We start from the raw sequence: 258,587 nt of genomic DNA, 5'->3' as shown, positions 1-258,587 counted from the left end.
GAAAGCGCGGATTCTCCTCCGTGCTTTCTAAGGGGAAATTAGGACAACTGACACGGCGCAACCCGAAGTCCAGCGGACATTGGAGATGATATGTGGAAACAACATTAATATTTCTTCAACATTTCGTGCAAAGAATATAGACATGACAAGGGGAGGAACTGGAGCCAAATTGCTACCGCAGTTGATAAACCTGTTAAGTTTTCAGCTGTTCATAGTTATCGTGACATAAATAGGTTATAATGATTTTCATTCAGTCAGGACTTTACGCTGACTCCAGCCACATGCATCACAGGTAGATTCTAGTAAAGCATTGATTAATGCCTGGTTTTAAAATTAGTTAACTGGACTTGTAGCCATTATTTTGTGCCCATGTGGCTGGACACCACACGGCACGACGAACCCAATCGAACCGTTATACCTAGGATTTCTGTCAGGTTTTGAAAATGGGCCGACAGTCCTCCAACAACTCGTGTAGTGTGTGCTGGACATTACACTAAGGAAGAGCACCGGAGTTGAGCCTTTTTTCATTCAGTGTCATCAACAGAAAGAAAAAAAGACAGAAAGAGACGATAAAGCCGACAATTAAAATGAGGTCGATAGGTTTAATTTATCGTGCGATTAATTGATTTATCGTTTATCGCAACAGGCCTAGTTGTAGCTATCCACTCTATTATTATACCATTTTCATTACCAGATCCATTAGAAATGGAGCTGTTTAATTTGGTTTCACACAGATGGTGATTACACATTAAGAGATTCTTGTCAGTAAACACTTAAGCCGGTTTAGAAGGATGTACTTAACCAGCCCCAAATTTGGGTCGTGAACTGCAGGACATCAGCCCCTTTTAGAAGCTGAGTGATTTACACAATTCATTAAAGCCAATGAATCTTCAGCCAAAGTCATATTAAATGGTTACTTACTCTCAAATGGCCCCTTGGGAGAAGGATTGTTGGCTCGCGAATAGATTAAAGTTTACATTGAAAAGAAAAATTGAATTCAGAGGTAATCAATAGCACAATGGGGCAGTGAGAGGAGCCTGCTGCCTGAAATGAAATTACCATATTTTTAATCTTAATTTTCCACTCTGTGTATCTGACAGTGTGGATGTGCAATCCAAACAGATAATGAGAGAGTGGGATATTGACAGTGGGGTCCTCTGGAGTGCTTGTTTCAGTGATTAAATGCTGTGATCTGTGATTACTTTGTGTCGGGTGTCAGGCTGGCGGCCAGGGCCGGGGGGAGAACGCGAGGGCGCGCAGCAGCTGGAGCACCGCGGCTCTCCGAGGTACTAATGCACCTGACGCAGCACTGACAGCATCTCAAAACCCATTGGGGACTTCAGCAAAAAAAGCTCTCGAAATACCCCTGGCACAATCTAGCATCAAAGTAGGCATATATCCTGTCTGCTTTCCCTCAGCGAAAGGACGGCAACGACAAAGTTTTGCACAATAAGTATTATTTAGCAGATAACTTCCTACGTCCACCAATAATAGCCCCGTTTTAACATGCATTTGAATACATGTTGCAAATAGCAAGGCTGTCAACATAGTGCTGATAAAGCCTTAATAAATAAAACGCGCGAGAAACCTGGCTGTGCACACAATGAGGTTTAATCCCAAAGAAATAAAGCAGAAAATAAAGAGTCAGCACTACGTGAAGGCAGTGAATGAAAATGATGGATTCAAGCAATAGCATCCTCACTTTTAAGAGAGAAGTGATCTGTTGGCGCTGATTTGGGAGTGATACCTGATGCATTCTGTTAAAGGAGTAGGCATTGTCCGTTAAATAAGGAATAATGTAACAAATACCTATAATAAACTGAAGATGGTGTAAATTGCCAATAGGCAGGTAGTCTTGAGGGCCGCATCGAGTTCCGGAGACAATGTTTGTCAGAAACTTTCTGTGGTGCCAGCATTTTTCCTTTCTTTTGTGACGGATACTTGCTGTTTGACAAATGGAAACAAATTGCACGACGAAGACGTGTGAATGGCAGGGAGCCGGGGAGTGTCAAACCCGGCGCTGAAAGACGACGAAGCGAGAGCCTCAGGTTTTTGTTGGCGACTCAGACCTGACTGATCCTGGCATAAAGTGCTCGTTGAAGAGAAGGAGAAAAGGAAAACGGGATTTCGACAGGCTGCAGTGAAATTAGGAGAATTGACTGTGGCGGCTTTGTTCCTGGCTGGTGACATGGTGTGTGTGTGTGTGTGTGTGTGTGTGTGTGTGTGTGTGTGTGTGTGTGTGTGTGTGTGCGCGCGTGTGTGTGTGTCTGTGTAGGTGGTGGTGGGGGGGACTGGAGCGACTCCCCTGAGACTGACTACAAACTGAATATCTGACAAGTTCCCAACGCCCGACGTGACTCTGTGTGGAACTAAGGAAAACAAACAACAAATAGCACATTTTAAGATATATGCCCTGACGCAGGTTGTAGTGTGTTAGAAAATGGCTTTTATCTTTTTAAAAATAGGCTCTCAATTCAGAATGTGTTGGTTGCTATATTTTCTATATCGTCGCAACAACCTAGTTAGACCAAGTTTTTTCCTGACAGACTTTGGAAAAGTAGGGACGACAAGAACAACTTTGTGCTGATTCCCAACTTTGTATTTGACTTCAAGCCAGCGATGTCTCCACAGAAGCATAAACAAATGCACACGTGAGGTCTAACTATGCACACTGCATCACGGTGCCTCAGCAGTTTAGCGGCCAACCCGGCTAGGCTTTATGGACTCTGAGTAACAGTGCTACAAACAATAATTACAGGTCACACGTGTAGAGGTGATTATATTTTATAAATCATCCAGGCTGTGGTCAGTTTGAACCTGCAGACTGTGTGTAGCATTTTACATACCACTCAATTATTAAGGGCTCCTACCACCAACAAAATCTGGCAGCTAATTAATTGATCTAATTTTCATCACAGCAAAAGCACATGATGAAATGTTTGCATATATGTGGATTTTAAAATGTGAGAACCAATATAACAAGACAGAAGAACATTAAACATGTTTATATATTTTATATACATATATAAAAACTGTTGTATATTCTATATTTATATTCTAATAAACATCTGGCATAAAGACATAAACATCTGACAACTGTGATTTGACGTATGGAGTGCAGACCATTCCACTCGAGATAATCCAGTACGAAACAACTGAAACTGCAGAGATAGAAGATAAAGGGGGGAAAAATGACAAAATCTAAGCAGATGCTTCTTCTGCCATGTTTCTTTTGAAACTGTTACTCTGATGAGCCCAGCCAATAACTGAAGCCAAACACAAATATCAACATAACAGTGACAACAGTGGCCAGCCTCAATGCTAAAAAATGATGTGAACTAAAATTATTGTTGACGCTCAACAAATTATGCCTAAGATTTTAACATTTAGTCATAAACGAGTAGTAGTCTTACAGTAAAAAAAAAAAATTGTATGATAATAAGCATGCCAAATATTGTCAGTATGCTAAATATCATAAGTACGCAAAACGTCTAACCTGACTTGACTGTGTGAGGCAGCCAGACTCACCATACTGACACACAAGAAAACTGTGATCAATAAGTAATAAAAACAGACCCCCCCAAACCCCCCCCCACTTGTGCAATTTTACCTGTGCCCAGTGCTTTGAACTACACTGGCTAATGTGGTGCTTTGAGAGGCCACCAAATAGAAAATATCTTTGCATGCTTCAGCCTTTAAATCCCGGACATGCTCTGCCAACTTCCAAAAGTGCCATTTGATTCTTCAGCTGCGAAAGAAAGAAGCAAAGTGGCCGGGGAGACAATGGCAGCGAGCTTATCTCATCAGTAAATAAGGCTTATTGCTAAACGCTACAAAAGACTATACTCATTGGTGATGTCATTTCTTTGTTGGAGATTGATGAAGCTTGTGGCAGGGAGTATAATGTGAATGCGTGTGTGTGTGTGTGTGTGCGTGTGTGTGTGTGTGTGTGAAGAGGATTCCTGTGCAGCAAACTTTAGAGTTTCCAACTTTGCCCCTGCAGAGTTTCATTTAATTTAAAATGTATGACATATATTTTAGCAACTTCTTCACTAAAATTGCACTCTTTGGTGGCAAACTAACCCAAAATGTACTTCAAAGTTCCATCTGGCCAGGGGGGCTTTTATCCTCAGCCATGAGAGCGGTTGATGTTCTGTGCATGTAAACGTGCAGCTCTGGGTAAAGGTGGGGACAGCTTGTGTCTCCCCCCCCCCCTCTCCATTATTGTCTGGTTGCATTTACGTGGGTCCAAGGGCCCACTGTGTCTTTTCGGGTTACTTTCTCATCATTTCTCCTAATGTAGAGACCCACAGGGTTGGTGGCAAGCACACAATGCGGCTGTTGTATGGTTACTGTCAGCTCTCTCAAATAAGGCTTCCTGTTCATTAGACTTCTTTTCACCTCTCCACAATGCGCCGGCTTTGCAGCAATGGCGAGTCGACGCCCATCTCTTCAATGCCGTGTGAATAGTTCTAAATAGTGTTTATGCAAGGCATTGTTGTCTATTGTGTGGCCAGTCTTAATGCACAGTGATTTGCCTGCTTTTGCAGCCTGGGATACATTATCTTGCTTATGTGGCCTTAGATGCATGCCTGGCCTTTTTAACCAGTAAACAGTCTAAAAGTTAACTCCCTATGGACAATGCTGGAGATGCCTGATAAAGTGGGGCAGAGCATTATAACAAGCCAGTTTATGTCCCTGTGTAATTGCTCAAATGACCTTTTCCTCTGCTTTGTACATATCATCAGGAGTTGTCTCTTTATGCATTTTTAGCACACATTTTCAGGGATCTTTTGAAAAAATAAACATTGCTTTTTTTTCCCTCCCTCAAAGAATGGCTAAAACTGCAATTAGGAAAGTTTTGAAGTTACTTTGAACCTTAAAGCTGATTTGATTCCTCTTCTTCAATGAACACATAGCAATCCCGCTGTTTGCTTTCAAAGATTAGGCTGACGTTATCTGTTGCACATCTGGTAAGGATCATCTGTTCGGTTGGGGGATTGTATTTAAACCCTGTGTCTTTATTCTCTAAACCATCAGTGTGGAAAAATGAAATAGTAATGCGGACAGACAGCCGGGTGGATAATCTGACACATATCGTGGTGCAAGAATAAAAACTTTTGCATCTTGAAGATAACGTCAAATTCACGCTGAACGTGATGGAAATTTTGTGTCACGTCACTTTTAATAACACAGAATCTAACTACTACACGGTACATGTTGGAGGCATAACTTTTTCTAATTCAGATGAATTACAGAAAGTCGAGAATGTTTGTTTTGCGCAGAATGTTTCACTGATTGTATTTTATTGAGATTTTATGTGACAGACCAGCACAAAGTAGTGAAGAACTATGAAGAGAAAGGAAAATGGTTGATAGTTTTGTTTTGTGTTACAAACAAAAAGTTTGGCCTGTACTTGAATTCAACCTGCCTGACATAATATTCATAGAACCTCCTTTTGGAAAGCAATTGAAACTGCCTTGTTGCTTAAATGTGCAATACAAATAAACTTGACATGATAAATATGGTAAAGCTGCAGTTTATTTAAGGTAAACCTCTCATTGTCTCTTTGGCTGTATGTTCACAGTTGTTATCCTGAAAGAAGACTAACTTCTGCCAGTGTTTCAAGTTTGTTTAAGCCTTTCTTCCTGGACTGTGCCATTTTTAGCTTCACCCATTTTGCTGCCACCATCATATTTTACTGTGGAGATTGTGCCTCCAGGGTGACGTGCATTTATGATTCTCCAACCCAAATTTTGAATCTCTGCAGGGACTTCCAGCTGCAATGGGCATGTTGTCTGATTTTCAGATCATTGAGGTTTTTGCTGACAATGTTAGTTCAGATGAAAGATCATGTTTTGAAAGATTTGCCTTTATTTTCGGGCTCCCCCCAACCCCCTCCTGAAATTGATCCATCTTTTAAATAAATCTCAACAGCTTTGAGGAAGTACTTTCTCACAGCATGTTGCTGCCACCACCATGTTTCACAGTTGGGATAGAGTATTAGGATGATGTGCTGTTGAAGTTTTTTGTCACACAAAGAAAAACAAAAATGTTGCTCTCACAGAGAACATTTGAAGAGTTCTCTCACAAACACTCATTTAAGCTTCTCTATAACTTTATCCCTGCAATTTCTGCCGAGCAAAGTTGTGTTCACACCAATTACACACACCAGTGGGATTCCATTGTTTCTCTTTACTTTCTAATTAGGATAAATCTAGGAATTTGGTAGCACAATATTTTATTTAGAGGTATCGGTTTAGATGTTTTGAAATAGTTCAAAAGGCATGTATTGATCCTTCTTCAGCTAAACACAATTATGCAGTGTTTTCTGTTATTTTGTCCCATAAAGATCCAGAAAAATAGGCTAAAATTGGTCAATGTGACAAAATGTAAAAAAAAAAAAAAAGAAAAAAGTGTCTTCGGGGAACTGCAAGCATCAACTTGTCCTTTTTCTTAAAAGAAAAAAAAAAAAAAAAAACCTGGTGGCAGCTAAATAATTTTTCCAGTAGCCAAAATAGGCATGAAAATTGAGAGAGTAGAAATATCCAGCACAGTATATCCTTCATCTGTTTGTACCTTTGTCCCAGAGAGAGTGTATACATCACCTCGAGAGAGTAACCGATAGGCCCGGACATTCACCTCCCGAACAGACGCACAAAAGCAGAAGATATCTGCGGCACAGATTACATTATACCCATTTCAAAAGCATTCACGGCTGAAGTATGCAGAACAGAAAGAAAAGATGCTTTTAATGCCGAGCCAGTGATTACAAGTGACAGACGAAACTGATATTTAGCCCATTATCGCTCCGAAATTTTGTCTGTTTGACCCCCTTGAGCAATTCTGCTTCCAAGAGAGAATTTAAAGCCAGCTCCGGACCTGGAGGAGAGGAATGTTATGATTGCTCTAGGTGACACCGATACGCCGCCGTCGCACGGCCGAGTCCAGACGGAGGGAGAAGTGTGGCGAGAACGCTCTGGCAGCAGGCATTTTATTAACCTGTCAAAGAGGGACTAGGTGCAGCTTTGTTTCTGATTCCCGCGTCGCCTCGTGCTCCCGCTGCCACTTCTTCTGCATTTGTCCTCCATTAGCCCACCAGGTGTGTTTCACATTTTATTTAATGAACTGTAGTCATGAGGTAATTCATTCTCACTAACTGCTCCAAGCACTTTCTGCACTTAAGTAGTGATGTTGACTTGCTTTGCTCCTGGGCTGATATTTTCATTACAGGCCTCCTTATCAAATAATGAAATAAAGAATCAGGTATTTTTTTCAAGCCCGGCGCTATTACCGTCCACAAATCAAAAGGTTCCTTGTGCAATGTCTTCCTCCCTCGCTAGTTAATTAGGCAGCCAGGTTGTGCTACATACAGATGCAGCTTTCATGAGAATATTCCGAGACAATAAACCCATCTCTTTTGTTGTCCTTCTGCAAGCCCTCTTAATTAATATCAGCATATACAAACCCAAGTTAATTGAAATTTGAACAGCCCATCTTCACACTTTACAATAACACAATCGCTAATGTTTTGTTGCCATTTTTGAATCGCTGGTAACGGCTCGTATCTTATCTCTATTTAGTGTCTCATCGATTGCTCTCAAGGATGCAGCCAAACATAAAAGAAAGAAATGTCTTAACCATGAGTAAACACTGGTGGCAATGTATGCAACCCTAGCATTGATTCAGACGGAAACATTAATATTCACACTCCCCCTGATGATCATAGCAAGGCGCACATGATTTGTTCCCATTGATTAACTGACATTACTCCAGCTTCTCCCATCATGGTTATTAATATCGTTTGCATTGATATTATTTCTGCATTAACAACAATTTCACCCAGGTGAGGCAGATTGCAGAGCCGATACAAAAAAAAGAAAAAAGTAGCAGCCGCTTTGTGGCGTATGGCTTTAATCAGAACTCCTTGTGATGTGAAATCTTTACACCGTTCATCAATCTGCGAGTAAGCTTTTCGCACTATATGCTAGTTTGAATTGCACAGTTTTAAAGAGGCTGTGCCCCCACCTGTTTGTCAGATTTCCGATGTGTTTTGCAAATTACAAATCCTTCTAGGAATGCGAATTAGGTTGTGAAACCCGAGTGTTCCCCTCATTCATGTTGAGCTCGTATTTCACACTTTTTTTTATTTTTATTTCTTGTTTGTTGTTGTTTTACATGAATTCTTTGCGGCAGATAATGAAATCGGGCCAACAATTGCTAACTAGTGTAGGGTTGTAGCACCCAGAACGCACAACAAAGCGGAATCTGGCACGCTACTATTTCAGAAGGATTTTATTTTTTTTTGTTCCCTCTATCCTTTTGTCAAATTTGGCCCGTGAAGTGAAATTGCTGAATATAATAAATAAATAGATAAACAGTGGGTTGTCTTTATAGCCTTTATGCAGGAATGGTTTCTGAGCCAAGAACATTTCTGAACTTAACAGTATTTATGTTCCGGCTGTGTTGGTCACAGTCTGTCACACGTTATTTGCATCTGCATGTCCGATTAAACAAATATGACATACTCCCAAGATCAGGCTTCTAGCACTCCAACCACCCACCATGGCAATTAACTGTCTACTAAGCTAATAAGCGTAGCACACATGCCTGATGCAAGCCAGTAGAATATCAAGACACTTTTGCTTGATGTATCCGTGTTTATCCTGAACTGCCACCGTGAACGCACGCTCCACATGATTGACCTGCAGCTATGGATGGAGCTGCTGTAGTCTCAACAGCATCGGTACGTGGGTTCACCGTGTGTTGGAGGGCAGCTGCCGTGTGAAAATCAAATCAGGAGCTTTGGTGCTGTGCAAAAGTGTTCAGACCCCTTATACTGTTTTTTAATTATTTTTTCTCTTTTACACTTGATGTGGCAGTATCAGGATATTATGTGGTAGACCAACTCAAAGCAGTGCTTCACTATTGAAGAGAAAGTTAAAGGATGCATGGAATCATTTTTGTTTCTTTTACTTAGAAAATTCTGAAAAGTGTGGAGTACATTTATAGTCTGTAGGACTACCTACTGCAGTTTTGCAACTGCATTTGTAAGTCTTTTCATATTCTCAATTGGGTTTAGAGCTTGACTTTTACTGAGCCATGTTAAGACATGGGTATTCTTTTATCTAAGCCATTCTATTATTTAGGGTCACTGTACTGCTTTAAGGTGAACCTTCAGTTTGAACCCACAGTTTTTTTTTCCAGCCTCTAGCACGTCTTCTTCCAGAAGTGCTCTGTATTTAGTGTCATCCATCTTCCCTTCACCTCTGCTGCCCTGTTCCTGCTGGGGGCGGGGGGAAACATCCCTACAGCATAACACTGCCACCACCATGTTTCAAAACGCTGACAGCATGTTCATGTTCAGAGTGCCAGAGATGCATAATATTCTCTATTTAGGCCATTTTGGTTTCGTCTGACAGGAGCAATGCTTTCCATGTTTGTTTTGTCACGTATGTGACTTGTAAACTGCAAGTGGGATTTAATGAAGCTTTGTTCAACAAAATATTTTATCTTGCCATACATGTTGCAGGGCCTCTAATGTTACTATGGGGATTTTGACTGGTTATTAATGCTCCCCTTGTCCAGCTTGTCAAAGTAATTGACAAATTGATATACTCTTTCCCTTACTGAATGGATTGAACAGCGTCCCCAGTCTTGTTCAAAGCTTTTTAAATAGTTTAATAATTAAACCCGTTTTTAATTTTCTCCACAATTTTGTCTTGTGGGTGTTTTATGGTGCATTCCTCCGACTCCTTCACAGAACAGTCAGCCTATAGAGGTCATTGTTTCATTGTTTGCATTGCATTTTTGTATAAGTGTATTTGTGTAAATGGGGCTGCATATATGTTTGCGCACTAAACATTTCAGATTTTCATTTTTCAAAATTGTTCAAAAATGACTTATCAGTTTTCCTTCCGCTTCACAATTATGCTCTATTTTGAGTTGGTTTATTACATAAGCACTTCATGAACTCTCTTGACGTCTTCCTCACAAAGTGTGGGAGAGCTCTTGATATTCAGTTGGATTTTTCTTTTTCAGCATCTTGATGACTACTGGATAATTCGCTGAAAATATCTGCTTTTCTGCCTTTGGCTGCAAAAATAATACTGTCCTTCACACTGCGCAGACTTATCGTCACTGCACCGGTAAGTTTTTCTCAGTGGAAAAATACTGACAAAACTTTGTGAACAAAGACAAGGTATCCAGGCTTCATGCCGCTGCCAAAAGCCAGAAGCACACATTCAAACCCAAATTATGTGTTGATTCCAGCATCTTCACCACAGTCATATAGACATATTCATCTGACACAGCTTCTCTGTTGCAGTAAATAAAAAAAAATAAAAAAATAAAAAATAACAATTAAATGCTAAACTAGAGAAAAAACAACACTGACCATCAGGGCATAGCCAATATGGAGGTTAATCCATTCTTGTGTCTATACTACTGAATGCTTATGGAAGCATATTCGCTTAGGGCAGCCATGCAAATTATTACTTACTGCCCTGTAAGCTGATAACACAAATTAGATACCCATTAAAGTTGAACAATGTATATAGAATGAGGAGAGATTGCAAGTGATACCTGAAGGGATGCTTAAGTCATATGGCACTAAAATATGCCTCATGGTTGCAAACTTCAAAAGTGGGGAGATGTTTATCCTTGGGATTGGAAGATGCATAATAGTAATCTCATATGCACAGAGGCAGCTGCCAGGTGGAGGATAGCACACTGCATGTTTATGAATAGAAATCATTACAGAGACTGGGGAGCATACCGGCATGGACCAGTGACACAGAACTTTTCTATTTTTTAACATCTGCACGTTGCAGTGCTTGGAAGTTTATGTGCACGTGTGTTTAGTACAGTACAACATGGGCTTGCCTGTGTGTCATGTTCTGATTGTTTATTTATTTTTAAACATTCACTAAATGGCCTTTCTTTAAATCTTGATCAGAATAAACAATAATCTCCAGAAACGTAAAATAATCTCACCAACTCTGGGGTGTCCGTACTATCTCCGCTCGTGGTGGGGAAACTACAAACAGAATTACAGTAACGTTCTGGAGTTGGATAGCGATAAGCAGTAACTGAGTGTTGGTTAGCTACTTTAGCAGATAGCCACATAATTAACCACATAATATGTTTCTTTTTATTTAGCCTATATGGATCTATAAAGAACAGAACTGCAAAAAATGACAATATTCAGCTCAACAGCCACTTTTACTTTTCTGGTGAAGTACATGTAGCAGAACGGTAAAAAAAAAAAAAAAAAACAACAACAAAACAAATAAAAAACATAACACAAAAAATGAATGTTAGACATGATTATAAATTTAGAATCACGATACATTATCTTAGTAACATCAACAACAGGATGTCTTGCATGTCTGTTTCTAGTAAAACACAACTTATATCACAGTATGCATTTCTTTTATAAATTGTAATTTTAATTCTAGTAGCTGAGCTCAAGACCTTGCACATACATTCCAATTCAGTAAATTGGACGATCCATTCTGATGAGACTCTTATCAGATTAAAAGTAGCTTTTGAAAATAACCAACCTTAAAGATGGGTATTGTGTAAAATTGACTCTTTTGAGCTAAAGATCATGTTATAATCTTATTAGCTCATCAAAAACACACCTCAAGTGTTGCTTTGATTCTTTCGTGCATGTTTGAGGAAATCTCAAATCTCCCATGGCAACCATTCCTGGGTGCCTAAACGCTTGCTCTCACAAAGCGCCACCTAGTTCGACAAAGTTCCTCCTTTGAGCTGCAGCCTCCATCCAAACATCCGCCTCACAGAGCAGCCTTCCCTAATCCCCCTCCTCTCCTTCAGATTAGCAGTAGCAGCAGTTGGCAAACACTTGGTGGAACTGTGAGTCTGATGAACCTGTAGCTGTGTGTTGCAGAATTGCTACAAAGAAAACTTAACTGATATGTTTTGGTTTAATCCATTTGATATGAAATAGAAGACGAAAAACACAAAGTGTGTAAGAAATAATCTTAGAAAGTCCAATCCTTATTGGACTTTCTAAAACTGACCTGGACCCTTCATCCAATTGTTTCTTGCAAATTATTCACCAATTTGAATTGACAGAAACATTTTTAAATATGAAAACTGCTATTTCTGTGAGGATGAAGGTTAAAATTATAATCAGTAAAATATTAACATGTTTTCACTGGAAGACTCAGTGATGTTTTCAACGTGCTCCTCCTAATTGGTATGTGTATGTGCATTACACATTTGCACAGAATCCAAAGCTATGCACCAATTATAGTAAACAAAAATAGATGAGCATGTTCAATGCCAGTGATGAACATCAATTACCGTATTTTCTGCACTATAAGGCGCACCTAAAAACCTTCAATTTCCTCAAAAGCCGATAATGCGCCTTATAATCCGGTGCGCCTTAGATATGAACCAATATTGAGCCACAACAGGTCTAGCAACGGACCTTACCACAGGGGCCGCGTTTCATTGGCTAATGCCCATTTTACGCCACAGCGCAGCTACCATCAAAACCATGAATGCCGACTTACCCAGCCTTGCAAGAACAATAGGCATCAGTGATCTTGTCCACAGCTATATTTATGCTGAGGGTGTGAGGATCTGCTGTTTTCCTCAGCTGTCGGTAGCTTTTAGTTGTGACGCGCACAATGTTGGAGGCATCCCGTGGCTCAAACACCTAGATGTCGTCCAAAAAAGATGACATGAACTTGTTGGTTCCCTTGTCCATTGTCGTGGCTGATATTTTGTGAAAATCCGGCAGAAATGCTACGCTAATTAACTCAGATCGAAATGAAAGACGTCATGTTTACACAGACATGCAGTAGACTGCTTACGTAGTTGGTCCACTACGGTAAGCAGCCGCCAACTTCTTTTTCCCCGTAGAAGAAGAAGTGCGCGGTGCATGCTGGGATAGTTGTCAGAACGCTGGTTTGTTAATACATTTAAAGCCGGGGGGGGGCAGGGGAAGTGAGACAGAGACTGCAGCGGCAGCGTGTCGGTTGGTCTGTTACCCAGAAAGCAGTTGGGCACAATATCGCAACACCAACACCGTGAGTGAAACAACGACTGGGCCAGCCTACTATATAAAGTACTCGGGGACCATTTTTATTTTTTTCTATAAATGTGGATGTGTAATAATAGAGTATGAACCGTCTATTTTATGCGCCTTATATGAAAATAGGCCATTCATCGAAGGTGCGCCTTATAATGCTGAAAATATGGTACATTTTTTTTAATTCAAATATCTACACATTGCAAACTTGATGATGTTCTAACTAATGTAATGAAAATGTTCAGATTAATAAGAAATTATGTCAGCAGTCAATAAAATTACAGTTTAATTAGTGGATTATTAAAATCAGTGTCAAAACATATGAATTTGAGTTAAAACCGCAGGGCGTTTTAAAAGTTCAAAAGGCATTCGACTGCCAAACAGAAAAAGGATAACTTCTTGAGTTGACTGATGCACATTGTTGGGACAATTTTTTTTCCATATGCAACACTTTTTGATCTGGTTTTAAGGTATCAAAGTTGTTGGGTTTTAAAGGTGTGAAAACATATTTCAGGCCAGTTCAGGAAGCCTGGGTAATTCTGCCCTCCACTTGCCTATAGTTGCCTGTTGAGCCCCTTTCCCTTTCTGCCCCTCTAGCAGACTGATAGTTAGGGATCCATCTTAAAGCCTCCCCCTTTTGTCTGACAGACCATGGAGTCAGCAGTTATTCTTAAACTGGTGACTTTCAATGCTCGGTGCTGAAAGAGATGAAGCTGAAACACAAAGGCAAATTAAGGGTACAAAAACACTCGCTATTGTCCCTTTGTTGAGGGTCACAAATCGTCGAGTAAAAGCAACACAGCATGGTTGAAATGCATTCGCCTCCACCCCCAAAAGCCCCCCTCCCCGCTTTCCTTCACTTTTCCTCTCTTTATATTCATTAGATTCATTATAGGCCACAAAGGAGCGCCAACAAAACAGCTTGTGATTTTGGTTGAATTCATCCCCCCTCTGAGGCCTGCAGGGAAATTAAACTAGGTGACTATCACTAGAGGGTGTGCAGGCTTGACACATCTGAAGCTTTCAGTGATGCTAATAGCCAAGCGTATCCAAAATACACAGAAGCTGACCTCAAACAGATTGTGGGGGTTTAAAATCATTAGTTTGCAAATGAAGCAAAAGTACACTGAATCTGTGGCGGAATCAGCCCACTCTGAACCCATTGATTAGTGTTTGTCAACTCCCCTTTCTCCCTTATTCTTCCATCCCTCCGCCCCCACGCCCACCACTTGCAAACCATAAATTAATAAAGGAGACATAGCGACACTTTGGATGGAAAGGCACTCTCATCTCCAGCACCTGTTAAATAAATGCACTTAAGACGGGAATCAAATTGCAGGCAGGTTTAAATTGGTGTAAAATCTTCATTTAGACTCTGTCCCCGGGGCTCGCTTAATACTCAAGATTTATATAGCATTAGTTCTGCCTCGCAAATGTGGTGCACCATTCCACCTCAGTGAAATATGAAGAGGCTTGATAAAAAAGCCACAACAGATTCTCTCATTAAAAAAAAAAAAAAAAAATCTAAACCCTTTAAAGAATCATTAATTTAACTTGTGGCATGCAGCTCTGACATGTACACAGTTTTTTTTTTTTGTGCCGGTACCCTCAGGCGCTGTTATGTTGCGGATTCTGCGCCACCGCGGCTTCGTTGGGACGGGTCTCTTTCGGAAGGAACGCGCCGATAAATTACACTAAATTGCATTTCAGATTTTTGTTTTTAAATAAAATATACTTGGGGGTCGAGGGGGGGGGGGAGAAAAGGGGAATTATATATATATGTATAAAAAACATCTGAAAGATTTTTGCACCTGTTTTCTTTGTCGTGATCATAATGCAGACATCCACTTGAATCTGGGCAGCAGGGGTGAAACTGCTTCAAAGAAGGCAGCCCATTTACAATATGGCGCCCCCCTGTTGAGAGTGTCGGTTTCAATCTCCAATCGCTTTTTGTTCTCCGTCCTTTTCAATTTGTTTACATTTGGCCCCTACTGGAGAGGAACACTCTATTGATTAATTGTCCCTGCTTCCTGAGGCTGCCGTTTAGAGTCCACCCTCCCTCCCGCTTTCTGTACCCTTACAGTTTTACTGCTGTCTTCTGTTATTGAGATGTAGCCCAGGTTAAGACCTTAAATTGAATACTAAAAGAACCTCACCAAAAAAGTGAAAACATGTAACAATACACAGCAGTTTAATTGCAATACATGTTGTTGTATATAGTATGTTTAATTACACTAATAACTAGTTTTTAGCTTCTATCTAAAAAAAAAGCTTTTAAAACACACGCCCACACCCACCTACAGGCGTTTTCTTCTCCCAGCTTGTTTTGCATTCATGTTTTGTGACATCTTCTTTTTCAGAGGGACGCTTTTTTTTTTTTTATGAAAAGCACCTGTCTGAAATTCTTCAGAACAATTTATCCGATTTGAAAGGAATCATTCCAGATGAAAGTTGAAATGCTATTGTAAAAATGGCCTTTCAGTCGCCTGCCTTTCGCTTGAAGATAAACAATTTCCCATGAATATATGGCTGGGGCCCCCGCTATCTATCACTGAAATCAGAATGTGTCCCATACTGAGCCTATTGTAGTCTATTAAAGGGAATCCTTCCCTGTGGCAACCATTTTGCAGGTTTCAAGCAGATAAATGCCTTCCAAGAGGGATAAGAATGCATTTCTACAAAACTGCATTAAAGAGTAATGTTTGTCAACTACTCCGATAAAAACTTCACAGTCACAATTCTCTCTTTTTTTTTTTTTTTCAGAGGCGGCAAAATGCATTGGGGGGGAATGTGTAAAAACTGATTGGTGTGGGGAGGCTGCCTACAGGTTAGCGGGCCTCATTTCCAATCTCTGACAGCAATATGTGTCGCTGTGTTGCTCCATCCCGATTGCTCATGTCGAACACAAACCATGGTCACTCTATATATGGAAATCTCTGTCTTCGGGGTGGAAAAAAATTAAAAAGGTGAGATTGGCACTTTAACCCCAGTGCCCTCCCTGAAAATATGTTTTAGTCCGATACATTATACTACTGCGAATTATTTATCAAGAAGATACAAGCTTGATATTTTCAGAAAAAATAATGAGATGTTGAGGTGGCAGCTGGAACGTTCTGGTCCAGCGAGCAGGATCTATGAAACGGGGGAAATGAAGTAAATATGGCAGGCTGGTACACGCACATGCGGTGAATGTGAAAGAGTGGAGTGCGGCGTGCAGGTGGCAATTGCCAAAAACCATATACTTTTTTTTTTAACAATAAAAATTTCCTCCCTGATTCATCCCTTTCACCTTTTTTCTCCGGCATATGATGTTTAGGTGACCTCAAAGCTTAATTTACTTTTTGGCTTCCTATCTTACCACAGGCAATCCCAGACCATTGATATAAAGGTCCCATCGTAGTGATCATTAACCGATGATTTTGTCACAGCAGTTGTACTTAGTTTATGTAAAGTCTTTTCAAAGCCTTTGTCACCCATATTGCAATTAACCACATAGCATAGGGTACCTTGCTTCTTTTAAACATAAACCCCTTCCACACAGGAAAGTGTTTTTTTTGTTTTTTTGTTTTTGTTTTCCGAAAACATGTAAGTTTTTAACTGTTTGTGTCCTGCAGCCACGTGAAACCTGCGTTTTAGGGGACACTAAATGTTGTTTTTGTTTTAAAAATGTGTTCCAGAGGGAAACTTTCACTCATGCGTTTCCGTGTGAATCGTGAACAATACTGCAAACTTGACCTATAACTCAAAGTGCTTCACACTCATCTTATATAGCAACGATGGTGGGTTACATGTTTGTATTGTAGTTTATTAGTTTCATAATGTAACATGACATTGAGGAGAAGCTCGACTTTGTTGTCGCTCTACAGAGAAGACTCCAGACGCAGGCAGTCGGTCTCCATTCACGTTTCCTTCTTGTGTTTGCCGCTGACCGCATGTGGCGGCTTTATGTCCGCGTGCCATACTCCATGTTCAGCACTACTTACAAGTGTGGGGGAGTAAAGTTAGCATTTTCTGATATTCCTGTGTGGATGTGTTTTTGAAACAAACAACCCATTAACTGAATAAAATCAGAGACATTATTGAGTATTTATTTATTTATTTTTTCTTTTTGAAACATGCATGTGTGTAAATATTTATATATAAAGAACGTTTCTCACCTGTGGTTATCGGGCAGCTCTTGAGTGTCCACCATCATTTGGAAACCAAGCAAATGAGCTGATCTGAAATAATCCAACTGTTGAAGCGAAGTCATCCAGTTGCTATTGCGGTTCATACAAAGTGAATGTAGAGAGAGAAAAAAAAAACACAGAAAAAAGAAAACATCTATTGACGCTCTCTGAATGCTGTACAGTTGAAGTGTGCTTCTTCTCAGGCAACCGTCGGAACAAACAGAGAGACGAGCAGAGCATTAATTTGCCTCAGACCCCGGCAGTCATCACTTTCAATTTGCCGTTTTCTTTCTTTTATTTTGAAGAATAAGACAGTCAAGGCAACACTTGATGTTTTCTCAGTACATCAGCCATGTTTATCTTCCAATCCTATTCATAAGGACTAAGTGGTATTTAAAGCTGAAGTATGGTTTATGTGAACTTTTGTACTCCGTTTTATGTATTTTACATAAGATGCTAAACTTTAACTAATTATTAAATGCACAAAAAAATGGAGAAATTGAGTTTTGTGCTTTGTTCATTCTAAACAATGCAAATATGTTGCTCAGATGAAGTAAAATAAACGCTTTTTCTTTTTCTCTGAAGCCTTCCCCCTCCCTGGCCCAAACTCCTGTCTTTGTTTTGAATTATTTCATCTACTCAGAACATCCCGTTGCCTTTCAGAGCCTCTTTTGTTCTTGTGAAGGGGGTCTTTTATTTGGGAGAAATCTCCCATCTCAGACCAGCGCTTTGCCTTGATGCAGATCTTCATTAATCTCCAGGGCCGCTGCAAGGTCCACGGCAGCCCCGCCGATTTGATGGGAATTGAATTTGATGCCATATTGTGGCTCGTACGGGAGGCAAACAATGGCCTGTGTTCCTTCCTGTGTCTGTGCACAATCGGAGAGACCCAATTAAATAATTTGGTACAATAGAGGGAACAAAGGGATACCCAGGCATAAAGTGAGGGCTTCGGCATTTGCATGCTACCCATTTCTGTATCATGTTAATTAATTTTCTTTGAAACCTGCAAGGGGAGGCACAATAGGAGGAACGATGCAGCTCATTTTAAAGGATGTCTGAGGATGTTTTATGTTCATGTGACAAGCAAAAATCAACATTTTCAAGGAAAGGAAAATCATGAGTTTCTCAAGCGTGCATTCACTACTAAAAAAAAAATATAGTTTTATTAATACAGAATTTTATGTTACAATTTTGTGATCTTGAAGTTGATTTTTTTTTAATAGGTCTTGCAGAATAATTTTGCATCTACAACGGCCGTCATGATGACCTTCTCTCAATTAACCATCTGTGAATGGTGTGATATGTAACCGCTTTTGTCTATGGCAACACACGACATTCAATGGAGGGTAAATGAATTATCCACAACTGGTCTGTGATAAGCGGTGATGGGACCCGTATGGAGCTGTCAGTGGACTGCTGGTGGGCTCTCTAAGTCCAGGCAGTGTAATTGAAAGAAATGAGCCATGGAGTTGACACATTAGAAGTCTCCCCAGAGATGAACCACACACACACACACACACGCACGCACGCACACACACAGAGACACACATGCTCAATTCCTTTTTTTTTAAAAAATATATCATCCACATAGAGACTATCTCACTGAAAGTCTAACCCAGACAATGTCAGCAGCCTGATCGGTACTGAACTGAGCCCTGCTGTAGGTGAGACAGGGTGTAAGATTGGTTAGGTCTCCGTCTGGGTTAAGGGGATAATGAGAAACTGCCCCGCAGTGAGTTAATCAGCTCATCACTCTCCCAGCACTGCCATTTATTTGCTGTTTATTCCCCAGCACAGGGCCCCAGGGGGAGGCCTGTCTGTGAGGCAGCACCTGCAGCTCCCCCTCCCCTCCCTGACGCTTGATTTAGTACTGGAAATGCTGCTTGTGGACCAGATTACACTGGACAGTGATCAAACCTTATTTGCACTCTGATTAGACAAACTGCTGCCTGCACTGACCAGGCCGAAGCAATTTTCCTTAAGCGGTTTTCTATTGCTGCCTCATGTAGAAATGATTAACAGCCTGAATGAATGAGGTGGCCATTCACACAGCACATTATAGGCTCAGAACTTTGTTTCTGATGGAGCAGGGGGCAGACGTCCCGGAAGAGAATAAAACAATGTGAAAGGAGTAGCAAACCTGACAGAAATGGATATGATTTTTCTCTTTTTGGTTGCATTTAGTTAAAAATGATGCATCAAAAAATAATTCTGCTCTTCTCCATAATCAATTGTAAAATCTTTATTTGCATTACAGTGAATCAACCCTTCTTATTATTGCGGAACAGCTTTTTCACATTTTTCCACAGGTTTTTTAACAATTTGCCTTTGTTAGTTATTGATTGGGTGATTTCTTAAGGCAATTGTCTTTACTAGACTTTATGTAGGGGTGTCAGAGTAAGATAGGGTTAACACAAATATACAAATATCAACAATTGTGCAAGTGTTTGGAAAAAGACTTTACATGCCACGTATATTTTTTTTTAAACTCACAGTTAAAAAGTTAAACACTTTATGCCCCTATTAAAAGCACTAAGGTTTGTTTGTAACATGATGAAAAGTGGAAAAATTCAAAGCGAGTGGATGCATATGCATGTGGATACAATGGCAACATATAACCCCAAATAACAAACCAGACCTGTATTATTTTTGGATCCTTCTTAACCTTTTTATATGTTTTCCTCCATCTTCACTGTCTTATGTGTACCCATTCGCACATGTGGGCTGGCACATGCTCCTAAGAGCACACAACATATCTTGTAACCTTCAAACATATTCTATCGAGAGAAGGTCCCCCGTTGCTTTCAGAGTGGGAGCCACTCCACCTTGGTTATTGTGCAGACGATTTTTGTGCTTTAATGCTGCACAAAGCCCGCTCTTTCCACCAAATGATCAGACCGTCTTAAATGTTTACACAATGCACCTGAACCTGAATGGGTACCTACAGTATGCACTGTAGTGCAGTGGCAAAGTCTTGTTTTCTTTTTTTTTTTTTTTTTTGTTCCCCATTCTCTGCTTTGTGGAGAAAAGCAAAAATATTAATGATGTAGTTTTCTGATTTGGTCCTTTTTGCCCTTAGAATACTTCTCCATCATCTTTCTGGTATTTACAACATTACCATAACCCTGATGCAAGACCCATTTAGAATTTTGCTTGAGTGGCTGGCAGGCATACTGAGGCAAAAGGGAGGATTATTGTAAGGAAAATGTACTGTATAAACAGCTGAAAAGAATAGATGGCAATGCTCATAATGGAATCTGAAAGCTTTCATTTTTCTTTTATTGTCTCTCCTTCCTTCTCCAAACAACCTTCCCTTTTTTCCAGCTATCAGAGCAAAGTTCTCAGAGAGAAAATGAAGTGCATTCATGCATCCTGAAAGAGGCTTTTAAGGTTGAGTACAGCTCAAACAAAGAGGAAGGTGAGCTACGGCTGGCCCGACTATGACTCAATGTTTATAACCTTGCTGTGCAGAATTTAAGAATGCTGATGAATTGAATGGAGCTGGCTATGAAGCACATCCACTTCACAATGCGGGGACTTATTGGTATTCATTAGTGCTTTTTGTCCAGGTTGCTAAAGTGACACGAGGTGTTAGGCTTTGTGAAATGTTTCTGGATGATTAAACTCTTACATTCAAAGCTGCTGATGAATTTCAGTCAGGAAACTGAAACTGGTAGTTTTTTTTTTTCTTTTTCTGAAAAAAAAAAAGAAATCATTCTTTCCAATAAGTATATTGATTTACTTAGCTGAAATGACATGTATCTTGAAGATCAATGTATGGTTATGATGAGATGTAAAGAGTATTTTATTCTCGACTGTCTGACTCTCTCCTTTTTGATTGTGTTAACTGGTGATCAAGGCTAACCGAGTATTAGCTTCTCTCTATATTCATCCATCCAGATAGCCATCCAATCAACTAACCATACTCTTAATTCACAAACCTATTAGTACATGCATCTTGAGGTTAAATGTGTGGTTATGATAAGATATCAAGAGCATTTTTCTCAGCTGTCACACCCCCCTCTCTCTATCTATCTTGGCCCCCTGCTCTTCATTTTGCTAACTGGTGCTCAAAGCTGACCAAGCATCAGCTTGCCAGTTCTGACAAATGGGCTTCGTTGAATTGATTGCAGGCTGGAGGAAAAAAAAAAAAAAAAAAAAAAGAGAGATAATCCCAGATAATGTGGACACAGTTTTCATTTCTTGTCACCCAATTAAACTGCAATTATCCCACTTGCAGGAGGAGAGAAAAGTGGAAAGAATGGCTAAAGAATGGGAGAGCGGGGGCTCCCTGGGACACTCTCTACCAGACACATTAGTCCAGATTTGCTCCGTCCCGATAAAAAGAAACCCATTTCTCGCACTTGGCAGTGCGCAGTGAGTGGCGGACCAGCTGCAACCTGGGGTTTTTAGAAAAGAATGCCTGTGCAATGTTTGCGCCGTAGCTCAAAGTGGACGGGAAGAAAAAAGATCAAAATGTATACAGGTTATTGCCCCATTAGGGCATTGTGCCGTTTGTGTGGCACTCCATGCATCTTTAGCCGAGGACACAAAGATTTTATCCCCCAATAGTCCATATAGATTTTCTCATATTGTTGTTATGTTAATGTTGCGAGACACATTGTCAGAGGGGAACAAAACTGTGTGTTTTGTGAAACTTTGCCCTTCAGTGACCAGTGTAAGAACCCTGGAGTGTCCTACACAGGGGTCTGAAAACCTTCAAACAATCTTTTGGCATCTCCAAAGGGACTCCGTCTGAAAGCGTGCACGCACCTACTGTTCCTTATAAGAGCTGGGAAAAAAGCGACGCTTCCTCTGTGAATTGTTCGCCTCCAGATGAATCGAGGCTAAGTGAAACTCTCCCATGGCACAAAATCTAAGAAGTAAATTAATGTCCTCTGTAATTACTGTTTCCCCTCTTAGTAATTATCACACAGGACAGTTTATGGATTACCATATTGATTTTACTTGACCCTCTCGGCGAGGCTTAATCTAAACAGAGGGGATACTTTTGGCTTGTGCTGCTAAATGCAAACAGCCCTCGGGGGCTGCTTGGTGGAGATTTGCTCTTTAGGCGTGTCACATCATCCTCCAGCAAGCATCCCCATGGGATGACAATCTGACTCTTGCAGGGTCCTGCCCTTTGGTTTAGCTGTCTATTCAGAATGTTGCTCTGCACGGATATTTCCTTTAACACAACATGAAATAAGGAAAAAAGAAAAACGTGTGAGTGAAAAAGTAAGAAGAGCAATCGTAAGAGTAATTCATTAATCTTCACGCAGATGATTAGCTCCTTTGAAGTCTTTGATTTTTGAAAAGCCATGTTCCTTGCTTTGCCGCTACCCCCCTCCTCTCACAGGCTGTTTAGATAAACACTAGAAATAAACAGATTATTTAAAAATCATTAGCCAAACATCTTAACACATTAACCCAGGCTGCCTTTTTTTTTTTTTTTTTTTTCTGGGGGGTTGGGGGGGGGCGGTATGCTGATAAGTGTTATCACCCTACAGAGGAATCTAATGATGTTGTCGTGTTTACTGTGTGTACCGTGGAAGGAGTATGTCACTGATCATGGAGAGGAGAGAATACTGTGTCAAAATGTGATCAATAATTCCTATAAGTGCTCCTCTGCATGAATAACGGCCTGATTGGGCGGCCAAGACGAGAGGCTGGAGCATGAATGCAGGCTCTCCTCTGCTGTGTCCATCAAAAAATGAGATCACCTGAGACAGCCCGTGGCAGACCCCCCCCCCCTTCTCTTCACCCAAACACAAGGTGCTGACAGGACAGTTGCCCTCCCATTGATCATACCGCCATTCAAGCCGGTGCTTCGGAGAAACATGCGCACACACAATCATACATGTCGAGATGCAGAAAAACATGGTAAGCATGCAAATGTCAAACACTTTTTTCCCCCCCACTCCCTGTACATGTCTGCATGAACGTCTGTTCTTGAAATGAACACGTGCTCCGTCCCCAATGTTTTAAACGGCAACCAGAAAATGATGGAAGTTGATTACAGTTTTTTTTGAATAAATATGGAAAAATACGAAACTCTAAAAGTTATAATTGTCTGCCTGTCTTTTCTTTACTGGCTGTTACAGACATATGTGCCCACAAAGCCATGTTACATTTAGGTTTTATGTTGTTAAAAGATGCACAAAATTTCTAATCTGAAAAAAAAAAAAAACTGTGAAGGCACCCTGTGTAAGACAACACTCGCTCACCTAGAGAGACGTGACATTCAGCCACAAGAATGAACCCTGTGCAGAAGCTTTGTCATTTCACTCCTGTGAGAGGTGGTAGTTTTTTTTTCCCTCTCTCTCTCTCTCTCTCTCTCTATCTATCTATCTCTCTCTATCTCTCTCTTCTCACTCTCAATGTCATGGTTATTATCCTGGTCACTTAATCTCCTCAAATAAGATTGATTTCTCCTTTCAAGCCACGTTAGAGTGCCCCCTGTCAGAATGCGCTCAGGCCATGGGAACCATAGAGGATCCAATGCGTCCTCACAATCTTCCCATTTGATGGAGGTCACAGTGGCTCGAGCTGCTTCTTTTGACTTAGTGATGAGTGGACGCTCAAAGGGCCGCTTTCATTGTCACAAAGTGACAGAGGAAAGTGCATCTATGAGCCTGCACCACACTAACCCATGCTTCCGCTTTGAATCGCCAGGTAATTATAAACTTTTATTAGAAGTGTCGATATCAACGATTGGATTACTTTCCCCGTTAAATGCCGTCGGGTGATTAGCGAGCCCAATTCATGAAGGTGAAAATAATGCGCAAAAGACATTTCACAAAATGTAAGTTTAATTCTAAGTACGTGTTAAATTCAGAGACATTTACACCAAACTTAAATAAATGTTTACTAATAAAAGCCCCTCGTCAAGGACGCAGTTTTTTTGCTTCATACTTGATGTAATCATTATTTTCTCTGGTGTAATTATATAATTTTATTTTTATAAGTCACAGAATTCGAGGTCTAAAGCACAACAGACAGTGTTTTATGCAACATGGTAGAGTTGGGTAACTCAAAAGTTTGTTTTTTTTTCTCTTCTATGGCGGGCTTGGGAGCGCTTGTATTCATCCTTTCACTTTCACAGACTCATGTACCTGAAAAAAATAATAAACTGAATAAATGTTGACCCTTGTTCCCAACTTTTCAGTGTTGTTTCTATTGATTTCTTCAGTCGAGATGAAAAATGTTTTTGACGAATTCTTCATTTCTCATTCAAAACAGGAGGGAAATTTAAATAAGGGTCAAAGGTGGTTAATAACCTGGAAACCATTTAATGTAAGTGCTGTGCAATGTTAAAGATGAACAAGTCACCTTTTGGAGTTTTTCTTTTCTCATTCCTCTGAAGGACGCCACCGCCGTTATGAAAGACCAAAAAAAAAAAGAAAAAAAAAGCATGTGTTGCTGCATTGCCACAGGTTCAAGGAGATTGGATCACTTTTTGTTTGCGGGAGCAGCATCAATTCAGCTTTCACATAAAGAGCGAGAGACTGGGAGAAGACTGAGAGAGAGCAGTCTTTGTGAGGTTGAAGGAAAGGATGAAAAAAAAAATTGCCTTGCTGCATCAGTTTTCTCTGATCCCAGCTGAAACTATAAATGTATCTTAGAGATGAGCTATCTGTGCCACGAGCAGGCCCCTTTTCTTTCCCCTCTGTCTCTGTGATGAGTTAGCAGGACCTGCAGTGATAAAGCTGATAGAAAGGGGCCTGCTATCAGGTGGCAGTCTGGGTAATTACAACTCTCCATTTGGGGCTTTGGAGTGATGCGGCGGGGATAAGGGAGGAAATAATGAGGAAGAGAAAGCCCGGCGATAATGTATCTCCTAAATTGTTCAAAATAGTCCATCATGGGACGAGTCATCTCATTGCCTGCAGGTAAACGGAAACATACAGCTGGGGAAATACGTGTTGAACACGTCAATGTTGTTTCTCTCAGCGTATGGATCTAATGCACAGAGATGTTGGTAACATCCCAAGTCAACCACACGAAAAAGAAAAGTCTGTTAATGAAGTTCAGTTTAATAAAGTAGAATGAATAAGAGAATAAGTACTTAAGGGGTGATGAAAGGAAGCTGTGAAAAAGCACAGAAAGCCATGAAGAGATCTGAAAATAAAAGGTTCTTATGACTGAAGGTTAATGGAGAAATGTACTCTAGCGTTTTCGATAAACATCTGAAGACGAGTAAAGACAAACGATCCCAAACACAGCCAAGGAAACTGTCAGTTTGTTTTAGGAAAAAATAAAGCTGCAAAAATGGCCGCTTTACTCAGCTTGAATACAGTTCCAAATCTGTGGAAAGAAACTGACGATCAGCGCGCTGGAAAAACCTTCAACATCTGACGACAGTTTGTGAGGAAGAATGGGTCAGTAGCACACCTGACAAATGCTTGCGACTCGTCTCTGCGTACTAGAGATGTCTTGAAGGATTGTTACTGACATCTGGTATGAATCCTGTGTGAATAGCCCCATTAGAAATATATTTACTGAGATAACTGACATGTTCAATACTTATTCTCCGTGCTGCATGCCCCCTGGGGGGGAGGTGGCAGTGATCACAGTTCAAAAATCTGACTTCTCAAAGGCTAGGAAAGGCCGCTACTGTTATTTTTTTTTCTTTAATGATACAGGAAGCCATTTGATTGCCGCCGCTATTTTGTGTGCCCCTCGGGGTGCGGAGATATTCTGCACTGTGAGATTACGTATAATACTTTGACAAGCGACGGTTTAAAGATGAAGGTCTTATCAGCCCCGGCGGACTCGTCGTGCTTCTGTGTTGCCATTCTCCCTGGGTAATGTGCTTTCAAAGTTTGTTGTATCTGTCAGTTCGGGTCCTCGAAGACTCAGCTGACAATCACTCCTCTTCTCTCACCATCATTCACAAACACACACACACACACACACACACACACACACACACACACACACACACACACACACACACACACACCTACACAGCCCTCAGGCCCAGTTGCCTGTATGAGTCCACAATGTTGGATACACACCACTCTGTGTTGTATTTGTGCACTGCTGTGTGTTTCATTGTGAATTGCAGCTCTCCTCACCAAGGGATCATGACCACTATCAATAGTATTTCCCCCTAATGTGATTAAGTTAATACTGCGCTCTATGAGGGGATTATATCTCAATTCCTCTTGATATCCGTAATATTTAGGTTGTGGTTGAGTAAATATTTTGGTTCTTCACCAAAATAATTCCCACTGAGACAAAGACACACAATTCTGCCCTAAGGAGCAATAAAGACTGTATAATTAGAATGATTAAAGAGCTGCACAACTCATTTGGCACTTGCTGAATGTATTTTCAGAACACAAACCTTCAAAATAGGTCACATATTTAGACTACGAAAAAAAAACTTTATTCACATTAATTATACTTTTTTTATTTGAGACATTCAGTGTGACTCATTTGAAGTGATGCTGAAGTCGCCATTGTCTCTGCAAGCAATCCCATCATAATGTTCCCTTTGCTCTTAAGCACATTTTCTGTGTATTGTCGCAGCCGTAAAGGCACCTCATTAGACAAAATGCCATCTAATTCAAACGCATTCATCTTTAAACTGTAATCAATTGGACCGTTTTACAACCTTAAACTGTTTGTCATTAGCACTTTATCAAAGGAGAGATAAGACTCTGAGGGTAATGGTGCATGATGGTGACAGAGGAGCTTCTCGGCATGTTTCACGTCGTGCAGTTAAAGATACTATCCAGCTTTTTTTTTTTTTTTTTTTTTCTTTTCGTAACAAATGTACTCTATAAATAAAATCACACTTGGGCAATGAAGAATGGATTCACAGAGTAGGATTTTACAAACTTGAACGGTGGTAAAAAGCTGTTAATTCTGCTTTGTTGGCATTTGTGTCAGTGACATCACAAGAGGCACGAGAACAAAGCGGGTCAGGTGGCATTAAGCATTAGGTCCACCTGTTGATGTGTGGCGACTGTCAGCAGACTGACTAACAAGAGAAAGTTTGGAAATATTTGTAGGTATTTTTTCTTATTTTTTTAAAAAAGACATTTAAAACTACAATTGGCTAGCTAAGACTAATACAAGATTGGTAAATGTATTGTATTCTGTAAAGACCACAAGGCAAGATTTGGCAGAATTTAGTAGATGCTTAATCTACACTTTTGCCTATGGATGCATTGCAGTCAAAACACATTTAAATAAATTATATATGAACCCCCATTGTAATATTATTAGTTTTTTAGGAGACGTGCGAATAGCTGTTGCTTTTCTATTTTAAATCAAACAATTGTGTTATTATTATGCATTTGGTAAATACAGTATGGTTTATGTTTAAATGTCTTAAAACCAAACTACTTTAGATAACCTGAAAACCTCTCCATATGACTGCTGCGTTATTTCTCACTTATTCCATCTGGTTGATTGGTTGCAATGATAACAATGGTAAAGTCTGTACACAGCCAATCTGGCAGTGTTAAATCCACACTGTGTCGAGTCTATTTGGTCCTTCTCAGAATTGATTTGTGTTAATTTAACTCTTTTAGAAATATTTCAACAAGAGACTGAGTATTTTTTTAAAACTATTATAATTGTTAAAATTACTCAATTTTAACAGACAGTTTTCTGCGTAGCTGTTTCTGCTGTTGTGCAAGACAAAATTGGACGCAATGATCAGATCACATTTATTTTTTATAACATTTTGGCCAGAAATGATCATGGAAGATCTTTGATAATGAATTCTAATGGAACCTTAGCTCTTCTCACAAAACACCTTTTGGCACATTTTGCTGCAGCCTTTCACAATACAAGGAAACACCTGTGAAGGAAAGGGAATTTGATTAAAAAGATACAATTTAAAAAGACAAAGATGATCACACTTCGATGTAGGACAAATAACTGATTATGGGATGTCAGCAGATGGATGTATGAACCGAGGGTTGATTTTAAACTGGTAGAATTTATTATTATTTATCAACAATTTACAAAGAGTAAAATAAATGGAAATTTTTTTCAGCAGATCAACTCTGCTGAAATGGAGTTTGCTTGATTTTACAGAAAAACCTTAATAGCAATTTTATTGCTTCACTGGGGATTGTATTTAAACTGCTTAGATCTGTTTTTTTTATTATTATTATTATTATAACACATAATTACACTTTCCACAATAATATTCCCACTTATCCGTCTAAATGAATTTCCAGATTTGTTCTTATCTTAAATCTGATAATCGGCCATTAGAGCAGGACTGGTCTTCACAAGCATGCAGATCATCAAACAGCTCAAAAGAGGGAGGCTGACCACTTTTTTTTTTTTTTATCCGCAGTTTCCCTCTCGGCTCGGCCTGCACCGGAGCAGCCGCAGCTGTGGAGGATAAGGGGAAGATGGAGGCAGAGCTGTGATCAGGCAAGCAGAAAGAAAAGCCCACATCAGGTACACAATCAGGACCCCTCCCTCTTCCTCTTCTTACAAAACCTCCCTGATAATGAGCAAACTTTCATGTGGCAGCAAGTACTCCCCCTACTTTGTGGGGGTTTGAAGTGCCAAACACCAGATATTGTTGTTTACCCTCTCTTCTTTCTTTCATAGTCAAAGAAAAGCCATCTGATAGCAAGAGGTCAACTCGTGTTCCCTTGAAATCAATTTATTCCCAGACCCGATTCCTCTCCCTCCTCCCGCTGTGGGAGAATAAGAGCTTGTGAAGGATGAGGAGGTAAGTAAACATCCCACAATATTCTGTAGTGCATTTGCTGCTCAGACTTGGATTATCCAGGGACTCCTCATCAACTTTCTTTATAATTTACTGTGCCTTCTCCAGCACCTTGGAGTGTTGAGTTGAATAAAGTGCTGGGTGCTATCATGGAGACTCTCGCACCTCCAGGGGGACTCCTTTAACAAAGTGATGGCTTTAGCGCTTTAGTGTGAACTGTGTGCGATCTGTCCGAGGAAGGGGGGGGTGAAAAAGTCCCCATGGGCTTGTTGTGGCTGCTGTCTGCTTTCTATTTGCATGATATTCTTCCCCTTTTTCAGCCTTATCACTGCTTCGCTGTGAGGAAGGCAGTGCAGGCTGCCGTCTCTGAGGTTGGACCCAAGCTTTATCAGCAGGTAATTCTGCCACTCTTACTAACTCATGTTGAATTATTTAAGTGCTATTTCTAGGAGCCGTGTGTGCAAAAAGAACGGGGGCCAGAATTGAGTGTTTATTTTCCATTTTAATCAGATTGCAATTAATCCAGAAAATGTCATAAAATAAAAAGAATGTTCTCACCTTCTGATGATTTGTAAATGCATCTCTGTAAAAAAAACAACAAAAAAAAACATAGTTTCTCTTATTTTGATATGTAAAAGGTATGTCTATGACTTAAATAAAAATGTTGTAATATTTTGTAACAAAAATTCCTAAAAAACAAAAAAACAAAAAAGGGATTTTGGGCATTTATTTGCAGGAAGTGAAAAATTGTCAAAATAACTAAAAAAAAAAGATCAGATCAAATAAAAATGTAGGTAAAACATCTTATTTTAAATATCACACCATAATTTTTTTCTCACTTAAGCATTCAGAAATAATTTTTGTTAGGAATAGCCCTAATTTTTAATCATAGTTGTTGAGCATATAGCCACATTTCTTCGGCACATGCTGTTGGGTTTAAGTGATAACCTCATCAGTACCTTATTAAGCAGAAAAAGAGTGCCGGTGTCCAAACTCAGCAGATAATGCTATATGTGGAGATGCAGAATTGTAGATAAAGCAAATTGATTTGATAATGTCAACTGAGTCAATATTCCAGGTAAAGCCTTTTAGTAGATCAAATCTACCACTAACATTGGAAGGCAACCATACCCACCATCATGTTGCTTGCCTAATTTGCCACGACAGGCCACAGTAAATAAATAAATATGAATATATTGATGATAAGAAAATACACTGGCTGTCACATTAGGACATGATGAACTGGGCCAAAACTTCTACACGGTTGAAATAAGAGACTTATTTATGATTATTATAATAATAATAATAATAATAATAATAATAATAATAATAATAATAATAATAATAATAATAATAATAAAAGGCATTCCAGTAGTCTTAAATATGAAATAAAACTGACGTAAACTGGAAACGCGAAGTGAGGGGGGACTTATCAAAAATAAAAGGAAAAATGAAAACAGAAAGAAGGCCCTCCTGAAGGCACACACTTCTGCTCCGATAACAACTTTCACCACTGCAAGGAGGCTGCGCATGCAATTGTGTTTGCACGCTTGTGTGATGAGAGGCTACATGCTCCTGCCGAGGGAGTGGGCCGCTTCTCTGCAGGAATGTTATCGGGGGGCTGAATGACAAGGCCGACAAAACAGGGTGGGGGGGCGGAGAGGCGCGGCGTTGAGAGATGCTCGGGTCGGTTTTGAGGGAAACAGGTCTATCTTTCATCTGGCCCCTTTTTGTTAATTTGGCGCGGATCATCCTCACCTTGTCAGGTTTCCTCTTGAGACAAAGGTGCGCCGCAATAAATCCCTCTTTAATCCTTGTTAAGAGATTTTTTTTTTTTACTGTCAACTTAATTTAAAAAATAAATAATAATAATAATAATAATAATAATAATAATAATAATAATAATAATAATAATAATGTACAAGCTGATTAGAGCAGAGCGTTAAAAAGGACAACTGGAGTGAATTGAATTTTATATCCTAATTTAAGCGCTCAACCTGCAGCTTAATTTGTCATTTATAATATTGCTCAATGCCGCTTCTTTACTTTTTTTTTTTTTTTTGAACATATAATTATGTACAACAGGAGAAAGTGCCAGAACAAGCCACTTAAAACCTACAGTTTACGCAACAGGTCCCGCTGATAGCTGTAATTGCTTAGTTGAATATTGGACAACCTAATTTCCAGTTGTCGACTCGCTGCCCTTGGGAAGGTCCTTTGAAGTGAACGTGGAAGTGGGAGGGAGGGGGGAATTTCAAGAAACTAATTAATTTTAACCGAGCACGATTAGAAACACTTCAGACCTGCCCGATATTTTTGCTTATTTATTAAGCGAAAAATAAAATAAAAGTGACAATATAAAAAAAAAGAAAAAAAAAGAAAGAGCCATTCTTTACCTTTCTTCTTAGAGGAGAGCGCCACCCACGAGGAAGAGAAGACACCTTTAGGATGAAAAGTGCGCAAAGTGGACAGATTTTTCTTGGAAATAGATTTTAGTGAATGAGGTGATGCTCATGTTTTGTTTTTAATAAAGGAAAAGATATTATGTAAATTAATGCGCTTAAATGTGCAGCTGTTAGAAAAAAAAATCTTAGAATAAAGCCATAGTTGCCTATGGATAATCGCCGTCTAAGAAAATAACTTCCACATTCAGGTATACAAAGGATAAATATCTCAAAGATGAGATATGTTCAAAAAGTCACAGTGGAAATTAAGAGAGAGAAGGGGGGAAAAAAAAAATCAAGGGTCTAGTTCTAGTGCGCATGCGTGAGCGCCACTTTCACTACCTGCCACACACAATCCGGTATTTCACATGGGGCAAGCGGGAGCTGTCATCCACTTGTGTATAACGCTGCTGCTGCGCGTTTAGGCTGACAGTCTCGGGCGACAAGGGAGAACAAGACAACCTTTCCTTATTTATTTTTTTTATTATCGTCATTTTTCACTTAAGGTGCATCAACTCTGGATGGCACTATGACGCTGGAAAGATTTGAGCATTCATAAGGACGCAGAAACTTGACAATTTCACCGGATAATCCACGGGTGGGATGAAGAACTAAAGTCTAGTGTGAGTAATCTTACCAATTTGAAAGAATGACATTGTTATGAAGCTGATTGTCTTGTTTGTGTGTGTATGTGTGTGTGTGTTTTCTTTTTTTCTGCCTGCTTGATGAGTTATTAAACTTTGCTTTATATTTTCTTTTAGAGAGAGTTTGAGGCAGCATGTCTAAACCAATGGATCACGTAAAACGCCCAATGAACGCTTTCATGGTCTGGTCCAGAGCCCAGCGCAGGAAAATGGCTCAGGAGAACCCGAAGATGCACAACTCCGAGATCAGCAAGCGGCTGGGAGCGGAGTGGAAACTTCTCACGGAGTCCGAGAAGAGGCCGTTCATCGACGAAGCCAAGCGGCTCAGGGCGATGCACATGAAGGAGCATCCAGACTATAAGTACAGACCGAGACGGAAGCCCAAGACTTTGATGAAAAAAGATAAGTTTTCCTTCCCGGTGCCCTATAATCTTGGGGAGCACGACGCGCTCAAAGTTAGCGGACTTTCCGCAGGAGCGCTCTCCGACTCCGTCATCGGGAACCCGGACAAGGCTGCGGCGGCCGCGGCGGCCGCGGCTGCGAGGGTCTTCTTCAACCCGTCCATGTCAGCGAACCCGTACTCGTTTTTTGACCTGGGATCCAAGATGACCGAGCTTTCCCCGCCTTCCTTTCCTTACGCCTCTCCTTTGGGTTACCCGCCGGGAGGGGCGGCGGCGTTTACCGGGACTGGCGGCGTGGGCGGCGGGACACACACTCACACTCACTCGCACCCGTCACCGGGTAACCCGGGGTACATGATCCCGTGTAACTGTACGGCCTGGCCCTCGGCGGGACTCCAGCCGCCCTTAGCCTACATCTTGCTGCCCGGGATGGGGAAACCTCAGCTTGAACCTTACCCTGCATATGCTGCGGCGTTATGATAGGCCCGCTACAGAGATGACTGGGACTGATCTGTTCATGCAAGATTTTTTATTATGCATGCAAAAACTTGTACATGTGATGAAGTGCTCGTCCTCTCAAATATCACATGTGTATGTACATTGATTAATGCCTTTATCTAAGGTAATGCTTATTTAGAGAACTCTCTAATCTATTATTGCTCAGCCAGGAAGACGACTGAACAAGGAGCACAGATTTGAGCTGTTGAGCATCTTTTTCACCTGCAGGACTGACCTGTTGGAATCATGGCCAATGACCCCCCAACCCCCATCCTTTCTCCTGCTTCTCTCATCAGGACCACAACTGTTTACTTTCAGATGGGGTGGGGGGGCTTATTATTCAAGGATCAATGAGGAGGACTGCCACAACACTGTAAATGTAAATGTGTACAGATCCAAAATGACCTTTAGTTTATTTGCCGTTATAGGCTTTAGTGTTTGAGATATTTCACTAGAAACACGGTGTATATATTTTGATTTTTTTTAAAACCGTTTTATAGATGTCTGTAATATTTATTGTTTTAGTGGAATTTATGGTGAGCCAGACAATTAAAAAAAAAGGACAAGACATTTGCACATGAATCTTACAAGATGTAATTTATTTTGAAGCTTTCTTTTTCTTTAAATAGTAAAAAAACAAACGTAAAAAAAAAAAAAAGTTTGGAAGCAGTTGGAAGTTTATTATAATTTTCACCATTCCCACTTCTTGTGTCATGTGCAGCAAGGGAAAAAAAAGACCCCTTTTAACTAACTCATATGGAATTTGTATGTTTTGTGTTTTCCTTTAACATCCCGTTATGTACATCAAACTATTGTTGAGCAAAAGGACTACAATAAAACCTATTCGGATTAAAAGGAAGGGAATCACTGACTGTATAGTTCTTGATGAGATGAACAAGATTGGTATCTTTTCTTTTTTTCTTTTTTTTTTCTACCTCCTCTTGCTCCTGCCTCCTCAGTCCAGTCCAGGTGAAGTGTAAGGTATCCTCCAAAGGCCGCTTTTGTCCACGCTTTGAATGGCATTACAGGGTGGGGGGCGTATGAGGGGGAAATCTAAATCAGCCCATTGTTATCAAGAGCCAAAACCTTATTTATCACAATTTTAATCGGAAGATAAAACTGTGCCCTGCTCTAAGCTTTCTTTTCCCATGCAGGCACAAAAAAAAAAAGCAGTGGAAAGTGGTGGGAAACAAACTCCTCATTGAGGATCTGCAAATAACCTGAGTGTGAGAAGAAAAACAAAATAGGTTTAATTTAAATAAATGGGTGCACCCAAGAGAGTGTGAGTGAGAAAGTGTGTGTGAAGCAGGTGCGGACTGTCCGAATCTCTCAGCAACATGTAAAGCACGAAAATGAAGCGAGCCGCCTCTTCTAGATTACACCGGGAGATTAATTCATAAGGATCAGAGCGATTATGCAAAACTAATTTGGACAGTCCAGGGATAATTATCTCCGACACGGTTAATTAAACCTTTTCAGTGCTTTGCTCTCCATTGTGACACCTCGATCCCTTCTCTCCACGGAACTTCCTCCTCCTTGGCCCCCAGAATGACGCGCTGCGCAGGCTTTCAATTCATTTCAAGGCCGGAAAAACAAGAAAACTGTCTGTTTGTGTATTTGCATTTATTTATTGTTATTTTTATATCTTGTATACTTTCAACCTTAAGCAGAAATTGTTTTTCTAAAAAAAAAAAAATCCCTCTGCAAAATAATCTGTTGAAACAACCAGTAAAGTTGCTGTGATATTTGCATTATTTTTATTTGGAAAGCTTTAACTGACAAGTGATGCCAAAATAAATCTTTTATATTCAAACCAATTTTTACAAATGTACCTACTTAGGTAAATTTGTCAAATACCAGACTATTTTACAATATCTGGGTATTTCCTCCTATTTAATAGTAAATAATCAAAGTTAAAATTTTATTCTGATTAAGGCATAAAATGATAGTGATATACAAAAAAAAACTGTCTTAAAATATGGCATGTAAAATTTTATTCCCTAACAACCACAGCTAAGCTTCATTAGCATCAAATACATCTGGGTTAAGAAACTGATTTTGTTAGTAAGTTTAACTTTAGCATTAGCTCTATAAACAAAATAATTAAAACTGGATCCAAACTTTTTACATTTGTTCTGAAAAATGGACATTACCCTCACTCAAGAAGTTTGGCTTGATAGCAAGTTCTTTTTTCAGGTTAGCACTGTCGCTAGGCTAGATGGCTGAATAAGAGCCCCTTGAACCGGAGCCAACGAGTTGGCATGCAAATCTGCCTTAAAAACACAGCTAATATGTGCTGTTGGTTTGCAAGAACTGACTCAAAGTTCAGTTTGTTAGCAAGATTGACGTTAGCATTAGCACCTTGACAAAACTCGTAAAGTTAGACCCTACGTTTTTGCTCTTGTAATTTATGTTTTCCCTCTATCAAAACTGATTGTTCCTTATTTTGTCTAAATTGATAAATTGCCATTAAACACATCATGAATAGATATATTAGTCTTACCAGACACAACAAATGAGAAAAAAACTGACCGAATAAACTTTTTCAGTTAAGTTATAATTAAAATGTAGGATTTTCTTACCAAAATAAAATAATGTTGCTTGAAAGTGTGGGAGCCACTGTCGAAATGAAGAAGTGCAAATTAGTCCTTACTTAAAGTCAAACATTTTAATGGCTAAAATTTAATATCCTTCAAAATTCCGTTTTATAGTATAAATGAAGCTGAATTACAACTTCCGCGCATTTCTTTCACCTTCTTCTCTTTTTATTTTATTTTTCTTAAGGAAAAGGGGGGAAGAAAGCTGAAAGAAGTTCCTTTTTTCCTCCGGCTCTGGGAGCGTTTAGATGGTCGAGGAGGTTTTGTCTGGGAACAAAACATGGGTTGGGAGGTTTTTGTGAGAGTGTTGTTTGTTGAAGTGGAGCTCAGCAAAAGCGGCTGCTTTCCCTCATTGTGATGAAAGCAATCAGTGGTATTTGGAAAACTGTTAGCATTGTCCACTTCTTCTGTGTCCATTGTAGAGGATTTCTTTTCACAAGGTTTTTTTTTCTTTTTCACCCGATCCAGCTGGCCGGAGTGAATAGCGGTGCAATGTGTACACGCTTTGTCCCTCCGAGCCCTTCAAGTAGCCCACGTTGAATGGAGTGAGTTGACACTGCATGACAGTGAAACAACATAATAAAAAATACATGAGCGCATGAATGGAGGCAGGCGCATAAATAAATAAAATGGGTGGCCAAAACTGGATAAACTGAATGACAAAACGGTGAAAGGGGGACAAAAAGATATTTAACACGCTAGATTAGCATTAGAATGCAATCTACAAGCCAGAACAATTGATGAATGGGTTTACCGGCCAAGAAAGAAATGGACTAAATGCCTTTTGAATAGATAGGCTATGTTTTTTCTTTTCTTTTTCTTTTTTTCGGGGGGGTGGAGGGTAAGAGAGGTTAGATGGGAACCGAATGGGAAAAGTGGAGATACAGCAATGGAAAAGTTTGAGAAAACTTTAAAAATAATATTAAAAAAAAGATTTGGAGGTATATTTTTAAGAGACCAAATGAAATGCATGATAACAATCACCCTTACCTCCTTAGACTAAGGGATATTTTGGGATTTAACACTTTGAATTTTGTTTTCCAACATTTTTATTCAGATTGTTCTTCATCAATGCAAAAGGGAAGCATATTTTAATGTGGCTGAACAGAAGATGACAGAAGTAGCTGTGTTGTCAAAGACATCTGAATAAATCCAAGCACTCATAATTATTCAGGTTAAATAAAGATTTAACACAAGATTTTCTGGTGGCATTGGATACATTTATTTTCTAGACATTAGGATTGTGTTTAATGATAAAAATATATATATATTTACTTACTATAATTAAAATCATACATAAGAAAGTCTTTCAGTTTTTATTTATTTATGGTATTTTAAAAAAAAGAAAACACACACACACACACACACACACACCCACACTCACTTATTTCAAATTTAAAAAGAGAAGGCGAAAATAAAAAAAAAAATCATTTAATTGTAAATGCTTGCATTTCCCGTGTAGGCTGCTGTATATGCTATTAAAAGGTTGGAAATGTTTGCAATCCTGTGATAAAAAAATGGAGAATGGTTGTCATACTTTTATTATATTGCAGGTTTTTCTAACCTTTATCTTAGTATGAGCATTCAGAAGAAGTTTTGCATCCCTTCCGACTGGATCGTCAAAGTGTTAAACATGCATCATATTTCAGATTCCACTAGAAAAAAAATGAACCATTTTCTGGTTCAAACATTTTTAAAATATTTACTGTATACATTATGCTTTACTTTATACACCAACAGTCACTTTGGAGGTTTTTGCATCCAATTTAAAGCAACGGCTGCCTCATGTTTTCATAAGCTGCCTGCCTGATGCCCTGATATGATTATATCTCAGTGTTAAACCCTTTATGTGCCTGTAAGACATTTGTAGCAGTGAGATTAGGCAAATTAACATACATATGTATCACCAGTTCAACCATGTTGACCTCAGAGGGCTGCACAATAGTTTGCTCATCCCTAATTCGCCTGAGGGCCAACCCTGGAAGCTGGTGGATTATCACCTGGTTTCAATGGCCTGAGATAGATCATTTCAGTATTTTTTTTTTCAGACATGAATAATACATCAATATCATCTTGTTTGAGGATGTTTTCTCAGTTTGTTTGCAGAAGTCTGCTCCTTGCTCACCTGGCTGTCATTGCATGTGTGTGTAAGAGTGTGTTAAACGCTGGGAGACATATACAGCCAGCCCCTGCCTCTCTGCAAGGAACCTCAAAGAGTCTGATCACTGACTCCTCCATCTCATTTTAGGCAAATCAAAGTGTGAAAAGTCTCTCCTGAAGCAATATCTCCATCATCAGGTTGGGTCAAGAATGTTTATGAAGGCTGTGTGTCATATTACCTGTAATCTCCAGAGTATGAACCGCTGTATTTCTTACTTTCTCTATGCTCCCAGGAGGGGGAAAAATGCCAAAATTATCTTGCATTGCACCTTTTCCGCAACACCTCAACATAGCAAATCAAAGCCTCAAAACCGTACATGTCGCTGTGCCCAAGGTCACCGGGAGAAATGAGAAATCTCTGTGTACTGTACAGTCCACCCCCATAAACATGCCACACAGCCCTCTGAAGTCTGACTTCGCTTTAAAGAGAGTCCAAGTTTGTTTAATAGTACATAATGCAATAAGTCGATGCACCCTCACCGGAGTTCAGAGGGAACGCTCGAATTAGGTTGGGGGGCAAGAAGGTGGATGGAGAGGAGGGGCTGCTGAGGTGAATCCTGCAGGTGAGACGGGTGTACCTCTGCAGTGTCGAACAGAACGCCGGGCTTTACACTTTTGAAGTAAATTGCAATAGCAACAATATTCCACTATTACTTTTATTTGCATCTGAGCGGTACCTTTATATCAGTAAGACATTCTTGAACCCTGACTAAACCTGAGAAAATCTTATTGCAGTACTTCACTGAAGTGTTTGGAAAGTTTTTATCCAACTATAATGGCATGAGCGTGTGTTTTGCATTTCACAAAACAACTTTTATTAATTTCAAAAATAGGAATTATATCTTCAAGTTGGAATTTATTGCGCATTTTTCTGCGTGTACTCTATGCATGGTCAAAATTATATATACAAGCTTAAATATGTACAGTACATTAACCCCTGAGGTTTAATTAAATGTCCAATCCAAAAAGATTTGCAGACAAACTAGACTCTTTTTATTGCCAACAACAATAATCTGATCTCTCTTCTTGCTAAAAACGATGGAGCTTATATAGGTTTATAGTGTATATACACACACACACACACACACACACACGCACACACACACACCCCCCCACACACACACATATATATATATATATATATATATATATAATAAATGAACATTGCTGCATATAAGAAGAAACCATTTCAGGGTGTAATAAAGCAGAAATGATGTGAAGGTGTGTTGTATCAGTGTTTAATAACAAACTTGTTTTCTGACTCAAAAGCTCCCACTGCTGTCTAAAATACCTCACTGCACTTTTGGGGCTGTGTTTGGTTTGAAAGGAGTGAAAGTTATTCAAAAATAATCTTTAAAAAAAACTAAAAAAAAAACTAATTAAAACAAAATAATTAAATTGAGAATAATTTACCTGTTTTAGTGGGACACGAGTCACCTTTTCTTTTTTTTCTTTTTTTTTGACAAGATTGGACTTTTTCAAAAACATCTTATAGATGCTAAATAGTCACTCAAATCATGAAGTTAATAACCCAAAAGACGAGGCGTGAGATTATTCTCTGTATCCATCAATAAGTAGGAATAATGTCAGTGAGCAGCCTTAACAAGTGTTCCTTAAACTGACATGACATTTTTTGTTCCATTTCCAAATGACCGCTGGCTGAGATTGCTGGCTCTCGTATTAATTCTCAGGTTTTCAAGAGAAAAAAAAAAAAAATACATCTGTGGTACGTAGAAATAATGACGTTGAAGAGCCGATGCCCCCAAGGAAGAGTGGCAAAGAATTATATCTTTCTTTAACACAGGACACAGGCAAAAAAAAGATAAGTACCTGTCACTTGGCATACTCTCAGCTACATGTGCCTATCAATGAAGGAGATTATTTTCCCCAGTTATTACAACAAAGATCTGCGGGGCTCGAAGATTGCACCTTTAATGAGAAGGAATGATTTCCTCCTGCACACTCACAGCCACACTTGGGTGAGTGAGCTGTAAAGCCATCGCCCCCCCTCCCTTTCTCCTCTCCCCACCACGAGCCACCCACCCCCTTCACTCTCGCTCTCTCTCAATTCTACTCGAACTTATTAAAATGAAATATTGCCAACATTAATGCACAGGGATTATTTATTACATTTTAACAGGATTATGGTGTGCAAAGCTTGATTTAGGATCCCCACACTTTATTGTGACATTGTGGCGCAGCAGTCAAATTCCACAGACTTGTTGTAATTAACAGCGACAAAATAGATCATTTCCGAATGATATGTGGCACCAGAACTAATCTTTGCATACAGAAATTGTTGGATGCTGAATAATACATTTACTAGATATAAACTGGCTTTCCTCGTCATTCTGCTTTTAACTTGTCTTCATTTTCCTTCTAAATTGTTTTGTCCCATTGCCCAAGTGTCAAAATATGATCATTTTTGCAGTAGTTTAATTTAGTAAGAGTTAGTATATGATGTGTTTATTGCACTCTTCATAATAACTGACACAATTTCAATGAAATCAGGTTTTACTAGCACTTCTGCTGCTTATACTTTGCACATCTTCCTTTTGCTGTTAGTCTTAAAACATTTCATAAGGGATAATGAGGGATCCTTGGACTTTGGTCTCAATCTAAGCTGGTCCTGGTTTGTAAAAGAAAAACATGCAAAGAATATTTGTTTGTTTTTATAGATAAATCTGAAGCTTCACTTGTAAAACAACTTCCTTTAGGTTTTGAATCACAGATGAATGAAAGCAGTCCAGTTCTGCAGCTCAGTCTCAGATCAGAAACCAGGACTGTCAACACGTCCACATGAAGACACCTGTTGATGTTTGAAAAGATGCCTTGAAAGTTCAAATTCTACTGTTTTAGGGGAGTTTCAGAAAGAACTTGATGCGGGTATTCCTTGTATGGCTCAACCACTCCATCCAAATTGGCCTTTTCTGATTTGACGAAAGCCCAGTGTTTCAGCTAAAGTTCCCACAGAGTTCAGTAAATAAGCAGCTGTTGTGTCTAGGCTGTTTTCTCACAACTAATTTCTGACCTCGGAACAGTGACTAGAAATCACGGATTGCTAAACTGTTTCTAGACATCGAGTGTACGTCACAAAAGTGCACAAAAAAACTCCGATTTTCCTACACTTTCTAGCGTGACATTGTCCTGCCACAATAACAGAAACATTTATTTTAAGGCTTTTCACATATCTTTCCTTGATGTGCCAGTAAGTGTGGAGGAATCTGTATGAATATTGATCTATCCTTGTCAGGTTCCCCCCTGTTCCCTTGCAGCTTTGCAGACATGCTGGAACAACCATGCAGATGCCTGCCTAATGAAAACATAAAGAATGCAAGTGTATGCACCTTGATGACAGCATAGTGGTAATTTTGTGTGGGCACCTTATCACATTGAGCAGAAAACATGCCTTTAATCTCAAAACATGCCCGGCTTGTGAAACGTGCCATTAGTTATACTGATGAAGGAGCATGACTTCATCCTCTAATTGGGGAAGTGATGCGAAGGAGGTCCTCAGAACAAATCTATTATAAATGGTTCTGCTACACATCACACACAGGGTTACCTCATATGTCCTGCACGCTTTAGCCACACCATCACTCTGTGTGTCGGGGGCGAACTGTGTTGTGGACATTTTTCATCTTCTTTGTTACCACAAAAAAAAAAAAAGGGGGGGGGGGGTTCCTCTGAGGGTAATGGCTTTTGAATGTGACGTTTATAGTTGCTTTGTTTGCTTGTGTGCCGGAAGAAAAGACATCCATGAAAGGATGTGAAAGAGAAAAAAGCAATCAAATGTCTGGCCTTCACTCTCGCCGTGCTGCTATAAGAAAGACGACACAAGGCTGGGAGCTGCTGAAGTACCTGCAGACAGAGAAACATCCCTGTTCCTGTCCTCCTTTTCTTTTCAGCTGCAAAATCCCCCTCCCTTTCTCCATCAACAACAACAACACAAAAAAAAAACTGGAGTTTTATTCATCAGCCTCAATTTAAAGTAATAAATAAATAACTGCTTGACACATATGACACGTCCGCTGAAGAGTGAGAACTTTCAGTGTGCTCATTCAAGTGCACTGAGGTTGTATTGCAAAAAATAAAATAAAATGGGTCAAGTAGAACAGTGCTCTTTGACAGTCCTTTTCAGATTGAAATCAAACCTTGCTGTTGCACCATGTCCCCCCACCCCCTCCTCACCCCCTCTCCTCCACATATATATACACTCATACAGCAGACACAAATGAACTTGAGTGTCTTTAAAGCCAACCTCTGCTCTTTGATATTGGCAGAGACAGGTGTAAAAATATACAGAGCTAACGCGCGGCGATAATAATAAGAGATTTATGTATGTAGGGCGCAAAAGAAATGCCGAGCTGATGCCTGCTGCTGTCAGGTTGGTTTTCCTGTTGCGTCATTCACCGTGCCAGCCATGCAGCGGAGCCAAACGTTGCAGAGAGGCTCCACTTCTGGTACCACGTGCCGCGTGATCTTCTTGTCAGGCAAACAGATGTCTGAGCGCTGTGGATTGTTGGATGTCTGTGAACGAGAAAAATGAGTAAACAAGTTGAAATATTGCCCCTCCTTAATTTGATGCACAATGCATCCTGACAGCCAATTCAGCTAAATAATCCAGTGTCATGTGTCAGGTCCTTTCTGTTCAGATAGATAAGTTAGTTTTGGCTGCATGTAGTTGACAACCCCATATTCCGACTCGGGACAATGAATCGCATGTTTATGCTGTTCCTGTGTGTTCATACCTCATTAACATTTTCACATTTTGTCACACTGAAACAACCGACATTGTATTTTGATCAAATTTTATGAGATCGATCAACGTTAATTGTGAAGCAGAAAGAAAAAGATGAATACATTAAAAGTATGGTGTACATTTATATTCAGTCCTCTCTAATTTTGAGAAGTCACGTAATCAGTCAGTAGAGTCGACTTTTCGGTAATCTAATCCCAACATTTAACGGATTTGTAAGGGTATAAAAGGTTTGCTAGAGAACATTGGTGAGCAAACGAAGTCTTAAAGACCAAGGAACACAGCAGACAAGTTAGGAGGATGCTTAAAAACAATGTCACAAGCTTTGAATCCTCTCACAGAGCTCAAATTTACTCATGATCTGAAGGTGGAAGGGATGCTACTACAGACCTGCTAGGACATGGGCGTCCACCTAAAATTAAAAGAAGCTTTACAGAGCTTCTTTTAATTTTACAAAGAAAAAATTACACTCCTCACAGTAACTCTGGAGGAGCTGCAAAGATCCACAGCTTGCACAGGAAAATCTGCATGGAAGACAACTATTTGTTGCACACTCTACAAATCTGGCCTTTAGGGCTTAGCGAGAAGAAGAAACCCATAAAATGTCCTACTTACAGATTGGTGTACATTAATGACTTCACCACTAATGTAGAAAGAAAATGTCACTGAAGAATCAAAGCTCTGTGTCTGGGCTGCAGTCTGGTGGGGAGAGGTTAGCGGGAGTTGGCTCAGTTCCAGATAGATGAGGCATTTTTGAGTGGTTCTTATTTGACAGATTTGGAAGGTGTCCTGGGAAAGATGCAGTCAGGTTGGATTGGGTTGGGTTGGGTTGGGTTGAGTTAGGTGAGTTGTGGTTGTAGTCCAGGTTGTGGAGGAATGTTTTTAATTCAGGTACTTACTATTGGACTTTTATTTTTGTAGGAGAAGCAGCTTGTCATCAAATGATTGATCCGGTTCAAGCATTAGGTCAGACCCAGACAGGTATCACTGAAACCCATAGGGAGATGAAATGTGAATTGGTATTAATGTATCATCAGATATAAAAAGAGGATATTTCAAAAGCTTACAAGAGGAGTGCTTGATGAATTTGATTAACCACTGATGTGCCAGAGAACAGCCCAGCCCACAAAAGCCATTAACCTCTAAAAACTAGAGAAAAAAGAGGAAACAGAGAGACACAGCCAGCGAAGACGATGTGGTCAGATGAGACCAAACTATAACATCACCTATGGAAAATGGTTTGTGTGGTGGAAAACGAATGCTGCGTGACAATAAAAACCATTCCCATGGTGAAACATGGTGGTGGCAGCCTCAGGCTGTTTGGGTGATTTTCTTCAGTAGAGACAGGAAGGATGGTCAGAGCTGATGGGAGAATGGATGAAGAAAAATACAGGCTAGTCCTAAAATAAACTTGAGACTTTGGTGGAGGTCTCTGGCTCAAGAATGAACTTAAAAACACAGCCAATACAATAATAAAAGGTATAAATAAAATCATATTTCTGTATGAAAATGGCCCAGCAAAAGTCCAGATTTTGATCCAACTGAGAATCTGAGGTGAAACGTGAATACCGAGTTTTCTTGCATCCAGTTCTGACTTAATTTGAGTTCATCTACAAAGAGGAATGTTCAAAAATATCAGGAATATCCCCCAAAAGATCTGCAGCTGTAATTACAGCAAAATATGCCCGTTTTTCAGATTTTCGATGAAAACCACAGCTACTCACTACCGTATGTAAATCTACCAAATAAAAGCTTCAGAGGATTACAGAATGTTATGTGACAAGGTTCAAAGAGTGTAAAAACCTTTTCAGGGCACCTTATTCTGACCCTATCTAACCTTTTTTTTTTTTTTTTCCTGTACAATCAATGCAGTCCTGGATGATAAAAGACCCCGGAGTGAATGGAGTGTGTGTAATGTTGCAGCCGGCAGCGATTACAGAGGTAACACGAAGACTTGGAAGCATTAGTAAAACAGGGTTTATTGTGTGTGCTAAATTGCTGGACGGCTCCAGGGCTGACATTTAAAACATAACATCACTAAACAAAAAACACATTAGAGGAGAAAAGCTGAGCGGGGCGCTTTGAGCTAAACCTGAAATTCAAGTTTTTGGCGAAGGCGACTGACCCAAATTTCCTGCCCCTTCTTCTCCTTAACATGCTTCTGCGAGCTCGGGCCCCGGGGGTGACGTATCCCTTACACTGGGATTGCCAGTGCATTTACATAGCATGGTTAATGAGAGATCAACACCAGGAAAGCGCTTCAAATATAAAGCTTTCTCGTGAAAAAATATAAAAAAAATAAAAAATATATAATGAGTGGAGCGATTGATCCATACTCAAACAAGCCGGTTTGCTGAGTTAATACCAAAGGCAGATTATAGCCGGTGCCAAAAGTGCCCTGGCGTGCGACGCCTTTTGCTTAGAGCATCCCCAAAGTTGTCATCACATTAGCACATGGTCAAGGACTACATCCTACCACTCTCATAATCTGCTTTGCTGCACAATTAGCCTCCTATAATAAGGCAGCTGTCTGTCAGGCAGCGGGGAGTTTCACCCAGGATGGATGGATCGCTTACTGCCGCTGAAATATAGCCTCTGAGGTTATTCCCCTTTTTCAAGTCAGCACCGGGTCTCTCTGTAGGTGTGAATATGGTGACAACATGGAGGGTTGTTCCTTTTTTTTTTATTGTGCCAAACATCTATTGCACTTTGATGAAGCCAGACAAAAAGCGGGATAAGGAGACTGTGAGGAGGGGACGGGAGGCGGTTGGCGGGAAAGCACCCGTGGCCAGGGCGGATGTGGTTCTCACCTCAGACAATCAGATGTTGCAGAGTGGTGAAACAGCAACTTTTCTGAATAAAATAATAGATAATTTCATTGCAACAATGGCGTAGAAACTATGGGCAAGAGAACAAAATAGCAGGAATGGGGATGGGGTGGGGAAGGGGTTTGAAAAGAATGAGAAGAATTCAGTGCTGCTTCTTGCGAGGAAAAAGAAGAAGGAAGAAGAAGAAGAAAAAAACATTGATGACACCCGGTTCCATTCTTCCGCTCTCCCCTTTCTCTGCTCCTCGCCTCGCAGCACGGCGGGCTAAGCTGGGAGCTGTAATGTCATTAAATTGCAAATGCTTTTTTTTTTTTTTTTTTTTTTTCATTTCCGACACACACTGTTTACTTATCTGGCAAAAACATATGTTGGAAGGAATCCGTTAAATTCTGCCCATTGCCTTGGGTGAAAGTGCAATAGAAACGGGCCCACTGAGCTCCTTCTGTCGTCTCCTTTTAGCACTTTGCCTTATCTACAAGGCTGCTTAGCAGCAAACTGGCGAGTTCAATGAAAAATGAAGATACAGCGCGAGATTAGGGGGGAAGAACAGTGACGGGGGAGAAAAGCTCGGAGAGAGGGTCATCCCATTGCAAATGATTTCACTCCTCTCCATCTGCATAAATGACTATTTTTAAGGCATCTCCAAGCGTCTGTATATTTTTCTCACTCTGCCACACATTTAATTTCACGCCCCGTGTTCTGAATATGCTTAAATGCATATCTCTGATGCACCTTTAAGCCAGAGGAAAGAGGATGGGGGGGAGGGTGGGAAAGGGAGTGGGGAGGGCACGAAAGCAAAATTAAAGATAAAATGGTGTGATTTGCACTACAAGTCTATTACTTTATGGCATTTACATATAGTTTACCTCTGCAATTCCAAGATTTTCTTCTACCAAACTCCTATCGGTACTTGGGCTTGTATAAATATGTATAAATCTTTGTTGGGGGAAAAAATAGAATTCCTTGCGCTGCACTGGAAAGTTTGAAGGGTGCACTTTCTTGCTTCAACTTCTCCTGCGCCCACAAGACTGTCAGCATATCTTTTTTGAGGGTATTCTTTGCTTGCCTGCCTCATAAAAAGGCACAGACTCCAAGCACTTTAGTTGGACAAGTGGGTAAAAAGGATCTCGGGGGTCAAGAGTTGGCCTAACCTTCAGAGGAAAGTGCCTTGGCGAAGCGATGAGTAGCAGAAGAACAACTAGCACTCCTTGTACAGCATGGAAACTGTCATACGGGGTAAATGTGCGAATCTGATAAAGTGCCGTTACCTGTGTGCAGCTGCTGTGTTGTTCAGCTGTGGCAAAGAAAGTTGGAGCTGTGAATGAAAAAGCCCGCCCCTGACAACAGAGAGAAGACGAAGGCTGTGGATTGGCCTGGGAATGAAAAGGAAGCAGAGAGAGAGAGAGAGAGAGAAACAGAGGGAGAGAGAGAGAGAGAGGCTATTCAGAGCACGATTCCTTTCCCTCATTGTCTGCCTGCTCGGATTTGAATATGCGCACCCAAAGAAGACAAGAAAAATGCTTTAGCCTCTCGCTTTGTTGGCCTTCTCTCTCCTCTTTTCTATTTGCAATTAAATGCATTTCAAATGGAACAACTGTACAGAAAGCATTTCTGATAAGAAAGAATTCCATTGCCTTTAACCTTCTTTGTATTGGCTTTGCAATTTCCAAGCACTCTCATTATGAGAGCTGCACAATCAAAACATATCTCTGAATAGAAAATGCCAGACAACAAGCACTGTAAGTAGTGCCTCATAGAAAATTAAATTGCATTTAAAGAAATATTTTTTTCTTTTCCTGTGTTCCTTCATGCTTAAGCAAGCCTTAGTGTCTCTGTTTTGTTGCCTTGACAGGGACCCTTGTGTCCTGAGCAGGATCACACAAACCGGTCCCAAGCATGGGGATGAGATCAGTCAATTAGAATTAATGTCATCTGGTCATTTACGGCTAAAACACCCTCCATGTGTCATTGTTGTTTGCTTTGTGTGCAAAACATCAGCTGCAACCCCCCCCCCCCCCCCGCCCAAAAAAAGAAAAACCCCAATCTTATTCTCCAGACAGGGAATTTTATTTATTTTTTTTAAGGATTTGAATGCTGTAAATAACTCCAAACCCTCTCTTACGAGGTTTACCCCTGCAGCACTTTGTAACTTATCAGGGCTGCCTTGTGCCTCCTCTAATGCTTGCATTATGCTCAAATGTAAATCGGTAAGCTGCCAGAGCGGTGGGCGGGAATCACTGAAGAAAGAATCACTGAAGGGGTCTAGCCAGAGTTCTGATTGGGGCACAGAAAAATAAACAGAATAATTTTTTTGTGTGTTTCTGAAGCCTTCCCGAACAAAAAATGTATCACAATGCTCTGTTGAAGTCACACATAATTAAAGAGAAGCAAAGATTTTTCTCCAAATAAGTAAAATGTGACACTTTCGCCTGTAGCATATTGTATCTGGCAAAGTTTTGTAAGTTGAGAACATTAATTTTGTTTAAATGCCAACACTGTTATTAAAAGAAAATCTCTAATATATTCTAAGTGAATGATGCCCAGGGGTCTGTTTTGTATTTTTTAATTTCCATCTCTAATAGTACAAGAGACTGATTAGTAATTAGGACAGAACCAGTTTAACGCATGTAATGAGCATTATAGGTTTCCCGTATGCTCTGATGAAAACGGATAGCATCTCCGCCAATTTGAACGCATGTTGACCTTTAATGGCGATTATTTTACAACACTCTCCTTCATGCTGCTTGTCCCCCAATTGGCTTTACACTGTAATCAGAATATCACAGGGATCTCCCAAATAATTGACCTCAAGCGTATTTTGCAGCACAACTATTAATCTTATTTTACAGTGAATAATTCAGAAGTGGGTTTATACGTGCACAAAACTAGTGCAGAGGGATACGTGGCCCCCAGATATTAATTTTGAGATGGATAGAAGTCTTAAAGAGGATTAAAACTCTATACAGGCGGCTCATTTCACATGGCTGCATGGCACCTAGCCTACTGTATATATGCTGTCAGTCACTCCCTGGCATGGTCGAGATTTGAAATGGTGACAGTTAAAGTACAAAGATGTTCAATCCTAGACTATTTCATGGCGTATTTGGTGGAGGAAATGCAAACTGTTAAAGCCAGTCATTCCAGAGCAGCAAAGGCAGACAAACACAGCAACACTGCCCCCCTCCTATTGTGAAGAGGCACTGCAGGCGCCCATCTTTTAGTCATGTACATGCATATTTTTTGCTCATTATGAAGAAGAAATACATACATATGAGTAATGCCTCTTTAACTACACCTTAATGTAATCCTAAATTGTTTCATAACTAAGCCACAAGGAGATAAATCATGCACGTGCTAACGGTTTATGTATTTATTATGTTAAATGCCACAAAGCTGTAATAGCTACACAATTGTCGTAGGGTTCTTAAAATATATGTACTTAAAACATGCGAACAAAGGCGCCCTGGTTAGATGAGACCAAAAACAAAAACTTACAGCCTCCATGCAAAATGTTATGTGTGGCCGAAAACTAAAACAAACAGGAAATCAACCTAAACACATAATCCCCATAGTGAAACATGGCGATGGCAGCAGCATAAGATGGGGATGCTTTTCTTTACCCTGGAAAGAGAAGGTGGTCAGAGTTGATGGGACAATAGAGCTAAAGACAAGGAAGAAGACCTTGTAGATTGTAAAAGACTCAAGACTGAGGCAGAGATTTGCCTTCCAGCAGGACAACAACTCTAAACATTTAGCCAGATCTACAGTGGAATAATTTAGATCAAATAAAATGGATGTTTTACACCAGCACAGTCAAAATTCAGTAAATCCAGTAAACCAAACATCTGTGACAAGGGTTGAAAATTGATGTTAGCAGATGCTTCCCATCCGGGAGCGTTGAGCTTATGCTAATAAATAAAAGGTGAGCAGAATTTCAGTATGTACAAGTCTTACTGAAACGTGATGAAACTGGACGGTCAATTAAACACTTGAATTCAAATGACTCCTTTATTTTGAGACAAATCCTAACAAATTTAATCTCAAATTGTCTGGTCAAATTCAGATAAATAAATACAGTACAGTTTGAGCACTACAATAAAAGTAAAAGTTGCATATTAAAGGAAACAGTTCTGATGGCTGTTTTATGAGACATTTTGTTTTTAGATAATCTTGTGAATTGTGAAAATTTAAGATTTATTTTAAGTTTTAATAATAAGCATATATATTTTTTTCCTTTTTCTTGCTTATCTGGTCTGTTCCAAAATAGCTTAGTACATGATTAAAGACCTCAATAGAAGACATGACTAAACACCAACAAGATTTGCATTCTGTTCTCTGTTGCATTTGCTCTGGGCTGATTTGAAAGACTAATATGAATATGTATTAGAAATCTCCAAAAGCCCAGTAGAGCTGGTTGAATAGCTCCTCAAGTTCCATATCGTTAATGAAACAACCAGCCAAAACATTGAAATTAGCACCTTTAATTTGGGCACAGAGTGCTGTTCTCTGGAAATGTAACTGAAGTGCCCTCAATTAAAAATGTGAAAGGCCTGTAATATCAAGCCAAGACATGTTGCTGCTATGAAACGTGTTCAGAGTGGTTGAAGTGTTAAGTGCAACACTCACCTGTTGTCAAAGAAGGTGGAAACATATTTCTCTGTCTGCATGATTCTGCCCCCCGCCCTCCCCCTCCATCTGCAGTTTTCTTTGAAAGACTCAATAGACTCAAGAATGAATAGATTCAATGCTCAATAAGTACTCATTTAGAGCTTGGTGGAATATTATCAGTCACCCAATGTTGAACTGGAGGAAGCTGAATAACTAAAACTCTGTGTGAAAAGACGAGCTACAATAGACCAAACAGGGTTTACTCTATTATTTAATATGCAAAGACATTCTCCGTGTTCTTTCTCTGCTTTACAGTTTTCAAAGGGAGAAATGCTGCTTTGCTCTGCTGAATGTTCAAGATCTTTTTTATTAAATGTGTTTGTAAAGCTCTTAGCAGCAATGCATTTAGCTCTCACAGCCACGTCCTGTGTGCCATTATGTGCATTTATTATTTCCTGATGGCTCTCTGGCACCATCCTGTGTTTCAGTGGGAATAACAGATTCCACTAGAAAGCTGCCAGTGCTGAAGGAGCTGTTTTCAGTAAACTGCTGAAATGACTGAAACTTCTGTGCGGCACTGATAATGTTGCTGAGGGAACGCAACACAGCTGGCATGCTTGTGTTGATTCTGAGGTGTCACAGTTCAGACTGATTTGGCATTATTGGAACATAGTTTCAGTTTTCCTCTTTGTGATTTTTTTAAACATGCAAAACACCCATAATAACCAACAAAATATCCAATTCTTTAAAAAGAAATTTTCACATACTTATGTCAAATCTTACCTTTTACTTCTAGATAAGAAAGTGACTACTTGAGCCTGAGTCTCTGTCCTTCATTGGTGTCCATGTAGTTCAAGTTTAAGCTCAGTTGTCGAAACAAGATAAATGCAGAACTTCTGGTCTTTGTCTACTTTCTCTATAGAAACTTCTGTGGTTTTCTTGGACACCTCCCAGGGAAGTTAAACTGCTTTAAGTCCCATGATAGCTTTTTGGAGAGTCATCTAAACATCTTGTGATCTGCTCTTGAGGTGAAGATGTTTGAATGGGCAGTGCCTTTATCTTGAACACTGTTGTGTCAGGTTTTTTTTTCCACGCAGACTGCTTGTTGTATCTTAAATTACAAATTGCATTATACCTGAGAGCAGCAGGCTAACAAACCGCATGCTCTTCATCTTTTACCAGCAGAAACACGACTTAGGTTTGAAACCTCCATCTTGGAGAATCATAAAACACCAGAAACTGTCAGTGAAACTATTATATAGTCGAAAATCAAATTATTTAAATACGTATTTAAATATCTTCATATCTCAACTAGAACTTCTTTTTTTCTTCTTTTTTTTTTGCTCTATGGTTCTTAAATCCGAAGTTATTCACTTTTCCTACAATGCCTCTTAAACACAGAGGACCATGTGGAACATTTTGTCTGGCTGACTAATCAGTCATACAAGCAGTTCCTGTTGGTGCCATGTCTAAATTAAAATCTACACCAGTTTTATCAATAAAACGTTTCAACAAATGTGACATTGATGCTGTGATCCTTAAACGACACACGAATATGGAAAAGTTTGCAATTAGGAAGTAAAAATAAATAAATAAATAAAAGTACAAGTAAATGAATGAAAAAAATAAATTGAATAAAAAGGTTTATGAAATTATTCCCAATCCAAAATATAAATACATAATAAAAAACATAAATTAATAAAAACAAGATATATTGCTTTGCTAATACTCAAAAGACTGCTCACATCAATCCCATGACTGACTTCTTCTGGGAATAACGTCCAGGAATTGGAGGATGAAAAGCTTTCGAGAAAAATTTGAATCACCCACATTTGTGCCTTAAGTGAAGTAGGACTCAGATATTATCAGTAAATAACAGAGACTCCACATGGCTCTGTCGTATCTGTTCATTTCCAAGACAAAGAACAGAAATAAAAACATTTCTGCTTGTATAACGTGGTTTGTACAATGATAGCTCTTTCTTTATTCATTTTATACGCAAAGCTTATTTTATATAATTGTTGTATTTCTCCTACTACTCATATATACATTTCCAAAAAGGTATAGGTAAAAAATGGTTTACTTTTTACTTTGTTCAGCAGACATATGTTTGCTATTGTAGAAATATAGACTTCCACCATATTTTCCCTTCAAGGGGAATACCAGGTTTTGTGTAATACAGTAAAAGCATCTCATTGTTTCCTTTTATCTACCACATTCTCCTCTGACTAGATGCATCCGGAAAGTATTCACAGAGTTTCATTTATTCCACATTCTGCTGTGTTTCAGCTTCATTTCAAATTGTACTAAATTAATATCTTCCCTCAAAATTCCACACACAAATACCTCATTATGAAAATGTGGAAATGTCTTCTGAGTGTTTTGCAAATATACATATATAAAAAAAAAAAACTCACATTTGTGTAAGCGAATGTTTTCTGGATCCACTGTAACCTGATTAAACAGTGTAAATAAAATAAAGAATTATGCACCTATATAGGATTTTAGTTAGCAAATAAGAAAATGGATGTAATAAAATTCAACAGGCATATAAAGCCAAATGTTACAAGACAAAAACATCATGAAGATTGAAGGCTATACGACGTTTAAAGCTGAAGACTTTTAAAACATCATCGAATAATCTGAAGATTAATCAGCACAGCTGTAAACCCGCCCAGACATGATCATGCACCTAAACCAAGAGACCTTCCAAATAGAATGACTTAGATGCAGTGCATTGGCCCAGTCAAAGTCCAAATCTAAACTAAATGCAAAATCTGTGGCAAAATAAAAAAAAAAACTGATGTTCACAGATGTTGTCATCCCATCTTAATAAGCTGAAGATCAAGCAGTAAAAGTGTCAAATATTCAAGAGTGGTTCTACAAAGTATTGACTCAGACGGTGGTTGAATAAAAATTGCTTGTCACACAGAGTTTTATCTTTAAATAACATTGAACACCACTGATCATTTTACATCCTTTTTCCAAATCTTTAACAAATGTTTATGCCACAGAATCCCCTCAAAATACATATATGTGACAAAATCTCCCAGATATTTTAAAGGGTTTTTAGCTATTTTGCGATAATCTACAGAAAATGAAAACATTTGTCTTTATATGGAATTTCCTGAATAGCCTCTTGTTAAAGCTTATCTTTCTGACCCTAATGGTATTGGTGGGAAACTGGGCATCTGGCATGCTATCATATAGGTGGTCATGTGCCTCCACCCATTGGACTGACTCCAGGCTCACAGCCCACACTTCACCCTTCTGTTTTTGTTTTTTGCATTGGCTTGAGTTTGATTTAGTGATGAAGTTCAAGCTTTATAAAGCCCACTTTTGTTGAATTTTTTTTTGTGCTGTATAGACAAAAAAACAACAAAAAAAACCAAAACAAAATCAAATAAAGTCTGGAAAACAACGAGGAAACTATTAGGTTAAGTTTTGAAAAGGTGAAACGCAAATAACTAAGAACTTGGATTCATGAGCTCCAAAAATATAACACATTTCTGGATGAAATGTTTCTTTTCAGAACTCCCAAAATCCTAAGAGATGGGATTGATCTGAACGCTGATTTTGTTTTGAAGTTATTCTTGGCAGCTGTGAATGACTCAACCACAGAAAACAACCAAACATCATAGTGTATTCTGCTGTTACATAGTAGTTTTTACGGCATAATAGCCCCTTCAGACAATTACTTGGTATCCTTCCAGATCTTGCTGGAACTCACAGCCGGGCTGTCAGGTGATCATCACAAGACCAATGTCTTAATCCTCCCCAGCTCTACAAAAGCGAGAATGCACATTAGAGTCTTTCTTAATCTGCATGCAACCAGCTGCAGCACAACATGACTTGGTTTTAAGTGCCATTTCCACAGATGTTAACTTTATCACTCCATCTAATTTGAAGATTCACAGCAGCAGACCGTGGCTGAGGGAGATTCCACACTCCTTGGGGGGGCGATCAAATCGACTGCCTTACAGCGACCGCTTGATCTGCAAACTGATTTTTTTCACCACTCGCTGGAAGAAACAAATAGGTGGAAAATGAGGATCGTGCTGGTTCTCGGCACTGTGTCTTTGCTGCTCTGCGTTAAACCCGCTGAAGCTCAGTTTCCTCGAGCTTGCTGCACAGTGGAGGGGATCCGGTCCAAGCAGTGCTGCCCTGCTCTGGGCTCCGATCCTGCCAACGTCTGCGGCTCTCTGTCAGGGAGAGGGAGCTGCAGGGCCTTGCAAGTGGACTCCAAACCCTGGGGGGGACCATACAGACTCAGAAACGTTGATGACAGAGAGAGGTGGCCCACCAAGTTCTTCAATCAGACTTGCAGATGCAGCGGTGAGTGAAAAAAAATTTGTGTAAGCCATCATAAGCCCTACCTTAAGTATCAAGTGTTTCACAGTTGGCTTTCTGTGTTGCAGGTAACTTTGCCGGCTATAATTGTGGTCAGTGTAAGTTCGGTTGGACTGGTCCAAACTGTGACCAGAGAAAAACTCCTGTGGTGAGGAAGAACATCCACTCCCTTACCAGCGAGGAAATTCAGGAGTTCCTGGATGTTCTGGATGTGGCTAAGAACACCATCCATCCAGACTACATGATTGCCACACAGCACTGGCTGGGTTTGCTGGGACCAAACGGGACGGAGCCACAGTTTGCCAACATTTCCATTTATGACTTCTTCGTCTGGCAGCATTACTACTCAGTCAGAGACACTCTTTTAGGTAAATCAATATTTATGTGTTGTCTTTATCAGTGTATGTTTTATTGCAAAGAGTAACCAAATTACACTTTATTGTAATGAGAACGAGACATATTTGTATATTTACATATTATGCACCACCTATTGCGTATTACTATTGAGGTATTGAGGAGCACAAAACTACTTCTGCTAAAATTATTTCTTTTTATATTTAAGTAGAAAATGAAAAGTTAGGACAGATTGTACCATACCGACATTGCATAAAAGAGAGATGTAAATACATTTTAAAAAACTGCTGCTCATACAATAACAATCACCATTATCAGTAATTTTCACTATTTTCTCCATCAGGAAACTATTTTTAGTGCATGAAAATACACAAGCCTTTAACAGAGTTATGAAGATTAACTCGTAAGGTATACTTAATTTCAGGGGTATGCACTTATAAAAAACCAAGATGCAACTTTAGCAACTTTAGGAAAGCCCTGTGTTTAAATTTAACATCCAAAATGATCCTTTATGACTGTTCCAAAATATTTTGATGATTAATCAACAATGTCTGTCTGTATCATATCATAATTGTATGTGAACTTGTTTGATTTGAAAAAGTTTTGACCGGATTGGATTCTGTTGAGCCTTTTTTGGCCCAATTGTCCTGTGTAAGCTTGAGATCATGTTAGTTGTTAAATAATACTTTTCCTGCAGGTCCTGGTCGCCCCTTCAGAGCCATAGACTTCTCACACAAAGGTCCAGCATTCATTACCTGGCACAGGTACCACCTTCTGAGCTTGGAAAGAGAGCTTCAGGTAATGTTATCCATTTGCCAGTCAAGCATAAGTGTAACTTAGATTTTGTGTAAACAGAAATAAATAAATATTTTATTATTGATTTTTTATTTTTATTTTTTTCTGCAGAGACTGACGGGCAATGAGAACTTTGCAATTCCTTACTGGAACTTTGCCACAGGACAGAGTGAGTGTGATGTGTGTACAGACTCGCTGCTTGGAGGCAGGAACCCAGACAACCCTTTCCTCATCAGCAACCAGTCCAGATTCTCCAAATGGGGGGTGGTGTGCAACAGGTCAGCACAATGAACGACAGAATAATACTATGCCTCGGAAAAGCTTTTGATATTTTGTCATGTTGCAGTTATCAACTTCAATGCCTTTTATTTGAAATGTCACGATCCAATGGGTGGAGACAAATACTGGAAGACTCGGTGACTTTTTGCGTTGAGTTGCGGCGTTAACGTGATAGTCGCAGCCAACAGATGCATCGTGGTTTCCAGATTTCAGACATCAACTAGACAGAGATATTTACCCTTCTGGAAACTTGTGTTAGTGCTTTGTGTGAAAACACACACATAGGCAAATATGTTTGGCCATTTTTATTTGCAAAAGGGCTCAAAATCAGTCTGGTTGGATGGAAAGGATCAGTAAGCACCAGTTGCCACATTTTCTCAATTGGAATTCAATTTTATTGGTCTATTTTAACACATAAATTTGCTCTGTTATAAAACACTCAGAGTTAGATTTGGAATCGTTGTTTGATTGTAAACTGAACTTCAGCCCTTGTCTTAAGTATTTGCAACTTCTAACATGATTTCTTACAGGTATTTAGCTCTACCACCTTCTTGCTATCTTTGGACAGTTTCTTTGATTTGAAAATAAGCATCTCCAAGACAAACACCGGCATCACAAAGTGTCACTGTTATGGTTCCGCTTTCGTTTTGCATGAAGGTTAAAAAGATCAGTTTTACTCTCATCCAACATTTATGTTGGCTCTTCACAACAATTTCAAATAAAATACATCAAAGTTTGATGATTTCACGTGACAAAATGCAAAAACAAAAATCAGTGTGCATAAATATTTTTCCAAGGCACTGGTAGCTCTTGCAGCTAGGTTGAATGTGCATCCAGTTCTTTCTTTAAAAGAGACATTTTTTTCTCCTTCTAGTTTGGATGATTATAACCGTCTGGTGACTCTTTGCAATGGCACGAATGAGGGTTTTATTCAGAGAGGAATGGTGAGGAGAACCAACATGTCTCTACCCACCATGAGTGATGTCAGAAGCTGTTTAGGAATCAGAGAGTTTGACAGTCCTCCATATTTCACCAACTCCTCCTTCAGCTTCAGGTAAAACTCAACAGTTTGTGTTATGAATGTGTTTTTTGGCTATTAGGCCTATAAAAAAATTGAAGGGTTTGGTAGTCATAGGTCATTGATTAGTTTGTTTAAAATGAACAGAAATGCACTTGAAGGGTACGAAAAGCCAGATGGCGAACTGGATGATACGGTCGACAACCTTCACAACCTCGTTCACGCTATGCTCAATGGAACCAGCTCTTTGTCCCACTCTGCAGCCAATGATCCCATCTTCCTGGTAGGAATTCAGCCGCGCATAATACAATTTGAGTATACAGTTAGATTTAAACCAAATAACTACGCTTTTCTCGTCATTTCAAATTTAAAGGTGCTCCATTCTTTTACCGATGCCATTTTTGATGAATGGATGCGCAGGTTTGTTCCATCCAACGCCACCTACCCGGATGAGATGGCTCCTATTGGTCACAACAGGGACTACAATATGGTTCCTTTTTTCCCTCCGATCACTAATGAAGAGCTCTACGTCGCATCGGATCGGCTGGGATACTCCTATGCCATTTCCCTCGATGGTGAGTGAATACTGAGCTAATGATTAAAAATAAATAAATTATGATTACATAACTTTTTTAATGTGTACAGAACTCAAAAGTGCAACAGTTCAAGCAATATGACTGCTTAAAATTGTGCACATGTGATTGTTGAAATAAAACTGAAAATATACACATAAAGAAACTAAGGAATAATTATTGAAATATTTTAGTACTTCAGTTAATTATGCAAGACCAGTTTATAAATGCTTAAATAATTAAAATAAATAGAATGATTCATTATGAATGTTAAATAGACTGAATAATTATTTCTTTATTATTTCTGTTTTCTGTTAGTAAGTGGTGCTTGCAACGTTATAATGTTATGCAAACTATAATAGTTTACAGTTAGATGTCGTCTTTATTGCAGCATGAGTCGTCATATCCTAACCCCACTGATCATACAAACCTTTGGATTTTCAGAGTATCTCTCCTTTCTTTCCACAGATGCAGATGAGGGAGCCGTGTTTGTGCTGGGTTCCACGTTGGGAGGCGTCTTTGTCGGCCTGCTGGTGCTTCTCCTTATCTTTGTGCTCTACCTGCGTCAGCGGAGAAACAGAGGCTTTGAACCACTGATAAGAGCCGATTTCACAAACAGGAAGTACACAGAGGAGGCCTAGCCGTCACCTGTTGTTCCAAAATGCACCTCAGTGCTCAAACTTACCTCAGAGCAATGGAGCTGTCAGTCTGTGATGTTAGAAAATTACTGATCCTAAGACTGAATAAAAAAGAAAAACCTCCTTTTAGATATTAAGACTAACCGCAGAAGAGTTCTCTGGTTCATGCACAGTGCTTTGCAAAGGTATTCATCTTAAAATTGTGTCATTTTACTACCAAATTTTTGAAAAGCTGTTCGCTTTTTGATTGAATTAAAACCCCCCAAATTAAAACTTGTTGGTTAAACCCATCAGTGTTTCACTGTCCTACATCCTACAGTATCATATGTCCGTCTGTCAACAGTGGCTTTCTTCTTGCTATTTTTCCATAAAGGCAAAATTTGTGAAGTGGACAACTAATGGTTGTTAAATCGAAAGATACTCCTAATTGTTTTGTTGATGAGTTCCCACAGGCCTATTAGCAACTTCTCAGGAAATGTTCTCCTTACCCAGATTAGTCAGATGGCCATGCCTTGGTAAGCTTGTAGTGCCAATCCATTAATTTTTAGATGATTAATTTAAAAGTTAATCAGATATGCTAAAAGCTTGGGATATTATTTATTTACCTGCTTTACATATCACATAGCTCTGACCTTTCTATTGTCTTCCTGATGCAGTTTGTTTAGAAACCCTCAGTCCACCAGAGACATGTGCCAAGTTGACTACACTGGATTTTATTTAGGGGCACCAGACTAAAACAGTTTCGATGCAAATGCATGCCACTGTTAAGATTTTCATTTGTAAAAATAAAACAATAAATCTGTCGTCTTCATTCCAGTCCACATCTCTGCTTTATTTTTGTTGTGGGTCTGTTTTATAAAATCTCAACAAATTCAGCGAAGCTTGTGATTTCAATGAAACAAGTAAAAAGGTTTCTGCAGTTTTGAAGGTCACTGTGTAGTGGCAAAATCTCAATCCTAGTTGTTTTTATACCTTTCACAAAGTTATAACAAGGAGAAATCTGTTTAAAAAATGTTTAGAATTTATTCTTAATAGTAATAAAACAGAAATGCAATCATCTTAACGGTATGGTTGAAATACATTAAGGCATCTTTGCTCAACAAACTCTTAACCTCCAAGGTAAAAGTAAAAAATAAATGTGACTTGTAAAGAATTGATGTAATTCAGCACTGGGTTAGCTGTTTTTAACCTTTTATTGCAAAAATATTAAAAGTTCAATGATTAAAAAAACAAAAAAAAGGGCATCTTGTGAGATGAATAGTCAGAACAAAGAATCACTTTAAAGAAACACATTGCGTATTTTTTCCTATATTGTAATTCTTGCACTGTGGTTGTAAATGAGCACTTCAAACAATATTGGAAAGCTCAACACATTTTTTTACTTGATACATTGTGAAGGGCATGACACAGGCTAATTCTGTGGATGTGTACGCTCAGTTGGCCTGCTGGTTATGAACCTGACGGCCTCTCAGGGAACAGGGAGCGCACATCCAGACCGGTTTTGTCCGCACCCCTCAGCGGTGCCAAGGTCTCTCACATTCTCTGTAAGTACGCTCTACTGAGGAGCTTCACTGAAGCATTCAGCCTTGTCCAGTCCCCACAGATTCTCATTTCACAGGTGACTGTGGTCGGCTTCAAGCCTGTCTGTGCTGCAGACATAACCATTCAAGCTTTCCAGATAAATGCAGGGAGTCATTCTTAGCATTCCCTGTCACCACTGTGTGATGTTTGCTCCTTGCCTCTCTTAATAACTCCCAGACATCCAACAAGTGTGGCAATATGTGCTTGTGTATTCTTTTCAATTCTGTCATTTGAAGTTGACATTTTTAAATACTGCCTGGGATTATTAGGGCAGTTACTCAATATGCAAAGAAGTAGCATGTTTTTGCGTTTATTTTTTTCTAAATGTAGTTCCAGTAGGTACGAAAACATCTGATGATAGTTGGTAAATACGTGTAATATATTCTGAGGATGCAGCACTAAAACATGATACAGTCAGTTAATTTAAATTCATGTAAAGTTTTACAGCAGCACAAGAATATAGGTTTGCTCTTGCAGACCAACCCAGTAATTTTTATTTGCATACAATTTCATTATAATTCAAACAGAATATGTTAGTGGGAAACCTAATTTGAGATGCCCAATAGAAATCTCCTAATTTGATTGTCTTTAGAGCCACAGGTGTGAAAGGTGTTTCTGTTTCTGGTTAGAGATTAGTTACCTGAAGTAGATAACTCTCTTAGTGTTTTTGTTAAAAGCATTATATTTGACCTCCTAACAAGTATATACTGTATGTGCCATCATCTATTACCTTTATCAAATCATTTATGAAAAAGTTCAATATCAGGTAATGTTTAATGGGTTTAATTTTGTACTTAATAGCTGTGTTAAATAGATAATGTTTTGCTACTGTAAAGACTGTATCGGTTCATAGTCCATTGGAATGACCTTTCTATGTGAAACACTTTATGAAGTGTCTCTTGACAGAGTAGTTATCCACTGATAAAAAGTAAAACCGGATCATATTTTTGTTTCAGTGTTATCTGCACTTGACTTTGGTGTTTACATAAGTCGCATTAACTTTTTCAAACAACTGACTTGAACAAAGCTGTTTCTCAGATCAGAAGCATGAACTGTTCCCTTGTGATATCCTGATAGATATCACAGGCATCTATCAGGAAACCATTTCAGGACACATTTTTTCTGTTTCATTCAGAAAGAGTTATTATAAGGAAAAAAAAAACTTGGCGATTGACGTATGTGTATCTGTGCACCGGCTTGCTTTACTCTTATGACACATTTATCTGTCTTTATGCTCAGACTTTATTGATAATGTACAAACATACATACCTAATATTATAAGCTGAAGGTCTAAACTATTTAAAAGGAGATTGTGTTGAGTTGTTTCTTTACTCCAGTTCTATCAGTATTGTGTCAGAAAATTCATGTTAAGGTTTTCTATGTACTGAAGCAGCACTTAAATGCGTTCTGTCACATCTACCAGCTGTAAGGATAGCCAGTATAACAGTGAGAATAATTCACGAGTGAAGGTACTGAAGCAGAATCAAAATTATCCACTCATGTTGATCTCTTACAATTCAAGCAGGGAATTCTGTGCATAAAAGGAGCTTTATTGGTAGCTCGGTCAAACTAAAATACATTTCATGCGAGCAGAGAGAATCACCTGGCGAATGCTAGGCTGCAAAATAATCAACGTGCTAATTAATGTTGGAAATTGTAAATTGAAACTTGATGTGGTGTGACTGTACACAAAAAGCATTAAAATGGTTAATTCTGAATATGAACTAATTCTGTTTTAACCTGTGTGAACTGAAAGTGCAGCTAACTCTGGTGAAAAGTGAACTTGCACAACAATGGTTTGAATGGAAAAAACACCAAAAACCAATTCTGTTTCAAAGTTTAAGTACAGAAATATCACTGCTATGGACCACAGACTCCAGCAGTCTTCATAATAATTAGCTACAGACCAAGGAGAATAATCATCTCCTGCATATCTTAGATGATTTAAAAGCTTTTGAATTTCTCATCTTTCATCAATGTTAAGATGCTAAGAGAGTTATCTATTAAAGGTACATTACTGATGGGCCATTTCCTCTCAACAGAACCCAGCTTAAAAAAAAAAATCCACAAAAGCCCCTTATGGTTGTAGTAGAAGATTAATAATTAGCCACTGTAGCCACTTCCTACCTGTTCAATTATTGATGACATTAAATTATGACAGTATGTATCCCTTTAAACTTGAAGTAAATATTTTAAACTATACTGAGTGATCACATCTTAAACAAAATGTTAACAGAGCTGTTTAACCATAGAGCTACATAACAGTAAATTAGTAGCATCTTCTCTGCAGATAAACGAGAGAAGAAAAAAAAATATCTTAGAAATGATTTGAGGTTTTCCACTGCTGAAGCTGGCAAGATATGAGCATATTTTGCAGATTATGGAGTTGGTGCAAGGCAAAGTAAATAACATGTTAATCCTAATCTTTCAAGTCAGCTGTAGCGCAAGGCCACTGCTGAACAGATTTTGTGAGTATTTATAAGTTTGTGGAGATTCTGTTTAAAACAATAGATGCATCTACAGTCCAAAACGATTGAAATAAAGAGATAAAGAAGCACAACTCTGAATTTGCATTCACAGAAAAGGAAATTTAAAAGAATTGTTTTTCCTTCACAAATCAGTAAATGGCTTAATGTTCTATGTAATTAAATTCTAACCAAAGCGGTTCCTGAATCCTCTTGCACTTAGATGATCATCACCTCTTTAAAATATATTATCAAACATTTATTAAGCTTATTGTACCTTTTTAAGGTGCATAATTTAACCACATCTCTTTTTACATTTTCTTCAGACAAAAAAATTCAATAAAAAAAAAAAAACAAAAACCAAAAAAACCTCAAAGTGCATACTATATTTATTTTTTCCAATTGGAAACCTATGTTTATATTTGCCATATGCGAAATAAATGTAAAGATTTTTTTGTTTTTCAAAATAAAATCTCTGAAGAAGAGTTTGTTGGATCCTCATCAGTTTTAGAAACTGAAATGATTTCATGAAATATAAAGTCTAGGGATGGCACCGCATGATCTTTGGAAAAGTGGAAAATCGTGATGTGGATGACTACTCTCTTTCTCAGAGCAGAATCCTGCAGCATCAACGCTGGTAGGCTGAACGCTCTTTGCTTGACTGTGGCTCCAATGTGCTTGAATACAAAAACTGCCAGAGAGGAGAAAAAAGGGGGACAAAAACCCTGCAGTCCATATCTCGCTTGTTGCTCCATCATTATCTCCATTGTCGGTGCAAAGTTAGAGCTAGCAGAGCCAGCATGGTGGGCAGTGCTATGGATGGTGCATGGTGCGGGGCAGAGTCCTCCATAGGCCCGCTCCGGTCGGCTCTCACCACTGGGGTTTCGGTGGCAGCGCTGTACATGTCTGTGGTGCAGCCCTCTGTGCAGCCGCTTCCGCTGCCTGAGCCACTGCCTTCATCACCTGAATTACAAGAGCAGAGCAAAAAAAAGGAAAAAAAAAAAAAAGTAAGAGTTCATCATTGGTAATTCAAGGTTGACCTTTGAATTTCTGAGGATAGGTCATATTCCTTATAGATGGAATATTGTACCCTCTTACAAGTTTGCTAAAACAGATTCTGTACAGAATCTCCTTTACTTAAAGTTTGCTTTAACATTTTCAGGGCAGTAAGCAGTAGATTTTGTGTTTTTAGTAAAGAATCATAGTATCCTAGCCAGCTACATAGGGGCACTCAAGCTTTGTGTTTTCACATTTAGTTTCTTTACCGTCATACCAAGATGATCAAATGACCATTAAGTCCATTAAGACCAAATACATAGCAACCAAACAGCAAAATAACTTTTTTAAACTCTTATGCAGAAGCACTCCTTTTACATTTTGCACATTTCTTCCCAGAGGATTGCAATACATGACAGATAAGCATCAGTAATAATACACATACTTAAAATGTAGAGAAGGACTTCATGATTAAAAAAAAATATATACTTGCAATGTCTTTGTCTGTCTTACTCATGTAAGAAGTGTTTTTCCATGTTCAAACAAACAATAAAGATTAAAAAAAAAAAAACTATGACAGCTGCCTAAAGCAAAGCAGAAAAAGCATTCTGATTCATTCGCCTGCATTACAAAAATGGCTAACAGCTTACTTGAGTCCTGAAAGCTGATGTCATTGCCATTGTATGCGTTTCTCAGCTTGTTGGTCATCACCCTCAGAGCCATGATCTGCTGACGGATGAAGGTGTCGGGTCGTGTGATGTCAACACCCACCTCGGGGTTATTCATCTGGTTGGTTAGGCCGTCCTTTTGGACTTCAGGAAAGTATCTTTATTAAAAACACAAAACAAAACAAAGTCAATTAGCCGGGAGGACTTTTTAGAAAGGCACTCTCTATGCACAGATATAATTCAGAAATAATTATCGTCACAGGCTTTAGGAAAATAAGCAGCACCAAACAAGTGCTTGGAGGGTAGACTAATTCCACCCATAATTGAAATACGTCTAATTTTCATAAAGCGATTGGAAATAGGCTCTTTAGGTTTACAGCAACATTTGAGAAATGGGAATTTGACCCCATAATGTCAGTTAATACACTGACACACTTGTGAGGTATTTCTCCGGGGAAAAGTATGTCAGCTGCCTGCTCTCCTGGTGGATAAATAGGCTGCGGGTCGCCATGTGACAGAATTCCACAAATCATGTGACACAACAACCTTTGTTTTCCCATAAGCGCTGATCACTGAAGCCAACATATACCCCTGAAATGTCACTGAATTTGAAAAGGTAACGTTTTTGTTTGTTTGTTGACTCAAGGATGACAAAAAAAAATAAAGAATGACGTCCTACATTAGGAGCCGTGTAAACGTTTACATGTTGCTTGAATCTTTTCACATTTTGTCATTTTAAATACAGTGTTATGCATTTGTATTTCCTTTTACGTGATACACCAACACAAAATCAGTGTTATAATTATTAGGTGAAACAAAAGAGAGAAAATCACATTGAAAATTTGTGTGGGATGCATTCATGTCGAGTTTTATTTAATATGACACCAGTAGCAAAACTGTAGTGCAAGCAAATGAATTTTCAATCAGCTGAAAACTGCAGATGTACCAAGAAATTGGTAGGTCAGGCACTCCAAAAATCTGACCTTTATGAAAGAGCATTAAGACGAATGTTGTTGTTGGGAAAAAAAAAAAAAAGTCAATAAGAAGCACTATTTACAACAAATATGCAGGGGATGTTGCTAACATTGGAAGAGGACACTCTGCTCAAATCAGGCCGAAACCGAACTTTTGCTCTTTAATGCAAAAAAAGCTAACATTGCACATTACTCTGAATTTGCTATATGCACAATGAAAAAAAGTGCTGGGGATTTTTTTTTTTATCATCAAGGACAAGAAAGGTGGTCAGAGTTGATAGGAAGATGCTGAGTAAAATAGCTCAATCTGTCCTTGAGCTATTTTACAAACAAGAAAAAGCAAGACGTGCACAGCTGGTTCTCTAAATGAGTTGCAGGTGCAATTGGAGGAAAATGTGTACCTTAGCAGCGCTTAACACAAACAAGGGTCACATATGTAAAAGATTCTCCAAACATTTATCATTTTCTTTGAACTTCATAGCTATTGCTGGTCTGACAATCAATGAGATTGACTAACATGATAAAACACATTGAAGTTTGTAGTTTATAATGGCTAAATATGTAAACAACACCCAGTAAAGACTTTTGCAACTCAAAAAATGAAAGTCTGTGGGCAGTCGAAGTTTTTTTTTTTTCCACATAAAGAAATCAGATTAAGAGCTAACACCAAGCTGGCACAGCCAAACAAAGAACAAAGAGAAATTGATTCTCTCAAAAAAAACAACAGTACAATTCATACAACTCATTACATACTGAAGGAAAACCATAACAACAAAAATGACACATCCTTTTTTTTATATATATATTAAACGGCTCTAAATGAAAATATGCCCAGCTCCTCCACAGTGCACTGAAATGAAAAAAAAAAAAAAAAAAAAAAAAAAAAAAGCTTGCCTCTTAATTCTAGGATCAGACTGCTTAACGTCAGGCACGCTGAAAAAGACTTTGGACTTCTAAGTAACCTTTTGTGTTAGCCTGCATTAAGCTGCGGGGCTGGAGTCCCCTTACCTTCCCTTGGTGTGTCCATTCCAGCAATCGTCATCACTGGCGTTTCCGGCAGTCACTCTGTCCTCCACACACATTGCCTCGGGCAGACTCGACCAGAACTTCTTGGACAATTTCAGTTTCTCTTTTATGTCGACAACCTAAACAAAGACAGGGGCTGTTAGGCAAGACATAAAAGGACAACTGTGTTTCAGTGAAGCTTTTAAAACACGTGAAAAAGCTTTGGTTTTATGTATTTAAAATCTCTTTTTTTTAATTCTTAAACATTGTTTATTAATGTTAATACACAGACATCAGATATATTCAAAGTAGTGTCTGACATGAGATCAAGATACCAAAAAAAAAAAACTAAACAAAATGAATATTTGTTCTTAAAGTTGAAATAGAAACGGTAAATGGGCTGAATGTACTTTTCTAGTTCCATGCAGCACTCGAAGCACTCACTGCCACACACACACTCATACACTCATTGCAAAGATTTGTGGGTAACCTGAGATTAAGTGGTTTGCCCAGGGAAACATTGACATTTGACACGAGGAAGCTGGAGCTGGACCTTCGGATTACAAGGCAAGTAAAGAAAAAACATCACGGTCTTTTCAAACAGATTGTAGCAGGACTGGGTTACTTAGTTACAAAAAATATATTGGTAAAATAATAAAAAAAAAAAATAATAATATATAATTTTGAATTTGAATAATTTTGGTCTTAACCAAACGTAATCATATTTACTGTACAACTCAGACATGTAATAGCTATATCGTTAACTGTCCGTGCATAAGTTCATCAGTTCATACCTAAATATATGTGCATTTTCATTGAAGCTGTATATCAGTGGTATGCGTGATGAGTTTTATTATACAGTAGGTGTAGATATGAACAGTTTAAAAGTGTATATAACGAATTAGATGGGGTAAAAATTCACTTCTTCCAAATCATTTTCAAGCAGGAAAAAGCTGGGTTTTAGAGATATTCTTATTACTTCTATAATCTACGACCTCACTTTATGGTGTTAGACATCATTTCTTTGTCACAAAATGTAATTTTATACTTGTTTTATTTTCATTTAAATTTGTCACTTGCTCATTTGAAATAACGATTTTATTCATCCATTCGCCTTCAATATTTGACGTGAAAAGCCTTTCCAAACTCTTTCCAGGCGTAAATGTCTGGGATTCAACTCCAAGACATGAAGCCTCTTAGACTGCTTGAGTTGAACTTTTTTGCTTCTGTTAACTGTTAAATATTTGCATAATAAAAAAAGTAAGACCATGCAGGCTTGCAGCAATAATTTCAGCTCGAATGTCAGACCTAAATGGTCCCTTTGCATCCCAGCCATGTGACACAGTCAGATATCGTTCCCTGACTTAAGCTTGTTGAACTCAAATCTTTCATCAAACACACAGAATTTGACATATTTCACTGCAGCTGAAGGAAAGCGTGATAGCAGCAGGTTGGCCCCATTATCTTTTTCCGTCTGACTTGCTGTTGGCTTACGTGAAATTGTGGTGAACCTGAGCAGAACATGAAAGGTGCTGCACTGACTGTGTGACGCCGCTGTAGGCCCCAACTCCGCTTTTGATGTGTTAATCCTGTCACACTGATGCCAAAGCACTTCAGCGGCTCTGATACTGCCCAGAGGGGTCAGGGCTGCACTCAATACAAGAGTTTTGACTGGCAATGTTTGACTAAACCTCGCACATTAAGTTTAGTTTCACAAATAAGAGAGATTCACAGCTTCACTCTGGCATCTGTCGAGGTGGGTGAAAAGTGTGAATTTAATTGGGAGTGACTCCCATTTTAGCAATGCAAATATTTGATTAGCACATCTGTTAGGCGCAGTTGCAGAAAATAAACAGTTTACTTCTTACAATTATTTACGCACAGAGGGGGAGATGAGTTTCGTGTGAAGTACTGACGTAAAAAAAAAAAAAAAAGATGTGTTTAATTGTGGATTTATTATGCAAAATGAATAAACTGTATTCTTTCAACCAGCTGGAATAATCTAACTGTTTTAGAGGCGGCATTTCAAGGGAATCCAATATGATTAATATAAACATTTAGGATTAAGTTAGAGTATTGAAAATGGTAGATGATTGAAAAAAAATAAGAGGAGTGAAATAAATATGACACTGGGAAAGGTCTGCCTTTTCTGTCATTGCTGAATGAATCCATAGCGTCAATGCAATGAGTATGCATACTGATGCAATACACTCAAATAAACACTAGATGGCGGTGTGCTGCTAGTAAACGAGGAGCTGACGGCAACAAGAATGAAGCCTGGAAATTAAACTAATAAAAATGTCAAAGCGACAATCTCTTTTGCTAACGACATCTGACTCCAGTTAAACCGGGATCGAGTGCATGAAACTGTCGCATGTGGAGGGAAATAAAACGGCATAAACACATCTAACACATCATTAGAATAACAACAGAACAATTTGTCTTAGCATATGAGGGAGAAGCTTATTACAATCAGCTATTACAGCACTGACAGCTCTGACATCCTCATTAAAATCACAACAAGGAGCACAGAAGACAACACTTCCACCTCCTCCCCTCAGACCAGGATATTATTCTGTATTTGTTTTCACTGATATGCTTACAAATGATTTTCATGAGGGGTGATAGCGGCTCCGGCGCTAAAATGGCTCTGCTCTATATTAAGGATTTACAAGACGGCTGAAAGGAGGGTTCTCTCGGTGTGTGATTCCTGAATATCAAATTATAAGCAGATTACAAAAAATAAATGAATAAATCAAAAAACATTAAGAGCGTAGATTTTTTTTTCTTCTATTTTTCCACCTATGCAGAAAATGCCACATATATGAAGGATTAGTATTCAATGGTGAGTTTTCAATCTCCAGTTTTGATAAATTAAATTGCAAAGCACTTTGGTTCTAAGTTCATATATTCTTTATTTTAGAGTGATGGAAACATTTCATTAAAAACATGAATTTAACTTCACTGATAGTTTTTGGAATATTTCTGATGACTTTCAGACTTTTTGGTCTGACTACTAAGACTTACAAGAAATAAACATAGTTCTCCCATTTTCATCACTAGTAACATTTACTATTATTTGCTTTTAGGCAGTATGCTTGTTCTTGCTCTAGATTTGTAAAAAGTAACTGGCTTCAAAGTCGAAACACCTTTTGATTTACTGTTGCAGGTTGTAGTTTTGGAGACTCTCCGTTGACAGTGTAAATGCCCACGTTTTGGTCTGACAGACCATGAACATCTGAGGTTCTGCACCTCGGCCTCAAGCACACTTACTTTCTGTAGGAGAGCAAACACCGAAAACACAACACCACGTTTACTTCAAACAAATACAAAACATTAAAAGAATCAGAGTTTTTGGGGTGGCCTAGACAAAGTCTTGATTTGAATCCGATTGAGATACTGTGGAACAATCTTACATGAGGCCATTCAAGGTGGAAAACCATCGGCTGAGATAAAACAATTCTTAATAGAATAATTGACCAAATGTACTTTTAATATACAAGACTCCAGTTAAACCAAGGGCCTGAACAGAGTTACTGCCACCAAGCTCGGCACAGACAGTTATTATGATTAGGCGCCAGTTATGTTTTTTTTTTTTTTACATTGGGCCAGGTTGGTTTGGAAAGTTCCTTTTCTTCATAAGAGAATCACAATTTCAAAACTTTGTCTAATATTTGAATTTGTCTGATGATTTGAAACGTGTGCCTGTGGCATTTAAAGCAAAAATAGAAGAAATGCGACACACAGGCTCAGCATCGTTTCAATGTACTGTTTTTTGACAGTACAATGATATATTCCTGTTTTCTATTTCCTGATCTGACAGTTGCGTTTGCCAAGTGTGTTTTGTCTGATTTAGTTCCCTCTGCTTTCTGTAGCACCTTTTGCTCATTATGAACCTCTGGATTGCATAATCTACTCCCTACTTAGAACCTTTCTTGATTTTATAACATTTATATTATTATTATCCATTTTCACATAGCAATTGAATTATAAATCTACAATAATTAGCAGATGGACTTTAAATTTATGGTGTTATGCAAAATAAAAAATAAATAAAAATACCACAGACATAAAAAAACACATTTACTTTTATTAGCTGCTTATGTTTCTTGTGTTTTCCTCTGACTAACTTTAGACTCTTTCTTACTAAATAAAATAAAAAAATATATTAATTATGCAACAGATAAGATGATCAGCAGGAACACTCACCCATTTAGGTCAATCTTTATACCCCTTTGACAATACAGTGCAAATAACAGCTACTCAGAAATGATAGTTGAAAAATAAATTAACTTTATCGCATAAAATAAAAAAATATTTCCAGCGAATTTGCCAAATAAATCACACATGGGATGCAACAGGGATGTGACTATTAAGACAAAACTCCAAAATACAAGCAGAAGTATCCTTAAAGGAGATTATTCTAACTGCTTAAAAACGAAACTCATCACTTTGCATCCTCTGTGATAGCATGAGGATAAAAACAGCTGCTCTAACATAGCGTCGTCCGTTATTTCCTTTCTTCCGCAGGGTCTGTTTTTTCTCAGAAGCCCCATTTTCTTGCCTCCTGTCGTGAACCATAAATAATTTCATTGTGTTTTCCTCTTTCTGTCTACCTTCTAGCTTCGACTCTGCATGGCTTCCTTCCTGTTCCTCGCTCTCTTTCCCTTCCTCTCCCTCTTTCTTACTTTAGTCCAAAGCAAAAGTGAAGGTTTCATGGCTAGCTGACCCGTGATCCCGGAGCAGAACTCCAATTCAGGGGTGATTTGAGAATAAAACCTTGGATTTTCCTCTCTTCTGATCTGCAGTGTGGGCTCAGTCTGCTCTGCACTTCTTGGTGAGGTTTTTTTTTTTTCTTTTTTCTCACCCATCATATTTCTGTGACCTCCTCCTATTCACTACACCTTGACTGAGTCACAGTATCTCACATATTTGTTGACACTGCACAACAACCCTTTAGAATAAATAAAATGAAGTTTTTTTTATTAACTGAGTCAAATACTATTCTTTTTCATCTTGCATAAACACAGAACAAGGTAGCACCTGCAATGATCTGCATTGCAATAAAGCTAAAATATTAGTTCTCCAAACACCACCACACTTTTAAGATTGCTTATAAGGCCAACAGAATCCACTTTAAAAAACTGTTTATGTATAAATGCGCGGGAGTGTTTACTTGCAGTAAAAGTAATTAACTACCCTAAAAGAATACACACGCGGAAAATGTTTACAGAGAGTAATTATATCTAAAAACAACAGCATGAGTCACAGATATAATTGAGTCAGGAGGTTTAAAGGCTTTCTGTTTACAGGAACTTTAAATATTTTGAGAAATACTCTTAATTGAATTTTGTGTATTTAGAAGATATAGGTGATTGACAGATGACGTATTTTGGTGTCCAGAGACTGTGTCCATCTTTTATACAACCCAATGCAAACAACTCAGGTCTTATAGGTTTGTTAGAGAAAATTAGTGACCAAACAGCTTAATGAAAACCAACATGATGACAATATTAGGCTTTGTGGATGTTTTTTTTTTTTTTACAAAAGGGATGAAAAAGCTGCACAGAGCTGATGGGAAAGATGGATGCAGAGATACAGGGCAGCTGCTGGATGGCGTGAGAGACTTGAGGTTGGAAGAAGCCTAAGCATATAATCAAAGCATATTCATGTGTTTGAATTCAAGGCAACACCTTAAACCAATTAAGAATTTGCATCAATGCTTCAAAATTGCTGTTAACAGACATTTTCCATCCAATCCAACTGATATCGAGATTTTTTGCAAAGAAAAATGGGCAGAAATGTTACAGTCCAGATTTGCAAAGCTGGCAAAGGACCTGCACGTCTCATGTTTTTTGCAGCCACTAACACTTTTATTCCAGGACTGGCCTCTGTTTAACTCTTCCCATGAACTCTGACCAGATTCCCTGTTGAACTGATTATTCTAATATTGCCAACTCTGTGTTTCCTGCGTGTTCCTTGGTCTTAATGATGGCACTTGTTCGTTAATGGTCATACAGGTGGACTTTTAACTAAATATGGTAAAACTGGATTTTATTTAATGGCATCAGCTTAAAGTGAGCTGAATACAAACCCTGAAAACAATACATTCTTCTCCTTCCACTATGCAATTACTGTTTGTGGTATTTTGGATTGGTCAACAACGTAAAAGGGGTTTAAACATGAGTATTGGACTTTTATTTTTGAACATTGAACTCACCCAGCATACCCATGATTAGTGATAGAAGCTTGTTCTGTCAGCTGGCAAATGTCCCACAGGCCCCCTCTACAATATTTCAAATGTTGTAAGAACAACTCTCTCTTGTAAAGCTGTCAGTCCTTGCCTGTGCACATGTCTGTGGGTTGTCAGCATATCCCCCTGGCTTCTAGTCTGAGCTAATTTAGTGCAAGTTCAATCTAATCACAGACTCGACAGCAGGTCTTACCACTCAAACCACAATTGCCAGACAAGTCCTCGATCAACCTATTTTCCCTGGCAACTGCTCCTCCTGTCTGTGTTAAAATAGTTTTTTTTCTTTTGATATGAAAGCAGCATTCTTCCTGCATGTGAATTACTGAGGTCAGCGAGTTGGTTCGGCTCATACTGAGACCTTGGCCATACCACATGCCTGTCCAAGACCAGTGACCACGCTGAGGACAAAACCAAAGACTGTCTCACCAGGAGGATGGCCACAGTAAGAATAACTCTGCCTCTTCATCACATTTTTTGATTGTTGTGTGTGGAAAAAACCCCAAAACAAAACAAACAAAAAAAAACATAAAAAGTCTGATGCTGACAACCTGCACTGTCAACTACCAGGGGAAAACTTTGTCTGATGCGTCATAAAGTCTTCCACAATGATTCAGGTCAAACCATTAACAGCGAAGCCTCTCAACCAAGACCTGCCATCTGGCTCCAAAGCTCTTTTAGCATATTAAAGAAAGGGCCTCAGTAGAAATAACATTTACAGGCCTATAGCGCACCATGGCGCAAATGATGTGTGCGGTAATGTTTTGAAAAGCTGTTGCCACCACTTTGGCACGTCCCCTTTGTCCTTGTCTGGAAACATTCACCTCAAATGTGACTGGCAGTGCTGCTTAGAGGAGGTAACTATCAGAGTGCATAAAGATGTGGGGTGTTCTTGTTCGATCAATATCCATCAACAGAATGCTAAAGCACCTACGTTTCCCCTTCGTGACTTTGCAACAGGTGGAACTAGAAAGACGTCTCCTTGCTGTTTAGTGTGCATGATGACAACAATACACCAGAGGAAACCACAGAGAAACTAAGCTATTGCTTCACATGCTGTTGGGGATGCTTGCAATGTGTTGAAGATATGTCCATATTTAGAAGCATTCTCTCGGCTGTCATGCTTCATCCAACTCCCTTCTTATTTCTCCTGATTGCGATCGATCATAGTGTGCCGGACTCTGGTGCAGACAAGTAAAAAACCTTGAAATAAATTCATAAAATATTATTGCAGGAGCATTAATATCTCACACTCAAACATGAGGCACAATTTATTGCCACTCTTACAGTCAACATCTTGTGAAATCCAATCATTGTCATGGCTCATCAACCTGCTGAAAGACCCAATGACAGCCCATTTTTAGATTTTAAGCCAAGTCCACCATACTTTTAATTTAAATCTTGTGGTATTTGCGTGATTTCATACACAGTATTAAGACTCCTAGGTGCTTAGGAAAAGAAACGAATCCACAGCATCACATGACTTCCACCACACTAAATGAGGATAAGCTTATTTTCCAGATATTCATTTCTTCACCCCTGTTTTTAGTCAGAAACCTACTTTTTATATTACTTTTAGTTTATAGTTACACTATAAACATCTAACCATTCAACTCTGTTATGCATTCCTTTGCCATCAAAGAACTTAATGCGTTGAGATCACTGGCCTTGTGTGCTTTCCAAGTCATGCAGGCAGAATTGCTTAAACAAAGAGGCAGAAGAGGTATGGGATTTTCCCCTAAGGAAACCCCAAACACAGAACACAACTCTGTGTCCTCATGCAGAAGGTGCTGTAAATACTTCAAATGCTTCCCATTCCTCTGATGAATATATTCTTCTGATCAGACGGACACTGTAGATTGACGCAACGTTTCCTCTGTGCAACAGCGGACTCATGCTGCTTCAGATGCAGTTTTTTTCCCTCGATATGGACGATGTCACAAGCGTTCCCCAGTCCCATATTGCCTCTTAAAGTTCAAAGTGGTCATGAGTTGAATTGACTTCAATCCAACTCGAGAGGTGGACATTTTATGTTGGAACCTTCAATTAATCGTAAGGCATAGATCACAGAACTATGCAGCTGAGGCCAACCTCACAATTACACAGTTCCAGTTAAAGTTCCAGCATTCCAGCACAGTTCTGCAAATTCCACGCACTTACGTTTGTGAAGGTAGGCAAGAAGATGGCAAATCTCCCATATAACTACGGCACTATGGTGGTGCAGATTTGGTGACCCCATGATGTCACCACTGTTCTCTAACAGAGAGTTTTAGAGATGTATGTCCTTTACATTGTGGGTGGTGTAGAGACTACCAAGGTAACAATATAAAGCCATCTGTCCATAAATAAAGTAGATGTCAGCTTGTGCACAAGTCACATTAATAGAAAACTATTACTAAAAATAAATACAAGCATATTAAATATTAACAGACTACTAAAGCATTCCTTCTATGAGATAAAGTCCTGGTCAAGCCTAGTGGCCAGAGACTAAAGCAAAGCAATAAATAAATTAAAATACATCAATTTTAATGGAGTTATTTTTCCTGAGTTTTTTTAACGTTTCTCAAATAAATAAATGCACTGAAATTAAAAGCTTGATTCTTTTAAATGTTTCAGTGGGTGATAAAACAAAAATAGCAGATATTATGAGGTTTTACACATCTTCCCCATAGGTGCCAGTAAACGTGGCCAACGCTGTGCAACCTTTTTTTGAAAACCAGCCAGAGCACAACGTGACAACTTGGTTTTGATACACAAACATCTCAACAAATCATCAATCCAGGCTGTGTCTCTTTCTGATGCGTCTCCCGGTGAAAACGCTGTCAGGCTTAAATGATATGGCTCCCTGCGAACAGATACACAACATAACGATAGTTCAGTTGTCATGAAACTGGCTTTTTTTCCATCTCCCATCTTTTCCCATTTCCAGCCTGGGTTTCACACAAAAGAATAAATGCGTCGCAATCCATCCTAATGATATATCCGACAAACACAGTGGAACTAACACTGTTGAGGCATCGCTTATCAGCATTGCATGAACAGATTGCAAAAACTCCTCCTGTAAATAAATGCTGCACGGGGCGTTTGCACGACTGCGCCGCTACGTTTAGCTACATTTGGTGGAGTGCTCTCCATGATGGGGCTGTCAAATTTAATTTCAATCCATATCATAGTCAGAAACAACCGAACTGAATTTAAGCACTCAAATTTGCCCAAAACCCCTGAGGCATAACTTTGCTTTAAACGTTTTCATTGCTTGTTTTAGGAAAAAAACAATTCATCGTGCCTGTAATTCAATGTGACGGCAAATCTCTTTGTACACAGAAAAGAAACATAAAAATTACTGATTCTGAAAATAGCTGCCATTGTAGGATGCATCAATATAAAAATATATCGTGCCTCTTTGGATTCAATTAATCTAATATTATGACTTCAACAAGAAAACAACTATTTTGGAATTTGAGGACATAGAAAGAATTCTTTACTGTTTGAAAAGATTTAAAATGGTTGTATTTATCTTTAGTATTACCTCTCTAAATATTTCACGTGCACGATCCGACATCTGCTTTATTTATGGACAAATGGTTTTATATTGTTACTTGGGTAACAAGTGTCTACTCTCGGCGAACAGAGCTGCAGGTTATACTCAGTGGCCCATTTAAATATTACAACCTCAAACCATTTGCTCAGTCCCATGATAGCTGCACAGTTTCGGCAATATGCTTCATCATAGAGCGCAAAAAGTATCAGGCAACGATCCCTCGGTGAGAAGAAAGTGACAGAATATTGATGAGACAGTGGCGAGTTTGTGCGTGAGGCTCGCCCAAGGCTACAACAGGAGAAGTTTGAAAAAGATAGATGATTAAAGGAAAGCTGCACTCTGTGGAGAACAGACTGAGCCATCATTGGCAAACCCGCCTTCCCCCCATGCTGCCCATTTTTCCCTGGAGAGGCGGGAAGCCTTGAGCATAATGGGGCCAGTGTACCTCATTAATATATTGACACATGTGAAATGTAGCGGAGCATGGACGACACCAGCATTACTCCGTGGGAAAGATTGGGCGTCACAGCCCGCGCTTCTCCAGATAACAGCTGCCTTGGTATTTGATTTTCAGCTGAAACGAGACGAGATGGTTTCACGTGACAAAATGACGGCCTAGTAATAAAATTAAAAATACATAAATAAATGAGGAAGAAGCAATCAGTGCAATCGACCCACAGCGTATGCATTTACTGAAGCATAATCACAGATGTACTAGTAGGACATGAACTTAATGAAGCATTGGTTGTATATTTTTTTCCATGTCATCAAGCTGTGTATTTGGGTTAGATTAACATCCAGTTGTAGCTGTAATTCATTTCGAATGTACAGCTTAAGAGAATGTTTTTTACTACGCCACGGCAAAGTGAGTTTAACATTAAAGTTAAACAATAGAGGACGAGGGTGCAGATGGAGCAGAAGACTGAGCTTCTTCTACTAAATTATGAAGCTCAATCATGTTTAGTGAGGAAGTAGAATGAAGGAGAATGCACACCCGCGGAGCCTTGCAGTGTGTCTTGACAATTAATGCACATCAATTGGTGCCTTTAACACTCGTTACAGAGGTTGCGTTGAAGTGTGCCGAGAAAGGACAAGTTACTGGACAAAGGCCTTTGATAGGTTTAACTGATTAAAAAAGGGATCCTTGGGCGCTGTGCTTTGGAGTGTCAGCAGCCAGTGTGGGTTCATGCATAGAAATGAATAGGGCCATACTCCTTTGATACATGTCTGATCCTTCCAATGTGTGTTGCCCTTGAGACTCAGAGGGAGAGGGGACTGTCCCCTTGTCAGCGCTGTGGAGAAAGGCAAATATAATAATTGTAAAACACTGGACTGGTTTGTTTTTACAAAATGGAACCACTGCAGGAAAGATGAGATTTTCATCAGTACGCGGTAGGGATGGGCACCGAATTCTGTCGGTACTACTGAGTACCTGCTCACGTAAAATCAAACGGTAGCATGTTTTGGTACCTTAATGCGTCGTTGTGACAGTATGCTCCAATTAAAATGACATTAATGACAGTAAAAAGGAGAAAAACATTTTATTCTTCTAACAAAGTCTTAGTTGACTATTGTTTATTCTGCCTTCAGCTGTGTATGCATTTCTTAGCTAGTTGCCATTCTTTAAGCAGAAGCTTTTAGCAATAATATGCATAACTCGCTAGTAAAACCAGTATATTAGCTAATATAACCATCACAGTGTTACTTTATTTGCATATCTGCTAACTTAATGCGACTCTTTATAGTATTTTCTTCATGTAGTCAGGTTAGGTTAAAGCGAAAATAAATACAAAAAACGCACAAGCCAAAATAAACAAATGGTCCAAATGATTTTAGTGTTACAAAAGAATAGAAATCCATACTATACACATCAATGTGAGTATGACATAATCTGCTAAGCTGGGAAGGCAATGATCTATTATTTATACCATCTGTTCACAACACTGAGATGATTACATACAAACAATAAGTACAATTTAAGTGCCTAAACATAAACTTGCTTCGACTGACCGACGACTAAAACTTGTTTTAAATCTACAGTACAAAAAAATGTGTCCATTCTCTTAAGGCTGTCACTGTTGCATTGCTCTGAGAGCTGTTGCTCTCAGGAAACCATTAGAACAGAAACTTGTATACACATACATAGAATATGGTGTATACACTGCTTATAATGCATAATAAAACAGTTATGTTGTATTATTTAGTCAGAGTGATGATGTGTCTCTAGTTTAGCTGCAGCAGAATGCGATGCGGTGTTGCTGTGAGCTGGGGCAACACTCTGCATCTGCATTACTTCTGGATTTTCAACAACAATTACGGTGGTGTTTTACTAAAAAAAGTGTTGACCTGGCTAAAAAAAAGCACATCTTCAAATATTACTCATGATACTTTAAAAAAAATCTGCTGAACAATAGCAAAGATACAGATTTTACATTTTACTATAAAGAGTACAAATACACAACATCCATAGTTACTCTAAGACCATTAAATTAAATTAATTATATAACAGCTTAAAACTTGAAATTACATTTCACAGCTACTGTATGACATGGTGCATTTTTTAGGATAAACCTTTTGAGTCTTCAAATGAAATAAAAATGGCTATAACTGCTTTAGGATCTTACCATAAAATATGATTTAGCTGCAAAAAACTTTGCTTCGTGGGAATGAACAAGTTGCTTCAGTCTATTAACTTAAAACAAACGGCAACCATCATAAGTCTGGAGGGAACAGTAACTAAATCTACTTGGTTTTTTTGAAAAGGTATTGTGACATTACTGATAATTTATCTGCATTCAAGAACCAAAGAAATAAAACACTCTCCAAAGATTGACAGCTTTAAAAAAATAATGCAAAAGAATCACCTTCCCATGCATCACAAATACGCAATGACCTAATAACATTAATGCTGTGTTAAACTGTCGGCACTAAAAGATTCTGAACTGACAGCATCATTATGTGCTTTCTAAATAATTGAGTCTATAGCTATCTGACTATTTTGTGGGCACTAACAGTGCTTTTAGCTTTCTCTGATTGATCAACTGATCATTAAATACAAAAAAATGAAACATTTCACAACAGAGAATCTGGGTGCATCAAAAGTGACACACGCAAGACGTAATGCTAAAATGGGATTAATTTTCTCAAACTTAGATGCACTTAACACATTTTATAAGACACCAACATGCATGTAAGATAAGGAACTGAATTGCAGCAGCTCTACAGAAAGATACAGTGGCCAGTATAAAATGTATATATCTTTTTTTCTTTCCGCTACCCAAACAGGACAGAATAGCAGATGCATTTTGAATACAGATGAGGAAAAAAATGTTTGCTCTGGAGGTATCAAAGTGATGGTATAGGAAACTACTTGTGGGGTAAATAAGTTGTTTGTGCTGCTTTTCTGCTATGATTCATCTTTATTTTTGGCATCACTCTAGCCACCAATTTAGTGTCTAATTCAGATAAACTTATTGGTGTACGTACACCAACAACTATATTTCTTGGCCTTTTGCGCCAATGTATAAAATGACTGGTGTTTTTGAGCTGGCACATGATGCACATGTCACTTATTCCTATTTTGTACCCTTAAAAGATGGAATATTTACAATAATCCTTTTGGAATCACAGGCCCTTTACGTTCAACATCTGAAAAACTTTGAAAAAGAGACATCATATTTTTGCCACATATAATCCTTTAATACTGTAAAAAAGTTATACTGCTCTGCTAGCTTGGTCAGGATGACCAACAAGTTATTACCATCCTATGTGCCACCCAGAGGAAGATGGGTTTATCTAATACATATTTTTGCCACCTTACTCCTTTTGAAACACAATTCATCACAGGTTCCTTCTGTCGGCAGGAGATATTGACTGAGTGTCTTTTTCCTTATATTATTTCATCCATATTTGGTGCATCTTTATATTCTGCTCTGGTTTATATTTAACTTTGTGAATTCAGTCTTGAATATGTTGATACGTTTTTGCTGTAAATTCAGCTTTGCTTGCTCGTCTTCCCCTTGGTAGACTTTTACATCTAAACTTTAAAGCTTTATTCTCCTAAATTCAGGCCAGATTTTTTCTTCTTCTAACAGTTAAATTGTGAAATATGTAAACTGAGGTATGCTTGGGGTATATGATATATTCAAAATGTGGAGAAACTGCCACGGAAAATAAATACGTCAAGTCATTTTTCTTTTATTTCACTTTATTTTCCCCTCTGTTAAACACTAAGGCCCTGCCTATTCAGCTGTCACTGCTTTCTGACAAATCCAGCATGTGTGATGCATTTCTGCCATTACACAACCAAGCTCATAAAGCTTCTGAGTACAGTATGATTGAAAACCCCATCATCCTGATTGAGCTGTGTCGCTGTGGGATTTGTCTCTCTGTATGTTTGTCACGCGTTATTTAATTGTAAGAAGTGACGGGGTGCGCAGTGAAAAAGGGCTCGACTTCCAAGTCATTTACATAAACAGCTCCTTTCTCCTACTCAGATGGTTTAACTTTTCACTCATGCAATCAGTAAAGAACACTCACAGCCACTATTGTCCCAGCGTTTTGTTTGTGCGAGTGCTCGTCTCTGAAACTTACATGTGTCGGCGGATGAGGTGATATTTGATTACAAGTCACATAAAGTGCTCAATGACTGTACACACACACATATATACATATATATATATATATATATATATATATATATATATATATATATATATATATATATACACTTTGTAGAGAGCACCTCTAAAGAGTTGTGTTGTGCTACACATCCACAATGATGACATAGGGTGTTAGCTTGCGTTCATTGTTGTATTTTCATGGTATGTATGGTCAATTTAAAGCAAAAACTGAAGAAATAATTAAACTGATTGAAATATATTTTATTGAAAATAAATAATTTTATCTATTTGCAGAAAAAAAAAATGTCCAAACAACAAAAAACATTGAACAAAAATGCTGATATTGAGCAATAATGTTGCTATTAACATCAACATAGAAAGGAGAGATATAACAAGCAAGGCTAACGCCCCCGTGTTTCATTTCAGTGGTTTTGAAAGATATGCAGGCTTATTTAAGTACAGCTCCAGGATTGCCTTCCTACACATCCAACACGTTAGCATACACAATCTGATCCTAAACCTGTCTCATGGGGCGACTCAGGCGAGGAATGATTCTTTCAAGCATTAATGCAAAAGGGCGAAAGTAAACAAGATATGTATAGCCTGGAACAGGGAACCCGGAGCAATCTCCAAGAACACATTCGGGTGCAGCTCTGTCTTTGCTGCACCTGTGAAACAATACAAGATGCTGGACGGGTCCAACAAAATCCTACAACTTGAATCCAATGACTCCAGAGAGAGATGTTAACGTTTTTTTGAGCTATGGGTTGGGTGGCAGGCCAGGGTGGTTAATTTTCCAGGGTCACAAGCTGGAAAAAGCAACATAACATCTTCTAGAAGCTCTCCATTTCTTTTGTACCGTAAATAAGTGTCCAACAATTACGTCATCTAAACATGTCGCATTTTCTTTTCTTAATAATTTTCTAGCTGTGCGGTGCCACATAAAGACTGATCTAGAGTTCAGCAGGTGCTACTCCTGAAAGAGAGCGAGAAGAAAACAATAATACAAAAAAAAAAAAAACTAAATCATTGAGAAGTCATGGGAAATCTGAGGAACCTTTCCCCAAAGCGCTTAACCTTAACCCACAGCAACTCCACCCAGGATTCCTGGTTTACTGTTTGACAACAAGCAGACTTAACACTAAGCTGAAAATGTGCAGTCAGAGCCGCGGTTAGACCATACAAGTAAATAATGCTTTTGCATGTGGCATGTTTTGAAGAAATATTGTCAATACTTCTAAATGAGAACACGTCACTCAGCAGCGCACATTAACTGGACCGTTGTGTTTGGGTTTATGTTCGCTGGGAAACGGAAAATATTTTCATGTGGTGCAACGCCACAGATTTTTGTTTTAGAGACCTCTTGTCCTTAAATAGAAGTTTGATTTATCCCACCACCAGTAAACTCGTCTGTTTTACTGAGAAAGTGTTGCCTTAGAATAACGTCTGCAAAAGAAACTTTTTCATGTCTTTATCTGCCCAAAGTAAATATATAGCAACACTAAAACACAAGTGGTGTGTCTACAGCAGGTACAGTATATAATTTGAAAAGAAAACATTACCACCCTAAAAATGTTATCAATAATTCAGTCTCCTAAGCTCATGCTTGCAGCACTTTTGCCCTGTAAATCCATTGTTTTTGTGTTAATTTCACCAGCAAATCATGTAAAAATACATAAGCAAATTTTTAGGCTCAGTCAAAGGTTGACGCTCGAGTGCCAGCATCAACCCGGGCAACTGTTCAGTTCACGGTCGAACGGTGCTCTGAAGAACTGTGCCACATGTGCACAACCAGACTATTTATTTTTATGCGGTCTCAGAAAAAGTATCAGTTATGGCTACAATCTGTGGAATCTACGTAATTACATGCCTTGCTGGGCAAAAGTCTGCAGATACAACAACTGAGAAAATGGAGCTGTGGATAGGCCCACTTTACTTCTATTACATGTATCCCAAACAAGAATGTTTCAGTGGCTTGACATGTTCCTGAATGGCAGAAGTTTAATTCCAGGGTCAGGACTTTCGAGAGGAGTGGATGTGGTTTTGTCTTTCTGTTTTCGTCCAGGATGACTGACTACAAACCACTCTCTGATTGCTCTTCACTTGAACCTAGAAAAGAAAAAAAAATGCCAACAGGAACACTCAATTCCTCTCGATGTCATAATATTATTGCTAGAGGTCTATTGCTCAGTTGCTTCAACAATTCATTTATCCTATCGTAAAAACAAACAGCGAATTGGAGATTATATTTAGCAGCAGAAAGCAAAAAACACATTTTAACCTAGCTAAAAACTTTGCTTTTTGCAACTTTCTCTCCTTTATTCACACTCTCTAGGCTGTCCTAATCATAGTCATAGAAGACTTCAACACATTCTTCAGCTAAAAAGCACAGAAGGAACTTGAACAGATCACTAGTCTGTCACAAAGCCCGCAAACAATCCCACTGTCACACTTAGCAGCTATTTATTGACCCGCGAGTTTTCAAGGTAAGAAACTGTGCTGCCAAGACAGACGGAAAAATAAAACGCGATCATGGAGGAACCTGACAACAAAGTGTAAAATTCCTGGCTAGTGGGCATCAATTCTCAGCATTTATCCAACGCTGTCCAGCAGATTAATTATTATTTTCTGACTAACTGGACTTCCACCAAGAAAAAGCCACAGCAAGGGAAGACGAAAAGTGATTTAATGTTGCAGTGAGGAGGACAGAATTAGGTTATTTTCCGCAAAGTCTTACTGAACAACATGCGTTTTATTTTTATTTACATTAAATATTTAACACTCATTGCAAATACTGTGCCTTCCCAAAGTAGAAATATCACGTCTCACATTATAATCACAAACTTCAATGTAATATTATTATTGTTTTTAAGGATTTTTTTTTTTTACTTCAGATGTCTTTAGTTCACAGTAGACAGACAAGAAAGTGGTCTGTGAGACAGGGGTCAACTGGACCAGGATTCGAACCCGTGACGGCTGCGTCGAGGGTCACACGCTCTACAGCCTCCTCAGTGCCCAACTTCAATGCAGTTTGTCCCATGTATTCCTCTTCTATTTTATATCTAAAAAAGACTTGCACATAGCTTGTGTTTATTATAATTTCAAACTTTGGGCCAAATTGTATGGTAAAAGCTAAACTGGAGATTTAGATTTATCTAATAACTGATCACATTTTTGCACTTTATTTGATCAACAACAATCAGAGGTAATGCATGTCCACCTTAAAAACGAATGTATGACGTTCCCAACTGGCTTTTTACTCTTGGGAATGTTAACCGTTTCATGCCACAGCGGATGCTACGAGCTACTAATGTTCAATAATTATATTAAATTCGTTTCTGTTCCACTTTTCAAACCGCTCACGGTAATAGTTGCAGCAACTTTAAAAATGTACCAAGGAGTGGATTGCGTGACTGGGTGCCAGACAGCCCGAGTGTTGATTGTTTGCTTTCGAAACTGTTTGCAGTTTGCAAAAGGGTGAGACAAACAGTGGAAAGTAGATGGGAGTCAACATTTAGATGTGTCCAGGAAGAAGTGAGATCAAATTTGTTTACAGTTATAGATTTTCCATTTGATGTGTGAAGACAGAGGAAAACAAAAACCTGTATGCATACCGAGTAACCACAGTGTTTCAGTTCTGGTTTTTTTTATGTTGAGCACAACTTTCTGAACCACTCTGAAGTGATATGTGAGGATAAACCACTGTGAAAAAGCATTTGCCCCTTACAGACTTGATCAAGATTTTTTTATTCTTTTCCGCACATCAACATTTTTTGGATCACCACATACTGTGCATGTTAATTTCCAGCAAAGATAAAGTGAGTAAAAATACAACATGCAGCATTCAAATGATGATTTTATGTTTCACAATTTCATCTATGTGAAACAATAATTGTGCTAAAACTAATAAGGCCGTAAGGTTATGAAATGACTATTCTTGACTGTCTGGCAGGGGGCAAAATTTATGGTTCAATCAATGAGGGCAAATTGTCCTGGTTCTGCAGCAGCAAGTCAACCCAGAAGAATCACACTACTACTGTTACATTTGACTGCCAGTGAGATGGTCTTTCGCCAACATGTTTTGTAATTTTCTTGCCAAATGCAACACGAAACACACTTTTCAAAAGGTTTCACCATCTTCTCATCACTCAACATATTATTTTCCCAAAATCCAACGAGCCAACGGTTTTGGAAACGTGAGACCGGTGTGCGATCAGAGTAGGAGGCTCATGGACTTCACCTATTTGTTTGTTTGTTCGCCTTTTTGTTTTTCTCTTTTCTTGAACTTCTTAACACAATGAGCATGACGTGTTGGGTTTTTTTTAGATCTTTTATGCTACTGTATGTTGTCAGACCTTAACAAGAAAGTGATTATTTTTTGAATACTAGAATAACTCACCTCAACATGCAAACTGCTCAAACCATAGGATCATTCAAATGGCTTTTTTTTTTTTTTAAACATTTTTTCACCAAAGAGAGTGAAGTTTCTGAATTTAAATACAAAGTCCTCCGGATATATTATGCATTTTTATTCAAGGAAACTGTTTTGAACGTGCTGCAAAAACAGAGCCCAGTGCAGCTGATGAGCCAAGAGTCATGGATGAATGGTTTAAATTAACAAATATTGTTCTCAACAGAGTCTCTCTTTTGTCAGCGCTTAGTGTGTTTCTTTCATTTCTTTCCTGTTGCATCACACATGCATGTAAAAACAGTTTCACACAAGGGAGACAAAAGGAACACCTTTTACGAAACTACAGTAATTCAACAGCATAAAACTTGTTACAAAAGTCAAATTAAAGGCTCCACTCCTTATCTTCAATGTGCCTCTAAGCCTGACAGCGTGCCGAGCCTTTATCCCCTCTTTGGACTTTAAAATCTCCATTTCTCCCCAAGCTTCGAGGGTGTGTGCTCTGACAGAATGTCAGGCAATTAAACAGTCATGGCTCATTGAGCCGGAGGTGGGTCTACTCCTCCAGGCTCCTCTATAAGCAACGGCAGAAATGAGTACCGCCACTTCCTGCCTTTCCTCGCGCGTTCTTTGACTCACCAACTTCGCAGTAAATCCAGACAAGAAGTTCTTATCAAAGGACACTTTAAGCCATCGTCAAGTTCCACAAGGTTGAGCGGTGCCACCGTCGCGGGTAATTATCCTGTACCAGAATGTAAACGAGGACAGAAAGTGGGACAACAAAGAGGAGCTCTTGTGGGAAGACCTCAGATCTGCAGGGAGTGCTGCAGCATAAACACATAAATGCTGTCACGCTAATGAAGGCACGACAGAGCTGTTAGAGAAAGACTGACAACTTTTTTTTTTTTTCCCTTTTACACCTTTTTCTGCTGTACGCTGTGAAGGCAAGATAAATAAACACCAGGCAGTGGTGTCAGTTAGGATGTGTATTGAGAGGAAAAGCTGCCGCCAAAACCAAAGTTGCTGTGTTCTGGCATTTCTCAGGTGTAACAGGCCTGCAAACGGAGTCGGCTACAGTCTGTGTTTGAACTTTTCCCTCATTATTGGGTGGAAATAAAGAAATGAGCTCAAACCAAAGCTTCCTGTGGGAAAAGCGTGTGTCCTGTAGCACAGTGAGAAATGAGCGCCTACATTATAATTAGGCAAGGAAAAACATACCCATGCCATAATGTTTTCACACAGATGTTTCAACATTACTGGGATTTGCAGCTACTGACTGTAGCTACTAGCCGTAATTACCCCAAAGCTCTATTTTAAGTCACTGACATGTCTTCAGAAACTGGGGGAAAAAACATAGTCTTTTGTTGAAATCTCAAGGTCATAATAAAAACAAAGCATATCCCTTTAAATCCTAAGGTTTTTTGTTCTTTTTGTCTTTGTATAATAAACAATAGTACGATGCCATCTATCGTGTGTACTTTTGTGTAATTGAGGCTGGACCAACATTGTTTTAGAGTCTAGTAATCATTACCTCGTTATAGTTAAAACCAAAGAATTAATAGACACTGTGTTTATTTTTTTGCCATCACTGCAGAATGAAAAAAAAAATAAATAATTGTGAAGTCAAACATTGGTCAAACTTGTGGGTTTACCCTGTGGAGTTGTCACCACTCCATTACAGGACCAGTATGCTTTTCAGTGTAATTTAATAGATTAGCTTGCCATGTTTTTATTTGATCTCAAAATGTTTAACTAATAAAACCAGCATAGGTTATTGTTATTTAATATAACAATATGTCAGCATTTCTAGTATCTGCCAGCTAAATTTTGCCAAAATGCAGCTGATTTTACTAAATGCTGTCCAATATTATTGCAATCTTTAACACGATGTAAAATATTCCCTTGATGTAAACATCCACTTTTTAATTCTTTATCATGTGTAAATAATCCTAAATTTATTAAGAACATAAATAGATCACTGTGAAAACCTTAAAGCAAAAGCAGAAATTACGTGGATTATATGAGCTTTTAGAATTATATGTCCAGATGTGGCCTAGATACAGTGCAATGTTTCTTCTTACTGTAGGAATGCAAGCGAGGAACCACAGAAAAGGCAGTAGGCAACTCACAAAAAAAATGTAAAGGAAATTTCTGCGTCAGTGGCAAGATACCTGTGACAAAAAAACCATCAACTGTTTTTGAATAAATAATGGCACAAACTAAATTAATAAAATGTATGCATTTTCATCCTGGCAAGAAGAAAGGACAGTTTTGGTTTAGTGGGACAGATATCGTTATCAGAGAACTGCTATCTAATAAGGCTCACAAAATGTCCGTATCATGATCCAAAATAAAAACGAATGCTTAAAAAATGGTCACAATCGGTGACAAAAAAAATGTCACATGCAACAATAAGCACCTTGGGTCGAAACATGAGGGAGTTATGATGATTGCAAATTGTTTTTGTGTTTGCTGGGGATCACTTGGTTGAAATTCATAGTCTCCCTTCGTTTTGACAGGGTAGATTATTTTTCACTGTAGATAGATGCAAGAAGAAATTTATAGTGGGCATTTTATTTATCACAATATGTCGTAACATGTTTTCTGCCCATTCAGGCTGCAAGAGAGAGAGAGAGCAAGACTTTGAAAAGAAAACAAAAAGGCTGGAGCAGAGCGAAGTTGCTCTGTTGAGCATTCAACCTTTATAAGATGATGGATTCAGAATCGGCTGTAGCCTTTAGAAAGTCTCAGAGTTAGGGTAAGGATCTGCATTCTCTATGGAGAATATCAATTGTATTCTGTATTTTAAAATAACTTCAAAACAATAGTAAAATAAAACTTATAATGCAGGCAGCAGGACTTATCTGCTGCTGCTCCGCATATAAACAACGAGTCGATATATAACAGCGACGTGAAGGTTTTAATCTTACGACAAATAAAGTTGCAGTTTTAAAACAAACCTAAGGTAAGGGCATGAAGCCAAACTCAGCTAAATGGAAAGTCATTTTCCTTTTCCATTTGCACGTGGTAAATACACCATTGGGAAATACTCTTTGTAGCATCACGTGGTCAGGACAGGGTGGATCAGGTTGGTTGGTTAATGGAATTTGTTGCTCTTGTAAACTTATTTAATGAAATTGCAATAGATGAATTTAAAACCTGATTTAATGTAATCTATGTAAATTACATTTAGCACTTAAGTTGCAGTGGGTAATATCCTGATTTGTTTCTCCAGGAGTCGACTTGGCTTGAGGGATGACAGGAGATTAAATTGGACTTCAGAAATGACCGCAGGCCAGATGTGTCAAACAAGGTCTGTTTGTTTTGAAAGCTTAGATTAAGTGTCTTTTTATCAATATAGCTCATATAAAACATCTCGTATGCAGGCATATGTGAGTCCAGTGAGATGAAAATATGACTGTGACAACAGATCATATTTATTATTGGCTGGATATACTGAAAATAGAGTTTGAAACGCTCAGAATTTGCTAAATAGAAAAAGCTATTTTCCCTTTCAGCCTTAAATCACAAAACAACGCCACAAAACAACAGACCAAGCAAAAAAAAAAAAAGAAAAAAAGAGTAAGTACAACAAATATTCAATCTTACACTGAATTGCATCGTCCTCCAAACCATCCTCTGGTTTGCAGCAAAAAGGCAGAAACACAGAAAATCCTTTTTAATTTAATTAGGTGTGGATGGAAGAATCAATTGATGAGCACAAACAGCTTTAAACAAAAAGGCTTCTTCTGCACAAGGGAGATCAAAAATGCTCTGGTAGTCAATCAAAATGAACAACAACATATAATTAACACTGCATCAAAGTATTTAATGTGTGCCAGTGTTACTTCAAAAATCCATAATTATTGTTAAAACAACAACTTTCCCAGATATGCAACCAATAAAAAACTTATCAAGAACATGGCACATTTTGTTTTGAGGATGCAATATAAAAAACATACCAATAATTTTGGTATTAAAAGCAGGTCCAAGGATTAAAATCGGGTCATTTATTTTTTCAAATACAGTGTCTTTTTTTTATTTTTTTTATTGCGTCATTAAAACCACACAGTTTAATGAATTATATTGGGATTTCTTTTTATGAAAGATCACCACAAAACAGAGCATAATTGTGAAGTAGGGGGAAAAAAAGATACACAATTTTCAACATTTCTTATAAAGAAGTCATGGATTTGTATTTAGCCCCTTTTAATCTGATACCACTAAATAAAATCGCTACATAAAACCCATAACTTAAATGGCCTAAACCCTAATTCCAACCGTATTTTTCAAACCTCCTTCCAACTTTAGCGATAAATTTAAAACTTCAATAGAGTCCAGGAAGCAATCGGTTCTCCACAGTCAACAGCCCAGACCCTCTGCACGAGGACCAGGGTCTGGTTTTTACCAGTTGCCTGTTCTGTGGAGGGTTTTAAAGTGAAGTTATAAATCCACTTGTTCACTCAGTCCTATATCTTTACATCCCATTTCATTGTTGTATTTGTTTTCTTATCTTGTTTTTATATCTGTTTTTAACTGGAGTTGTTTTTATCACTTTGTTAATGTTTAGTGATTTGTTTGAAAGTGCTTAAAATATTATGTTAGAAAATGACAAATGTCGAAAGGGGGTTTGAAAACTTTAAGGCTCTGTGAATATCTACAGACACCCAACAGTCCCTCCATATTGATTTCTGAAAGGAGTTGACAAAGTATGGCTCGAAATAAGCCTCAAGATGGGAGCTTTGTCAGAGCTAAATTGGACTCCAACCCTCGTGTTAACCTTTAACATGACTCAACATTTTAGATTTCAAGGTTACTTGAGATGGATTCTCCTGTAATAACATCAAGATGAACAAACACGGAGACAATCTGACTGGAAATAGAGGTTTGCTCTAGAGCAAGAAATATTTTGGTCAGCCTCGCAAAATCTATCCGTCACTGTTTATCCTTTTCTCTTCTGTTTGCAAAGTACACAATCGCAAGAAGGGCACCGATCACATCCCACCCTTCGCCGCCCTCTCGGGGTAAAGCTGTTGGTTCGTTAACAAACAAAAATCGATAGATGGGGCTGAACAGAGGACAAGTGAAAAGAATTAATTTCCGGCTCCAGGGGTTTACGACGGCAAATCACCTGCTTTAATCAACAGCGTCGAGGCAGAAAGACGAATGATGTTTACGATGTTCTGGTCGAAAACGGCAGTGTTTCACCCCATGTCCTTACCAGTCTGTCCAGGCTTGTGCCAGCTGCAGTGGTGGGCGGCTCCTCCGGGTTGTAGGGCCTGAAGCGGGCGTTGAACACATCCGAAGTACCACGAGCAGACCTCGAGATTTCTGCAAGTTTCGGCTGGCCACAGCCTTGGAAAACCTGCAATTACAAACACACGGGCACACAGCTGGCAGCAGTCTGGATGGCTGTGGATGCTGAAAATAGGAGAAAACATGCAGCGTCTTTTTTTTTTTAAAGTCTCCTGAATCATTCAGTCCGCACCACCAGAGTGACGGTGCTATGTGTCAAAGCTGAGGTAACCGCACTGATAAGTCAGGGAGTTAAGAGCTGTGGTCAATGCTATTTAAGCTGGAAGGGCTTAGTTTTTACAGGCTTTGGGGAAAACACCACAGATCTAGTTAAACCGTCAACAAAACTGCATCTGTTGAATGAGGCAGCCAACAGAGCGTTGAGCTCTGAATGGGAACTGGCATCTAAATCGGTGTAGGCAGAAAAAATATTCCTCACAACCACCTACATTTTTTCCCTTCCTAACTGCAGTTTTGTGGGCAAGGAGAAATGCAGTAAAACACAGGAAACACATTAAATACTGTTAGCTAAACTATGATTATCTGACCAATGCGAAACATATAATTCAGAACCTAAATTGGCATAATTAGAATGTGTTGTACACACCTTAGACACAGTCCAGCGTGACGAGCAAACTGCTTTTTTTTTTTTTTTTTTTTTGAGAAAATATGAGCGGACCTCATCAGAATGTATACGGTGCAGCTTCCATTCTTCTGTGGAGTATATCTGACTTACCCTGAAAGAAACCTGGGCACTGTTATCTTGCATATTCATGATGGCCTCTGAAATCTTGACATCAATCGGATCCATGACAGATTCAATGTTGAAAGGCCCTTCGAGCCTCTGCGCCACCAGCAGCATGGCATCTGTCACAGTGGGAGCAAAAAAAAAAAAACAGGTTAGAGGGATGAGACAAAGGGTGTGGACTGACACACATCTGATTAGTAATGGATGTGATAAAAGGATAGATGTAATGGCACAGAGACAGTGTCTTGCAGGATCCCACAAATTTTAAGGTATTTCTATTGGAATTTTATGAAAAATAGAGGGTTTATGTAAAATGGAACCAGGTTATCAAATTATTTTGAAATAAAAATCCACCTTTTACTTTTTAGAGGCATCTCTACCAGTTTTGCACATACAGAGACTGAAATTGTTTAGCATTTTTCAAAGCAAGGCAGTAGAAGCTCAGCCAGATTAGATTTCGATTTTGTATTTGGGAACACAAGTCTTGCCACCACTGACTTGGACAGGGTCATTTTAGCATATGAACAGCGTTCAGTCTAAACCATCTCACTGCAGCTCTGCCTGAAAGTTTAGGTTTGTTTCAAAGTGAGGATGGTGCATTCAGGGTGGTGCGCAGCAGCAGTAGCATACCAGCACTCGTAGCGCTCTGCATGTAAACCAAACAGTTTAATTTTGGTCTTGCCTGAACAGGGCGCCTTCTTCCGAATGCATGGTGCGTCCCCAACTTGTGGTTAAAACTTTAAACCAAATTCCTTACGACTTTGAGTCAACAAAAGTATTCATATAATGGCTCTCCTAGCCAGATTTGCTAGTAGCTTTGGTAATATTTGACCTGCAGAGCATCACAACTGAGCTTTGGATCTCTCTAGATCGTTCAGAATTCCTTATTTATGCTCTCCTTGCCGAGCCTTTTAGTGTAGGTGGACCACAGTAGATGCTCTATTAAATGTTTCAAGCTGGAGAAATTGTTTTTATTTAATCCAATTCTGCTTCAAACTTTCCAGAACCTCGCCCCTGATGTTTCTGCTACAATCCCTTTGTCTTCATGATGCTGCTTGCCATCCAGTTTTCTCCAATAACTCTCTGAGGCTTTCACAGAAAAACTGGATTTGTCCTGGATGGATAGTTTCTTATTGGCAAATTAAAGGACTTCCACAGGCAACTGGTTGAACTGAACCTCAGGGGAAAGGGGCAGAACTCAAATGCACAGCACATATGTCAGCTATTTATTTATTTTATTCTACATCATAGTTGTGAATTTCTCTGAGTTTGTCTATCACACGATGTCCTGTAACTTTGAAGATTTTTGGTCTTATCATGTGTAATATGGAAAATAAAATAAATGCAAATGAATACTTCTACAATTTAGCACAAGAGTATTAAGCAGTCCACTATCCTGAGGGGGAAAAAAACAACTATTCTAGAAAACGATGAGGAAAACGGTTTCATGTGGGTCCCCAAAGACAATGCTATCAGGGTGCGTCTCAGTTATGTAAATTGCCTTTCTCTTTATTTGTACAACCCTTGCATAATTAGTTGGATTTATTTTATGTGAATTTGTCCTGCCCCGATCTGAAAAGTGCTTTTCAAGCAGACCAAAGGTTACGGGATTGGTTAATAGGCTTTCTTTTTATTGTCTTCCCAAGCCTCTGGTGGGTTCTCAAGCTACAGATATGTTGAGCTCCACTACCTTACGCTGAAAAGAAAAAAAAAAAAAAAAAGGAAAAAGTCTGCTTCTGCTCTTTTGTAGGAATTCTTTAAATACTTCAGTACTTTGCCAGCCCAGTTCGTGGTATACAGAACTATTCATGCATGGGTAAAACAAGCTATTGATCAAGATAAACACCACATATTCGGTTCAAGTTACTAAAACATGACCATTTGTCAGCCAAATGAATGGGTTTCATGTTTCCACTCTTCTTTGAATAAAGCTGGAAACATTTCTAACAGGTCTGCTGTCAAAATGTTGCTCTATTCAGATCCTTCAATCCCCCCCCCCCATCAACTGTGACTGTGTTCCTGCTAAAGTAAAAGCTTCCCGGCAACATAGCGGTGCCAACAACAAGTTTCACAGCAAAGATTATGTTCAGGGTGATATGCAGTGTGAGTTTTCAACCAAACATAATATTTTACGTGCAAGCCAAAAAAAAGTTGTTTTGATCTCATTTTGTGGAAAACAGAACTTATTTTGGCTTTCTACCAGCAATGGTCTTCCGTTTACCATCCTCCCAATATAACAGTCATCTGGTTGAAGGATCTAAAATGTAAGGATTTGTTTGTTTGAACAGGTTTGAAGTTAGTATGTTCTTATAGCTGGGGGCAATTTCAAATAAACCAGTATGACAAACAGCCAAAAATGTTACTTCTCCTGTTCCCCCCCTCACTCATTACAATCATGACTGCTTTTTGATGGAAATTGAATTTTTATGTAGATCCACTTGATCGAGTAAACAAACAGCAGAAAGTGCTGATGAGTTGTTGATTTAATAAAGAAAACAAAAAACAAAAAACTGAAAGCCCAGCACATCTGCTGCAGGAAGGATAGAGGTTTATTAAATTGTCTGGACAAAAGCCGGAAGGGCTTGTAAAACACACGGCTCTTCTCATTACCTCGCATTTCTTTCATGCATCATAAACGACGGCTTTAAAAAGCATGTTGCATTCATAATCCTGAAAAAATATGAACAGAATGGATTTCAAATTAGCTTGATTTTGCACAAGGTTAGCTGAGCGAGTTGCAATAAACAGAATTAAAGAGCTTATATATATATATATATATATATATATATATATATATATATATATATATATATATACCTCGTAGGTAGTCTCTTGCCACAGCACAACAAGACCCAAATACTCCAAGGATTAACGTGAAATGTTCTCTATAGTGGCAGATCTGAGTTTGAAAGTCATGACTAGGGAACAAGACATCACCAAACCACCAACTCCCCACTGAGCAATTTCCAGATCTGGAAGCAGAGACATGTTTCTCTGTCCACAGACCTCCCAGGACAGGACCTCACCAGCAGGCTGTCATAATGACTAAAAATTACCTTGTAACTAAACAAGGTCATCCTGTCATTTGGACACTACGGAAACAATGACTTCTAACATGATGCCTCTGACTTCCTTGGCTGTTTATTTATTCTGCACACAAACCAAAAAAGGAGGCTAGTTCACTTAAAAAGTTTGCAACTTTAGTTACCCCACCCTTGTACACAAACAGATAGGATCTTAAAGCACTTTAATTAGAAAAAGAAAGCAAGATAAGATAGCAAGATCGTACAGAAAACAAAACAAGCGAGCAAACAAACAGAAAGAAATAGAAGGAGCTGTTCAAATTTTCTTTTTTTTTTCCCCAGGAACAGTAAATGTCAGATGAAAAAGGGTTGAAAGAAAAAAAAAAAAAACATTTGGCTCCGGCTCCATTTCTTTTCTAATTATGCTGAATTCAGAGCCTTTGAAAAAGCTCTTCTGTTTGTTTACACTGTGATTTGCAAACAGCCTGTGATACTTGCAAGGATCTTAATATGCCAATTACGTCAGTACTAATTGTGCGGCTTGCACTGCACCACAATTGTAAAGAAGCAATTTACCTGTACCCTGTTACCCTGTACGAGGATGCACCAATATTTTTGAAAAAAATTAATTGATTCCAAACTAAAGAAAAGATAAACGTATCATACATTCTCTAGTTAAGGTAAGGATGTTATGAAACTACAGTTAGAAAGCAGGGAGGAGCTGACAGCTCTGCTGAGCAAATATCAGGTTACACCCCCATGGGCAAATGTACAAAGCTGTTTCTGGATGCCAAATGTGTGCCAACCAAGCAAAAACTCAAGTGGCATCAGACTCCATTTAAACGAGGTACTATGCAATTAGTGGAAGGTCCACCCATATTTATGCAAAGTATAGATTGGTAAAAGTTGAGAGCTGTTCTCGTTTCACAGTTTCCACAAAAAATAAAAAACAAAAAAAAAAAAAACCTGCTGGAATCTGCAGGTAACTTTCTAGCTTGAGAAGGAAAAGAGAAAAAGCAACCTCCTGCGCTGCTGTCTTTACATACTGTGCAAGATGGATGAGACGCGCTGTGGAATCTCTGCCTCGCTTGCTGTGGCGAGGGTGAGACGAAGGACCAAGGGGAGGCGAGGTAGAGTGGGAGGAAGAGGCAGGAAGTGAGTGTACAGCCAGCATCCCATGATATAAATCTAGACCCCTTTTTTTTCCCCTTTATCAAGTTAAATTTTCGGAACGTAATTCTGCACAAGTGTTTTGGTTTCTAATACAATTGTCAGCTTGTAGAGTGTAAAACAATCTGATAGTTTTTAACTTTGATCAATGCTTTTTATCTTGGAATTAATCGATTAAAGATGCGTCTTTCCACTGTCAACGATCTGCAGTGGCACATTAAATCCAACTTATTGATTTTTGAGACATCATTCTGACATGATTCCTCCACCCTGCCTGGCAATCAAAAGAATTTCAAAAGGGAAAATATTTTTCACCATGCTGCATCACATGATAACCTAGTCAGTTTGTAGAAGAGGACAACTGGAAATCTTCTTGTGATGTGATGGTGTTTTAAATGAAGGCTGTCAGAATCTCTTATGACCCTCATGACCAAATAGCTGAGATGTTTCATTTGCTAAGATGATAGTTTTAACTCTTAAATGTACTGCAGTGTCAGAGCTCCGCGTTATAATTAAATTAACTTAAATTCATTATTGACGCCTAGTTTTTAATTTTAGCTGATCATAACACACAAGCAAGAAAAGAAATGTGTATTTTACAATCAAAGATGGTGAAAAAAAAAAGAGGAAAGCTTTCCAAACTCTGGTGGCTTATCAGTAACTCAAAAGACAGATGAAACTACTCGGCTGAAGGAAAGCAGATACTTGGTCTGTCAGAAAGAAAAGACAAGGCGAAGAGAAAAGCAGGGGAATAAGAATAAGAGATGATTGGCTTGGCTGGTTCCCATGGGAGAGGTACTCCTGCATTGCATTCGAAAACTACCTACTTGTAGAATTAATGACTCATTTATGTGGAGTACATGAAGTCCAGCCCGCTGTGGCACCGATGACACACTGAGACAAATTTTGCAGGGCGTCGGTTTTGCAGGGCTTAGATAGGCCACTGGCCAGACAGAGGAAATCTGATTATCAACATGACACAGCCATTTGCAACTAGACACATTTTGTCCCATTTTGGACTGAAGGTTTTTTTTTTTTTTTTTTTTAACAAATCGGACTTACTGGATAGAAATATGGAGACTGAAAGTGACAAGACGTAAAATTACAGCAGGAAAAAAATGGTTAGTTTTAAACCTTAATGTTTAAGTTCATGATATGAAACAACCTTATTTGTTCTGTCTTGCTGGAAAAGGACTGCGGGAAAAAAAAAAAATGGAAAAGGTAATATTACTCTGGGCTCTACCTCTTTACCGAGATTGATGTCCACTTAAATTCAGTCTATGTCAGCCAGCGGTAACCTCCAGTAGACAAGGACAAATAAGGAAAGTAAAGAGGCCCATTTATGGCTCTTTGGCTGCAAAGAGTTTAGCAGAATGAAAAATGGCCTCCAACGTAATTCTGATTCTGCAAAGCATTGCTCATCTGTACGTCACCTGACTAACTAATAGTGCTGTGAGACAAACAAATAAGGGAGGGAAGGAAAAATAATAGTGTTCACAAGGTCACGATAAACAAACAACATTGATGTGGTCACAGAAAGAAAAAAGAAACGAATATTACCACCAGATGCTAATACTAATAAAACAGTTAGTATTAGTGCTACTGCTACTATAACACCTGCAACTAATACAACGAATAACATCACTACCATTCCTACTGTTACTCTGATTACTAATCCAAATAGTACTGCTACTGTGAATGACTTCGCTACAATTAGTATTACTATTGAAATTACTTATTGCTCCTGCAATAACTAATTTGCAATGACTACTTTGACTACTTCTACTGCTGTGAACACCAATGCTACTACCAATATTGGTACCATCAATGCTACTATTACTGTGACATGTACTGCTACAACATCTAGGAACACACATACCGAAACTTAAACTGTAACTAGGGTTAGAAGTATCACCTGTATTACTACTACAACAACTACAATTACAGTGAGTGTGAACATTACTACCACTATGAAAACAAGTCCTACAACCGCTCCCCCCAAAAAACCCCTACCACCACTAACCCATCTGGTTAGCTTTAAATTATCTGTTGTCTGCCTACTAATCTGTAGTATAAACTTTCTTTAGTTGAAACTAAAACATAAAGGTTTCCAGATCCTGATTTGTCAGATCCCTGCTGTAGTTTTTTTACTTCCTTCCTAAAAACTGAACTACGTAGAAAAGTTGCCTGCCGATCTGCATATCAGCGGATTAATGTGTGCGCGTTTGGGAGAGTAAATTGTATTGTACTGTAAAGCGCTTTGGGTGGTAAGTATGACTGGAAAGTCCATTTACCATTTAAATGCTCTTTTACTGAGAATTCCTATAAACACCCACGTTTTGAGAGTGAATAATGGAAATCCACAGAAAGGTTTTGGGTTAATAATATGAATAAATTACCTCTGCAAAGACATTTAGGCTAAAACTGGGTTAATTATAGTCAGGATATCAAAGCCTTGTAAGAAGTTGAAGACACGTTTCAGATGTATAACAGACACTGTTAGCTGATATTGGAGAAACTAATTAAGCAGTGCCAGGCTCTCATAAACTCTGTGCTACAACCATCCACACAAAAAAGAGCAGCAGTATGAAAGTTGTTAAAATAGATCAAATAAAATTTTATTTGTATAGCACATTTCAGCAACAAGGCCTTTCAAAGTGCTTTACACCATAAAAACACAAAAATCAACAACTGAAACACATCATTTTCCCCAGGCCTGTTAGTACACATGAAAATGTTGGTTAGCGTTTCATTAATTATGCTACAAAAGCAACTCAAAGCAGGTGGGTTGCTAGTCTAGATTTAAAAGAACTCAAGTGTTTCCACTGTTTTATAATTTTCCAGAAGTTTGTTCCAGATTTGTGGTTCATAGGAGGATAATAATTTTAGGCAGACCTGTGAAGACACTGTTGCAGTAATCAATGCAACTAAAGATAAACGCATGGATACGTTTCTCTGGATCTTGGTGAGAAATTAGTCCTCTAATCTTGGAAATGTTCTTCAGGTGGTGGAAGGCCGGCTTTGTAATTGTCTTTATGTGGCTCTGAATAGCTGTGGTTTGAAATTATGATTCAACATAAAATATCACCAATACTTAATCAAATTTTTACCTGGGCTTGTGGCTGACAGGCATTTTGATGGACAAGTATAAATGAAGCCGACAAAGAGCTTTTGTTCAGAACGAAATATTACTGTGGTGCTAAAAAGGTAACAATCATTTAGAGAAAACAAAAGTGATGTAACGTTTCATGGTGCAGTCATCCAAGAAATATCAACAGTTATGGCCACAACCTAAGAGAGTGTTTGTTAACAACTTATTTTTACAAAGTTTTGAGTGTCAGGATTTACTGTGAATTGACCACCATAAATCGCCATGAAGAGTATTCAGAAGAAACTTTTTACGCGAGTATTAAAAGTTAATTTAAGCCCAAACACCTAATTTGCACTGTATTTTAGCCATGGCTAGCTTAGGGCACAGTGTTAAAGACAAGGTAGGTAGCTGATGTTATTTGAACTGAATTTGAAGAATAGGGTGGATGAAATTAACAGTAAAGCATTAAATAGCTTCTTAGGCTACTATAAAATCATATTCAATTTAAATATTTACTTATAATCATGGAAAAATGGTTCAATTTCAGTAGAGAAAGCATAAGCATTCCCAAGAAAGCTTTGAAGAAGATTCCGATAACATACAGGGCTGTCACTGGAGCAGAGCTAGCTCAGGAATGGAAGGAGGAAGGTGTGAATGATTCAGTTTGCACGGTGAGGCAGAGAACTTTGAAAACTGTTTTTGGTCAGGTCTCGCCTGAAAAACAGATCTTTAATCTCAATGAGCTATTCCTGGGTAAATAAAAGCTGCAAAGAAACGTCCATACTGGCATGGGGTGAACAGGGATAGGAAAGAAGTCACATCTGTGAAAAGCAAAATAAATAAATAAAAAACACATCAAGCAAAGACTCTGCACAAAATATGAGGACTGGACCAGAGAGCACGGGGATAAAGTCTTTTTTTTTCTTTTTTTTAAAATTCCAGATAATAAACAAATCAATATCAGCATGATGCCAGACCAAGATCTGGTAATGAAGCAGAATAAGTAAAATCTTAAAAAAAATAAAAAAAATCACCATTTCATTTCTGCAGCTTTGCAAATTTTGATTACAGCATGGTTACACAATAAGCTGAAAAAAATATTGACGACCAATTGTTGTTGCTTTGTTGTTCCCTTAAATCTTTGAACGGGAGAAACCCAGCTCACTAGACAGCAAGTGTGACTCACAATGTAAAGTGGAAAATTAAAGTAGCATCAGAAATAGAGCTTCAGCGCTAAACGTATGAGGCAGCATGGTGCACTAATGAGCTGTTCAGGATCAGATCATGTCAGTAATTGCGTACAAGATTTCATAGAGATTCAGACACTGACTGCTGACAGGGAAAGGGCTTTACATGTTTTTTTTTCCCCTGCAAAATTGTTGAAAATGTTGAATTACTACAGCAAAGCCCAATAATTAATAATTAATCACTACCAAAAATGTTTTAACATTTTTCTTTGCATCACATATAGTAAATAAATGACTCCATATGTTAGAAGATGAATGTAATCAACAAAAAAATAAATTAATTAAATTTTACACTTCTCCTCAAAATAAACATCTACTCTGTCTTTGATATGCTTCTTTCATTACAGGTATGTTGTTCATTTACTAAAACCAGCTTGATATTCAGCACTTAAAGCAGATGCCATCTTGCTTGCGTTTGCTGAATTTTAAGCTGTCTTTAGATGCAAGACTCTGGAATAACCTTGCACTCTGTATTAGCAAGTAGTATTAGATGTTCTCCACAAAAATAAAGCATGCGAGAATGATCTTATATTTAATGGATGGTCGAGTTATGTAATCAAAGCCACGAGAAGAAAACCATATATTTCACAGTTAGGTGAATTCAGAAACATCTCTTAATATGTGGTTATTTCACTAGCTGAAAAGTCAGTGAAGAAGTCAAAGGAGCACATTCCTTTGTTGTTCATTTAGAGTCACTTTACTTAGACTAAATAGTACATAAATAAAAAGCGTATCTTGTGAAATAATTCATCCTGCCACTTCTTAGAAGTATGTGTAGATTTTGAGTTGCCTTGTTTTGTTTTGTGTGTATTGGGGTAAAGGGTGTTAAATTCACCTTGTTCTATTTCTTTATGTAGAGATCGGCAACAGTTGTATAATTTATTATTAGCAAAAAAAAATAAAAAATACATAAATAGAGTGGAAAAAAATTGTAATTTATTATAATGAGAAAACTTAAAAGCAGCAGCACATTTAGGATTGTTATTTTACTTATTTATTGAGCTGTTGGTTCCATGAAAGTATCAACAAAAGTCAACATAATTGAAAATATGTTTTTATAAAAGTTACACACTGCAGCTTTAACGGTAGCATTTGTATTTGTGGGCCTCTACAATCTATTGGCAAAAAATATATTTTATCAATGCACATTGATCATATGTAAACAGTGGCATGATTTTTCTAAGTATAATCAGCGGTAAATAGCTGATGAAGGGAATTACATAAAAACATGCAGATTTTAGTATTTGTTCTGATGTTCTACAAAGATGTTAAGTAAAAAAAAAAAAAAACAATTAAACTGTACAAACTCTAGAGTTATAGTTCGGTTCTGTTAGGTTCAGGCTTAAAGTAATTCTTAAATATTACAAACAAGTTTCTTCAGTTGAGAAATAATGTTTAACAGTGAGGCTTCTCTATAACAAAAAACATGCACACAGGAGTTAATAAATGTTTTTTTTTTTTTAAATAGTTACCCAACAACTAATCCGAACAAAGAAATATGTAGGAATAGGGTCATCTGTAAAATTTAAATATTATTAGAAATGCGGCATGTAAATTGGCTAAATTGTACAGTTTTACATTCTTGTCAGAAATCACTTTCAAACAGAAATATTTATTTGAGTCCCAAGACAGCTAGAACCCATCGAGACAGAATGTTAAGATGCACTTAACCAGCATCAATCTATCGGAGTGGGACAGGTTTACATCCTTATGGTGAAGAGGATGGGATTTAGAGAAATTACATTTTTTTCATGTAAACACTCCAGCATCCTTGTAAGCAGAAGCTGTTTGTGCCGTCTGAGTTTCGGCCATTGACTGACCAGTTAAGTGATCCTTTGTTGCCAATGCTTTATTCATGAGGATTAGTTTCCACAAAGGGAAGGTTTTGCTGCCTTGAAATTAAATAAACAGGTTGCAGCAGGATCCAGTTACCAAGTGAAACAAATCAGCTAATTAAGAAGAAATGAGCAGATAGAATCGATGCAGATTGCTTCCAGTGGTGACATGCCTCTCCGGGGGGAATAATAAAAGCCTGTAAACACCAGCGCAACAAGACAGGAAAAAAAATAAAAAATAAAAAAATATATATATATATGTATATACAAGCATATTAAAGACTGGCAGAGTCGACCAGTTCACTTCAGACTTTTAAAGGACTGCGAACATGCCAGAGGAAAAATAAATAAATAAATTTAAAAAAAATCATCACAGGAATCAGAAGCTCGTCAGCAGAAAAAAAAAGACAAATAAAAGTCAGAACTGTAGAAGACAATATTTTTCAACAGTCCTTGTGATTGATATGCAAACCACCTGGAAGGCAGGAGGCCATAAAGGAGAAAGGAGGGTGGCAAATAACAGAAACAATGGCAAAAACATCCTGACATTTTCAAGAAAAACAACACAGATGTTGAACTGATAAAAGAGAAACAGGAATACATGATCTAAGCGATGAGTATAAAAGATATCCATGGACTGGATACCCAGAGGACTTAGCTGTACATAAACATGGGAATTCTGATCACATTTAGATATGACACACAGATGGACAGCTGTACATAATAATAAGTAGTTAATCTAACAAGAATCTAATCCCATTTTAATTGCATCAAATTCAATATGGCCTACTTTTTGCAATGCATGTTCATTCTGTGTAACAGGGTACTGTAAAGGGGTACTCTATATAAATTTCAAATACACTTAAAGTTAGCACTACGGCTTGAAACTCTGTTTCAATATTTTATGCACTAAGCAAGTTTTAGGGTAAGTCAGCAAGGATTATGTCCTCCTGTGGGAAAAAAATGGATTAGTTACTGGCTACTCAGCAGAGTGCATTTAATTAGTAGTTCAGGCTGGATTTGTTCAAAACAATATAAAGTAACAAGGTGAAAATCGCAGTATGGCTTTAAAAATGTGTTTAGGTTTTTCCTATGTCATGTATGCTAAAAAGTTTGTTTCTGATAGATAATGAGACAGGTGTATCTCAAAAGTTCAATAAAACAATGTAAAATGACTACTAATTAAATACAATCATCTGTTTTTGTAAGCATAACAAATTATTTTTACCTTTCCCAAAAATTGGTGGAAAAACCCTGAGTGGCACTTCTTACAGTTGCTGACCAGATTTGTGCATGTTTGTACTAATCTTTTGATGACTGTTTTCACCAATTAACTTCATTTGAGTCTGGAAGGCCTCATTTCCATCACCCTAATGAAATGAATCGTTTCCTCCACAAATTCTCTATCATAATGAAGTTTGGATTCCCACAAGGGCCAGTCCAAAATCTTAAAAGTGACTTCTAGTCTGAAGAAACACGACGGCAAAAGATTACTTTCAATGTTTACCTGGGGCATGAATAATTCTGGGATTAACTTTAGGATTTTGAGTTGGGAAACTTTCTTGCATCTGATATTGAAGTGAAGCCACTGGTCCAGTCTTCATAGTCCTGGGATGTCACATGTCACATTTTACTTGATGGTACTTAACAACCCAAATAGTTATTGCTCATTTTGATAATAACTTGTACAAACAGTTAAGCCCAAAGTTATTCACGCACCTGGCAGCTTTGCATTTAATTTCACCACCATGTTTCTTCTGTAAGGAAGTGATTTTAACAAATTGGAGTGTCTGCCAGAATCTGACAGACAATCTTTGGAAGGAGCTTAAGATTTACGATGGCATCTCATCAACATTTCCTATCTAAAAAAGGTCAGAGTTGATAGATCTGAACTCTATTGAACCCATGAATCCCGCTGTCAACAATCTGCAGTGAGTAGACTGTAGATTGTTGATTATTAGAGTATTATTAGTGTTCTCACTACTGAGCGGAACAGTCAGTAGCTCTGCAGCTGAAACAAGGGACTGCATAAAAGAAAGGATCATGTTGATGGTTATTATGTGATTACAAACTTATAAAAACGACCTGGTTTATTTGTGTTTATTCAAGAATATAACCAAAACTAACATAAAAAGCATTTTGGATTTAAAAAAAAACTGAATTCAGGTTGTACTTATTAAGGCATCATGACTGGACTGTAACCCAAATAACCTCCTTGTTATACCCAAGCTGAATTAAGGTAAAATCAGTACATATGTTTGTCGTAAGTGTAGTTTTTGAATAGTATTTTTTAGAGAATTTACAATAACATTTTTGGGGTTAAACTGCCCTTTAAAAGGTAATTCTAGCAAAAAAAAAAAAGTACAGTAAAAATATGATAAATATTTTATATATAAATATATATGTAAAATAAAACCAGACATGAAAATTTGGTCTAAGAATGTTGCCTGTCCTTTATATAAAAGGGTCTTAGCAAGAAACAGAGCCAAACATAAAACTTAAACACATAGAAATGAAAAGGCAGAGCAGTGCACTTTTGTTTCCCCATAATCCAGAAGTAGAATATATTTTCAGGCATTTCTGATTTTTTATTTTTTATTTTTTTCACATTTCTGAGGAAAACTCTTGCTTTTATACCGCATATGTCTTAGTTTGCCTCTGGCTATGCCAGCCTCTTTCAGCACAATACTCTTATTAGAGATGAGGTGAGTTAAAGCTTTGCTTTAATGTGGATTGGCATGTTTTTTTTTTTTTGTTCAGTTTCTCTCATACTTTTGAATTTTTCTAACAAGCGGGTGTTATCTCTCCTGCAACATTAGGGGGGGGATGCTCCTCTAAGAGAATGGATGAATTTTAATTTTCCAAACATCTCTGCTTCTCTGGTCAGTGGAGTCGATACATGATGTTAACCTTAACATATGCAAAGAAAATAAAAACTAATATAGCGCACTGTACCTTGTATGACTATTCCTTTGGGTATTTCAGGCGTCATAAAACTGACTTTATGCCGCAGGATTTGTATCAGCATGCAGCTCGGCCAAAAGGCATTTCTATATACCTTTGAAAAACAGGTAAGAGTTTTCCTAACAATTTAACACTTAGAGCCAAGTCAAAGCTTTTTTTGTGCTCAGATCTCAAGTTAATTGAAAATCATTCAGCCTGTAATGAGCATGAAATGCCAGAGTCGAGACATATAGAACTGGCATTTCCTCTGCACCAGGGAACAATGATCCAATTGACAAGAGCGCTGATAAAGACAAAAAGAACAGTGCTCGGGATTAATGGCAGTCATGCAAAAGTTTCCAAATTAATTCTTTATTGCTTCTCACTGGAATAAATGTAAAACATTTCTGAAAACATCTGCTTTTGAACAAAACACTTGCAGCTATTGAAGGCTGCAACACAACCCGATGTTTGAGTTTGAATACTTAAAACTAATTCCTATATGAATCCGTTGATTCATTGGACGTGTGAATCAATTTCAGTGTGCATAATGTTTATGTGCATGAGCTTCAATGCACTAGAGGAAAAGCAAACAATGCAAGCTGGCATTAATGACACAGTTCCTTTCCAGACACTTCATTGAGTGAACCTGCAGTACTGGGTTGGACCTTTTTTATACTTTAGAAATATCTCAGTTATTCACTGAATAGATTTAACAAGGTGCCAGAAACATTCCTCTAGAGACGATGGTCTATATCAACATGATAGCATCAGATAGTCTTTTGGCACCTGTTCACAATTTTATTTTGTTTATGTTTTTAACCAGATGAGTTAGACATCCCATTCCACCAAGCTACAAAAAAGTGCTCTGCCAGGTTGAGATCTGGTGGCTGTGGAGGTCACTGTAAGTAAATTCACTGTCATGCTCAGGATACCAGTTTGAGATCATTTAAGCCTTGTGACATAGTGCAGCAGCCTGCTGAAAGTACCAATCCAAAGATTTATGCAATGTGGTAACACGAGACAGGCATGGTCATCGACAATACTTAGGTTGGCATGCTCAGCTGGTACTAAAAGGCCCAAAGTGTCCCAGAGAAGTACACACCACTAGCCTCTGGTTCTAGCACCAGGGTGTAGTGTTTATACAAGTCAGGATACATGATTTCATGATTTTTATGTCAAAATTAGACCATAACATCTTGATGCTATTAACACCCATATGACCAGGTCAACGTTTTCCCTGTCTATTTTTACCCAGTTTTAGCGAGTTTGTGAGGAGAAATGCACTGAAACTGGTTGCCATGGTAACAATTTCCCTGTGGTATGTTAGCAAAGGAAGCTAGTGGAAACGCTTGAGCTTTTTCTAATTATTACTTAACACTAAGCATTGAGCAAGATGAGTGGATAACACTGTAGGCCAAGTACTGTGCAACACATGTTGGAGCTAATACCAGCACCTCCTGCTGGCTCATCTGCAGAGACTCAGAGGTAATTGGCTCAGGAAGGGGGGAGTGGGAAAGAACAACTTTCCAATCACCTTTCAGTGAAAAGTCAGAGAGGGCAAAAACTGTAGCCAAGGCACTCACATTTTTCAGATGCCTTATTTATGTTGTGGAGTATGTAAGAGGTCTTTTTTTTTTTTAAACATAATGAAACCTCCTATGCACCAATCAGAATTAGAATTTATCTAAATCTCTTTTGTTGCTTGAACGTCCCATATGAGATTTTTTTTTTTTTTTCTACTGATTCATGTTGCTGGCTGTGGCAAGAACATGAATCAGCCTACTGAACTGCGTGCCTCTTGGGACCCCTGGATTTGTTTTTAAAGTAGGATCAATGAGTTGCTGCCAGATGTGTACCGTCTCCCATGTTGTGATATTACCTGATTTTCCTCTGCAAACAACATGACAGCAACAAACCTTCCAGAGCCATCAAAGAGGCGTGTAAGATGCTGAAAAAAATGTGCAAAACTTCTAAGGTCGCTGAATTATTCTATGAAAATGAAGTTGACTATGCTCTACTGTCAACATGAATATATTTAGGTGATTTTATGACTCCGTCACCTTAATTTCCTTACCATTTTTCTAACAGTGTCCCTTCAAACTGCAATGTAGGTGCAGAGTCCCCTCACTGTAGTTTGTAGTAGTAGCTCTGCCTACCATTTCAAAAATGACATGGCAGATAAAACATCTGATTATGCCCTACTAGGTCAGGGAAAGGTTTAAGTGTTTATTTTATGAAGGCTGAAGTAGTTTCATGTGAGGTGCTGAAGATGCTCACCAAGGAACTACTGATAATAAACACACTAACATTTATTTTTTAAAGCTCCTTAATCCATTCTAAGGTCAGACAAGGTTTTCCTTTTTAACATTTAGCCTCATGTTTGACTAAATACCCCCGTGTCTGTGTGTGTTACTGCACAGAAATTGTGAATTAACCACACCTTCAATATTGTGGCCTGCTGTCTGTATGCAGCCCACACACTGATTAAGGGGAAGTCATTTGTCAGTTGCATACATACTTGATGCAGGTCAATACTTTTATTGTTGCAAGATTGTCACCGATACAAAATCTTTTTAAAAAGATGCAAAGTAAAAGTCATCATTTTATTTGCTGACCTTTTCTGATTTTTCTGGGTTTTCATTGGACTTTCATAAAGAATAAATAAAATCCAGCGTCAAAACATTTTGGTTGAGCTATTAGCTCTGCTATGAGCTAATAAAGCTGTGAGTTGCACTTGATGCTACTGTTCAAATACCACACCGAAATATAAGGAAGCAAATTGAAATCTAATAATTTATCATTTCTGCTTCGGACTTCAGCTGTATGCTGCCACTGTGCAGCCGCTCACAATGCAAAATATAGAAAGGAAAAGTAAAGGTGTATATATATATATATATATATATATATATATATATATATATATATATATATATATATATATATATATAAAATAAAAACTCCTTGGTCTTTTTGTAATTCAACCTTGGAGGAGAAGTCTAAATTCTTTCATAATTTGGCAATTTCTGCACAGATAAAACCTGATTAAAATTCTATTAAAACCTCCGTTTTTTCTAAACACAAAGAGAAAAATACAGCCTAACCTGAAATGACAGAACTCAAGGAGAATCAGCTCAGAGTCTTTGCTGTGCTCCCACCTTTCAGAGTTAGTTCTGACTCACTGGTCCATACCGTCCCAAGGTATTAGACAGTATGGACCAGTGCTGACCTGAAACTTGTATCAAGACAGGCAGAAAAAAACTGAATCACACTCGGGGGACAACAACAAACAACTGCTCAGAGGTGTGTGAGCCCATCTATCAGGTAGCTGACTGTACGATTGCTCTCTGTTGCTAATGTTGCAATGAATCAGGCTGATGTGTTAATTTGCTAATGCACACTTAATGAGCTAAACATGACACTGACATACGGGGGGCTCCGTTACTGTGCTTTTCTCCCACAGTAACCAAGTATCACTTCAGTAGCGAGATGCAACCTGAGGATTCCTACCACTTAGCATGCAATGCACAGAACTGTTCCAATATTTATGCTCCAATATTATTCCATCAAGCAGAAGCATGAAATGATTGGTGCCTAATTTATTCTGTAACATGAAAATGACCCCAAACAAGCAGCCAGGAGTGAACTATTTCCAGTCACAAGGAGAACAATGAATTCTGCAACAGATGGTAGGTCCCGACAGAGCTCTGATCTCGGCATCAATGAGTCAGTGAGGGATTACATGAGCTGAGGGAAGCCAGCGAGACTCACTAAATCCATGGAAAACTGAAAAAGTTCTCAGAGCAGCACGGAAGAACCGAAATTCAGCAGAAGCATACCAAAGGGAAACAACTAATTACTAAAGAAAAAAAAAATCATACCAGTTATTCATAGAAATATTCAATAATTTAGCAACTGGCATATGTACGGTAAAGAGGTAAACATCTATTGTGTGTTAAAATGTTGGTAGTTTAGTCGGATTTTGATTAAAATCCCTTTTTCACCTGTAAATGGTGCTTTAAATAAGTATTAGTTGGAGGGAGAGAGACATTGATATAATTTACAGTAATCAGATCTCTTAAACCATTTTTGGAGCCCAAATATCTGGTAAAGTTAGCAAGAAATTCCAGATTCTTAAATCACTATTTTTTTTTCTATTAACAGGCAGAAAATATAACTATTATTAAATCTAAAGATGAAAATATCTAAGCAGTCTTAGCAATCAAATGTAAGAAAATGAAAAAAAAAAAGTGCTTTGTGACTTTTTCTCCCCTGATAAATCATCGGAAAGTTGCATAAAATTACTGTCATAAATGCTAAAAGAATTGTATTTTTCAGGTGGAAATTGAATCGGCCACGGATTCTCAAGCTTGCCACTTCCCAATCACATATTTCTTTGTAGAGCTCAACAGGCCAAGGACGTTTGACAGAATCATTTGATGTCCTATCAAATCTTCTTGAAATATATAAATATTACATGTATATTTGTATTCTCTGCGCCCAAACTGACAAGTTTCTTCTGAACTTCTCTCCAGTTTACTTGACATTCCCCTGCAGTGCAGTTCTTTCCTATAATCAGTCACCATTTAGCACAGCAGGAGAGCAGAATCCCATGAATAAAATCTTTTCATGCAGAAAAGAGTTGAGAGAAGAATGACAGAAAAAAAAAAAACAGCACCTTTTTGACATCTCGCTCGAAGGCCAGGCGTGAATTTATGGGTGTGATGTTAAAGTAAAAAACCAGCACAACCCAACACCAGCTGCGATATTTGGAAGATAAACAACACAAAACAAATATGTTGTTTTAGAATTGCAGGTATCAACTATAGCAACATCTAGTTGAGGAAACTGGTAACAAGCGACAAATTTGGTAACTGATATATACTGTCAGCAATGTGTCATTTTTTGGCTAATAACAGCTTGAGATAACTGGTTGTAGTTTGCAAAAACTCTCTGACCCGTGTCCAACCCCAGCCCATTCTTCTTGTGCAAATCTCTCAGGCTTCTTCAGATTTGACGTCTTTCAGGCATAGAAGCTAATCTTCAGTATACTCCAGATTTTTAATGGGACTCAAGTCAGACCTCTGAGCCAGTCAGTCGGTAATGTTCATTACGGTGTTGCTGCTAACCGCTTTAGGTTTCTTTCGATATCTTCATACGATTTTTCATGATTCCTTCAATCTTCTCAAAATCCTCAGTTCCAGCCGTACTGATGTCAGCTAGCACCAACACCATATCCTAAGGGTTGTGAGTACAGTGATAATACCATATAGATAAGACTTAAAAGAGAGAAACCTCTAGCCATTTTTAAGCTACTTTTGAGAGCTAGAAAAACAATATTGTAAATTAAAGGGTCCGTTACTTCATGAACTCCAGACAGGTTATCCAAATAGATCCTCTTCAATAAATTTTGCAATTAGAGCTTTCTATGGACATATGGTTACATTTAGGTGAGGGGAAATTAAGATTTAGCTGTTTTCTAACTTATGAAAATCAACAAACATTGAATGTCATGTTCTCTTCACAATTTTTAAGAGTAGCCAAGATAGAGGACCGCTCTGGCAAGTTATACCAGTGGGAAGCAAGAAAAAATCTTTTACAAAAGAAAGATATTGATGAACAAAATACTTCAGTAAAATGTTTATTCATTTTAAATGGTTCAAGAGATTGCAGCAACAGTGATTTGCTAATTACCGTCTAATGCCTTGGGACAGTATAATTATTTTTCCATCCATCGTCTTCTTCTAATTGGATATCTTTCACTGGGGTCCAGTTAGGAATCCTAATTAGGCCTCACCTAAGCAATACTCTTCAATTCATTGTGGGAGATACAAGTGTCCCAAATAACCAACGATATTTCACAAAAAAGTTTTCTGAGAAATATTCTTGAAGTTAGGAATTTTTCCCCCTTCTGACTGAATGTGTTCAAATTCTAAGCTTTTTTTCTTTTATTTTTTTTTATTGTCAGATAATTCCACTGAGATACAATAATCTATTTCAAGACACTTTCCAGTTGTTGCAGTAAACGTATTAAAACAATATTATGTTTCTTCGCTTCAGTGCTACTGAAATAAATAGTGGTTGCTTTCTTTCTCATTGAATTTATGTCATTTTGATTAAACATTAGTCCTCAAAGCACATGAAAAAAAAAACCCATTTGGAATTAACCAAAGCCAGCATTGAGCACAGAAGCAACAGTAGTAGCTGTCAAAGTGAAAATTGAATCCAGGAAGTGTCTCATCCTTGAAAGCTCCTGTTATACATCACCTGCTCTGTGCTTCATCTCTGCGTCAACTGCATCCATTTATTAAATACAACCACAGTACAGAGCGGCGCTCCCACAGGGCCGCATATTAACACATGTAACTGGCTCAAATGGAAAGAACAGAACAGCAGGTACAAATGTTAATGACCGGGACAACGTTTGACCTACCGATGTACTGGTTCCACTCTGGATCCAGATCAGCTTGATTTGCCAGGCAGCCCTTCATCACGTTAAGGCAGTAATTCTTGCAGGGTTTTACTCCCGGCAAACCACGACAAAAGGGACAGTACAGCATTTTTGTCAGCCCTCGTATACAAGCTGGAGTGCTGTTTACCTGCAAGGACACAGAGTACAGGCAGAAGCTGTCATTAAAGTCTGCATGTGCTCTGGGAGACAGATTATAACCGTAAAGAGCAAATTTTCTCAGATTTTAGTGCCAAAAACAATCTGACAAATAAATCCCAATTTGTCCTTCAGTTGTTCCCAATAGCGGATGTGTAATTTTGAAGTGCCATTTTTTTTAACCTTTGCGGATAATGGCGTAGGAAGAGGAGCAAGATTAGATTGTAAATAGGAAGCAACTTTTTTTTTTAATGAAAATATGTAAAAATGCAAATGTGGCCGCTCATTGACCACAGCCTCCTGTGTCGGATTAATTAAAAGTGATAGTTTTGGGGGGAAAGGGCTGTCGTCGTGGGAAATTTAATTGAAGCCAAACTTAAAGGAATTGAGTGAGATGGGGAACACAACTCACCCATCTCAGTTGGTGACGTCCTCACTACCTATATTTTGTCACAATAACTTATTCATTGATACCTGAGTTCAGTGTTACATATATTTTCGGTTTGCTCTCAGCTGCCTTGTGCTCTTGTTCTTTCTTTTACACTACTTTAAAAACAAAAGTCTTCATGAACTTCTCAATTTCAGATGAGGAAATTAATGTAAGTACTTGGAGCTATTAATCTGAATATAGCTGAAAAAACCTGGTTCCAAAGACCTTTTAATCACAATATGTGGCTTTTAAATATACCAGTTTACCACAATTCATATAGATGTTATTTTTGTATTATTAGATTACAGAACATTTAAATACCTGTGCACCCAGTTCTGATATTTGTTGTATCATAAATCAAAGAGGGCAAATATCAACCATAATGAAGGCTGATATATTTTGGGGGAAAAAAGCTGTTTATTGTTACTTTATCTAAACATACCTTTGTAATCATGTTTGAAATCCCACTGTTCTTCTTTTGCAATCCTTTCAGCTCGTTTCTTATTTAGTGGATTTTGCTTATTGAAACAACACCTGAAACTACCTCCCATCCCATCATATCTCGTTTTAGCAATAGCTGGTGATAAAATACAGGCAGAGTGGGAAGGTGCTAGGTCCTTCTGTAAAATAAAAGCAGCAAATCCATAAAAAAAGTTTCCTCATTAAATGCTCTTAAATTTGCAGCGAGAGAGCTGCATGGACGTTAGACTTAATAAAACACAGTGGCCTTACAACTCCAGAGATGACAGTTTCTGTGAGTTTGCTTTTGAACAAACTTATGGAAATGCATGTCTTCAGACAAAACCATTAACATGGACAAAGTTCCCACATTTCACACTTTCTAAATAATTGCACCTCTACTCCTATGCAACTTGTATATGTTTTTTTCCTCACCTCTCTGTAGCAACTTTTTTTTTTCCTCAGAAAATAAGGTACTTTTGCTTAAAATGTATCAAATGCTTTCTCTGGCTGACTGATAACCATAGCAACAATATCTGGATTTATTAATATTTTTATGTCTTCTGAGAGGCCTAGAAGAAAGCAAACACTTATAACACACTGAATGAGTGGTGCTTCCAATTAGCTGATTCTAATCAAGCTACTTAATTAGGTTGTTTTCTAGAAAGAGAAAACCTCTCTCAGCTTCAAAACAAAATGTTTAAGAATTTTCTAGATTGTTAACATTTTTGACTGTTTTAGTGTTAAATATAGAAATAAGCCAATTTGATTGATCTGCCGATTTTGGGCAGCTTTAGAGAGAACATTGTTAAATGGTTATGTCTAATTGTGTTCGCTGCAAACATGATCACAAACATCTACAAGGAAAATATTCAGGGAATTCAAGTTAAGCTTTATTAGAGCACTAAGCTGCGTGTAAAATTACTGTTTTGCAAACTGTATATCAATATAAAAATCTCTGAAAGGGCAAATATATCAGCTGAAGTTATACAACAGTTTTAATTAGAAAGCCTTATGTTTTAATGTTAAGATGCAGAGGGCCAGATGCTTGCAGTGCTGTTGAGATGGCGTGCAGTGGGCTTGCAGCTATTTTCTTTACTCTATGAAGCGACAACCAGCTTTTTATTCTGCATTTCTCAGTGTGAAAACTTGCTTCTCAATATTAGAGGCTGCTGTGCTCCTACTTTTCCGTTGCTCCTTTAAAAATTCAAAAAGTGGAGCTATGAGCCTTTTATGTTCTTCGAGGAAGAGACGCATAAACAAGTAATGACGTTAATTTGGCTTTTGTTGTCTTCTACAGAAATGCACTAGTTTCAATTTGTTTTGGTCAAATTCCTGTTATGCATGAATACTTTGACAATGATAAAGAGGCTTTTTCCAAGGATAATGCTTTTTATGTTAAGGCTGTATGACTCTGCCTTCCTGATAAGCGTGGGAAGATGAAACATGAAAACATTTGCTACAAAAGAATGTATAATCATTAATAGGTTAAATGGCCCTGCTCCAAGAAAGCTTGTGAGGAGCTAACAAATCATCCGTAGAAGCTGAAATTAAACGTTGATCTACCCCCTTTTAAATCCAGTTATAATAAATGAGAAGATTAAACAACTAAATAAATATAAAATGAAATATTTTTTTCAAAGTTGGACACAGCTGTTATTTTTTTAATGGACCTTGCAGAAAAAAAAAAAAAACTAAAGGTCTTATAATGTGGTGAGGTTTATGCTTTGAGCTATGCAAGAATTAATAAGGAGAAGTGGTGTTATGGCCCTTAGAAATAAAGATAGACTCTAGTTTAATCTGTATAGATTCTTTTATCCATGATTCATAGAGAGGCAGCCCTATGTGTCTCCATGCAGAGAGACAGAAACAATTTCAAAATGCAATGCAGCTCTTTGCATTTTGAAACTGCAGACCATTGTTGAAAACAGATAACTATTGTTTTATTTAGTATAAAAATACAATTACTATATTTATGTTTAGTTTAAAATGTCCCATCCAGAAAGTGGAAATATGTTTAAAATATTAAGCAAAATTGGCAAAAACCAGTTTTGGCAGACCAGAACTTGACAAAGTTTGGAGCTCAAACATTTTACCCTCAACTTAGATTATTTATTTCTAATCATGAACTGAAACAGTTAATGCAGGCCGACCTAAATAATAATCAAATAAGACTTTCTTTTTTTTTTTTAAGGATCAAGGTTATTTGATTTTTACTCCAGATATGCTGTTGGTTCTCATAATTGCCTCTAGAATTCAATATTGTTGGTTTTTTATTCATAAATAAATTCTTCATAAATTCAATCAGATTTTAAAAGTGTAGGATTAAATTATGTGCAAAATATAAAGTAGCACCTGTAAAATCGATATCTCCAGTGGTCTAAAAACCACAAGAAAAAAAAAAGAAAAAATGTTCTAATTAAAAAAGGATTTTATTTATTATCATATATAGGATTTCACATGATAAACCACTCAAATTCAAAGTATCATTCAGCCGTAAAGTGGATAGAAACAAAGCAAAAATCAGTGTGGAGTGCATTTGTATTCTGCCTTCTGTACTCCGATTCTACTGTGCAACTTACTTCCCACATAGAGTCCATCTGTGATTAGTTTAATCTGAGTGTAAATTCTTTTGACGCCTCAGAGGTTTTCTAGGGAACGTCAGAGAACAGATTCACAAACAGCTTCACCCTGGAGAAGTCAATGGTGAAACCGTTTCCCCTCCAAAAGTAGAAAGAATAAATGCATCCCTACCAAAACTATCACCGTAGCTGATGGGTACCTTTCTTGCACGGCCTATCAAATAAGACAATATGGTGGTAAAATATGGTGGAGGCATCATCATGAAGTGGGCATGCTTTTCTGCAGTGGGGACAGGACAAAGGTCAGGATTGATGGTAAGATAAATACAAGGGAATGCTGAAAGAAAACCTTTTTGAGGCTGAAAAAGACTTGAAAGTGAGACAGAGGTTCAAGTTCAACTTCCAGCAGAGCAACGACCCAAAACATAGAGCCAGAGCAACGAGAGAATGGTTTAGATCTAAGCATTTTCATGTTTGCAAATGTCCTAGTTAGAATCCAGACCTAAGTAAAACGGAGAATCTGTGACAAGCCTTGAAAGTTTAAGTTCACAAACTCAAATAGTCAAAGATACACTTCACAAGACATGGACTTGATGGCCCTACCAAATATTGGCATATTGGGATATAAAAGCAAACACAAGTCTCACTTTTCAGATTTTTGAAAATAAAGAATAAGTTAGAACCATACTTTCAGGTGCTCTAAAACACAAAATCTACAAACATACGGTATAACTTGTGGCTGTGACGAGACCAAACGGGAAAAATGTAAAGGGGAATGCATATTTTCCAAAGCACTTTGTGGAAGCTGTAGCTGCAGTTATATTTTTCTCACTTCTGCAGCAGAAAAGAAATACAAGTTCGACATCACCCTCTCTAATTCGGTGAACTGTAAATCTCTGCAGCAATAACCTGGCTGTCCCGTCTTGGTGGTACCGTGAAACGGTCGCCTCCAGCAGGGTGTCTCTTTTCATTATGCTTTCCCTCAATCTGTCATGATGAGTTTATACGTCATGAATCAAAGGGGCTGCAGTCCCAGACACCTGACCTGCATCCCAGGGTCCCGCTGAAATGTCAAGAGGTGAAGTCGGGACATGCTGGCTCGGTAGGAGCGTGGGGTGTAACCCAGTAAACACGTGCTAACAACACATCCTCTGCGACTGCTCCTAAATGAGCCTCGCAACTGTTACTGTAGAGGGGAGGTGAAGCTGAAGTGAAGGAAATATCTTTTAGGTTCACCGAGTTCACTGTGGTGAGGACAGGCTGAAATGAATCGTGGATTATGTGGAGAAGAGCAGGGTATCTGCTTCCTCTTCGTCCGTACGTCTCCGATAATTGAGGGTTACAACATTTCCACTGGCCTCTGCTTCAACTGTACAAAGGCTCGGTTAATATTTATTATATGGCTGATAATTGAATTGAAATGATTGTTGGGGGCGGGGGGGTCAAGTGGGGTAAACAGAACGGCTTGCAGCGTATTGAATCATCGTTTCTTTCAAACCTTAAGTTGCCTTTCAGAAACAGCTTTGTTGTTGCTGAATGTGACTTCATCTAAGGCTTAGCCTCTTGCTTTTTCTTTTATCTAACTTTTGTAGGTAATCAGAGCTGCTCCAATCCCAAGGCTGTGGCACCAACACTATGTTGCATCAAACTGGAAACGACTCCAACACCATGATTAATGGCTTTTGTATGCCGTGTGAACAAATATTAGGCGAGAGAGCAATAAACCTTGATAGCAGAAATGCTTTTCTCTCCACTTTTATTGTCGGGAGAACTCTCCCGAGAAATCCACACACCCTTCAAACCTGTTTTCCAGACAGGGACAGAACAGGCTGCTGTGAGTCTCCCATTTCCTGGAGATGATTACATTAAGAGCGCACATTAGTCAGAAAGAGTGCAGGAATTCATCGAGAAGAAAGTTTTTAAGCATGTATTCGTTTAGGATAGGATTTTAATTTCATTTGGGGTCAGATGGTAAATATTTTCCACCCGACTGAGAAACCTAAATCAAATTCAGTCTCTTTAAGGCGACAGGACAAAGCATATTTGCATTCATTTACAATCAAGTAAAAATTTATCTCAATTAAACTGGTAAAGAACTTTACCTTTGACACTCTCTGGGCCACTTCCCGACCTACAGAGAGTCCCTGGACGAATGTGCGTGCAGCGATGAATGCACGGGTAACCTGAGCCTTGAGCTTCTTGGGAACATCTCCAAATGGCTTGAGCTCGTCCGTGTACTTACTGATACACTCCAGATAGTCCTCAGTGATGACGTACTGGGAGTTCAGCAGCGTGAACATGCGCTCCAGCAGCCGGGACCAAAAGTCATTAAGCATTTCCTCCAGATTAACATTCCCTCCCGTGTAGTAGCGCTTGAGCTCGGCAAACAGGTTCTCAAAGACCTCCGCGTTCTGCATATAAGGCTTGCCGTAGGTCCTCACAAACATCTCATTCAGGGACCGCTCCGTGTTCTCCAGAAGCTCCAGGAAGAATTCTGGGATAGGAAAAAAAAAAAAAGAAAAGATGGTCATATTCACACATGGAAAAATATGCAAATACAGATTCATTAAAATGACAATAAAGTGTACAAAAATTTAATCCAGATATGCAGATTAATAAAAAATGCACAGCACCCATCACAATTACTACCATCCATTTATGTGCATAGCTATTTCTCATTGTGTATAATTTCAAACTAAGACTCAACTTTGACACTCAAATGTGAACAAGGCAGCAAACACATGTGCAGCTTTACAACCATATTTTTTATTTCTTTTTTACTCTGAATCAAACCTAAAAGCAGAAGTGGATCCTCCTGCATAACCAGCAAGGATGCAGCAGCGGCTTCTGAATGGTAAGTCAACAACGAAACACTTGACTTTTACAGCAGCCTTTGTACAGACCCTTCACTTGGGTTGCTATGTGAAAGGTTGCGCTTTGCCGAGGTTGCTAAGTAACGGGGCAATGCCTTGGCGATTGCGACTTCACAGTCGGGAGGTTTATGAAACCGTTTTTTTTCCAGACACCAAATAACGTCAACTTACTGCCAGAAAAAAGTGAGATTTTTATTTGTTTATAGAACCAGTAGAACCGGAAAAAAAAAAATAAAATGTGCAAAAAGTGTATTTTGTGTAATAGATTCCATTTAAGTACGGTAGAGATTTTTTGTTTCTCTAGCAAATGGGCTTTGGAGCTTTAGCTATCGTGCTTTACATCAGTGACTAGCTAAAACGCCAAGAAGTTTTGAATTAAAATGTGGTGAATCTTTTTTGTAATGAATAATGGGCTGCCATTGTAATTAAACAGGATAACAATAGAAAACCTGTGGCCAAATCAACTCAGGTGATGGTTCATTTGACACATCAACCTTCTTCCACGGCCATCTCCACTCTCAGCTAAAACATATAAAAAGCTATGAGGGGAGCTGAAGAAAACAGTATGAGAGAGGATCCAGGACAAATCTGTCTTTCTGAATAATAACTACCAAGTCATGATTTTTCTGGGACCTAAATGTTTTTCCCTTCCATTTAGCAAAATGTTGCAAATTTAATTTTAGTAGCTATGTATAATGTTATTTTGTAGATTTGATTGGCATTCTTTTTAAAACTATTTAAAAAAAATAAGCTTTCCATTCATTTCGACTGATTAAACGTACAAAATCCACAGGGGATCAAATTATTTTGTCTATGCAATTTTTTTTTTTCAAAAGTTCCTATATGTTCCCCTAAAGTTTCAGCTTCATTTGCCGAGTTCCTCTTCCTGCTGCTTTTATTTGAAGATTCATATTTTCCTCCTGCCTATGATCCTTCCCTCTCGCTCCAAATATGAAAAGAGCTTCCACAAATAGATACAGCTGTTCTCCATATTCATACAGCAAAACAATACAATGCACCACCATGACAAAATCTCTGTTTTTATAGCATCTTATGGGGAGCAGCATGATGTTTTATAACACTGACACACTCTGCCTGGCTGTCCATGTCCCTCTGTGCCTGGCTTTGTTCCCCATTCTTTGCCCACCTGACAGCATCATAAAACATTTTATAAGAACACCCTTTATTTCATAAAAAAAGACTTTAGGCACAGTGAAAAAAGAAAAACTAACTCTTTCTTCTCTAACCATTGCCAAATTAATCCAAATTTGTGATAACTGTTTCTTTTATGTATTATTTCAATACTTATAGCAAGTGTGTCAGAACATGTCCATCTCAGCACCAAGTGCATATGTATGAAGCAACATGTTTTTGTAATAAAAAATTCTCAGTTTTCAAAATGTTTTGGAAAAAGCTGCAAATAGTGTAGAAAACAAGTAAAGTTTTAGCTGGTGGAAATATGCTTGCCTAGTTTTGAAGTCCAACACATGCTTAAATATGCATTGATATTGGTCATTTTACATTTCATAAATAAAAGGTTTCTTGACTCTCAAACTGCTTTCCAGTTCTTGTTTATTGTCTTACGGTTAACCATGATGAAGTCACAAGGAGAAAATAAAAAATCAGACATGAATCTCCACCACCACCACATCCTCAAGTTCACACTGGGGGACTTGAATGCCTCCCCAAGCCAGATGACATTTATAGACCCTGATGATGAGTCTAAGTGGTTTAAAACATGGCTGTCCATGGTGTGGCCAACATCCAATTGGCAGCCAGCAGCAGGATTTTGTGTGGCCCTCTGACCATAAAATGCCAGATCAGGTGATTGATGCAACTGGACTCTTTCATTTTTTGTCAAGATTTTTTTTTTTTTTTTTTTACAGAAAAATTAAAATTGCTAGGTACAAGAAAATGTTTTTTTTTTTTTTTTTTTTTTTTTAAGCCAGTCTTGTGTTTTAAATTTAACTTTACAGTAAGGATGCAAACACCCATTGACATTTACTCAAAATCAGACGATAGAATAACATACATCCTGTACCTTTAGCACTATAAACGGCCAACAGCCACTTACAGTACGCTCACACTGCTCAATAAATCATCATCATCACCTTTTCGTTTTCAAAGTTCTGCCACAGAAATAGTTCAGAAACATTGGAGACTTCCTTCATGCTTATGTAAGTGTTGTCATCCATCCAGAAAAGTCTTGCCAACAGTATAAATTTTGCAAAATTGGATGGTGTGGAAGAGAGAAACGATTGTAAAAAAACAAAAAAAAAAAACATGTTGATAACTACAAATGAACCTTATTCTGTTGCAGTTTTAATTTTTAAAAAAAATTTACGTTGCAACTTCAGACTCCTCCTTTCTTTGGCCTTGGCAAAAGAGACACCACACTAAAGTTAGTTGGGTTTTATTTTAAGTATTGCCTGGTAGATATTTAAGGCAAAGAAAATGTTGCAGTTACATCCATCAGCCAGCGGCGGGCTCATACACATGCAACTCTTTTGCAATCTGGATGCAGAGCGATGAACATCTGCTCTGACTGCAGATGGGAAGGAGCGCAGCGTGCCACATGCAGGCGCTTTGGGACAGGGTCCACTGCTGCTCCTTAAGAAGATTAAGAACAATATGTGCTTTCACTTCGGTCTCCAAGTGCCCCAAAACACCAAGAAAATGGCTAGATTTCCCGCTAGTTCCTTTTATTGAGAGAGTTGCTGGCGGTATCGGATTACTGGCTACGTGAAAAAGTTAAAAAAGAAAAACTTTATAGGCAACACTGATCCAACAGAGAATTTAAATAGAAAATTATGTCAAGACGTAGGACATCCAAGACATACTTCCTTTCTTAATTCAAAATACGATTCTTAGACATAGATGAGGAGTGTGAAGCTTAAATCACTCACATTTATGTCGATGTCCTGGGAAAATAATACTATTTTTTTAAGTTTGCTCTCTGCTATGCTGCAGCTAGCAGAGCCTGTTGTGAATGTTCAGGCTAGTTAGCATGACAGCGAATAAATGATTTTCCTGTAACGGTAAGCTGTTTCTCAATCTTTAGCATATTGAGCAGCGAGTACATGAGGTTGAATGACAGCGCCAACACTCTCTTCCTCGCTCTGATTGGTTGTTTTTGTTCGGGAATTGTGCATTTCTTCAGATGTCAATAGCAGCTCAGGGAGGAGATGCATCTTTTCACAGAATTGAACAAATATGTAAAAAAAAAAAAACAAAAAAAAAAACAACATTTTCTATAAAAGTTGCATACTGCAGGTTTAATGTGACACTTAGTCAAACACACATTAATTTAATTAATCACTGAGGTATGACATTTATAGTTCTGGAAAAAAACAGAATTGCTTCATAGCTGCATTAGGTCATCCTGAAATGTGTCCAGTAAAGTGCATTGAGTGAGTGCACTGAAGGCATGTCAGGCTTGGCTTGGGAGGTGAAGTAGGACAGGGCTGCAGAGTGATGTGACCATGTGGGGGTTGAGTTTGGACTGCAGCAGTGTTTAGGTGGGTGGTGAAAATCAGTGGTTTTATTACCTTCACCATTTTGAATTTGATCACCAAATGTTTAGGCTAAAAATCTCAATAATGATTTGAACTCCTCCAATATAAAGTAACCACCCGTCAAACATATTAGTGTTGTCAGATGCCCTCTGTTCATCACCAACTTTCTTGTATTACATAGTATCGCCAGCAAGTTTTTTCTACTTGCTGCTGCTTGTCGTGGACTAATAAGAAGCAGAATTTTAGTGAACAGTTTGATTCCTGTGTAGGCGACAAAACAGGACTATTTATGTCACGGTCAACATGGCCATGTTGGCTCAAAATGTCTCATGAATGAGACAAAGTCTACCAGACAGCTCATGCCATCAGTTATGATGTTGCTTTATTCTTGCTCTTCAATGCACTCCAAAAAAAAAAAAAAAAAAAACGGATCAAACTTTCCTCACCAATTTTGGCAATCTATTCAAGCTAAAAGCATCACACTATATGCAAAATCTCCCGTTTGCTGCTCACTACCTGTTAGATTCTTTCCAGTCCCTTCACCAGCCCAGCATCCACCCATGGGCTCTATAATTAGAGAGTTTCTAATTCCCTGGCATGGAGTGAGACATGTTCAGTGGGAGGAGATACTCACCACTTCAGGAAAGCAGCATGTAACACGGAACAATGAGCTCTGAGCCAAGACGACAAACCTGAACTTATTCTAGACAACAAACCCAAACTCATTTGAATTGACAGCAATCTCTATTTTATATTGTAATTTCTTGGGTTTGACCTGTCTAAACTCTTTCAGATTATAAACTAAAGGTGAATGCAGATGAAAAAAAAAAAAAAAAACAGTGGAAAAAGACCTTTCGATCAGCATCATTAGGTTGTGGCAGGGAATGACTACATTTTCTTGCAGGCCTCACCTGATTGACTTCTAAATAAGTAAAAGAAAACTCATCTGGAACACAACTCACAAAACACTTTTTGTTATATTCAACTGTTTGCGCCGCCCCTTGATGGAATGGAAATTTGGGTAGAGAGCCACATCGCCCATGAGCAAAAAGGCCATTGATTTCATCAGCCAATAGAAAGACTGTGATAATCTATTCATCCCCTGGTAGGGGGAAAAGTCCAACACACATATTTAACATAGACTGTTACATGTTAACATAGCTCTGTCCTCATCTCACATAATGTTGCAGTATCTGGCTGTTGTAAGTGATATCACACCTGGCCCCTGGTCCCAGTGTGATATCACAAATCACGATGGGGCCCTGTGAACACCAGTAAGAGAGCCTCGTTTTTGTGGCCATATCATGGAAAGATCCTTTGAGCATCTGAACTATGTAACTGCCAGGATTTCATTGGAGTCAGCCTCTTGAGTAGACTAATAAATTTTCTGCGACTACCACTTTTTTTTCTTGAAGTGAGAAGGTAGGTCACATTTCAACCCCACATGAGAAATTCACATTGCAGCCAATTATCATAATGGTCCAGTCAAAAGTGTAATGGATTTAAAGTGGTCATTATCTCCGAGCAATGCAGGTGAAGAAAAAAGACATAACTCTCAAATTATATCACAAATCACAGTGGACTAGTTTTATCAAGAGAACTGGAAGAGAAAGTGTGAAAAAAACAGTCTCCCGTTCCTGGATGTATGACACCTAATATAAAATGCTAACATGAATGAGAATGTATTTATAGTAATTATATAGAAACTTAGATTCCAGCGGCTCCTATATTTGCTTAGCAGGAAACTGATTCATCACACACAATTAGTCTGAAATGAAGTTGATACGTTGTCACAAATAATTATTGTCCATTTCCATGTCGTATCGGGTTTAGTACGTTTTAAAATGACTGCAGTAGTTCCCCTGGGGAGCTGATAAAATTAGCTTACCTTTTGCTATGCTTTTGTATCTTTCATCGCAGGCTCCTTTTGTTTTACATCCAATATAAAAAAGAACAGCACTAGAATGAACTCAAGTAATATTAAATATGCAGAGTTTCAAACATTATTTGTGCCTTATTGATGAGTTTTACTTAATAGGATCAGTCAGCAGAGCTGGGGGATATGTTAAATGAATAATGGCAGCTTCTGAGAAAAGTTCACTTAAAAATAAATAATTAAATTTAAAATAAATTCAGTGCAGTCGTTATTAAATTTAGAAGGAAAAAAAAAATCACTAAAATATGAACAGTTTATTCTCAATGTGCACAAGACATTTATGTAAGCTGTCCATGTTTTGGAGTGATTAGAATGAATAATTATGGCTCATTATGAACAGTCTGACTGAATCTTAAAGCATGAGAAAACAATACATCATCACTGAATTAATTAGCATTCTGCTTGGAAATGTAGCAAAAGGCAAAAAAAAAAAAAGATTGTGTAAGGCTTTCATAAATCTTAACACATCAGTAATAAAGATGTTTGACCAAATTAAGATGCAAAAAGACAACAGTGAAATATTGGGCAACAGCATATTTAATAATCTTGGCATGCCGGAAGCTCATAATATTCCACTGACAAATCTCAGTTTGGCACTGACTTCTTGCTGTGTACACAAGGCTGTGCAGAGGTTTTACAGAGCTTTCCTGCTCTCGGTTTCTATGCTTCTATTGATGGATGATCTGTGTGATGGCAAAGATATCAGTAGTCTATTTCAACAGTCTTGAAAAAGTACTCCTTTTTTTTGAACTTCTGAGCTACATAATAAAAGTAGAGAGATTTTTATGAATTTGTGGAGAAAAAGTATTTTTGGAAACCGTAGTCATAAAGTTAGCCAGATAGAAGAAGGGGAGAAAAAAAACAAGAAGAGTGATCAGGTTCATTTTTCCATTTTTTTTTTCATTTTAAAATGGCTCTGATCTTTCTTTATCCAGTCTTATGAATTCAGTTAAGTTATAACAGCTAATTTCAAGGCCTACTACATCAGATAAATAAACCAAGTAACATACAGGACCTTGCAAAGATGTTATTAACCCTTTAACCTTTTTACATTTTGTCATTTAACAACAAGCTGCTCTGCATTTTACTTGACTTTTATGTGACAGAAAGGCACATATCAGCACAGGTAACTGAAATGGGCAGTATAAAAACTAAAAAAGCATAGTGTGGTTTTGTCTTCAGTCTCACAAACAGGACGTTTAGAATGTATTATTTTTCTTTTACCTTCACAGTTGTGCACTACTTTGTGTTGATCGATCTCATAAAATCCCAAAAAACTGTATTGACGTCCATGGCTGACATGATGTGAAAAAGTTCAAAGGGTATTATGCTTTTGCAAGGCAAACTGAAACCAATCAGATGTTTCCAACGGCAGCATCGACAAAACCTCCGTCTATAAAACCAGGCCTGAATAAGCAACAAGAAATTATACGCTGCAGAGTAAACAGCTGTTATTACCAGCAGAACGCCCTGTGTTCTCAGCAGGAATCCAACCAGTCGGAGATCGAGTCCATCACTCTGTAGGTGACAGTTAAAAGCGCAAAGAATAACACACGCAACTTGGTTTTCAGCCCTTTTGAGGTTTCATTCCCGTACATGAAACAAGCTATTGTGCCGCAATAAATTCCACATGTCAATCATAAACTGGGTCATCGATTGGCCAGTCCAAAAAGAGCTGCTCTGAGTGGAAGAGATAGTCCTTTTATTTCTCCATTTCCTTCTGTTCATATCTAAGGCAAACCTACCGCCCAGTTACACAGTGGCTCTTAAAAGCACAGACTTTAAATGCACTAATGTGGAAGGACATGTCTGTAAAATGGCTTTCCTTTAGAAATGTTAAAAATCCTGAAATAATATGTGGAAAAATCACAGTTACTTCTTAAACTACAGATATATCGTGTGCATTTATATAAGTTCGACCTTTGGCACTATACTGCAGGTTTTTCTCTCACACGTTTCTTGTCTGAAAAAAAAAACCCTTTCAAAATGTTAAAATGTTTAGCCATTTGTTAAGTAAAACAGTATCCTCAGAGTCACTTCATAACAGTTGCATTAGAGCAATTGTACCTCCAAGTAAAATGGTGAAAGGGGAGACTTGCACAATAATTTTATCACCTCAATTTACACTGCTTGTGTCTCCACTTCACTCCACCACAGAACAGACTCCAAAGAAAATATATATCCATTAAAAGGATGGACAATAAATCAATATCAATGTATGTCACAATAGACACATGATCAATATCAATAGATAATACATCTGATCGAATATTCAATATATAGAATATCAACTGATCTCCGATCCAAAACTGCATAACTTTCAGGGATCTCCCTGAAATCTCTCCTAGGCAGAGGAAAGGCTTTAACTGCTCTACCTCTCACTGTGAGCAAAGCAAGGTGAGCAGCATCAACTAACTCACTCTTTGGTTACCTAGCAACGACGTGTTGAGTAACTTACACCATTTCAGATTTCGCCACCATGCATAATAAATGCATAAAACCAAACAACGGTATTGAGAGAAAACTCTGGATGAAACAAGAAAGGTTTTAGCAATGTACCAGATATTTAAAACTCAACAAAAAACTACATTTGCTCAAAACACAACATATATGAATTTATTTATTTGCATATTCATATATGTTGTGCTCGGAGCACCTAAGGGAATTGTAGAAGAGCAATGTAAGGGGTAACGCTACAAAGAAAAAAAAAAGAAGAAAACATATTCTGATGAAACGCTTGTTTGGAGAGACTGGAGTGCTAAGGTTTGAGTGCTAATGCTGGTCAGAACGACCAGACATTGCTCCTGAAAACTGACAGAAATTCAGCACTTCGTCTTGTAGATTATGGCAAAAGTGATCATTTCCCCAACAGGGCAAACATTAATGCAACATTAATGGGTCGAGTGTCTGTTTTTAGGTCTCTAGGTTCCAGCAGCCACATTTCTTCTGACCTCTTTGAAGTCCCCAGTTTATAAACTCAAACTAAAACTAGAGATTTTGCTATCACCATTTTTGTCATGGATTTTCATTTTGTTATGAACTGATGCCTTAGTGTGGTGTTCCATACATAATGTCATCGCTCAGCAGCAACGTCTAGTTCTCAGCTGCCTTGAGCAAGTTTTTTTTTTTCTTTATTTTCTCCACATTTCTTGATATTAGGTTGGAAAATGTATACAGTTATTATGAACTATAAGCTGAACATATCTGAAAAGAAGGGTTTTTAAAACTCTTAGATTTTCTCCTTATGTAATTATGGATTGTATGGGGTCATAGAGTGGACACTGGTAGTTCAAACAATCACACAGGTACACTGAGCTTCCAATATGTTTCTAAGTGTGGACGACCGTAAAATACCAAATGCATGCTCTCTTTATAATAAATGGCTGTCGAACAAGAAATATGTGTGGGCTGCTTAACAACTGCCAACAGGAAATGAACATACACAAGGAGTGTACATTAACTATGCGTAGGTGGAACACCAGAGTCCGGTGCTAAATGGATTAGAAAGGGCATCTAACTAACCCAGTACTGAGGTCATGTTTAGAACTTTGGAGCAGTATTAAGAAAAACACAAGAAAATATCATGGTAGAGCAAAAGAGAAACCAACATTATACTGAAAAATCTATTACTGTAAAGACACATTTCAAACTGATTTGAACAGTACCAACAGTGAGATTAAATATTAATCAAGGAAACAACGTCTCACACATCCTAAGCAGCTTGTCAGCATAGATAGACAGTGTCTGGCATAAACTCTGCATAGGACATCTTTGACTATTGTGACTAAAATATGGAGAGTGGCAGAAAATCCCAAGGGAACGAGAGATAGCCTGGAGTCATGCATATAAGTGCTGCTGCTGGAAACACCCCCACCCAATCCCCACCCCTTTCACCCATCGTTTCTACTGCAGGGAAATGGTTGGTTTTCGCCACTCTTATTTCAGTGAATAATTTAAGTATCATGTATTTATGCTTTCAGGAATCACATATTGTTACCTTTCTAAAATAATGGGTTTGGGTCATTTTTTGCCAGTCAATTTTGGCAAAAAATGACTTGGGTCATTATTTTAGGAAGGTGATGATATGAGTTTACGAAGTGTAGCAAACAGGTAAAACATGTAATGTGTAGATCAGTAATTTGTATGAAGTTTTAGGAGTCTAGACTATTTATTTTATGTTTTTGATTTTTTTCTGTACTTGTGAAACAGTTTCATTCTAAAATATATTTTAATATGGTATTATATAATGTAAGACCTGTAAAACAAATTTTCCCAAAACTGTTAACATATTAGGTTGTAATCTGAGGTTTCAGATTTTCCTACTTCTCTTTATATATCATCCCGCTGCTGTGGAGACTGTTGCAGCAAATCCCAATGAATTATAAACAGCCCCAGATAATTACTCTTTATTTCAGAGGTTGACTGCAGTGTGACAATTATAGAAGTCTTTGTTAGTTATTCCTTAATAAAACTATCAAACATGCTGTGTTTTTGATGTGATTTGAGTGTATTTATTAATTGGGGAAAATACTCAATATTAAAATAACTGTAATTTAACTAAACTGTCGGTGCTACAACCATTTTCATTCCTGCAGTTCACGCTTTGCACCAAAAAGACAACGTTGCTCCTTCTTTTTCTTCTATAGCATTTCAAAGTTCAAGGACACAGGGATCTCTGCACATGATCTCTACAACATTCAGAAATCGGGGCTCTCTATTTTGCCCTTTTCTCTTCTAAATCTATGGGGTTTATCTTTGGAAAATGAGATAGCCTGGAAAGAAGCTTGATCTGGAGTCTAAACCTCTTCTGTACTAATTTGGTCATATGTCTCGGTGTTTATCCTGACAACTGATTGGCACCAAGATTGATTTTTTTTCCTGCAGTTCTTAACTTTGAGCTTGTGATTAAAAAAAAAAATACATCTGTTGATTATCCTCAATGATGCTACATGATGCCAAGATAAATATGGGTCATCATCCAGCCTCGTTTGTCGCAATTCTAGGTGTATTCATTTTTTTTTTAATATTGCTCTGACTGTAGGTATGTGCACGTTTAGGGGTGATGAAATTGAATTGCAACCATTTCTTGATGAACAAAGATTAATAAGCAGATTTGTCCTACTTAAATATGTTCTCTTGTATCTTCCTTTTTAAAGAGTGGCTGAGTAGAATGAGCTATATTTATGCCAAATGCAAAACAGGATCTTATATTATTTGGATTAAACTTTAAAAAATAAGTTATAACCTCCATACTTTGTTAATAACATTTATCACTATGCAATTTCTTCCTCCCACAAAATAAATGGTCTCAAATCAAAGGCTGGATTAACTTTTGACAGCTGAAGTGAAGAATAAATATATTTTTTACCCTTTTTACATAGATTTAAAAGGTGTACCATCTGCTGAGGGTGTTTGATAGGAATCTTGCGCAGTAATAATTACCAAGATTTTATGATCATACATTTTATTACCCTCATGTGATAATACTGATAACGTTCTAAAATTATAAAAGATGAGATTTAAAGGGCTCTTTAGCTTTAATATTTCAAAGGTTTTTATTAAAATTAAAAGGATATGTGTGTCAGTCGTTTTGAAAAATAATAAGAAATCTTTCTGCTGACAGGTGACAAGTTCCTCTGACAAGTTTCACATGTCAGAGGAAGTTTCACTTATGTAAATGCATGATAAGCTGCCGCTATCAACACAGTCTAATGATTGCAGAACAAAATTATATTTCTAAAAAATAATTATTGTGAGAAATAAAAAAACTGTGCTAAAATGTTGAGAGATGAAGAGCTTTAATTTAAAACTCAGTATGTTCCAATTTAAAAGAAACTAATTAAACAGATGGTGATTTGAAGAGTGAAATAATATTTGAGACAAAAATCAGACACTGCACCAAACTCCAAGCAGCCTCAATAACGTAGTTTGTCTCTGTGTTACTATGCACGTTGTCAATTCGTTGCACAAGAAACTGTGTTTGTTTAATCCAAACAGAAGCATATTAATGAGATTTCCACCACTCCTCTCCTCCAAACGGAAGAAAAAAAAAAAAAAAAAACTTCAGACAACTCTTTACAATTAAGTCTAGCAGTATAAATCCTTTGATTTTTGCTTCCTGCAGCCGACAGCAATATGGTGACAGAGTATTTAAATCATTTTCAAAAGAAAAGAAATTTAATAAATAAATAAATATGAGGAAAAACATTAGGGAATGAAAGACCTACCGTCAAATCTTTTATGTCTGGAGACAAATGTGCTTCTCAACGTGTGACTGGTTTCATCAAGCAGATTTTCAAAGTCCAGCTTGCTTTGCTGACCAAATCGGTCCTCCATTTCTTGGGTACAACAGGTGTGTTCATAGGTGCAAACACGCAGATCTTCTCCTGCAAAAGGAAAACAAAGCAGAAGTATTTTTATATTACTGCTGAATTGATAAAAAAACAAATAAATAAAGATAACACTTGACTAAATTGAAATAAAAACACATACTGTCTAAAGTTCCCAGATTACTTTAAAGTAGTTGGGATTAAAAAGGAGGATGTCCTTTGCTGATAACTGGGGTGTTCAGTATTTAATTTAATTTGTTTTTAAAGTAAATTTAATATGAAGCAAATAATTCAGTCCTTTTATAATGAGCAAAGTAGTGGCTCTGGTCCACAAGACCTTTATTTATGGCCCTTCAGATGCCTTTACAGCATCAGTGAATTTCATTAAATCTGCTTTAATTCAATGTACATAATTAATAAGACACGCTCAGTAATTATGGTCTGACTGTTGCCTATGCAAATTACAATATCTTTAAGGCTTTTCTTTTTTTTTTTGACTAAGGGAAAAGGTCTGTGCTTGAAACAGTACAGCAAATAAGAAATTTTATAAATATTTTTCAAATCACAACATGGTCTGTGATGTTCATTCAAACTTGAATTTTAATGTGATCTAGAGATTCATTTTTTTTCATAAACTTTAAGTACAACAAACAAAATTGCTAATTTCTCTAATGAGTATAGGTTTTCGCAAACTTTTTACTTTCTTTTAGCAAGTATTGAGACAGTAATTGGAAGGAGAAATTAAATGTATTTTTAGTCAGAGACAGTGAATGAAGTCTGACTTTTATTCTTGTGAAATAAACTGATTTGTGCAATGAAATAAGAGAATAAGAGAATTAAATGAAATGAAATGCTGGTGTTTATTATTAACTTTTGCCTCTGGTGAAACAGATGAAATATTATTTTAAAATATCCTCCCATAGCACATAATTGATGTAACCGTGGAAGTACTCGTGGAAAACTTTATGACCCTTATAATTTCATTTTCATCAGCGGCCGATAAAAGAGGAGACACAAATAATCCAAACTCCGCCCGACAAAATTCATCCTAAAACTGTAGCCGGCTTCACTTTTGATGATTTTAGAAATGGCGTGTGCTGCCTCGGACTCGGTGACCTCGGCGTGCAGCTAAACAAGATCAGCTGATGGATGCACTCTTTTCGGCTCCATCTCATGATCATCGTGACAGAAATACTTCTAATTTTCATCATATCACAAATCATGTGATGGCACACCGTGGAGCAATCCTTTCGCTGCTGAAATCTAACTCAGTGTTGCAACACAAGTTGGGCCTAAAGTTAAGGCAGACCTACGTGCTTGAGGGGACACTATTTTTAGCAATCAGTATTACACAAAGCAGAATTTATATTCAATATTCATGAAGCCAAAACAAAATAACAGAATTTTTTTTTTTTGAAACCTCATTTACAAACCGTAATATGGCAATGTGAGGGGGATGTTTGTGTTAATAAATGTGTGACACTGCAATGAGGAAAGGCGTGAGACTCGATGGCGAAAGGGATTTGCATAAAATTAAAGCCTGGCAGTTCAGCTGACTACTGTATGCTCTGTAAAATAATACTGAATCTTCACGGAAAACTTAAAAGTAAAGTGCTGGTCAGTTATTATGGTTGTGTGTGACTGCCTTTATGATATATAACCTTTATGATAAGTATACAAAACTTGCTGCCTTCTTTTAGGACGGCTTTTGGCTGAATAATGAGCAGAAAATACATTTTCAATACAGCAAACACTAAATTATAAGTCCAAGAGCATATAACGTATTTAAGACAGAAAGCCTGAAATATTGAAAATATGAAACATAAATAAATCACAATTTGCCTTTTTGTAGAAGTTTTACAGTATACTTTTTCTGAAAAAAAGAGGCTTTTGAATCAGGTTCACAAAGAAAGGCAGAACTGCCATAAAGGGATGATGACGTTCCATCTGTGCCAATCCTTGAGCCATGTGACTCTGCATCACTGTAGACATATACTGGATTGTTACCTTTAAAAAAATAAGTACTTTTTTACGAGTTGTTGCTTATTGTCAACAGAAAGAGTAAAGAGTGAGCCCTTTTGGTACAAAAATTATATTTTATGCAGAAAAACTGAGACATCTTTGTGGAACAGAGGTAAGGAAGATGGATTCCCACGAAAAAACGTGTCTGCTCAGATAAATTTTTGCCCCGAGATTATGAAACAGTGTTTCTAAGTGTTTCAAAGTGTTTCAAAGTGTAACAGACGGAGATATATCTTAGCTCATGCTTTGACTAATACAAATATCCCAGCAAAAAAAAAAAAAAAAGTCAGATCAAAGTGGGGAATAATGGTACGTGAACATTATGTTTGACAGGAAAGAAAATGCCTTCTAATATAGAACTTTTTACCTTTGATGACTTCTTTGTTTGCTTGTGTTCACAGCTTGCATAAAACCAATACCTTTTCTCTCAAAACAATTGCTAAGAAGGTTTAGCCACATTAATTATTTACAGTTCTTCTCAATGTGTTTGACCCAAAAGAACCAGCTGAAGTCTGGTTGAAAATTAGTGTGTTGACTTTGCTTCTCTTCAAAACTACTGTGTAGTGCACGAGTCTTCAAACCCAGTCGTCAAGATTTAATGGCCTGAAGGATTTAGATGCATCCCTGCTCCAACACAGTTGAAGCAAAAGAATGACACGATACTAGATCTTTAAGAGGTAATTCAATCATTTGATGCAGTTGTGTTGGAGCAGGGATGCATCTAAAACCTACAGCAGATTCATCATACTTGAGGTGATATATTCCAAGCCGTTGTTTCTTGTAATTTTGATTTTGATTATGGCTTACAGATAATGAAAACCCACAATTCAGTGTCTCAGAAAATTAGAATACTGTGGAAAAGGTCATTGATGGAAACTTGTGGTGTCACATCCTAATCAGCTAATTAACGCCAAACACCTGCAAAGGTTTCCTGACCCTTTAAACAGTCTCTCTCTCTGGGTCAGTAGGATACAGAATCGCAGGGAAGACTGCTGACTTGACAGACGTCCAGAAGACAACCATTGACATCCTTCACAAGCAGCGAGCCACAAAAGGTCATTGCTAAGAAATTGGTTGTTCACCGCGCTCTGTATCCAAGGATATAAACAGAAAAAGTGAGTAGGAAAAAATGTGCCAGCAACAGGCAGAACAACAGATTTGAGAGAATTGTTCCCTCAAAATCCATTCAAGAATTTGGTAGATTGAGTGAGCGAAGGCTGGAGTCTGTGGATCAAGAGCCATCGCACACAGAGGAATACTAGACATCCATCCATTTTCTTTACACCCTTGTCCCTTAGTGGGATCGGAAGGGTTGCTGGTGCCCATCTCCAGCTAACGTTCCAGGCGAGAGGCGGGGTACACCCTGGACAGGTCGCCAGTCTGTTGCAGGGCAACACAGAGACAAACAGGACAAACAACCATAATGCATACACACACACACACACTCACACCTAGGGGCAATTTGGAGAGGCCAATTAACCTGACAGTGTGGAAGGAAACCGGACTACCCGGAGAAAACCCACGCATGCACAGACAGAACACGCAAACTCCATGCAGAAAGACTGGGGCCGGGAATCGAACCCAGAACCTTCTTGCTGTAAGGCAACAGCTCTACCAACTGCGCCACTATGCACTAGAAGAATACTAGACATGTACTGCAAATGTCACATTCCTCAGGTGTCTGGTTTACTGAAATTCATAGCCATTGCATCCATCTACCAGAACTTTCTAGAGCACTTCATGTTTCCCTTTGTTAACAAGCTGCATTCAGATGCTGATTTTCTTTCTCTGCAGATGCAATTGTTTTATACACATCTCCCTGAATCTGTACCAATCGATTATCATCAGTTATGTGAGACAAAAAAAAAAAAAAAATGAACACACCGTATAATCTAGTGAACAGGCCCACAGGATGTAATTGCTTTTAAAGATCATCTTTAGACTCATAATACAAAATAAACTTTCTGAAATTTTACTATCATTTCTGGTAAAACCTCCTAAAGTTAAAAAAGGAATTAAATATTTCACGAGGAGGGACATACCTCCAGATTTCACCCTAACATAGCTGCAGGGCCCAAAGATACAAGGCGTCAGATACTCAGAGATAAGCTCAATGCAAAGTAACATATAACACTAAAAACACTTAATATGACTGATAAGGTAAAAGCATCAAGATCAGACAGTGACTGTCACTGGATGAGACAGATGTAGGGTTTGGTGGAGGTTCATTGGTGGCTCGTGTGAGGTTGAAGAAGGAAATTAGTACAGACAGCTGTTCTTAAGGATGACCCAGTTAGAATAGCTGGGTGATTTCAGCTAAAAAAAAAAAAAAGGGACATAAAATCATCTCAAATACCTGCTCCTGCAGATAAAGAAGAGTGTAGCTTTCAATAACCTTTAGGCAATTTCTTTTTATGTTATGCAGCTCTGCTTATGTTCCCTTTTTCAAATGTTATTTTTTTTAGGTTCAATAAGATTTAAATTGACTCAGAGCATTGTGCTTGTTCTTTCTGAAAGTTAATCCTGGAAAATGTAGTTTGCATTAGATGGCTGTTGCACAGGCAACGTATGATGTAAATGTTGACTTATTGGTACTGTTTAACAAAGCAAATTAAATTTCCTCATAAGTGTAACCTATTTAGTTTTTGCAGAAGATATTTCATAAAGTTGGAGCAAACAGAGAGAGCAATATTGGGCTATTTGTTTCTACACCATTTCTCTGCATCATGCAGAGCCAGGCTCTCTCTTATGCTTTCTTCTAACCTTATAGAGTATCTCAATGCTCCTCCTCCATCTGTTGCTATACACAACCGCTGATGAGATTTATTCTACACAACAAGCACTTGACAAGTTTATCCCAATAAAAATACTTTAAATTGTATTAATAAGGACTAAAATGAAGTAAAGGATTTTGTTGCCGAAAGGATCAAGGACAGATCTCACCAGTGCACCCTTTCTGTTGAATATGGTCTCTTCAAGGGAATGTGAGGAAGAGTTAAAAAACAGAAGAAAAAAAAAAAAAGTCTACACTGACAACAACTCTGTGTGCTCCAGCAGTCTCAACAGAGCAAAACATTACTTAAAAATAAGCCTGTCGTACCTCAACATATGGGAAGAAGCTTTCAAGGGACTTCAGCACTCAGCAAAGTGCCCTGACCTTCCAGACAAGGTTAAAACAGCACTGTGGCCTCGAAGATAATCCATCTACTGAAGCACAGAACACATATTGGTAACGGGCTGTGTGGTTCACAGAGCTAACTGAATACAAATATTCGCATCGATGTCATCTACAGCAGGGGTCCCCAAACTTTTTCCTGCGAGGGCCACATAACTGTTTCCTTTTCTGGTCGGGGGCCGGTCTTAGTTTTTCGAGAAAGAAACCTTAGAAAACTTTTGTTGACGGGGGGGGGGGGGGGGGGGGAACTGTGTGTGGGTGTGGGTGTGGGGGGCTGGATTACTGCTGACGACATATTCGCGTTTGTAGATAGATTTTTACCCAGAGTGCAAATGGAAAAAAACCGTGAGCGAAACGGTGACTGGTACTGACTAGTATATATTTCATTGAGGGAAACTAAGTTCCATATCTGCTCAAGAGCCCCCCTGGTGGTTGAAGAAAAATCCACATATATATATGAAAAAAAACACTGAATGCTCTCTGGTATTGTTCAGGGTGCCGGACCAAATGAGGAGGCGGGCCGGATCCGGTATTGTTCAGGGGGCCGGACCAAATGAGGAGGTGGGCCGTAGTTTGGGGACCCCTGATCTACAGTTTTAAAGGCAATTTCCTTTGCCCAAGTAGAACCAATACGCTATTTTTTTTTCTCCAAGTTATTACTTTTAGCCTTCCAAACCAGCTTAACTCATTCAGTTAATAGGCTTCAATACTAAAAAAAAAGCCCAAAGCAGCTTTTACAAAGGTTACAATGAGCAGTGCACTCAGCTCAACACTTGTTCATATCAGCTTGTTTTACAATGAGAGAATTGATCTGCTTTGAGTTGAGTTAAAAGCAGCAGCAAGTTGAGAATGAGACCTGCACAGTTTGTATCAAATTTGAAATAAACTTAAACTTAAGAGTAACTGTGTGTGTCCACATTGATACATAAAAGAGGTGATCCGTTGAGTCAAGTCTATTTGTGTAGCGCGTTTCAGAAACAAGGCAGCTCAATGTGCTTTACATCTTAAAACATCACGCAGTCGCCAGCTGTGAAACAAACAATAAACATTGCATTTTGTCAAATGCCACCATCAAATATGTTGATCAATGTTCCAATTACTGCTGATCAAAGGCAAATCTGAAGAGGTGGGTTTTAGCCGTGATTTAATGGAACCGCTGTTTCATCTGTTTGCAGTTTTTCATCCCACCCTGAGTAAATATATTGTGGTTTGTCTACAGCTTTCACTATGAGTTGGTTTTAATATCTTAAAAGTAATCGTTCGACTCTTCTCGTCACGCAAACTGTGACAGCCTTTCAGGGGCGTTGACCGCAAGTTGTCAAATTGCATTACATATTTCAGAATCCATGGCAATAATAATCTTACCAAGTCTAAAGTGGACATGGGGGAAATCACGGGATATGTGGATCCCCCCCAAAAAAAGCATGAACAGTCTTAGCCAAAAGCCTGCCGTCACTCTCTTTCCTGCTGATTTTGTCCTCCTACTTGTATTCAGTGAAATCAATATTAGAGCTTTCCTCTTTAATTTGACAGATGGGTTCCTCAATAGTGTCTGCAACTGGAGAAACTAGCCGAAATGGAGGAGCCAGAGATGTTGTAGTCGATCTCCAGTCAATAATTCTGTAATTTTCATAATTCCCCATTGAGATCTAAAAACTGACTTAATAACCTTGAATACAAGTTTATTTCAGTAACACATTTCACCAGGTTAAACACATACAGATTGGTTAACCTCATCAGAACGCATATTTGAATTTATTTTAGTCCTTTATAAGGAGGAACACAATCCTGCACACTACTAGAGAAACTACCTTAATATTTTTGTTATGAAAGTAGATTTTATTAGTTACCCAGTGATGAAGTTATGGCATGGCATAGCTTTAAACCTTTGTGTTTCTTTAATTTATGTCTTTTCATTCAAAGAGGGGGAAAAAAAAGAAACATGACAATCCAAGGAGGCTGGAAGGGGTTTTCAAACACCATTATCAAAACAAAATGTTTTCCCAGATAAATTGTCTACATTTCTTAGCAAAACCAAGAATAGTAGCTGAAGGGAGTTCCAACTAATGGTCTCATCTCAAAGCTGGCCTTTGGCAAGTCATTCAATATCAAAAGGACAGTAAGGCTGAAACAATAGGCCCAACATTCATTGTCTATTTGTCCATGACTAACAGAGCAGAGCAATGCTTCCCTTTGCTCTGATCAATGTGTTTAACATTCATACTGAGGAGCAGATCCTACTTCTATTAACATATTAATACCAAAGCAGCAGCAGATTTAATGCATACTAATGTTTCACCCCTTTTCCTACAATGGAGCAAAGCTATACAAATGTATTTATTATTTTAATTTTAATGAAACACGGGTATTCATGCTCTCAGGCATTCATTAAAACCAATGCAAAATGTCATAAAACTCTGGGATCACGTCCTGTCACTTTTACATCTTAAACAGTTCAACTGACGTCAGCCAGCTTATTACCAATGCAAAGGGAACCCTAAAAGAAGATTTAAAAGAGTTGGCTTTCTTTCAGTGCTCTAAATTGGATCTGGTTGTCATGTTAAGTGGTAAAGGTTAAAACGACACTACATAAATGAATTTAGCTGGGTAGAATTACTTGCTATTCACCAGATATGCATAAATACATATCAAGAAAAAGGGAGTAGCTCCCCATGCATGAATCAGCATACACATTTCTATTTATATTTACTAATTTACATAAGTTACAAAAGAAAAATATAATTGCTTTGATTTACCATAGACTAGTGCTGTTACTTTACGAGAAAGATGTAGATCATTCACAAGTTTTTTGGCAATGTACAAAGCTGAAATGGGCTTTTGTTTGTAAATGATTGAAGGAAATCCTAGGATATGAGCTACCCAAAAAGAGGTGCAGTTTTATATTTGGGTTATTTATTAGAAAGCAACATTCCAAGTAAAGACCAATCTTTGGTTAAAATTTTCTTGGCAGTGACCAAGAAAGCCATCACGTGGAAAAGGGGTCAGGTGGGCCCCCCCAACCTTTTTTTTTTTTTTCAAAATGTATTTATACTTTAACTTGAGGGTTAGGGTAAAGGCAGTATAATAGTGATATAGTTAACCATTAACATACAAACAAAATTGGGCTAGAACACACCCAGTTATACAGACATGTCTACACATATGCGAAATACATGAAATGGATCAAGTCAAAATTACCATGATGTGGTAGCAGACAGAAACTGGTGCATCAAAAAATGTGCATAATACCTAAATATGTAAATGTATCTTCCTCAATCCACAAACACACACACTACTATCAGGTGACAGGAGATACTTCTGTCACTATATCAAGTTGGTCAAATTCGACTAAAAAAAAAGAAGATGGAAGAAAAAGAAATATCGATAAGAATAATAATCACCAGCAAGTATGTAACACCTTGTCAGTCTGGAATATTAGGGAAATTGATCTTTCTGGAGGTTCTTACCAAGGGGCTCCACAATCCCAAAAACTGATTAAAGTAAAATATTTTGTTTTCCCCGAGTTTAATAGGTGGGTTCCCGCTTTAAACAATTGGACAGACATAGTGGAGGAAATTCACAACATGGAGAAATCCCTTAGTACTGGAGTCTTAGAGCTTGCCTTACTGCTTGGAGGTGGCCGTGGTAGGATCTAAAGAAGAATATTTTCTATTTATAAAGTCAAATTAAAGTGGTGTAATTAGACTACAAAATCTGGTTCATTTTTAACTTTTTGAGGCTTTCCTCATCATATCAGAACCTGGAGTTATCTAAATATTGTTGAAACATGTACGTTTTTTTGTGTGTCTTAGATCTATTCTCTGTTTGGAGCTGGAGCAAGAACTACTGTGACCTGATGAAAAACAGGAGCAAACTCCTGTTTGCTGAACTTTTGCATGTATTTAGTGCAATCTGCTTTGTGAATTCATTGGAGAAAATAAATTAAATAGTATGCAGAGTGGTTCTTTAAGAAGGACTTTGAACTGCACTGGGAATTCTCCATAATAAGGATTAGGTGGACGGTCATTTTAACGTAGTGCCTCTTAGTATTCACCTGTATGTGGTAAGACAAAGTCCCTCGTCATAGAAACCTTTTATAACATGTGCTTTGCTATTCTTATCTTCCTGATGTATCTACAGTGAAAAGGTAGGACATTCAGAAATCCTCCTGAATATGATTTGATCGCAGATGTTTCAACTGCATTTTTTTTTAACATTTAAAGGAAGCAGTACCAATATTTGTTTTTGTTGATTAAAGAATCAAAATGTTAATTCTTCATAACATCTCTCAAGGTGCTAACCCAAGCTACCTCATAAGCGTCATCAGGCACACGTTCTCCACACCTGAGTTTGTTTTTGAAGTTCTTTGCTGTGTAAAATTAAAGAGATATTTATGTGGACCTCATGACATTGTGACAGGAGTGTGCTGTGTAAATAATCTTGTGACTCAAGTTGATTCAAAGTGTCCTGTGCATAAACTAGCAAAGGTAGGCCACCTCTCTGAAGTATTCCTCAGAGTGCGTGGCCGGAGAGACTCGCAGCATATGGTCTCTGCCATCTGCTGTGTCCCTTGGTCCTCCCTGACAAGCCTTTTATGGAGTCACAGTTGAAGCCACTCTCAGCCCTTCTGAGATCAATGTTGGGGGTATGAGTCCAGCTTTCCTCTTCTTTCCAAGATCAATTTGCAAGGATATAAAGCTTTGGATTTAGTTGTTTTTGTTTTACTTCTATGTTCTGAATTCAATATGTGGCTCAGTATTTCTTTCAAATATTTCCAGTCAGGAGGTGATATCTCTCACCCATTACATTTTTACAGGAAGCCTCTGGTTGCTAAGTGAATAGCTGCAAGCAACCTTTCTGCTGCTGATGAGCCAGACTTGTGCAGTGCCACAACTCTCTTCCTCATATCTTGGCTGGTTTCTTTTGCTCTTCCCATCGTGTCAAACAAGAGAGAAATGTGTTCCGGGTTTCAGGTATGACATTCACAGGTGTGACTCTAATTAACTCAAATGTGACACTTGACCTACAGAAGTTTCTGGAAGGAAACTCAAAAAGTTTGACCCAAGTTATATATTTTAAAAGACGGTTATCCCTGATACTTAACCAAATGTATGTAAACTTTTCAATTTGATGAATGATACAAAAAAAAATAGAAAAAAATATTAAAAAGAAAAAAAAAATCTTCTCACCAAATTCTCTTGTTTTTAACAAATAGAAATTATTTTGGTAATTCTAACTAAATTAAAACAAGAAAACTTGGTCCGATATACCTTCAAACAGTGAGGAAAAAAATGTCTTCATGTCTTTTTATTCACTGTATGTAAATATCTGATTTCACAGACATCTTTTCAGCTCTACTAACAAACTTTCTATGGGACTGAGAGCAGGGCTTTATAATGACCTTTCCAAGAAGCCACCCTGAATCAGAGACATCACAGGTGTCTTACCTGGGCTAAGGAGAAAAGGTGAAGGGAAGATGAGAGACACCAGACCCAACAAGAAAATGACCTGGAGGCATCTATCAAAGCAATCTGCGCTTCCAATACACCTATAAATGCCACTGGCTGCTGCCTCTATGCCACGGCACATTGATGCAGTAATTCATGCAAGAAGAGGCCCAACTAAGTATTGGGTGCATAGAAATGTACATACTTTTCAGAAGCCTGACATTTGTGCTTAAAACATCCATTTTTGATTGGTTTAATATGGTGTATTAATTTTCTGAGACACTGAATTTAGATTTTTTTTTCTTACTTTTAACTGGGAAGTCAAAGTCAAGTCAAAGGGAAGTAAAACAGTGCTTGAAGCCAAAACAGTTTTCAAATGCAGGTATAAGCCAAACACACTTAATCAGACTGGATGACAGTTTTGAGTCTTTAAGCTTCTTTCAACTACATCATTCAGTGGTGGAGGAAACATGGGCACTCCTTCATTCTAAAAGAACCACATGTAGGGGCGCTGAGCGGCTCAATGCGCACCATGTGCAGAGGCTATCGTCCTCGACGTGATTGCCCTCGTTTCAATTCCCCGTTTCATGATTTTCGCCTCATGTCTTACACGTTTCTCTCCACCCCATTTCCTGTCAATTTACTGTTCAATAAAGTGCCAAAAATATCTAAAAAAACAAGAAACACATTTGCAATTTTGCAAGAGTAAACTTAAGAACAGGAAATATGAGGGAACTGGGCTGAAATAAGATGCAAATTGAATAGACAGGTCAAGGAAACATTAAAACTGCAAACTGACAAGAAGTAAAAAAAAATAAATAAAAAAAATCACAGAATAACTAAACCTAAAATACATCTTTTATTATTGCTGCAATATTTTCCTTTTAGGTCACACAATTGCCTGATGATATTTTTTTTCTCATAAATATGCAATTAAAAAATTTAAAATTAATTCAACAGTCATTCGACTATAGTTACTGAAAGCTCCGAATCAAACACACTGAATACACAAACAAACACGGGAAAATATGCTGTTACAAGCAAATTAATACCCACCTGCTATGGCTCAAGGGGTTAGGATCAATAGACTATCTGTGAGGGAGTGTTCAAAGGCATGGAGAGAATATTTAATGAATTTAGCTTAAAAGCATGTTGGTGAATTCTGCACAAATAAATGAAGATGCAACATCTTTTCTGGCATTATGATCATGTCATGTGGAAATAATATAGGGCTCATTAGATCTGAGCCTAGACAGACTAAAACTCGCTTGTTTCCCCGTGGTATTAAAACCAAATGAAATTTAGAGCTAAAGGTCCCAGTTATTTACAACGAAAGCAGAAACAAGCACATTTCAAAGTAGGCACACAGAACGTATTGTAATTCTGAGGCTATTAGCTGAATGCTGATGTAAACTAATTCCACATTCAGTTAAACATCCAAGTCATTCACAGCAGTAATTTGAATGCAGAGTGTATACACTGTGTCAGTGTCATCGCCTTTTCTCTGGGGTTTGCTGGTACAATCCCATTAACTGATGGATAATCAACACGACAAGAACGCCACATTTAAAATGAAATAACACAAAAGAATGACTTTCAATGGCGTGCCAGTCCCAGACATTAAATAGCATCCAAAGCATTTTCTTTTCTCATGGAAATTTGATCAATTGCTATAAGGTACGAATTGTTGCATTGACGCAAATGTAATGAAGCATTCATTCAGCAGAAAGCAAGAATCAAAACTAAAAAGTCAAATTAACACAAATTGTGCAAATATGAAGTGTGTTCCTAGCTAATCTCTAGTGATTGAGACATAGATGCTTCTCCAAGGTAACTTTTTGCTAAAAGAAAAAAATAAAATAATCTGTTTTTCATCTGAGCTATGTTATTTCCTTAGAGGTGAAAAAACACCAACATGAATTCAAGTCTAAATCAAGTCACCGGGTAGCGGAGCTCTGTGAGGCAGAAGCTCTGATGGGAACTGCAGCTCCAAGGAGGAGCTTTGTGGAAATAAGCGTCTAAACGCTTGTTTTGGTAGAGCGAGAATTTAGGTGCCCTTGAATGGCTGCCATGGAGACTCAAGCATTTCTCAAACATGGATGAAATAATTAAAGCAACACTCCAGGTATGTTGCTGATTAGGGAAAAACATTATGACATAAAGTTCAAAAAAGTTGATTTTACATAATACACCCTTTAAAAGGGTTAATAGTGTTTGAATTCCAGGGACTTGAGGGTAGAAATGCACCATAACTGCTTACTGAGACCTGACTGGTGACAGCACCACACCAAAAGCGACCAGGGTGCGTTGATCACAACACTCCTTAGCATGGATGCTGTTAGTAGGGGATGAAGAATCAAAGGTAGCTTCTTCCAGTATCTGGGAGAAGTTTAAAAATGAAGTCAGAGGAAGTACAAAGACATAAGAAGTTATTTAATAGTAAACTACATCCACTCTAAGTTCAGACTTGTCTACCTTTGATTTAGAATGAGGCAGAATGAGAGAAAAAGTCTTTCAGCAGGGAACAAAGTTGTTCCATGTTATCCTTTTGACCGACACCATCTGTCATAAAACATGCAGCAATATGTTGCTAGTTGTTGGCAGCCTTCTGAAAATCACAAGACAATATGTTGATTTTGTAATGCTAACTATTTTAGTCCTTAATACATGATTAAAAATGACAATGTTTCTGTTTAAGATAGCAAAACTGCTTTTTGCAGCAACGGTTCTCGCACACAGTTCTGGGGCATTGCCTCTCCTCTTAGCATTAATAATTAATGATTTCTTTACAGCAGGAAAGCTAGACTAAGTATTCTCAGTGTTGTTCTTCTATCTACTTATTTTAGTTCTCAGAAATTGCATTTGTCACAACGACAGGTTAAGATGGACTGGTATGAAGACTGATGAGTGACACAATTGTGCATTTACCTATTGATACAATGCATGAAAGATTTTTTGTTCATTCAAGTATTTAACATCTATGTAATACAGTATTTTCACATTTATAAGTCCAAAGATAAACTGTGCAACAATATATATATATATATACAGTATTTTCACATTTATAAGTCCAAAGATAAACTGTGCAACAATATATATATATACAGTATTTTTTTTTTTTTTTTTTTTTTGCTTTATTATTGTGCTAACACAAACAATAGATGTAGGCTGCAGCGCTTAAGTCTATGCCTCTAGTCTTAACAGTATCTATTCCCCACATTGACTAATGTCTCCAGAGGGTTTTCCTTCCCGAATAGCCAAGTTCCTCCTTCAAATTAGCACTTGGCTCAATCAAAATTAAATGCATGTATTCTTATCACATTTTGAGGCATGTCAGAATTCATAATGAAAATCCTGTTCATGTTTTATATAAGTGGGAGGAGAACATTTCAATGGGTAGATGTCCTTGGGTGAATGAGGACATATTCAAGAGGAAAGAGAGTCTCACCGATATGAAAACGTCTACAATAAAAGAAGCAAAGTACAATGGTGTGACAGTATTTTTTTTTTATTCTCCAGAGATTCTGCATAAAGAGAAAAAAAAAAGAGACAAGAATAAAGATTTTTGGAATAGCTATATGCTCCTAGCAAATGTACCATTATTTTCATCTATGAACATATATCACAATAATCCACCTCAACATGCCATTGCTACAAGGATAAAAATGCAGTAAAAACAGCACAAACACAGTGCTGACTGAACAATAGGGTGTTTTTATGCAGAGGTATTTTAAAAGTGTCAGTTCCAGCATAGAAAAAAAAATGCATGAAAATATTGAGAGCACAGAGAACATATTAAAGAAGATTTGAAGACACTGTTTTTCTAGTAAGTAAACTGGTGCATATAAAAGTATTCATAACTTTTGGACATCTTTTTTTTTTTATTTTGTCAAGTTTCGATCATAAAGTTCAATGTGTTTTATCCGAGTTTTACGTGGTAGAGTACTGACACAAAGTAGCACACAACTGTGAAGCGGAAGAAAAAAATGATGCATGGTTTTGCTTTTTTTTTAAAGAAAAACACGTCACGTGCTCGTGAATTTGTGTTCAGCCACTGCAATTACAGCCTTCAGAAAGTCTCCACCAACTTTGCACATCTAGAGAATCTTTTTTTAGCCCATTCTTGATTGCAAAATAGCTGAAAAGGCTTAGCTAACACAGAAATAAGACTTAATCTAATCAATTGCCTTGCAGCTCTATCTATGCGTTTATGGTGATTTTGGAAATGGAAGGTGAATCTTTGCACAACTCGTACCATTTTTGTAGCCTCTTAACAGGTGCCTGAGATGTGGACCTGTGAAGCTCTTCAATAGTTAATTAAATCTCTCAGCTGCTTCTGTTGTTGATGCTCCTCTTACCTGGCCTGTCAGTTTAGGTGAAGACCTGCGTTTGATAGGCTTGCAGCTGAGCCACACTCTCTCCAAAGCTTGGGATATTGTTTTAAAAACATTAAACTGACTTAAACTTCTGCACCATTTTATCGCTGGTGTGCTCCCTGGTCTCTGTGACATTTATTTATGTATTTATTTTTTTCACTTCTGGAGCCTTTGCATAACAGCTAGCCTTGTACTGAGGTTAAAATTAAAACAGGTAGGCTGATTAGGTCACCTCAGAAAGCAGCTGGTCAAACAAGATTATATAAGTGGTGTGATAGGGGTGTTGTATAGATGCACAACATACTTTTCAGATTTGAAATAGAAAAATGTAATATACTTCATAATTATATACCACTATGTTGTTGGTTATCATCAAGACATGTCAAAACACATTTAAGCGAAAATGAAAAACAAAAAAGAAAACTTTGTTTCATGTTTATGTTTTTAAACATGAACCTTCTAGAGGTGTCTCTAAAGTTCATTTAAGAAATAAAGAGTCTGCATATAGAAGAATCAATTTAAGTATTTTTAGTTTTTAATTATCTCCTTAGATATTACACAACAAGTTTTTCAATTAAAAGTAAACCTGTTTTCTTGTAAGTTAATGAGAATTCACATCATATGTTTGTCATCCACACGGTACTAAAAGGTCAAAATTTGACTTTGAGCGGGTGCTTTGGGAAAATGGAAACATGAATTTTATCAAACTCTGGCATTTTAAAAATGCTTATTAAAATAGGAACCCAAAAGGCCTAAATCAGGGACTGTGGCAGGTAAAAGAAATATGCTACACCCTCAATTTACTATCGACAGGAACATAAATATACAAGCACCACATATAGTGCATTTGACATTGAGAGTAATAGTGATAAAATATTTGCATGCTTTATTTGCCCTTGTGAAAGGTGTCCCGATATAATTACCATTATGATTAATGTACAGAATTCCCCACCGCCATGTGCGCCGCATTTTGGAGTGACAAGCACAACAAAATTAGCATATCTAGCTCTATGTCTGGCCTTTGATGAGTTGTATGCAATGAAAAGCCAAGCGGATGCTTGTGAAGTCCAATGTGGATATTTGATCTATGTGGGGAGCACGCCGAGAAGAACCCCCAGTGCCCCCGCCCCACAGGGATGAGAGGTGAGAAGGGGAGCCACTCTGCATGTCGTTTTGCTAAGTGGAACATTGCAAATTGCTGTATTACATGTAGCAGCTGCTGATAGTTTAAAAGACCTACATTCATAATTACCTTCAACTCATGATTAATGGATATGTTTATAGGAATAAGCTATTAAATCTTAAGGCACTGCAAATGTTCCTGGGCTGCAGCACTAAGATGCAAAAAAAAAAAAAAATGCTAAAAGAGAAAAAGTATCCAAAAACATCTTCGAAATCAATATGAAGGAAAACATCCAATCCACTCAGGTTTCGCCTCACGTCTCCTCAGATGTTCTCAACAAGACAGAACTGGCAGCAAGTAGCTAAAGATAGACACAATGAGGCATTGGAGGGGGTTTTGTTTTATGATGACTAGGTTTGGACCCGGCTAGATGAGACGTTGGCACCCAAATGCCAAATATTGACTCTAAAGTCAATACAGAACCAGACAGTGATCAGGGGGATTGTTTTCGGAAAGTGCTGATCAGTGAATGGGTTGAAAAGAAGAAAACCACTGGGAACTCTGTAAAGAGTTTTTTTTTTGGAATAAATAAACAATGAGAATCAAAGTGTTCACACATCATGGGAGAGGCAGATGCCAAAAAATGTCTGAACAATTACTCATGTTGGAGAAGCTTACATTAAGTACCTTGGCACCTTTGACAACAAAGAATATAAATGACATCGGTTTTGTTAGAGTATATGATTTTAGCGATAGATTTGAACAATTCTTTTTCCATGTGCAATCATTACACAACATATCTGTTCAGAATATTTTTGAGAATATTGTGCATCTTTTGTAATCTACACCCTGTCAAGATAACATAACAATAAATATATCTCATTAATATGTGAATAGATGTCCTGAAGCAAGGTTGCAGAGAAGCTGTATGCTTTTTGTGGCCATTAGCAAAGGCCTTGTAGAATCGGGACTGTGTTTTTGATCATTCTTCCTACTAAGATTAACAGAATTCATTTAAGACGGTTAGTTTCCTAGCATTTACGGCAGGGCTAAGGTCAGATCTTTGTGGAGGTCAATCAGAAATCTCAATGCCAGCCTTCCAAAGCAAGATCTGAAGTGTGCCTTGGATAGTCGTTCTGCGGGGATACCCAGATTGATTGTGGTTCAACCATCTGACCCAAACTTGTCACCCTCAGATAAAAAGAAATTGGTCCGGATGCTCAGCACGTCAAGTCTGCCAAAAGCAGAAAACTGCTCAAACTCCAGAGTGACTGTTCATAGTGAAGCAAGTTTACAATCTGCCTGGACTGAGAGGGAGCTGTCCAGAAAATAGTCATTGTTCCAACTGGCATCTGGAAAAAGGTCTAAGACAAAGAATAAATTATTTGCGCAAAAATGAGAGCTATGTGTGGAGGAGCCACGGTGAGGCGTGAGTGGAATGATAAAAATGTAGGACTACCTTCAAATTGTTCACCCTACCTGACCCAAAATAAATAGTTGGATCTTTGAAACTTGGACTCAACCCTGCATGGCAACAGGGCATTGCTTCAAACAAGCATCAGAACTGTTTTGGAGCACAGGCAGGCTAAGGCAGACTAATACAGACCTTGTGGAACGGACTCAATCGCTGCTGTTTTGAAAATGTGCTAGCTGTTCTCCATAGCCTTGTCCATGACATAAAATGCTCCAGTTTCAATGGAGTTATACCAACTCCACCTAATATCCAATCAGAAGCTTGTTGATGGCTTCTAAAATTATGTAGCTTCCCTGCAACTAAGCCTGCATGTATATTTTTGACTGTTTGGATTAGAGAAAATCTACAGGATAAAATTGTGTATGAAATTCTTATTTTTTAGACAATGGAGCCCTTGTGTGTTGTACAATCATTTCCCTATGCAAAATAATTATTAAATTAAAAACAAATGAAACAAAAAACAAAACAAAAAAACAGAATAAATATAACATTTATGACAGCAATGAGCGTATGTGTATTTCTCACCCAAACAGTCTTACGCATCGTTATTTTCAACTGTATTTTATTTGTAACTTCACTGTCTGACTTTCTTAGCATGGCACCCTTGCATAAATTGAATAAGGTTGAAAGAGATAACAGACTGTAAGCGAGCTTCTATTTTTGTAAGCATGAAGCGTGCAGCCCCGTGTTGAGTGGGCAACAGTGTTTAAAAGCAGGATTACTAACTGATGCAAATGTGTTAATACCTGCTCTTTTTGGAAGAAATAAAAAAAAAAAGAAATCCCTTTCTTAGTAACTGCAGGTTCAAATTTAATTGGGCAGTTGCTGACAGGACCCAGTAGCTCAAAATACCAGCGAGGATTTAGCTTAAATGAGTCTGACAAACATTAATTTTTTATGGCTGTGCATGCAGTAATATTTCCAAACCAATTTATAAAAAAAGGACAACAACTGTGCGACAGCGATGTGAACAAACCACACAAACCAACCTCTGTGGAAGCTTCAGCAACACTGCGTGCTTTTACTTTCATTTGTATGTTGTAGAAATACAGTAGATACTAAATGAAAGTTTTTTTCTGCCCATCTTTGTAAGATTAATAAAGTACGTAGCTCGATATGTTGTCACACTCAACCTTATAACAGGAAATAAGGTGCAATGCCGACACTTAAACACCCTTCTACACACACTCTGTTGGTGATATAAATTTTTAAGAAGGGGGGTTAGCAGGAAAATAGAGTTAGACTTAAGCTCTGCTGGAGGCAAAAAGCAAAATAAGATAAATGTTTGAGTCACAAATAGGATTGGAGTCAAGGAATATTTTACAGACAGTACTTTGTTATTAAAAACAGCAGCCCTGAAAACATACAGCCTCCCTTTGTTAAAGAAACATTAAAATTGATCTTTGCACTGGGATGTGCAGAGAAGAAGACATAATGAAAGTAAATTCAGGTCAGGAAAAATAAAATTACTGTAGACTGACATAATTAACTTTGTTGACGTGACTAAAGCAATCGTCTAACTGGCCTTTCCTTACAGTCAGCTCTGGGGACTTGGGGAAGAAACTTCCCTTCTAATCCTCCCCACAGTCAGAGATGGGAAGATGAATTTGGGGTTTTCCAGTTCCATTTTTTTTCCCCAAAGGTTTTAATAATTACTGACTACAAGCACAGGTAAATGTTGACAAGTAGGTATTTTCCTAAAGCCACTTCCTAAGTTAAAATCAAACCAGCCATGTCTCATTTAAATGCAATGGTCATCTGTCTTTGAAAATTCATGTTCACAGATTCAGAATACAGAAGAATTGCACACTTTTCTTTTTTAAACACTTTTACGTGTCCTGGTTGAAAATGCTAATTTCACACAACATAGTGAAATCACTTCCGCTTCATTTTACTGTTGGCCTGTCATATGAAATCCAAATAAAATATATTAAAGTTTGTACTTGTAACATAACGTGAAAAAGTACCACGGTTTTCCAATGTACTGTACATTCCTTTAATAGTAAGAATTGATTGGCTCCTAATTTTGCTGTTGTTAAATGATTATGTTTGAAATTATGCTACTGAGATGAAAGCTACTTTTTTTTTTTTTAAGATTTTCTTTTACCCACTTTTACCAGGAGTTCCAATAAATTTGCAGGGTGCTGTGTGTATAAATTGTAGGGCACAGTGTTTCTCGCAGCTTTCAGACAGAACAGCCGCTGAAAGAGCCCATCATGAGGCCACTTTGGCATTCATAAGCATGATTGATGACACAAGGATGGAGACAGCGCTTGAGAAATCCCCTCTGCCACGGGAAAATTGATGACTGTTTGGACTTTTTTTGTCCCCCTGACGGTACCCCCCATGCTGAGACAGATTCACATTACATTTTATAGCTGAACAGAGGCACAAACATTGTTGCAGCCATATACAAACACACACACACACAAAAAAAAACAACAACCACGAGCCATATCGTCTGCACTTTCATCGCAAATATTTTGATGCTTGTTGAGGGAAATGGAGAAACATAAACACGCCACAGATCTATTGAAATTCGTGATCCCTTCAAGGAGCCTCCGGATCTATTTCCACACACGTGTGACTGACAGAAAGGTCACAATAATTTCACGACATATCACCGCTGCAGTGAGGCATGCCGGAGAGGCAAACTTGACATGGTCACTGTGAGTATTTACTGTTATGGCCCTTTTCATTGACCGGGGCAAACCTGCACAAATCAGAGTCCTCAGCGAAGGTCGTTTGCCTTCTGTATGCAGAAGATCACATAAAATATCAGCACAGTTATTTCTGTCCCACTTCTCTGTACTTACTGGCAGTAAACAGAGATGGACGTCAAATGTTAGTGCTGAATAGAAGCTCCGCTGAATCCAGCAGACTGCTGTGTGACTCACTTTCCATATCTAGTCTCAGACATTGGGTAGTCCTCTCAGAGGAAACTGAGACAGCAGGGACAAGACCAAGCACAGATCAGATCCTTAACGAGTGCTGTGGAAACGCAGACTGATGAAGAGCACGGTAGTTAATTTGTCACACCCGAATTAAAAAGTTTAAAGTTAGACGCGACTTACTGACAAGAGTGCGGTTTGGGTTTCTGGATGAGCGAACACCAAGGTCTTTTATTGCAATCCACAAGTTTATCGGGATGTAGCTGCTGACAGCTTTCAGCCGTGGTCAGCAGGCAAAGGAGCGGCCTCGGGGTTGTCAAATTACCTTCTCAGCTTTTAAACTTTGGCTCATAACACAGTCTACATGCCGACATGTCAACTGACCTGGTTCCTCTAATCAAACACAACGGCTCATGGATACGAAGACTTTCATTTTTAGCTCTAAAAACATGTTTTGAATACCAGTTTAATCTATGTGGAGTTGGCATGGACTGCTATGAGATTGTTATGATATAGTCAGATTGAATGAAACATGACCTAGTTATTCTAAAACAGAAAAGCAGACTTACGACACTGCTAAAATAATGTATGAGAATTTGTTACTTTATTTTTTATTGTCATTTTGACGGTCTTAAGAAATATAAATATAATACATTATAATATAATTGAAAAGTATTTTTGCAGAGATTTTATTCAAAGACATATACATAGATTCATTACTCATATACAATCATTCAATAAGTTAGAATACATTTGCTAATAAGGGTCATTTGTCAGAAAAAAAGTAGATTTTGAAAATAGAAAACCTTGTTTTATGACGTTCCTATCATAATGTTTTTTCTTTATTGGTCAGATGAAATATTTTACTTCTAAATGTTGACCTTTCATCAGCTGTAAGAATTAACAGAAATAAAGCCTTGAAAACACAAGTCTCTGTGTGTAATTAACACAGTAACTAATATAAGGCGCTTCACTTGGTGATTTGAGTTTCAAAATTAAATTAACACTTTAATAATACTGTAATTTATTGAGGATGACTGGATGTCAACTGTTTGTTTCTGCTAAATTAGATAATTACGAGTTTCAGCTAAATAGGCCCTCCAAATTCAGTTCCTAAGAAAATGTGAATTTTGAGGCGTTTAGGGAGCCCAGATTGCTTTGAAAGCAGTTTTCATTCTGCCTGCATTCTTAGATCTGGTGTCTCCCACCTTCCTTTGGCTATACCTCACAGATTCTCTATAAGGTTTAGGTCAGGTGAGTTTGCTGACCAGTCAAGCACAGTGACCCAGTGTTCACTGAACCATGTGCCAAGTGGTACTTTGAGAGTGAGGGCAGGTCTAAGGTCCGTCTGAAAAATGGAATCAGTGTCTCCAAAAAGCTTCTCGGCATAGGAAGCAGCAGCTGCTCTGAAATATCCTGGTAGAATTTTGACTTTTGAATTGATAAAACAAAGTGGACCAAAACAAAAAAGGCTTGACATGGCTTTGGAAATGTCACTCTGCTCTCCTCTTCCTAGAAAATGAGGACGATAGGAGAAATAGTCAATTTTTTCCCCATTGAACTGATTCTGATTTTCCCATTGGCTCAGGAATGGCTTAGTAGGAAAAAACCCCTTCAACTCCTGCCTTTTGAGCAGCAGGGCTGAGCCAAGCGCTTAAATTTATGATGATTTATCGCTAGCCAAAAATTTAAATGGTAAAAAAAAAGGGGGTAAGATCTAATGAATAGCATTTAAAAAGACAGTAAAAAAAATCTGCCTTATATAACTTGATGTGTAATGTCTCAGTCTAATCTCATGTCTCACAAAGTAACAGGATTGAAACGCTGCTCATATTAAAAGCTGATGCTCAAAGCTATTACAAGAGATTTCAAGGAATCAATCCATGGAAGCTAATCACTCTACAAGCGCAACACAGCATGTAGATAAAATGACTCATTCGCAGACAAGGACCAGTAATATCAGAGCTGAAATTTTTCCCGTATCATCGGCGAGCTGTAAGAGTGTGGAGGCAGCTGCGTGGCCAACAGAAACACTAAGGCTTGTAGAGTCACTCTTCACCGAGACCCCCAAGGACCAACTAACATACAAGTGCTGCAACACGAACTCCATGATAATGTTGTCACTTAAGCTGTTCGCCGTCTGCCACGCATGCATGCTCCCGTGCCACCCCTTAAACAGCTCCTTAACACATTGAAAGCCCCCTGCATTGCTGTCCCACTATTGTTACATAATTACATTTATTGATGTTTTAGGGGCTAGCAGTTATCATTTTGTGTGTATAATTTTTTATACATGGGCTTTAAAGTGGACTTCTGGATTTAAAAAATGACATCTTTCCATGTTCCCCCTTCTTTTTCTCTGGTTTTATAACGATGCAAAGGTCCGTCACTGCCAGCTGTTTATCTTACAACCAGGTAATATTTCAAAGGTTCAGAATCAGAATTCATTTTATTCTCCATATACAAGAAAGCAAGCAAAACAAAATAAAAATAAAAAAAATAGCAACTCAAATTAATCAATAACATTCAGTATGTGAAGTTAAAAATAGATGTTTACATACTCTGCATAGAAAGACATACTGCCTTTTCTGCAACATTACATTACATTTTAAAAAGGAATCTGGAGAGATTTTCTATGACCTGACGGCACAAAAATATAAGCGTCTGGTCATAATGAATGCTACAGTGGTGCAGCAAGAAGTTACTGGGTTCTACAAGGAGTTTGCATGTTCTCCCTGGACTTTTCTGAGTCTTACAAAACGGCAATGAGCCAATATATAAAGCGAGTTCCAAAGTTGTTTAAGGGCAAATGGCATGGCATTTTAATCCTGTATTATTCATACATATACAGACAGGCTAGGCAAAAACCATTCACACCAGGTATTAAAATCTGCCCCGCAGCTACCTGGTTTACATGCAAGTAAACATTTGTCCATGCTATTCACTGAACTATCAGCTCGGTGATAGAGATGAGGTCCGATGTGTTTCTGTAACATCATAATTACATTTAATCACTTGCACTGGGTTATTATTCAGACATTTATCATGCTTGAAAATTACCTATGTTGCATAATGTGGAAGGTGTTTTTGTAACAAAACTCTTGAGGGGTTCAATTATCTATCTTAAGAGACACTAAATGAGGGGAGAAGGTGAATAAATAATGTGTGGCTTCACGAGCTAAGCGTCAGCAAAAAGACACTAATGATAAAAACAAACAGCCCTCCCTCCCCCAACTGTTAGCTGTGCAAAACATCTATAATGCAATTAGAGTGCTGCGTTAAAACATTAAGCATGCTGCCGTTGAGCTGATATTCTGGTTAGGTGGTTGACTCAAGAAACCGTGCAACCAAAAAAATGTACAATTCCAAGTAAGCAGAACCAGCCAGAGAAGGTTGACGGGAGTCGTGAGGGAATATATGTTCTACTACAAAGCTGTTCAACAAGCATTTAATAAAATTTACTGTCTTCAATCTATTCCTTTAAAGGGCTGTTTATTAGGCTTTAATTAGCTGACAGCAGTGATGGAATGTTCTCCTTCTTTAAAATGAGAGTTATCTGAGTAATAACTGCAGCTTGAAAGAGAGTCCCTTCAGGTCAGAGGGAGGTCCTCCATTACTACTTAAGAGCGATTGTGGTCAGACTGCCAAACCAATCCAGATTTTTAAAATAGATAACCTTCAGTGTGCACACACCTGCATTTAACACTGTCTGGACATGATCTAATTAGCGTGGGCAAATGTTACTGCCAGTTGTAAACAAGGTCAATGTGTGAGTAAATGAGTTCATAAAGTCTGCTAGCCAAGTTGAAATAGTAAGCCCCAGACATGCTGTCTTTCCATCCTGACCCCCCCCCCCCCCCAATCTATGCCCCATCAAAAAGGATTAAATGCCAACTCCAGTTCCTCCAACTTAATAGTTAATTCTATTGACAGTTTCCCAGCTCAATATTACATGGACCCCAGGTTGTTCAATGGGACAGAACTAGTACACCCTTTACTTGTGTGGGAAATCCACAGCTCAGTTTCCAAGAGGCCTTTCTTTCCTGCCAAACTCCTACGTCTATTTAAAGAGGCCATGGCAAGGTTAAACCTCCAAAATGGTCACTGCAATCTTGATTCTACTGTGGGTGAGAAAGATTTATTGCAGCAGACACCTAGACCGATCAAATCATTAGCCTTAAGAAACAAAAGCATACAGGACTGTCACCAATGCAGATAGAGGGAGTCCGAGCAGCCTGCAGCCTCCTCTGGAATTGTGGGTTATTTTCCAAAGTTTATACTGTATTTTGACTGATTTGCAGTCAGTAGGAGGGATCCAACCCTGTTATAAAACATAAAAAGTTTATTTAGGTTCAGGGTTTTTTTTTTAAGCTTCCTCTCCATTCCTGACTACTTGTGTGACCAGCAAACCTTACCTTCCAACGAGGAGACTATTGTTTCCAAAGCAGAGAGTGAGGCACAGGTTAAGTCAAGAATAAATTACTGTGGCTTTTGAGGAGTCAAAAAAAATGTGAAGCAAATAAAGCTTGCTCCACCTTTTTTTTTTAAATAAGAAGTACTTTCTCCACTCTTCAGAAGGACATAAACTTAATGCTTCAAATTTTTATTTATAATTGGTTATTAAACTAACACATTTGCTTCAATTTGGATGATCAACTAGAAAGGAGATCATTCTAAATTGCATGAGTTAATAGAAAGACAATGGAAATGTTTTGTTTGCCATCTTGCACTTGTTGCATACAGTTGTTTTAAATTACACTTTTGACAATTTCACGTTTCAATCAAGAAGCTAATTCACTTATTAGTTATGTCATGATTTCATGTGGGATCTACACTGTTAGAATAAAGACGATGCACTAAGGCGCATGTCTGCAGCAGACGATTTTTGCCGAGTTACATGTTGTCTCTGCAGGGATTCTTTTAATCTTGTAACTTCTTCAAAGATCACAACAAAAGTATTCAGGATGCCGTCATTCTGATATTAAAGAAAAAGAGAGAAATGTATCACTCATTTGGGAGATTAGCTGTGATGTCAACCAACACAGATCCATACGATTTAATCAGTTTGTTATTCAACCAATCCCTGAACAGGTGTGCCTGTTATCAAATATGCAGCCTTTAACGTGTGCCAGATTCCCTGCTTTATGGAAAGGCTCGCTGATGATGGAGCATTACGCTAATGACGTGCGACAATCCGACTGGGACAGCTTGAAAACAAAGCCTTTTGAACTCATTTAAAACTGATTTGATTTGTTTTGGGTTGCACAGCAAATACTGGTTTCAAGTTCAAACTAGGAGTTATGTTATTATTCAAGTTTAGCTAAAACGTGCACATCATATGCTTATAGTTAAGGCAACAGCAGTGAACGATGCATTAATTAAATGAAAGAAGCATAAGGTTTGAAAATTTCAGTGCACAACAACGACAAGTACGTCCAAAGGTGTGCCAATTGCTGTATGCGCTCCATTATGTCTTCTCTGTGTCTTTCTAAGTAATAAACGTTGTAGAAGGTTGCACAATTACAATGACGGCAACAAGAACATTAAAAACAGATGTAGTGGTGTTGCCGGGGTAAAGCGTGACCCATAGATGGAGGCCTTAGTCCTTGACGGGGCTGTCACAGGTACAAGTCCTGGCCTGATGACCTTTGCTGCATGTCTTCTCCCTCTCTTTCATAATCCAATTTCTTGTCTGACAACTGTTAATAAATACCAACAAAACCTTTAAAAAAAAACAAAAAAACAAAGGCACTTGTAATATTTCCTTGCTGATAACATTTTGCTTTCCTTTAGATCTGAACACCTGATTAATATGAGTGATTACAAAAAAAAGTGCTTCAGGTTTTTTGATATAGTCATTTTGAATCCAACTGAAAATGAAAGAACTATGAGGCCATCCAATTTTATGCATCAAAGGATGTGTCACTAAGCTTTATCAGAATTTTTTTTTTTTATTAAACTAAGAATAGGGCATCAAAGTACATGATTTCGGTCGACGTATTTATAGACAGAAAATGTTGGGAGACTTTGGTTTGACGCATTTGTTGATTAGCGGAAACACAACTGTGATCAGAATAAAACTGATTCCAATCTATTCCTAATTGGCTGAGGCATTATAATAAAAAAAATAAATAATTATAACTGTTAGGTATGAAGCAATCAGTGGTTTTAATGATTATCATGATAACTTTTCAGCAGTTTATATCTGTTTTAAAATGAAATTACCATTAAAACAGCACAGTGTTACCATGATTTTAAAAGCAGAAAATCCTAAAGAACACAGCCTCTCAGACAATTTATCTCAGAAGAAGGCAAAAAGTTGTAAAAGTAAAGATATTTGAATTTCAAAAGAATCTTAAACATGTTGGACTTTGTGAGGAAAGCATTTTGAGGATGGTTTTTCCTTACTACATTCAAAAGGAAACAATACGAGTAGCCCTTTGCCTCCAGCAGCCACTTAGTGCCTCGAAGGTAATCCAATCAAAGTTAACTCTCATACTCTCCTCAAAATGTTCTCATTTTTCTCTCTAACTGGTTAACAGCTTGGAAGTTTTCTTGAACAAACAGCATCATATTTCAAGGTCTATGTTTTTTAAGGACAAAACACAGATTTTTTTTTTTTTCGGATAAAAGCATAAAAACGAGTTGCAAGGTAATGCACTTTGCATGGAAAGCGTTTATTTGAACCAATGATCATTTGTGAACATTGTGAATCATTTGACGAAAACGTGCAAATTGCCATTGCTTTAATAATTTAAAAATTATTAAAGCCACAACCGATTCCACGTTCCATGATTCATTTAAACATGCATGCATGAGACAACAAACCCCAACTGAGTTCTTGACAAATAGTTTAAGGCAGCTACCACAACCTATTACTTTTTACTAATTTCTAAATTCATTACATGAAAACACACAATATGACACTGACCCATGAAAATTACAAAATGACCCCTAATCACGAAGTGTTGCGTCTTCCACAAAGTGACCCTTTGACTGTCAGGTCAAATACGTAACACTTTTTAGCACCCCATAGTAATGTGAGAACTGTATGCCCCAACTCTAATGCCTTTGTCATACTGATGAACTTGATGAGTTTCAAGACAGTAATCACAATACGATTTTTAAAAAATAAAAATAACTAATACTAATTTGTATTTATTTATTTAATTGTTGTTTATCCTAGTGATTAGAGCTTTCAATTTAGAACAAGTTCGCGGAAAACATCGTTGAAACCATGGTAACACAGCTGTACGTTGTTATTTCTTTTAATTTTCACTGGACAGAAGCTGGTCTCAGCACACTTAGCCACTTTTTACACCCGTCAGTCTCTGCTGGACACAGTCAGACCTGAGACCATCAGTGAATTCATGAGGGGACCCTAGCAGCGTTTGGAACTTTTGGAAAGAAGTGAGCATAAATAAAAACAAGGTCACTTTAATGTATAAACCAGCCAGATCTATGGCTGCCTCACTGGTGCAAGCTGAGGGACGCAGGGAGGTTTCACCTGGTCTTGATCAATATCCAGATAGTTAAAGCACTTTAAGCAGCAAATCCCTCACAGGGGGACTTTTAAGTGACAGGTGGTTGATATGTTATACGAGTGATCTGTATAATATGCAAGCAAAGGGTAAAAAAAATGCAGCCCCTTTTTTTTTTTTTTTTTAAAGTGACCCAAATATATCCTTATACATGTTCTTAATAAATTACTGAAGAAATACTCTACTTTCATGAACTGTCGGAAAGGTTGCGCAGACTTACCTGGGATCTCCTGGTGAGGAACATGTGCGAAGGCGAAGCCCCTCTCAAGGCAAGCGTCCCTCACCTCGCTGCAGTTCCGTGCTTTAAAATCTGCTCTTGCTGCGACTGACAGCACAGAAAAAGTGCAGATGATAGTCTCTAGTCTCAGCATTGTTCACTTGTGCAAAGGTCCTTCAGTGATTTCGGGTTCCCAGCCGTAAAATAAAAAAAAAAAAAAAAAATAAAACTCCCCCCTCCTGCAGCAGGTCCGCAGGTACTTAATGACTGCTCATGTATATGTTGTTTGGAGCTCAACTAGTATGAATGTCTACCGACACATTTCCCGGAGCAGAGCGGCAAGTCGAAGCGCGGCCAAGAGTAAGTGGCGCAGAGAAAAGGACTGTGTAGGTACCACATGAATTCAAGAAGGTGGCTCAACTTGGTCCAGCGAAAGGAGCCCCTGTGGAGGCTGCGCTGAAGTGGAAATGGTGAGGGCTGCTGGAAAGCGCTGCGTGTTCGGATCAGACGGACCGGCAGGACAGAGCGGGACACAAAATATGGAGTGGAATCTAGCCTCATCCATTTCAGCTCAGCGGGGAAACGGGCTGGACTGACATACAGGAACAAACATGCTGCCACCACTGGTAAATATGGATGGGAGATTCTTAGTGTAAATGTAGTTTTAATTGCAGGATCATGTATTCACTCTGAAATGTTTAAATACAGCCCAACATTTAAACTCAATGGAATCATTGCAGTCTTAATTGAGAAATAATTGAGGCTGCCCCAATAATCTAAATGACTACAAATGTCAAAACTGGAAATGTTTAGTTTCATCTGTGAAGACTGGACCCTGCATGGAGGGGACTATGCTTCCAAAGCTTATAAGAAACAAGTTTTGCATTTATTTAGAATATACAGAAATAAAAAAACACACTAGATATCATTATTTATTGGGAATTAAATGCTTACAATCATAATTTAAGATTGTTCCCCTGTGTGAATATGCAAATAGCAATATGGCTTTCCCAAATTGTTTAAAGGCATAATAAAAGCGAACAACTTGGTATTGTTTTTTTTTTTTCAAAGCTGTTTCCCCCACACAATAAGTAACTCAAATTAGAGATTAAATGTACCTAAGATTTTCAGAGTCCAACAATGTTACTGCAGTAAAAGATTAATTAACTTCAGAAGTTTTTACACGTACCAACACTTTTGTCCATTCAGTTTCATTATAAAAGGTGATGGATGCCAGCATGATGGAAAAACTTTGGCTCATTTCAAATCCAAGTGTGTTATAAAAAAATAAAATAAAATAAAAAAACCCTCAAACTTCCATGAATTATGAAAAGCTAAGATTTTACAACTCCCTTTATTTCTATCATCTCTACTTGCATTTTCCTCCACCAAAAGGTAACCATGCTGTACCTTAAATCAGGCAAATACTTACTTATTGTCTCATCCTTCTTTACTACGTACAGAACGACTACAGTAGCCTTTATAACTATAAAACACATGGAGTTAAAGGATACAGTGAGGATCAGAAGGCAAGCTTATCAGGGCACTATTGATTTTTGAAGAGCTTGATCCCTCTGTAGATCAACAGTGGATTAATGTGACTGCCACTAGGATGTGAAGGATTTCCATTAGAGTGGTGTGCCACCATGTGAAGGTGCTTTCAAGTGTCACCGGCTTGTCTCAGAGGGAAACCCTGCACCGAAAGATTTTGGATCACATTCTAGGTTAACACAGGGAATCTGTCATGATGTGTAGTTGTGAAGATTGGACCCAAGTACAGAGCAGGCAGGGGCAGTGAGTAGATGGTCACTAATTTAATTAAAAAAAAAAAAAAGTAATTGAAGAAGAACTTACAAAACAACAAGAACACCAGGAGTAAAAGCAGGAACAAACAAGGACCAGGTACATGAAACTAACTGAGAATCTAGTGCAAAGTTAATGAAGAAGAAATGGTTAAATACTGGAAGTGAAATTGCTGTAACAATGGAATTGAAGTAGATGGGTTCAGCTGTGAGGGTAGAGGCGAAGGCAGGCTGAGGGAAAGAAAAAGATGGCGCAGGGGAGCAAGGAAAAGTAAACATTAAGAGGAGAGCAGGAAGTAAAAAAAAAATCTAACCATAACAAAAAATAACTAACCACAATGTACAACAGGTCTAACATAAATAAAAGAAAAATAACAACTAAGAAATACTGGTCAAAAAATAAAGACAGAAACTACAGCAAATCATGCATAAATAGGAAAGTAGGAAAGCAAACACCAAAAATCCAAAACACAGGATCTGGATAGATCCTTTCCTTCATTTTTTTTTTCTTTTTTCTTTTTATATTGGAAATATTTGTATTCTTAAGTGATCGTATTATGTATCTTAAAAAGACAGAATCGTTTTTGGTCATGTTGATCCCATCCATTGACAGATCATTTAGACTTTAGGATCCATCAGACACACAGTCCCTTCCTAAAGTATTCACACCTTTTTAACCTTTTCACATCTCACCTTACAACTTCAAATTTCATTGTATGTTATTTGGGTTATTTATGATAGACAAAACTAGTAGTGCAGAATAACAAAGCAAAAAGAAAATGATACAGAGTTTCATGTAAAGTAACAGAAGAAGTGATCTTGGAGTATTGTCTGTGTTAATAAAGTAAAAGTTAATGGCAGGAGAGGTTCCTTTAGTGGTTTCATGTAGGAGAAAAACAGAGCTAAGCAGATAAGTTCAGAGCCAGTTTTTTAAGTCTTTAGGATGAAAGAGGGAGCACACAGTTAGTCACAGCAAAAGTTCAGCCAATGGCTATGTCTAAGAGAGAGACCGGGTTGCACACTGAAAGTAGGAGAACATTACTAGCAGCAGTAGGGTGTGAAAGCTAAACAGGTCAGTGGTGGCTCCTATGTAGTAAAAGCCACTACAGTTCAACTTTACAATTTATGCAAAAGTGTAAAGTAGTAGGAGAATGAGGAAAAGTGGTTATTATGTTTTCCGCCAGCTTAAGCCCATAGCAGCATAGCTACACAGACTGCCCAGGATAAGTTACTTTAGGTTTGCAGTTGTAAAAAGAGTAAATGTTATGTGTGAATAGTTTTACAATGTGTGACTTGAAATTCTGAAAAATACACCTTTCACTATATTTGTCAGAATATTTCTGTCTTAGAATAAAGATTTGAAAGATTTACTTTTATCCACCATGTGCCTGTAAACAATGCAGATTGACACTAGTGTTAACAGTAAAGTACTGAAAATGTTGCCTTCTGTTTTAATATTTACATTGAGGATTACAGGAACAGCTGCGAGTTTCTCAGCTCCCTTCAACTCAGCTTTGCTTTAAAAGTGTGATCTTTGGCCCTGAAGCTGAACATGCCTTAATTTATTCATGTTTTTTTTATAAATACCAGTAGGCTATGGATTCACATAAATTAATATTTACCATACAAGGGAAATTTAATTCAAGGGATTATTCTCTGAAAACAGCACTTTCTAATTCGGTTATTGTATAGTGAAACAAAGACCCAAGCATGTCTATTTTTTTAAAAACTGAATCCAGTTTATGTCAAATTTCCAGAACTAGTGATGTGTTTCTTCTTTCCTTTTCTTTCTGAGTGATTCCAGTGATTACATAGAGTTAAATAACATTATAAAGATGAAGTAAAAGTGGACATTTATAATCTTGACAAAATCACAGAGAGCTTTTCAGGCAGTGTGTGCTGTAGCCAAGTAACTAAATTGGCTTAGACTGCCAGACTGGCAGTACAGGAAGAAAAATCTAATCTAAAACAGATTGTGCTCTCTACAATCAGGCTGTCAGCTTTTAAAGCACAAAAAATAATCACACAAAAGCTTATTAATAATAAAGTTTTTTTGATTCAAGTTAAGTTATTTGCAATTTACTGCTATCTGAAAAGCACCCTTGAGACTACCACATTTTTTCTGGGAAGCATGTGGCAACTAAGAAGGTTAGAATTACAATATGTTTATATGCCTCCTCTGTTCATATATATGGAACGCTGGAAAAAAAAGACACTTAAAATGACCACTTTCTCTGATTTTTCTTTTTATATGTATATGTTTGAGTAAAGTTAACATTTTTCTTTTATTTACCGAACTACTGACAACATGTGTCTGAAATTCCAAGCAAAAATTTTGTATTTGCAGAAAATGACAAATGGTCAAATTAACAAATATGCAGTGCTTTCAGACCTCAAGTAGCCAACAAAACAAGTTCATATGCATTTAGAAACACCAATGTAAATGTTTTAACTCAGGAAGAGTTCAGGAATCAATACTTTTTGGAATAACCCTGAGGTTTTCAATGGGGTTCAGTGCAGTGGTCTCTTCTTTTTTGTCCAGAACCGTATGTATATTTTGCTGGAGAATCTCAGATGACACAGTGTCAATAAGAGGAAAAGGTTGAGTTAAACACAAACACTAAGAATACGTGATACATTGGTATTCACATACCTTGTTTTTCAGACTATAGAGCGCACCTCACAAAGTTAAAAAAATAAAAATAATAAAAAAGGAAACATACATATATAAGCCGCACAGGGCTATAAGCTGCTGGCATCTCAGCTGCTCTCGGTTTTTCACAAGGACGCAGCCCTGCGTCTCCAATGCCTAACCACGGATTCATTCACGCCGAGCTTAAGTTCAACTTAAAAACTGCATCATATGAACTTCTTTGTGTAGTTTCCATGATGAGGGCGTATGAGTTTAAAAACATTTCTCCGTCGTGCCTGCTGCTAGCATGTGCTTGTTCTAAATGAACAAGCATTTAGAACAATGATTGTTCTAAATGCGCTTTGCTTTCCAATTTTGACTTCCAATGATTCACTTCCTGCTATAGAGCCCCCTGGTGGTTGAAGAAAGATCCACAGAAAAGCCGCACCGGCCGCATGGTTCAAAGCGTGGGAAAAAAGTAGTGGCTTATAGTCTGAAAAATTCGGTATTTGTTTTACAGTGTTTTCGGTAAAAACGTGAAGATGTCAATATTGTACAATTTCTACATTTCAATAACAACATAAACAATCAAGGCCTATATCAAAGTTGCTCTTGTCAAATTGTTACATCTATGTTTAAGAAAGCAATATCTGATTACACATCATGTGTAGAACTTTGATTCTGTTTTGTCACTACAGTTTTTAGTTCCGTACTATTTGAGGTTTTTGACATTTAAGTAGATTATTTGTTACTCATGTTCTGTTTAGTGGTTACCCCTGATTTTTCCTGTGCTTGTCTTGTGGAGATATATTACACCACATTCCTTTGCAGTGTTCTCATAGTCATGGTCTCATTTCTAATCTTTCTTCCTCAGTGCATTTGTTCATGCGTCCCCACACTTCATTAAATTGATATGTACATCATTTATTAATCTTTGCTATCTCTTCCCTTCACTCTTTCAGAAATCAATATCTGGTGGTATAACCATGAGGTTTTCAATGGGGTTCAGTGCAGTGGTCTCTTCATTTTTGATTTTTTACACATTTTTTACACCTATAGAATTATAGGTGTAGGAAGTCACAGGTTAAATACATCACTTGGCATCGTGGGACTGCAGTCATGATAGCCTGTGACATCCCACACCAATGCTAATGCGAATCACAACATATGGCATATTACAATGCATCAGTATTCATTTCACAAACCTGAGCCAAAATCCAAAGCTGAATGTGAAAGATTTAGTACACCTTGGGCTGCTTGCACAGAGATTAGGAGGGTAGGCAGCAGCAAGGTGCCCTTTAAATTGTCACACTTAATTAGTTGATTGTAAATAAGTGACCAACTTTTTAGACACTTTGCTTGTTTGGGACTTTAAGGGGTAAAGTTATTTTGTGCATTGGCACAATTGATTAAATGAACTCAGCTGAACTGAATACAAGGACTGATTAGTTAAAACTAGGGCTGGTTCCAAAAGCTGCTTATTAAAAATGTTTTTTTTTTTTTTTTTTTGTTTTTTTTACTCACCCTGTAGTTTGTCCTAAATAGGTTATGACACTCTAACATGTCAGGTTGCCATTGTTTTGAGGTTGAAACTGTACATGTTGTAAAGATCAGATTGTTCAATCATTCTCTGATTTATTAAATTATCATTTTTATTGCCTCTCAGAATCAGGAATAAGGGACTTTTTACAACTAAGTAGTGAATTGGAACATTAAAGGTTTTTTGTTTATTTATTTTACCTTCTGAGGCGCTCTTTTTACATCCAAAATGATGAAAATATTGCATGGTCAGACAAATTTATTTTGTCCAGCTTGGAGTCCTGTTTCTTAGTTAATGTTCTGTGGCCCACTGCTATCTGCTTTCCTGGGGGATCAAGGACAATGCACTGCTCCCCATTTTATATCAGCAGAACAATATACCAAATCCAAAGAGGATTTTAGGTTGTGCTTATTCATTCTGAAATCCCTGCACTTGGACTTGGCACAAAAATGGGCGATGTTAAAGTTTATGTGCATAGCATTTTGAAAATAGACTTCAACAAAGAGTGTGTCCAAGAAATTTTAAAAAGGGTGAGAACCGGGGTGAAAACAACAGTACTTAATTGGCTATTAGTGTGATTTCACCAGGCAGACAAAAAAATATTTGTGGGTTGTGGGTTGTGGTGCTTGTCCCGGCCAAGAAAGAACTAAATAAATCACAAGCAATTAATTAGGTTTGGTGGTCAGGTCAGCTAAGTTAAGGGTGAAGCAAAAACATACACTGGACATTCAATAAAAGCAAAGAAGTAAACAAGGGATTTTACTCTCTTAAAAGTCAAACAGATGCACAGTGTTTAGATAACCTCTCAAAACAAAGCTTAACTAATTTTAACCGTACAGTCACAACATAATCCTAAAACTATGATCAGATTACAGCTCAGTTTCCCTGACATTGCAGAGTTTTTGACAGAAGAAAGACCCAAGACCTTTATTCTTGGATCTTTATAAGTTAAGTTACATTCGTGGTTTGAACACTTTTTTCATGTGTGCTTATGAATCAGATGACACATATTTGTAATACCTGTAGAATAAATGAATGTTCAGAGCTCGCCTGAGTTCAAAAAATCATTGTGTAGTATCAAATGGAGCATTTTGATCAATTTATGGTCAATGTGTTTTCTTTCTTTAAATTGATATAGGATACACTGTAGATTAATAAATTTAATGTATATTATTGTGAGTTTGTGAGTTTATATGATAGAACAACCTGAAGTAGTGCCTGAACTCCGTAAGGACTACATTTTCTACAAAATATATTTTTCATGAAGTGAAAGGAAACAATGTTTTTTTTTTTTTTTAGATTTTGTGTTTTAGCAGAATTCTGTTAAGTGTGATGTTTTTTTTGCATTCAGTCCTCTTCAATCTGATACCCCTAAATAAAAAAAGTAGTGGACTGATTTGTGTTGAGTAAATAGAGCCCACCTGTGTATACTTTGACCTCAGGCTAAATCCAACTGTTCTCTGAAGGCCTCGGATGGTTTTTAGACAACATTAGCAAACAAACAAGCACACAAATACCAAGATACACACCAGAGAGGTCAGAAGTAAAGTTGCGGAGAGGTTTAAGGCAGGGTAAAACAATATACAATACTTTGAGAATCTCACAAAGCAATGTTGAGTTCATCATATAAAAACAGTAACCTGAAAATAATGTGTCATCCATCCAAACTGAGAGGTTTGGTTAGGCGAGCATTAATCAGACAAGAAGCCAAGGGGCCCATGGAGACTCATAGGTCCAAGACTTGACAGGCCAAAGGTTACTTGGGCACACCACAAATCTGACTTTTATGTAAAAGTGACTAGAAGAAAATCATATGTAGCAAATACATAGCCGAAGCCAAATATGACGGCCGTGAAACCAAATGTGAAGTTTCTGACATGTGGCAGAGAACTCATACTGAATACACAATTCCTACCATGAAACACTGTTATGGCCACATCACGCTGTGGAGATGATTTGCTTCAGCAGAGGCAGGGAAGCTGTTAAGAGTTGGTGGGAAGATGAATGTAACAATCCTGGAAGCAAATCTTTTAGGATCGGGGGGGTAGTTCACTTCCAGCAGGACAGCGACTGCAAACATATCACCGGCGCCACAAAAAGGTGGTTTAAATCAAAACACTAACTTGGTAATTTAGCTTGATCATTCGGGTGCTCTGATTTGCATCTAGCAAAGCTTGGACTATTTTGCACAGAAGAGTGAGCAAAAAATGTGATTCTGATAGAGACATATCCCCCAAAGACTTGCAACTGTAACTGCAATGAAAGTTAGTTTTACAAAGTATCAACTCAGGACGGATGAATACAAATGTGAAAACCAAGATGAGGCCCTAGCAGCCCTAATCAAACACAAAGTATCGTACACAGAGTAATTCAAAGTGTTTCACTGAAACCCCCCCCCACAATATATTATTTTGTTTCATTTATAATTATTCACTATTTTGTGTTGATCTATCATGATCAAAAATCCTTCTTTTTTTTCAGACTCCTTCCTTGTGCCTCTCAGTCTTGTGGCCTGAGGATGTTGGGTTTGACTTCACATGAATACCTTCAAACAAGGTTTTTCTGATGGATTTTTCCACAGAACAGGCTTTGTCTTTAAGAAGAGAAAACTTACAAGGAAATGTCATTGCAAGTTTCCCTTCTGATTTTAAGATAAATAAGTAATTTGTGATGAACTCAAGCTTGTAATAAACACACACTTAAATATTTCAGCAACTTACAATGCACTGCAGAAAACCTCCGAAACCTCCCTCTGGGAAAAGACAAATAGGAAATTTGAAACATTTTTTTCCCTTTAAAATGATAATCGATTTTTTTTTCTCACTTTAAAGTAGCTAGCAAAAACAGAAAGTATCTTTCTTTAAAGCGAAGGTCTTTGGGGACGGCTAAAGTTAAAGCTAAACACCAGCTTTCAAATATTTTATGCAGTGAACTTCTCAACCTGCCAAACCACTCCACTATTCTCATGGGAATCCAGAACATTCATAAACAGGTCGAGGAGAAACTCAGAAGTTTGCTTGGTCTATTTCTTTAGTCGTATCTTCTGATACTATAAATGAATAATAAGAATTAAAAAAATCTGTATATGTTTTTTGTTCTGGGTAAACATTCTCACTCGGTTCATTTTATTTTTTTCAGGTGCTGTGTCCTCATTCAGATTTCTCTCTGACTTGAAAACATGCTTTTTGCATGAGTTATCAGTAGATGGAGGAGTAAAAACATCTCCTGCTGCACAGAACAGCTGCTCAGAGGACAGCAACTTCTAATCCGCTCCCAGAGAAACAAGCTGCTGTGTTTCATCAGAGCAGAGAGGCAAGAAACCCACTGAGACAAGGATAAACAAATCCTGCCTTCTCCATTGCTAAATTAACAATCAAGATAATTACACTGTTCTGCTGTCGTCACTCAGTGCACCACTGTGGATTCTGCATTGGAAGTGGGCAACCCTCCAGATAAGGTGACTCAGGTTCATCAATTCACTTGTGGAGCTCCCAAATTTACTGCATTGAGCTCCAACTGAGACTATTCCACTGTGAAGATCCCCACTGCAGAATGAGGGTAATGGTTACTGAAAGGTCTTTGAGGCACAAAAACTCCTCATTCCAAGCCAATCAAACTACTTACACAAAAACTTTTGTCTGCACAGTCAGTATCCACAAAGGTGATGAGAAACGGTGGCACATTCAATGAGGGCATAAATGCAATATTAACTTGGGCCTTTGAAATGCACTGAATTGCTCTTTGCCCAGGCTTGAAATTCATCTTCATTGATTTGTAAAACTAGAGCCTGGTGCCTTTGTTTAAATGTCCGGTGGAGTTTTCGTAACACAGAGTGTCAACATTATACATGAAGCTTCATATGCATTCATACACTACCACTAATTATCATTTAAATGTGCTTGACCCTTGACTAGCATAATTCTGGTAGGATATCTGTCCACTCTTCTTGGTTATATTGGTTGAGGTCATTTAAATAAGGTGGGTGGTTTCCTGGCATGGATCCAACAAAGCAAACGGCAAAAATTTCCAATTGGGTTGAAGTTTGGGTCATTCCAACAGCTTTGTTTTAGCCTCCTTTATCCACTCCATACCCAGACTGGTTTTGATGTATCATTACGCTGTTGGAAGAACCATGTTTGACTAAGTTTTAACCATTTAACTCAAACTGTAACTGTAGCTGAAAGACAAATTATCCAACTTATAATGTATGTAGCAGGAGAATTTCAAACAAGTAAATCAGTAGAAGTGCTAAATAAAACATAGTTTATAAAAAAAAAAAAAAGTAATAATAATAATAGGCCATACTTCAAAATGGCACAACTGCACAAAGAATGTGTTAAACTTCATTTATCTTTAAATTATTACTAACATAGATCAGTGTCTCCAAGCGTCTGTAGGGATTTAATACAAAAACAAAATGAGAATTATTTATTAATTAGCGGCAGCATGAGCTTGGATATTTCTGTAGGCATGGCAATATTCAGCAAAAAATGTGAAGCTATGTGCATGTGGACATATTAATTAAGATTCAAGTCCATTTTTCTTCCCTTGAAATAAACTCAAGTCATTATAATTAAATTATTTCAAACAACTAATTGGCTGAGGGTGTCTTTCTTGAGCACAATCCTGAAACAGGGATAGCAAGATTGCTCAGATTAATTAAAAAAAATAATTATTTATTGGCATTAATCAAGCAGGGAGCATAACTGAGCACATCCATTTAATGAGGAAAATCAAGCAACACTCCTGCTCATTTTAGACTGTTTTTCTATTACAGAAAGCTTTGTAAGCTTGAAAAAAAAAAAATTCCTCACAATTACAAAGAGCAACCTTACAAAACAAATACAACCTAACTATTATTCAGACAGGGAACCAGTAGCTTTAGGGTCTGTTAGAACAGTCTTTTGAAATTACACGTCTGTTTGAAGTATTTTGAACTATAGCAAGCAAATATAATAGGGTTGTTACCAAGACACCAGTAGTCAATATTGCTTGCCACTAATATTTGTTGTTCATTTAGAATTTGTATTAAATATCCCTGTTCATCGTATCTTCACATCCCAAACATTTAGGTATATTTCACAATTGTGTTTAGAGCTAAGAGTACAATGACTCAGATGGCGTTCCTCTCATCTCCCTTTTCATTTGTTAGATATATTGGAAAAAAAAGCATGGCTGTTCCAGAATCTGTGTATACATGTGTGTTTTCTGAGAGATATAATAAAGAGTAGCTGCAACTTATGACAACAGAAACAAAATAACCTTGGCTCTGTCATCCTCATTACACTGCAGGGTTTCCTGTTGTCTCACCACTGGTCTGGCACTCGCTGCTTCTGTCACCTTTAGTTTATACTTGCAGTTTCTTTAAGATCCCACAGGAAACAACCGGCCCAGAACCGAGTTTCTGAAGAGGAATTAGCAGGTCATTAAGTCTAAAGGAAGGGAGTTAAAACTACTTTTCCAGACACCAAACACTAAACCTGGTAAAAACAATGTAACGTATACCAGTGAAGAAAATATTAACTATCTCTACTGGTATATAGAGATGTCATTAACAACATGCGGGTGCATTGTCAGTGGGGATGGCAGGTTATCTTTATGTTCATTCTGTCAGCTGGTTGTTTGGTTGAAAGAGGAATTAACAATATGATATTGCTACATAAAGGAACCCTGCACCTTTTGCCTGACTTCAAAAACATATTATCACAATACATGTATCCATCCGAATGCTGATAGCGGTAGAATTGATAGTATATGGGTATCTATTATGTTATTTGCCATTTGTACCATATTATGAATGTAGACTTTTGTAATTTATGTCATAAAATGTTTTTTTCTTTTTTTTACTGATTGATCTTAACATTTTAACCAGTCAGCCAAGATAATTTTAGTAATTTAAACTCTGTCAAAAATGTAAAGAAAAATAAACAAACAAACAAACAAAAAACCTCCATCTCCAATTTCAGTTTAGTTTCAGTGTTTCTGTAGACTTTGGTGAGGCTTTATGATGAAAAAAACAAAAAAACAAACAAAAAAAAAGAGTTGCTGCCATTGCAGAGAAAACAAACAACAGGACAGGGTTTGACTTAAAAGGGGGCATCGCTCTCATATTAATTCTGTGCTTTTAATTGTACCTTTGAGTCATTCTTTTTTTCGTGGTTGACGGATAAAAATATACAAATATTGAGATTTTTCTTAAAAAAATAAGACCTGCAAGCACAAGGTTGAATTTCCTGAGTGACTGTCTATGACACACGCACACCATCAACATCAAACATTCAGCACGGCATCTCTCATTTACACACACCTGTCATGCGTGTGTGTAAATAAAGAGAAATAAAGATACTTCAGTGAATATTAATTGATGAAATGATGTTAGCAGTCGGATCTCCAGGAAACCAGAAAAAACATCAAATTAAGACTAAGCAAAAGCTGTTCAGACAAAGTTGTGCAGAATTGTGAACTGGCGTTTTTAATATTTTTGATTCGGCAAACCATTTGAACAAGTTTAGTCTGAAGCCATTTTTAATCAAACAAATTATTTCATGTTTAACCACTTTTGACCACGTGGTATGAGAAAAGGTCCATATTCCAAAGAAAGAATGTTTTCTTTTGTATCAAAAACACTTTTTCAGTTTCAAGGTTGAAGACATCCTGACAACACATTCAGTTAAGACAGTTAAATCTAGTGCGTTAGTATTAGTTCCTTGCACAATCTGCCTTTGAAAATAAAAGCCACAGTCATATGATCCAGTGATGAGGGAGCAGTGCCACTGATAACACTACCCTCATTCATTGCTCAGAATAAAGAGATGTCAGAGACTCATAATGTTTCATCAAACTGTGTTGATCTTTAAATTCTATCATGGCTGGAATACATACATTTTTTTCTCAATATTTTATTCTACTTTTGAAGCGTGTTGAGTTGTTCGCTTTATATGGCTAAGTTCACAATTCAGTCGTCATGTTTCAACGTGAGGATATTGATTTATTCCTTTGGAGTCAATCCTTCCGACTTCTGTTGACACTTATTAAATTTCATCTCCAACACTCCATAGATACAAGCTAGGCATTATGAATCTTTTCCTGTTGTGGTTCACCGCTGAGGCTTTCATAATGTATGGCCATACGCTCCCACATGATGTTGACAAGCCTGGGGCGCGGAAACACTCTGAACATTGTTTCATTACTCATTCCTCATCGTCTCAGCAACTGTTCACTGCATCAGCAACGGATATTTCTAGGGACATTGGCTTGGACGTAGTATTGAGCATTGATTGTCGGTTAAAAAGTCACACATATTGTACTGAAGCGCATTCATTCAAACTTAAGCAGTCTTACAAAATTGGAGCTTGGCAAGAGACTTTTTCGTCACTTTATTGTAGATCATCCAGCAGGAGAATATTTGTTAGAAATTTTATTCCTTAATAAATAGCAACTCATTTCTTTATTACTCATTTCTTATTTGTGTTACAAAAAAAATGCACTTCCTTGCTTGGATTTTAAATTCAAGCCTGGAATATATTTTCTCTCCCCACTATTCAAAGTTTGCATTTGAATTACCATCATGTATTTTGAAGCAAGGATTTATTTATTTATTTTTTCCAGGTTTGCATTTGCAACATCATTGGATTTCTTCATTCTACTGATGTGCTGCAAGACAGACTTAATATGCTGTGCAATACATCAAGCTTTGCCCCTTTCCTTCTCTAGGGGCATTTAATGCAGCATAATGAATCAGTTGCAGACGCTTTCAGATGAGGCCCTGTGTCAACGTCGATGGTATGGATCTGGGAAAAAAAAAAAAAGAAAAACTTCATAAATAATCCAAAACCTGTCATGCGTGTGTGTAATGCAGGGCTTTTTGCTCTAAATGTCAGAAGAAATTTGAAGACTTCCATTAGGCTGGCCTTTTGTTTAGAGTTACCCAAAGGAGCTGGAATAAATGTGCATCTTTAGTTCCTAATGGAGGCAGGAATAATAAACTGACCATGTAATCAACAAGCATCTGGTTGTACTGGTTAGGAATTTCATTTATCCTTATGTTTTTGTTCACCCTCATTCACTCAAACTGATGTCATGGCATGTCTTCAGTGCTGCAGTTAAGGCCATTTAAGCTGAGACAGAGACAAGACCAAATGATACTAAGGTGAGAAGTGCAAGACTTCAAGGGAGCCGAGGCCAACAACAAAAGACAGGGGGACCATTTCTGTAATTATAATGAAGATGTTGTTGAGGGAAACCTTTCAAAACTTGCTTATATCCAAAACTTCATCATCTGTCCAATCTGTGTCTTCTATCAGTACTGTTTTCACATTACCTTATTGTCTATATTTGATTGATTTTTCACACTGTTTTTTTCACATTGTTTAGTAACAAAAACTGTTATGCTAATGTATTTCACAAGGAGATGTTTGTGAGCATAAATGTATGTATGTATTTTAAAGGGGACATATCATGAACAATCCACTTTTTTAGCCTCCAAATACATTTTTGGTGAACTTTAAATGTCAAGGAGTGGTGCTCTGTAGATAACTCTACATTCTTTTTGGGTTATATTTTTCAGTCTGTTCAGTTTTCTCTACTTTCTGTTACATTTTCCTTGTCTATTACATCTCGCTGTGGAACTGCTCAACAATGTCATTGGCTTCCAACTAATTGGTCTTGTAAATCTGCCATTTTTCTTCTTCCTCACAGTGATTTTGTAGTTTTTCGAGTTCAGTTATGCCAAAGTTGCAAGTAGACAAGAAAAATCTTTCGGTTCTGGCGCGAATTAATGCACGTTACTACCATACTTTCCACATTTTAAGGCGCACCTAAAAACCTTCAATTTCCTCAAAAGCCGACAGTGCGCCTTATCATCCAGTGCGCCTTATATACTGCTCAAATAAATAAAGGGAACATTTCACTTTAATTTTGTGTGTGGCTCCAAATCCAGGCCTCCATTGGTTAATAAATTTGATTTCCACTGATGATTTTTGTGTGATTTTGTTGTCAGCACATTCAACTTTGTACAGAACAAAGTATTCAATGAGAATATTTCATTCATTCAGATCTAGGCTGTGTTATTTGAGTGTTCCCTTTATTTTTTTACGGTATATGGACCAATATTGAGCCACAGCAGGTCTAGCAACTACGGTAAGCAGCCGCCGACTTCATTTTCGCCCGTAGAAGAAGAAGCGCGCGGTGCATGCTGGGATAGTTGTCAGAACGCTGTTTGACTGACCCATCTACCTACTGACAGTCAATAATCAGGTCGTCTGCATATAATGAGATGAGATACTATCTCATTATAATGAGATAATAATTATTTGTTTTTTTTACAGAGTGGCGGAAATGGGCTTCCATAATAAAGTGGTGCGCCTTATATATGAAAAAAGTTTTAAAATAGGCCATTCAGTTTTACACCCTTCATGATGTAAGCTTCCCTAAGATACCTGGGAAGAGAGGGAGCAAAGTTCATACTGGGATCCTCTAGGCATTCAGTATACCTGCTTTTCCACCTCAGCCGCTGCCAGCCTCTTTAAAAGAATCCTAAACTTTGCACACACACACACACACACACGCACACACCTACACACACACACACACACACACACACACACACACACACACACACACACCCCCACACACATACACACACACACGCACACACACACACACACACAAAGTGCAACAATACGCATTTAGATGCAGTTGCTAAACAATGAATCTTGCAACAAGTGTTACCCAAATCTTTGAAGTAGCGGCATATTGACGTTTTTCTTTTCCTTCAATAAAGCCCCTGACACTATACATTACCCAAGCAATCAAGCTGAGCTCCAGGCAGCGCTGGATACTTGATTTTTTTTTTTTACTTAGCGCGGCAGGCTGACATTGATGAAGACTGCGCCATCATGAACAGAAGCTGAACGGATCAATACAGCCAAATTAGAACCTCAGCATCGCTCAAATCAAAGGCTTATTCTGATCTTCTGAATCTGACTACAGTACAATGCACCAACAGAGAGCCCTGTTGTTCTTGTGACAGCTCCATCCCATCTTAGGCGCTCCTCAGTCATCACTGCAGGAATACCAATGGTCTTCCATTGTTAAAGACTTCATGCAATCAATTTCAATCTAAGGATAGTCGTCAATTACACTCCCCAGGCAGACACACCAGAGCTCGGTTTGAGTGGAGATAAGTTCGACAAAACTCTTGGGAGTCCAACGGCTCTCTGCTGTGTTTTTGTGCTGCCTGTTGGAAGACTGAAACACAGGGGTTTGTAAATGCACACCGGGGGAAAAACAAGCCCAACCCATGGCACTCATTTGGCTCCTCTCTGGTTTAATCCCTCACTAACTCTATCTGCCAGAAACCAGAATGATTTGGACTGTGCTGGGCACCTGGAAGATGCTCTGAAAATATTTTGAACATCAAATTGGCTGTGGGAATTAGCACGCCACAACACACATGACGGCTTATGAAGGCAGATAAGGCAACACTGAAGAAAACAAAGAATAATGACCGAGCTCCAAACTGCACTCTGACTAAAACATCCAAGTTGGCAGGTAGAAAAGTGTTTGCTTTGTAGCAAAAACAGGAAAGTGGAAAAACAGCAAGGGTGCACATTATTATGTGAAGGTGCTTATTTGTGAAACTGGGGTTGATTGTTGCCAGCAAGTTTCAAGAGAACAGCTCAATGAATCACTGAACTGCACTTAAAAGCCACATATTTTGCACAAAAGTAACACATTTGTGCAACTGAAAAACATTTCCATAATCACGCTGGAAAAATGAATGATCTAATCATGCAGTTTCAGGGGGTTAAGCTCAGCCAAATACCAGCTGAGAAGTAATAAAGTGAAGAATGTAGCTGTGGGATGATGGTTTCAAATGCCACACTGCAATAAAGTGTTCATGGTCATTTTATTTGTTTGTGTGAGAAAATATCTCCACTGGGATTTTACCATCCATTTCTTTCAGGAAGCTGGGAGATATGGAGGCTGAATGACAGAAATAAGACTACTCATCATCTACTCATCTTGACTGAAGCAGTTAAAAGATGTGACAGGAACACGGAACAGAACATATTGGAGATTTTTATTTTTTCAGGACTCACTGAAAATTAACTGTGGGAAACAGATCTAAAACGTGGAAAGTTTAGTATGGGTTCATGTCTCTAAGGATTGCCTGGCGATCACCATTGCTCTCATTTTTAGAAAAATGAAATAAAATTGTTTTTTTGTTGTTGTTTTTTTTACTTTTTACAAATAAAAAAATCTGTGATATGCACAAGTATTAAGCTTTCCCAAATCAACCACATTTTGCTGCAATGAAAGCTGTAAGTCTTTTGAGATATGTCTAGGCCTTTGCAGCTGGACATTGACTAGGCCATATTAACACATGGATGTGATAAGGTCTAAACATTCCCACTCTAGCTCTGTCTGCTGGTTAGCGTTGTTGTCCTGCTGGAATACAAATCTCAACCACAACCTCAAATATGTTGTTGCCTCTAGAAAGGTTTCCTGCAGCAGGCCAGAAATGGCCTGTATTTATATTCATTAATCTTCTACCTATATAATTATTGGGCAATTAGAAAGCTATGGATTAGATTCCAGCTTTGTAATGCCAAATTGCCGACTCTGATCTGCATATCATATGAATGTGTGTGCACATTTGAAAGTGTGACTAAGTAAAAGTGGCGCAAGTGTATAGCACTTTGAGCAGTCAGTATGTGTAGAACAGAGGTGTATACGTTCACCAGCATTGCAATGTATTGCAATACCGTGAAAATATTACAACTTTTGTAAGGCATTATGTGTGTGATCAACATTTTACTTCAGGGAATGAGCAGAGAAACTGGTTGTTAATGTTTATAGTTATAACAGGAGGTGTGAGATATTTTGCATGGATCAAGCAATTGTTTTTTGCCGTAATGTACAAGAAATGTGTATTTAAAGTGACAAGAGGCCTCAAAACAAGAAAGAAGCTCAAAATGGGCAGAACTTAGCAGACTAAAATATCATTATATAAGAATGATTTTGCACTAAAAATATAATGAACAGGATTTGTATAATCCATAGACGTATCCTAACATGTTCTAGGAAGCATAATAGGTCATGTTTATATTATTGCCTTTTAATTAATTGAATTGTGGCAATTTTAGTTTTCTATACTTGCTACAGTCCAGATCATTCATATTTCAGACTGCTGGTTGTATAACCTGTTTAGATTTGAGCTCAAATGTCATGGGGTGAATCTTTCCTGATCAACTGAGGTTCTACATTTTATTCATTTCATTCACAGCCACTCACCTCCGGTCATAAACCGTGTGTAGGTGCAGGAGTCAGGATGTTTACAAAGGTAAAACCAGAGCAAGTTACCAAACACTGTAATCATTCATGTTTGCCAACCTCCATATTTTAACTACTTTATCTATTTTAATGGCTTCCACAAGCAAAGATACACATGTAACTGCTGAGTTTATTAGCATTAGCATTCTTAAACCAGAGAACACAGAGAAAGGAGGTTCACCTGTAGTCTATAGGTAACAGCAGAGAAGGGAGAGAAAACTGAGGGTTGGCAGTACCTGCGATTTGAGGTGTGTTCCTCCGCTGACAGCCGGGGTATCGTTGCATTATATCAAAGTGATGGAGCGGCTGCCTGACCCAGAGTGGAGGGACAGATTGAGGCTACGTGTTTTCCTTTCTCTGTCTCTAGTGCACTGAGTATTTTATACTTTACTCCAGCAGTTTAATGAACTCAAAGACAGAAGTGATGTCAGTGGGTTCCTGAGCATTTCTAAAAAGAACAGTAATTTATTATTTCTTTTTTTTTGCAAATATGCTTATTTTGAAATAAATGTTTTCTTGCCCATAATCTGGTAATTGGAGGGACCAGTTCTGGCCCTCCTCAAACTTCTCCGTTAAGCTGTTAACCTTTTTGCCAGCAGGACACTAAATATTATCCTATAACATTTTAAAGAGGTACAACATACAGAGAGAGGAGTCTTTGACCATTCTCCATTGTACAATCTCCTCCAAAGTCCTGGGTCCTCTCTTGAAGGTTTTTTCTCTTCATCTTACCTCACAAAAAAGACCAAGTCATGAAACTATTTCAATCTACTGCTATAGTAGATTGAATAGCTTTTATTAACCCCTTAATAAAAGTTCTTGACAACATGCAATCAAACAAGGCTTCCATGGCCATAGGGCATGAGGAGCTTTTCCACACATTGCATCCTTTGTTCTCTTTCAGATTCAACTGCAGTGTTTGTTGCCGAGATGGTCGATCTTCCTCTCAGCTAAAGTCCTAGAAGAATGAGCAAACTTCTCATCTTTAAATTTCTGATGGTAGGACAGAAAAGCCCTTTTCCAACATCACTGTTAAACATCTGGTTGGATGCAATGTCTAAGGGTTCCTGACCCCAATATATCACTCTCTGGTGCTCTCCTCTAACACTAAGGTTTGGAGATTTTTAACCTCAGTCACCATCCTGCTCACTATGTCTGGTGGCAGTGTAAATTTATGACTCATCATTCAGCCTAGTGCCCAGTGGCTATAAAGCAGGCTTCACATCGTTTATACCCCAAGGAAAGCAGAAAGTCAATTATATTTTAATCAAAAGTTCTAAGAAAGTGTAGCAAACTTAATTAAGTAATATGGATATATATATTTATATATTTAAAAAAAAATGATTCAGTGGTAAACATTTAAAAGTCATTGTTTGGATATGTCAACAATTGAGCTACCAACAATTCAATTAAGCAATAAAACTTTTTAATTACAGCAATAAAAGATATGGGTGACAGGTCAAGTTGCCTTAACAGTGAAAACAGTAAAACTGTTGGTAGCCATGTAGGAACAAATCGCATTCATCAGTCTGATGTTTATTGTTAGGAGTAAAGAATTGACAGGATGGAATTCAGCTGTTTAGCGTGAACCTAAAGCCATCCTGATATGAACGCAGACTTCTCATCCAGGTGTTGAACTGAACACCTCTGCCCCGAAGGTTTTGCTTTGTCTCTGTTATACTCTTGCATCAGAAATATTTCAGTTCCAGAAACATCTTGATATTGTCAAACCAGACTCAACAAGAACTTGCTCTCTGCATTTTCTGAGATGACAGCACATCCCTATCCGATATGAGATGTGTCAGAAACGGAACAACTAAAAAAAAAAAATAAAAAAAAAAAACCCTGCTTCTCTGTGCATCAACAAAGAACAGTGCAGAAGACTTGATTGTTTTTCTCACAGATTGTTTTAGAATGGAATTTAATTCTACTCAAATCATCACACTAAACACTTTTTTGTCGGAAATAGTTTGAGAAAAACACCTTTAAGCAAAAAATATATATATACATTATATATTTAAGTGCTACATGTTTATCCTCTTAATTCCACCTATGTTGAATTGTCAAACACAGTCTATGTTCAACACGTATCTGTATTTGATCTTGGAGAATTTTTTTTTTCCTTACTGGTTCGTGCAAGAACTTCAAAGTGTTTCTACCTCACAAAAGTGTCCGACACATTTGAAAGGAGGCTTGTTGGAGTTTAATTGATCCTATCTTAGGTTACGGGACAAAAACACACTCTCCGGCACACTCAGAAAACAAACCTGAAAGGAATAGAGAAGTCCAGAGGGGATGGGAATCTTCTTCTGATTAAAATGAATTTCCATCAAAAGAGTGACACCCTCTGAGAAATCTACACTGCCAACATGCAAAGGGTCCAAGCACCTTGGGGACTCGGAGTCTAATTTGCTTCAAACCTAAAAGGCAGATAATAGTACTGATCTGACAGCCAGCCAATTCCCAGCTTCCCTCATCAAGAATACATTCAATTTCAAACATCAAGATGCCCGCAACAAAAATGAAAATGTCTTTGAATGAATGAAAAATGGATGTGTGTGGGGGGCGGGAACCTTAAGGAATCACTGATTCTTGACAAGGTTGAAACATCATCGGCTTCAGTGTCCTGAGCTCAAGCCAAAATTGAAAGAAAACTGAGGTTTGCTTTCACTTGTTCAATCGTAAAAAGAAAAGCTGTGACTTACACTGTATAGTATTCTCTTTCTTCATTTGAATTTTTTAGGCACCAAGCTGAGATTGAGCTCAAAAGCCTTGCTGTCAACATGTGCTGTTGTATTTTTAAAGCTGAAAATCTGCTGATGCCTTTAGCTAAAGAGGGTTATATAAAGCTTCAAGCTGAAAAGAAAAACAAGGAATGCACAGGTAAGTTACCAAACATGAGATTCCCCTTTAGGGCAAAAATCTGTGTGCATCATGTTCCTTCAGCTGGATTTTTAAAAATGTCAAACTTAATAATTGTGACTAAACATCTTTGTAGTTACTTTTTTTTTTTTTTTTAATCAGACTGGCAGTATGTGGTTCACCAGAAACATTCACTCTTGGAGGCAAAAGACCAACTCGCTTCTCAGTCTAACCTCCAAATGCAAAAGTGACTGTGATTTGAAGCCATCCAAAACAGTATTATATACAACTAAATTGGAATAAGATGCTAAAAATCTTAGTTATTTTTGTATCACCTTTGATTGACTGGGAGCTGGATGCTTAAGAGGACTTTAAGTCCCATAAATATTTCCCGCAAAGCTGCCACATCACCACTACAACACCTGCTATTTCTGTTAAAGTAAATAAAAGAGTTCAGACGTTATGGAGTTTTAAAATAAATAACAATCACATTTCTATTTAAGGTGACACAATAGTGTCCAGCAGGCCTGGTGAACTTCCTAAATCAAACACATTAAGTTGAACATACAATATTTGTCCTTTCTTCATGGAAAGGCACAATGTTTTGACACTTTCAGTACTGTCTAAAAGCCCTTTAGCACCCTGTCTTAGAATGTTTTCACTCCTTAAAATTTTATGTTTTCGCTAAATGGGGTTAGCTGATTATTTCCTGTAGTTTTGTTCTTTGTAGTTCCGTTTTAATTTCCGTTGTAGTGAAATAAAGTACAACACAGGTTCCAGCTCATTAACTCAAAGACTTGAATTTAAAGTCAGTTCACCGAATGTTCTACCATCATCTTTTTCAACAAAATATTCCACTGAAGTACTTGCACTTGTGGTGCTTAGTTGGTAAATTTTAATATTAAATAATACCTTGTAATCTAGAATGAGCCTTTTGTCATGAAAAGCTATTTTACATGCACACTTGCATGTTCAAACGAGCCCACAATCCGCCCACAGGTTCATCAATAAACTCAGCAAGCCTCCTTTATGTAATCCCACACATTTCTTCTTTGATTTCCTCTGTTCTTTTATGATATAATGCACCCACAAAGGAAATCAAATCTCTACAGAGGCAAATCCATTGTATAAAACGTGTAATATACTGCATCTTCAACTGTGCTGTGAATAGAGCTCAGTACTCTGCCAAGCAAGAGAGAGAGGGCTATGAATTATCTCAAAGTCTTTACAAACTCTGGCCCAGTACGCTGTGATGGCTATCTCTCTGGTGGCCAAGCTACTCGAAGTCTTTTAGAACTCACTCTGGCAACGCTGCCAATTTCTTGTCAAAACTGTCTACAGCCAGAACATCTCGACCACTCTCCATGAACCGTGGTGTAGATAGAGGGGATTGTGCATCTAGGACAACGGACTCGCTCGCGCCATATTACGCGTGTGTGTACACCGCAGGAGGTGTTTTACCTTGCACACACTCAGAGCAGCCTCGCAGCAAATATGAAATGTAGTGGAACAGAGAGCAATTGCTCAAAGGAAATATTAGTTTATTTCTGACAAATGGAACATCTTTAGCAGAACTCGCTGATGTGTGTCATCCAGAGCTGGCCCCAGCTGTCTGGTTTGACATTGCCAGCAGGAGTACAAGTGTCAAGAGTGATTTTTAGACAAGCAGGGTCAAATAGTCAATTCTCCCGACTGAAGATGGTGACAGATAATTGCTTGAAGCTTCACACCGTAAACTTTCAAGGGTGGAGCTGAAAAATTATGCAAATTCGAAACGAGACATTGTAATCTAATCGCAGCTCAGAGGGGAATGGCTCTCTGATGACAAATTATATGATTCATTGGCCACAGTGGAACTGTAAGCACATGTTTCCTCTGCAAGTGAAGTGAGACAATTATTGTAAATGCTCATACCTGTCTGATGGAGAATGCATTGAAGTGCGGAGCTTTAATGAATAGTAATAGAAAATTACATCAAATCACCAGAAAAAAACAACAACAACAACAACAAAAAAAACATTTTAATACAGAAATGCTTACTGTGAATTTTGTTTAACACCTGCTTAAAGGTTATTCTCAAGAGCATTCAACTTTTGTCAGATTAAAATATATTGAATATGACTGGAGAACACAGTCTAGTCAGTTTAATGGAAACTGCACCCTCTGAATTTCATTGCACACACCTTGTTAGTAGAAATAATGACAATTCACCGAACGAGTCGTCAAGTTCGGAGGGGAGAACATCATGGTTTATGGATGTTTCTGTAGCATATGATACTGGTAGACTTAATATAAGTGAAGGATGAATTAATAGAAAAATATGTAATTATACCTTAAAATATTTCATAGACCATTGTCAAAATGTCCAAGATCAATATATTTTAATACGCTTTCGGTAAAGAAAACACTATGAATCTTTTTGGTTTGAAAAAGAAACACTCTGTTTTTGAGTAATGGATGTAAGGTAGGAATTTTTATTTTATTAGGTTATTACTGCTCCTTGTTTAATTTTTGGCACCTCTGGTAAAAATGTGTAAAAGCCCTCAAAACTATTTTTCTTCTATAAAGCAGCAGTATAATCTCACCCTGATATTTTGTCTTCGTAGAGGAGAAACAGTGAGTGCTCAAAAATCCACAAAATCATTGGTGACACAGTTTTCATCACTCATGACAAGCATGAAATACATGTGATTCAGCTATTTCTTTTCATTTATTATGTATTTTTTAAGACGAATATAATTTACATGTTTATATTTCTTAGTGTGAGTTTTCCCCATCTGAATATACCTGAATGTAGTTTGAGCTGTCATTTATTTCAGGGAGAAATTGTACTACTTTGGTAAGAGAAACATTTATTTATCAGGCTTTTTACACATATTTATCACAGACGGAATAGACTTGGAAGAGGCAACAAGTGTAAAATCAGTTTTCATTCAAGATGTTCCCATTTTTGGTTTTTATTAATATTTTCTCCTCAGTCTTTGGGGAAAAACTATGCAAAAAAAAAAGAAAACAACCAACAAAACATTTTACCACAGTGGCTTTTGCATATAATGGATGTACCACAAAGGGATGCATGGTTGTTGCTCTCTTTATTTATTTATTTATTTTTTTGTGAATCTCTAAGGAATACTCATGCTCAGAATTGATTTTAAAAAACTACACTGAGGGTATCCCACAAATAAAAATACATTTTGAGACATTTAGGATGTGATGACTGTTATTTTAAAGTTCTTCAAAATGACAGTTAAAGATAGAAAAAAAATCATTATCCATTAGGATGATTAAAAAACACTCCTTTTCACTAGTGGAGCACCTCTTTACCCTAATAGTACAGCTTCAATGCTCTTCTTAACTTGTTTCCAGCAGCTGCTAACTATGCAATAAACCCACTGCACCTTACAGAACTGTCCCCTGCAGTGCATGACTGAGCAAGAGACTCCAATAAACTACTCTAAGTATGACATAATAATGCTATGGAAATTCAGTGTATGTGTGAATGGAGTTTGGGGAACATCAGAAAAGTGGTGCAGATGGTACATTTCAGACTGTTCAAATCCTATAAAAGTAATGGAATACACACAGCTGTTTCACTGCAGTTTGCCATGAAGGCCTATTTTGCCCTAGTCCATGAAATTAAACGTAATTGTCCTCTGGCTTTGTTCATCCATAAAAATACATTATGCTCCCTCATTCTGCAATTTGAGCAGACGACCCTCACAGACAGCTGTTACTCTACTGTTTATGTGCCTAATCGGTGGCGATCCTCTATTCACAAGATCATATCATCTGATGAATCATCTGATGTATCAGATGATGTATCTGTGATTGCAAGCTTATGGTAAGGCTCTCAATCACAAAAAGAAAATTCAGGGCAGATAACTAAAGCAGCTGATTTTTCCAACTTTGGCAGAGATGGAAACTTTGCAAGCTCATGTGACTGCCTGACCCACTGAAAATTAGCCGGGCAGGCAAGAAGAAGGTCGCACAAAGTTTGGAGCCAAAGGGAAGTTTCATTCCATAAGGGAAGGGGGGAGAAAAGACAGGTGAAAGAGTGAGCAAAAATAGGACATGGTTTGGATAGAGGTGAGGTACTGTGGTTAAAGTCACACTACGTGACTGAGTTAGTCTGCACGTAACCGTAGCAGAGCCTTTGGGGTTCTCCACTTCATGCAAAACTTTGTCGTATATAGTAAAACGCAAAATTATTTTTAATTTAAAAATATGAATGAAATTGGTGCCTTGAGAGCCTAAGCAGAAAAACAAATTCTATGTGCTTTTAGCAAATGTTACTCAGTGGTTTCATAATGTCTTTCTTTTTGCTTAAAATATTTTATCTAAAATGTAATGTGTTCAGTCACAAGCATAATATTTTTTCTATATCATCACAGGGACTTTGAATTTACTTCTATTCATTTTTCATTCATTTCTAGAAAAAACCCAACAAAACATTGTACCGCAACAGCTTTTGCATGTAATGGGATGCATAGTTGTTGCATCCCTTTAGCCTGACCGTGATGCTTACCCTAAACCTAAAATAAACTCAATTCACACCTTAGTCCTGAACTAAGGACTAAGGTCCTTAGTTCAGGACTAAACCAAAAACAGCACCACTTCTTATGGGGCCAGGGCTTTGGGTCCCATAAGGAGCAGTTGTGGTATATATTGGATACACTGTATCAAAATGCCAGGCCACAAACATGCACACGTCCTTCTACTGCTATACAAACTGAGGATTTTGTACTGACTTCCTTTCATTTATACATTTATGATTTATGACAAACTCAGATATTTTCCCTAACCCTAACCATTCTAACCTCAAAACAGCACTGTTTTATGGGGTCCATGCTTTGGGCCCCATAAACAGACACAGGGACAAGAAGGAACCGTCCCCAAACTGTGCTCACTAGGTTGGAGGCATGGATTTTTTCAAAATGTGCTGGTTTGCTGCGCCATTAAAAGTTAATTTCTCTGATCTAAGGGACTGAGTCCAGCTTCTCAATAACAACCCAGTTAACACAATGCAACCAGACACATGCTGTTCTACTGTTAACAGCAAAACCTTCACTCGCCAACTGGATTCCAAGGCAGAGAGGCATGATTTGTCACTCCCAAGAACACATTTCCACTGTGTCCAGTGGGGGATTGCTTTACACACAATGCCTCAGATGCTTTGCATTGCACCTGATGATGCAAGACTGGGATCCAGTTGCTCAGCCTTCTATGAAATTCTCTAAACACTGTTTATGATCTCAGATAAAGGCCACATGAAGGTCTGTAGCTTCTGACTCTGCAGAAACTTGGTGAGTTTTATGAATCGGAATCTGCTGACCCTTTGTTTTGCATTTTTGTTGCCAAACACCATACGGCTTAATTGGTGTCATCTCCTTTCACTTCTACTTAACTATGTTACCACTATTGCCTTGGTTGAGTCCTATCATGGTTAGGCCTGGACGATAAATTGTCCCAAAAGTTATTGTGGTAAATAATAACATTCTTGTGTTGAGCCCATTTCCAAGTAATACGATGGGCACAATAGCGCAAGAACACATTATCAAAGAATTGTTTATGTTCTATTGTATTACTTTCATTGTGACTCGAGTGTCTCCTGCCTTGCCACATAGGCAGCATGTGTGCTTTGCTCCCTGTAGAAGTACTCCCCAATCTGTATACAGAATTAATTGCTTTTCATGTCTAATTCAAAAGTGTCATTAGCATAAATTGACAGGTGCGGCGTGCCGTATGCATACTTAAAGCACGAGTTCATTCTCTGGTCGGGCATAAAATCTAAAGACAGAGGAATATTTAACTCACAGAGGTCAGCTAAAGGAACCAACCTTATCGGAGTGAACGCCAGCAGTGAACTGCAGCCTCAGCAGCGTGCCTGACACTGGGATTTTTTTTGTGTCTGTTAGCAGAATTAAGCAATCCCCAGAGACATAACATCAACACACAAGGTCTTCTCTGAATATTTAATCAACCCTACAAGGACTGCAACAAGCTAACCAGGTTTCTCTAGATATAGCCTTTCATGACACAAATTATATCTCAACTTGTGTACTAAAGAGTGTGGTGAGTATCACCAGACACAAGTATGTTTGGGGGATTGCCATCAGAGCTCATGTTGATTAGAAGTTTGAGAATGTATATCGAGAGCTAGACCTTAAGAAGCTGATTAAATCAACGGCCCTTCATGAAAATTTGCTGATATTGATCTCACAAGTCTTTTTTTTTTCTCAGCAATCCATGACAAATTCACAACAATAATTTACAAGGGAACCTAAATAATTGAAGTGTGTACAAACAGTCTCCCATCAGTTTGATCCTCAAGGTATCATCCCATATTGATTTTTGTGCGCGTGTGTGTGTGTTTGTGTGTGCAGAGGTGTCGAAGTATGATTTTACTTGTTACTCAAAGGAAAGGGGAGCATGTTGCATCCAGATGCAGGAGGAGGGGAAGCCTTGGCAGTTCCGTCAATAAATCCAGTTAATCCAGGAGACAGTGAAGGCACCGACTGTCTCACAGTCAAAGGTCAGTCTTGCATAAAGCCCGGGCTAAACAACAGGTTCCATTTGGGGGTTAAGAGGTATGTAAATATCTCTATTATTTCTTTCCACAAATGGAGGGAGGGAAGGCGATAGTGTGGCGCTGAGCTCCGAATGCAGATTAGGAAAGAACAAGACAAAACATAACCATGCAGAAAGGCTGAACACCCAACATGATGAACTTTACTGGACTCTGTCTCACAAGGCCAAAAACAAAAGTGATCATTTATGAACAGGTAGAATACATGCAGGCACACTGGGATGAAAGGTTTACAGTGGTCAGAATGCACAACACAATGTCATCACATGAGTTAATTAAACTTTTGCTTTTTTTTTTTACCCCAAGACACAACATTGTAAGATATGATAAAAGTAACTTTGTGTAAGTATTTTACAAAAGAATGGTTTAGTCATGCTTTGAAGTTATTTTAAACTAGTCCTTTTTAGCTACAACGTCTCACACAGACTTCCTGAAAAGATGTGTGTAAAATAAAGTCTTCTTCAAAGTAAAATAAAAGAAAAACATTGCAAAATATCTATAGATCTCATACATTTTTTAAACTGTTGCCTAGAGGCAAAACTAAATCTAAAAATGCTTTATCGCAGTGTACAAGGAGTGGAACAACTTTAACTTGACTGCCCAACTTTTTTTTTTTTTTGCCTCAGCAACTTTCCTTTTTTGTAAAATTGTAAAATCTGAAAGCAAAATGTCCTTGTGCCAATGATGAAAACGTTTTTTTTTAAAAGTCACCTAATGTTGGCACACCATGTTCCTACTTGAACAATTGAAGATGGATGAAGAAAACTTTCTAACCCTTAATTGCCCTAATCTGCTATCAGATGATTACCAATTTATTGTTATATAAAAGAAACAAATCAGGTCAGACTATGCTTTTACACAGGACTTTTGTATTTTCAGAAATAAGAAAAGTATTTTTGTTCCTTCTCCTTTGGTTAAGAAAAATTGATCTAATAAATAAATTCACATTTTTAAGCTTATTTAACTTTAAAGACTAATTTGGCCAGGGAATATGATTTCTGTCTTTTGTGAACTAGTTCTTTGTTGACTTGGCTGAAATTTTTATCCAGCTGAGAAACCCAAAGATAAATGTCCAATGTTCTGGTAGATGACACCATATTTTTATTTAAATGTTTCGGTGAACTCAAAGAGTTGATGGAAAGCCCTTGAGCAAAGTTCTCAGACCCTTGAAATTGAAATATCACAAAGTGCTTACTAACATTTATCCTACAGAAATTGATAAGGGTGCTTAGAATTTTGACACTAGTGATTCTATAGAATGCAATTATTTATTAACATAGGATGTTTATAGCCTCCAAATAAATTATTTCTAATTAAAGTGAGCTGGAGATTTACAGTAAACCTGAATTTGTTTTCATGCATTTTGCTCATCAGGAGTGCTCATGAATGGAGAGAGAAGCAGATGAATACAAAAAATAAAAATAAAAAAATACCACAAATAAAAATAAAATACACTTACATTAACTTTCCAGCACTATCGCTGACCGTTCTTATGCTTATTTCTACTGGATAATTTTTATTTCTTTTTTAAGACAGGGTAGGGATGGAGGAGTTTTGTGTCTGTATAACACTTCGCATGGCAAGTGATATATAAATAAGGTTTGATAAAATTGATTAGGCAGTTGTGACGTTTATTATTTCTTTCATCCCATCCAAGTTTTCTAATTATAAGTGAATGTTAACAGTGAACAGAGTCAGGGCACCGACACAGTTTAACTGGTAAGTGGCTCGATGGTGTTTGAAGTCATGAATTCCAGGGTCACTAACAAGATAAAAAAGCGTGCGAAATTTCAGTTCTGACTTTTCACTCAATCTCATGAATATTAACCTCACGACAGCACCGGAAGTCAGTAGATCAACACAATAATTAAGATTCATCCTCTGGGAACCATTAATGTCTGAAACTCTGTGATAATCCATCAAGGAGTTTCAAGAAGAAAACTGGATTATAAAGTATATGTTTATCCAAAGTATTATATTTTAACATTCTGTGTTTTGAGAGTCAGAAATATGCAGTGCAAGTAGATTTCTGTCAGTCAGGCCACATTAAACGCTATCACTTGAAGTCACCAGGTGCCGTCGCCCTGACATCCTACAATCATGCTGCAATCTATGTCTCATAAAGAAATGGGATACCTCGACATCAGCGTAAATAGAGGTTGTTAGAGCACGAAGGCATGGCCTGAAAAGCAGAAATGCATCTCGGAGTTCAGGTCCCCTCTGAATGTTTCCCATTTATCTTGTCTGTCAAGTAAAGAGGATGTGTAATGAAAGGTGAACACTCCAGTGAGTGGCTCCCTCTGCCAGCCTGCCATACTATGCCAAATAATGGAAAGTCTGCTCATTGACCGCAGGTCTGCAGGGCATTTATCGGATCTGTGGGTGGCAGCTTGTGCGTGGGGTAGATGGAGCACCGAACTTGTTGATGTAGCACATTATAACGATCATAAAATTAAAAACTATAATAAATAAATAAAATAGAAAAAAAATAGGCTATACCATGATCCCAAAGACATGACATTTCTTGATCTAGTAGAAAACTTAAGAGAATTAAAATGATACAAGTTAGTCACAAATCTGCCCTACTCTCCTTTAAATATATAAATACAACTCAAAATACACCAAATTCTTAAATAACTTTCAGGTCAATGTATTTTTAATTAAGCTAAGGCCTTGTCTGATATTCTACTGGTTTCATATGCTGCTTCTATTGCTTAAAATATTTATTGGCAGCTATCGCCCTCTGCTGGAGGAAGATTGAATTGCATCCCCATTATAGGATTTTCAATGCCAAAACCTACACGAAATAGAACCTTGCAGAAACTCTTCGATCTCATTTTACAACCACAGATGTTTAATGAACTCCCAAATCTCATAATAGCACAGGGTAGTGGCAACGTTATGGTAAGGAGATGCTTCTTTGTACAATTTTCCTTTCACTTTATAGACCTGCTCTATTTTAGGTTTGTCAGTCAGTTTGTGGTTGTAATGTGACAAAATTCAAAAGTTCAACTGTAAAATTATTTTGTAAAAATTTTCACTGCAGAGAGAATCCACAGCTTTTATAGAATGTATTTTTTTTTTAGTCTTTTAAAAGATGAAATTCATTCAACATCTTTTAACAAGTGCTTAGTAGCAAATGTTGGTAACTGAAAGTGGTTTGTTTCAACAGATTCTTAATGATCGATTTTCTGAGGAACAATTAGGTGTGCAAAGGAAGAATTCATAATTGAAATTTCCTTCAAGATTTGACAGGGAACCATAACATAGCAGCGATTAAAATTGAGATAAATATTGTTAAACTAATTACATTTTTAGATTTGGAGACTGATAATTGGAGAACCACCTTCAACTGCAAAATCTTGCTTTGAAACATCTGATCGCTAATTTTGAATCAACTGCAGCATTTTAACATGAATTTGTTAATTGTAGCATTTTCTTATGGAACATCCATTTAACATATAACCACAGCATTAATTACTCATTTTCAATAAAAAACAGCACACATTTTTGAACACTCAACCCCAGTCCTATCACTACCTACTGCATACAGTTCATCTTTGCCATTACTTACAAAGGATGACTGGTTAAAATGCCCCGATGTTGCACAAACCCACTCATCTGCTGTTAGCTGCCCTGCCCCAGATTTGAGTTTGACACAGCTCAACCAGCACAGAGCAATTAGTGCATTTTCTAATTTATATTGCATCAGTCGATGCAAGACTAAGAAAATAGAAATAACAGATGTACAAATTTGAGACAACATAAATTCCATCAGTTTAAATCCAAACAAATGTAGGATAATCAGAGCAAATATTAAGATTTCAGAAAAAGTACCTTTTAAACCCACATAAACATTGTAAACACTATTGTAATATGAATATTTAAAGAACTTTATTTGAAAATGACTACAATAAAACATTGAGGGAAAAAATAGTCTAAGTTTGTTCCATAATATGTAACTATTAAAAAGAAAAGCTATCCTGATGTGGAAAGAGCTTTTTTTTCATTTAAAAAATATAATCACAAAAAAGTAATGATATTTCAAATTTAATTGTACAGTTCCTCAAGAGAGCATTAAACAGTCTACAAACATTAGCAAACACCAAAAAATTGACCGTACAGTATGAATGTCTAGAACACGTACAGGAAATTGATGCAACCAAGACGATAAATCCTTGACCGATGCAGAACTGTTCCCCTGTCCTCAACAGGCCGGGACAAGTGCAATACCACTTTAGCATAGAGCACTGCCACCTCTCCCAACCTGCACAGAAAGGGATCCTTTCTGACAAGAATCATTTCAGTTCTATGATCAGTTTTGCATGGATTTGCACAGCACTACCTTGGAAAGCTGAAAGCAAACCAGCAAAACTAACCAGAGACCCACGTTGTGCAAGACGCCCCCCGCAGCTTTTCCTCACGAGGATCAAGTCTAGAAGTACTTCAAGTGCTCACACTGCAGTAGAAATCCACATAACTACCTGCACTATAAGCACTTTAATACTACTGAAACCTGCATTTGCCTTTTTAAACGGAGCGGAGGAAGAAACCCAATTGACCGCCGTGTGGGAAGAATTGAAATTTTCGGTAGGATTCGGATGAAAACACAGGGCCCCGTCAGTTTTGCATAGATTTGCACAACTCATTTCTTCTTGCAGCGCAACTATGCAAAACTAACAGAGAACTGACAATACTGTTTGTTTACAGATGAACACATTTGGAACGGGGCAGATGAGAATCCCAGCACTTATGCCAGAAGGAGCACTTAGGGCAGTAGGTGCTAGTCTATTTCACTATCTGCACTAGATGCACCTTAGCATAAGCACTAGAAGACAAAAACAAACACAAATGTTGATAGAAACGGGTATGAAACACAACTAGAAGAAAGATTGCTTCATGGCTAGTGCTAGATAAAATATCTTACAAATCCTGCATGTTTTCTTCAAATATTGATTCTTGGCTCCATAAAGCCCACGGTAACCTTTTACAGCAAGATCCTGCAGATGTGCGTCAACAAGAGCAGTCGCATTCAGGCCATTCAGTGCAGTCACAACCCAGCTGGGCTTGGTGAATAGACCCGCTCCTTTAGTTCACATTATCAGCACAGTGCTGAAAGTGCCTTCACTGCAGTAGATTTTTAGAAAACTACCTGCACTGTAAGCACTTTGACACTACAGTGACTTTAAAATGTTCATGTGGCATTTCCTTTGAGGCCAGACGACGACGACGACTTTAAAATAAGGTGGGTGCCGGCCAGCAGGTGGAGATGCATGCGGGGTTCCTGCAACGGTAAATAAGTATTAAGAGCAGGTCAGCAACTTAAATTCAGAAGTGAGCACATTGTCCCTCCCGGCATTACCGTACATTCACAATGCATTATGCAAGCTACAAAAAGCAAAAGACGTGCAGAAAGTTCAGGTCTGGCAACATGCCGAAGCCAGGTGGTGAAGGTACCCAAAGAGATTCAATTTAAATTTGTGAATAACGGGAGCAAAAAACATCTGGGTAATAAAAGAGCTGAAATCAGTGAGTTCCAGACAATTAATGGCTCCATTATAATCAGTCTTCCAACACAGCTGAGGAGGAAGTATATAAATCAACCACATGTTTTTCTGTTGGTAGACACCATTATATTAAAAGCTACCGAGAAGCACTGTATTTAACCGGATAGAGACGCACAAGTGGCAAATCAGTATTTGTGTAGATCACAGTCACTTTTAAACAAACTGCTTCTAAAGAACTCATTCACCATCCGATTTCATTTTTTTTCTCTAAAACAAGCGCGACATGGACCGCTTTTTAAGGATTAGATGCGTTTGACCTTTTCAAAGTTATGACACAGATTGAACTAGAAAACCAAGCAGATTAATACCATTAGAACATTTTTGATTAAGGGAAATCAAGGTTGGATTTGAATTAAATCCAACATTTTCAGATGGTTAAATTCATTTAAAAGGAAATAGGGATTTCAATGGTAATCAATATTAGTTTTGTCCTGAAAACATTTGTTGCCTTGGGTGGCCATGAACATTCAAAAATGGTTCGGGTCCAGATTAGCACAAATATTTAGCAAAACAAATGTCTTTAAACAAATTTCCAAGGTTTTAAAAACATTTTTTCCAAGTGTTCATGCAGAATGGATATCTGGAGATTATTCAAACTGATGGCATTCATCTCCATGCCTACCAAACTTATTTTTGTGCCAGAAACTATAAAAGATGTAACCAGTTTTACAATTTAGTATGTAAAGACTGACGATTGTGGTCAAAACAGCTTATTAAAAAAAAAGTAGTGCCAAAGCTAGGGCTCATTTACAAAATAAATGTACAAATATCCGAGTAGAAGATGTCAAATCATACATTGTACGCAACAATTTTAAAGAGGAATTGTGGATGTGACACACCCGAATGTGTTGCAACAGTTTCATCCACCAACTGTACATTTATGACCAACGTGACGGCACAGATTGTTGAGGACAAGTTTTTTTTTTTTTTTTAATACATTAAGGATTTATAATCAAGTTACAAAATTGCCTTTACTGCAATACCACTGTTTTATTATCGGTATATTCAACAATAATTTTAATGTGAGATTAATTCATCTACAAGAAAGAAAGACAAACTAAACTGACTGGAATAAATCACTCTTTATTTTCTTGTCTCATAGACAAGCCACTGAAGGCTGGCAACCTGGGCAAATAGCCTGACCAGGGAAAAGCTAAATGAGTTTGGGGAATAAAAATGGATTTCACATGTTCCAACTTGACTACTCAACTAATAAATATCAGCTCGTCATACATGCGTTACCCTATAATTATTTCTTATAAGCAAGCACTTTAAAACTACAATAAAATGTAGGTAGTTTTCCCTCAAGTTTTTCAAGTTTTTTAATGATAGTACTTTAATCCAATAGATTATACAAGAACTACTAAAATATTCCCAATTATGAATAAGTTTGTGAATTAAAAATATGCATAGAAGTTATTTATTCAACAACTTTTAGATGCATTTCTGCTACTAATGCACCTAAATGAAATGATTGGTTCATTACCAGGCTTCTGCAGAGCTTAATGAGATGTTGAGAGAATTCAGCCATGTGCTAAATTCAGGCATTTTGGAAAAGTGGTGCATTTAAAAGTTACATGATAGTAGGTCCTGAGTGCTGGACTTGGACACTTGTGAATAAAGAATAAATAAAACAAAACAAAAAAATCATCATCCAACCTGCAAATCACCAGTCAAGGTGGATAAAGGAAAAACTGGCTAATTGCTATCTGAGGCTAACTGATGCATTTCTGACCATTCAGGCTGGGCATGATATTTCACACTGTCAGACTTCTTCTGTTCTACAGAAAAAAAAACAACCTTTTAATGAGCTACAAAATGAGGTGGAGAGAGGAAATCTGGAGATTTTTAATAATCAAGAAATGGGGGCCAACTTTTCACATGATCGATTATACTTTCTTTACTAAAAACAAAAACAGTAAGGGCATTTTAATACTTTCTTCACCTATTGGCTCCCCTTGCTTTTAACTCTAAATGCAAGTTGAGGAAGTTCGTCTGTTGGGAAAGAGCAAAGTATGTTAAGCACATTACCTACTACAATCACTTATAGGTCATAGTTTGTCTTTTTGTTTGACTGTTAATGCAGTTAATTACGACTTTGCCATTAACTGCAAATATACTGCTTCGATTAAAGTCCCTTTAGTCAAAGCCGATTTAATTTAAAGTAAAAACACAGGGAGTGGTGTGGCTGAGGTCTACAATTAAATATTCTTATTTAACCAGCAGAATGAATGATTGCAGAGATAATTATTGCATTGTGTATATTTATTTTAAGTACGTAGGTAGCCAACAGGACTGACCTAAAGCTACTAATGTAATGGTTTCTACATCAAAGTTGAATGTGGGACCCCAATTTGAACCTGGACTGCTTGAGGACACCAACATTGGCGCTCCAGCGACATTTCTGTGCCCCTCCCCCACGCGCTAACATGGCGCCTAGAAGTCCATACTTTCACGCGTTTGACATTATATCCACCCGTCTTATTCTCTGGAATCATAACAGAAATAAAACTGCGACGCTAAGACGTTTAAGCGCAAAGGCTAACCCGATGCGTGGAAGTTGTGAATACACAACTCCCACGCAGCAGTCCCAACACACAACAAGCTAGGGGTTGACACACAGGCTTCTTTAAAAAATAATGAGTAAATGCGCTACTTCGACTAGTTTTAGAAAATAATCATGTCCGATACGGTTTTTTCCCCCCCCCATGCAACTAAACACCTGCGGTAATAACTTTGTACACGAAAAGTATTCTTGCAGTGGGCACAGCTACACTTCGTCTTCTGTCAGTCAGTACTTATCAAGGTTAGCAAGCTCAGCTTCTCGTTTATAGTTTAAATAAAACCTAATTGGGAAATTTAACAACTGTAAATATGACTAAGCGTGCCTCCGGTTACACACTCCACCGTCGCAGCCGATAATGGCTCATGTAAACAGCCACAGTTTGTACGTATGAGCCCGAGTTTGCGTTAGCGGCTAACGGGATAGCTGCGGCCTGCTTGCAGTCCCATGTGCTACTGCTTTGTTCTGGAGGCACTTTTAAATGCACAGCACTGCCCAGAAACTGCTCGAAATCATCATGTCTTAGCCACATATCGATCTGTAGCCCGAGTACAAGAGTTTAAATGACGAAACTGCAGCTATAAAGTGCAGAGTTTTGTTTATTAACTAGGGAGAATCACTTTCCCGAGGTATCGTGCTGAGGTGCAGCCGCAGCGACACATGCTTTTCAAATCTCCCTCATTCTACTATCATGGTGGAGAGGTTGGCATGCGCTTCTACATTATTTTCACCTGCGATAAATCCAGATTAAAAACACGTTATTACTTTGAACGCTCATGTGGGCTCCGCGTCGCATTAAGTATTTCACTTTCTTCAAGCATCTCCCAAAAAATAGGCTAACAACAGGTTTCCTGCCAATAACACGCGTGGTATTAGACATCAGCTTCTAAAAAAAAATCCACCATCTTCACTGACTTATTCTGACTTACCATTTACTCTGTTTCTTGCAAAACTGAGAAGAAATCTCGCGTTCAACGAGGACTTAGGGAGGGAAAAGTAAAAGTGCACAACCATGTGCTACTATTTTGATTTGCCGAGAGTTTGAGAGTCGTAGTAAGATTGCGAAAGTGGCGCGAGTAGAGTCTGGGCTTAACCATGTGGTGAATGAAGGGCGGCTCCCAGCCCGGACCCCAACTCACATCATTAACATAAATCGGTTACTTCCTCTGCCAAGTTTGTCCGCTTCAGGCCTGACGTCTTCAGGTGAATTTTATTCCTTTTCATTACGAAAAAAGAAAATCAATGAAATGGAATTAAAGTTTCCATCTAAAGTTTTGAATAACTTTATGTACACATTTTAATTGGCAATCTATTTGATTTAATTTATTTTAAAACGGATTTTTTTTTCAAGAAATAAATAAAACGATAAAACATAACGTAATGAGATATATATATATATATATATATATATATATATATATATATATATATATATATATATATATATATATATATTATATTTTTTTTTTTTTTTTTTTTATTTTGGAATAAAATACTTTTTATTATTGAAATTCACCATCAAATTTCGCATCATGAGTTTTAGCTTGTACTTCAAACTCAATTTGCAAGCAAAACTTTATGTCACACTTAGATTTTAAATTATATTGAAGAGATAAATTAGATTTTAAATGTAATTTCTTGAAAAGAAATTACATGATTTTAAATGATAAAGTCACCAGAAAACAATATAAAATGTATTACTGATCTCAAAAGTGTTCACACTCTTGCTACAAAGCTTTCCTGTGATTTAAAACAAGTCATTTACTTTTAGTGGTCTTGTGTTTATAGCTATCAACAATTAAAGTTAGTCTAATTAACTTGAAATGAATCACAGCTGATGGCAGGATTGTCTCATCATTGGCATCTTTTCATTAAAGGCATAGCAATGTGGACAAAATAATTTCATTGTACAAATATTCCAGAAAGGAAAAGGGTACAAAGCAAAGTATTCACACAATGTACAGTTATAAAAGGCATCAATATTTGAGGGAAATGTATGGGGCACCAGAAACAATACTGAAATTTGATGTTTCCCTAAAAAATGCTACAAACCAGTCATGGAGGCTGCCACAAAGCCAACAGCAAAAATTAAAAATAGCAGGGTTTTCTGTAATTACGGACTGTGCTAGGCATGTTACAATTGTAATGTCTTCTAAAGCCCTATGGGAGATGTGATGAAACCAATCAGCCTTAATTCATAAGTGTTTAGCACATCATCAATGTGCCACATCAAAAGAATACCATGTGCATATTGAAACATGGAAATATAGCATCATGATCGGAAGTTAATTTTGTTTTCACTGAACTGCATGTTTTTGTCAGTTTGAATTAAAATTTTGAACAACTCTAAATATTAACCAGTTTTGACCAAAATGTGCAAGGGGTTTGAATGGCCAAACAAAATCTGACAGAATGTTTGTGGTGTTTTCTAAGCAGGACTGAAGTCAGGAGATTGCCTCACAGTCTGACATATTTAGATTACTTATTCATGCAAGAGTGGACAATTATTGCCAAGCCAAGATGTAATATTGTGGTAAATAACTACTAAAGAATACTGCATATGCTGCTTTTAATTAATAAATAAATAAATAAATCTGTAACATATGGTGACTACTTTTACTTTATATTGACCAAAGTGGTTTAGCAGCATTTAGACTTGTATTCTAAAAGGAGTAAGAAACTGAAAATAAAAGCATTCCCCATAACAATTTATTAATTTAAGTTCAATAGATTTATTTATTTATTTTATTTTTATTTTTTTTTTTACAGTTTTTAAGTTTTAAGTTGCAAAAAAGCTTAAAAACTCAAGATCAATATTTTTAGTTCACCTTCCTGAAATTGGATTTCTGTTTTCTGTTGTTTGAGCCTAACCGGCTGCCATAGGTCAAACGCTGTTCGGTTGAAAAGCAGAAGCTCTCCCCGTCCCATGAAGTGTTTTTCTTTCACAATAAAAGAACATTGACACAAAACGAAGTTCACTACAACTATTTCATTTTTAGAAATACATTTATCCGATGACTATGTGATAAATAAATTGATCTACTTAGATCTACAAACATTATTGATGCCCATCGTGTGATTTACAACAGCTTATCTTCTTTTATTTTGGAAATTAAATCCCACTATTTCCGGTTTGACTGTAACTCGTCTCAAACGGTAAAATGTGTCTTCTGTGCACAGTTGAATGAGGTTTTACGATGTCTTTCACTTTACGGTGTCTTTCACAGCTGGATTGAAGAGTAGAAGGTGAGTTAAGAAAATCCCTTATTACAAAATTAGATGATTTAAAGGTTAAGAACTTTGGCATGTTGGAGTCAAAACAACAATGTTAAAACAGAGTCAAAACGAACTTTAGTCCCCGAAACACATGTAAGAATCGATTAATTTAGGGAAATGGAGAGCCTTACACGCTTAAAAAAAAGCAAAGTAAATGTGTGAGCATTTATTTGTGTTAATATACTTTTTTAGCGTAACTCATTTGTCACTAAAACGGCTTTTGTCGATGGTGGCAAGTTAAGCAATACAAATTATGTCACGGGCATTAATTTCTTTTGCAGAGTAGTCGTTACAGCTTTCATATGTTTTAGTCAAAATAAAAATGATTATTCATGGCACTGCCTAGCTGCGTAATGTAGTGTTTTCCTCAAAAGTCTCTGTATTATGCTGTAACATTAACTCCAGTAAATTAGTGGTGTTTTTTTCTCAGACTGATCGCTTTTAGCTTGTTTTGTATTTGGGCATATGCACTGTCCAGTAGAAGTATTTTTACCCTTTTACTTTTCACCTTTTGTCATTTTACATCTTTAAGTTTTTATGTATTGTTGTGATCTTCTGTGATAGATCAAACCAAGGTATTACATATCTGTGAGATGGTTTAAAAGCTACTTTGTGAACACAAATCTGAGAAATGTGACATGAATTTATTTTCAGTCAGGACTGAATACATCAACATCAGCTGCAACTTAAGTTCTTTTGGAATATTTCTTTACCGGATTTGCACAGCTACAGACTAAATTCTTCATTGCAAAATAGCTCAAGCTCAGACAGGTAATATATAAATCGTCTGTGAATATACATTTTTAAGTATTCAGATTTTAAGTTCAATTTAAAACTTTGAGTAGTAATACAGTTTAATCTACCAGTCTATTGTACTTTTGGTTGTAGGTTTTGGTTTGTTGTCTTGCTGGAAGTCCATCCTTCTCTGCAAGTACATGTGTTGTTGCCACTTACAGGTTTTCTTCCAATTCGTTTGTTCCATCCATTTTACCATCAATTCTGAGCAGTGTCCCATTCACTGCGGAGAGCATGAATGCGTCCTCACAGCTTGATGCTGCCACTAGCTGGTTTCACTGGTGAGATTGTGTTTTCAGGATATTGTGCAGTGTTAGTTTTCCATTATGTATAACATCATGTATAAGGATGCAAACAATTAACCGACTTACAATTAATTGTTGATTTATTGTTTCTTAGATTTTTTAAAATCTAATAAACAGTTAGATGGTTAGATTAACTAATCGATATGAAAGTAGTTCATATTGATTCACTAGGCCTTCCTTTGGTGTTGCAGTTTGCCTCCTCTCATTCTGAAAGTAATATTTTATTTAGGGGTATCAGAAAAGAAGTGTTTGAATTAAAATACAATCTTTTTCAAATTTTGCTTTAAATAAAAACAACCCCCAGAAATTTTCTTCCATTTCACAATAATGCACTGCCTTGTATTCATGTACCATGGGAAATCCTAATAAAATGTATTGCAAATTGTGGCGGTTACTACTAAATTCAACAACGTTCAAGGGTTGCAAATACTTATGTAAGGTACTGCAAACCGCTCCAGTTTGAATGCTTTCTATGCCTTTTTAACAGTATAATCTCAAGTTAACTGGATTTTCATGTGTTCAAATTGTTTCAGCGCGACACACTGATGGCCACACGTGTGCTGTGTCGGCGGGTCTGCTCCCTCCCTGGCTGGAGAAGAAGCCTCACCCAAGGTCAACACATTCACACCAAAACAAGGGAAGAGATAAGCGATCAGGAGGAAAACAAGAATGTGTCAGATGTTTCCTCCCAAAGTGGATACAAACTGTACTACAATCCTTCGTCATATCATGTTGCAAGGACCTCTGCTAATTCCCCCTGTCAGATGGATAGCTCTGAAGAGGAGCAGTTTTTCAGTGCTTCCTTTTGGCAGCAGAGCAACCACTATAGTGTGAGTTGCTCACGGCACCTCTCAAGCTCCAAAAACACACTTCTTGATTTAGCTCTAAACAAAGCATCTGAAACCGAAGTGCCATCTGTGTCGTCCTACAACAGGAAGCCAGTCACACCAGATGTTAAAGTTGACACACGAGCCTTCCTTAAATGCAGACCAGAGTACGCTTCCCTGTCCCTTGACCTCACCCAGCGACCTCAACCAGTAGAATGGGTAGAATTGTTGCCACTCCTTCAAAAAGTGTCTGTTTTAAGGGGCAGGATGAAGCCAGCTGACGTGTTGCAGTTTCTCTTGGAGCTCAGCAAGTTGCACCCAGACAAGATGCCTCTGCTCCAAAGTGACCAGCGGTTTGTCATGCTTCTCCGATATTCTGTCGAGCACCTCCGTCTCTTCTCTGAGCTACAGCTGCTGGAGGTGTTACAGTCATTTGTGTGGTTGGAGATACCCTCGTCCCACACCGTGCTTGAGGTTTACGAAGCCGAACTGAGCCGCCGGGCCAACCAACTGACACTACATCAGTTATTATTAGCTGCTGACTTGTGGCGCTGTATTAGGAGACAGGTGCCACAGTTCTTGCAGCGTCTCTTTGAGTCAGTTCATCTTTATTTGGGACAAGTAGGAGTCCCTGAGCTGGTGCATCTCCTTTACATAATAGGCGAAGGTAGGCACTGTCCAAAAGACTTGATTTATATTATACAGCCACTTATCATGCGTCATTTAGCCCAAATGCATCCTGAGGAGGTTGGCGTTGTATGTCTGGGACTCTTTAAAGCCCAAACCTCACTTCCAGAGGGAGCAGTGTCTCGTATTGTTGATAAGGCAGTCTCTGTTGTGACTGAGATGGGTGACTTTGCAATGGTCAATGTGTTGAAATACCTGCGTTTCAGCTATCTTTTTCACAGGACATGGTTGGAAGCCATGGAAAGGGAAGTTCCTCAACGGGCTCATCGGATGGGAGTCCAGGGCCTGATGCATGTGACTTTAACTTGTTCAGCTCTTCATTATCGTAGTGATAGCATCCTGACTTCTATTGCAGAGAGAGTTCCCTCTCTTGTGCCACATTGCAGGAGTAAGGACTCAAGCAAACTCCTGTGGGCCTTTGCCACCTTAGGGTTCCTTCCAACTCAGAATCAGAGTTTTTATCCGAGCCTGACAGATGCCCTTAGGCAGAGGAAAGCCGAGTTCCAGCAATACCCCGAACACCTTTTGACTGGTCTTCTAGGTTTGGCTTTTGTTTCTCAGTTTCCAGAGGATCTTGTTACATTAGCTCTAAGTCCTGAGTTTGTCCACTTAGCACTGAGAAACTCCAAGCTAGAGCTGAAAAAAGATTTGTTCACCTTGGATGCAGCTGTGGCTCTGGAGCTCCCTCAGTGGAAAGGCCCACGGTTGAGTGGCGAACTCAGAGAAGAGGTGGCGGAAATGCTGTGGACGTTCGCACAGTCGGACGTTTGCCTGAAACCAGAGGTTTTGGAGGCAGAATCGGCTCTTCAGGATTTTCTCGGAGGAGACAAATTCGTATGCAAAAGAATGATCATGCCGCATACTCGCTCCATCGATCTGGAAATACATCTGGACCCCAAAGGACAACCAATACCTGTGAACCTACTGTGCCCTAAGCAGAATCCCACAATGGTTCCTTCTTCCCAAAGCTGGGAGAAAATAAACTCAGGAGTAACGATCACAGACAACCTTTTAGCCCAACTAATAAAAGGCAAAAACTCCACTGAGCTTCCTCCAGCAACTATAGCAGCTTCCTCAGTTGGAGAGACACCATGCCAAAAGCTACCACCTGACGAAGATGGGAGAGTATTTGACTCGGTTCTAGATTTTACCAATGACATGATAGAAACCCTCACCAAACCCAGCCGCAGCAACCGTACTCACCGGGACTCGGTTCGCCAAGACATTAAAAACTCAGTCAAAATTGCTGTCCAGATCTCAAACAGGAACCACTACTGCATACAGTCACAGCAGCTGCTGGGGCTTCATGCCATGAAGAGACGACACTTGAAAATTGCGGGATACAGGGTGGTAGAGCTGAGCCATTGGGAGTGGTTTTCAATGCTGAGGAAAAGCAGGGCACAGAAACTGGCATATCTACACTGCAAAATCTATGACAGTCTGTAAGGATTCAGAAACCTCTAGAAAATTCATGTTGAACAGTGTTGCAAAAAATGTCCTGCGTTCTGTTGCATCCTGAAATCTTAAGTATTGTGCAAAGTACAGAAACATCCACCAAGTAGATAATTTAGTTCTTCTGTTTGTTTTGTATGTGCAATGGATTTTCAAACTGTATTCACATCTAGAATGGAAGGTTATTTGATTATTATACAATAGGACCATTAAAACAATTAACTTTATTTTTATACCTTTACTGTGACATAAATCCTATACAAACATTTAGCAAAAAAATGGGGAAAGAAATGTTAAAAGTAAAAGAGTTGTCTGATTTCCTAAGGGCACATACCCTTAAGGTAATAAATTTAATGCCCATTGTAATTCAAAAACGGTAAGTATTCTGTATTTCATTGCAATCTTTTGCAAAAATTAGATTATGAATCCATCTTTTTGTGGACAGTCCTCTTTAGGTGGGCAATTTTGCTTGGACTCCTTGTTATGCTGGGCAAAAAGGGAGAAAACTTGTGTAACTTGATCTTCTGGACAAATAACTGAGGGCTTTGAATTAAAACAAACTAGTATTTGTCACTTTACATAAAGTAATTTCCTTTATTTTAACAAAACCAATTTCATCTGGAAAAAAGTAACCCCATACCATGATCTGTTGGTGCGGATTATTTTTATTACTTAACATACCAGAATTGTGGCCCAGAAATATACGTTTGCTTTCATCAAATCATAACCCTTTAGAATATTTTATTTAGGGCTGGATGTTTTCTTTGGAAGAAAAGGCATCTGTTTTGAAACCCTGCCCCTTAGTCTAGACATACAAACACAACGGGGGTTGTTATTGTATTAACAACATAGTCAGTATTTTTTTTAATGTTGCTCTTAGCCTCTTTGCAGTCTCACAGAACGGCGTCCATGCTGTTGCTTCACCACTTTTGGAGACGTGTGTGGTTTTTGATTTCTCCGTTGTCCCACATCTTTTCATGGTACTGCAGACTGTTCTCACTGTGCTATACTGCCATGGAATTTATTTAGTATTTTTCTACTAACTGAATCAGCTAGATGACTTTCACTCTGCAATTTTTCTCCCAGCTGTGGCTTTAGCTTAAAGACACATTCTGAAAAATCTGTCAGGACACTTAAGCCATAGGTGTGAACGCAAGAAAACTGATTGTTAAAATTGATTCAAAAGGCGCATATTTGTTCTGGGATCTGCACACCAGTTGCTTTTGTTATTTGAATTATACAGACTAAAAATCATATTCAAGGTGTAAAATGTTTTAATCTAATGGAGACATTTTTTTTTACACCACAAACCCCTGACGGTTTGATGAGTTGTCCTTACTTATGAGGTCCACTTGAAAAATGTTTCATAATGATTTATTTCTTTGCTATTTCATATCTGCATTCCACACTTGTGAAAATATGCAAATTAAATATGATTGAACTGCTCACTCTGTGTCAGTACTGTGGTTGCCAACATTTAACGTGGGTCTTACAAAACATCATTTTTAGCATTTTTAAGAGGAATTTCAGGTAAGATACCTCTAACGCAAATGTCTTATGAATATGAAGATTTTCAAACATTATCTGATGTTATTTTCATGTGCAGGCTCCTGTTGAATTGAAATTCAAACTGGAGGTAAATATAAAAGAACAGGTTCATAAAATGTACTAATTTGTAAAAGCTCATACTACTAAATAGCTGAGGAGAAACTCTGAAGGGTTAAATAAATTGAGGTGTATTAAAAGTGAAAAAAAAAAATGAAATAACCACATAGATACCATAATTGGGTATTTCCATTTGCAACAGTATTTAGATTGTGTGGTAAGAAAAAAAATTATTTTACTACAATCTTTGCCTGCCACATTAAAGTAAGACTTTTCAGTAGATGTTCTCAGAAGTGGTCATTGATGATGAAAAGCAAGACAGAAGTTGTCATATGTACATTGCAAAATCTCAGAGTGCATAATGACTCTTAAGTTATTGAAGGAAACTTTATTGCACATTTCTGAAGGTCTTTTTCACTCTGAAAATTCTGCGTATGTGAAAAGTACACAAACGTGTTAGTAAAGTATGTATTAGGTAGATACTTTGATCACTTAAGGTTTGATGTTATGAACTTAAATATTTTTAAATAAGTTTTATAGGTATTGTTTGCTCTGTGCGTTGAAAAAGGCACCTAAACATGATGAACTTCAGTACTTCTGTAGTATTAGTTACTGTAGCTGATACATTTAATCAGACTTTTGCATTTAAGATTGATGCAGCAGGTCATTTTAAAAAGAAGTAAGAGACAATGGAAAATGCTTCACGGTCACCAGACTTAACTAGAAAAAAGTGAACAAAAAAGAGATCTTGTTGAATAAAAGCGAAACTTTAAAAATACTGGAAATCACTTTTATTTAAGTGATTTCTGAGGGAAATAAACATTTAATGCAGATTTTGTATGCACATTTAAAGTTTTTGCACACAACTTTACCAAGGACACCGAAAATAATGGAAGGAGTTTTTGCTTTCTATTTGACTCAAAGTCAGTATTTCTGACATTCTGTTAACTTCAATTGCTGGTGCAAAACGTTATTTACCAATACAATGCGAACTGGGCATTGCTTAAAATCTCATTGACGGTGTCTCGGCGTACCAAGCGACAGACTGGTCACAGCTCCACCGATCCGGGAAAATGCATTCTATCACAGTAGAAAAGAACTGATCCTCTCGCTGAGTTGACCTCCCTCAGCTTCTGGCAGATGACTTTAATCTGGAGGTCATCTGCCTGTCTGTCTTTTTCCCACTCCGCCACATGGAAATTTAATGTGTGTCCCCCCGCCCCTTTCTCATGCATCATTTTTGAGGTGGAAAGAAAATACAGGAATAGATTTCTTCTTGAACTTTATGAAGATTTTACTTTTTTTATTTGTATAGCAGTGAAGTGCTACAATTGCTGAATAATTGTAGGTGACTCAGAAGATGTTTTTTTTTTTTTTAAACAGAAAAAATAGCCATGTCTGAAGCTGCTTTGAAACCATTTGATTCAGAATTTATAGTATATTTTCAGAGCGTACGTGACAACTGAAATGATTTGCAGGTGCTGAGGCAGGTGCTGTTTTGTTTTTGTCCTCATTTGGAAGCTGTGATGAATCTCGGATAAAGAGCACACAGTTGTGGTCTCCCTAAATTTTATACCTTCTCCATTTCCCTTTGTGCCACTGACAGCGGTGCCTTTGATCATCTTGTTGGCTGTTTTTATAATGTGGGAAAACAAAAGCAGCTTCAAGGTTTCCTGTCAGAGACAAATGTCCAAAATAAAAATAAAAACAATGAGCAGGAAGAATTCATTTTGAAATTATTTCTTGTCAGGCACAATTAGTTTCTTTAGAAATGGTAAAGGGAATCACCTGAGCTGAAACGAAAACACCTTCTTAGAGCTGCTGACACTGGAATTGATTGTCAAATTGTCTCTTTCTTCAAACTAATCAGTCAGTCTTATAAAGCACTTTTGACAAGGACACATAAAAGTGCTTTGAACATATACAAACAAATAAGCATACCAAATAAATTAGCTAAACGAGGCTAAGCTGAGGAGTTAGCCTTGTTTAGCTAACTCATCATCAAAACAATTGTGCTGATGAGGAGTACGAGACACTGAAAGACAAAGATCCTAAGAGGCATGTGTTATAAAATACTGATGTATGTGTTAAAATACTATCAAATAGTAAAAATTCAACAAAATAATAAAATAAAAAAAAGAAAACAAAAATCTGAACGTTTCAAATTAACCTGGCCCTATGGAGAGGCATCATGTGCCTATCGAAAGAAACCCAAGAACACTCGTTGAAAGTCATTAACATCTTTCAGCATTGACAAGTTTACAAAGTCATTTATCCTGTGAATAACAAAGAGATCCGTTATCCACAAATGGAGATTGAATAGTATTAAACCTTTTCAAATGCCTTGTATGCTACCACATTTACCCCAAGACCATGGCAATAACTTATCCAGGAAGTCACCCAGGAACCTAGAAGAATGCCTAAAGCACTGTCAGGTTAACTTGCTTTAGATAAGGTCAGGCCTCATGATTCACCAATAAGGTCATCTCATTTCCCCGCACAAAAACATTCTGATGATCCAAAGACTTTCAGGCAAATATTTAGTGGACAAGAAAAACAGATTTGTTGCAAGCATCTTGCTGAAAATTATGGAATCAAATTCTGGTCTCTAGCAGAAAATCTTTCATAAATATACCAGGCTCTTAGTTCATAACCCTATTTGGTTTAGGACAGTGGTTCAAAGTACACCAACAAGTGTAAGTCTAAATAGCTTAGAAAGAGCCCCAAAAATTCTGGTTTTGGAAAAGCTAGTCACGATCCATGCTTAAAGTCTGAGTGAAATATTGTGGTATGAGCTTATGTGTGAACCATATGGTTTATGTTTTTAGTCTTATCAAAATATATTTCTTGTAGTTGATTTAGGAAATATAATAAATAAGTGGGACTAACAGGTCATTGAATGCTCCTTAAAATCAGTTCTAAAAACACACACACACATTAACCTTAAAGCGACTTTTCCTCTTTCCGGGCTTCATCTACGGTCAAGTGGCTAAAATAAGTTACTTCCTTATTATGTGCATGTTTAATCATAGTCTATATCTTTCCTGAATATTGCAGTCTGTGTGCATAAAAGAGCAGTAGAAACTAGAAGTGGAGGGAAAAAAAAAATCAACTCCCCATCTGTCCTCATTTTGTGGGAAAGCTTGATAACCCCCAGGGGGTGCAGCAAAAGAGGCTTCTCAATTCCTCCTACCTAATCAGGATGAAGGAGCAGAAATTTTAGTTGGTTTGATGTGCTATGACCGAATGCTGCCAGCAGAGGGAGATGTTTACCTAGAGAACGTCACCTTGTGTCTCATGTCGAAGCTTAATGATTGCTTGTGTGGTTCACATTAGTTTGCTTTGTAGCATGTTCACCGCTGCTACGAAGCTTATCTGCTGTTATGCAGTTTTAGCTTTAGGATAACACACCGAAAGAAAATGGACACATTTTTTTGTGTGAAAAATATGTTTACAACTTTGATTAATTGCAACACTAATCGAAGTTAAAACAGGAACATACTCAAGGGCATGAGGTGCATTTTGATAAGGCTGAAGGAAGTCGGTAAATAACTCTGATATTCTTCACAGATCTGAGGAACTACAAAAGAGAAGTCAAATTTGAACACTTTCAAGTCAGTGCCTCCCCTGCAGCTACAAATTTCACAGTTCTGGCTTTGCAGAAAGCATGCTTTTGAAGTTGAGAAGATTTAATTTCTCATTTGGCGTCATCATTCTATGGATTCAGCTGCAACTCATTGCATTGTTGAACGTGTTATCTGTCAAAAAAAGATGTTTGTGTTTTCGGGTTGATGTTGCAGACAAAGCTCAGTGAAAACGGTCTTTCTGTTGCAGAACAACAGTTTGCAAAATTCGTAAGAGAGGAATTCTCAAACTTTTTATTACAATTACCACCTCAAGAAATCATGAGGTTTCCAAGTTCCACCATATTTAAAATCAACATGTTGCTTGCACCAAAGCACAAATAGAACATTTTTATGGTTTTCTTTGAGTAATCTCACCAATCTTTCACAAAGATCCGATGTGTGCAGTGCAAAACAAATAGTTGTCTTCTCTATGACAGCAACATTTCTGCTGTAAACTCGCTCTACTTGAGCTTTAGTTCTCTGCAGCTCCTCCAATGTTAACATGACTTATGTTCAAAAGCCTGCGATACTGTTTTATGACCCAACGCCGCTCTAAACATCTCCACAACTCTATTCCTGCTGGGTTTGTCACATTCATTGGGCTGGATTTTATCTTGGAGTAAAGAGTAAAATTTGTAAAATATATTTTTAAATCATTTATCATTTTCCTTCATATACAATCTCTAGTCCCACAGCTGTCAAAGTCATGTCATATGCATACCCAAACAATCTAAAATGATTCTCTTGGACCTTAAATCCATTAGCATAAACAAAGAATCTTAATGCTGATAAGATAAAAAAAAAACAAGAACACAAACTGTATTCTCAGTAATATAATAAACAAGAAGGTAAACACTCTCACGTTTGCTTCTTTTTCAAAGATATTAACTTTCTGTAAATAGCATAAGAAAAAAAGGTGAATTATCATTGAGCTCATCATCAGCCTTTTTTTTCACCCAATCATGACCAGTAATTCACCGGTTAATACAGGAGTCACTTGTGAAGTGAATGCTCTCTCAGTAATCCCCGTCTTATTTGCATTTCAATTCTTCCGCTTTTCTCTGGCCTGAAGCTAATCCATCGCAGCCTGAATGTCCCCTGTAAGCCGACATCAACAGTTCTTTAGTCGTCTCAACGTGAGGACTCCTACTTTCTGTCCGGTGTTATTCATTTACTGTGTTGGATAAACAGACAAATCCCAATGTGCATGTCCCTGTCAGCTTCACTGCAAAAAAAAAAAAAAAAAAAATTGTAATGAGAAATAAGTAAATTGGCTAATGCTCCCAAAATTAGGGGACTTATGAAGTATTTCACATTTTCCACATGTTGAGCTTGTGTTTTTTTTTTTTGTTTTTTTTCTCTCAGTGCCCCTTTCTTTCCAAAATACCCAGCGGCATTCATTGTGAGTGTGGATCCTCGCCTTTAAGATTCCAACCACACAGACAGAGCTTAAGCAACTGCTCTGGGGGAAATGACTGATAGGGAGCCTTCCCATTCAGCTCTTGTTTTAGCTGGTATTGATAGACTTGAAGGAAACTTAACTTCGGGCTCTGGTACTTGGTTTATCATTTGTCAGGGGATAAACCGCTTTGCCTCGGGAGCTCAGTGGATTTGTCCTGAACCGGATTATTACTGTATCATTTGTCCTAATAAAAACTAAGGAGAATGTTATTTTTATTGACTGCTGTTCACACTCACACAAAAAGAAAATAACCGTTACTCCAGCGAGATTTAAGCCAATTAGAAATACTTTCACACCTTGAGGTTTATCATCATGCTGAAGCCATAAATTTCAATGTATTTTTGCAGGATTTTCTTTTTTTTTGCGACACACCAACAAAATATACTGCATAAGTGGGAAGTTGAAGGAAAACGACAAATTCAGTTTTATTTAAAAAATCTGAGGTGTTCATTAGTATGCAGTCCCCTTTACTCTGATGCCCTTAAATTGAGTCGTGGGCAACCAGCAGCATTCGGAATTCAACTAATAAGTAAATCGATTCCACCTTTGCGTAAATGAAAACTACAAATCTACAAACACATCCTGTCCGAGTGTGATCTCATGCCAACCAACGAGAGGATTAATCAGAGAAGCAGGGGAGAGAGACTTGTGGCCTCTCTGGAGGAGTTGCAGAGATCCACTTTTACTATTGCATCTCACAAGTCTGGCCTGTTTTTCTACTTATTAATAATTTACGTCAAAGAAGATACATTTATTGAAATGGTCCAGTCAAAGTTTAGACCTAAATCTAGTAGATGATCTGTGGAAAGAGCTGGCAACTGACATATATGGATTGGTTGTGCGCCATTCAACTTAGCATTAGTGTTTTTGCAAGGAATTTGCAAGAGTCTTAGTTTCTGGATTTGCAAACTAGTCAAGACACACAACACAACACTTGGCCCATTTAATGCAGTAAAAGGTAAAAGGTGCTAAAAAGCCACTCAAAGTCATTGATAGACACTTTTAGTAGCATACGATATAATTTTACTTCAATTTGACAATTACATACAGGCCTTTAATATAAAATGCTTTTAAAATACATCAACTTCTGTGGTTGTGATGCAACAAAATATGAAAGACTTCAAGGGCCGTGAATACTTTTACAGAAACTGCATCCTCTTGTACGACAGCTGCAGTTTTGACCAACGAAGAAATCCATCACAACTTTAAGGAGCATCAAAGAAACCACAGTGGCGGCTTTGCAATCTAGTTTAAAAGTTCAGCAGAAGTTGCCTTTGCAAGGAGGGAGCCACAATAACCAAAAGCATATGTTGTCATAATTAGAATGTCCCCTCAATCGCACAACGGGGACTATTTTTAGGAAGCTGCTAATAGACAAACATACTGAGAGCCACAGCTCTGTGTTTTCAATCTAATTAGCATTATGTGTCCTCCTCTCTGTGTGAGATATTTTCAAATTGACACTTGTGCAGGCGGGAGTGTTGCATAACGACAATGCTGTCCCTGTACACTCATCACTTGGTCCCACAGATCATTACAGCTCAGAATAGGACTGATGGAACATGGAGAAACAAAATGACACTGAACAGCACTATCTCTGCATCGCACTGCACTCTGCTGTGGCTTCCAGACAAGGGTCATGCCTTTGCAACAATGCCTAATCATGAACATTCTGTCGGGGCAGATCGAAAGGGATTTCAAGGTCAGTTCGGGTGTGTTGCACAGAGAGCTCTGCACAATGTAAAGTCTTTTATGCTCAGCTAAATCTCGTAAATCTCGGAACATTGTCTCTGGTAAAGCAATAGCAAGGGAACAGATGGAATTTGCTTTGCTATGAAATTCAAATTTCCATCCCACACACACATGACTCAAATGAAAAGTGCAGATTTTAAGCTGTAGTGTGTGAAGCTGATGCAAGACAAATGGGTGGCTGTCATTTAATGGTGTGTGTGTGTGTGTCTATGTGTGTGTGTATATATATATATATATATATATTTAGGCCTTACTTTTATAGAGTAAGGCCACTTGTGATTCACGGTAACACTAATCACAACAGGAGATCCTTCCTGCCCACAGCTACACCTACAACAAGACATTAGATCCTTTTTCCTTTTGGATTCATAACATATTTTTGAATTTAACTAAATTAATTTGGATCTTCTAAGCTGCTATTCAAAAGTACTACCTACAGTCACACAGCATTTCCTAGTGCAGTTGAACTACCCAACGTAAATCACTCTATGGCAATTTTCAGTGAACAGGCTGTAATTAAAAAGATATAGTTCCAAAAAACAAAAAACATAATGAATGAAACGCAGAGTTGAAACAAGACATAAAAATGTTAATTCACAGTTCCAATTTTTCCTGGCAAGTTACAGCCATTGTAAACAAAAATGTAACAAAAGTCATGCTCATTAAATATAATTCTTTTTTAATAAATTCATGAGTTCAGCAACATGTAATTTGTATTTTCTGATGTAAAACAGGGATTTGTGTTTGGATCTTAAGGTTCTGAACTGCCTTGACAAATTGTCATGCTGAGCTAGTTTCTGCAGGAGGTTATTTCTTGTTAAAATTGAGTTGTTCCTTTCCACTGTCGCCACATGCCTGCTCAGGAGGAGGGATTGCTTCGACGCCAGTGACTTGATATTGTTGACTGGACTTCCTGAGATAGAAATCTTCTCCCCAGTTGGCAATACAAACTGGATTTGAAAGCATTGCACTAAAACTGTGGCCAGGATTCTCTTTCAAAAGAGATGTTTAATCTCGATGTGAGTTTCCTGGCAAAAAAAAAAAAAAAAAAAAATCGGGATGTATGTAATTCAATATGATTTTGTCAGTGATGTTCATCTTTCTATATATTTCTGAATATAAACATGATCTGATGTTTTTTGGGAATTGGTGCTTTTCAAATGAACTGAACTGGATTCAATGTTATACCACATCAGCTCTTCAGTCTTCAGCTTGTACATAAAGTAAAAAAGAGCCTCAGAGCCTCAACAGCACAACCAAAATTTTTCCTCATTAAATGAAGAGGAGTGTTATCCTTTAATTGTCTGCCACAGATTACTGCACAGAGTCTAAATTAAACCTGTCCACATAAGATTAAGCCTGCACAAATCATCCTCCTCTTAATGGGAATTTATATTTCAATGTGTAATTATACCCTCTAACCCTAGCAGAGAAATTTGAAGAGATGTGTTAACAAATGTGTTGTGTTTAATTATATCACATTGAACAGTGAGGGATCAGGTATTCAGATGTGAAAGAGGGGTAATTATAGAGAGCAGCAGAAACACACACACACACACAAACACACACACACACACACAAACATGTCTGAAAACACTATATCCAGCGCTGCTGCTGCATTAGTTGCTTCCCAACTAGATCCTATCACTTAGAAGCATGCAGGGTCAGACAGATGATGAGAGAGGAATTTAAAATCCTTCCAATGTTCCACTGTCTTTTTATGAATAAGTAATGGATGTTACTGTGCATTCACATCGCCTTGACATTGCTAAACATTGTGCTCTGCAGCACGTTTTTTTTTTTTTTTTTGCTTAGCAATGACATGAACAGTGACAATATTTTTGTAAAATATATTTGCAGAAAATGCATCCTTCTTGAAAGAAAGCCATATTTTGGCAAGATTTAAATCTGATTTACACAAAAACCACGTCCATAAACCATGAAAAGGATCTGTAAAATCAGAGGTTATTTATGAAAATGGCTAAAGTGTTGCAATGTGGAGAAATTTTGAAAATGGAAAGACAACTGTCAGGTGCAAAAGTGCAAATGCTTTTAGACTCTAGAGAGATGCAAAAATAGAAGCTTTTTTAAGTTGCCAAGAAATGTCATGCTCCTAGAAAAAACACCATCTCAAACCACAATTTTCACTCTGTCCAACGTTGCACACTTATGTTCTCTGGGAGACTAAAGGATAAAGGATGGTTCTTTCTGCTCTGTGTGGGTGCTTCAAGAAAAGCCTGGGACTGTTGCTGGTAAAGCCACATATTTAATGGATCTGTGTGCATGAAAATCCAAAGCGGTTGACCTCATTCTGAAGGATTGATGCATTATGGGACCTTCTGATCAGATGAGGTTCTGAATAATTTCGGCCTTTGTGGCTTAGTGCTTATCAACGTATCCCGCCGCTGATTAGGCGGCGTTCCTGCTTTAATCCGAACTACTTAATTATACGCTAGATGTTGTCTTCCAGAGGCACTCTTTTTTTTCCCAATTCCCTCTAACATCTACACACACCACACACACACACACACGCACACACGCACACACACGCACACACACACACACACACACACACATATATATATATATATATATATATATATATATATATATATATATATATATATATATATATATATATATATTTTTTTTTTTCTTTCCTTTTTTCAGATTTAGATTTTTACTTGAAAACAAGTTAAATCCTATATATCATTATCCTTCCCTATAGTAGTTTTTGATGATGAACATATGGGTAGTTGGTGACCCTGAGCACTAATCATGCTAACACTAGCACCTTGTCCTGCACAAAAATAATTATTCACTAATTTGATTTTGTCCGTGTGTTGGTCATATGTGATCCCCCCAAAAATACACACTGAAGTATGTAGTTATAGTGTATAAAAGTATAAAAATGTTAAAACGGTGTGAATATTTTCGCAAAGGACTCCCCTTATAGATTTGTTTTCCAAAACCTACACTTCATCTGTTTAACTGCAAACTAAAATAATACCAAAAAACTGTTGTCATGCATTTTTTGTGAAACGTTTGTTTCATTTTAAATAGAAAGACGTTTATGTAAGAATGCCAGGATTTGTACTTGTCATTTGTTTACCAGGAGTACATGAAAGCTTTGTTGCAGTTTGAAAGGAGCTGCAGTGCATCCAGGACGAATTTGTAGACATTGTCCCTCGTTAGGATTTCAAAGAAATTAGTTTCAGTCCTAGAAAAAAAAAAAAAAAAAAAAAAAAAAAAACGGTGTGTGAAAAACACAGAGTGTTACACGAAAGTACAGGAAAGACTAAAAGAGACAAGGATGAGCAAACGAACGTAATAAAAACTTGACAACAAGCAGTGGTGCTTTGTAAAATTGTGTATCACTGTATGCTGATGTACAAACAAATGTGTTTCAGTGTTCACAGATTTGTTTTTTCAAAGCATGCTGTTTTCCATAAGAGCTAAAAACTTCAAAGTTTGTAACTGGGACAATTATTTTGCACCCAAAAAAGATGAAAAAGATCCCAAAAGCAGCTCCCTCTTCTCCTGTTTCAGCATATAATTGGCAAGCAGACTCGCATGATGTCTGCTCAGTCGTTGCATTTAGGCCAATCTTGTGAAACAGCAAATTTACTGTTTCTAGAATCTCAAAAATAACCCCAGCAGGTGTGATCTTCCTTTTAGCTTCCTTTAAAGCTTTCCTTTTAACACATTTGGTATTCAGGATCTGTTCTCTAACAGGTGAACATGACTCAAATCAGCTGCGGCTTTGATACATGAATGTTCCTGTGGATTTTTGGAATGTAATAATGTCCAGGAAGGATCTGTCACGACAGAAGTTGTTCTCCCGCTTCTTCTTTTCTATTTCGGGAAAAAAAAACAAAAAAAAAAACTCAAAAAATATTCCACCACACGATGATTACGTCAACACCTGTGTGTCAACACCAGCAATTAGAGGGAATATGCATCACTGTTACCACAATTTATTCTTTTCAACTGTATAAATTATGTAGAATTTATGTCTGAAATTGAGAAACATGTTAAAAAAAAGTGAAAGAAAACACAGCATCAAAATGAAAATAAAAGTGATAATGTGACTTTTGGAATCCCAAAAATACCATATCATAATGTTTCCCGATGATAAAAATAGGAATAGTTATAGGTCTTGAGCTTTAAACCGGCACACTACAGAGACTCTTAAAAGCCCTCTGTGTTGAGCCCACTCTGCCTGCTGTTAAACACAGTGGGGAATGATTGCTTGTGACGAAAGCTGCAATTCAAAACACAAACATTGTGAAAGCATTCTGGTTAGATGTTGCAATCTTTGCTCCAGTTGTGATCAGCACTGTTACTCTGACGCCTTCATGCTTCAACTCTCTTATGTATCCAAACAGATGTCACCAGTGTAATTTGTATTTGCAAGGCATGCAGTGGATATGCAAGTCTCACTTTTCTCCATGTAATTAGTCCATGTTAAACTCCATCAAATATATTTGATTCAGATCTGTCAGCTCACTATGAACGTGTGCAGAACAAACACAGTGTTGTTATCTGAACACATGAAAAAAATGCCTTCTTGTCGAACAAAGAGCTCAATGCAGTGTTCTGTACCATCATAAAAAATAATAAAAAAAAGAGAAAACCTCCAGCCACTTGATGCTGGTGTTTGGAAACATTAAAGTGCAACTAAATCCCCTGTGACAGCACAATCCCAACCCCAGAAAATGCTTAAAAGTTCCATCAAAGTGGGTGGGGCCCAGAGACGCTGAGGGGCGTGGCCAAGTGTGGAGATGAGTGGAGGATTTTAGGGTTAGGCAGTGCTGCGTTCAGGACAAGGGAAAACACCGTTGCCATTTAAGACACTTTTCATACAGTGATGTTTTATCAAAACAGCAACAAGTGACAAGTCTAGTTCCTTTTTTCTATGTTACTGAAGACGCTGGTGACAATAATTAAAGCACCAATCACTCTGCACCACCTGTCCTGACTGAGGGAGAAGCAAATGGTGCTGTGAGCTCCTACCACACTGCAGTCAGTCCTGCAGGAAACCACCTGCAGTCAGAGTGGAACAGAACGGAGACCCGTTCCACTATGTCTTCACACTGCAAATGAATCACAGATGTTCGGAGTTGAGAAATGTTATCTATCAAAGCTTGTTACTCTGGAAATTCCAACTCCTGACTCCTTAAATGGTTTTATGGCCAAAAGTGAGGCAGTGATGTAGATGTCAACCAAGCTGTACCATTATAGCGAATACAACATTTTGACTACAGATGTGACCGTTCAGAGCAAACAGACTACCTGCCAAGGAAGCAGCCAGATGAGCTCAGTTTTTCTTTTTTTCATGGATTGTCTCATGTTATGCTGCCGCAGCATAGTGAGAGTTTTGAGAAATGTGCCAAAATTTATTAATTTTTTTATTAAAGTTGCCTGCTGAAGTTTTAAAGATGAAAGTTTTAACTTACAAACGCGATTTTCTGAAGACACACATTTACTCTATATACACACATCTCCTGTTGTTGTCGTCATTTAAGCACTGCAGCTTTCATCTAATTTATTCCCCACAGTGTATAGAACATATTCCTGCTTATTGCAAACCTGCAAAATACAAGTGACTCACTTTAATGTTGTATTCTTTTGAGAAGCATCATTTTTGTTGCATAAGTTGAAAAAGAAAAATAACTCCACTTTATTTGAAGCTCATTTTTATGGTATGAACCAGGTTTTTTCATTACCATTTCCCCCCAAAAAATATAAGTTTATATCTTTTAGCTCTTTCTTATGTTACTGTTTTCCAAAATATGACTTTTTTTCCCTTTCTGACTGACAGAGTCTGGCTTTCATCACTATTTGAGTGATGTCTTTTTCAGAACAAGCCAGCTGACTGGAGCTTGTACAAAACCTGCTGCTGCCATCTGTGACTTTCACAACAGGTGCTGTATGAGCAAAGAATTACCTTGATTAAGGCGATTTATGTGCCACTGTCCTAATCATAATACATCAGCATGTCTCTTAAGCAAAAAGCATTTTTTTTCCCAGTTAATCGTTTTATTTGTGTGGATATTCCTTACCTGCACCTGGTTTCTAAGGCAGGGAGACAATAAAGCAGAAGTTTTTTTGCTGTGGAAAAATAATAAAGTGCTGAATATTATGATCAATATGCACCCCAACTAATATTTGCAAGGCAAATATTCACATGCTAGGGAGCAGTGGAGGACCAGGATAGGAGGGCATATTGGGGTTCTCATGTTGCTTTCCCACTGAGATAGACTCAAACTGCAAATTCAGGTTCATGCTAAGCTTGAGTCTGGGTGTTTCCTAAAATATTTCTCATCCAAAGTTCACAACTGAGGCAACTGTCTGAAATTTGGTTACTATTGAGTTTTCCAGCAAGGACAATGATCCCACAGACATTAAAAGTTGTTTTTGAAAGGATAAATCAGGCAACATCAAACCCCTGGGAGTGATATAAGCTCTCCCAGAGAAGAATTTAGGGACTATGTTTTTTTTTGTTTGTTTTGTTTTTTATCATTATTTTATTATAAAATAAAAACTATGTTTCAGAACAGGGTTTGTGTCAATAAAGCTACCAAATTAAACAAGCTCTTGTCAAGAATATGGTCAATGGTAAGGTTAATGATCACGTTTCCTTTGCATCTTGCTAAGGAATATTTATCACAATATTATTTGATTATTGGAAAAAATGCTAAATCAATTCAGGTTTTTATACAAATGGTTCTCACTTTTAGAAACAATTATAATGAAATGTTGCGTAAAGCATGTTACATTAAAAAAAGAACTGTAAGCCTAACCTTGAAGGCTTACAAGGTTAGGCCTTGTAAGCCTAACCTTACAAGGTTAGGCTTACAGTCAAATGTCTAAAATTCATTAGACTTTTAGACAAATGTCTAAAAGTCTGAATACCTCTGAGTGGAGCTGCGTTTTTCCTTCAGAAATGTTGAATTTCTGGATCAAAATACATCACGGGTGCACTTATATCTCCACAAAAGCTCAGGTATTTTCAAATATTCAGGACAGCAGATGAATTATTAATAGACATTGTGAAATCTAAAATAGTGTCTTTGAATAATTCATCCAAAAGTCTTCATAGTTTTATGTTTTTGAATTAAAGTAGTCAGTAATTTATATCAATGTTTAGTGGTTTTTTTTTTTCTAAACACATCTTAACTTAAAATTGGATTTTCAGAACCAGGATAAAAATGTATTTTCATATTAGAAGGTCAGACTATATTCAAAATGTTTTCCAAGCTTTTCAAAAGGGTAACAAATTACCTTGCACTAAAAGCAGAACCGTAATCACATCTCAAAATACTGACGTTGCATGAACATGATTTACCGAAACACTTCCACTTCACATTTCAATGAAACTTTTCAGTGATCATTTACATTCGGTACAAAAGGGTAATGCTCTATTGCTAATGCAGAGGTCAGTTTGAAAGCATTCATTTCAGCCAGTAATTATACAAACCTGCAACAAATGTTCTATGAGAGTAAACGTCTCTCTTTTCACTAAAATACTTTATTTTTCATTAGCAGTTAAATAACTTTATGTTCCATTCCATATGATTTCATCATAACTATCATGGTGTGTGAACTTGCCGACGTGAGAGATATTTCTCAGCATACCCAGGCTTGCCAGTTGGAGTTACTGCAGTTTTGGCTGATCGTGCAGATAAAGATGCAGCTGTGCCCAGCGTTCATTAGGGATTGGAAATGTTCTCCTCTTTGTTTGGAGGCATGATTGTGTTTCCTCAGCTGCTTGTGTACGCTAATAGGTTATGCTGTAATTTTTTTTTTCTAGTTTTAGAGGCTAATCTCTTGATTAGCCTCTGAAATCTCTATGCGTCCTCTGACTTGTTTTTTTAAAAACGTTTCACTGAAACTGGATACTTTGGGTATACTCTCCATCTTAAAAACATCTTCTGTGCCATTAAGCTGCGTATCCAGCTGCTCCAGTCTGACTGCAGGTATGCCATTTTTAAGTGAAACAAATTCCAGAGTTTGGAAAGTTGATTTAAATTAATAAACAAAAAAACTGGATTCATCTTCAAAAAAAAAAGAAAAAGAAAAAAGCAAAATTAAAAGGCATTACTGAAAATTTGATTAGGCTCCATGAAAACTTACTGAGGTAGATTAATCCATAATAATGTGCAATAATAATACTCACGATTAAGTTTTTAGGAAACTGCTTGTGCACTGGGTTACTCAGTTTGGGCTAAATTCTTAATGAGCCAACACTGTTGATGTGAAAGTGCTAAACAGTAAACATGAGTTACTTCTGCAAACAGAGGACTGATTTTGTGGGGAGTAACAGTAATGATCAATGGCACAACCTAACTCTTCTGCAGTGGTCATTTTTCACCAGGCAGGTTTACAAGCTCTCATTAAGGACAGCTTGGACTTCTAGAGAAAAGCTACGACTTAACCCCTTACCTTTCCCTGCAATCATCCTCACAATGTCTTTATTCTATTTTATTCTATTCTAAGACATTGTCTAAAAGACACTTCCACTAACGACTTTAAGTCACACAATTTAAAAATGTTGAAAACAGTAAAGTGGTCCCCCTCATGCCCCCTTTTCTGCATGTTTTAGAAGTTATGCCACACCAACACACTTGATATAAATGACTGAAACACCTCCATGGCTTCTCATCAACTCCTACAGACGTCTTTTAATGACCCGTTCACTTAAAGGACTGCGTCAAGGCATTGGTTAAATGCACGAAATCCTTTATCCTCGCTGTGGGGTGAGAGTGTGAAGCAAACAGAAACTTGCACACTTCCATGAATCACTTGAAGTGGTGCCCTGTGTTCATTATTAATCCCACACATCTGTGTCACTCTCATTTTTTTTTCACATCTCTCAGATCCCACATATTTTATTCTTCAGCTTGTGAGATGTAGTTTGAGCCTTCTTTACTCTGTGACATTAAACCACACATATATATATATATATATATATATATATATATATATATATATATATATATATATATATATATATATATATATATATATATATAGTGAAAATCAATAAAACAGCACTTGCTTAATTTGCAATGATATTTTTCCTCCTGTGTTCTTTTACATTAGACAGACAGTTGTCGTGGCTGGAAGCATTTTATATGTTCAATTTCCAGGAAGTGTTTCAAATAGAAATCTTTGGTGACCTCCATCCTTATATCTCCTGAAGCAGCTTCCTTCTGCTTCATAAAAATAGTTTGGTTTTAGCCCCGAGACGCACCACAAATCCACGTGAAGCAAATGAAAAATGCCTCAAACATACTTGCAGGGGAAAATAATTTGTCATTGTACCCTCAAAACAAACATTAAGTAGGAAGGGACAACAGGGCGAATGACACAGAGCCACATTACCAGGATAAGAAAATGATACTGTGCTTTAAACTGGCCAGCTAATGGGTTTCTTATTGAGTAGATCTGTTCACTAATGCTTTAATAAGTCATATTTAAGAAATGACAAAGGTCAGTAAATATTCTCACCCCATTTTTTTTATTTTATTTTATTTTTAGATATTAAGGTCATAAAGTTATTAAAGAACAGAGTTTAGAATCATGTTTTAAATGCCATAACTTATCTGTGTGACACAATTATATAATGCTTGCTCATATTAACATACTTAGGGAAAACTGATCAATTAAAATAATAATAAAGTCTCATCTAATTTCACACAAGAACCAAAATTACATACCAATCTAGGTTGCCAGATGTCGGCTGTTTATTTGGCTGCTCAGGCAGCTCAAGCTTTCCAGTTTTGTGGCTCATGCATCTCCTCGTGTGTCTTATTAATAGATTAATATTAAAAACTCATTAAAAACTGCTGATGTGAATTAATCCATGTAATCTTTGTCTGATAGTAATTTATTTCTTTTCTCTTTACAACATTCTAGTGTTTAAGGGCGATGAGAACTTTGTAAAGAGACAAGTACTTTTTCACTGCAACATTTGGCAAACACTGGTCTATTGACTTTTTTTTTTTTTACTTTGCCACATTATTAAGCTACAGCTATCTTTGTAAACTGTTCATGGTTGGAGCAAATAGATTTACAGTCTCTGCAAAATGTTTTGTTGATTTTAATGTATTACATAACTGACACAATATTACTTATGCAGGAATAAGTAATTAATCCATAATATACTTATTAAGGACACAAAAGGGACATTCATCAGGAGTGTTATGCTAACTGGCAGGCTTGTCTTTATAAATAAGGAATGTTCATATGTAGCAATAATTCAAACATAGCTCATGTCAGAACATGGAAAGGTTAAAATTTATGACAGAATCGGGCACCTTTTAAAGATGTTATTTGTTAATTTTTTTATATTATGACACCTCTCAAGCTTTTCCAAAGACGTGCTTTATGTTTTCATAATACCAAACAATCCTTGTCAAGATTGCTGAAGCTTTTCAGGACAAGTTTGACACACATCATGGGAAATCGGAGAGATCTTGGCAGCCAGCCAATAATAGCTTGTCAATTATCCAGTCAGCAGTGAACAAGTGAAGTGCTGTTTTACATAAATTAATAAGAGCTTCATTAATGATGCCGGAGCTGACACATTCTGGTGGAAGGCTGTCTGGCATTAGCTTGTTAGGAGTCATGGCAGAACGAGCCAGAGCACAAGGAGAAACTTAAAAGGAGCTTTTTGATGCGCTTGCCACTGGCCCACAGTACACAGCCCTCAGCCAATAATGCTTCTCAGTGGTTAATGAAGAAAGATATGTTTGGTCAAATGCATTTAATGCTGAGGCATTGGCTTAGCATTCTTTGAAGTGGTGCTTTTTGAATGCTAATGTTTTCCCTGACCTATTTGCTGCTTTACATTATGGAAATTACTAATGGCCTTGGTGCCCATGGAGGCTGTGGAGATGCTGCTACAGCAGAACAACAATGTAATTAATACAGGAATATATTCATAAACTTCCAAACAAGAACCAATAAATTGGGAGCAAAACTGCACCCGAAGTTAATTTTGGATGTTCGACCAGTTGTGGAACATTACCATCACAGTCAGGATCTCATTATGTTAAAACACATAAAAATCTGGGTGAAGACATTTGTTTGACAGCTTGAATATGGCAGGACTCCCTCGGGTCCAGAAGACGTTACCCAACACCCCCACCTTGCCATCTGTCTGAATCCATTGTAGCTTGTTGGAAATCCCACAAGGATACTTAGGGGGAAGAAAGACAGAAACACAGAAAAGTGCTTTTAGGAACCACAGCACACCCTTTGCCTGTCACGAGTGCTGAGGATAACTTCGGGATCTTTCTATGCCTCGAACTAAAATCTGTTTGAAAACTTTCTTCAAGTTCAACTTCATCATTTTTTTGAGATGCCTTCGACTTGGTTTTGTGTCCACTCATTTTATACTTTTGAGGGTTTAAGATTAATTTACCACTGCTGTTGAATGAAAATAAGACAACAAAACACGAGTCGTCAAAGTAGTTTTAGCAAATATATGTCAATAACATATACAAAATAGGCAGAGAAAGTGGCAGTTTTACCTTGAATATTTACAACGAAACAAAGAGTAACAGGGCTTTCAACTGCAAATAAAAGGTTCCGTTTTTTTTTTTTTTTGTTTGTTTTTTTGTACAAAGACGTTTTTAAATCATCAAAGTTTTGGTGTTACCAATATTTAGTTTCATTGTTTCAAAGAACAATACCAGACAAAAGTCTTTTCTTCATTACAATTCAATCACATATACATAATAGAAATGGTTTCTAAAACCAAAATATTAACAAAAAAAGAAAAGTGGAAACAAACAAAAGAGAAAATCAATAAAACAAGATGTTCACTTTAAAAAGGAGCGGGAAGAAGTATAAATTTATTAACTCCCAGCCCCTCATTACACTATAATCCACCGTATATGTTTCTGTATACAACCTACTAAGCAAATTAATTATTAATGACATTTTCTTAAAATGTTTCAGTCCCCTACTTTTATGATTACTTCAGCAATTATGTATAAGCAGTACTTTTTATTTCCATGGACCATTAATCTGATGTAAAACATTCCACTGTGTGGTGCACATTAAGTGTCTCGTTACGGATTCAACGCTCGCCCATTGCACAAAATGCAGGGCTGAAGTACATAAGCTTCAAGTAATTAAACCTATTTGCTTTGCAACAAAGTTTTTATCTGTTCGTGCCAGAAAAAAAAAAAAAGGGGAAACATTTGAGGAGAATAATTATTACAAGCATCAAAACTGATTTACTAACATGCGCGAGAACAAAGCACACATTTGAATATTTATACTGCAGCGATTAGCTACCTTCGTTCCAGGTGTCGGTTTGAGTTTGTAAGATGGTCTGCAAGGAGAAGAAGGAAACAGCCGAGCAGTTGCTGCATTTAAATTCAGACCGCCACAGCACATGGGCAATCTGCAGCAGTCCACTCACACATCAGAGCACTTCATTCACAGCCAAGTCATATTTATCAAGGGGCCTTACATTATGAAATTTTAAAGTAAGCTGCACTGTTTTGTTTTAGCTATAAATAATACGTATTCTCATGCTTAAATTCCCAAACTAACCCACAGTTCTATTTAAACTGCGTGATAACACTTGTTTAGTTAAAAGCTTAAATCTTCAGTCTGGCATTACTGTTCAGGCTCAGCTGCTTTTTCATTCTGGGTTTTGTGTCTTTCTCCTCCATCTCTCTCTTCTCTCTCTTAACTGAATGAGGAAACAAACACAGAGCCCTTTCAGGTCACATCTTTTTCAAATCAGCAGGAGACACTGTTCATGCTGGTGTGCTGCATTTCTAAATAAACCTACCTCTGGGCAAACAACATAAACAACCAGAATAGTTTTATTAAACAAATGCAACACACCATCCAGCCTATCCTGGTCCTGCTTGTTTTTTTTTTTTCTTCCTCTATTTTTTTCTTTTTTTTTTAATAACAAATTCATACCCGATAAGCCTGCCTTTTAGTGGTAGCCGCTCTTGCGACACTTCAGGCCAAGACACATCAGTGCCCTTGATGTGATGAAGAGCTACAAGAAGGAGCTGATAAAAAAAGAAAGAAAGGCTGAGGTTAAGATGAGATAAGCAACTCTGCAGGGCAGCATAAGAATGGCCCAGTATGCTAACGATTGAGGAGAGGAAAACACAGAGGATTACTTTGAACCAGGCAAGCGGTCTTAACCCTTTCACAATCGTGCCTGTAAACACTGTTTTATTTACAGCTGAAATCACATATTTACACTATTTGAAAAACCACATAACCTTTTGTTCTGACATCTAATCAGACTAAACCTGTTTTTGTTTGTTTGTTTTAGGTCAGTTTGAATAAGCAAAATAGTTGTAATTGCTATATGTTAGATTAATAATAATAATAATAATAATAATAATAATAATAATAATAATAATAATAATAATAATAATAATAATATAATGATGCAAAGGTTTTGTAAAATTCCAATTAAAATCGAGCCTGTGCATGTACTTCAAAGTTCACTGCAGCATAAAATAAACTTTACAAAGTTTATTACGAGCAAGGCTGTCTCTGAATTCAGATCCTGAGGAATGGAAGAGAATTTTAGCAAACTATTGTAAAGAACAACAACAACAAAAACGGTAACTTATAAATTTAACACACACAAAAACTGACTCCCAGTTTACATTATATTATATTTTCTGGATGGACAGAATAGGATTCATCTGTTGTTGTGTTTTCCATCACATTTAAAAACAGACACTCATTTTGAATATCCCTGTGCTTTACGATGCTTATAGTCAAAAAGATTACAAAATATATTGGCTAACCTCCATCGTCTTACAACCTTGTCCCTAGTGGGGTCAGGAGGGGTGCCTATCTACAGCGAGACATTTCGGGCGAGAAGCGGGGTACGCCAAGGCGTCGCCAGTCCATTGTAGGGCAACACAGAGACAGACAGGACAAACAATCATACACACACACACACACACGCACACACACACACACACACACACCTAAGGAGAATTTAGAGAAACCAATTAACCTGACAGTCATGTTTTTGGACTGTGGGAGGAAGCCGGAGTACCCGGCTTCTCTCCGGGTACAAAGTCCTTGAGGCTTTGTTTGACAAAGTCCTTGAGGGAAGCATGAATACATACTGAGTCTACATACCAACTCCATGCAGAAAGACCCTGGGCCGGGAATCGAACCCAGGACCTTCTTGCTGAAAGGCATCAGTGCCTTACAGCAAGAAGAATTACATCAAGTGCATTGCTTCACTGTGCATTTGAAACGTGAGCACATACAATTTAATCAAGCTTCCATGAAAACATGTTAAAAAATGTACAGTCCTCATACACATTATATACCACATGTGTGCCTCTGCTGCAGAAGCAACTTTCAGCGTCTTCATTTAAGAACCTAAATCCTATTATACAACTGGTAGAAACACATTTTTCCTCTGTACTTCTCTGGATTGACAAATGCATAAACATATATATTCCTGATTATTCCAAATGGTAACTAATGACTCATGATTTGCATGTTTTCATGTCTGGCAAATGTTTGGGATAAAAGGGATTCATTTATCCTGGTAACAGCAACAAGTCTCAGACGTTATTATGCGCACAGCCAGCAGATATTCTTACTCAGAGAAAGGAAAGCTTCTTATAAACATCAATTCACTGTCTTCACAATATGGCATCTTAGTGTGCCTGTTGCTTAAGCTTTTCTCCTTTCTTCTTGATGTGAAATATCACTCTTGTGTTCAGCGTGAGTACTATAAATGGGAGGACGATGGGGGGATTTTGTCACTTTTCTCAGGTTGGCAGACATAAGCTTGGATCAGCCTTCATAAATATTAGTGTGCCTCGAACATACTGTTTTCAGTGGTTGCCAATGCTCTTGACAAAATTTTGCAAATCTGAATCCCTGAAGACTCAGCCCAGAAACGTCTGATTTGTTCCCAGAATCGTCCTAATCCATTGGACGTCACGGCATCATACATGATTTAACAAGAAAACTGGACATAGATAAATGGTAGTTTATGTCTGAAATGCAACGCATCAATTATTACTGAAGGCATTCAAGTTTGAGGAGGGCTTTTAAAATCAGAAAATGTCGAAAGACGAATAGATAGGATGAAGGTATTGCCATGTTGTTTGGCAAAGTCCTTGAGGCAAGCATGAATACACACTGAGTCAATAATTTATGCACTCAGACACACTTTTAAACACACACAGATAAAAGTGAGAGGGAGAGAAACACAGCACACACAGCTCAGGGAAACAGAAGACTCAGAAATCTTCAGGGACAGACACGGAGTCTGAGACTAACAACTGCAAACCACACGCGGATTGTTACAGATAAGATTTTTCTCTACTCTTCGCAACGACAGAAATGTCAAGGAGGTTTGAATCATCTGTGTTTCTAACGTGTTGCCCGGCCAATAGAAGCTAGTGTTTGTCCTTTGGTTAGCGCTTGCAGTCATATGCCGTCTTCACACTGCCTGACACATCTCTTCAAGCTTACATAATGTTGATCTGCCCTAATTTTCCCTCTCCCTGGCAAAGCTGGGGTCTTCAAGCATCAAAGCGACATTACACTATCAACCTGGAAAAAAAAAAGTGAATGAGTATACGGGGCCTTGCATTAATACTCACTCCAATCACAAAGTAGGACAAGATTGTGATGGGTAAAATTCTAGATACTTTTCAAAATAAAAGTCTGAAAATGTGGTTTGAGTTTGTCTTCACTGCCTACCTTCTGATGCACTAAAATAAAATGCAGTGGAATCAATTGCCTAACAAGTCCATGATAAAGCCGAGAAATTTGAACCAGGGTTAGGTAAGAAAACAATATGCTAATCTTTGAGCGTCTCACACGGTGCTGTCCAATCTATCATGTGGCACAACGGTGATCTGACTGTACCGCGAAGAGCGTTAATCAGAGAAGCATCCAGCAGACCAAGTGGATCTCTACGAGAGCTGCAAGAAGGTTGCTCTTGTCAGATGAGAGCAAAGCTGCAAACGATTACATCTGATGAAGAACTAACACTGCACTGCACCCTGCCACATTGAAAAACATTGGTGGCAGCATCATACTGTTTTCATGCTGTTCTTCAGCAGTGTTAGTCAGAATTGAAGGGAAGATGAGGAGAGATAAACCACAGACAATAGATACTGAAATACAGTAAAAATATACACATAACATAAATCTGTGTATCAGATATTTACAAACTCTGTGTGGCAATTGTACCTCATGCACACGATTTTTTCTGCTTATGTGTCAGGTAATTGGATGTTACCATGGATACTCAGCTTCCAGAAAGCTTTTTCTGCAGAAAACAAAACAAAAAAAAACAAACATCCCAAAACAAATGTTGTTTTCCTTAAGTGTCTGTAAGCACACAAATGTCTTCGTACTGCACGACTACAACGAGGTCAACTGTTTTAATATTACAGCACAGAGTACATTACAGCAAGAATGTTCTGTCTTGTTTTCCCACAGAGGCTTTATTAAATAAAACCCAGTTTTGAAAATAGCCTTTCCTAAAACGAGTTTCTGAACTTTGTGAACTTCATTGATTATTCAAGCTCTCAGTCAATCTCAGTAATAATTTGCATTGTAGCGTGTTTCATTATTTCTTTTTTGTTTAACTATGGAAAAAAAAAGAATGTCTTGAATATTTTAATAAGATTTCAGCTTGGAAATGTTCATAAAATCGCCGGAGGGCTTGTCGAACGATTAAATTCTGTCCTTCCCATGCAGTGTGACACACAACATGGTTTGCAGAGCTAAGGAAGACAACAGCAACTCAAATGAATGCATATCTTTTATTCATTAGCTAACTACTAAATAAAATGGCACACTGTAGATATTTTAATCCCACAAATTCCTAGTTGCACTTTGTTTTTCCAAATAAAGAAACATGAGTTTTTTTTTGTTGTTTTTTTTGCCTTCAAAGACAAAGCAAGTTTGCAATGAAAATGCTGATGATGTGTTCTATTTACAGAGGCTGACACAGAAAATTCACTGTTTCATATGAAAATCGAACAAAGCAAACACAGGCAAACAAGAGAAGTTGGAATGAGAATCAGAGACTGACCCGGTTTCCTCTTCGTAATTTAAACATTTGCAAATATTCACACAACAGTCACATTTAATTCTAGCATGTTTAGATTAGTAGTATTTATAGTCTTAATAGGGACCAAAAAAACAATTGCATATTGTCAGTAATAACCACATAGTGAATAAAAAAAAAACTTTACAAATTTCTGGTATGTACAGTAAACACATTTTATTACACTGTTGCATTGTAAAAAATAATATTAACCCAGATTAGGGATGTCCGAACTTTCTATCATTCACAAAGCATCATTTAATTTTTATTTTTTGCTTCTAATGATATATTTGGCTCTGCACATTCAACTGCACATTCTTAAAAAAAAAAAAAACAAACAAACATCTTTTTCTTGCTAAATAAAATTTAATGCTGAGAAGTTTACAAAAGTGCCAGGGTAATATTAGCATGTGTACTCTGCTTTAATATGTGATTTGGCTAAAAATATATGTTTCATAGTAATTCTACCCAACAGTAGGCACAGGTAGCTGTCAGAGAAAGTAATTATCCTGCTTCAGAAACTAATAACTTTGCTTTGAATGTCTCAGATTGAATGACAACTGTTTCAGCTGCTGTTCACCAGTCAGATAATTACATTTGAGCACTGCACAGACGAGGTCACATGACACAAGCTATGTTTACAACAAACTGTCATGCGAATTTTGAGCAAACCTTTGAGATGTCACAAAAAAGTAAAAAAATAAAAAATAAAAAATGAATGAAAGAAAGAGAATGCAAAATAGGCATGTTTCCATCTGCACGTTTGGAGAAAATCGACCAGGCTATGCAAAGTTTAAATTGTCAAATGTTGACATTATGCAACATTAAGTTGCAAACTAGCATTCACCACATATCTCAGAAAAACAAAGATTTTCAGGAATTTTATCCTATCGGCAAGTTGAAATTTTTCTTTCATGTCAACTAGTATTGGTGATGTTACATGATGTCCAGAGAGATAGAGAAAGAAATGTAATTTTAATAAGAGACACAGTGGGGACAGAAATGCCTCTCACATGCCATCTATACACAACACGCATATCGAATTAAAACTAATGTACCTTGTCCTGATGCAGCTGGACATTGTGAATCCTACATCTTTAATCCTAATACACACTCAGCATTAGACTGGATCAAAAGGAACACACATTTTCAGGTTGTGTAAGGATTGGATGTTATATATATATATATATATATATATATATATATATATATATATATATATATATATATAGTCTGCTTAATTTTGTCAGATTTTTGCCTGAATTACATAGGTTTTGCAATACACCCCAATACCTGGCAAGGGAAGAATATGATGACTGATTTAGATGGCTACTCGAAAACCAAGATTTTTCAGGTCAATAAAGCGCTGTGCTATTTTTCAAGCTATAAACCTCCAAACCGAGTTTGCAACAAGTAGATCTGGGATCAGCTCAGGACATCCCTAATATACTTTCTCTCAACACAACTTGAACCCATTTTTTTTTCTTTTCTTTTTTTTTTTTGCTGCTTTGAACTAAAAAAAGTTATAGCACACCACAAATTGAACAAACTTCAGACCTGATACAATCAAATAAACATTGTATTTTGTACTGTTTTCACCACTGTCATTTTATAGCAAAATACTAACAAAAAAAGAAAAAAAAACAACATAAAAATATAGCTGTGCAGGTTCATATCATGCATCAGCTGTGAATAGTTTAGCACACTTGCTCTAATCAGAAAACAAGTAAATCCATGACAAAGTTGATACAAGAAAGGCAACAAATCAAGACATCCTCTTTGCTTAGCATCATGCTGCAATATAAAACTCGCTGTCATGCAGACACAGTGTAAAAACAGCATGTCTTCTGATTGGCTGAGCTATGGTGACAAGTTCAGTGCATTTGAGAAATAACTGCGTATTTAACTCTCAGGGAAAGTCATATTTCTTGGCTTACTCTATTACCCCAGGACCTGATTAGACTAGATTAAGACTGGATGATGTGCTTAGTTTCCTTTGAAGCAAGTCTTATGCATAGAAATAACTTTATCCGATTAACCAGTCATTTATTATGATTTTCTACCAAACAGCTCTTACGTGGGGTATAATATCCCTCACCACAAAGACGCAAATGACTGAAGTAAAGGTGCCACATTTGAAAAGATGGCATCATCATCATAAAGGTTCGGTGACAACTGAGAAATGAACAGATTGTCCGAGTGTCATCTATATCTATGCATAGTAAATAATTTGTAACATAATGTAACCCTTCTGTCTGCATTTACCAGACCAAATCAGTGGCTGTATGCATGTTTCTGTGTTGTGAATTTACAAAAGTGACATCATCATTGATCAGTAGAGTCAATAGTGCATTTTCTCAACTTCTATTAATAAAGAAAAGGAAATAAAATATATATATATAAAAAGGAGTTTGTTTTTTTTTCTAATATAAAAATAGTTGTTTAACAGATGCTCACACATGCCTGAGGCCAATAAATTTTCTCTAAATAAAAGGAATATTGAGACAAAGCATGAAATAGACCCAACTCCGAACAACATACCAGTTAAACCAGTGTCAGGTTTTCAGGAGGCAGGTTGCAACCAGGCCAAACGACAATGAACACACACGCATGTTGATGGGCAATTTAAACTGTCCGATTCATTCCATTCAAATATTTTTGGTGTTTGGAAGAGAATATCTTCACCTGCACAGGGAGAAGATGCAAACAGCACACAGTAAGGTCCTGACCGAGATTTAAACCCAGGAATTTCTTGCTGCAAGGCAACACCATGGACAACTGGGTCACTGTGCAGTTCTATACATGAACGTGCAAATGCAAATGTGTTTCAACCAGTTTTCAACCCAGTGCCATGGGTTGAAAACTGGCATTATGCACACTGCTGCTGTTCATTTCAAACTCGATAGTATTTGCAAGCAACAGTAAAATCAACAATTGAGATGACTTTTATAGAAATGAAAAATACCGACTTGATTACTTACTTGATCTTTTTTTTTTTTTTTTAAATGTCTCAGAACCAGGTGAAATTTCATAATTCTCAGCATTAACATGCAAAATTAATCACTTTGATTTGAAATACACCACCTTGTAACTTCATTTCAGCACATTAGACAACCTCTTGAATTTTTTCGAGTTTTGCTTCACCCTTTTGTAAGTTCACAAGTGAAGTCTTTATTAAAAGATGTCCCTCTGCTTGTATGTACACTGCAGGTCCTGAACAATAAACACTGAGGACAAACTTACAGAAGCCTTTAACTGCCAGAACTTGGAAATAAATTCAGAAGCAGTATATCGTTAAAATGAGAACATTTTCGCATTTTAACGAGTTAAATGACGTGAAAGTTTCACGTCACAATGAGCTACCAACTAAAGCAAACAAAGAAAATACTATGCTTGAGTTCTAGTTTGATGGGGAATCAACCTCAGGTGAATATTTCTATTTCAGTCTCTTGCAGAATTATTATTTTAAAATTCTCATTTTCTTTTTCCTATACACATTCCAACCTAGTGTGTAAATAAATCTATTTGCAGCCCTTTCTAAGCCTGAAACAAGACTCAACTGTTGGTCTGGAAAATTTACTCAAATTCATTTACTCACCCACTTTTTCCATAATGGTAATTACAGTAAACACTGGTGTCCTTTCTTTGATGAGGTTGAGCTAACGTATATAATTTCATCATCTAAATTATGCCAAACCTGACACTGACAAGGGGTCTTGTTGTGGGTCAGCAGCTATAGCTCATGCTTAGTTCACACTGAGCAGATTGGACTTTTATTTTGCACTAAGCATTAAATGTGGTGTTATGGAAATACAGCTGCACAGATGCACAAGAAATACAGGTAGTATAAATCAAACATTTAACAGGGTTTTCATTGCATATTTATGTTTTTATGCTTTTTTTGTTTGTTTTTTAGATTGCTTTGGTGTTGATTTAAGGAAATTTTAAAATGGATGTACAGTTATGTGTAGTAAAGTTGCAGAAACTGCATTTGTACAAATTTGCAGTGCGGAGAACAGAAATAAAGACATCCGAACTGATACAAATTTTTGGTTACTAATCACAAGTGCAACAAGTATTAACTTAACCTAAAACATCTGCTGGTTGGGAAATGAAAGGTTATCACCAGAAGGGTCTAGGTATACAAACAAGGCTAGTGTAATACTGTCATGGTACAGATAATCATTACATTTCTCCCACCTATCTGCTGGAGTGGAGACTTTCACTGCATCCATAATTTATGTTTGTGGTAAAAATGAAGAATATTAATGTATTTCATATAATTGTTCTACAGTTATTAATCATGAATGATACATTTTGATGAAGACTTGTGTATAAATCAATAAAATTTAACTTGAACTTCAATGCTTGGGTTTCATACAAAAAAGTAAGAAAATTGGCAGAACAGGCTGCCTTATGTGTATCGCTGTCAAATAGCATAAGCTTATTTAGAGGTGAAGAACGTATCGTCTTCATGGCTCATTAATACTCATAAAATGCAGCCAATTTCAGAGTTAAAGCTCAGGCTCAAATTATTGTCAGTGATTCTCTTCAGGGTGAATTCAGTGAAAGGGTGAGTCATAAGAGCCCTGAATCTGAGTTTTATGTTCATATTTGCACATTCAAACTCAACTGCAAACCACACTGGACTGAAGTGTTAAGTGGCGCTTCAAAATGAATAATTGCCCTCTTGTATCACTCACTCTGTAAAGCATAATTCCCAGAAAAAAAGCATTTAATATCTTGCACTGCAGTTTGCTGAATTGAGAAAATTGTCCCTTTTTTTTTTTTTTTACATTTCAAGTAGGATACCACACAAATGCATCCGCACTGATCGTCGCAAGGACAAGTGTTTTAAAACTGTGTGAATGTAGTTCGTTTTTCCAGAACCTCGAGGTAATCTGGATCAAGGTGAAGCTTTGCTTTCAGTTCCCAGTACTCGCTCCTGTTGGGTTCCACATAAACGGAACTCGGCGTTGTACAGTACAATATTGTCTGTTGTATTCTGTCTGGTTGCACATATTGATGCCTTGCATCAAAGTCTGAGGTATACTGATTTGATGAGTGCGCACCGTGTCTGCAAGGTAACGTGCTGCTGTGGCGTCTGTTCTTGTCAGGTTCAAGTACGTCTCTATAGTAGCATGGATCGTCTCGGTAAGGGGTGGATGGCTTGTTAAGAGGCTCTGGAGTGGTGGCGCTGTACTCCGAGCTTATCATGTTACTAGCTGCCTCTTCATCGAGGTTACCCAGAAAGGCGCTGTTTAACTCGTCAAAGTCTCTAAATCCATCCACTGCTTTGTTGTCCATGGGGGTTTGTGCAGTAGTTCTACATGTGGCTTCAGTAGGAGGTGGGATATACTCATATACATGCCCAGCTGATGTTCTTACTTTGGGAATGGATGCCTTTTTGTAAAGGCCATACTCCATGTTGAGAGAGCTAATGCAAGCATTCATCGATTCATTCTGCTCACTTTGAGTCTTCTGGCGTCCCCTTTTTGTAGCCACAAACAGTCCCGCAGCCACAAACACAGACACAATAAATAAGAGGAGAAGGGCAAGAATCATTACAGATAAAGGAATAGTGTTGAGCTGAGTGTCGGAGTCTAAAGATGTTTCTATAGTGATAGTGCTCCCCGGAAAGGATTCCTCGGAGGGTGGAATCATAGAAGCAAGTATCTCAGAGTTATTAGGGCAGAAATTAGTCGTCTTAATGTATCTCATATCTTCCCCAGCCAGCTTCTTGGGGGAGCCACAGATGACGTTGTTTACAACTGTGCCCATGCTGAGCAGCTCCAGCCACATCTTCAGGTCTAGTATATTGCACGAGCAATCCCAGGGATTCTCGTATAAATCGACTTGAACAAGGGCTGTTAATTGATCAAGTACACCCCTGACAGGAAGATACCGCAAGTGGTTGTTACGAAGATTTAGTCTAGCTAATGTCAAGCCATTAAAAGTGCCCTCAGGCAAAGTTTTCAAGAGATTATTGTTTAAAAAAAGAAGCTGAAGTTTTGGGACATGTTGAAAAGTGTCCGCGGTTACTTCTTTAATGACATTGTACTCTAAATACAAGAACTGCAGGCTCTCTAGTCCATAAAACATACTGGATCTAAGATGGTCAATCAAATTCCCATTAAGGTACAGCCTTCGCAGATTTGTCAAATCGCCAAAAGCTCTATCATCTACCCGAGCTATTCTATTGTTACCAAGATGAAGCAAATCTAATCCAGTTGCCTCAATAAAATCTGAGCGATGCACCACAGGGATGTAGTTCCCTGTAAGATACATCTTTTTGGGGTTGTATGGTTTAGGGTTCAGGTCAGAGATCTGTTCAATCTTTCTCTCCTGGCAGTTCACATTCAGCCCAAGGTCTGAAATCTGGAGATTGCAGGTGCATGCAGTTGGGCAATCTAAAGGCACTGGAGATTTGGTCTGATACGACACAATTTGACCATAATTCTGTGGCTTGTTGGACGGGACACGGGCGGTGGGTTTTGATTTTAATTTGGCTGACTGACGAGGTCCCTTGGTCGGTCTCGATGAAGATCTCGCGATGCCAGATGCGGTGAAGGAGGCGCCAACAGCTGGAGTGGTCCTGTAGTATGCGTCAATGCCCAAATGAGGGGGAGGTGGCATCTCATACTCAGCAATGGCTCTCCTTGGGCACAGCTCTTGCTTCGAAACCTCGTCAAGGTCTCTTCCATGAAGCCGAAATGGGAACTCACAAACCACGTCCCCAACCAAGGCTGTGTACGAAATGCTTTCCAGCCAGGTCTTCAGAGCAATCAACTCACAGGAGCAGTTCCACGGATTCTCCTCCAGCTGTAACTCCACGACACTGTTCATGTGCTCCAGCAGACCAACGTAGGGAAGCACTTTGAGCTGATTCCCTCGTAGGTCTAAATGAGTCAATGGTACAAACTGAAAAAGGTTTACAGGCAGGCTAGATATTAAATTGTCATTCAGAATCAAGACCTCCAGATGTCGAAGTCTGCTGAAGGCATTTTGCTCCACATGACTGATGTAATTATAATCAATCTGTAAATACTTCAGACTTTCAAGGCCATGGAAAAACTCTTCCTTCAAGGCATCGATTTTATTATTATTGAGATGTAATCGTTTTAATCCCTGCAGTCCATTAAAAGCTCCAGCTTTAACTTCTGATATTTCATTATTTCCAAGATTTAATATTGTAAGTCCTTTGTACTCAGCAAAATCATTGGTAGAAAGCTTTGTCAAAAGATTCCCAGTAAGGAGCAGTTGATACTGGGAGAAGAGCACTGGGCTTATGTCAGAGAGTCTTGCAATTCCTCGGCTTTCACAGCTCACTGTAAGCATCCCTTCTCTTTCCTCACAGGCGCACAGTTCTTGACAGATTTCCCCATAATGGCCAGACATTTCAACGGTGCACACTGACGTTGCACCGAGCAAAACATATGGAATCCAAAGCTGCATTTTCCTGCAAATAATGGCCAAACTTGCAGTCCTGCTAAGGTATCCTCAGTGTCATCTAGAATAAAAAAAACAAAACAAAACAAAAACACATCGTAATGCGAATCTGACAGCAACTCTCACATCAGAAAGCTCACGAGTCAAGATTTTCTCCTACAATCAAGAAACTTTACTCCGAATTGAAAGGAACTTCTTCAAGCAGTGCAAAGGAAAGGAAAGAAAAAAAGCAAAGCGAGGTCAGAGCAACTACTAAGAACAAAACAAATGTCTGTGTAGAGAAGCCATATTGCATTTGCTTGCTGAAACGTGAAAAAGCAATTAAACACAAAACACAAGCTTTCAATTGAACCATATACCTTAATTACGGCAGATTAACAGAAATTTAGCGTCTTACATCCAATACAGACACCCAGCATCATTTTCCCTCCAACTCCAGCTGGAAATACATACCTCACGCACATTGAAGAAGACGTAGGGTCTTTCCTGGGTGCTTCAGCGCATCTTTTTTATTTTTAATCCTTCGAAGCGAAACAGAAATAGGGATGTAGACGCAGCCGTCGTCACTAATGCACAGGAGAGGATGAAAGAAACGCTGATCAACCATAACTGCCAAATGCTTCTCTTTCAGCTCGCTGTGCCGGAGGAGACACGGCAGCGATGCTCGGTAACTAAGTTGCTGCTCTCCCTCTCTCTCTATCTATCTCTCTTTCCCTGTCTCTCTTTTTCTCTCTTCCTCTCTCTGGACGCGCACAAACACGCTGCCTCTCACTCGGTGGTCGAGAGGATGTCAAGTCATTTCATGCACAAAAAAAATCAGCTCAGTGGAGCATCATGCAGAGATGCACCCCCATCTAAATTCACCCTCCACCGTCACTCATTCCTCAACTCACCCCCACGCCCCTCCAAAAAAGATGTTGACCTACCTACCAGCAAGAAGTCCGCCAAAGATATCAATGATTTAAAGTCTGAGGCGTGCTTCCTGCGTCGGAAACAACGCATCTTGGTTATTCATGCAGAAAACAAACCCAAAACAAAAGAAGAAGAAGATGAAGAAGAAGAAGAAAAAAACGCCCTGCCAACGCCAAGTTGCATCAGCTCTTCATATAATCTGCCAGACCTGGAATAAGAAATGCCTGCAGGGGGGAGATAGCGATGCAGCCTGAAAAAAAAAAAGGATAACCGTGTCACTGTCTGTCTTTTTAGAGACATGAATCGATTACATCTTTTCCACCATCACTCTGGCTCTTCCTTCCCGTAGCTTGTGGATCTGGACTAATCCAAAGTAAACTGATATAAAGTGCTGTTGTAACTTCTTTCTTTCTACATTACACGTAGAAAGAATATTATGAATATTAAATATTCTGTTTTTAATATTCATATAATAGGAATAATAATAATAAAACAATAGTTATTATTACTATTATTATTATTACGTTTAATCGCAATAACAATAACTAATCTGAATCGACTAGATCAATTAATTAGATTCTGTTTTTAATACATGGCAACGTTGTTGCTTGTAGGCACCAAACTTAACAGCTCCATTGACCATAGTAAATATTTTAAATCTTTAAGTGAAATTGTTATTTAATTGAAAACCAAGGAAAAAGTGTGCAAACAACAAATAATCACACCAAAGAATGGTGAACTAATTACTCAATATTAATTTACTGCTAGAGTAAACATGTTATCCAGTGTTTATATCAGATCAGTGACTAACTGCATTTCTATTAACCATAAAATTGTGCAAATTGAAATTATGAAAAGAAGTTTGCCTAATGGAAACAAACAAGCAAAAAAAAACAAAAAAAACTTTTCGATATTAAGTTTCTTCACTGGGATGAGGTGGTTCTGCAGTCATATCAAAATAGGTGTAATCCACAAAACTGCAATGAAAATAATTTGTTCGCATCACACGAGTCATGTGATCAACACCCGGAAACGATGACGAAGGAAGTGGCAGGAGGATGATGGTTTGTTTTAGGTTTTTTTTGGACAATGAGCAGCTCCACCAGAGCTCTATTAGCATCACACAGGTCATTAAAAGCTGAACTATGGATTCCAACATATTGAATCCGTAGCTCTTCTCTATAATCGGCGACTACAGTTTTGCCAAAACACTACATACGTAACCACTGCCCAAACTTATTGCTCCAATGTCTTCCCTAATGGCTGATAGATGATGAGCGCTGTCATGGCTGAATCATGATTATATTTAATCTAATAAATATATATTTGTTTACATCCGTTGCTGCCATGATTTTAAATTATGTATTGTGTGAACAAGCTTAATCATGTGTGATTTTAATTTAATATCTTACTTAACGGAAAAGCAGCTACTAACTCTCCACCGATTTTCGGGTTTTTAACACAAATAGGACAGAGATTCTTATATTAGGATCTATTCACCTGCATTCTAAAATCAATTAGACAGTTGCTTATTTTTTGCCCAGTAGTCAAATCCAGTGTAAGAACATCTAGGATTACGTTTGACTCCTCATTAGGCTTTTACTCTCGCATTAGAGCTGTTTCTCATTCCTGTTTCTTTTATTAAAAAAAAAAAAACAACATTGCGAGACATTGGTCTCCAGAGCAGAAAATTATTCATGCTTTTGTGTCATCACATTTGGACGACTGTAATGTCATTTTTACGGATCTGGACAGATCATCAGTTTCATGTCTGCAGGCCATTCAGAATGCAGCAGCAGTATGCCTTCTTACTAAATCTAGCAAATACGTTCATATTCACCACAGTGTTACACCATGTGCTCCGGCTCCCAGTGGATTTTTGAATTTGGCTTAAAGTAGTTGTTCTCACCTTCACATCTCAGAATGTCCAGGCTCCTGATTATTTGTGTCAGCTTTTTACCAAACACTCTGCTGCAAATGGCCTTTGGTCTCAAGCCCAGAGTCTCCTGGTTGCTCAACACACTGAGCTAAAAACTAAGGAGGACAGAGCCTCTCAGTCTGTGGCTCCTAAACTGTGGGAAAGTTTTTCTCTTCAGATTTACTCTGCTGACTCTGTGGAGGATTTAAAATAAAAACAGGCAGGTATCAGGGCAGGGTTTCTACTCTCATTCACACTTTAAAATAATTTTGTCATACAATTTATTTCTCAGACATCATTGCTTGATTTTGTATTTAAACGATTAGACTACAGAAATTGGAAACATTAGTTTCTTAGATTTCTCCAACATATGAGCTAATTCGAAACATAATGACTCAGCATTTTCTACGTGTCACTGTTTTCATCACTATTGTTTATTTTGCATTAATGGACAACAAGGGTGTTTTATTAGAAAGGTGATGTAAATCTTTGTATACTGAGCCTCCCCAAAAGAAGGCATTACCCTTCAAGCTAAATTTCTCTGGAGCCACATCTGAACTTCACTAGGATTAATGTTGCGCTTGAAAGGCGGTTTATAAATAAACTTTACTTACTTACCTCCTAGGGTAAAAATAATACATTAAATTTGCAACACAGTGACAGTCCAAACTGAAATGCACTTTGATCGTATGTCAAACAAATCGACATTATTTATGGTACAATGTAAAATGTGGTCACAATGCATTACAAATGTTAATTTTATTAAAGGGAAACTTACTTGAAATATGGAAATAGCTAAAAGAAAGGGACTACACTTAGTTGTCTTTAAAAAAAAAAAAGAGGTCAGCAGAAGATTCAGCACTTCTTGCTTTCTACAAAGAGTCAGTTCACTCGACAACCAAGGTCAAACGATCACGCATGCAAACACTCACACCTCAGGGTAATTTCAAGTGTTTAAATAACCTGGCATGTAGATTTAAACTGTCGATTCATCCACCCACTGATCTCTCCAAGGTTGCCGGACCACTGAAGCCTGTCTCCAACAATCTTTATGTGAGCGGCTAAAGACTTATTATCTGCTAAAATAATAAGATGAAACGTATTTTATTGATCACAGATTTGGTAAGCTATTGGGCAACAGCGACATGACATGCAGAAAACAGACAACATAAGTAAGAATGCAGTAAAATGTAAATTTTTATACAATGAAATAGTGTTCTCCAAAAATGTATATGCCATACAAACATACTGCAGTCTGATGCTCAATCCAGTACTTTGCATGATGCAATTGGATATGATGATAGCTAAGTTTAATTGGAATGTATATGTGTGACTTTATGTGTGATTGACGTGACTCTTTTTGTAAATTGCCTTGAGACAACATTTGTTGTGAATTGTCACTTTGTAAATAAACTGATTTGAAATGAATTGAGTCAGAAGAACAAAAGGTAGCCCTTTGGTGCTTCCTGTGACATAAGTAGAATTCAGCAGCATCAAATCCCTATGTTATTGTTATTATCGTCACTGATTAGTTTCAAGAAGGGCTTATGTATATGGAGTAGACTGCAGCTATAAAGTTCAACAAATGCATAACCAATGTGATAATTAGCTATTTGGATTAATCCGAATGTGCTAAATGGGAGATTACAATAATTAAAAGCTTTGCTTAAAAAAAAAAAAGCGTAACAGTGTGTGTGTGTTTATTCTAAAAGGTAAACTGAGTCATAGTGTGTGAGTCATTGTCCACCCCGTGTGCATGTTTTTCAGTCGGCCCTAATGAAAACCAAACAGTTATGGAATAGGCTTTCAGGCATAATCAGTGTTAATTATTTAAATGCTTCTGATCTGAACTGGAGACACATGATGCATACTAAATATTTTGTTAGTTCAGTGATACAGCAAATGATAAAGAAAGACACACATACACACACCTACACACACACACACACACACACATACAAAAAAAAAAAAAAAAAAACACTACCTGTCTGGCACTTTTTATCTGGATGGGTTAGCACTGAGGCAGAAACATGTCAAGTATCATTGCATACTGCTGTGTCCTCATGGAGCTGTATCCATCATACTCTCCACTTGGCTCTTGCTCACATGGGATGAGAGCAGGCGCATCAGGGACACTGCCTGTGGCTCATGCTAAAGAGTATGACGGCGGCATTCAGTGTGCATGCAATTCATTTTTGCTTCTGTTTCCACTGCCTTCAGAGGTTTTCTTCCTCAGTGTGGGCCTTTATCGCTCGCTAAGCCTATCACTATAACTCTATTTCTGCATAAATTAACATTGATGTTTTAGCGGAGTTTAAATATGATAAGATATGATTTTATCTCGTTGCAGTCAAATATCAGCCACTCTGCTTAGTTTTTTTATTGCCCAATTTTAATTTGCTTATTTGCATTCCATTTTTGTTCCCGCTTATGTTTGCTTCTCTTGCAGTATTACAATAAATCTTCATCCCTGGTCAAAACGTGTAGCAGGAACATGAGGCGATGCATGATATGAGCTTCATTTAGTATCTCTCTGAGTCTTCCATGACACTGAACATAATCTTTCACCAACTGGGAGCAGAAAGTAGTGTGCTGCACAAACACATAGGCAGCATGCACACATGCACTAATGCACACATGTACCAAGTGAATGAGGGAAAATGATGATGACTAACAATTATGTGTTCCAAGGTCAGACATACACAAATGGAGTTGGAGCCATGCCACAGTGGATGATGGGTAGCTCTTCTGATTTATTCTCTATGTAGATGGCACAATGCAGTTTGTCATGTGCGTCCAGCTGCAGCATCCCAATAAAATGCTCTGCCACCGTCTACCAGGAGGGCTCTGACTGGCCTTTGTTGCATTAGTTCTTATGCAACACGGGGAATGCGGGTACAAGGACATCTGTACAAATTAGAATAGAAATCGATAAGTTAACTCATTTTAGTAAATCAGCTGAAAAATGGAAGCGTTTACATTAATTCTCTCTGTACAGTGATATATTTCAATCTGAAAACCTTGCTGATTATGGCTGAGAGTTAGTGGGAATTCCAAAATGTTGTTTCTCAGTGTTGGGTGGTACCAGGTTGTGGGGTTAGATTGTTTTCCTTTTCAGCATCACCTACTGTCCAGCAGAGGGCGCCAGCGGTTCGGGTTTGTCAGGAGGGCGTGCTGAGGGGTTCAACAGGACGCACCTGTTTGGGATCATCTTCATCAACCAGGAGGAGGAGTATGTGAGCAGCGGGCTTCCAGTACTTCTCTGCCAAAGTGTTTGCCTTTTGTGGTACACCACAAAAGGTACACCGAAATTTAGAATCGTTTCATGCTCCCTTTGTCTTGTTTTAACCAGTCTCTTTGCGACTCTTTTTTTCAGGACGAATTCCAGTGCCTCTGGGAAAGTTCACTCGAGTCCACTAGCCCTGGATTACTCTTTTCGAGACGCCGTGAGTTTTACTCATTGGAAACCCGAGTATCACTACCATCTCCTCTGTGAACTTGCCTCCAACAAGTCTCTGGCTGGAAGTCCGCCTCGCTGTTCCTCGGTGCCCTCACCCTGACTTACCTGTCCGCCCTCCAACGCCACATCCGTCCTCGGCCTACCGACGGTCTCATCACAATCTCCACAAAACCTTCAACAACAAGCCATTAAACAATGTTTCCAGGTGTTCGTAGTTTCCCACCGTCATTGAACTCACCATCTCCCTTTTTGTGTGCAGCCCCTTCGGAGTTCCTGGTCGCAGTCATCCTTACTGTTGCTCTGTCAAGTCGCTTGTAAATAAATTGCATTTACTTGTCCTCTCAGTGTTTCTGCATGTGGGCTCAAAACATTAAACCCAACATGACACTCAATCATGGGATATTAAAAAAGAGAAATAAAAAAAAAAGGATTGCAATTATAGAAATGTGATTCCAGTGAAAAGCATGCCCATACATTAAATTTAGTTGGGGCTGTTTTTGGATGAATTAGTTGGGGCTGTTTTTGGATTGCTGCTGCAAGTGTTTAACATGCAGCAGCAATCCAAGAGTGTGTGTTTGCTGCATGGCGTGCATAGGATCAGAACTGTGGCTCTGCTTTGATGGCAGGTTTTATCTTGTCATTGTTATTGGGCCCACTGCCTCCAGTCTTCTTAAAAATGAAAAATAAAATCTCTAATTGGATAAGGCCAGCTGAGTTTGAACAGTGACGTGATTGTCATTGAACCAGGTGATGCTTCTTTCAGCAGTACTGGCAGAAACCAAGTCCAGTTGGAAAATATTCATTAACTTGGAGCATGGGTTTCAAAGAGGAACATTTGTCATAAAAAAAAGTATCTTTAAAAAATAAGCAGATATTAAGCATACTTTCCATTAAATGCATACATTTCTGTAATATATTTTTTCTTTGGTCTGATGTAATATCCATCCATCCATTGTCTCTACCTGCTTATCCCTGTAAGGTTTCTGGGGGGCTGCAGCCTTATTCCAGCGGCCATTGGGGGTAAAATGGGTGCACCTTGAACAGATCGCCAGTCTGATGTAAGTTTCTAATCCTAAGTGTCATCTTTTCATTAGCTGTAAGTAGAAATCTTCATAACGAACAAAAATGTTTGAAAAAACATCTGTGTAATGAATCCATAAAATGTGTTTTTCTTTGTAAACTGATTTACTGAAATAAATTTAAATTTCTTCAATATCTGTTAATGTAAAGCTTGTCATTGGAGGGAATCATAAAGTGAGCCAAAATTTTCTTGTAATTTTGTTTCACATTGGACTCCAAGCATCTTGGATTATCATACATTTGGCCCTTGTTTTTATTTTTATTTTTTTATTTTTTTAACAAAAGTTATACAGTGTTCGGGCCACCCAGCAACAGTCCAGGCTTCTCTGCTCAGCCTTGGTTAGAGGCGTTCGCTATTTTCTCTGGTTCAGTATCGTTAACACAAGAAATGTGATAGTTTAACCCTTCCTCCTGGATAAGTCTCTGTGTAGTTACTCTTTGACTCCATTGACGACCGAAACATTGTGAATCTTTCACAAACTGTTGATTTGGCTTTGCCTTACAATCCTCACAAGTGTGCAGTTTTCCCTGCTGTTTTTGCACCACTTTCTACCACACTCTTTCCTTCCTCTAGTCTTTCCATTACTATGCTCAGATTCAGCACTTTGGGAAAAGGCAATTTTTTTTTAACCTTTTGCACGGGGTCGATGGTTGTATTCTGGACAAGTATAAAGTCAGCAATTTTCTCCATGTACAGAACACATCATAGCATTTTTCCATTGAAAGATTTTGAAGTTTAATAGTTTAATATTAAAATTTTCAGGGAAACAACATTTTCCCGTCTTTGGGTTTCATTTTCTTTGAGCCTTTACCATGAAAATTAACTAAAACAAATGGTTAACATCGATAAATTTCAGAGCACATCATCCTTTGCCTTGTAGAAGCTTTTTTTCTTCCACTTAATATTGCGACTGCTAAAATGCAGAAAAAAGCTTGAGGGCCCACATGGCGATTTGAAGGCTTTAATAATTAAAAAAAAAATTGCAGGCAAGGAATTAAAGGGGCAGTATCGTGTAAAATCAACGTTTTTTGAGCTTTACATCATGTTATAATGTTATACCCTCATAAAAAATATACCTGGAGTGTTGCCTTGATTCTGTCATGCATGTTTAATAAATCCTTCAATCTCCCCAGGCAGCCATTCAGCTGTGCAAAATGCCTGTGGACCTAGCCTCCTTCGAGACCCAGCTCCTCCTCGGAGCTGCAGTTTCCAGGCTTCTGCCTCACAAAGCAGCCCTCTCCCTTTGCAAAACACACAATTTATGAGGAATTGATTTTTAAATGTTCTCAATAAGTAATTGAAATATATCAAACAAACCAAATGGACAGAGGGAAGATTAGAAGAAAGGAATAAGCAACCTAAGCACAACAAACTATATGGTCATTCATTTAGTGCATGGATGCATTTACAAGTTAGAATCACCTGTTGAGCTGAATTAATAAGATAAATAGACATTTTGGAGAGATTCTAATCTAATGGGCATGCATTGTAACAATGCCTCTTTTCCCTGCGTAATTTGACTGGAATATTCAGTGGCGAATGATTAATCCACATTATTCAGTGCTTTATACTAGGAACCTGCACACCATCCTAACAATGCTCTGTAGAGGCTGTTAAAAGTGTTTAACATGCAGCAGCAATCCAGGAGTGCAGAAAAAAGCCCATAAAAGTTTTTTAGAAAATCTATCAAACCTCGTCTATTATTAAGAAAACTTTTCAACAATGTTTTTCTTTTGAATAACGAGGAACATGTCAACGCTCCACTGAGATCTGTGCACTTAAAGGAGACATGACAGATTAAACACCAGCCCACCTCGGAGACAATTTAGTCTGTCATTGCAGGGACAAATTAGCTACTTGTTGAACTCACTGGAGGACGTTTTTTATTTTTTGGCGAGAAGCTTCTCACATGTGACTGGAAAAGGCCACCACGAAACTAGTGACAAGAAACTGCGGGGCTCAAAGGAAGAGTGCCGCGGATGGACTGACACTCTGCATGATCATTAGATAATAAACCGAGGCCAGACTAAGTGACGGGGCCAATAACAGACAGGGCATGGAAATTATTTTGTGGATGCAATGACTAGCAGTAAGCGGTCTGAACTAAAGCTTCTGAGGAAAACTCAGGCCTCCCTCTGGGAGGCAAGGGAGAAAATATGTTGGCACCATTGTCAGCTATCATGGATGACATCTCATAACCTCCATATAGACCCCTCGGTCCTGAAGGCAGATCTTGGTTTGGCAGTCAGCGTTTATAAGCCATTATAAAAGCCACACACAGCATGTTGTTTCCTACTTGAACACAGTAACGGCAGCGCTGCCTAAGTCTGTACAGATTTAGGATATATTTGCACTCGATCTCTACCCCTTAAACTTTTGTTAAAAAAAAAAAAAAAAAAAAAAAAAGAGAATTCAGATTTCTTTAGTAAATTTTTTTTTAATTTCTGTAAAGTCAAGCAAGCTCTCTTTCTTCCTATTTTATTCAACCACATAAAACTTTATCACCTTTTCAGGCTGACCGGTCATAATTCCACCTATAGCACGACTCAACTTTTCATCTTATCTGGGATGACCTCTGGGAACTCCTCTGAAGCCCCTGTAGCACCCTGAGCTACAGTGGAAAGCTGTTATCATCCCAAGCATGTAGGCTTACTCTATCTGACCAAAAGCAGAGCTTCATAAATTCCAGCTGACTTCTTTCATGTGTCCTCGCTGCTTTGTTGCTTCAGCATGGGAAGACATGTTGTACTTATCCTTATTTGTTTAACTGTTCATGTATTTTTTTCTGGCAGCTGTCATAATACTTCAGTTACTCTTTATGGAGTAGAATAGAACGCAATAGAATAGACCTTCATTTCTTCCTTTGCGCTGCAGCAAATAAATAGGTTAAAGAAAGCACATAGACATATACATTATAAAACAGCAATAGAAATAGAGTTTAAAAAACTGCTCAGTTGTACAATATGCAAATTAATCCAAAACCTAAAATAAAAAAAAGAAAATAGTTTTGAAAAAATAGAAGACATGCATCCTAAAATGTGCAGTTGTGCAGTTGCTTGTGCATGAACAGGCAACTGTACAAGAATATGAAAACCCATGTAAGGAGCGACATAGATATAAATAGTTTTTTGGCTTGTTGGGAGTAATGTTTGTCACACCGTAATGTTATAGACTCCTACGTACGCAACAGTGATTGCATGGTTTGATATTGTGTTGAAGATTCATAATCTCATTTAAAAAGAATGCAAGAAGCTGCAACTTTCCTGGCAGCTGCTTGGGAAGAAATGAAGATACTCTGATGACACCTGGTGGTCCATGTGCAGAATCTGCGACGAGCCAAACAGAGCAAGAAAAAAGTTCATAGACAAAAAGAAAAAATATGAAAAAAAATATGTGTTTGTCTGTTTGAATTGTGTACCAACTTTAGGAACTGTATGTGGCAACACATTTATTAAAGCTATCTCTCTATGATAAGGGTCCTCTGTGGTGTATGGGAGAATCAAACAGTCACAACTGGTGGCAGCTCCACCTGGTCACACGCTGCCGTTGGACAGCTTCTCATTCTTCAACCAACATTTGTCGCAAGTAAACAAATGTGGTCGTGTTGGACACTTTGGAGGGAACTGTGCAGAAACGCTGATCCTACAAAAGTTCAAAAATGATTTAAACTGATTGCAGAATCTCATCTTGACATCTCTCAGCATTCAGATTGCTTCAAGTGACAACAGATTTTACTTTTCCAGCGAGGGAGATGTTTCCCCACGTCATCACACTGCTCCTCCAAAAGCTGTTTATCGGCAGAGAAGACGTGACATGTTAGCTGCAAGATTTGGTACTTGTTGTTCTCACTGAGCAACAGACTATTAACAATACAGTTAATTCCATAAGGAATTTTTTCTCCATAAGCATTCAGACAGATAAGAGGTTGTGCATCCCTGTGAGTATCACTGGTTTTAGTTTGATACAAGTGGAAATTGAGGTGTTTACTGCAGTAGTAGCAACACAAGTGGATAAAGTATTTATCTTCATTTTATGTGCCCAGACACTAAGGGAACATGTGTGCAAATAGATGGATGTTGTTCGGCACTATGTGTTCTACTGATGTAATGAGATGCAAACTTGTCAAGGTGATAATTAATAAATAATGCTTGGACTACCGTATACACGATTGGAAGCCTGCTTGGAGATCTCTACAGGTAAACACATATCGGCAGTATTAGATGCACATTAAAAAAATAAACCCTATTATTTATCTACTATGAAACAATGCACACCAGCGGCATCTGATCGATGTCCACCGCTCCAAGCCAGCTACCTTTGTCAAACCTGTACTATTAAGGAGAGCTAAAGCTACTGAATAAAACATTAACACATACTATCACTACTTTCCAGCTCCTCTGCTGCGCTGCTTTGGTGGGTCGTCGTCAACAGTTGTAGCGTCATGCAAAAAATAAAAATAAATAAAAATAAAAAAATTATTCAAAATGAATAGTTTTTGTTGTTGGAGCTACTTTGATAAATGAATAACCGCACATGGAGAAATACTCACATCTGTTCTGACAATATTTCAGAACATCTGTTCTGAAATATTGTCGATGATGCTGACAATATTTGTCAGCATCTTCAAAAGAGGCACAAGTTGGGAAATTGTTGTTGTATTTCCAACTGAAAACTTGGTAAATCTGACTTCTGGGAATAAACAGACCATCAGAACCTCAAATAATACTCTGACAGAAAAAGAAAAGTGTTTCTATGATTTTTGTCTTTCTGCTCAGTCCTCTTGACCCCCTTGGTGGTCATGGAAGAAGGCTTTTCATACTGAGCTGAGTTCACATGCTTGCTCAATGTCAAACACTCTATGTAGTTGGCCATGTTTCCTTAAATTGATTACTTTTTGTAGTTGGCTTAACAAATAATAATTTGTTATAACAAGGAATGAATTTGACTTGATTTAAATTTGACTTTGTAAACTAATAAAAGTTATAATATAGTACCTTAACAAAGGTAGCCTTCATTGTGAATTGGTGCTAGATTAATAAACTGAATTTAATTGAGTAGTACAAAAAAAAAACTCATTGGGTGAATAAAGAGAAGTACTTGACACTGCTGTGAAAAGATGGCTGACATAATGTCATGAAAAACCAACAGATAATTGTAGTTACTCAAATCTAATGTCTGACTACATTACACATCTTTTATCACGAGGACAAGAGGGAAATAGTACATTTCTTTTATGCAATGAGGTCTTAGAGACATTAGTTTGCTTATTGAACATGACAGTCATCAATATAATCTAAAATTACCACAATATTAATTGCTGATTCTATACTCCTACAGGAGATCATTTGGCTGCCAATGTTACCCCCCCGGAAAAACAACATGCAACTTTGCCTTATACCTCTAGGGGTCACTATTGGCTAAGGAAAGAATGTAGTAAACTGTCCCTCACTATTGCTTTGCTTTGTGTATCACTGTCACAGACATTAGATATGGAAACATTAAATGGTAAACCCAATTATGACTGAATAATGAGAACAATAACAGAATTATAACTGAGTCATGGACAAAGTCCAGAAGCTGTTATGTGATTAAATGCTCACTGCAAATATTGATGTCCAGATTTCCGGTAAATGTCTTTTTTAAAAGGCAACAATGCAGACCGTGCATAGAGTAGATTTTCCCTTTCATGTCTGTCACATTTTAGCGCAGCTCAGGAAAACGCTTCCTCTAATTTGATTTAACTCAAACATTTGTTGTTGTTGTTGTTTTTTCTTGTCTTTCATTTTACACCTCAGCGAGAAATTAATTTGGTTGTTCACGAGGGAGAATTCCTCTCCTTAATTAGCATTTAGATATTTTAGGAATTAGACAACAAAAAGCATAAAATCACATTGTCTCACTTGGTCGATAAATAACATGAAGGCAACAACTTGAAGGCGCTGGGTTTGTGCAGATCAAAAGGGCTGCGTGAGAACACTCCTAGTTACTGTCTTGACAACTCCTGCTTGGGGCTGATGGGAGCAAGATAAAGTCTTGACATGCTCACAAAGGTCAATTGCTGTGTGGTGCCTGTATGTACCCGGATACAAGAAGGGCTTCCTTCCTTCTTAATTAAATACTGCAATCCACCTTATCTTGGCTCCTCATGCTGACACGACTCGATGTGTAAACCAAAGCCAACTTATCCTCAGATGACAGATCAAATGCTGATGATTAAACAAATAAACAAACAGATCGACTTGAATATCTGGAGTAAACAGCCCTCACGGAAGGACAGCAAAACCCACACTTGCAATCTCAGTCAGAAATCTCAGAGGGTTTTATCTTTGGCTGGGATGACTCAGAGTCGAAGGTAATTACCTTTGTCATTGAGGTCATTTTGCTACAAAATGGAATAGTCTGGGGATTTGAACTCACATTTAACTGAGCTGGGGCAAAAGACACTGGATGATGGGATTGTGTTAAATCTGTCAGGAAAAGAACCGAGCCAATACACAGAAGCATTTCCATTGTGCAATTACGGCCACCTCAAAGTGTGACAATCAACATTTGACAGATTTTGCTTTTTTTTTTTTTTTTTTTTTTTAAGAATGGGGTTGGAGGGGGATGAGGGTGAGTAATTGTTTCAAAATTAAATTCTATCAAAGAGCTACTCTGATTGTAGAGCGTCGGCACTTTCGTGGCTTTGCCATCACCCCTCCCCCCACCTTACTGCACCTTTCTACCCCCCCCCCCCACCCCTCAGAAACAGGTTGCTTGAGAATTCCCCACGGAGAAGAGACAAACGGCGGATTGTAAAAGTGTGGCAGCGGGGGTACTTGAGCTTTATTTAGCTATGTGCCTTTAATTCACGCGGGGACTGAATGCAATGTCGTTTGCTCCTAACCACAACATTAAAAAGACGGAGGCCCCTCTATGATGTTGCCACGGTAACGCACATTGTGCCTTTAATGACAGCCTCTGCCCGCGCATCTTTTGCGTGATCATTTGCTGCCCTGATGGCAACCCAACTTCCACTGTGCCGACACTGCGTGCTAATAAGTTCCGGGGCTGCGTGTGCGCCTCTCGCTCATTTTCTGTGCATTTGAGTAATCCAAAACATTGTGTGTGCCTCTCATTTATTTACACAAAAATAATTACCTCACTGTGTGTGCTGCATGTCGTGTAAGAGCGCAGTTGTATGTGCAAGCCCGAGTGCCTGCGTGTGTCAACATGTGTTGCTGTTGCTTAGTATTACGCCCATGTTCCGCACCAGTGAGGATAATTCAGCTGACCATCACCTCTCGTGCTCCCGTGTGGATTTAGCTATAAAGCCCGGAAGAGCACTGGCTGAGACGACATAAACAGCATGAGTATTTCCATCACGTTTATCAGACCATCCACCATCCAAATGGTTATAGAGTTGCTTTCATTTTCAGCTCATATTTGTATAGCCCCAGGCAACAACCCAGAGTAATACCTTGTGGCAGGCAGGGCCCGGGCGAATGTACATCACCAATGTATTAATGTCTTTACTCAATTAAGGTGAGAGTGCGATGCTTGCGATATGTTATTCCAATTAATAGGCGCGGATTTCTTGCTGCCATTCATAATCAATATTTCATCTGACATGAATAGAAACAGGAACATGTGCCAGCGTATTCATCTCTCCTGAATTATCTCTATAAGATGACGGCCCGTGCATGCCTAATTGCAAATTCAAAAGGACGAGGGGATAATAACTTCTGCGTCTGCGTGCACTTGCACCTTCACATGTGTGTGAGGATGTGCAGCCGGCAACTCTTAGGTTTTCTGAAAATAGAGGCAAATTTTCATTTTCAGCTCATTATCACCCTATTAAGCCATTTAGAGGCTGCCGCGAAGAATGTTTTTAAAAGCTCATTCTGTTAGTCTTTGAGCTGGGCTCCCATAGACTTTGTTCGTTGCTACCTTGAGGCATCCCTCTACGTTTGTGAGGTCCCGTTAGCACTGCTCGTTGCTAGATGAAAAGTCATACCAGGGCATAAGATCAAAATATAAATAAAAACCAATTGAACCTATGAATAAAACATATTTAGATATCCTTGTAACTTACCTTGAAAATATGTATTTGGAAAAAGGTTTCTCCACTAAACATTAAAGAAATTAAAATGATTTGACACCTCACCCACAGACTTCCTCTGCCAGTCAGTTAATTTCAGCATAACATACAGCTGTCAAAAGGTAAGTACCTAAGGATAATTTTAGGGAATTCAAAAGCCATTATCATTTGAGGATTTTATTTATTAATGGTGAAAACTTAACTTACTCAACCTTACTCAACGTGAGATAGTTCTCACAGTCTGACTTTAAACCTGGTTGTCCCTGCAATCAAGTGTTAGTGATAACTGCGAATGAGTTTTTTATTTTATTTTTTTCTACATCCTTTAAGCAAATTTTTATACATTCACATTTGGAGATTTACAGAGATGAATGGTCTGTCTTCGATCATTCCAATTGGATTTAAGTCTGAACTTTAACTAGGCCCCTCCAAAATCTTCATTTTTTGAGCCAATAAGATTTGGACTGGCTGGTGGGCTTTGGAGCTTTGTTCTGGTGCATCACCCAACTTGGACACTCTGCATCAAGATTTTCCAATACAGAGCCGAGTTCATGCCTACCTCAATCACAGCGAACCAGGAAGCCATCATACAGATATGATAGCTTTACTTTAGAAAAAGCAAGACCCACACTTTCCAAGAAGTTCTAGCATAATAGTTCTCCAAAAGTCTTGGGGATCAATATTTTTTTTAGTAAGTGTGAGCTATGCCTTTGTTTTCTGTCTGATCCGCAGTGGTTCTTTTACGGATGACATTTTGGTCCAATCTCTCTGTTATTATTCAATCCAGAACAGATACCTTAATGCCTTCAGCAGTTTAGTTGATGTCTTTTTTTTTTCCAATCCCCTGGATGAGTCATTGGTATGCTCTTGAAATAATGTTGGTAAGCTACTATTGCTCCATGTTTTCTCTGCTACTGGATAATGGCTGTCATTGAGTTTCACTAGAGTCTTAGGAATGTTTTTCTATCTCTTTTCAGACTGACAGATGTCAACAACCTTGTTTGTCTTCTGTTTTGAATTTTTTTTGATTGGAGTGTACGTTTAGCATTACAATGATCTTTTATATCATTTCATGGTGTCAGAAAGGTTGTTTTCTATTACTTGATCCTATGAATATGGAAGTAATTAGGCCTGAGTGTCACTTGTGAATATCAACAAAACAATATGAAAAACCACAGAAAATTCATGACTCAGCAAAGGAAAATTATTTTTTTATGCAGGCCAAGGTTGGTCTTGCCACTTTTTCCCTTTATTAATTTGCTTTGTATTTACATGGGTTAGACAATTTGAAACATTTAGGTGCGACAGAGAGGCGAAAACTGAATATATCAACGTTGTTCTACGTAAAAGCATCTCCAACATCGCCAACTATGACCAGTTGTTCGGTGAAATATTCATGAAACAGTCAATAATAAAGACAGCAATTTCTGTGAAATACCCACACACTTAGTATGAGAGAGGCAATTAAACGTGGGGGCATTGCAATGGCTCTTCTTCTGCTCTTTTCATTTTATCACTTCCACTGTGACACGGCATCATGTGGTGCTCTCCATCCTGACACATTTTGCACTGGCCCCATATGCCACCACAATGGCCACAAATTTAAACAGCACTGGCATCCCATACTCATTGTCTAAAAGTGTTGGCAACACTCTCGTCACTGTCTCTAGGCTTGCAATTAAAAGAAATTGATCATCTCTGCCTGCGCTTCAAATTTAGGAGAAGTGGCATGACATTGTTATGCCGTCTGAGACAACAGCTTTGTTGGGAGATGCTGCTCATAGAAGCTTTGGGCTTTTCCCACGTTGCACACTTTCTTTTAATGGCTTTACTGCAGCTGTTGTGACTGACATGGGAAAACTGATATCAGCACGACTTGTTGAGAGTTGAAAGAAGCTGCATTCTTTAACAGTTTTCTTTAAGCGTTGCTGTGTATACATCCCCATCATCAACTTTTAACAACATTTCAGTCCTTGATAAATAAAAAAAGGCTTCCCAGAACATGCTACTGCCAGTATGTTTCACTATGAGTATTGTGTGTTTGGGGTGAAATAAACAAGCACACATTTTGCAAAGCCATACTCCCATTCAGAGTTGACACAGACATTCAAAACCTTATGAATGAGTTTAAATAACATAGCATTTCCTAAATGCTCATAGCTATAGTACATTTTAAAATTAACCTGGCTTTACAATGTCATATCATTTAGAATAGCAGTAGCTTAGTATGCGTAATTCTTACGTATTTCCTTATATTTTCTTTCCCCAAGACGTTGGACCATTTAATTGTTTCTAATGCTCGTTTATAATTCATCTAGAACTTTATTGGTGAACAGAGGACATGTTCTGGATGCATTCCCAGAGTATGTAAAATGGTTCTAGGAACACCTATGCTCTTCAGTGGGAAACAGTTTTATGAGGGTTGAATTGGTATACTTTGCAATGTGCTCATTCACTTGGCGTAGGAGTGCCTTTGTGTCTGTTGAGCTCCTAGAAATTACATGCCCCTACTCTTTTCCTTCTGTAAAACAATGCTGTGTGTGTGTGTGTGCGTGTGTGTGTTTGGGAGGGGATATTTTGAAATAGAAAGTATTCCAGCCCTAAGCTACCTTGTAGGACCCTAAATACTTAAAAAGACTATGTATGCACATGTTGCTGGATAGTTTAGGGGCCTAGGATTTTACAAAGACTTCAAAGGATAATGGCATAATTATTGCACTTACCACCAGGGGGAAGAAAAGTGGAGAGACAGAGAAACAGAAAGAGAAGGGGAAAGGAGAGGGTGAAAGGAAATAATGAGTGTTCAAAATAGACAATAAATCTAATAGCGAGCAAATTGAATGGAAATATGCTCTCACAGGAACATCACATTTGTGAGTTTTATTATCAACTTTAATGCTGTGATCTCTTCTTGAGCTCATTTATGATTGATTTAATGAGAATTTAATGTACCGTATTTTCCGCACTATAAGACGCACCTAAAAACCTTCAATTTCCTCAAAAGCCGACAGTGCGCCTTATAATCCGGTGCGCCTTATATATGGACCAATATTGAGCCACAACAGGTCCAGCAACGGACTTTACCACAGGGGCCGCGTTTCATTGGCTAATGCCCATTTTAGGTCACAGTGCAGCTACCACGTGCGTGACCGTCTCACAAACACAAGCTACAGTAGTAAACATATGCTAATGTACATTCAAAACCATGAATGCCGACTTACCCAGCCTTGCAAGAACAATAGGCATCAGTGATCTTGTCCACAGCTATATTTATGCTGAGGGTGTGAGGATCTGCTGTTTTCCTCATCTATCGGTAGCTTTTAGCTGTGACGCGCACAATGTTGGAGGCATCCAGTGGCTCAAACACCTTGATGTCGTCCAAAAAAGATGACATGAACTTGTTGGTTCCCCTGTCCATTGTCGTGGCTGATATGTTGTGAAAATCCGGCAGAAATGCTACGCTAATTAACTCAGATCGAAATGAAAGACGTCATGTTTACAGACATGCAGTAGGCTGCTTACGTAGTTGGTCCACTACGGTAAGCAGCCGCCTACTTCTTTTTCCCCCTAGAAGAAGTGGTGCGCGGTGCATGCTGGGATAGTTGTCAGAACACTGGTTTGTTAATAAAGTTTGATAATACATTTAAAGGGGGGGAGGGGCAGGGGAAGAGAGACAGAGACTGCAGCGGCAGCGTGTCGGTTGGTCTGTGTTACCCAGAAAGCAGTTGGGCATAATATCGCAACACCAACACCGTGAGTGAAACAACGGCTGGGCCAGCCTACTATATAAAGTACTCGGGGACCATTTCTTTATTAATGTGGATGTGTAATAATAGAGTATGAAGCGTCTATTCTATGCGCCTTATAATGCGGTGCGCCTAATGTATGAAAAAAGTCCTAAAATAGGCCATTCATTGAAGGTGCGCCTTATAATCCGGTGCGCCTTATAGTGCGGAAAATACGGTAGTTAGAATTTTAAATTGCCATAAATCTTTTTTTTTTTTTTTTTTTTTTTTCCTTCTGTACTGAGAGCTCATAGTCCAGGTAACAGAAAAACAGCAGGTCCAAATGTGGCTGATAGCAGCATGCTCGTGCTGATTAAATTGCAATCGATTCCTGCAAAATGTCAGGAAACGCAAGGGTCTAGTGCCATTTAATGCGTGTCAGATGAGAGCTGTAGGTAAGAGTTAGTGTTATCACTCATATGTCACACGATGAGGAGAATGACAGGGCTGTGCCGGGGGTTTAATTGGCGTTAACACTTCTGGTGTTGAGCACGGGCTGGGTCTCCAAGGCAATGCCCAGAAGATGTGAGTCAAGAGAAGCAGTCAACAAGCTTTGAAGAGAAGCAGTTATATTTACTTACTGTGGGTTTGTCTCTTTTTTTTTTTTTTCCACTACCGAGCTTTACAACCATGTGGAGAGAGATAAGAGGTGTGAAGCTAAGACAAAATAAAATTTAGAAAACATTAACTTTCCCACACGAATTCAAATTGGGCAACACCACAGCTTTTCTGAAGCAAAATAAAAGCAAGAGTTGATAAAATTTGATTCTGTTGACTAATAAAACAGAGTCCATGATCAATAAAGATGTAAATTGCTTTTGTTGGATAAGACTTCAGCAGAGCTGAATAAATATAATCATGCAAAATAGCCTCTCCAGAGGCTATTGGATACCTAGTACCTATTCATACATGCATCTATTGTTTTGCAAGGGCACAAAAAGGCTCTTGATTTACATTGAAAACAACAACAAATGCTAATGCAAAGCAAGAGCAAAAAGACAAAACAATTGACTTAAAACATCTTGGATGACAAAAACCATAAATACTAATTAGGTCTGTAATTGACGGGGAGGAGACATCCAGCCCTGGTCGCTGTGCTCGGTTTAAGGTTTCAAAGACAGAGGAGATTATTCTTTTGGATTACCTAAATGGCTTTGCCGGGAAAAAGCCATTAATCAAAGGAACCCTCTGGTCAGAAAATAGCTCCATAGAAAATATCTCCAACGTTCTCATTTCAGCACAGAGATTCCTGGCGAAGCTATAAAGCACAGTGTCATGAATGACTGGCCCCACTCCAAACCCATTAATGATGTGATGATTGAACTCCCATTCACAGAATAACCTAAGACACTCAAAATGTCAGATCGGGTTTGTCAACAAAGGTTGTCGGGACAGACCAAGGTCACTTGATGGAAACATTTACGATGTCGCTTGTTAACGTTTTGACTTTTCCAGTGAAAGAGCTGTAGGAGCTGGGGCCTTTTTCTGGCGCCTGCCTGGCAGCAGTTGTACATATAAACACATATTTTTTAGCTTTCTGAAGATATAAGTCTTCAGAAAGCAAAAAAAAAAGTTGCAAAGAAATAACACCTGAATGATACTGTCTCAAACAGAATAACATGATTGGCATAACAGAAAGACTTGAATTAAAATATAATATGGAGCGTCTCCCATGCAGATCAGACTTTTTTCATGATTTATGGTTTTCTCAGTCCAATGCATAAATTACTGTGTGAAGCTGTTTCATACAAGTAAAACCAGTATGTCTGGGTGATGTCCTTCTTTGAATTATTAGAGGGATAACAATATGAAGCATGACGGACTGAAAGCAAGTTTTTTTCATACTTTATTATTTATACACAAGGTGATCCAAAGTGCCCAATTGTACATCAAAGGAAAGACTAACAAAAAAAAACATATGCTTTTGTTTAAAAAGAAACATTAATATGCCAAATACTAAGAGCATTTAATTAAAGAAAAAAAATATATATATACAAATTTAAAATGCAAGTTCACATCCAGCTTTAAAGGAGATATATTATGCATTTTCCAGGCACACAGTGCCATTTTATAGCACGACTCAGTAACAATCTTACCTCAGTTGGTATAAAAGTGTTGTACATATCAAACTCAACTTCAAGGATATTTGACTTTGCATATTGTGTTTTAGTCAACTTGTTTGATAGAAGGATACAGTAAACAAATACTTTCACCCTTAAAGGAACCTTGGACATTTGCAAGTTTCAGGCTTTTATGGAGTTTGTTTCTGAGCTTTACATCGTAGACATTAAATCCCGCCTCACCTTGTTTATCTCTGGTTGTAAGAACACAGATGAAGCAGGTATCTGATGAGCAGAGGGGTCTATATAGTTTGCACTTGACAAGCTACTCAGAAATGTATTTGGGCAGAAGTCCATTTCACAATTTATGGACCAGCAGGAGAGCTTTAGTGTATATCTTTGCACAAACAAGGAAGCAATAGAGGGATTTAAGAACTGTTTTAATATGATCTATTTTTCTGGTGTTGATAACGACTCTGGCAGAAACATTTTGGATGAGCTGCAGCTGCCTGAATGACTTTTACAGAGCCCAGTAAAGACACAATTACAATAACCTCCCGAAAACAAAAGCATGCACACACTTTTCTGTGCCCTGTTTTGACAGAAAACATTTGGCAATGTTTTTAAAGTGATACGCTGATATAGTAAGCTCATTTACTTACAGACTTTATGGTTATAAGTTATTAAAAATTTAGTTTCACAACACCACCAATGTTTCTTGAATGCACAGCGGTCTTTAGCCCTATCGAGTCGAGTTAAAGGCTTTACAGGTCCTCTGGAAACTAATCTGATTAGGAGAAAGTAGTATTCATAATATGCAATATTTTGGAAGTTAAACAGCAAAAAAAAAAATGTTTTCAAAAAAACCTAATGGGCACCATAGCAAGGCGGCAATTGTGGTTTTAGATTTTGAACTGTTTCTGTCAAAGATACATCATTTGATTTGTTATTCTGAATTTAGCCTGGACACAGCATTTCTACGCAACTCCACTCGATTCTTGTCGCTCTTTGATGCCCCTCTCTGGGAATTCTCCCATTGAGCTCGGTTTGTCGGGTTGAATTTCAACCTGGCCAATCAGCTAACAGAAGGGGAAGTTGTGAGCGATAGCGTCAATTTTCTGCACTGTTTTAAAATTGTAGTTTGCTTTAACAAAGCTGGTCATTCAGTGTTGACCACGTTTCCATATACTGAATTAACAGCCTAATTGTTTGGGTCAGCACATCCCCTGTGGAGGTTGTTTACAGTTACAGGTGTTTTCCGGTAAGCTTCATAGCGTCGAGTTGGTGCATTGCATCACAGCCAACTGTTTGTGATAAATATCTCATCAGAGTTCACCCCTCCAGCAAACATTTTTCTTTTCTTAGTAGCTCAGATTCCAGATATTCTGTATGAAGCAAAGTCCATTGCGTGTTTTTTTTGTTATGGACTGGTGCTGTTGTGAAAGTTCAAAGCCAATGGTAATCTTGAGCAGTCAAAGAGGAAGAGGAAATCTAGAAATGTTGCATTTCTTAGATCTGGGTTTATTTTGGGGCATTATTGTCTTGCTGGAAGATTAACCCTGAACCAACTCGCAAGTCTTGCAAGTTTTGTTCCAGGATTCCCATGTAAGTATCTCTATCCTCCTAACAACGCTGACCAGCTTCCTTTTTCCCAAGAGTAGAAAAATTTGCCACAGTATGTAGTTTTATAGAAAAGCTGCAGTTATACTTAAATTCAACAGATCAGACAGGGTAATTGGTTGAATTGCCATTTATTTATGGTAGCCAGAGTAAGGGAAACTAAACATAAATGCATGGCACATTTTTCATTACCATTTCTTGTTAACTTAATTCCCTTCACAAATATGCACTATTTTGATTATAACATCACAAAATATGAAAAAGTTCAAGGGGTATGACTGCTTTTGCAAAGCATTGTATGCTCATTGGTATAGATGGATGAGTGGGCAGATTGAGTGGAGAAAATTCTTTTTATATGCAATTTTGTATGTTACAGCTTTCAGTGGTGCCAACATTTTCTATTGCGGCAATAAAAAAACAAATGAATACACAGTCACAAGACTTACAGTTTTAATGGTAGCTTCAAGCCATATTATGTATTATTTTTAGTGTTAAATGATCTAAAATTCAGGACTACATAGTTTATCAAAAGATGCAATACTGTTATATCAGGTTTCAACCCATCAAAATCAGCCATTGGTGGGAGAAACCAATTGCCTTTAAGTTTTTGCCTCAGGACGGTGACAGTAAAAGGCTTTATGGACCAGTGTTCATAGGTACAGGAGCTTAGCTTTCTTGGATAAGCTCACAATGATGTTGTTCTTCCTAGGAATAGAGCAAATTGAGTTAGAATGGGCATTTGGTAGGGATTCTTACGTGTCTTCCAATGTTTGGTGGAAGAAGGAGTTAAGACAGGGAATTTCAGGACAGACACTGACTTGGGTTTGCCTAAGTCTCTCTCAAAAGAAAAACTCAAAGAGGAAATTGATGAGAGACGTCTGGTGATCTTTGCCAAGACCACAGCCACCGCAATCTGGCCCCAGAGAAGTGGCAGAAAATAAATGGATGTGTAAATAAATTAATGAGCTGTTGAAACATACAAGAAGTGGTAATATGGTGATTTTAGTTAGTTATTCGCTTTAATGATTAAGCCTGTCACAATATGCAATTTTATTTAGCTTTATTTAACCTTTATTTTACCAGGATAAAAAAAAAATCCCATTGAGATTAAAAAACTTATTTGTCAAGGGGGTCATGGCCAAGAGGCAGAAAAAAATACAACACAGTAAAACAAAATTAATTGATTAATAAAAATACATGCTTAATAATTTCCATTGTGACGACTGATATTTTTGAAGGTTACCTTTGTTTACAGAAACGTCATAATCCATTTTATTTATGATTTCAGTTTTGTGTGGTTTTTATCTCCATTTTATTCATTGTTTTTGGTGTTTGTGTTTTATCTTGTACATTTAAAATGTCTTCTAGTTCCAGTGTTAGGTGTTCTGTCCAGAATGAAAGTATTTTGATCCTTGAGAAAAACTTGTTCCACCATTATCAATATATAACTTCAAAATGCTCTCAAAACAACAATAAGGCAATAATTACTGGATACATTTATTAGAGAGGGCTTAACATCATTTAAATTTTAATGGCAAAATCAATGTTAAAGTTAACTCGGTGATTGGAATGCAAACAAAAGTATAAATAACTATAGTCAAGAAAATATTTTAAAGAAACTTTGTAACAAATCATGTGGAAAATAGACAAGTTTGTCTTTTTTTAAAGGGAACAATTTATTTCCATCACACATTGCAATCAAGTCAGTGGAACAACTTCAACTTGAAGAGTGACGATAAATACAGAAAACACAGAACCACAAAAAGAGTGTGCACACAATAGATATGTGTTCATATGAATTATAGCAGATTATACAATGTATATTTTCTTTACTTGCAACTGATTACAGTTATTTAAAAAAAACTGAAATAAGATGTACTCTGCCGACTTAGCGATGCATAGCAACAGACTGGTTTTAGGAGAGTCACAGCTTGAATCGAGGAAATGCAACAGAGAGTGGGCCTGAGAGAAAAACAAACACATTAATAAAGGAAAAAAAAGCACTGTTTGATGGACATGGCTGCTTCTAGCCCACTGGGCTTGCTGGCATTATCATACTCTGGTGTCTTCAGTGCAAGTGATGTGCTGAAGGAAGGGAATGGGGGCGAATGTATTCTCCTCATGTATTCATTCTGTCTAGCAGATACATTTTTGGAAGAGCGCTAGGCTTTATAATTAGTTTGGTAGCAAATTTAAGCTGTTTTGGGGTTAGATTCAGCGCCACATTAGAGCCTATCAGCTCAGTCCATTATTAATATCAATGTGAAAAATCTTGCACTTGTATTGCCTCCTTATTATTCAGTAACATAGTACGTTCTAAACTGAATTCACAGTAACAAAGAGCAAGCATGGGGCAGCAGGTGCCTCAATATGGACAATATGCTTGTCTGAGTCCTCACTTCTCAACATTCACACCTTCACTCTCTGTCTTTCCCCTTGACGGCAGTTTAAAGGTTCATAAAACTGTTTTATCACAAGCAGACAGGAGATTTCTGAGGTCATTTGATATAGACCCCTCTCAGACTACGTGTAGTAACAGCTAATTTGGATTTATGCTTTGGAAAGTATTAGAAATATCTTCTGCAGGTATGATAAATGTTATAATCTACAGCTGAACCTCAGCTCAACAATCCTGCACTATCCTTTGAATTTTCCTTCTGTTTTGCATCGTGCACTGTTACGTCTTAATCT

At 37.8% G+C, this 258,587-nt stretch overlaps 5 protein-coding genes across 5 annotated transcripts; 3 read left to right on the top strand and 2 right to left on the bottom strand.

Moving 5' to 3' along the window:
* The first annotated feature begins 31,745 nt into the window (after nucleotides 1-31,745).
* Nucleotides 31,746-33,794, top strand: sox21b (SRY-box transcription factor 21b). The gene is made up of 2 exons (XM_088016550.1): nucleotides 31,746-32,015; nucleotides 32,154-33,794. The coding sequence occupies exon 2, from the start codon at nucleotides 32,171-32,173 to the stop codon at nucleotides 32,915-32,917; it is 747 nt and encodes a 248-aa protein (XP_087872676.1). The 5' UTR covers nucleotides 31,746-32,015; nucleotides 32,154-32,170; the 3' UTR covers nucleotides 32,918-33,794.
* A 20,124-nt stretch (nucleotides 33,795-53,918) lies between these two features.
* Nucleotides 53,919-57,896, top strand: dct (dopachrome tautomerase). Its single transcript, XM_088016547.1, has 7 exons — nucleotides 53,919-54,222; nucleotides 54,306-54,605; nucleotides 55,289-55,389; nucleotides 55,498-55,664; nucleotides 56,540-56,719; nucleotides 56,831-57,258; nucleotides 57,724-57,896. The coding sequence occupies exons 1-7, from the start codon at nucleotides 53,934-53,936 to the stop codon at nucleotides 57,894-57,896; spliced, it is 1,638 nt and encodes a 545-aa protein (XP_087872673.1). The 5' UTR covers nucleotides 53,919-53,933.
* A 996-nt stretch (nucleotides 57,897-58,892) lies between these two features.
* LOC106922911 (glypican-6-like) lies at nucleotides 58,893-157,463 on the bottom strand. The gene is made up of 9 exons (XM_014995676.2): nucleotides 156,756-157,463; nucleotides 128,385-128,543; nucleotides 115,936-116,327; nucleotides 110,189-110,354; nucleotides 90,435-90,565; nucleotides 89,625-89,768; nucleotides 65,586-65,722; nucleotides 63,586-63,761; nucleotides 58,893-62,902 (listed from the first exon to the last, which is right to left on the bottom strand). Exons 1-9 carry the CDS (start codon nucleotides 156,904-156,906, stop codon nucleotides 62,697-62,699), a joined length of 1,662 nt encoding a protein of 553 aa, XP_014851162.1. The 5' UTR covers nucleotides 156,907-157,463; the 3' UTR covers nucleotides 58,893-62,696.
* A 38,305-nt stretch (nucleotides 157,464-195,768) lies between these two features.
* fastkd5 (FASTK mitochondrial RNA regulator 5) lies at nucleotides 195,769-201,430 on the top strand. The gene is made up of 2 exons (XM_014995646.2): nucleotides 195,769-195,886; nucleotides 197,550-201,430. The coding sequence occupies exon 2, from the start codon at nucleotides 197,562-197,564 to the stop codon at nucleotides 199,974-199,976; it is 2,415 nt and encodes an 804-aa protein (XP_014851132.2). The 5' UTR covers nucleotides 195,769-195,886; nucleotides 197,550-197,561; the 3' UTR covers nucleotides 199,977-201,430.
* Nucleotides 201,431-229,962: 28,532 nt separating this feature from the next.
* slitrk5b (SLIT and NTRK-like family, member 5b) lies at nucleotides 229,963-234,226 on the bottom strand. Its single transcript, XM_088016530.1, has one exon. The coding sequence runs from the start codon at nucleotides 232,984-232,986 to the stop codon at nucleotides 230,386-230,388; it is 2,601 nt and encodes an 866-aa protein (XP_087872656.1). The 5' UTR covers nucleotides 232,987-234,226; the 3' UTR covers nucleotides 229,963-230,385.
* Between the last annotated feature and the right edge of the window lie 24,361 nt (nucleotides 234,227-258,587).

This window comes from Poecilia mexicana, unplaced genomic scaffold (genome assembly GCF_051168715.1).
Source record: "Poecilia mexicana isolate PSO_F unplaced genomic scaffold, ASM5116871v1 scaffold_2, whole genome shotgun sequence".
NCBI classification, from domain to species: Eukaryota; Metazoa; Chordata; class Actinopteri; order Cyprinodontiformes; family Poeciliidae; genus Poecilia; species Poecilia mexicana.
The sequence above is the reverse complement of the archived record's forward strand: the minus strand, read 5'-3'. Positions and strand labels throughout refer to the sequence as shown.

What these genes read in the sequence shown, in the direction of transcription:
- sox21b (XM_088016550.1), top strand. Translation starts at nt 32,171, where the DNA reads ATGTCTAAACCAATGGATCACGTAAAACGCCCAATGAACGCTTTCATG.
- dct (XM_088016547.1), top strand. Translation starts at nt 53,934, where the DNA reads ATGAGGATCGTGCTGGTTCTCGGCACTGTGTCTTTGCTGCTCTGCGTT. An exon ending in TCAGACTTGCAGATGCAGCG is followed by an intron (nt 54,223 to 54,305) that starts GTGAGTGAAAAA and finishes TCTGTGTTGCAG; the next exon opens with GTAACTTTGCCGGCTATAAT. An exon ending in CTATGCCATTTCCCTCGATG is followed by an intron (nt 57,259 to 57,723) that starts GTGAGTGAATAC and finishes TTCTTTCCACAG; the next exon opens with ATGCAGATGAGGGAGCCGTG.
- LOC106922911 (XM_014995676.2), bottom strand. Translation starts at nt 156,906, where the DNA reads ATGCTGAGACTAGAGACTATCATCTGCACTTTTTCTGTGCTGTCAGTC. An exon ending in GCACAAGCCTGGACAGACTG is followed by an intron (nt 65,723 to 89,624) that starts GTAAGGACATGG and finishes GTCTTTGTTTAG; the next exon opens with GTTGTCGACATAAAAGAGAA. An exon ending in CATCAGCTTTCAGGACTCAA is followed by an intron (nt 62,903 to 63,585) that starts GTAAGCTGTTAG and finishes CTTGTAATTCAG; the next exon opens with GTGATGAAGGCAGTGGCTCA.
- fastkd5 (XM_014995646.2), top strand. Translation starts at nt 197,562, where the DNA reads ATGGCCACACGTGTGCTGTGTCGGCGGGTCTGCTCCCTCCCTGGCTGG.
- slitrk5b (XM_088016530.1), bottom strand. Translation starts at nt 232,986, where the DNA reads ATGCAGCTTTGGATTCCATATGTTTTGCTCGGTGCAACGTCAGTGTGC.